The sequence below is a fragment of the Metopolophium dirhodum genome, chromosome 2, assembly GCF_019925205.1.
Source record: "Metopolophium dirhodum isolate CAU chromosome 2, ASM1992520v1, whole genome shotgun sequence".
Taxonomy (NCBI): Eukaryota; Metazoa; Arthropoda; class Insecta; order Hemiptera; family Aphididae; genus Metopolophium; species Metopolophium dirhodum.
The window spans coordinates 4,832,132-5,082,502 of record NC_083561.1 but is presented as its reverse complement, the minus strand read 5'-3'; the positions used below and the strand labels follow the sequence as shown (position 1 = coordinate 5,082,502).

At 30.5% G+C, this 250,371-nt stretch overlaps 7 protein-coding genes across 12 annotated transcripts; 5 read left to right on the top strand and 2 right to left on the bottom strand.

The window, feature by feature from the left end:
- The first annotated feature begins 13,639 nt into the window (after nucleotides 1-13,639).
- Nucleotides 13,640-95,538, top strand: LOC132939518 (mucin-2). 3 transcript variants are annotated; one of them, XM_061006727.1, is made up of 17 exons: nucleotides 13,640-14,284; nucleotides 78,514-78,570; nucleotides 79,952-86,896; nucleotides 86,965-87,182; nucleotides 87,253-87,625; nucleotides 87,691-91,581; nucleotides 91,669-91,910; nucleotides 91,990-92,119; nucleotides 92,183-92,329; nucleotides 92,395-92,517; nucleotides 92,590-92,843; nucleotides 92,919-93,158; nucleotides 93,234-93,339; nucleotides 93,404-93,530; nucleotides 93,641-93,755; nucleotides 94,662-94,742; nucleotides 94,802-95,538. In XM_061006727.1, the coding sequence occupies exons 1-17, from the start codon at nucleotides 14,191-14,193 to the stop codon at nucleotides 94,832-94,834; spliced, it is 13,176 nt and encodes a 4,391-aa protein (XP_060862710.1). In that variant the 5' UTR covers nucleotides 13,640-14,190; the 3' UTR covers nucleotides 94,835-95,538. The 3 variants fall into 3 exon arrangements, with proteins under 3 accessions (XP_060862710.1, XP_060862709.1, XP_060862708.1); XM_061006726.1 differs by having other exon boundaries at nucleotides 13,642-14,284; nucleotides 86,968-87,182; nucleotides 92,904-93,158; XM_061006725.1 differs by having other exon boundaries at nucleotides 13,642-14,284; nucleotides 92,904-93,158.
- Nucleotides 95,539-107,212: 11,674 nt separating this feature from the next.
- Nucleotides 107,213-112,993, top strand: LOC132937877 (UPF0764 protein C16orf89 homolog). Its single transcript, XM_061004461.1, has 6 exons — nucleotides 107,213-107,435; nucleotides 109,719-109,847; nucleotides 110,307-110,572; nucleotides 110,679-110,820; nucleotides 111,572-111,683; nucleotides 112,822-112,993. The coding sequence occupies exons 1-6, from the start codon at nucleotides 107,228-107,230 to the stop codon at nucleotides 112,916-112,918; spliced, it is 954 nt and encodes a 317-aa protein (XP_060860444.1). The 5' UTR covers nucleotides 107,213-107,227; the 3' UTR covers nucleotides 112,919-112,993.
- Nucleotides 112,994-116,766: 3,773 nt separating this feature from the next.
- Nucleotides 116,767-139,595, top strand: LOC132938709 (kelch-like protein 20). 3 transcript variants are annotated; one of them, XM_061005707.1, is made up of 16 exons: nucleotides 116,770-117,225; nucleotides 120,293-120,379; nucleotides 121,721-121,917; nucleotides 122,137-122,312; nucleotides 124,782-124,875; nucleotides 125,016-125,172; nucleotides 128,286-128,389; nucleotides 128,900-128,973; nucleotides 132,631-132,724; nucleotides 133,346-133,502; nucleotides 134,611-134,726; nucleotides 135,237-135,397; nucleotides 135,682-135,799; nucleotides 137,029-137,148; nucleotides 138,588-138,825; nucleotides 139,138-139,593. In XM_061005707.1, exons 3-16 carry the CDS (start codon nucleotides 121,786-121,788, stop codon nucleotides 139,347-139,349), a joined length of 1,953 nt encoding a protein of 650 aa, XP_060861690.1. In that variant the 5' UTR covers nucleotides 116,770-117,225; nucleotides 120,293-120,379; nucleotides 121,721-121,785; the 3' UTR covers nucleotides 139,350-139,593. The 3 variants fall into 3 exon arrangements, with proteins under 3 accessions (XP_060861689.1, XP_060861690.1, XP_060861688.1); XM_061005705.1 differs by having other exon boundaries at nucleotides 121,689-121,917; XM_061005706.1 differs by lacking the exon at nucleotides 137,029-137,148 and having other exon boundaries at nucleotides 116,767-117,225; nucleotides 121,689-121,917; nucleotides 139,138-139,595.
- A 6,755-nt stretch (nucleotides 139,596-146,350) lies between these two features.
- On the bottom strand, nucleotides 146,351-219,698 carry LOC132939979 (inactive rhomboid protein 1). Of its 2 annotated transcripts, XM_061007432.1 has the most exons (19): nucleotides 218,827-219,698; nucleotides 192,532-192,667; nucleotides 176,049-176,657; nucleotides 168,850-169,731; nucleotides 154,315-154,419; nucleotides 153,903-154,244; nucleotides 152,719-152,890; nucleotides 152,506-152,628; nucleotides 152,312-152,425; nucleotides 151,970-152,253; nucleotides 151,708-151,891; nucleotides 151,551-151,625; nucleotides 151,314-151,475; nucleotides 149,490-149,573; nucleotides 149,024-149,112; nucleotides 148,666-148,942; nucleotides 148,482-148,582; nucleotides 147,887-148,040; nucleotides 146,351-147,760 (listed from the first exon to the last, which is right to left on the bottom strand). In XM_061007432.1, the coding sequence occupies exons 3-19, from the start codon at nucleotides 176,624-176,626 to the stop codon at nucleotides 147,326-147,328; spliced, it is 4,161 nt and encodes a 1,386-aa protein (XP_060863415.1). In that variant the 5' UTR covers nucleotides 176,627-176,657; nucleotides 192,532-192,667; nucleotides 218,827-219,698; the 3' UTR covers nucleotides 146,351-147,325. The 2 variants fall into 2 exon arrangements, with proteins under 2 accessions (XP_060863415.1, XP_060863416.1); XM_061007433.1 differs by lacking the exon at nucleotides 149,490-149,573.
- Nucleotides 219,699-231,989: 12,291 nt separating this feature from the next.
- On the top strand, nucleotides 231,990-233,634 carry LOC132938254 (DNA-3-methyladenine glycosylase-like). The gene is made up of 3 exons (XM_061004980.1): nucleotides 231,990-232,155; nucleotides 232,221-232,582; nucleotides 232,655-233,634. Exons 1-3 carry the CDS (start codon nucleotides 232,139-232,141, stop codon nucleotides 233,050-233,052), a joined length of 777 nt encoding a protein of 258 aa, XP_060860963.1. The 5' UTR covers nucleotides 231,990-232,138; the 3' UTR covers nucleotides 233,053-233,634.
- Nucleotides 233,635-233,639: 5 nt separating this feature from the next.
- On the bottom strand, nucleotides 233,640-240,599 carry LOC132938253 (protein CLEC16A homolog). The gene is made up of 18 exons (XM_061004979.1): nucleotides 240,062-240,599; nucleotides 239,859-239,987; nucleotides 238,184-238,317; nucleotides 237,956-238,104; nucleotides 237,629-237,885; nucleotides 237,362-237,560; nucleotides 237,126-237,275; nucleotides 236,888-237,050; nucleotides 236,382-236,633; nucleotides 236,171-236,325; nucleotides 235,931-236,092; nucleotides 235,563-235,701; nucleotides 234,895-235,055; nucleotides 234,705-234,829; nucleotides 234,495-234,610; nucleotides 234,344-234,433; nucleotides 234,174-234,280; nucleotides 233,640-234,089 (listed from the first exon to the last, which is right to left on the bottom strand). Exons 1-18 carry the CDS (start codon nucleotides 240,118-240,120, stop codon nucleotides 234,021-234,023), a joined length of 2,616 nt encoding a protein of 871 aa, XP_060860962.1. The 5' UTR covers nucleotides 240,121-240,599; the 3' UTR covers nucleotides 233,640-234,020.
- Nucleotides 240,600-240,818: 219 nt separating this feature from the next.
- On the top strand, nucleotides 240,819-244,831 carry LOC132938255 (ras-related protein Rac1). The gene is made up of 7 exons (XM_061004981.1): nucleotides 240,819-241,085; nucleotides 241,704-241,775; nucleotides 242,500-242,617; nucleotides 242,723-242,785; nucleotides 242,848-242,982; nucleotides 243,044-243,222; nucleotides 243,445-244,831. The coding sequence occupies exons 1-6, from the start codon at nucleotides 241,051-241,053 to the stop codon at nucleotides 243,197-243,199; spliced, it is 579 nt and encodes a 192-aa protein (XP_060860964.1). The 5' UTR covers nucleotides 240,819-241,050; the 3' UTR covers nucleotides 243,200-243,222; nucleotides 243,445-244,831.
- The last annotated feature ends 5,540 nt before the right edge of the window (nucleotides 244,832-250,371 follow it).

Below are 250,371 nucleotides of genomic sequence, written 5' to 3'. Positions count from 1 at the left end.
AAGGTAAACTAAAAGGGTCGGTTGTAAGACCAATATTATATTAATATTCCGCGGTTGATTAAAACAGATCCGAGGAGTAGTGCGAACCAGTAGTTAAATTCTAAATTCAATAAACACAAACATAGTAAACATAGTAACGAACTTAACTAAGTGTATTTTGATAGAATTTAAATGTGTTTAAATTAACACACACCAAATCGTGTACCTGAACTGCTCTGCCTTCTGCGTATAATTATAATGAGGAATGTACCTACTTATACATTGTATATGCACCGCAGAGGAATGTGTATTCGAAATTTCGAACCTATAACTCAAAATTAAAATAAAAACAATTATTGTATGTTTACCAAAGCAACTAATGATGATTCATTATTTAAGACATAATTTTCGTTGTAGATGTTAACAGTAACATTTTACAAATTATGATTTACGTCATTATCAATTATCTAGATAATAATGCAAATGATAATAAATTTAGGATGCACTTTAATTGCACTAACGAATATCAATGATACTATAATATGATAGGTCATAGTGATATTACTATCGCAGAACCTATTACTACCTAAAAATAGCATGTAAAAATTCAACGTTAAATATCACAATACCCAACATTAAATTACCAACGTATTGACATTACTTTGAAATTTAATCATTTGATTCTACTATTCGAGTTTATACTCGAAGAAAAGTACAATCGGAAAAAAATTGTTTAATTTAATTCAGTGCCTACCTAAATAATCGATTCTCCTTTGTGGCCATATAATAATACATAACCGTATCTATATGCAAATTAATCTTGTTATACCATTGAGGAGAATAAGAGATATCCATTCTTATATGTTCAAAGTAAAAATTGCCTTTGAAGGATAACTATTATATACTTGCAAGATGCTGCAAACATGAATATAGTTATTAAATTTTAATACATTTTATCTTTAGCCTTGGAGAAAGCAGTCATAATGTTATACTATGGTTAGAAATGTCTTTCCTTACCATTACTAATGTGTTAATGAGACCGTTGCGCATTATTCAGCGGATCTACTATATTTTGTCATAACCGATATTACAGATGTGACATCTAACGGATTGCATAATTGTAAACAAATTAAAGACATTATCATATTTTATACTATTGATATACAAATAGTTCAAATACTCGAGGAGTACAATAACAAGTCAACAATTAAAAGTTGTTAGTGGTATCATAGTATGGCGTCAGAATAATTTAAATTATAATAGAAGATTTTCAAGTTCAGTGACTAAAAATATATAGTTGACAAAACCGTTCCACGTGAAATCAACGTAGGTATGGTCTCTACTTTTTTTGTTTCGCACAACTATTTAGACGTTAGCATAATAATAATTGTGTGACGTGTATAGAGTAGCCGTTTGAGAAATATAATTAACTATACACTGTTGTTGTGCAGTTGACTATCTGTATGTCTGTCAAACAAACATTACATTGTTATTACAGCAACACATAAATAGGTGATTTCAAGAAAAGAAATACAAAAAATAAAGCCAATCGAAATTCGACTATACGCGTCGTGTGTGGATTAAAATATTAAATAGTTCGTAATATTATATATCGATTATTGAATCAGTATCTTCAATTAATATTTGTCAACGAACAAAGCGTTAATAGTTAATTATTTAATTAGCTTGGAATTGTATATAAATGTAATTATACTATTATACTAAACCAAACTAATTTATTCGACAAAAAGTAATAGTAAATTACGCCAATGTAGTTGAATTATAATCACTATCCACAATTATTATCAGGTGCAACCGCGTAAATAGGAGAACACAATTGCATGGTCACAATATTATGTATTTACATTGCTAAGATAATTGTTAATGGCCTTACTAGAAACTATCTAATACTGATGTAGGTACTAAAATAAATGTATTTAGTAGGTTGTATAGTTATCATTCGCAACCACAATTTCAACATGTGCAATCAAAATGTTGGATAATAGGTGCCTGGTGCCAGGACGATTCGCATAACGCATAGAGAGAAAAATGTATAATATTATAACTAACATTGTTATAACGATGGAATGTTTGTGATTCCGAATGTATTGTGGAAGTTATTAGTTTAACGATGTGTTTTTTCTTCGAGGGAAGTAAGATAAACGTTAAAAACATATAGCGAGATACCTACGCACGTAATGTGATGAATATTAAACGGTTGTTTAATTCATAATTTTCCACAAACGTCTATGACTTATAACCATGTATCTCTTTATTATTATTATTATTATTATTATCATTATATATAGGTAGTGATTTTCAATCATATGCCGTGTTGGGTGAACGTATATAGTATGGAATTTTAAAGCTGCAAATACATAATCATGATGGTGTGTATAAATTAAAATTAAATCATTTTTTTTTTTAAATTAAATTTAATGAAACCATTACCTAACTTAACTTACGTAGTAATAATACGTATTCGTAATATTGTACTAATATAGATAATCGTTGGAAATATGTAGGTGTTCATTTTAGAACTAGAAGTGCTTATAAGCACCTTAAACACAACCACTCTCATATGTTCATATATATATGTATTATTATATACATGATCTACATGATCGTCATTAAAATACGCGTATAGGTTTATGTACGTTTAAAGTTTTAAAAATTACTCAGATTTAGACCTCAATAATAAAGATGATCAAGACGAATTCCAGCATGGTTTTATATAAACATTCAAGTAACAATTGATTAAAACATTATTACACGCATTAGAAATTATATAAATAAAATGCATTCGAGAGGCATACATAATAATATGTGTTAAATAGAAGGAAAAAAATATAACATTGTGTAGGCACAAAACTTAATGCGAATTTTAAAGTACCGATTTGCATTTCTCTTTAAAAAACTTCATTATGAGTATAAAAAAAAAAAAAACAATTTTAAATGAGACTCAAGTTCCCGTCTTTTCAATTAGCAGTTATACACTTCAATTGCATTTTTAACTATAACGATACCTGCAGCTGCAACAAAATCTTTGTTTTCCACATCTTGTGTACGATATTAAACAGTCGTACTTATTATCATATCATAATCGTATAATAATATTATTACCGTGATATTATATTTTTATCTTTTTCTAAAAAATCTTAGGTGTTCCTTTTTGTGCGCAACTGGCCTTTAAACTGGCAGTGCCAACGAACCGACGTGCGACGTCGTCTACCATCAGAGGTCACCCCCATAATATCGTCCACGGTTCGGAATTATTTGTCTCTGCCGGCGTACATACCAACAGCGCACTTATAAATATATATATATATATATATATATTGATCTAAATATTACCCGTATAAATGCATGCTTATATGGGTGTCGAAACGATACGTAAGTGTGCAGCTGAAGTAATGCGTTTACCACAGCACCGTTTTGGACTGCTCGACCACAGTAATATGATAACGCGATATAGACACTACAATATGTGTACATATATTATATTCAAATATTCTAAATCGATGTTACATATTGTTGCCTGAATTTTATTATTATTGCCTCCGAATTATAATGAAATGTCTACGTAAATACACGGTCATGATATCATTGCAAACGTGAATATTATCATTTCGCGGCAGTTCCATTACGCGGTTGCGACCGCAGATTCTGTCCAATTAACATTTAACAATAATACACACACGCACACGCACACACACACACACACACACACACACACACACACGCATATGCATTACTATTATTATATATAGTTGGCTTTCCGCGTAGCCGGCGCACCGTCTGAATACTACGAGTGAAATTTCCCGACGATGTTTAACGAAGTAGGTTGGTCGACGTTATTAAAAATTATTTTAATAGCGGTCGTTTTCCGTCTGCGGGTTTCGATAACAGGAAAAAAAAAACCACTATCTTGTTAATATTATATACTATATACTCGTACTATAGTCGTATACATATATTATCTATGTGTTTGGGCGAGACATTATAATATCGCTACACTGTGTGATACTAATAAATAATAATAATAATTATTATTATTATAATAAAAATAATACCAAATCAAGCGGCATGCAATATATGGACTGCGGTAACGGTGGACACGTCATCAGTGTCGGTGCACTATTATCGTAACACATATAACACAATATTCTATTCTATTCTATACTCGAGTGCACCGGGCGATTCATCGATGATTCGCACCCCCAAATTTTCTTTTAACCATGAATGTATTCTATTTTTTTTCAATCCAAATATAGATGCATGTGTACAACGAGTACTTTTCGATTTATTCAACTTTATGTACTAGGGAACAAGGATGATGGTCCGCGCGATGTTGCGTTCAAACTTCAAAACGTTAGGTCATGCCTAGATCATAGTAAATGATATTATTATTTAACGGTTTATACTAATTTTAAATTTCACGAGATTAATACGTACTAGACTATATATTGCATATTTTGTTTAATATGTATTGTATGTATAGCCAGCAAGCTCAAAGAATATTACCTATCTTCAGTTTTACTACATAGAGTTAAGAGGACTTCGTACACGCATGTGTTGCCTCCGTCTTACTAACACAAAAATACTATATCAACATATGTACGTCTAGCAGTTCCAACTTTGTGTTGACAGCTTAAATATCAAAGTGAATTGACATATTATCAAACTTAAATGTATGAACATTACCTGCATATTATCTCGTTGGTTTTTTACTATATTTTAATTTTGAAGTGAGTTATGAGTGTGTAAAATATTAACGCTTGAAAATGCTCATCATTCACTTAAAATTTTAAAATCGTAAGAAACCAACGATAAACACAAATAATGTTCTTAGATTTAAGTTTGATGATAGGTCAATTCACTCTAATATTTAAGATTTTGAGCTAACATTACAAAATTGAAAATGCTTTTACTTAATTTCGGCAGTAAGACGGAGTCAACCTATGGCGGGTACATCGTCCTATGAAATAACTCAATAAATACTACGGTTTAAATTTTCAATCGAATGCATAAATAAATGTGAGAACTCGATGTAAATATATCTAATAAATAATAATATCATATACTAACAATCTACGCATGTTACACATTATTATATTTTGTTATTTATTCGTCCCTTGGAATATCGAGATAGTGGCGTATAAGACTGTTACGATAAGGTTTTATTTGTTCGTGACGAAACTTAAACAGTAAGATGTAATACCTACTTGTGATTTTGCGACACTAAAAATCAGTTTACTATAAAGCCGCGGTCACACGATGACAGTAAAACGCGATAGTTCTTTCACGTTTTGTCTATATCATATTATAGTGTGACCGCGAATCAATCGTTGAATTCTACATTTGTACATTGAATTATTAAGCTATTGTACATCCATTAAGATTATTTCAAAAACAGAGAACGGCATGCAGACAAATATAATTTGTTCACGTGTCAATTTCACGTAATAATAAAACTATTATGCATATAAATTGATGTTAACGTCCAGACGATAATTTAATATTGCATCTACTGTGTCTTAAGCCTATCATATTTCCGAATAACGTTTTAATAAAAAGGTTTTATACTTTTATTATTCGGTTTTACGCACGATAACTAATGTATGATGTATACGTAGCTGATATTATTGTATTAATAATAATATCATGTTTCGAGCATTCAGAAATTTGATGAACTAACGTCGGTGAAATCCAATTTGAATACACATTTATTATTATTAAACACTGTTGCTAGCTATGTTCTATAATACTGTCGTCAACCAACCTTATGCTAACATAAATCAATCGGACAAACTAAATGGCGTATACCTACCTCACGTGTTAGTGTTTATTAAAAGGTTAATATTGGTATTAGGTACGTATTAATAAACGATCGGCTTAAAAATTACGAATTATCTTTAGTGCGTTAGACCGATTTCACATGGACGAATTCCATTGAATTCCACAGCTGGATATCTGAACGAATTGATTTATAATAAATTTCAGTTAGGAAAATAAAAAAAATCAATTTTAAACTGATTAATTGTAGTGTTTATTATATACTACACCAAAGATGGCGGGCCCGAAAAAAGAATACAACATCTTGTAAACAAAGTTCTAAAAAAAATTTCACGTACCGGTAATTTGTTTGTCTCTATAAACATTTTTTCTCGTATGATCAAGAGAGTGGAAGTGCGATATTTGTTTAAAAAAAAAAATGTACCTATACAAACATAAAGCATTTTAGAATTTTTGTAGGCACATTGTTATCTCTGTTTTAACTGTCCACTGAACTTAATGACATTTTTAATGTGATTTTTGTTACTTTATAATATTATTGAATAATCATTGACTATCAGATGTATATTTTATCGTCTCTTTTTGATCTGATTATTATTTATAAATAAAAACGAACTTTTTTCTCCATTAATTATCAATCATTTCCAATAACGCAATAGTGCAATATGAAATGCAATATTATTGAGTGCGGTTAGTACTCGGATAACGTGCGATAGGTGCAACGTGTGTTACAGCAGTTTGGTCACCTCTGTTGTATAATAATAATCATAAATCCGCACAAACCGTCTGAAATCTGAATTGAATATTTGTGACGATATTATAAAATAATATAGCGATTAAAATCGTCGTAAAAGTTCAATATAATATCAATACAATAATAATTATAGGATGTTTCCCGACGAGCCACATCGAACAACCGCACCAAAAACAGTTTGTAATATATTGTAGTGGTAATAATGATAATATTATAATATCACATAAATATCGCATTGTTGCAGTAGTGCTGCAGAGTTGTTATCGCTATAAGCGGCGCCCTATTACACGTGACGACGATAATAATATTGTGATATTAATCCGTCGCGAATTGTTGTTGTTGGTCTTTTTTTTTTTTTACATAAACGAGCTTGAAATGGCAGAAAACAATAATTTCGGGCCAATAATTTCTACGACCCAATTTCGTTGCGAACTCAAACAATGACTCGTGGGAACGTATGTATATAGACGGATATCTATATAGCCACTGCGGGCTGCATGAGGTTAGGCTAGCCAACTAAATTTTTAATTGACACTCTGTAAAGACCAACGCGTACATAATGTGTGTATATTCATTATACATATTATATTATAGTGAAGTATATATATATATATATATATATATGTTTGCAAACATACATAATGTAGAAAATTACAACCGCGGCCAGACAGAACACATGTGTATATAGTACAATAATAATAATATATCTTACGGGTTTCGTTATTATTTATTTGTAACGAGTCCGTAACGTATACGGTCGTCATCGGGTACACCGCCACTTGCCCACAGTCAATGTATATTATGTAAGTATAATTATATTATGCTAAATACTGTATACTATATATATATGTACCTAAGCACATCGAGCCGGCTATTATAATAGGAAAATCTACTTTAAAGTTGTGAATAATTATTATTATCCTTGTTCACTGTGCTTTTGTACGGTACCGCTGAAGTAAGTCTTATGTCTCGACGTTCACGTGACGACTATATTTTTAAACCGCACAAATTAGTCCACTTTTTAGACCCGTGATTTAATAAATGTATATCATACAATATTGTCGTTGACTTTTAACAATATCAACCTAAATAATTAAATAATATATACAAAAGCGAAGCCACCGTCTACATAAAACCATATATTATGATGATAAATGGCTATAACGTCATGAGAAAAACTTCTCGTCCGCGGAAAGTTTCATGAGTAGGTACTTCATGCCAAAACGGCCGCGGCCAAATTTCCGGATCCGAGTTAAAATCGTCAGAGGAAATTTTTCCACCTCCGCCTTCAACCGCGATGTAAGATACGCGACGTACGCGATGATAATAATATTATATTACTTAAGTATTATTTTACGTACAATATACGTAAATACTAAATACGTACCGTTTACAATTATAATAAAACTTTAATTATGAAATTCAACCCGATTCAAGTCCATTAAGAACGACATCCCCAAATAAAACTAAGCGTGTCTTAAAGACGTTAGGGAACACGAACGGAGCCAGACAAGAGACAAAGTGTAACAAATTATAATTGTTTTTCACGTGAAGGGTGCAGTGCTAGCGGGATATATTACACCTTAACTGGCCAACTATCGTATCCAATCCGTCACCTAATTTTTGTATAATAATTATATTATTATGGTAGGTTAGTAGTTGTTCAACGCGGCATATACATGGTGTTATGTTATTGGATTCAAATATGTCTAAATATCCAACAAACAAAAATAATATATAGTAACCAAGGTAAATATCATTCTGGTAGGCGTTTAATCGTAAAATCGAAGCTAACCGCACTATAAAATAATGCTCATCGCCTGACGATCATTGATCAGTATTTTATAATATACTCAAAAGTTTGAACCATTTGACTAGTTTAAATGACATTACTATGTTTGTTGTGATCATACAAACGACTGAAATAGGTATTCATTATTCAGTTATTGTTAGTTCTAACCCAATTAATGAATGTTATGACTGCGAACTAATAAAATTGACTGTTCACAAAGCTAACTATTTATTTTTTTTCATTTCGATGTCTTGGGTGTACATTACTTTCATTTCGATTGAATTTAGTGAATATTAAGGCCACGCTCAATATCTCTAAAAACAAATTAGGTCAATGCATTCATAAACAGACGGTAGGTACATACAGGTATATATTTTTAATATTTAAAACCAAATATTATAATACGATGTAATTAAATGTAAATACTCTATACGTGAGAATTGATTTCCTTATTATTATTTTTATAATTTATTAATACTGATTTTTTCATATTTTTTTTTTAGTTTAAAATACAAAATATTTATACATATATTATTATATTCGATTTTTCATATAAGTTATTCTAACTTCTGTTTGCTCGAGGCAAATATCATGTATATAATAAATAATAATAATCTGCTTAGAATATATTGGTAATAATACCATATAATTGCCATATAATTTACTTAGTCATTGCGTAGTATACTGATTTAAATAGTATACTAATTTAACATAAACTTTAAGCATAACTAATTCATATTTGGCTGGCTCATTGTGAAATATGAACTGAATAATATTACATTTGATCATTATTTTGATTTTAAGTTTTGTTTTACATCATCTGTACTTTGTCCGTCTTGATTTTGATACGGTTAAATACTTAAATAAGCACAATTGTATATTGTTCTACACTTCTACTATTCGAGTGATATTCAGAATTTTCTCACTCGGTGTTTAATCGAAATGGAAAATTTAGTTTAAGACTGACTATTGGATTTGGTCCAAAAAGTAGTCATTGAAAACTAATATAAAAGAAAACCTTAACAGTTGAGTGTTTTCATTCTTTAATAATTTCTTACAGAAGGTTGTATACTTGAAATACAATAAATTATAAATCATATTAAATAATATCTTCATTGACACAAAGACTTTTTATCAATATCAATATTATACAACAGAATGATTTTATTTAGCATTGTTTAAAATAGTACTTTGTTTCACATGGTATTATGTAATGCAACACGCAGTTTTAATTAACTTACAAAACGATCTTAATTTTTGTTTAATATAATACTTATAATTTATATACATATAACTGGCGTAAGTCTTTCCTGCAGTGATGACACATTTTTATTTATTATTATGTTATATGATATTTAATTACAATTAAAATATTTGCATAACGTTTATTAAAATTCTTGTATCAAATGAAACCAAAATTAATAATGTTACACGCTTAATATGATGAAAAATAACAGTAATTTAACATTTTAAATATTTTAATGCCTACGGATTTAAGTATTAAAATATTAATTATATTAGAGTACTATATATAGGTATAGGGTAATAAATAAAATATGTTCTTTTTTCTTTTAAATTCAAAATATGCAAGAAATAAAAATAATAGGTTCTACCTTGTAAGAACCTATATTGTTTGAATTTTTACTATCAAAGTGCACAATAATAATATTATGTTTTAGCTGCAGTTAAGGCATCGTATGCTACACAGTTTTAGTTTTATTTCTCTGCTAGTATTTTAAGCCATATAATAATATTATAATATAGAATCCGTTATACGTATACCACGAAGCAAATTAAAACAATATTTTTTTATATTGTAAAATAGCGTTTCTTGTAAAATAAATGAGCTACCTCCATAGTAATAATAGTGTAATATTATTAAATGTATTATTAAATAACTATTACTACACTTATGACTTATCATATATATATCTCATAAATGTATTATACATACATATACATACATACATACATACATACATACATACATACATACATACATACATAAATACATATATAATGCATACATATTACTATTATTACATATACATTTTGTTTTATATTATTATTTTTCAGGAATACTGCATACAACCTGCAGTTGTACATTAAATTGTATATACAGCAGTAACAATGTGTATGAAATAATATATTATGTGTGTAAGACACGCGGTAATTTGCAAATTGTCTATGAAACAACGTTCATTATAAAAAATGTGATTATATGCACCAAATTACGTATATTACCTATTACGTACTTTATATATTATGTTTATAAAAAGTATAACCTAAGCTCAATTCAATAAAATATATTTTTGATCATTTTTACTTAGCTTCTTAATTATTTTTTTTTACAATAAACTATGAGTGGACAATGCAGTACAGGTCAGCATGAATTAACTGATAAAAAGAAGGGACCTAGCGATGACACTTTTTTTTTTGCGTTATATAAATTAGGGATTAATTTAGATTTAATAGATATCTACACCATTGGCGAGCTAATCGTTAAGGTGGATTTTTAGGGATGTTATTTAAGGTCAAAAAATAATAAAAGAAGCGATATATATAGAAGCGATATGTCAAACCTTCAAAAATATTATCCTTTAAACGTTTTTTAATGAGTGATTTTATTCTAAGATTACTCAAAAGTCATAAAAAACGATTACGTAAGAGCGTTTTATCCATGTTACGGGTGGGTCTGAGAGAGAAAACAAATATTGCGCTGACATCCTCTTAAATATGATTAAAGGTATAGAAAAATGCACCTTTTACTAGACGGAGTGTAGATGGTTGGAATGCTTGGATTTTTTTTAAGTTTGATGGTTATACTTATTAATCAAATAATACATTTTGATGGTAGCTAAAATAAACAAATCAATGAAACATTGAATTATTTAAGTAATTATATATAATTATATATACTAACTTATTTTTATTTATTAAACATTATATATTTAAGGGGATTCGTACCGTGATTTTTTGTTTTTGTCTAACACACGCGCGACATAGTATTTTAGACGTGTTTTTTGCCAAACATTATACAATTGATCTATTGAAGTGATAAGAATTCTGAAAACAGATTTGAATTTGTCGTCAAGTCTACTTGAAATCGACTTTCCCACATGTTTGATAATATTATCCATCAAATTCCTAAAAATGTCATATTAAAAAAGAGTATTTAAAAATTGTCGTATTTTAATTTTTGGAGAAGTTAAAATCAAAAAATAAAAAATGTGAGCCTCGCCTCCCACCACAACTAGTTACGCCAACGGACGTCTCGTAGGTAGATCTGGACAACGTAAAATAATATTTATACATTGCTCGTGTATTATAACCAAAATATTAATTGAAAACGAGATCGCATTCCGAACCGTCCCGTACGAAATAAACAATGCGACGTGGACTTGATTTTCAAACGAAATAACATTTACCTACACCTACGTTTTAGTATGCAGGTCTTGCGTGTTGATCGTATACTAAAATCTAAACCGACGCGATTTGCGATACATATACGTCGCCACGTGATTCGTCGAGACTTATGAGACATCGAAACTCGTGAAAAACTCCACGCTTGCCAGTATAATGACTATTTAAATAGAGGCTATAGTATTTATGTATTATTATAATACACGCAGCAATTATAAAAATATTTTGAGACGGGTAAAATGTATTTGTTATTCGTATAGGACGATGCACATGTTTTTTGTATCGTTATGTGTTACTTTTACCACCTACAGGCTATTATATAATGTCCCAATTTTAAAACTTTATTGTGGTTATAGTATGTAACGTATATAATATTATTAGCTCGTGTGAACGCGGTTTATTAAGATATTTTTGTGAAAATATGTACATAATCGAGACATTTATTTAGTTTTAATGGCCACTGAAAACAATATTTTCTACCTTTTTTGTACGGGTCAAAATATTGGGATATTAAAATTAAAAATTTAACTTTGGTCTATCACGCCTCAGACCCCCCCCCCCCCCCATGGATGGCCCTGGTTTTCGTGACACAATGTACGACGGTATATGTCGACTAACAACATTCTTAGCCGTATTTCTCCAAAAACTTGTTCGTTTTATTTGGTTTTATTAATGATCATTGCAATAATATGGTAATTGTATATTATATAAACCTAGGCAGTAGGTATGTACTGTACTGTGCATAGGTACAAATGATGTTTCACTTATTTCAAAACTAAAAGTCCATAACGACTTGAAAAACGAAACACTACTCCAAATTCATTATCTCAAAATTATCATCGCCCCCAAACCCTACAATTTCCTCACTCTCGTGCAAATCTATCCCTGAAAATCCAACGCACCGTTTGAAATGCCAATGGTGCAGAGTTAGACTTACTCAAATAAAAACACAAATCACTGTACATCAACACGTCATAATATAGTTCATGTAAGTAAAAATAAATTCTGTTATACCTGTTATCATATTTTCTTATTATGCATGTAGCCAAGGATATTGTTAATTTTCTACTAAAAAAAAAATTAAAATTAAAAATTAAATATTATTTTAGGTTAGTACCTATGTACTCAATATAGTTTATATACTGAGTTGGTCATATTATATTTTGGCGTTCGTTTAAAATGTTACTTTACCCCACTGACCCGTACACACACACATTTATATCCACACAATATAACGGGCGCATACACGTCATTATAGCGTATACCGGCACGTATTGACATGCGTGTAGTTAAGTCTTAGAACAATATAATGATATCATATATGCTCGTGCGCGGTATTATGGACCGACAACAAACCACCTTCGACGGCGGCGGTCATTGGGTCGTCGGGGGATCTTCCGCGACGGCGGTCATCACCGCCGCATTAGGGCAGTCTGCACTTGATTCGAACACGCTCACGCATGAGTGTACTTGTGTGTAAGTGAGTAATATCGTGTGCTTGTGTTGGTATAACTTTGTATGTGTGTGTGTGTGTGTGTGTGTGTGTGCCCGGTTACGGGTCATTTGGTCGACGTATCGTAGCAGAGGTCAACGAGCAAATACCGTCAGCGGCGGTGAGTTTTTAATTAATGACGGAAACGGTGACTTTATAAGACTACAACTTGCACTGCGCTGCTGCGACGACCGCGACTACTAGAAATATAGACGGAACATTATTATTACTATTATTGTTATTTCGTGCCCTTCTCCTGGGAGGGAAGTAGTGGCGGCGGTAGTATAGTGACTACTATATAGTATAATAGTAGCTAGGTACCTATATAGACATATAGACATATGGTAGTAGTAGTAGTAGTAGTAATAATAGTAGTAGTAGTAGTAGTAGTAGTAGTAGTAGTAGTAGTAGTAGTAGTAATAGTTCGAGTATAGCGCTGTGTTTAGAAGAAGAAAAAGAAGAAGAAGAAGAAGAAGAAGGAAACGTGGTGAAAGATCTGTTGTGCCAGCGCGCGGTAGTGGATTGAGGTTAACCTCATTCGTTCGTTGGCACAGACCGCGGCACCATGTCCGAATCGCGTGAGTGAACCACAGTGGTTTTACCGACAATTTTACGATTTAATACACATATAAACGCACGCGTATATTCTTTACGTGTATACACAAGTTTGAACGTTTCCGGTTGTTCCCGACAGTGTTTGTTTATGATTTTTATATTTTATATCGTTTCCGTCCGTTTTGTTTGTTCTATGTATTTTGTTTAATTGTCGCATTTTTTAAAACCCTTTGACTGTTTTTGAGTTTAATTAATTTTTTGTCGTGCGTAAGTTTAATATGTTGTGAACTTTTTACGAAATGTTCGGCGTGTCAAAGGATTACGAGCTCGCAGTTTACTCTATCGTCGTAGTGTCAGTTTAGAATTTGGATTTACCGCGGAATTTACGAAAGCGCTATAATGGCTACGAAGCGCAAGAAGCTCTTGCCCGCCAGAACTCTGGCTCTGTTGCTGGCCAGCTTATTTGTTTTTGACTGTTTAGCTCTAAGTGAAGGTGAGTGAACCTTATTGTAATTTAGTAATTATTCAACTATACTCGTCCGGTTGCATATAATACATCACAGTAGATTTTTATTTTTTTAACTATCTATATAGATATAAGTACATATAATTGGTGATAACTATAATTTCTACAGCAATATATATAAAAATTAAAGACATAATCGACATATTTAATTTCAAGATCTCATAGGTATTCATTATTTAGACCAAAAATGTTTGCGCTCGTTTTGAATATTTAAAAGTCTTAATACCACAAACTTACTGATGTCATGCACTATTTTATCAGCTTTGAGCTTTAGGACATTAACAGTATGTTGGATATATAGTATACTTGTACTACCTATACCTGTTAATTTACTGTTTGTATGTATATATATCAAGAATGTAAACGATAATATTCATTAATTTGGATATTTTATTCTGAATTATTATTATTATTAATATTTATTATTTATAATTGTTTTAAACGCTAAGAAATGTTTTTCAAAAAACAGTAATTTGCACATTTTTAGAGTATCATATAATCTATATGGTACACTAATTTTGCTTCTAAAAAAATATTTATATTAGGTATAGTTAACTCATAATACTTGTTAATTTTTTTTTTTTTGATACACAATGCCGGTCGTGGTGTCATTCACGCTTGCGTTAAAGTCACTAAAAGTCACATGGTCCGTGAAGTGATATATTTTGTAATAATTATTGGTATACATTTATTATAATTCTGCTGTCATCCCAATGATCTGATCAAAATCGTATAAAAGTACAAATCCATAATATATCTTTGACGCGCGATTTACTCGTTTTCCGTCTTCCCTTTCTTTCGAAATGGTATATTATTATCATTGTTCGGTGTATTCTATTGGAGCGCCGCCGGGGCGCTATGGTAAACGATACATATATATATACCCACACGCGGGACGAACAATAGCGAACAGTAGACGATGAAGGTCGGATACTATTTGAAACAAATTAAATACAATGGGAATATAAAAAAAAACACGTAAATTGAAAAACATACTTTCATTCGTGTACAAATAATAATATTAGATTTATCATTAGCATAATATTATACGATCATAATATATAATAGTGAACAACGGATGCTTTTTTTATATGCTGCTTACGAAACACCGGCCGTTTTCCGCTATTGTTTTTCCACCACAGCGCTGACTATAGCTATTCTCTAACAGACCATATTATATTATCATCGAGGAGATGACACTTGCTATATCTCTGCACCATTATTATATCCATTATCACATAATTATTGCGGGTGTGTTGTACGTAAAAAAACTAATTTTCAGGAGCGCCATCGGTGTTTGTCATGTACTGAAAAGTAAAAGTCCATTGTATTATTAATATTATTATTATTGTAATCCAAATAATAGTGATTGAAATTAATGAATCAAAACGAGAGTGTGAGCCGCGTATATACAAGCTAATCCAGGAAGAGTTATTTGCGATAGGGCGTTGAAGTCTCCGCGTATATATAACGTAATTGCAGCCTCCTCCACGCACGTTTTGTTTCGCATTTTTTTTTCATCACATAAATACTTTCTACGTATGAATATGGTTTTATTTCGTTTATACACGAATCAAGGCATGTGTGTATACTCTATATATATAATAGCATTCGTCTTTCAATGATAGGTTTTTCGTGCTTAAAAATCGTATTCCCCGTTGGCGGCGAAAGTGGTTGCGCATATTTTATTCCCGGCGGCTATTTCATGATTCTCATATTATTACTGATTCGCCGGCATACAGAAATAACTCGGAATCAACTCTAGAAGAACAAAATAATTTAATTTTTTTTATACGTCACCTAAGGAGACATAGGTATTATATGCAATACATTCGAATTATTTATTTTATTTCTATGTAGTAATATAACATATAATTTTATTAACGTAGTGAAATTTAAGTTTGTATTTAGTGACATTGCATTACATTCATAATATATATTTATAACTATATACTTATATAATGTATAATGTATAATGTACAATATATTGTTTGTAATCGACATAGTGTTTTATTGTCAAATTCCACGTAATCACGTCCCAAAAATACTTATCAAACGAATAAGAACAGATCAATGTACCCAATTGGTTTTTTTTATGATTGTATTCTCGATGTAAAAGATACTGAACCTGTTGGCGCGACCAGCCATAGCGGTTCCAGGTGAAATCCGCCGGAGACGTTAGACAGTTTTGTGAGAACTCATATACCTCGTTAGTATATTGTGTCTCTCCTTTCCCCTCCAAACACCCTGACCAAACACACGTGTCGTTCGAAATTTAAATGTACCTACACGTAACCACTATCATCAAACGAAAGAAAAGAAAAAAATCAACAAGTAACTTAAGAGGGAATATAATATTATACGAATCATGGTAAATCGAAATCTCGAAAGTCTTGCCAAAAAAATGTCTAATAATAATGAATGCACCGCATGCCGTAGCACAGAGAGGAAAAAAGGTCAAATAAGTTTAATATGTTAGGAATATTTATAGGTATATTTACAATCACGCAAATAATATTATTATTATAATATATGTGTACACAATACATATATACACAATATGCACGTTGTTTTTCACGATTCTATATCGAATGGCGCACATTACGATGAGTTACGACGATGACGATTCTCGGTCAATGCGATTCATGGCGAATAAAAAATAAAAATAAAAAACGAGACGCAGTAAAATAATAATAATGATAACAATAATAATAATAATAATAATACGAAGGAGAAGAAGAATGAACAGATTTGTCCGGGAAAGAAGATTTGGCGGTTTCGTCGTGAAGACAATGTGGCACAACGACGGGTGTGAGAGGGGGGAAAATAATCGCCGGATGACGGCGGCGTATGGTCGTGGGTTACCACTACGAGCGGCGGCGAGTCTGACACAATTCCTCGGGCCGACCGGAGCCGGAAGCCTCCAAGCAATACTATACACGACTACCAGCCATTACTAGATATATTATTATTATTATTATTACTATTATACGCACAGATACGAAAACCAGTCGGACCACACTCGATTTTCGCGCTATCGTCCCGGCGGCGACTTCAACATATATATAGGTATGTGTATACTACGCGTATCAGCATATAGACTACTGCACATATATAGGTATAATCGAGCTGGTATATACATATGTGTATATGTGTGTATAGTTCTACATAAAATAATGTTACACCTGACGTATATTATATTATATATATATATGCGTTTGTGCGCCGAAGAAATTCCAAAGACACGTGTTAACCATATTCGTCAGCTGCTGGTATCGCGGCGAGTACCTCCTATTTTCCGATATAGGTACAGGTCCAAGAAGCAAATCGAATTTTAGAAGTCTTCGGTCGCCGTGCTATTCAGATAACATACCGTACACGAACACTAACATATAAATATAATATTACGCTGCACGTCATAATATTATTATTATACTCAACAATATTATTGACGGTTGTTAAATATTCGGGGGCGTCGTTTCATTTTTTTTCCGGCGTTCGATATTATTAAAAATCCACTATTAAATTTCATCTGACTTGAAAAAACAAATCTCTCCTGTCTTACATTATTTTTTTTTTTCAAATATTTACTAATAAACCCATCAACACCCAAAGATTTTAAAAGGTAATTGCACATAATATAATTAATGTTTGGTTATGGATATTGACAACCGTTGTATTTTATAATTTAATACGTATATCATATAATTGTGGCGGGCCTAATGGGACTTTTTTTAAATGTATAAGGGGTTCAACCGCACACCCTGACCCCCTCCCCAAATGATGTCCACTGTTGTAATGTATGTGGGTATAATATTATAAATTATATAGGTAGGTATCCCTATTCGAAACGGATCCAATAAAATATGTATAATATAATAATAGGTAGGTACCGACCGTGGACAATGTACATGCATCACAATATATATATATATTATAGTTTGTATATAATATACGCTTGACCATGATGATAATATTGTTGCGGCGTATATACCTGTGTTATATAGTAGCCCGCAGGGAGGACTGTCCACGAGAACTTCTATAATGTGGCTTGTGTAAGTCGTATTATACGTATATATATATATTATTATGTTGATGTCTCGTACATGATGTATATAAATAAATAATATATAAGGCGGTATATTATGATAATGTTATACATGTTGATAACATATAAATTAAACGTTTTCGAAATATGCGCGGAATGGTGTCAGACCCATTTTCAAAAATGTTGTTGGCGCCGCCGCCAAGCAGTTGCAGTGCTCGGTGTTCGGATGTTATTCTGGGGCGAATAACGTGTACGATAAAATGTATAAAATATTGATAGGATTGTGACAATGACCATACGGATAGTGAATAAATTACGAGCATTTTTTTACTTATCAAATTTCCATAATATACTAATTCCGATTACCGGCAGTGACAAGTGTAAATACTGCCAATGCCTGTACACATGACGAAATTTTTCGCGAGGACAGACCAACAGTGCGGTTTCTTCAAAGTCTACGACCGGCGAACGTCGAACCGTGATTACCATTCCCGCGTGTATATTACGGTCGGTTCTTCGCATATTACGTGACGACAAAATTATTGGTTTGCGAATAGAAAACAAAAATTGCGTTACACAACGTCTTCGTCGTCGTCGTCGTCGTCGTGTCTTTAACACAATTAGACAAAAAATATGAAACACGACAGCAGTGCACATAATATAGTGCAGGATAATAACATTATATTATTGTTCTGTGCTTTAGGTTTGGACGTTATAACATTTTTCTTTCTTATTGTCGATCGCCGAACGCCTGACAATTAACGATATGTCGTAACCTCCATAGTATACCTACCTACCTCGTTATATTATGTAGGTACGCGAACGACCTACATTTTTGTGTACAATTTTTTTTTCCTTCTTTTAGAGCGTGCGTAGGTATCTCTGATTGAGATCGTTCCGGGATGAATAAAATCGTAATCGCAGTAAATCCGGAGTTAATCGTCGTCGTCACAAACCACTCCAACAATAACAGTCGTCGCCGCCGCCGCCGTCGTTTGACAAATGGCGCGTATATACCTACCGCATATAATATTATTTTAACTCGGAACGTCCGCCCGGATTTCGTGTGGTTTTCCGGCGCGTTTACCTCCCATCGAGACACATGTTATTATGTTATCATCCCAATACGCTGCGGGTCGCAGACATGTGCGATTTTCGTCACCGACAGCAATAACCATAATCACAATGTTCGCAACAAACGATAAGACATCGTCACTGGAAAACTATAATATTATATTATACTGTAGCCCGTAACGGCTCATAATATAATATGATACATAATATACATTGAATATTACTTATTATTGCGACGGGTGCGAGAGTGAAAGGAAAACGACATTATTTAGGTATACCATTGCGTACCGGTTAGACGCGTCATACAGCGTAATGTGTACAGATAGGTACTATATTATATTTTAATATTTATCGTTCGAAATTATATATCGTACACTTTTGAAAACCTCGTTTGTGCAGAAGTGAACGACTGAACGACGATACTCGCGATCGATTTTCTGTATACAAATGTACAATGTGTAGCTATAGGTACCGAACAACCTTGATGCGATGGCAATAATCAAATTCTCGTTTGCGTACCGCCGTGCGGCGCATAATATAATAATATAATGTTTTAATAAACGCATTATAATCATTATTGTCGTCGATTAAAATATTATCGTCAAAAAGCGGGCGTTTCCGTCTCACGACGGCGTTTAACTGCGAAACGATTGTTGATAAATATTTTTACCGAAAACGACGTCGCCCAGCACACACGGACGATGACACGTGGGGGAGGTACAGTAATCATGATAGTATTTCATTTCCATATCGATGGTTTTCTTATCACGGTTAAACTGAATAGGCACGCATGCAGTCAGTGTCATTCGTGTATATTGTATATATACGCATACATGTCATAACTAATATTTGATAAAGAAAACGACGTTCAGTACCAATGTCCTATACCTATTTAATGTAATATATTATTGTAATATACGGGTGACAACACGAGTACCTATATAGTGTATATTATTATTACAATAGTTGTCCAGTGACAAGAGCGACGGTAATTGCTATAACTATCGATTTTCTAAAAAAACGAAACGATTTTCAAACCGAAACTCGAAAAATTGTCACTCACTGCAATCTACTACTACTATATATCGCGAACGGCCAATCGAATTCTTATAACCCAGGATATCAGAGCAAAATAAGCCGGAAAATAGTATACTGTACGTACGTGCAGCTATATAGCATTGTCAGTGTTGGGTTTGCTCGGTTTTTCTAGAACGATATGTCATTATTATATCTACGTAGGGCGTAGATAGGTTATATAGTCTTATGGGTACCATACATCACGGTTGCCTGCATGGAGGTACTGGAGGTAACATTGACGTCGAAATAATATTCACGCGTTAACATATTATAGTTGAAAAATGATCGATTTTCGCGCGTACATAATTTGTCACAATATGTATGGGTAATAGAATATAGGTAACTGAAATCAGTAATTGGGCGAGATGAAAATAATATGTACTGTACACAATATAATATAATAATGACGTATATTGCATATTTTTCGGCGTGTTTATAATCGATGCTCGGCAAGAAGAGACTATATAGCGGAAACGATTTACACACTACGTTTAAACGACGTGTTTTATATTATTATGCGTGTCAATTATGCGGTTCGTGTCGGCCGCGGGAGACATAATATTATTCTTGTCCGGACCGAGACGAAAGTGTATACCTACACGCAGCGGCGTCGTTGAACGATAGGTATATCATTACAACAGTATAATGATAATATATTTTAACATACAATTCGACGAAATTTCAATGGTTTTCCGGAAAAAACGATGGCGCTGCAGCAGAATCGTGTGAACAAATTCGGTTTTCACATGTCCATAACACGATGATGCGCGCGTTTGTTACCGATCACTTTTCATTTCACTTTTCGGACGGCGCGAAAAAAAATTAAGAAAAAAAAAAGAAATTATTTACCTACACTACAACAACTATAGGAGGTACACCTACCCACCTACCTACAATAATAAGACGGCGCACACAATATTACGTTTATTTTACCGGCTACAGACCTCAGACGTATCGTGGACGTCGGACAGGTCCCCGTCAGTGCAGAGTCGTAAAGCATGACTTCTATAATACGTGTAGGACCTGCAGCGTATATTATGTACTGTACTATACGTCGGATTAAATTATAACGTCGGAAAACCTGCAAAGCCCCCGCGATCCACGAAAAACCCGCGGAGGCAGCGTGGGAGGTGGCGCACGAATCGAAAAGCGCGTGGAAACCGCGGACGACCGATTTGCATAAATTCATACTCATAATAACATGTAATACTATCAACGCGCGTGTGTCCCTCGTCCGAACTGGTTCACACGCTTCGAGCCACGTATATAGCCTGCTCGCGGCCGCCTCTATATTTTCGTCGCAAAACCTTCGTCGCGAGTCGCCTCTTATATATGCACAGCCTCGGATGTTGTGGGCGAAGTACATGTGGTCGTGACATTCGCGGATTGTGCACAGTCACACAGTCGTCACACGTCATATAACTTGGTACGCACGTTTTGACGGTTTTTCGAATCATTGAAGATATCCATCAGCCGGGCACCGCGGCGTCTCGTCATAATAACATAATATATTATAAATACATAACGCGATATTATTACTATATGCGTACCGTAAAATAATACGCTTATAAGAGCGTACCTGCCATCCGTGTGTTGTTAGCCGTTTCTTTTCTGCGCCTCTGCAGCAATACAATAAGATTATAATATTTCACAAGACGGTTACGACATGAAAATATGTTGCTTGGAAAAATGCATCTTTGGAAAACCCCGCAGACGAAAATTTCAATACTCTCGCATATTATGTATTAAATATTTATGTACATATAATATGTATCGACGGCCGTACGATAGACAAATCAAACGTCGTAGTCATCGTCGTTATTGCAAGCAAACATCATGATGTACAGTTAAGCCTCGAGCATATAGTTATATAGCAACAGTGTTATATTACTATTACACAATAATCGGTCCTAGAGTGTTATTATATTATTAATATATGAATACAATATTTTGTGTGGTTGGTTTCGAAAACAAATTCGAACGTCGCTTCAATATTTTTAACATAATAATATGAAAATATACATAGCGAAGAACTCGGGCGACCTCGCCGGTAATGGTTAAGTGCGTTCGGAGCTATATAGCCACCATGGATATACACTTGCGCATGGCTGAACCGATAAGCCATTGCGCAACACGCTTCGTATTTTAATAAATATTATATTATTATTATTATACCTACATCATATTATACCGGGGTCCGGGTGTTTCAAGGTTTGTCGAGTGTGTTAACAACAAACTGGATTGTCCTATTTTAATGACCATTATGTATATTATGCACCTACAAGACTGCAGTGGGTATTATATACGTTCGGCGGCTGGCGCGCACATACGACAAAGTTTGAAAGTGATTGCATAAAATTATTAAACGCAAACTATCCGACACTCGAGCAGAGCATATTATATACACGTTATATCATAATATTATGTCGTGTCCGTATGATATTGTTATGACGTTATGTGCACGATAATAATAATATATTGTAATATATATTATATAGTAGCCGCGGTGGGTGGGGTATACACCGCACTTCCCACACGGCTTGATAATCGTTGGACAGTTTATCTGTTCGTTCAATCGTTTTGTATAAACGCATCCTGAAATCGACAGCCAGTTGATGGTGATTTCACATAACGCGCGTTAATTATTCGGGCGTCGGCGACCCGACCACGACGACATCGCATGCAACCAGTTTTCAAGACCTGTCGATAATAGTTTCGCGCCGCGAAGAAAGTGTGGGCTGCAACCGGTGTCCATCTGTAACTACTACTCTCGCGCACATAGGTATAGATTATCACGCGTAAGCGAACGGAAAGACGTGCGATTTCTTCCATCCGCAGTGTCCACGGCGGCAGGGCCTACCGAATACAATATAACGTTATACACACGTCATGGTAAAATGTGATATCGTGTACTACGCGACCCGTATACCGCGATTGACCACGTCGAATACGAACACGGGTATATAGCTCGGGTATACGCGAACCTGTATGGCGTGCGAGGTCCTATGTCGTTATTGTCATCTACTACGGCTCCCGTCGGCATAATATCATTACAGACGGTCGGCCGCAGGTTCGATTGACGGTGGAAAGTTTCGCTCGGTGGCAAGCCCGCTTATATGGGCACCGGGCGGTCGCCTTTTGGTTTTCGCACAAACGTCCGAAACACAATCGGCACAGCAGTACGGTTGTACACATAACACATAGGATACATGGCCGCATTGAGAACCGGCAAATTTGTTCGCAACAAGTGCGACCGGCCCCGCCCTTTTATGTAACGACACAACCCCGGCCAGACCGCACCCGTAAATGGGTTTTCGTACATAACACATTACTATAAATATGATATGACGCACACTAATTATACCTATACGTCCTAGTAATGGTAATAATTACCGCAACTTGTGCAAATAATATTGTCGTGTGGACAAGACGTCCCCGATTGCTGTATACGCTGCACCTGCAGTTGTCGGATAGGCTTATATTATGTATATACTATTTTATACGGAGAATAATAATATTATATTAGAATTTTTCCAAAAAAAAAAAAATTGACGTAACTGCACGTTGACGAGATGTTATTTTAAAGAAAAAGCTGCTCGCAACAGAATATGTTTGGTCACGGACAAAACAAAAAATATGTGTTCACGACTTTAATATTAATTCATAACAACGCCATAGCGGCTGTTTAAATTTTACCGACATAACCGTATTATATAAATATATCATTATGATATTATTATTTTTTCAAACAATTCTAGTTTTAATTACTCGTATATGTCTGTTTAATAACATTTTTTTCAAACAAAATTATATAATGTGCCCTTTTTACAAGCATTTTGTTTACTATAATATATTTTTTATTTTTTTTTATATTTAAATTATTATTTATTAGGCAATTGTGCGAGCATTCCGTTTCGAAAATAACTATTAACTACTTTATAATATTTTTAAAGTAATATTAATTTTTTCCAACTATTATCATATAAGTTAACTTTCTATAAGGTAATTTAAATGTGACACGACTACATGAGTATTATCAATTCGGTTTATGAGAATGTCTAATGTCTATATACAGACAGAAATATAAGCATGTCATCAATAAACATAAACATATTAAGTGTGTCTTCAAAACTATTCAACAAAAAACTATTATTACTTTAATTACTTCATAATATTACATTATAACCTAATGACGGTATATACTAATTGTGGTATTTTCGAAACGATTAACTTCATTATTTCTCGTATACATATGTCACATTTTATTCCCTATGTCGTAATGAATTAATTTCAAAATAATTTCTGATAAATATTTTGTTTTTTTTTTTTTTAATAACTAAATTTTACATTAACTATAGATAACTAGTTAAGTGTTTAAAAATGTGTGCAAAATATACACATTCACAATAACTAATAGGTCATAAAACGTTGGTATCACAACTTTTCTGCGTAGGTACCTATAATAATATTATCAACCGTTTATTATTATCGGATAAAGTATTAAAATATCGTGATTATTTTCACCTTGAGCACAATACTATAAATAAAAATTTACTTATAACAAAAAAAAAAAAAATAAATAAATAATTGGTCATTGATTTGAAACCAAGAGAACCGTTAAAGAAGGTCAAAGCATAAAATGTTGTCTAGCTTTCGTCGGATCCCGTGTGTGGTTAGTTATACGTGGGTGTGTGTAGTAAAATATAATGAATATCGGTCTCCTCTTGATCGTTCCGAGTGACCATTAACTATTTATTTTTTTTTCTCAACATACCTATTACGGTTATAGGTACATCACCCAAACAAGCGTTGATCGGAGAAATCTCCACGTTTGTCCGTATGCTTACACGCCGTGAAACACAATCCTAATAATAATAATAATAATAATAACAACAAGAAAACGAAATCAACATAATATATAATGACGATCAAATTCCATTTGTTACTTTCATCGTATTCTTGACCGTCATCATTGTCAGCGTCCTTTCCCTCGAACACATATTGTAATTACATCATCCATCATCATAATTTACTGATACCCGGTTACCCATAAACATATACCTGTATTCTATCGTATGTATAATATATATTATGAGCATCTACTATACGCTCGTGTATATATATTATACGTATCGGGTTTTTGTTTTTTTTTTTTCTCTCATCCCGGATAACCGTTTAGAGCGTTGGATAGATTTACATCTTGATTATCATCGGCTTGCCTGTACACACTATAAGAAATACATATATATATATATATGATATCATATTGTAATACATCGAGAAAATAATAAGACATTCACGAGTATATAATATTGTACAACGATAATAATGATGCAAACCACACGAAACATAATATTATCATATCATGACATTATCAAATAAAATATAGGTAATACGTTCAACACAATGCATAATTACCTGTAGCTGCAGGTTGTAATATGAATTGATGAAAACATCGAACGATTCGAATTGACACCGCGTGACGAAATATCGATAATTATTATTTGTTTTATACCTACCTATGCATAAACCACATATTTTGTATATTATTGTATTATAATACACTCGATGCGTCGCGTTTTTCGCGCAAACTCAATCGGACTACGGTTCGACGACGCTGCGGAAATTTTTTTTTTATTTGCCTTTGGAGCCATATTCTAGAGTCTTATCCTATACTGCGCCACCGCATACGCGCGTATTGTAACCGCAGCGGAAACAATAGCGTCGCGACACAACAATACACACACACACACACACACTTATTATTATATTATGTGTATTTTTCGACGTCGATTTATTGGCCATCGTGCGAACAATACAACACGCCGAGTTATGTTACATATAATAATAATAATAATATACATTATTACGAGCCAAGCGCCTCTGCGGTCGTAAGGTCAAGTTCGAAACGTGTGACGATGGCTGTGCATAGCTATACTACGTGCACAACAGTGTCATATATATATATATATTATATACAATCTACACGTGTGTGTGTGTGTGTGTGTGTGTGTCGGGGGTCGGGCCGGGTCGGTAGCGCATTTAGAACTTTCTACCGTGATCGCGACGAGAGCAAGAGTGACTGCAGAGAAAGTCCCACCCGTGATAATGTTTCGTGTTGATGCTGCGCTTATATTATTATATATGAACGTTTATAATACATAAGACGCTTGTAATAATGCGTATAATGTTATAAGGGCTGCCGGCCACAACTGGTTATCATTTTCATTCCGGACGAAATGATTTCTAATTCTGTATAGTCCGGAACACGTTTGCCCACAAATTAAGGGATGTAGCCTGCGCGTAGGTTGTACCCATACGATGTGAGACACGACCGTCATAAAATTATTATTTCCTATATTGTGTACGTGATTTGCTGTGGTGGGATAATGTTGCTATAAACCTATACTAAGCACAGCGATTTGCACCGTGTCCAAGATTAACAAAAAAAATTAATAATGATCTTCACTGCATGATATAGGTCTCTACTACAGGAAGTATAGTAATAATTATATTGTATCCTGTAAAAATATCAGAGGAATAAACGTATTGAATAAATTCTTGATGAAATATAATGATACTAATGTTTTAATAACTATTATTGGGTGTCGTTGCGGCCAAACATAAATTTAAATAATATTTATTAATCACTAAAGTCAATAATAAGATCACACGCACATATTACGCGGACGCTATGTTGTGTTATATTTTTCGTCTCTTCTCCGATATTGTTTACTAACGCATTGAATCAAAGATTATACTTGCGAGGCATTTGCCATTTTGCATCACATATACAAATTCATAGTTATTATATTTTTTCTATAGAGAATGTTTACGAGGATTAAATAATGACACATAATTTCTTGACTCTTAGAAGCATAATTTTAAATACACTTACACGTAATACGAATATTGTTATCGTCATGTTATTATTATATATGTAATATACAATATGTATGTTATTTATAATGACACCCAACGGATATGGACAAATAATTAATAAATATGTGTAAAAAAGGACAACTCGCAGAGAAAATAAGTTTACTTTGTTTAATGTTTACATCGGAATACAAAATATATATTATAATATATTCCTTTTGATTGCATATGTAAACTGCTCATTGGTTATCACGGTTAATTGAATTTGTGAAAAATTATACTATACATTATCATAAGCGAGTGGGTGGTGCAGAATAACCCGCTGTGCACTTAACACAACTCGACATTATATTATATCTATTACCTTTGCATAAAGCGTCATTTAGATAGTAATTATTATATATCTATGTATGTCTCGGGTCACGTGTGTTGGCAATTAGTAATTATACACATCCAGTGCGCAGGGTGTATACTTTGCAGGCATTGACTTAAAATAAATAGCCGATAATAATTAAAAACGGTGGCCGGTCGATCGCTTATTATTTTATATTTCACATCGAATCAGACGGCGCGACATAATCGCGATAATCACAATACGCTTAATTAATGATATGGACCGTTGCAGACGAGTCGGTTTCGGACGAAATACACATGTCACACGCTCGGCGAAATAATGATATAAGATAATGTGTTAATATTGTGTATAGTACTATAGTGTAATGTTATGTCGTATAACCACGTCGGTCGTTACCGGGTTCAGCGGACCGCTGGAAATTGATTCGTCGTATATAAACAATACACGCGTATATTTTGGTTCTCGACCGCGGGGGCGCTTATATATACATGTGTGTATAATAGTGTATCACAATATAATATACGGTAGGTTTAATATGCGACATGATATTATAATATCGTACATAATATAATTAGTACGTTATAACAATATTATTTTAATGACAATATTATAACAGTAGGTATATAATACTGATATTATTGTGTACGGTGTCGGACCGGACTCGCCGACTTGTCCGGCACAGCGGTTGTGGTCGGGAAACGCGTCGGAATCGATTCCACGAATAAGAGCCATAGCGTAGATTTTCCACAGGTACGATGATCATACGAAATAGACGCGACTTCGTAAAAGCCGCTCGGACGATCGGGGTTGCTAGCGCGGGTCATGTCAGTGCCGTTTTGCCGACCGTATACCGTGGTACTACGTTATAACGACAACATTAGACTCTCGGCACGACCGGATGGAATTTTACCGATTATATTGATATTGTAATGGCGGAGAAAAAAAATTATCGGAAAATCGTCGGCACCGAAAACGGAGTTCGTGTCTCGCAAATCGGATGCGCGCCAACCGCGGCGCGTCGTGCTCTTAAAATATTATAGATATTAATAATAACCATCCCGTTCGTCCGTATTGTATATTATGGTCGTGTGTCCGCAACGAAACGGGTCGATCGACCTCGCACCGTATACATTTTGATGTATGCTGAGATTATGATGAGATTCGTCGTCAACCCCGGTGGTTCGTGAGGCAGTCGATACAAACTATAACTATACGGTTCGCCGCCGAAAACGTTCGTCGCCGCCACGACGGCGATCCCTCGCGCGTACGACACTATATTATCCCTACTACAATATGCAATAATGATAATATTATTATGCACAGGCTGACGGCCTCGAATCGTACAATAATAATAATAATAATAATATTAATGATGACGACGACGACGACGACGACGACGATCTTCACCTCGCACCCGCGTGCTGCGATTTCGTTCATCTAAAAGCGCGCTTTAGCCCGCGATTTCTCGACGAGACCACCCTCCCCCCCCCATGACCACGCGATACGCCGATCCGAACGGAATGAAATACTAATCACTGGTCGAGAGAGTGGCGCCTGCAGTGCACGTACGTTTTAATAACATTAATATAAATTTCAACGGGGCCGTTTTCGTATCATACATAGGTACGCCTTGAAATGAAATTCCCACACGTGTATCATAATAATATTATGCGTATATGCGTTCATACCACACGTACATTAACGCGCCGCGTCCCGTTTGCTTCTCCGCACAGTCGGCGTCCAGTTCTGCAGCAGTTATACGCGCACGGGCGAATATCAAACCGGTATCGCGTGTATATTATCGTATTGTACATTATATATAATATTATTATTACCATTACTGTGTCCGAAAGTGAAACCTGCTCCGCCGTCACCGATCGGCCAAAGCCCAAAGGGTTAAAAAGCTGCCGGCCAGATCCGGGTACGCGATATGTTTGCGACGGAGCTCCGCGCGGTATACGACCGTACCTATATACATATATATGATAGTAATGATATTATGCGATACGCGTCGGCGGACAATATTTTAATAATCATTAACACGACGAGACGCAGAGATAATATTGGAAAGTGAAATTCATATAATACAACGCAGCGAGCAATAAATTCGTTATAAAGATAAAAAATTTTGGTTCGCATGTCCTATACATATAGCCGTATAGGTACAATATAATATAAATTACAATAATCAGGGTAACGTGCGTGTGGATCGCCATATGGGTCTGCAGAGTCCCGTTTTATGTGTGATGTACGACACTCTTTTTCAGAAATGTAATTCATGGACACAATTGGATGGTCAATTTAATATAATATTCTATTAGATTATATTTTATCCTTAATATGCTCTATAGATAATATTCAGTTATATTATATTCCCAACAATACACACGATGCCATTATATGACATGTCACACTGTAATGTGTACAACATTTAGTCGGATGTAAAGCGTAGGCGTGTGGAGGGTGTGTGTGGGGGGAGGGGGAATGGGGGGAAAGGGGGGGTAGCTGCACTTGACATGGTCCGCGCGCGAAAAGTCACAAAATTTAAATTGTATTTTTCGTTTCCGTTGCCCGTGCGAACAGAAACCAATCCCATCATAACACCGTGTGTGTGTGTTTTTACGTCAATTAAACACGTCGTACGAAGTATACAGAGGAAACGTTTTACATTTTATTCATGTGGGTCAAGGTGTTGCCGGTAACGGTTGTTTTGTCCGTCTGTTTGTCTGTCTGTTTGTTTGTTTATTCACCATTTTGCCATTCGGCGAGCAACGCGCACACGTCGTCTTCCATATTATACCTATATATATACACACACAGTTGTACTCGCGTTAATATTATTGCGGCAGGCAGAATATAATTAGGCGAATGAAACCAGTTTATAGTGGACACGTCGTCAGTAGTAGTAGGTACACGTGTAGTCGAACGCGAAATTTTTTTATTCGATTTTACTATATCATGCCTACTCGTACGACCCATCGTAATAATAATATTATTATAACTATACTGACGACCGTACGACGACTGTATTTAGTATTTACGTTACATAATATATAAATTAGTGTATATTATATGATGCTGCTGCGACGTCGGTTTTTTGGACGCCATCGCAGGCAAACGATTTGAAGAGCGTGTAGACTATAGAGACAGTAGCTGGATTGCACAGAATAATGACCAAGAACGACCATAACTTTTAAAAAAAAAAATTTTTTGTTCCCATAATGTGTGCGTGCAGTGATAGTAAGACATAACCGGTCGCGTGTTAATGCGAAGTGATTATCTGAACAATTATTATTATTGTTTGACTGCAGTCATACTGAAAATATAAATAACACCTGCAGCCTAGTGTAGTATATTTGTTTTGACTTGTGACAATAAAACAAAAAATAAAATAAAGCAGTTAAAAAGTTTACTAAAAAGTGGTACCTATGAGTCATGAGATTTAAAAATTAGCTTTGAATTATTTCAAATTTCGCTTGTTTGTAATGCAAAACCAAAATTTGAGATTAATCATATGTTTTATACCTGGCTTGACGTTTTATCAAAATAATACTATGATAAATATGCTAAAATTATTCAGCCTGGTCTTATCTTTAAAAATGTAAATGTCTCCACGAAACCTTTCGAGGATTCATGTATAATGTAACGCTCCATAAATTAGTATACATATTATAATAATAACATAACGCGTGCAACTGTGCAAGCAGAATCAATTTAGTATTTATATAGCGACCACAATACGTATTGCATTTAAAAGGTTATGACTTATGACTAATGACGATATTTTAGTGTATAATGAAAATATATCGAACAAATGAAAACAAAACCATATAGGTAGGCGAATAGGACACAATATAATATGATTCTTAGAAGTCATTACAATTTTTGGATAAAAACTTTCGTCGGTAAGAATAAATATAGATTTTTTTTTTAAATCGTCAGTGTACAATAAAATGTTTATAGTTCATCGAATAGCGTAAGTGGCGCAATTAATAATAATAGTTACGTTCCGTTATTACCACAAGACCTGTTCAGAATACTTATATTAAACAGTATCTAGACTGTAATTTAAAATAAAAAAATACAATTTTTAAATAAATATAAAAATATATAGGAATATCATATATATATATATATTATACTGTCTGTACACTTTTGACCCGACACCGCGTTGTGATTTTTTTCTCTCGTTTTCTTTTTCACTGCAAACTGTTCGTTTCGAGTATACTCGTGTTTATATTATATAGTTTTACCTATAACGAATTGATGGTAAAAAAAAATATGCATAATATACATAAATAATACTTATATACTCTATTATAACAATATCATTATAATGAATAAAAACCGAGTATAGTCGGACCGCGAGCGCTCTTGGATTCGGCGGCGAGCGGGGAAAAACGATCCGAGCGGGCCAACAATATTGTATTATTATAAATTCGATGATAATAATAATAATAATAATAATATATTACATCGTAAAGACCGTGTGGGGCGGAGCAGGGCTATCGGTGAAACCGAATGAGCCCGCCTGGAGACTATCGAATCATTATAATAAATGTTCACCCAATATAATATTCGCGTGCATATATAACATGTAACCGCGACCGCCGACAAGACACGATGAGAACGCTTTCGCGAATTATAGTCGTACCAGGTAGATGGGTTAGGAGTGTACGAGAACGGGTCGATTATAATATTATTATATACCTACCTAGGTACCAAATTTTGCGACGACGACGACGACGACGACTTTTACGCGAGTCTTAAACACCTAAAGATGCGAAGACGGGTACAGCTGTGTATTGTCACGCACTCACGCCGGTACACGATAATAATGTATCGCTTTCACCACTGTATCTACGATCAGCGATAGAATTTCAATATAATTGATATTATAATATTAAATATTATATAGGTAGTATCCATCAGACTCCGCGCCATGATACGACTCCTCGATACCGAATGGTGGAGGTCAGTTTTGATTTCTCGTCTTCAAGTCCGCGCACGTAGATACATATTATAAAATCAAAATAAATACCTGTACCTAAAGCTATAAACTATAATAGTACTTCGCACGATAATAAAAGTTTAGAGAGGGCGAAAAAATTGAATTTCAGGAATATTCCAACTATGGGTTACGATAAACACGAGCGTGTATACTATTATGACTGTATATTTGAAAACGATATTTTTTATCTCGCTATAATTTTGATCCGTCAATGAGTTTGATTTGCCGAAAGTTGACAGCTGTTGCGTGTATAATATAATATAATATATATATACCTACAGTAGAGTCCAGTTGGTACACGCCGGAAACGTTTCCGGAATCGTAAACCGCCCGCAATTACATTGTTATTATTAAACCCGCTCAGGTGCTCAAAATGATTCAGGTGCACAAAACATGGACGTGTTCAACCAAAAATTCGATGTTCGCATAAATCAAACGGATTTATTAGGCGGGTTGAGTGGCGAAGTCAGCCGGGCTCGTGAATCATATTTCCGACCAGTTTCCTCATCGGAATTGAGTCGTTCGCAAAATGACATTCGTTCGAAAATCACTACTCCCCCACCCCCACCTGTGATATATGCGTTCGCTTGATATTAATTCGATACATTATAATCTACTTTATGCAGTTACAATAATGTATCATCTCCACGAGATTTGACCAACTGCGGAAATGTATTTAAAAAAATATATATAATCATATTAGGCTCGTTGCGCTAATATCGTCCTGTTGCAGTAATTGTAGGTAATAATAATTATATCTATGCGGTACCTGCTTAGACGTCATTAGCATATAATACCGTTATCGAAATGACGCGAAAATCGTAAGGACAACGGTGAGTTCTTTATTTTATTTTCATGCATTTTATTCAACCCGACGATAATGTAGGACCGTTTTTAACTACCGGACCGGTTTGTCTATGCACTACGTCGCCGCGTTTCCCCCGTACATAATATAGTAACAATATAATAAGTCGCATCGGTGGCGGCGACCATGACGTTAGGTATACTGCGCGACAACGGCGGCGCGGCGGTAAGAACCTCGCGGTTCTCGCCGGTCATAAACATCGGCTTTGTATATTATTCATATTAAACGGAAAGCGGATGATTCAATATTTATAATTTACTATTATCTGTTACTATGTTAATACATTATAAAGATATACACACCCTATTTTCCTAGTTCCTACTAACCTATACGTTGTCGGATGCCGCAGTGGCGTATTTACGGGGGGGGGTCCACGGGGTCTGTACCCTCTCCCCCCCATTGGCCCCATAAATACCTATCTAAACATCTAATATATTTATTAATAATATATTCTGTAGCCCACTTAAATGTATTTGGAAAATTAGCTGGACCCCCTCCGTGAAAATTCCTAAACATACGAAATGTACCATCGATGGCCAAACTTCTATAATATATTATTATGGTTTCCCCGGGGTAGGTGGTTTTCTCTCGATAAACGAATGTTTTGTGAACTGTTATTGGCGTAAATACCCAGAGCATATAATGTATAATATAATATAACCGATGAATAATAATTACCTGCAGCACACACAGCTTTATTATAATATGAAATTATTTTTAAACTGCCCATAAGATATATTCTATACCATTAATAAATTTAATAACGGTAATTAACAATTTTTTTGAATAAACTTTCATATTTTTCGTTTGTGTTGGGCCCGCCGTTAAAACAAACGACGATAGGTATAAGATTAACACGTTTTCATAACCATACGGAATCGATCTGATTAGTTTTTTAACGACAGAAAAATAGTGAACACCTTAAAAAATATACACATAAATAAAGAGTTTAACGTGAGTATAATAAATTAAACAGCGGAGATAGTCATGGATGCAGTTTAACGAAACGTTGAATTTTTTTTTTCTGATCGTATACACGAGATACACAGCATGTCCACAATTAATGTACCGACTATTTTACTTAGTTCCCACGAGTCGTGTAGGTATAGGTGGAGAATTACCATTTACCATAAATATTTCCAAAAATCTGTTACGAACCACACCAACTAGTAACTATATATTTAGTCTAAATTAAAGAAAGTTGTTCCATGTCAATTCACAGTAATGTATGCAGCTATAGGTACTACTTGTATTTTATCGTATCGAATGAGTTTACGATACTGTGTATTTGTAAGGGACAAATATTCATATACGTGTACACGGCCAAAAATTTGGAAAGGAAGTGAGCCTAAATCACAACCAATATATACATTTTGAATGTTTTCTAATAATATTTTGAGGAGGGAGATCTAAACCTCTATAATCACCCTACACCCGTATACGTCATGCCTGGCGCCTGTGCATTAAAGTATTATATATTATGATTTATAGTAATATTATAAATTAGGCACGAATAGCCTTAGGAAGATATTGAAGTCTCCGCAGATTCCGGTTACAGATAAACATAATATATAACGGGAGGTATGTGATATTTAATGGGATAGGATAATTTCGGTCGGGTCTTAGAGGATTTGGGAAACAAAGTCGATTTTACTACCCTTACCTGTTTGCACCGATGGTGACGGTCAATTGGAAATTGGTTATGAACCTACTTATAAATTATAAGTTATATTCTACTACTTATATAGAGGTACCTACGCGTTGACTATTGTGTCATTGGTCGCACGTTATAATTATACCCACAAACCATTTCGTGTTTTTAAATAATTCGAAATACGTCTATTTTACGTTTATACCAATATTATTGTCTGAAAGCAAAACATACAATATACGTATTAATATATTATATTATATAAAAAAGATCATAACATAAAACCGTTATACGTTTAGAGTCGGGTGAAATTCGTCGGCGATACGCGTATATATATATGAAAAGAGAACACGCCTGCACACCGGATGCCTGCAATTAATCGCGTATGACTGCTCAATGCTCATAAGTCATGTGGAATCATAGGGTGCGCCACGAGGCTTTCCTATATATGATAACAAATTAATTTATATTATATTATATTATATATAGGCAAGATGGACGACCACTGACCAAGTTTACCATACCAATAACATTGTTACGATCGTTATCGGCAACAGTACGAGGTACCTACACACAATATAATAATAATATGATATGTACCGCGGCTACAATATATGCGCATACGAAATTCAAATCTGCGGCCGATTGTATGGAAAGCGCGTTTTAATTTCCGTCGATTAATAATTATAATCATTATTATAATTTGATTGAAAAACAATAATTCGTGATACCGATCCACACAGTTATTATTATATACGAGCATATAGTAATATGGTATGCGAACGTGTATGGCCCCACGCCCATCCGAACCTGCGCTGTTGTTGAAGCCAATAGTAATAATGATGCATGTAGCGCTTATTTCGCGTGTGTATTGTACGTGTAAGAAGACCATCGCGCACAATCTCTTCGATAACTCCGGTGCTGGCCCAGCTCAATGAAATATAATGTGGTGTACCCACGACCTAACCTCGCGGGTTGTGTGCGACACACATGAAAACATAATATAGTTTTACCTTCCACACTATGACTACGTTGTGTGTCGGTCGGTCGACGAAAACGAATGACCAATAATTCTCCGTGCGACTTCCCACACGATCATTTTTTTTTTCGCTTTTTCGGCCCAAACGGTTTCCGTATTTTTTTTTCCGCGTATTTTCCTATCGTACCGGTGTATTTATGCAGCGATTCTCGCCGTGGCCGATACCTATATGCACAACACACGCCGCGCACAATATTATTATCGCGACGGCCGACGTGCACTACAATATATTATAATACGCCGTATACCAGCCGACGCGTCCGCACGTACAATAACTCGGCGGCTGTTAAGATATTGGGAAAGGCCGTTGTGCGACGGACAAAAACGCTGCAGACCCGTTGCGAAGACGAGTCGGTATTTTTCATTTCGGTTTCCGTCGGGGGGGAGCAGACGAGCGGGCGATATTGTTATACAGACAGCCCTTTTCGCGGGCATCGATCAACGTCCACCGCGTCGGGCACGTGATAAATTATTGGCGGCGGCGGCGGCGGCGGCTTCGTCGGCGATGCTGCCGGAAGGCTTTGATTTCTCTCCACCAACCGGTTATCGGAATTCGGGACCTACTTCGAGACATCCGGCATTTCCACAACGTTCACCGAAAACTCATAGGAATAGGCCCATTGATGTGCGTGCGTAATATCTAGAGTGAGTATATACGAGCGAGTGTGTGTATAGGTACGATTTGTTTGAACAAAAATTCCGTCGTGTCAGACACTCACACGCGGCAATTATATGGTATAATATGCATTATATTATATTATTATGTACAGCGTGTACACCGACGCAGAGTAATTGTTATTTTATCTCCATTAAAACTCCAAAAACTTAGGTCATACTAGTGAACTTATACTCTTTACATTATTTCCGTAATAGAGAAAACGTTATTATTTTTATATTGTGCTACCTATAACGTTTAATTGTATATTCTATTTAAGTTTTTCTGTGGTCGGCAGTACGCTTTGTTCCCCAAATTAAAAATAAAAATAATAATTTTGAATTTCCACGTCGTATTTCCCAAGATGTTAGCGGATCAGGTATCACCATGTATGAATATCGATGTGGATTATAGTTTATTACTATAGATATTACGAGCAAGTTTTTTATGCATATATCCCGAATTTGCGCGCGCATACAGTAATATATTATAGGTAGTAGATACACGGAATAAACCACGATTTCCAAAAACGATTGTGTGATTTTTTTTTATATATTTTATCCTTTTCCATCGAAGCCGACGTCAGAGAAGTTTTATTTCACATTTTTTCCCGCGGCCATCGAAACGCGTTTCCCTCGGATATAAAATGTTCATGTATTCAGATTTCACCGTGCGCGCATTATGTACGGTGGTCCGGATGTTGACATATTTGGTCTGAAGAACAAATAATAACGGCGTGCCCGATGAGTGGACACAGGTCTTTGAAATTCACGTCGGAAAATGCGTGGTAAACGGGAATTTTCCGTCCCATGTGTTTTTCAACAAGCAAATCGACTATACGGTATATTACGGTAGTGTACCGGTGCGTAACGAGAGACCAATTGCCATGTGACTGATTCGGTAGGATTGTACCTATATACATATATATATATATAAATGCATATATGAACGAGCATCGACAAAACGCTCAGTGAATTCAAATATCATCGTTTACCTGTGTGGGATGTACGCGTAAAGCCGACGGGGTCCGTACTGTAAACGTTTTCAGTTTTATTGAACATCGATAAATATGATAGAATACGTGTACACGATTATTGCCTATTATATTATATTAATATATTCAAATAGAGCGAGATAGAGAAAATAGCAGAGCTAGAGAGAGAGAGAGAGAGAATGTGAGTGAGGGAGATACGTTCGGTGCAGACAGGCAGAGGCACGAATGAAAATTCATACTAACGAGTAACGACCTACCTATACATGATATTATTATACTGTTTACTGGGAAAAATGTTTTAATAGATTGTAATAATTTAAGGCCACCCACGACTATCATAAAATCGATCAATGTCCCGTCATCGTAGTATACACATATTATTATGAGTTTAGCAATGAATACGAGCAGGTCGAAATCTCATAACATTTCTTGGCGACAAGCTAGACGAGGGGAAGTTGAGTATGGACGTCATACACTACTACTACTGCATTACTACAGCCACAATAATAATAATAATTATTATTATTATTATTTTATCGGTTTCTTCCGTTTCCGGGCGCGATGCGTGTGTATGCGCGTAACATAATATCACACATAATAATATATTATATTATAACAATCCACAAGTCGATCGATTGCTCTGGTTATTAACGGATTTCCTATTTTCCCGTGAACGCACACACGATATTATACACGCGGGCGCACGCGCGCTCTCGTATACATCACGGCTTTGTATACGTATATTTTTATCGTGTATAGGTACCGACACGCGACGGTCTTACCGTAATAGCGATAATATTATTTTAATGACTGTGGATAATTATTAGCCTGTTGTAGGTAGGTACCTCTGCCAATGTTATATGACTGCGCCCGCAGTGGCTTGCGACCGACCGGTGTCTCTGCGGTGCGGCGGCGGGTAATCGTTTTGCACGCGCGAGACTATCGCCGTGTAGAAAACTGCTGTTCCGCCGAAGTCATCGATCTGTCGCTGGAAAAACGCATTTTGGCGTGTAATAATACTCCTCGGGTACACACTGTCTGTCTGTCTGTCTGTCAATAATAATAATAATATGAAGAAAAAAACCAACAAGCAAAATATACAAAACAAAACCAAACAAAAAACGGCTGTTTGCGCGCGATTTTTAGTAACGTCACCGTTTAACGGTACTCGTCGCTGCACACTATGCCGTCGATCGGTGGTGAGCGATTGGATTCAGCAATTACACAAAGACGACGACGACGATGATGAATACGCCATCAGCTGCCCGTCGGAAAACAATCGTATACATCTGGTACTTTTACCTATAGGTATATATGTACACTCCGATCAACCGATATCTCGTTATTGTAATTATAACGACCGTCGAAAAAAAAAATAACACGCTGTCCGAAAAGACCGTTTCAAACGGAGTGTGTTTATATTGCTGCGCGGCCGTCGATCGGTCTGGACCGCGCGCGCCGTTAAACGGAGACGTTGTGGCGTCCTATACTATAATAATATGTTATTGCTATTATTATTATTATTATTATGGACTCGTGTGACCGACAATGATTTGTCGATGGTGAGGAAATAATTATAGGAAATCATCGATTTCGCGCGCTTAAAAACACACGTGCCCACTCACGCATGGTTTTGGCTCGAAAATCACCTCCCGCGGAGACGCGACACAGCGGGTCACCGCATCATCGGTGGGGCGGCGGCGATTCTGTCGTTATAGTACGCTGTTTCGTTCAGATGAACAAATTTTATTCGAATCTCTCGAAGTAGAATTTTTTCGCGTACCACCGATAAACCTGTGCCGCCGTGCCTGCAGCACATACATACAGGACACTCCTCTACGTCGCAATTTTATGCGAAAACATTATAAACAACTGTAAAATAACCCGGATTGTCCAAACAATAATTATCGCTCTTACGAGTGACACGGCAAGCTTAACGAAATCTGACCACCGTGTGTAATAAAACAAATTTGTGCGGCGATGAAAATATTCGCGATAATTTCGTCGTAAAAAATATATAAATTCGTAATAAATAAATAAATAACGAGCGTAATATTAAACGAGTTTTTTATGATCGACAGTCCGACGACGAGGACAATAAAATTAATATATTTATACATATATTATATGATCCACCGGATAAATTAATAATATGCAGCTGGTGGTTTTCGACGGATTTATGATTCGCGCGTTTAGTCGAATTGCATGCATAAGCAATGTATATATATATATATTCCGTATTTATAAATCATGTTTTTTATCGAGGAAATTTATCGTTTGTACACGGTTAAAATTTGAACGAAAACTCGGCGGCGTTCACTAAAATACGGCAACAACACGAACAATAACAAACGATTGAATAATTACAGCAGTGCTATTGTTTTCGGCCGCACCACGTCTACGAAACCGACGATATTATAATTGTAACATAAATATTAAATGTTCCATATCGACCGCACGTCGTAATAAAAATGTTTATTTAATTCCGTCACTTGTACTTGGCCCTTTTAACTAAACCGAATAGACTCGACGTGAACTTTGCGTTCGGTTTTGTGTGGATGAGTGCAAGGGCGCCGCAATAATAAGTGTGCAGGATGGCTCGTCATACCGGACAAAAGCTTAAGAACGAACCGATCTCAAAGTGTACACATATAATAATAATAACGATAATATGCTTATAAAATATAATATACAGGTTAGGCACATTATTGTTATAACTCGTCGTGTGGCGATGACGAGAAGGGATAAGAGGATGCGGAAGTGCGTGGACTGCGCCGTGATGAATATTATCGTGTGCATTTATTCTGCATTCTACCACTTGACCATAAAAATGTAGATCGCGACACGGAGAAAAACATCGCATTATGCAGGCCGACAAATCGAGACGCAGGCATCGCTATTACGGCCGTCGATGATGGAATGCCACGCGCGTCTCGTTATCTCGTCGCGGTCGAGCATCGGCAGTTTTACTATATAATAATATTATTATCCCGTAAATATACATAATAATAGTAGTAGTATAATATTATTATTGTAGGTACGACGAAACAAACCCGTTAGCTCACTTGGCAGCCACTTGCCGTGAACACGAACTATTATCACTATTATTATGTCGTCCTGCGAATAATCCCGTCCGCGCGCGTTTTCCGTTACGCTGTTAAAGCGCCGCGCCTACGAGGAAAACTCGATGGAAAACAAAATCTATAGTAGGTAACGACTGCAAGATGACACGACACAATTCATAATATACCTTCGGTAAATCACGAGCATTGTGAATTGTAATATTATATTTATATTCGCGTGTGCAGGACGGTGTGCCGGTGTACGACCGGACATTATTGTTACTGTCGGGGATTCGGGCAGGGTTCGTTCGAAAATATTATGTTTTCTGCACGTTTACTTACAGCTGGTAATATTATCATCTAGACGGCGAGAGACGCGCAGACTGTCGACGGTTTTGGTGCGTTCGAATTAAATATGACATAGGCATATACATAAATAATATTATCGGATGTATTGCGATGTGTTCTTAAACCTGGACGGAATGCCTGTTATATAGGTACAGCTATAATGTACACGAATGGAGTAATAGATACAACAATCCCGTGGCTTGGCCCCAAAAACTAAAAAAGCCGATTTCACTTACAAGCCTATTAACATAATAATATTTAGGTATAAGTATAAAATACAATGTATACGATTTTCTCATTATAATATGCTAAACAGGTATAATTACCCGCTAAAGGACCGCGGTATAGTTGCAGTGTAGATGATGATACAGGGCAATGGTATTACTGTGGTTAATATAATTAATCTTTTTTTCGAAAATAGCCAAATCGATTTCAGCCGTATAATGCACTTTCGAGTATCATCTGCAGTTTGGGTATACCTACTACAGGTGAGTAGGTATATTAATTACATGTTGCACAATAACATAATAATATTGTATACTTGCGTCAAAAGACCACAATAATTATTATATATAATTATTATATTGTCGTTTGAACATGAATTGAGTGCTCGGATGGTATACCTACCTACGTAATATTGCATCGGCCCGGGCGCTTCCATCATTCGCATTTCGAAAATTATTATCCATTTCCGTTTCGGTGGAAACCGAACCACGGTGCGTTATTATACGGTCGCACGCCTCCGTTCACAACCTATTTGATTATAATTTAAGATAATACCTAATAACAATATTACATAGCAAAACCCCTAACACACTGATGAGCGTTTTTGTATTCGATAAAAACGTAATGCGATCCGAAGAGGTCATTCAGTCATTGGGTGCCTCCAATCGTCGTTTTCGACCAGTTATAACGTACAAATTATTGTAATAATTATCGATATAAAAATGTGTTTTCACACTTTGTGTAAACTCAAACAGTCGGACATCGTAATTATGAGTAACACAAAAAAAAAAAAAAATTAAAAAAAAAAAAAAAGTTTACCTAAAAATGGCTCACACATTGTTATAATAATAATTGTTGACTGTATAATAACATTTTTTATAACATAAAATAATATAATATAACATTGCATGGGTGCCTAAACACTACCTATGTATTGATTTTCAAATTATTATTTAATATAATATAGAAGAAATTTATCTGTATGCACGTTACGCAGGCATGACGTATGTGCGTTATTCAATACTTTGGCAAAAACTAAAATATCTCTCATCGTTATTTCCTTATAATGTGATGCACAATACGGGACTTGTATTTGGAATACTAATATTTTATCATCATATTTTGAGGAACTGTTCTCGAACATTTCTCGCCTCGTATTCAAACTATATGCCTAACATTACATTATATTGTTCGATTGAATAGGATCGGGAAATTAGCTTACTGTACTGCAGCGTGCCAAACTGATAACAGTGGAATATATTATAATACAATGCACCGTACGCATCCTATATCTACTCTTCGGTAGAGTTATAGTTTCATAATTTCTCGTTTAATCATTAATGAATATTCGACAGTATACAAATGAGAGCGGTGCGTATATAGGTATTGAAATAAAATTTAAATCGATTTCGCACATAAATTAAATGAGACGTGAGATACGTAGGTACACAGATTTAATAAAAAAAAATATACTTAACTGCAAATACACATGGAGTTGGGTGCCAATCAAGTGGTTTTTTTTACGACAGACTCGATGACGAATACCGGAAATCTTGTCAACATAATATTATATAGGTCATGCATATTCTAAATGTTACTGGGCAATTTAGAATTTATAGTACTTATCTAGTTAATTCCACAACACATTTCAATAATTGCAAACAGATTTTTAATGGTTAATCCGTCAGTCGTGCTTCACCGATATTATTATAACCATCAAACATGCAGTTATAAGACATGTAATATGATTTCATATCATTCGCTTTAGAAAGTTATGAACTCATAATAAGTTATAAAATTTGTCAGTAAAAACCACACCAAACGGTAAAATAACTAATGATTAAAATAATTTTTTTCATAAAAAAAAGGATAATCTCTTAGAAATACCAATAGCAGATCTCTGCTATAGTAGGTACTTATAGTATGTACAATAACAAAACATTTAAAATATAATAAGCATCTAAATAAATACATTTTTATTTTCAAATATACTTATCCCAATATTATTATACCTGTTAGGATATGAGAAAAAAAATTATATTACGTCTTTTTTGTTGACAAATAACTTAATGTGGGAAGGTGCAGTGCATTACATTAGATTATCACATGCATGTTAAAAATATTAGCCCGTCCTCCCCCCCCCCCCCTGAAACTGTAATGAACTTCCGACTGTATATATTTTGAGATGGTGTTTATATTATAGATCGATCTGCAGGTACACAAAACATGTCTGTGATACTATGTCACGTACATATTATTTAGATATAATTATTATTACATAAGTAAGGGGGGTTTTTTGTGTGCTCAACAAACGCATCGATGCCACGGGCTGCACGCTGCCTGCGCGATGATCAAAGGTCAAACTACGGAACCGGTGGCAAACGATGTCGTCGAACGTGCCAGCCGATCCGTGAAATTCTCTCGGTCGGCGCGCACAGCATCAGCTGCAGTCCGCAATCTTATACCTCGCAGTTGTCGATCACCTGCTACTCCCTGCCGCCCGACAAACTCCACGACTGTAAACCGTTTTCCACGACCGCCGCCGCACCGATCCGTGCTGCGCGGGCACTTATAATAATATATTTTATTTTCGAAGTTTATTTAAAAAAAAAAAAAAAAAATGTTCCTACATCGTCGACGCTCGTCACTATTGACCTAACAAAAATAGATATCATAAAAAACGACGAGAATACTATATAATAATATATTGTGATGACGCCACTGCGCGTATTACATCGATATATTATAATATCATACTTTCATAGGTGATATCTGCACGGAATCATGGGGGTGAAGAGTATTATTTTTTCTCCTCCTGGAAACTGACAAAACCATTTACACCGTTAAAACATATATTTAGATTAAACATATAGGTATACTTACTTATACTATGCATACGAAAAAACAATTCTTTTTAATATTGAGGAAATAGTAATAGTTTAAAGTAAAGAAATAATATAAAATGTAAATAAATAATACTTTGGTGCACACTTAAATTATGATACTGCCCTAAAACGACAATTTAGAAACTTACATAGGTACAACATCATATTAGAGTTTTCCTCATCCACTCGGATCCTTCTCGTCCTCCGGGAAGAAAACGAGTGTAAGATAAACACTCGTGCACGAAATTATATATTATCTTACAATTTATCGTATGGCTGTACAGAATATGTTTTGAATGTTCAACCGCGGACCACAATGTATAAAATATCTCGTCGCGTTCGTCGGTCACCGCGCCAATTACGCCGGTGCGAAGAGTTGCACAGTCGAACCATGACCGATGTCGACTTATGTGCCTCCGCGACACCATACCGTGGTTATGGTCATCGCATACACGTATACAAAATATAATATATTAACATTACGACGTTTTCGTACGAGACAGACAGGAGCGTAGTTGCCGCGGGGTCCTGCTCGTTCCTATATCTTCCACCGCGCATATTGTAACGAGCCACGCGCGATGACGACATAATAATATTATACAATACGCGAGTATAATGTTTTTTTTGTGTACGTAAACTCGACTCGACGATTTGTTTGTTTGGATTTTTTTTTTAACTGTAAAATGTAAATCGAACGCACGACGCAGGCCGCGTTTGCAACACCCGAAATAATATAACGTCAATTTCGCTATTATTCGGACGCCTGCAGAATAACCGGTGCGATATTATTATTTATTAGCTACCACACGAAACGGAACTATCGGCGGCAGCCAAACTGTACATATTTGTATATTATACGCACAATATTATAGCCGCCACCGTTACTGTTTTTACGCGCGATACGTTATACTAGAATACAGGTAGGTTTACGTATAGGAATGCTGCAGGTATCGATCGGACAACGTGGGAATTCGAGAAAAACCGACCATTAGTAAAACAATATTGATCGGCGTCATATAAGTTATAAAAATAATACGCGTGTTAGGTACACAGTAAACAGAACAACGCGATTGCATTTAAAACGTCTTTTATCGAACCTTGTAAATCAACGAGGGAAATATGCGAATAACAGCTCCCTATATAGGTAGTTATTGGTAAATGCATTCGACAGCAGAGGAGACGACGACGTCTGAATATATTTCACTACCTATTTCAGTAGGTACCTAGTATATAACATGTTCCGACATTTGAATTTTAAATCAGAAATATTATGTAGGTATGCTGAATATTACTTTTTTTTTTGCATTTCGCGAAAGTTATTTCCAAAACCGGTTTCGATGTTTATGGCTTAATAATATAAATTATATATTACTATATAATTATGTATTATGATATAAAATGCATAATGCAAACGATAAATACGCATTTCGATTGGTCTATAAAATCTACTTAAGTAAATTTCCGAGTAATACGTGTGGGTATTCAATTATATTATTAATAAGCCACCCTTTTTTTTTTTGCTTAATCATTTGTAATTTTAACTTCAAGGTCGGTGTGATAATGACATTTTGATAGACAGCTTACAGACGTATAAAAAAAATACCTTTTAAAGATCTTCGACGAGTAGACCTTCAATAGTTCATTATACATTCTCCCTTAAAAAAAAAAAAATTCTCGGAAGCTGAGGTACTGCAAATTAATTCCTTTCACACCATATCGAAATCAAATTGTGCCACTGGCAATTTTCGTATAGTATGCTTCCTCATACGCCCAACAGTAATTAATTGTCTAGATTCGTAAATTGGTTTTAGTCTGGTGTCTACTGATTAATATGAGTGTTGGTATAACTTGTTTTTTTTTATCTGTTGATGACATAACCAATATGAACGAAAATAACCACAATTAATCATATAAAACACTTTCAAGTTTTCTCGTTGTAAAAAAAATGTCTTCAAGGGATTTTTGAACTTTATTTAAAAATAATTTTTGTCCATATGAAACTTAGGCGTGCGCCCATGCCGCTGTTATTATAAAATTTATAATTTCAAACCAAATTGTATTTTCTATTTTTATTTATAAAAATGAAAAACCTATAATCTTTTGATATTATTATTAAATGCCATTTCCTCAATAAGTTAATTAAGTACTTAGGTACTAGTTACTCGTATACCTATAAATACCTATATATATTTTAAAAACTTATAAACGGATCTTTAAACAAACTTAATAGATACATGACGGCATGACGCATAATATGATATTATTAAATTTAAACTTTCTAAATATTTTCCATAAAGCTTTATTATTTTGAAGAGAGAAGGCGTAAATTAAGTTAAGAAACTAGACATTTATGGTTATGAGTTGAAAGCAGCGAACTGTTTACTGTTTATCGTCTTTATGACACAACGTAATTGCTGTTCGAATATAAAATAATTATTAACAAAAATTTTTGAATATTTATCATAAATTCTTGTTGATACTAGGTATAGTTTATTATTTAATATTTCGATTTCGAAATAAACCTTAACTATCGTTATAATATTGTGATTTGACAAGGCTGCCAAACAGGCCCACCTAGCCAACAACCCCCTTACGTCACTGGCTTTTACATACCAGGATGTTAAGAGGATCATTGCCAAAGAGGCACACAACCAATGGGAAAACAAATGGGCAGCTGAGACAACCAAGTTACATGAGATCAAAAGAACCACATACCCTTGGCCGTTCCCTGCAAACATCTCCAGGAAACAGGAGACAGCCATCACTCGCCTCAGGATAGGACACACACACATCACCCATCAACACCTCATGAAGGGAGAAGAACCTCCCATCTGCACCCAATGCGGCTCCCTACTTACTGTCAAACACATCCTCACAGAATGCCGAAGATATGAAAATGAAAGGAGGGAACTGAACCTTCCGGACCAGCTAGCCGAATCACTCAGCCCCGAACAGAGCAACCTAACAACGACATTGGTTTTTTTACACAACACAGGACTTCTCAACAAAATTTAAGTTATATTATGTTATACTGTCTTTTCTTTCTTGTATTTTTTTTTTTTTTTTTTCTTTTTTTTTCTTCTCCTTCATATTTAATGTATCTATATACAAAAATTTCTAACCCTGTATAGTATTGTATAGCATTAATGTCGTCCAATGGCCATAGTCGCCGCGGATATAATATAATAAAAAAAAAAAAAAAAAAATATTGTGATTTGTGACAGTATACAGTATAGTAGGTATAGTTCCTGCCGCTTGACGTGCAATGTGCAAACGTACAATGGCAGTCTGGGCTGAAATTATTATTAAAACGAACTCAACTGTTTGGTTTTCACTTTTCCGAGAAAAATTTAAATAGATAAATATGGGCAGTGACATTTGAGTACCTATTTGACTTCTCGTATAATTAATTTGTTTTTCTTTTATTCTCCTATTATAGTCTTGTGTTGTATATATATATTATAAATTAAATACAAAATGTACGTCGCGGAAGTCGTTACTTATGGTGGGTAACAAAAATTTCCCATTGACTCGCCGCCGTCCGCAAATGCGTTTGCCGATCTATGTCAACGGCATTCCTATATTGGTTTTTGATATAACCATGCGACAATGGTATAGGTATGTGTGTTGTATAAGTACTTACCTAGCTCGCGTTCGCATCCGCTTCGATCAATTTGCGGGCGCGACCGACAACAACGGTTCAGAGTGTGTATATATTATAATAATAATATAATATGTTATTATATTATATATACATAGGTACTCGTCGTCGCACACATGTACACTGCAGTGTGGGTCAGAATACGAATTCTTTACTTTTGTTCCTCTATGCAGCAATTTAAATTCGTCCGAAACAGTTTAACTCAATTGCCGAGTGGTAATTCGACATATTATTATTATATTATATTATTATTATTATTACAATATTTCGATCGTACGGTTCTCGCGGCGTAATATAACGCGCGCAGAGTGAACGAGAATAAAAAAAAAAACTTATGTACATGAATAAAAACCAACTGCGCGACCGTGTCCAATCCAATTGATTGGCCATATCAACACGATATATCGGTACACTTCTCTCTCTCTCTCTCTATCCTTCACTCTCTCAGTCCATCGCCTACACACGCTCGGCAACCATCACCTCATCTTCCGTTGCGTGCATCTGATTATTATATATTAGTCCACATATATATGTATTACCTATATACTTATGTTATACATCTTACGTTTTATACGCGCGTTCGGGTACATTTCGCCGGCATAAAATACTGTTATATATACTCGTATTATTATAAAATATATTATATAGTGATGCACTACACGATGCATATATAACATCTACGGCATAAAGCTCACCGCAATAGCAGCTGCAGCTGCACTGTGCCGTTTCAGCCCGCACTCGGCATTGTATATTTTTTACGTCTGACAATCACCGATGCCGGTTGATTGCCCGTGCTCTAGTGTCGATATAATAATTAAATAATATCACATCGTCGTCGGAAACGCGAGGACAACTAGCACTTGCGAAAACTGCACGAGATTATAATATATTCGCACGGGAGATCGCTATGTTGTATTATAATAAATTGCATTTTGTACCAGACATGCGTGATGCACGTTGCACATGCAATGCGAATGTACTCTGTAACGTTTTAACCCGATGGTCTCTTTGATGTCTGTTGGATTATAATTATATACGCTATACGATATTTACGTACTACATGCGCCTCGGCGGATCTCGCGTTCTCGTTGAATCGAAAAATCAAACACATACATAACAGATTTGGCAATCGTCATGATATCGAAACTGGTATAGGTAATATTTTTATTTATTGTCTGCAACACGCCCACATATATATTTATATATTATTAACTAAGTATAAATGTGTACTGAAGCAGTCAATCGAGAAATAAGATTGGGACATATTTTACGCTAAAAAGTATTTTACTCAAACTCTAATAATAACTAATAACTACTATTATAATACTTACTTATTATGTGTAAGTATATAGCAGCAATATAATCGTTTCATTATTACACGCACTCTTATTATATAGGTAGGCAGTTACGTATTTCAGTTGTACGTCATTATCATAGACTTTTATCAATTCCTCTAAAAATCGCATAGGTGCCATACAAGTAGGCTTAATATCACATCAAATGATATAGTTTTCGTGAAAACCCCTATTGTCTTCAAACATAATATTGTTGGTATATTTTAAATGCCTAAATAATCATAAAACTATATTATATAATATATTGTATCAACACGAGATAAACGTTTAAATACATTTAGTGCAATTAGTATAGGCATTAGGCACCTAAGATTCATTAAATATGATATATTTTAGTACGATAGTACCAACTAATTATTTTTATTATTATTATGGTCTTATTTTGAAGATAAATTACATTTTCCAAATAGATTAACACTTATCAGATATTTCGTGTAAAGTTAACTATTATTTCATGCTACTAGCAATTTTTGCTTGTACATCGATACTTACATTCCAGTTATTCCTATTATACTGCGATAAAAAATATTCGCCTTAAAATTATCAAAAAGATTTTTCAATAGTAGGTAATCGTAAAAACACACGTTTCCTAATAGGTATTATTTGCAATAACTTAACAGACCAAATAGTTTTACAAAAAAATAATAATAATAGTAATAAGTAATACCTAACACAGTTCTAGAACGACTAAAATCAATTTTAATGGATAGGTACCATAAAAAAGATTGATGGCTCGTCACATTTTGTTAAAAAAACAACGAATAATTCAATTAAACGGTGGATTAAAACACAATAGATGTGATGACAAATTATTACAAGCGTGTAATCATATAGATACTTTTGGCACTTTTATCGCGATACGACCGCATAACCATAAAAGTTATTTCATTATTGATGTTGAAAATTGGTAACAGGTACCAACACGGCAACACCCTATATGTATAAAAACAATCATAATAATAATCTAACAATAACAATAATATTGTGGTTCGTCGGTTTTCAACGCGTCATAATTCATATGTAACAATCTGACCGTACGTAAAAATAAAACCATAAAACCAAAAACAAATAAACACAGGTCGTCGGCGTTGGCGGACACCGAATGAATAAATAATGTTATACGTTATGCTAACGATTTAAGTATTTACGGTCGGAAAACACACATCAGAAAATGTACTTTTACTGTACCTACAACATAATAAGATTAGGTGCCCGCGCGCGTGTGAATCGGCAAAGCGACATTTAATGCGTTTTTAACCGCACTTGGAGCCGCAGTGGTCAGTTTCCTGTCGAGTAGGGTCCTCTCCGTTATAATATGACATACGACCATAATACGTCCGCCCGCCCGTCCGCCAAAAACCCGTTGCCCGCGGTCCTCTGCGGCTCTCGAGTATATTATAATATTAAGTACTTCGCTGCAGACGAGTATACATCGGAGGGCCAAAACGTAAACAGTGTCCGCCGCCGCCGACGACCCACTGACTCATTTCCTTGAGGCGTTTATTATGTATACAATGCACACACTCGCACACTAACACACACCCACGCACACACACACACACACACACACACATCACACATCGACTCTCTAGCCATACGTGCGCACTCACACACACACACTCACTCAACAGCACCATTGACAACCGTTAAACAAGGATTCCGTCGTGACTGGATTCGCATACAATGGACACGCTGCACACATAGGCGATTTCTATTATGCCGTGTAATTTTTTTGAAATTTTTTTTTATCATTATTACTATTATTATTATAGATTTTTTTCTATACGCCGCCGCGCGCTGACTGCTCCCGCAATATAATAATATAATATACTATACATGTATGATGTACACACGCACGCACACACACACACACACACACACACACATACACATATATGTATACATATGGTATATTATAATCCGCCAGAATCGTATCGGAGAAACGCATCGCCACGGATTATATTATTTACAACCGGCGAATAGTCTAGTCACACAGCTCAGTTCGCCTTTGTATAATATATTATTATAATATACGTACCTATATTATTATACTATGTACGCGGGACGCCGTCGCGGAAATTGACAGACGATATAATATATTTTCGAAACGGGTTTTCGCGGAAACGTATAATATAATACAATATTACAATATTGTATTATACCCATGCGGACATGCAGGTCTCGCACGCGGATGTGATCGTTCGACAAATTTTCATCCCGAAAATCGGATGTATAGTGTACGACGAGAGTTGACCGACTCCGGTCGTGAGTTCCTCCTGTTATTAAAATATACACTACACGGTACACACACGATATGAATATTAAAACATAATAGTATGTAATATAATAATTATATTATGTTGTGCGTAGAGACCACAAGCTCATCTCGTTCTATAAGGACCGCAGTCTGTCGCGGTGTGACGCGTATAATATTATAATAGTACTATACGTCCATGTCTACACTATCATACTCAATAAATACAACTTAAGCCCGTTTGCGCATATATATATTAAAATATGTGTATACAATTTATATATTTATATTATATTATAGGCGCCTAACCTACGAGAACCAGCAACACGCGGCGTACAAGAAAGTGAATGGGTCCAACAAACGAATAATAATAATAATAATTTGATCAGCCTCCGATCGATAAAATCAGCGAAACTTTCGTTTTAATAATTATTCAAATCGAATACATATACTATTTTCATAATATATACGTATACGCTATACACGTATGTTAAGTACTATGCACGTGGTGGATTTCGATTGTATCCCTCGCTGTTAGTGTGACCATCGCAAATGTTAATAAATACCTACGTGTTTTGAAGCTATATTATGTACATAGACATAATAATGTATACGAGTATAAAATGTATGCACTTAAACATACTCAAATACAAATGTATAACGTTACAAATCGTTCGATATAATATTTTCGAGTAAAAGTGTTAAGTCTGAATACCTACATATATATGTCGCAGTGTATACAATATGTGTGTATAGAGGTACCTCGTACGTACGTATTATACATATACATATATAAGCATCCACCTATTATTATAAAATAATATTATGGTATTCTACTTGCGTGCATTTTGCCGGAGAAAGCGCCTAAAAAAATCTGATAAAAACCGCGACAAACTATATTATTATACACATCATACGCGTCTTGTGTCCATCATCTGGTGCAAAAATATCTCTCTCACTCACACGTACATTTTGCCGTTTTGGCTAAATTCACAGTGCCCAGTGAGAGGTGCGTCTTGCGCCACGTGACGTCTAAATGCCAAAAGCGGCGAGTGTGTACCTCAAACGATTGCACACTGCGTCTGATATTTAGCGAACCACTGTTTATGCATTGACGTCCGTCACGGGAAAATATTTCCGGTCGTATATTATTATTGCAGTTTATTATACATTATCATGATACTAACTCGGCCTTAGATGAGGCAAATAATAATAAATACCTCGCGCTGTCGTATGACGTGTGCGTATATACAATATTATAATATTGTGTACGGTTAATACCCGTGTTTTATTACCGTTTTTTTTTTCCGTTTAGTCGACGGTGACGATTATATCGAATTTTCCGTAAGAGCTTACCTATAATATATAATATAGGTTTGAAGGGGGGGGGGGGGGGGGGTCAACGGCTGCATCGGCTACTAAGTGTATATGCGACAAAAATAACAATAATAAAAAACCTGTAGTTGCCTCCACGGCCGATGACGGTCGTCGGTGGCCGAAGCGCAATAATAACGATTGACCTACGGCCGGAAGCGCGAGACCATTATTAAGCGCGTGCCGTATGCCCCGGTGAGGTACGGTGACGATGACGATGACGATGATAATATGTCGAACGTAAATGACGAGAAACGGGATTGTCGTCGGCTGCACACGTCTATGTATTGGACATACGTCATATATACTCATACCTATATACTATATCGATATGGCCACGTATCTACAGTGATATTATCATAGCTGGAGTTGATTATTGTCACTGCATGTCTGTCCGGGTCGAAAAACGAAAATCATATTTAAAAAAAAAAAAAAAAAATTATAACGATAGGTACAATATATTATACACATAAATATGGGTGCATACATTTTTTATATTTTTACTCTTTTACTTTTTTGAAAGACGGTGTTAATTTTTAATTGTTTGTTCCGAAGCAGAGTATTTTTCCGAGTACTCCGATCAATACAAATAGAATTTCGCAGTATATAATTAATTATACTAATATATAAAGTTTAGATAAACAGCTACTATCCACTCATCGTCCAAACTTCCCTAATTACTTAAAAGTTGTGTCTAATTAACTAGATAAGTGTACTCCTTTGAAATAAGATTATGTTTAAGAATTGAAATACTTACTCCAAAAAATACTCTAGTTGGGTTAATTTTTAAAAATGTTGAAACTTTTCGCAATATCGAGTATGTAGATGCTTAGACGGATCATATTTTGTATAATAATAATAATATAATATATATGCGTAAACGAATACGTGCGCCCTTTGATACTCCAGTTCCGGTGTCCGTATGGCTTCGTATCGCCGTCGTCGTCATCGTAATACGTATTATTATAATATACAAATCGGACGTGTGTAAAACCTACCCAGTACCTGCAGAAAATAATATTATAATATATAATATAACAAACCCATTTTACGAATGCATAATAACAACCGTGTATTGCTGCAGTCTTGCAGTGTTCGAAGACAGAGATACTCTTAGACTTTGATCCGTGCAGATCGTAAAATAGGTATTGCACGAGTACACAATTTTTAGATAAACCCGTGCCAATACTATATTATGGTAATTCGATCATATCGCATATGTAGAAACACGCAATATATACTTCGGTATGAAATAGCTAACTCGAGTCCGGCACGTAAATTATTATGCACATGTTTCTGCGCACTTTATGTATACACCAAGTTGTAACGATGTCCGCTGTCATCCGTGGGGCTCAAGACTACGATTTTCTGTGAATTATTTCATTCGTCGGATTCGATTCGTAATGTCACCCGTGCGCCACTAGGTACAACCATCTTATACTATAATATTATATGATAGTAGATTGTAGATTACGTTGTTATCGGAAATCGTCCATGTACTTTTTCATATTAGTTATTAAACTTGAATCGCCTCTCGTTCTCAAATTCAAATATAAGTATAATATTATGGAGTTATGGTGCAGCCGGTTGCATGATATTCCGATATTCGCGACCGCGACTCACGATAATAATATAAAATTTTCCCAAAAACGGGTATACCTATAATAGTTGTATAGTTCATATTATGCAGATATTAATATATTATGTCGGGCTAGGTTGTATTTTCGTATACACGAACTACGAAGGTACGGACGGAAAACAGTGGAAACTTATTACGCCAAAGTGACCGACAAAAAGTCGTTGCCACATATGGGGAGGTTCTATAGTTGCGTAAATGTTTTATAATAATAATAATACGGATATGGTTCATATACGATGTACATGGCCGTATATATTATAATAATAATATTGCGCAAACTCCAGACCACCTGATATAGGTATATCTGTTACAGAATAATAATAACTATAATGACTATTGTAGGTATATATAATATAATACAGTCGTTATAATCATCGATCGTCCTAATAATACGTTTGACTCATTTCAATCCAACGTTTTCGTTGGTCTATATTAATACGAACCCGCGGTAAATAAATTATTTTAGAAATCTGCAATATAGTATCGGGAGAATAACACAATAATTATTATTTTCCAAACTCTTTATCGTTAAAACCCAATCAGCCTATATAATACATAATATTTTATGTACGCGTGCACTATTGAAATCACTTGACCATCGATGTTTTGACATGTGTGAAAACATATCAAACTTACAGTTCGTCGCCACTAAATGCACGACGCAATAAACAACTGAATACAACGATTGCCCCTCGATATAACGATTGTAATAATATCCGTGTTGTAGTATTATGACCATGACGTATAGAGATACTACTCGTGCAAGACAACTTACAAATTATTGTTATTTTATATATTATGCAGGGTGATAATTGATTACGGATTTTGAAGCGACAGTAGGTCCATAGTCCATCTAGAGATATGAACATTTCCGAATGGTTGCCAGTGACCTGTATTTTTAAGGTTCAGGGAGGGTCGGTAATAGCCAACAATAAGGGCGGCATTGAAGCTCTTTACCCAGAGCGTCGAAACTCCAAATACTACTCTTATTCTGTTATGTAATTGGTACCAACACACATACATATTGGTCGATTTAAGTGGTCTTGGGAAAATATATTTTATATTCTATAATACCATAACATAATACCGACGCGTACCACATCTCAAACAAAATATTTACGTAAACATGTTTTACGCGTGTTTATAATATATAATACATTGAACCTACATAATATATATATATATATGTGTGTGTACCTAGGTTGTACTTGCAGGTTCACTCGACTGTCGAAAAGAGGACCATTAAGCACACGTTAAAATTATATATTTTCGTGTCTATATTATACAATATACGTGTACAATCTGCGAGATTATATACCTATATATTTATTATACTGCGTGTATGTTGTACGAGTGAGTGAGTGAGACATATTACAAAAAGAGAGACAGATATTGGAAAAAAATCGGTGAACCATGCACAATAACGGTATAGAAATCGCGGTATTATATTTATATATATATATATTTTTTATACCATAATATATCATTATTATGTACAGTGTTCGCGATTTCAGTTTTACGCGTTTTACCGCTAAATCGTTTACGAATATTTTACGAGCAGCGTCGTAATCACATCAAATGATATTTAAGCAGTGAACAACATCCACTGCAGAAGTAGTATAATTAGTTATTTTTTTTTTATCAAATGTCATATAGTGCAATATGTTTACCTTGATTTCTGTATTTTTAATCGAAAATCTACTTTCCAAAAATACATGAAAATCAATATGCTTATGATAAAAATGATCAGCGTATCGCTTAAATACATTAATGATAAAGTATTTTATATGTTTTGGTTCCTATAGACTATACTAGGTAGTTAAGTATTATGATCGGACGTAAACGAATCATGTACGAATTTGTTCGATAAACTACACGATATTGTATTGATTATGTGTACGGTATACCTATGAAATATGAATATACCATTCACTAATTTCTTTCTTTTCCTAGTGCACTTTTGTCTCACTTACATTACTAACACATTTTATGGACGAAAATTGAACATTTGAACTTGTTTTAACTGACGTGATATTGTTTTAGTTGTGCGCATTATTCTAATTGATCATTTTTTTTTTCAGACATTCACACATAATTACAAAAGTAATTGCAGTGTACATTATTTAGTTTTTTTTTTTTTTCAAAAACGATCTGTCATCGCTTGTTATCAACACATGATATACGTATACGGTCGCTTTTTTCACACCATTGTCTCGTCAAGTAGATAATTGCATTCACACGAAAAACGTGACATTTGTGTTATACCTACCTACCATTATGTATTTATGTGTATGGTATAGACGTCTATATTTCGTTGATAGGTATAGCACCTATACGGTATGGTATATAACGTGTATATACGGCCGTCATGGCGTCAATATCTGCATACGGGTTAACGAGATTTCGCTTTGCTTAGCTGCTGAGACTATAATAGTGAGACTGTTTGATCTCGCGAAACAATAAGATGGAAATCGCCTGAGTTTCTACTGTTCAATAATTTATTTGAAAAATGTGTAGGTAGTATTACATGTATATAAGAAATAAAAAAGGTTGTTTTTGACGTAAATATCATGCCATTTTAGATATATAAACCTACGAGTTTAATCATATAGTTTAATATTAATTTTATAGTTTAATCATATACCTCTATGTATTATTATAATAATGTTGTCAACGTGAATTGAAAACGGTTATCGTATAGATTGAAATTACATCTTAAAATAAACTTTTTTAAAAATTGAAAATAAAAACAAAATAATGTATTTAATTAATTTTTAATTTTGTTTGTTTCAGGTAAGATATTATCCCATTGATTTGGCATTGTTATTCGCCTCGACCATTGTGGTATGATTTTTTTCCGTAGTATTATTTACAATATTATAGCTTATTAATATAAATATAGCATAAGCTTCGACCGTTGTAGTTTTATTTTGTAGGAGTCAGGTTCATGAAAAATACACAGACTTGAGATGTGACTTTCAGAATAATCATTCATGTAATGTTCAAAAACAATTATTATGGATTTGAAAAAAGACGTATCTCTTGTGCTCAGATATTTTAATTAAAACACGTTTATGGTAGGTCCATAGAAAGTTCGAAATCTAATAAACGCGTAACAAAATATAGACGTCATAAAATTCCAAACGAGTTAATCTCAAAAAGCGTTTTACTTTCAATTGTGTATAGTAAAACCATTCTTCGAAGTCGGAGCATTAATTTACACAAAAACCTTAATAATTAAGTTATTAAACCCTTTACACGGATTGTTTGTATATATAGGTATATTATATTATATTGTACCTACTCGAGGTACTTCTTAGTACCTATAAATTATTAGAACGATCAAATTGGGAAAACATCTCCTGAGATTTTAAAGGATTGCGCCCGCAGCGTTTTTCAATAAATTTGTTAACAAAAACATAAAACATTTAACTGATTTTGGGTGTACCTATATTTAAAGAAAACAGTAATATTTTGATTTGTTTTATGTTTACCTATAATATTATATTACTTAATATTTACACCGGATGATGACAATTAATGTTAGGACATTTTATCAATCTCAACCGATCATCACGCGTGTCCATCGTTCGTCTCATCCGTCGTCCGTGCAGTCTTCCTATTATTACTCTTCAGCATTCTCCCCTTTAAGGATCGCTTGTCGTCATCCAAATAACATCGTTAAAAAATGCGTTCGATCCGCGAGGGGTGACGCGAGAGGTCGGCTGCCGTAGTGCAACTGACAGGTGTCTGAGATTATAATACGGCCGGTATTATAATATGTTATTATTTATATTATATTATACTTGCAAGCGATCGACGCGGTCAGATCAAATAATATATGGGGAAACAGCGTCAGGAAAAAAAATGTATTAAAAATAAAAATATCCATATGTACGTATTATATGCACCATAATAACCAGTTGACAACTTAAAACCAATAATGAGGTAACCGGTTGGTTGCTGGCTGTTTGCGTGTCACACACTGTTGTACTAGTACCTACAACCTACCTCCGTTTAGTCGTCTCCTGCCCTTAACCTCTCTTACCGTTAACAGCATCTTCCTTTAACTGCAGTGGTGCGGTCAAAACTGGAAAAAAATAATACCTACATAGATGTACCTATATTCTGTAAAGGTTACCTCCGAAGTGGTCTCGTAACCGTGATAACGGGACAACTAGTTCTTCGAAACGAAATATCATAAATAAACAATTTCCGACAAATTCCAAACAAGACATCGTCGATTATTAACTACCTGTAGAAAGTTCTTAAACAAAGTCTGGATAATAGCTTATCGAAATCGAATATTGTTTGTGTTCGTTACACGTGTGTGTTTATTATACTTGTGCTACACAATATCATGTTCCCTCAAATCGTATATAATATTATACGTTGCTCAGATGACTTTCTACACGCACAATAATATTACTTAATTATATTATAATGCATACCAAAAATAGATAGGTACCAATTACAATACACATTTCATGCTGTATTAACTATTAAGGATATTAATTTACGGTTGATAATTTATTTCTAAAATTAAACCATCATTTATGTATTATACTGATATAGTGATGTATTAACATTAATGAATACGAAAAAACCTCTTATTATTTATTACTGGATTAGATACTTCTTTAGATTGGTTTAATTAATCATTCTATATCTAATAGTACTAAAAAAAACAATTCCTGTGTTTCGATTATAATATGTTAAACGATAGCGAAACGTATTTTTAGATTTTCTTAAAATGAATCCATTTTAAAACATCTTTTATTATAATTTATAACCTATAATATATTATAGTCGTATAACTCGATACCTATAGGAGGTGTACTACTATACTCATGTAAGTTGTAGTCAGTCCATCACAATTTTCGTTGCCATAGTTTTATTTCACGCAATCACATTTATTAAAAAAAATATATAATCCAACGGTTTAATCTTAGTTATATAATTTGATAAATTATTTAATTGGCATTAATAAATCAAACTTATTTTTAATTAATTCCTACCATAATTTCATATCCATTGCAGCAGTTGGAATTGTTTGAAAAATGTTAATAGTTATAACATGTACTTACTGATTACCATTTTAGTCATAATTTCAACTCAAACATAATAATTTGATAACTCAGAGTGACATAATATTAAACTTTTATGATCAAATAATTTTAGTTTCATCACATAGCACGTATCACATAGGTACGTACAGAAATCTACCGTAATTTACATATTATTATAGGTTTATGATTGTTAAGTACTATTTTCCTAAATCCCAATACTTGTCGATTATTTAAACTTTTGTTATTTTTTTTGCTTGCAGTTACATTTAATTGACAAAACGTTTTCCTGGTAATCAATATTGGCAATATTATATACTAACACTGCATTCGTAAAATTATATCAAATATAAAATAACAGAAACATATTCAAAATTTTAAACCGATATTTAATTAAAATTTTCTAACATTATTAAAGTAACCCGAGATCAGTTACAAAATTGATTTTCCTTTTCTAGTACCTATTTCTCGGGAGCAATTTTATTAGCAAAATATGGTCTTTTCAACTATGTTACGTGGCCATGATAGCAACAGGGTTTTGGTCAGATAATATAAGTTTAGAAGTACCAAGTTAGTTTGTAAGTTTCAGAAAATTGTGTTTCTGTATTGGAAACAGAACTTTTCAGATTAATGATTGTTGGCTTGAAAGGGTTTATACTTTACAAACTAAAATGTTTATAAATACGTTTTTTTTCCAAATTAGTTATAATTTCAGTAAATATTTAATGAACACGAGTAGGTAGGCACTCACCAAATTTTGATCAATGATGTTCAATGTTCATAATATATAAGTTGATCAAAGTAATTAAAATTACGAAATACACGAGTGATAAATCAAAATGTCCAAAGTGACGAGGAACAATAACTACTAACAATTTAACTTGCTGTAGATAATAATATAATTATGCCATTATTTCATTAACCGGTTAACCTATTATCTCTGTACCTATATATCGTTTATTTTGAAACTTTTAATTAGTAATTACGAATACGGATACCTACGTGAATAAACAAATTTGACATCCTATCATAATAATTATCCGTTATCGTTGTACGTTATATAGTACTTAAGTACGTATAATATAGGCACTTCTTATTCAATTTAGTACTTAAAAGAAAATCTGTTTTATTTGGTTATTGGTTATATTCCATTCATGGAGAGTATGTCGTACACGAAGTAAGATATTATGGTGGGTGGTATTTAAAGGTGAATGTGGTCTTCAATTCGAAAGTAATCAATCATATTTATTTGATCGAAAATTTCTCATGTTCGAATGAATTGCATTATATAAATTAATAATTCTAGGTAATTATTTCAGAGAATATAATATTTTTAGGAATGTTGATGGTATAAATTGATTGTGGGAGGGTTCTATATATTATTTCGAACCTATATGGTGTAAACTTAAAATCTTAACTGTAAACATTTCATGTGCGTTTTGACTGAAACAAAACTCATAAATACAATAGCCGAATACTCTAATGAGTAATGTCTCACTATAGTAATCAATACGACATGAGATATTTCAGTTTATTAAATCACTTAAGACCTTATCATATCTATAAACCTCTTTAAGGGGACAGATTCTATGATAATGACATTGACATACCGCATAATATGTACCCATAATACGTACCTACTTAAGTACCTATACCTACAATACATTGTCCTTTTGACTTGCAATACAATGTACAAAACGTGGGCATAGATTATTACTTTACACGTCAGTAATATAATACTTTTATATGTTTACGTTCTCATGCATAACTACCATTTCCGACGCGTTTGCAGTTAAACGACTCAATTGTCAAAATGGAATTTAAAATTTAAATATTGTATGATCACTGCACCGTAAAACTAATATGATATTGTCGTTATTTAAAACGTTTTTGTAAGTAATATAATATTATGTATGCCCACTATACCAAGTACTATCACCGACCTTAGCTGATACTGTAAACCAAATTAAGTATTTTATGACTAGGAAAGTGGTTTATTTGTGTAAGGCACTAACCTATGGGTGGGCAATGGGTATACTATAAGAAAGGTCAATGCATTCTGTATGTTATTGCCGTGTAATAATTTTAAGTCGTGTAAGTACACAAGACATTTTAATAATTCTGCATTATTCTTGTTATGTTATCGCATAGCTTTGGTTCTAAAACTAATTGCTTTAGTAACAATAAATATGTGCTTTGTAGTAAACACACGTAAAAATTACGGACCACTACAGTTAACAATGCATCGTATTATTTATGTGTTATTAAATCCAGAATGAATGCGATTATTGTGCATATAATGTGCACTTTATTTTCATACAAAACAACTGTGGAAAGTAGTTGGTTAATGTAATTAGAAAAAAAAAATTAATTTTTAAATACTGACCTCTAAGCGTGTGGGGATCAGATACATGTGAACTATTTCAGTATGACGTAGGTACCTATGTTATATTCACGACTGAACTGAATAATCAGTAAACACCATAATATTATATTTTGTGCATCCTACAATAACGTACATATTGTATATACATTGGGACTTCATACAACGTCAATATCCGTGTGCTATCCGAATACTTATATATGAACGCATTGGTTATTTAAATAGTATATCATATGTATTATATTATGTATTATTTCGAAATTCCGTATGTGTTTGTTTTCGACGTAATAGTCTGATAAGCTTCAAAGTGAATGTCCTTAAAGTACCTCAGTGGTTTATAGAAAGTTCCGTTGGCATTCGCAAATTGCAAAGCACTCATATCTACATAATATGATACGTTATTGAGTAACATACTGTTGAATTAAAGTTCACTGACAACGTATCTATATAGTAGGTACCTATATCCATGATAATATGTGAGCTTATATTATATATATCATGCATATAATGTGCACAATACTATGATTTGTATATATTCAATATGAAATACGAACAAACCCTTTCTGACCTATTTATTATACCTACTCAAATATTGGTTTATAAAATACAAAAATTGTCGTGACTACATCGCGTGTATCACAAGTTCTGTGAATAAATGTACTCAGGCCATTGATTAATGATAATCGGATATACATAACAAAATATAAAAACGCCATGTGTACACATTACTTTGGAAATAACCACATATTATATATTATTATGGCAATACAGCAGTACTGGAATGTTTTTCTAGGAATAAGTGCATAGAGACGCGTCCTCCCGTCATTTTCCAAATAGATTCTGTGTGGAACAACCGACCAGTGATTGATTTTATAGTGATGCTTATTATTTTTTACGGGTTTTCGGAAAGCACGTTTTCGAACAGTAAAAAAGTTCAATAAGTTTTGTGTGTATAGCAACTGTTTATGGACTATAAATTCAACGAGTAATATATAACTTATACGAGTTACGGCTTTTAAACTTTAAAGACATTATTCTTTTAATTTCTCAGCCATTACTGCAGTAAAGCAATTGAGTGAGGAAACGTTCTTTTTAAATTACGTCTTAACCGATTCCTCGTGAACCCAACTTTGTCTTAGAACGATTATTCGGGAATGTACAGATTCACTTTCTATAGTGTCTTTAATTCAATACAGCTCATCAGTGGAAATCACAATAATGTTGTCAAGTGTACACTAGAAAATCGTATACCTATACCTACTTATAATATTCATAATATTATTATTGACGAATGACATCAGATGAAAATATGTGATGGTAGTAATATATGCCTAAATCGACATAGACCACCCATAAAAGTTTCCTCTAAAAGCGTCTATGCGCATATTATTATAATAGACGAACGCATTTGTAATAAATTTGTAATTATTATCGTTTTCAATTCATATAAATTATTATTATTATTATTATTATTATTATTATTTATTATACTATATCTACGACGGTGGCACACAATGCGCAACCGGTTGGATTCCGACACGCGGTCATGTGCTCGTCCCCTCCCCCCCCCCCGCCACCGCAAAAACCTACCGGAAAATAAATCGCGGTCACAGACGAGAGAGACGAGTAATACGTTTAATTAATAATACGGGTTCGCGCGCGTGCCCGTTCCGTATCCGACGGGTATGATATATATGTATAATATAAAACACTGTGTGCTAAATCGTTGATGTCCCGTCTGTCTATGTCCATCCGCATGATGATAATAATAATAGTCCAATGTGTCTGTCGAGCGAAAAATAATAAAATATTATATTATTATAAGGAAAAAATTGCGCACATTTCCCGACGGACGAATGGCGTATAATACGTGGTGTTATTGTTTGATAATAAGAAAAACTTCTTTGTTTTTTCGGTTCAATGCACATTAATATAAAAGTAAATTTTAATTTTTAATTCGTTATTCGTAATTGTCATAAACTGAACCGTCAAAATAAAATTCGATGGGAAAAAATGTTCAATATTCTAATGATTATTAATTGTTTATGACTTTATGACTGTCGGACTGATTTTTATGGTTATCCTCACAAGCAAAACTCTCACGCCTCGTGAAATAGATATCTATAGTCATAAATTTCGATATTTTTTTATTATTTAAAAGATTATGACTCTTAGGCCGGATTGGACTCCGATTTTGAAAACCCTATATTCAAAAGTTGTTATTAACGCCAATATAAATCACACATTTTTTAAAAGTCATATTGCTTATAATTTGTGACCATATTTTAGGTATATATACTATATAGGGTATTTATAACAGTTGGGTATATACCTATAGTATATTATTTTAAAGTATAATATGATGACTGTTTATTAGAACTAGGACTTTTTTGGTATCTCAATAACTGGTGGGAAGTCAGACAATTACCTATTACGAGGTAAACTATTGTTTGTTGTCCATTTCGTTCGGCTAATTTGTAAATTTTGAAACGATTCGAAACACCGCAGACTATAATATTATAATTTATAATATTATTACGAGTTACGACGTCGCTTAAGTAATAACTACGGTTACGATTGGCATAAAAAAAAAACACTACCAAACTCGTTTATATAGGTATATTAATCAATTATATATAATATCAATGTGTTTCTGTGTGGCGTGTGCTAAAAATCGATAAGTATAATACACATATTTATTAATAATTATTAATTTATTGTGCGAATAGAAGCATTCGTTTTTGACCACTCGCCAACTATTATATAGCAATAATAATGTATTGTAGGTACCTAATCACAATATTATTATTATAAGATTTATAAATTCGTTAAGACAAAAATAATAAAACAATTCAAGTATGCGTTTGGTATGGGAATATTTATTATAATAATAATTGTACATTAATTTAAACTTTTGAACAGTGCTATTAAAAACTACCTATACCTATCTACAAGTATAATCTTGACCTCATGACCGTGAAAGTGCCCAAACCGTTTTCACTGGCCATTTATCGCAGACAATCGTTTAGAATGTAATATTACTAATTACCTATAACCTTACCACTGAAAACACGTCATACTACAGGAATTTGAAGTAAAAAAAAAACCGAGGCGTTGAAAGTGTATAATAAATATTTTATTTTTAATGTATGGATTCCGCGCTTTGTTAATTAAAACAAATTGGAATCAAGTAAAATCCAGGTCGGCCGCCCAAAACCGTACCACATCATATTATATACCTGCAGTTACTGTATTGCAGTGACGATCTCGGCTTTATTATTATAACCTCGAAGTAATTTAAAAACTCAAAATATTCCCAAGAAGTAATCACTATTATTATTATTAATATAATTATAGGTATTATCGGGGCTATTTTGATGTGTCCATTTTGATTGTTTGCCGCGATACGGTACCGGGTATCAAATGCGTAGCCAATAGTACTCTCATCATTAGATCCTGTCAACTGCACTCCACGACTATTAATATAACTATAGGTGTGGCGTTCGGTATGGGGTGATATCTATAACCTTTTCGAAGTGTGAAGAATCGGGAATCGAACTGCATAGACATATTATAGTCCACATATTATATAAGTTGTTCGATTCAGAGTATTGGATAAAACGTACAGTATTACTATAGTAATTAATTTAATATAATATAGAGGTGGCTTACAATATTATATTGTACATGACGTACAAAGTATATATTATAATATTAAAATGCTTTAAAACCTATGTGTAAACTATAACCAATAATAGGGATAAGTCGTTTTGGGTGTCAGTTCAATCCACCTTTGTCTACTTTCGAAAAACTCCAGAGACTGCCAATTATAAAATCAAAATAATACGGCTTGGATAGTTGGATATAATATAATATTAAATTGTCCAAATAATATACCGGTTTGTATACTTACAGCTCTTGCATCTTACACTGTTGTGCAATACCTATAATAGCCATGATTATGTCAATAATTTATTATTAACTATACTATTCATACGCGACCGCTGCAAAATCTGTGTACAGCATCGTGACCGTTAATGGCGTGACGTATTAAAATAATAATAATATTACGCAACGGCCGATGAGCGCTTTCCTCGCCGGCCGTGTCGTGCAACACCCAGCGGAAAATGTTCCTCGCTCGTTCTCCTCTGTCGTCAGTTCTTTAATAACAATTATAATAATTATTTATTCATAATAAACACACCCACACGTGCAGGAGTGACGTGACGTGCAGGCCGGAGAGGCATTTGAGGGGCGGTAGCTCCACTAATTGGTCGCGGTCGTGACTCCCCCGTTCTCCGTCTGCACAAAATGTATTTTTATTTTCAATATTGACGCGGTGGTCGGGTGCGGTAGTGTAGGAGCGTGATTGTTGGTGAGCGGATGAAAAAAATGATCGCCTCTGAAAATGTGTTACGTGATCCACGGTTTCACTGTAGGATAGACACGGTGAATGATATGATTGATGGTGACCGATTCGACATCGCAGGCGATGTTATACCCTCTTTGTAACACACCAAGTTCAATTAATATAGGTGATAAATATTATTTAGTTCTTACGATTGGTTTTTGATTATACTCTATATTATATTATTATGTATCAGAAATATTAATAATATATCTGCAGATAAACAATATTGAATGTAATTGAATCTTTGTAATATTGTGTTCGAACATATTCCTGATCTATAACAGATGTTAAACTCTTGAGTGATATAGGTACTCTAAATTGTCAGTTCCTCTGTCAGTTATCCCGACTTATATTCTCGTAGTATCAGCATGATAATATAGACACTTTATTAAAGTCGTAATATTCAGTGAATATTATTCACACGTTTACCGCGAAAACGACGCATCTACGAGCTTGTACGTTTCACTCAATTTTTTTCATATTGTAACGTGTAAAATACCACATTGAACGAATCTGCTGCAGATTATACCGGACGCGGTGACTTAATTTCGGTTAATTCTGTTATTACGATTTCGTGCCGTCAAACGACAAATCGAATAATGTAAATTGACAAACGCTTGCGTATAATATGTGTTGTTTTTTCGTTAATACGGTGGTAAACGCATATGTAAATTATTAATCGTTAATTTAATTCGAATTTATAATTAACTTAGACGGCGGCGTGTAACACGAAATTATCGAATAGGTACGAGATGTATAATATAATATTGTAAATTAGTAACTAGCCATGAATAATTGGATAATTACATTTATGAATGGTTTAATTCTTCCCACCCATATGTTAGCAAAAGGTAGGTATATGTAATATTATAATAATATATCGACAGTCATAATATTATAATATAATATTAATATGTAAATATCCGTTACATGACAGACACAGTTTTGGTTTTTTGGGTGCACTATAAGTGGCCGCGGGAGTCCGATAAATTCTTTGTATAATCAGACGATTTGGCACGATCTCTTCAAACACTGCGAATTATGTAATATAAACTGCAGGGCAATAATCGTTTGATACAGTCAGCGAGTATTGATGAAACCATTACCGCGTGGGCTCATAGAAGTAGATATAACCACAATTTCGATTATATTACAAGCAAACACTTCGTAAACCGTTTAGTCGGTAATAAACTAAGCATAACATTAAATTGCTATATATTTCAGTTAAGACAATGACAAACTTCCAAAAATTGAATAATTGAAAACTTTATACATATATCAATTTGGCTCATTCATACTAGCTATTATTACTCGTAAAGTATAGTTTATACAAACAAATGCAATATTTTACTTTTTGGCATAAAAATGTACTATAAAATGTAATCTTTATATTATGCACAGGCTTAAAATTATTTAGATATCGAACAAATTAAAACTAAAAATGTTAAAAATTTCAATTCAATGTTTGAAAAGATGATACAAATGAAACGTATAGGTACAGTTTATACGTCAGTTATACACAAGTCCTGGTGCACCTGGTAAAATATCTTAACGTGGATGTTTTTGATTACAACAGGTATTTTGTCGGGATTCTATTAAATACATAAAAGATTCAAAACGTTTAATTATTAATTGTTTAGGAAATATGTTTGATATATCATGAGCTACAGTGTTAAATATTATAATAATGAAATAAACAATTCGGTTTAGTTTCACAAATATTTAACCCTGAACATAATATCTTAATTACAACTAATTAACCTAAATACTATAATAGATGTAAACACTTTTTGTTACACACGTTTTTAATAGTTCTCATGAGTCCCATAGAGGTCAGAGAATTTTTACCTGATTTCAGACAATAATCATAGAATAAAAACCTAATTTACGTCCTATAAAATATTTCCCATTACTTTCGAATTTTTAAATGACGGTTAGGTGGTACAATATTTATTTATTTTTATTCACAGTAGATTATAATATTATAATATCGCTTATTGAAAAAAAAAATGTAATTTAAATAACGTGTTTAAACAAATTGTATATAGAATACCTATACAATTCCGCCGGGGTATTTAAAAGCAACTAATTTGTATTTATTTATTTTTGATAATATCCATTTGAGAAATGGTATTTAAGTAGAAAGTGTTTGGTCGGATTTCGGCAAAATCACAACACACACCAGCTATCCGCCTGTATATTATTTTCATTGCGAACCGCGAGATGAATAAAATATAAATATATAATACATGTAGGTACCTAATAATAATATGCGTGCGTCTCCGGGCGACATGCGAACTAACGATGTTTCGCGCGTCTTACCGACTGAGCAGACTTCAGTAATACGCGTACGTATATATAGTTATTGTAATCCGTGGGTTTGATCGACCGTGTAATCTAATCGTGACACGTGACCGGACGGCCGACGGGTTAATTCGTGGTCAATAGCCGACGGTACCTACCTACATTATGTGTGTGCGCGCATTATAAATGGTGGCCGAGATGAGACACGTGTCTTATTAAATTTTAATTCGAATGAAAGGCGAAAAGAAAGGTGCTACACGACGTTGGCGTTGGCGTCACCAAATCCCGGACTGTTGACCATCATTTAATCGTAAATAGTTACCGAGCACGCAGTGGAAGAAGAAAGCGATTCGTTAACAACACTGTTGCCGTACAAGTACGACATGATAAAATCATATTATTAGATATTATGTTGATAACCTTTAGTCACCGATCGAAGAAATCGGAACCACATAAAATGATAAAATGCACAGATCGACACACCGCCACTGCAGAACCACATGGCCGATTGATTTATACTATTTGGTTATAAATATTAATAATCTGACTATATCCGTTTAAAATTACCTTTGACATAATATTATGCGACATGTCAATATATCATATATGGTTAAAACAGAATTTTGGTACTTTATTGGACTATATTTATATTTTTATTAATATTAATAGTATTTTTATGTAATACCTGTTTAATAGCTACCTACGGACAAATGTCACCAAAAATGTACCTTTTTATTTCTCCCAAACGACATAATATAATTCCCCCATAATGATTTATAGAAATCATTTAAATTATTTCATAAGATTTTTAATGACTATTATTCTGATTTTAGTATAAAAAAAAATTAACAATATACATCACATTTTTACATAAAGCCAACGAAGTTCACCCTTTATTAATTTTAAAAGAAAAATGTTATACAAAAAATTTTGAATTTCAATTATTGGAACTTTGGATTAACATTATACGGTAATTTACCTATTGTATTAAATTGTCAGGTTTCATTATAGTATTAAAAATTAAAATAGCTATAGTTAATGAATCATTAAATAAGCGCGTAATACGTAACTGCGGGGACAATATAATAATTAATATTGTATTGTAATGCTCACAGCTGGATACTTTCAATTCCTACAGAGACATCTGACGTTAACTTCGAGAACCCGAGTACCCACAGAGCGAATAGAGCGAACTTCACACGCATATACGCACAGAACAACTCCAATCCATACTTCAAGTACCATCACGTAAACTATAAAAATCGCTCGGATAAGAAAAAATCGACATTTTCTCTAGAAAGTCCTAGTGCAGACGTCTTCTGAATACAGAACATATTTTTATACATTATGATATTATTTCGCTGTGCAGTAATACACGCACCGCGCTGCACGGATCGTGCACCACCTGGGTATATAATATTATAGTCGTCCCCTATTCGACGCGCCTAAACATACATAGGCATACGATACTTTAATATAATAATATAGACCTATTGTATTATACCTATTGCAGTATTGCTGTATAATATAGATTTGACGAAGAAGCTTTTAGGTGTATGTGTAGGAAGAAAAAGCGTTAAACGAAACGACAAACGCACTGTTATAACACCCATATAGGTATATAAGTAATGCAACGACTCCACGGGGCGTTTGCGGTTGAAAACAAATATATCTAAAACATTATTCAAACACGTAATGGATTTCGTAGCTCACGCGGCTGCGAGCAAAGAGAATGTACATAGGTGCCAGCAACTATATATTATAATATATTATGTAAATACCTACAAACGTGCGTGTGTGTACATATACCAGTGTTGGGAAAGTTCCTTTTAAAAAGGAACTCGTTCCCGTTCCTCGTTCCTACTGTAAGAAAGGAACTCGTTCCCGTTCCTCTTTCCTGTCCCGAAAAAAGAACGCGTTCCCGTTCCTTTTTAAAAAGGAACGCGTTCCCGTTCCTTCATGTTCCTTTTTTTGCAATTTGAGTGGTGGTCAATGGTGTATTTTGCGAACAATTTTTAAGTCAGAAATAATCGAACTGAGACAGTTAACCGATTATTTCTGACTTAAAAATTTTTCGCAAAAAACACCATTGACCACCACTGAAATCGGTTAACTCACTCCTTTCTAGGAGCACCGATTTTTAACAAAAATGATTTGTCTTAGATTTTTTTTGTTATAATTCAAAAGTTGTATAGCGTAGACTTGAAACTTTATATATATACATTCATATTGCATAATTGCATAATATTATACATGTATATTACTATAGTAGTATAGTATACAGTGTATAGTGTGTACTATACACGATACACCACACATAGAGACATGCTATAGGTTATAGGCTTATAGCCCATAGGAGTATAGGACATAGTATGATACAACAATCTGTTTTTTTTTTTAATTCAATTTATTTGAAAAAATATTTTTATACTGACATTTTGTTTTGTTTGAGAAGAACTAATTTGGCGCGCGGAACCGGAAACGACCTGGAACACGACACGCAGTCGACCGACGGCGTCGCGGCTCAGTTTTGGCGCGGAAACACACTATATGCGCTTCATAAAATATACTGTGGCACTCAACGTGTTAAAATTTTTTCATTATTTGAGGAACGGAAATTTTCGTTCAAGTTCCTTCAAAATAGGAACTCGTTCCCGTTCCTCGTTCCTATATTTTAAATGGAACGCGTTCCGAGCTTCGTTCCTATAAAAGGAACGCGTTCCTTCCCAACACTGACATATACATAGGTACATATTATTATTATTACATGATTTTGAAGGAATTCCGGGAAATTTTGGCTCATCGTTTCAAATTATTAAAAATGGTACTTACACTATTTACCAAGAATTTCACAACAAGTGGGAAGAAATTATGTATATTTATGTGACACGGATTACAGCAGTGGACTGGTCTTGGCGGAAAAAGCAATTAGGCACCTATGTGTTATTTTGCTATAATACTAACCTATATAGGTATTATGTTTTCGTAATGAATAGATTATTTGTCGTGATTCATTAGGAGGCATACGTGAAATGGTCTATCGAAAGATGTAGGTAGGTACTGTCGTATAATAGAGAACCACAGAGTGATTGTCTACGAGTTCAACATTTAGTACAGCGAGAGAGGGCGACAAATTGAAAATCCTTCAACTCAAAAAGTAAAAAAAAACAGTTTTAAGATATAATATAATATATTACATAAATGTATACACTATACATAAACTTAAAATCGTTAAGACATATGATTTGACGCCAGGCTACATTATCGACATAATTTATGACACGTACGTGTATTGGTTTAGATAGTTAATATTGTTCGCATAGTTTACAATTGTTCTGTACAGATAATTCTCGATGATTTTTTTGAAATTGTATAATACAATCACTGTTATATATTATGCGTAGGTATTCTACCTACGTTGTTATTACTTATTGACATAACAAACATGCGTAATTTGAATGCCTATAGTAAAAGTTGCAATTACAAATGCAGTTTTCAAATATTGACAACCACGTAGTAGCTCCACGTAATGTGCAGTAAGTATATTATATACTATTATAATTTATATTTTATAATACTATAATATATTGTACTCGCGAGCTTTTATACATTTATTTCATCAAAATATTTTGTCGACTGTAAAGTAATGTCTGTAGACGTTACGATAGTAGGTTATTATTATATGACTCGTTTCAACTTCAAATCACTCTTAAATAATGGTTTCGTTGTTTAAACAATACATATTATATATATAATATGCATTATTATATTATATTCCATTCAACTATACTATAATACGCAAAACCGCTAAAAGTTTTCATTTATTGCGTTTGAGTTATTTCAACTAGTTCATCAGACGTCTCGACGAGATTAAGCCACCGCAAATGTAACGTAGTCGCATACAACAATACATCATCTAACAAAATAAATCCTTACATATTTTAACAGTCAATTTTTTATACACATTATATATATATATATACGTCTTACAGCGTATTTATATAAATGTTGAAAATATTACTAAAAACGCAGAATTAAAATGTAATTAAAATTATTTTGAACGCGATTAATAAATATATTAATGTATAATAAAAGAATATATTAAAAAAAAACAACTTATCGATAAAACACAGTTTGTATATATTGTATAATGCTTATATTTTGAAAACGATATTGCAATAAGCACACGGGAAAGTCTGTATACAAATTTCTCACACGTTTTAGCGTGAACATGAATACAACTCTGTACTACGAACATAATATTCCGATAGGTACATACTACAAAAAGCGGAACATTTTTATAAGAGAAAACACCGGTGGATTGCACATACACGCGTGTAAGCGTAGTTACTACCATTTATGGTCGAACCGTCATTCATATATTATAGATGTCATCCTTTGATAAATTCATCTTCACCGTTGCACAAAGCACCGTAAATTTAACGCAGCCACTTTTTTCGCAACAAAAATATTATTGTTGTTACTCGGAGGCAATGACTTGGTGAGTTTTCCGTCCATTTATTTTACTGTTGATGACGTTGAAACATGCCGTGGTCTATTTGAATTATTCAATTGTGACTGATGGGACCATATTACGTGTATAATATAGTTAGGTACTCAGTGTAAACATAATTTGTAGAGTGATTTTAATATTTTGATTAGTGCAGTTTGGTCGTAATCGGATTTTCGTTATTCAATCTAATCTTTGTTTTAGATCGAGTAAGAAACTTATTTGGGTCATAAGTAATATCAAACAGTCGGTATAAAAGATAGACCATTATAAAATATATTATCTTATCATTATTTTTACACAGTAGGAAATTTATACCTGGTTTATTAGGTATACTATAGTTATAGTAGGTATATACTATATAGGACGTTTCATATTTAGCAAATCACTTGTATAAGTAGATGAATATAATTTTGCGGTTTGCGAATAAACATAGGTCACGATTATTCCTACTCGTGAAAAAATAAATAAGATTTCTGCATTCTGATTTACGCGTGCTAAACATTTTTGAAACATTTGACCCAAAATATACTTATTTAGTTATTTATACTACATGGATACACAATCCATAAGACATAACGTATCATGCACATTTAATAAAACAACAAGAACCTGTTTGTGAGACATGTCACATATTTTATAGTGTACACCTCTATAGCGTGACCATAGCGTACGATAAGACAAAATAGCAAAAAATAAACACAAAAACCTTGGTATTTCGTGTGTCCGATTTTCATTGCATATAAATAGGTAGGTCGGCGTAATGTGTATAATATGCAGCTGGTGAGATTAGGTTAGGTTAGGACAAGCGATACGATAATCGTGTTGACCACGTTGAACGATATGTGTTTTTGAAAGCATTATGTTATAGCAAAGAAGTTCCAATACTTTAGTCAGGACTTGAGTGGGCTATAGAGCCATTGCAAGAACTATTATTGTCTTTAAGTTTATAAACAACGATAAATAATTATATTAAAAAAACGACTCCTGGTGTTTTGACAGTTTATCCTCCACCCCTACAAAAAAAATTTTGAGATTTATCTAAAAATGGCACCCAAAACAATAAATACACTATATATTCACTACGACATTACTAAAAAGTTCTAAAAACGAAGAAGCAAAATCATTTGATATTTTATATTGACCAATTTGCCACGGCACTTCAAGAATCTGAAAAATCAGCAGACGACACGTATTCGACGTCACCATTTGTTGGATTAAATTTGTCACGCCGAACACATCTCGGATACACTAGCTAACGTTCCGTCATACATGTCGGTGTCGACTTCCATTGCAAGGCCGTCTCGTCACTAGCATTTCCGGAAGCTTGATTTGTACAATGAGTGACGATATTTTTTCTGGATCCGTTCGACCAGGGATCGGAAGACTCGATTTCAGTAAGTCGCACAGTCAGACACTTAACCGAGCCTATCCCAACCTAACCCACCGGGCCACAACAATCAACCGGTGGCCGACTCTACTGCGTCGTACACAGCTATTTATTATTGCGGCCATATTATGATAATACATGGTAACACCGAACGTATGTTATTCTGAATATCATTATTATTGTTGTTTCGCTGCATATTATACACGCGAACGCATGATGGACGTATAATAATAATAATAATAATTTAATCACGTGGCGGTCGAAGAGCCGGGTAACATGAACCGGTCGCCGATAACGATTTCGCGTCCGCCGACCAACGTATATTATTATATTATTATTATTATTACTATTATTATTATGTATAGGTACCTACATAATATATTATAATGTGCCTATACGTGTATTGCACACTCGCCGCTGCTAAAAAAGGGTACACACTACTGCAACGACGGTCGGCTGGCCGGCAGTCGCACACTAACCCACATAAACCGATGACGGCGATGATGATCAATGTGCGGCGGCTGCAGCGAAACATATATCATTTATACCGAACAACAAAAATAAATAACCACGGACCCGAGACAAATATTACCGGAGGCCACACGCAGAGTGTATACAATTTGATTTGCGAGCGGCGTCTTTCGGAGTGGTCGAGCCACTGGTCGACTCTTGGTGTTATGTTATAGTTGTTATTTTTTTCTTTTGGAAGCGAAAAAAAACACCGTCGCGACGGTGTTAGGACGTGACACCACAAGCACGCGCGACTTCGGGAAGTATACACTGGCAGTTGTACGTTATTATTTGTTAGTTGTAGACTGAAATAAAAACAAACCGTGAAACGTGAAGAAGAAACGGCGAATTTGATGATGTTCGGATATTGAAAATCTCGAGAAAATATTTATCATATTATACACCACGTACGATTTGTGAAAATTGTATTGTATTGCTGTTTTTGTTATATAAGATATAATGTTATAATATATATATAAAGTCGACGGCGATCTGGATCCGTGATTTTCTTAAGACATCACAGTCTAGGCGGAGACGTGATGTTCCGAAGGTTTTGACGTTGGTTTTTGATCGAGTTTAGCAAACCTATCGTATACGAACATGATTGCTTTTTATTTTTTGATGTCAAAACTAAAGTCAAAAATCAAATGAAAATGTACTAAAGCCTAATATTGTGCGGTTCGCCGCAATCCAATTTAAAACTTGCATTCGGCGCAGGATACCTGCACCTACTCGGTCGTCGTACATGACTCTTGGGTTTATTAGTCGTTCTATGCGTCGTACATTATATTATAATAATATAACTAATCGTTGTCGACGATTTTAAGTTTTTACTTTGGTTTATACATCGATTCACCTGCAGCCGACGGCGATATATGTATAGATCGGCGACGAATCGTAACCCGTATTATAGGTATATACTGTCATTCCACACTATAATATGATACACGTAACGTAATATATTATAATAATATTGTCTGCTGTTGGTCGATGGAAGAACTTGTGGTGCGTAAATCGTTTGCAATCTTATGAATGACCCGACCGGTTAGCTGCACCGCCGAGACGCTGCTCTTGGGAGGGGCGATCGAGGAATGCGCGCGATTTATGATCCACTACGGCCCGACCCAGAAGCGACCTAAATTAACAAAGTATTGCTTTAATTTTTAAGCTCACGGCACAATACATGTGCGTGTGTGTGTTTTCTTTCACAAACGGTCTTTAAACGGAAGAATATCATTTCGATAACGTCATAATTAACGGCAAATATGTAATGCCACAGCGGCTGTTGTATCTGCTGCAGGTTGTAAGCGCGCCAAACCCCCTAGGAAAACCAATTATTGCCCCGTTCACAGCTCTCTCACCTCAATTATTGTTATTTTGTGTACGCACTTACAAATGTTCCTAGTTAAATATATAGGCAGATATAATGTTATTTTATGGTAATTCGATTCAACATGACTCGATTCTGTTGTTACGACATCGCCGTTCGACCCAGTTCCCGGAAATCGTTGCCACCACCGGTGCGTGACGACCGAAACATACCGTTCTATAAAGGATAATTTGTGCACTCAAATCTTATTAAGATTGGTGACCATTTTTGGCTACTCTTATCGAATACTAGTTCCTATAATAAATATACAGTTCTTACTTCAAAGTAAACGCCTGCTATTAAAATTGGTATAATATTAAATATTAAAATATTTCTCTACAGTAACGATCATCGTTTTTCCCCTTTCACTAACATAAATCGGAACTAATTAAGTACAGATGAACTATGTAAATTATTAAACTTAATTAATCGGTTTAGTTGTATCCATAACAAATAAATATTAAGAATATGTTTACAGTCCAGCATCCTTATAATATAATATTATTAATATAACTTATAAGTATATAATATATATAATGTATAGTATATAGTATATATATATTTCCTTGCTGTCTTGTCCAGCGTACATTATGGTAATTCTGCAATATCGTGCCCTGGTCGCGTGTGTATTATTAGCACATCCTACCTATCTATCAAAACCGTTTCTACATTACTTTCAACAAAGTATTTTTCATCGCCCCTTTATATTTCTGCACCAGCAATGTCACTACTGATTGCCATTTTTCATACTCCTCCCCCCAACATTCATGCGCGTAACGATATTTCTTGATTTTTAACTTATATCCTTTTATCATAAATGTAAGATATTAGTATAATAGTATATAATCTATTATGTAGTTCTATAACGAAAATTATTAAAATTAAAAAAACAAAATTGGTATAAATAATAATGGTTGTAACCCAAAATAGGTTAGAAACATAAGCAAGATATTATAAAAAGTAAATAAATAAACAATCTATTAATAAATGGAAGTGGCTTTTACAGTTCTAAACAATCAGCGCACTTACCAGTCCGAACAAATCGGGCCAGCATGATTTTGTGTATTAAACCACAATTTAAGTATCGACGGAAACCTATTTTTATTTCCTATAACATCATTATGATGTTTCAATACGCAATACTCTTACTGGCGATTTTCCATTGTGTCATTCATTTCCATTGGACGTAATGGATTTATCTAAACTTTACTTGTGGAGCGTACAATATTAGTCAAATTAAATGTATGGTATACAATACACATAATACCTGAATAATTCATATCGTGATTAGTTATATATTTTTATCAATAATATCAATTGCATTTGATTTTTAATCTTTACTAAGTATAAATATTGTTGTGACATCGTCGATTAACCAGCAGAATATCATCCCATACTCACAAATTCAACACACTTCATCGTTCTTGTTTTGATCTTAAGAAAACGAAGTATAGAATTCGATTAGAAAGTGCATAAGAATTCAATTTAAAAACTCACCTAATATTTATATTAATATATGCCTTCATACATAATATATGCAATTTAAATCTATTCTTTAACAGCCTAAGGCAATAGATTTTAAATACAAATTATACCACTAAGTATAATTGTACACCTGTAGGCTGTAAGTATTTTAGGAACAATAAAAACAAAACAATATATTAAGTAACAACTGTCAACTTTTAGAAATTACGTTACTTTTGACAATACAGATAGGTAACCACAATGGGGAATAACAGTGGGAAACATAAATAATATGTTTAAGTAACTGTGAATTAATATTCTATGTATTTGCGTTTTAGGTGATATATTGCTCAATGAAAAAGATAAAAATCTTGAAAGGATCAAAAGAGATGGTGGTAAGTTTTTATCAGATTACAATATTTTTGTACATATTAATGTAAATTAATTTTAAAATAATTATGAACATAATAATAACATTGGTAGAGGTTCGTTAAGCCATTTTATGGAACGAGTGAAAATTAATTAAACGTTTATAATAATGACCGAATAAAATAAAACTTTTGTGTAGGTACGCACATAATAATATATTTTTCAAAATCGTTTTGTTTTAAAATGTTATGGTATATTTTTAAAATTTTTCGCGGTGAAAATGTTGCTTCAAACTTTTATTGATCAGAAATCGAGCATATTTTATGATAATAGGTATTGTAATAATATAAATTTAATTAAAATAAAATTTCTACCAGAAGGGGTGCTTTGATTTCAACATATAGTATCTTATCTTTTAGCAAATTGGATCAAGATGGTACTTTAGAGGTCATTTTTCGATTTTCTCAATAATTATTTAATGTCACGGGAAAAACCACCGACAAATTACAAAAAACCGCTAAAAATTGGATTTTAATTTCTAACGCTTTGTTTATCATCATAGAAACGAATAAAAATATTATAATATTATAATATTAATTTAACTTACAGGCTATAATAAATAATAACAATATAAAATATCCAGACTGACAAACCGTCTCCGCTCAGAATCGTTTTTCTTATACAATGATATTATATCATTGAATTCAAGTTTAATACAATCCATTATACATTGACCCACTTGTAACCTACTGTACAGCAGAGTGACATCCACTTACCTGCTTCTTTAATTAACATATTGAAAAAAATTAGTTCTGTAATCAACTTGTTACTGGTACATGATAATATTCATTTTTTTTGAATACCTATCAACGATTTCAATCATGATCCATAATGAATAGTACAATTTGTTAGAATATAAACAAAATGACTTTTGATTGAAATCTCAATAAAAAATTAAAGTTAAAATACACAAAAATTAGATAAGTAATAATTGGTTTGATTTTAATTAAAATTGATATTTAAATGTCTTATTCTAAATGCTATAAAACATATTGAATTTATACAAATATGTAATAAATTAATACAAATATAAAAAATAAATATATTAGTATTTTTTAAAAATATGGAAACTTAAAATAAAAAATTCAACAAATTTAAATATATTGATAGGTAGTGTTAAATTAAGAGTTTAAAATTCCTTATTTTTTCAACTTAATTTTCAAATAATTTAAAAGATAATAATTAAAGTTAAAATAAGTTGAAATATAATTATGTATTTATATGATTCACTCGTTCTAATAATTGCTGCTTTACTTTTGTATATATAAATATCATATTATGTTCTGATGTATGTGTAATTTCTTGTCTGTTCTGTCGCTCTAACTTTGCTACCCCCCTATGGTTTAGATGTGACTGTCCTGTTGGTGGACGACAACGGCAAGAAAAAGACATCCCCGACACTTGGATTATTGTCTTCCATGGCACGAACATTTGTCCAGGATGGTGTTACTACTGAATATGCAACCCACGTTATTGGAACCACCATTGGTGACCGTTATGCACATATTGTTAGTACTGGTTCTCGAGTATTTTATGACAATATTAAACCAACGAACCGTCATGACACCCCAGATATTAACTTGCAAACAATATTAGATAACCTAGGGCATCCACAGGTATTTGAAAATACTAAAGAAGAAGAAGAAGAAACAAATTTAATTAAAGGAAGAAAACTTGAATTGTCAACTACTCCAGAACCGATTGATAAATCAAATGTATCAGTTAGACAGGAAATATCAGTCAGAAAACATTTTACTCCAGATTCCATTAAACCAGCAAAGGTGAATGCAAAAAATGGATTGCCAACATTTACGGTAAAAAATAATGATGAAGATTATTTGCCGCCAGTGGAACTTACAACTAAGCGTGATGACTCATTTCGAAATAAATTAAGATCATCAAAGAATTTGTTTAGAAATGGGCTCAAACCAGTAGAAATAAGGAAATACGAAACCGTCACGTATTTTGGATTTGCAGATTTTATGACGACAGTTGGCAATACAGTTATAATATTTATGCCCAAGACTCCAGCAATACCTGAAGCCACTGGTATAACAAGTATTAAAGGTGAAGCAACGCTTCGACCAGAAGATATAATAAGTCCAACAAAATCTGTAACATTACTTTCCACTAAAACATTAGAACCTACCACGGAGAAAGCCGAGTATAGTAGTATAATAGAGTCTAGTATTGCAACAACGGAAGAGACAATGGCTTTACCAACAGAACCACTGTCTCGTCGTATTTCAGAAACTACAAGAGTGTTTAACAATGAACAAGAAGCATTAGGATTATTGAAAACAATTGGAGGTGTGGATGTTATCGATAGTAAGACCACCAGACTTACTACGTTCTTTTATGGTACGTATATTAATGGTAAATATACACAGCTGGAACAAACCGTATCAACGTTACTATCAAAACCATCACAAACAACTAAGCCATCCAAAATTGAAATACCGATGACAAAAATTCCTACAACAACTGAGTCTCAGGTAACAACAGAAAAAAATATGAATGAAATGACAACTGAATCTGAAGAAGAAATTTCCACGACACCTGAAGAAGAAACTGTATCGCCAACTTCATCTACCGAAGATATATTGTATAAAACATACACATACTTAACAACTTTCTTTATACCTGTAGATGATAGTTTAACTACTACATCTGTAAGGTCAAGGGTTGTATTGTCACCAGAACCTACTCATATGACTGAAAACACAATGACTACAACCACTACTACAACTGAAAATATTCCTACAACTACAACTACAACTGAAAGTATTCCTTCGACTACAACTGAAACTATTCTGACGACTACTCCTGAGGAAGACGATATTAAATACACTACAACGGAGGAGATGCCGATTACAACTGAAAAAGAGTCTGAAGATAAAGAGATTTCTGAGTTAACGACTATTCCAATGAAAGAGGAATTAACAACAGAAAAACCGATTATTAAAGAATCTAATGATGAAATGGTGACTGAAATGAGTCCTATAACTATAAAACCACAAGAAGTTGAAGAAGAAGAAGAAGAAGAAGTAGAATTGTTGTTTAAAACATTGTACACAACATACACGTACTTAACAACCTTTTTCCAAGAATCAACTACAAGTGTTCTAAGTAGAGAAGAAGTTGTAACAAACATTATTACATCCACTTTAGAAAAAGATTTTCTGGCCACAGATCCTGCAGTAGCTGGACTTTTTGACCGAGAAGAAGGTAGCTTACTGAATACAATGATACACGAGACTGCAAGAAGTCCAAGAGTATTAGCTACACGTGTCGGTTCGGGAAGACCATCATCTGCTTTTCTGCATAAGCCAGTTGATGACTTATTTGCTTCTACTTTAGACTCTGTAGACTTCAAAAGAGAGTTAGCCACACCTCCATTAGATGATAGTATTGTCAAAACATTTTCAAAAACATATACCTACTTTACAACGCTTTCATCAGATGGATCGACAAACCTTAAAAGTCACACTGAAGTATACACTAATGTTATTAGGCCATCAAATATTCCATTATCGCAAGTCATTCAACCCACAGTAGTGAAAAATAAAATCAACCCTACATTATTAAAAGTACCAAACACAACGCCAGAACCAATGGATGATCCAGAAGCTGTAATTGAGGAAACAGAAAAGGAAGAAATGGATACCAAAATAGATAAAAATAATGAAACACTAATTACACCGTCTTATAAATATGATATGACAATTACTAGAAACCGCACTAATTACAATATTATAGACGACGAAAAAGCTTTGAATGACGTTATCGGTGAATCGGTGATTACAGACACAAAGTCCATCTCATCAAATAATATTAAACGAAAAGTTTCGACTGACGAAGATGAAGATATGGAAAGTTCTGAAACAAATGAGAATATTGAATCATCCCCAACACATCAATTACAAACTAGTTTCACAACATATACGTATTTTACAACAATTTATAAAGGAAGTTCTTCTAGTGAAGTTGTCAGTCGATTTGAAACTATAACAAATGTTGCTTCTCCAATCGTTGAACCAACAGAAGTAGATACTTTAAACAACGAAGAAACTACATTACCAGTTACTTTTTTCACTACTTACACCTACTGGACTACCCTTTATAAAGACGGCAGTACATTAGTAACTAGCCGAGAAGATACTTCAACCAATGTTGTATCATCTTCTGTTTCCGATAGCGTTTTAATAACACCCACAATAAAACCATCATCTACGACTAAATTAATAGCTACTGAACAACTGAATCCAACAAAACCTACAACATTCTTCACGACATTCACTTATTTTACAACGTCTTATCTTGATAATGAGACAGTAGTAAATAGTAGATTGGAGACTGTAACTAATATATTAAATACAACGGAATCCGAAGAGAATATGAACAACGATGATGCTGAAGGTGAAAATAGTGTTATTAAAACCACACCAGGGAAACCATCAAATAAGAGTATACCAATTACAGTTTTAAAACCCACAGGATCATTGTCATCACTTACAACTCTTAAAGTCAACAACGGAGAAACCACATTATTCTCAACAGACGTTTATGGTACTTACATTGATGGGTTATATGTCCAAATACTTGAAAGTAAATCAAATATTATTAAAAACACGTCACCGAGCGATGTAAAACCTAATGGTAAAAGTACTGGAGTTGTATCATTAAATGAGGGTAAAATCGTTGATGCTGATGGAGTAAGTACTACATTCTATACAACAAAAGCACTTGGTACTTATATTGATCAACTTTATGCTCAAGTTATTGAAAGTACATCGTCAATCAAGGTTAACGATAAAAAAAGAATTGGTGAACCTTCTACAATAATTCTTGGTACTAAAACATATCGTACGGGTTTAATAAGTTCAATTGAAGGTACTAGTGTTAAGGATATAAGTACAACTTATTATGAAACGAAAGTGATAGGAAAAGTTATAGATGGAAAATATACACAAGAATTTGAAAGTGATTCGAAAGTTAAAATAGGAGTTCAACCAACTGTGGTTCAAGAAATGAAAGCATCTTCTACCCAACTTAATGAAATCTTTCAAAGCGAAATTCCAATATCACCATCACCTGCAACAATTGAAAGTTCACAGGGCGAAAGTGGATCTACAACAGAAAAAAGTGAAGAAACAGATGACGAAAATTCACCTAAGAAGAAAACATTCCCCGTAATAAGACCATTTGCATCAAGACCTAGACCAACTTTTCAACCAAAAAAGAAATCTACCGATAGTTTGAGCGCTGCTACTATAAATAGAAGTATAACACCAACTATAGTTGCAACTCCAGCGTTGAAAACAAATGAAAAGGGTTTAGGACCGTCAAGTAGAAACCGTTTTTCTGGTGTCAGAAAATCTAGTACATCACAAGTATCTGAAATAACACCATCATCATCGAATAGTCGAAAATATTCTAGGTCTAAGAGTGTTAATACACCAATAGTGTCAGCCTCAGTTAGTTTTAAAAGTAGAACACCTTCATCGTCATTGAAAATATCTCCAACAGCTTCCGTGTCTAGTTTTGGTGGTGCTAGAAGAAGCAGTTTGAGTCAAAGACAAACAAGTTCAAGACTACCGGAATCAATAACAAAAAACTCTTCAACATCATCACGGTTTAGAATACGACCAACAGCATCATCTAATTTTAATCGATTTTCAAGTACATTAACAACAAGTACGGAGGAAGTACCAGATAACAACGAGGTAAGCACATCATTAGTACCTGATGAAACGTTGTTAATTTCTAATAACGAGGAAGATGAAAGTATTACTGTGCCATCAACAACATCAACAGAGTCGTCAAGAAGAGGAAACAATCCATTATTAAAACTTCGACGACCGCCATTACAAAAAACTTCCATAACAACACAACCACCAAGACGAAATCTGGCAAGAACAACAGTAAGGACAACGACAAGTACAACTACTACTACACCTAGACCTCAAAGACCAAAAACTCCAAGTCCATTAATTACACGTAATCGGCCTAAGCCAGTCAATGGATTATTCCCATCTAGAGGTTTTGGTAAAAAGGAACAAGAGCTAGAAGTAACAAGTGAATCAAATCTTGACGAAGAGAAATTACAACAAGAAGTAAAACCGGCCGAAGATTTTGATGATAATATAGATAGTGCGGTTACACAAGTTGAAACACAATCAAATGCAGTATCAGAAACTGAGCGACCATCAAGGGGAAGTCGAACTTTTAATAATAATCAAGTTCAAATCAGACCTTTTAATAGTAGAAGAAGTAGAACAAAAAGACAAGTAGAGTTTGGGAACAAAAATGATAATAGCAGAAGTTATAGAAGTAGACAACCAGTTAAAAATACGGCTGTGGATTATTATTATGAAGATGAATATGTGGAACAAGACACTCCCGCACCAATAAGGACACCTCCTCCAACAAGAAGACAGCCCAGTCGATCTAGACAACAACAACAACAACAACCACAGCAACAACAACAACAAAGATTAACACCAACCACATCTTCTTCTAATGTTGGGAGATCACAGTTTACTTTACGAGAAAAGACTCCAACAACAGTGGCTCCAGCGACTACATCAAGGTCATCGAATTTCAGAAGAACGCGGCCACCTGTACCACAAGAAACAACTACGTCAAAAAGATTATCTAGATTGAGATATCCAACTACAACACCAGAGCCAGTCCGAAACAACCGTCGTTATACACCTTCAGTTCGTAGACAAAATACACGAACAAGATTCAGAGAAGATGTGAACACATTTTCTAATACACAAACTATTTTTGATGGGTCAATCACAGTAACACATAAGATACCAACCGAATTAACAATACCTATAATTATTGGGAAAAACACGGAATACAAACAAGTGTTGACGGCAAAGCCCAGTATTGAGATACTTGGACCTCATCAATATAGTACTGTAGCAGGTAAAAATGGTTATCCAACAATACAACTTGTTAGAGAAGTTACTGAAACATTACCAAATGGAGCGACCGAAATAACCAAATTTGTTATTTACGAACAACCAACAAGTAGTATAACGTTTACTCCCACTTATATAAGAGGAAGAAAAACATCTTATTCTCATATAATTCCGAGTACCATATATGAAGTGAAACCTGAAGTAAACACAATTCAGCCACAACAATTAGCTAATGCACCATTAGCCAATTTATTGTTGTCACAACTACTATTAGGTAACTTAGGAATTCAGCCCACAGTAAATCCATTATTAGCTTTAAATTCAGCTATGGCTACACCTCAGTTACCAACAACTGAGTTTAAGACGAAAAGTACAACTTATGTGACTACAGTTACCCACTCCACGTCAACAGTATTGCCAATAACTTTTAGAGGAAAAGTCATATCTACAACAGTGATTGACAGCTCTACAAATATTATTACGGCAACTGAATATATTACTGAAACAATAGTTACTACTCCTACGGTCCAACAATCCAATAATCAACTAAATACATTATTATTACCTGCTTTACTTCAAGCTCAATTACTAGGACAAGTCACTCCAGCAAATACTTTAATTGGTAGTATTGATTCTACACAAGAGGAACTTCTTCAAGAGTTAATTGAACCAACCCCAAAGTATGAAGATTCCTCATCAAAAGATGAAACTAAACCATCAAAAAAAAAAATAGTTACCAAAAAACCACCAGACCCTGCAATACAACCTGCGGAAGCAAGTGTTGTGACATTATATGTATCGGGTAAAAGACCAGGAGAATTTAGCACTGTTTTATCAACTGTAAATTATGATGAAACAGCAACCGTCCGAAAACGTGAAGTAGAACCTTCATCAGTAATGGATTTAATGGCTACTGAATATGATGATATTCTTTTATCATCTACTGACGATGATCAAGTTCAAAGATATAACGAAGAAGAAACTCAAAGCTTAGAGAGTATATTAGGCGATGTGAGTAAAAATGTAAAAATTGAAAACCGTGCTACAAAAGTCAACGTAGTAATTGTTGAGCCATCTTCTCAGCAAAATCAAGAAACTACCGGTCATTTTTTATTGAAAGGCTCCGCTGATACTCCAGTTCAGCGGGAAGTCGTAAAATCCAAAATCTGGAGTTCACAAAATCGAACAAAAAGAAACACGCCTAATTTTCTACCCACCAAGGACGTATTTCTGTTTGATTTTCCAAAAAAACTGAAAAAAAACTTAACCCAAAGCATTTTGTATAATGTTGGTGATAGGGAAAATTCTTCTTTTACTTTATCAAAAATTCCACAAGACTATAATATTGATGCCAAAGGTAAGATGTTATTCTATAATAATCCTTAACATGAATTTTGATTTAATACTTAATTTTTCTTATTACAGTAGATGAGCAAAGGGCATTCGACGAAAGGCGTTTTAATTTTGCTACAAAAAAGATGAGTAATGGTGTCGAAGTAATCGTTGCTGGAGATAAAAGTACATATCCCGGCCAAGCTAATGTATTAAGGGTATTACCTACATCACAAGCTAAACCCATAACACTAGCTCCAAGCACGTTAACTGATCACATGCTTATGATGCTACCCCACCCCATCAAACAAGTTTGTTTCCTAACGATATTGCTTTTAACATAATGCGATGTTTTATTTCATTAAGTAAATTTCATTCTAGAGCATGAATAACCAATTTGTTACCAAAACATATCTTACTACATATACATATTTGACTACATTTCTGGACGGAGAAGCTACTGTAGTATCCAGTCGAGAAAAGGTGGTATCTAACGTTGTAACCGATGAAGTGAATAAAATAACTCCTACTTCAACTCTTAGTCAAGTTACATTAACAGCCAGTCCGAGTTTAGAAACAGGCATCTATCACACAACATATACATATTTAAATACTATCGTTGACGGTGATATCCCACTAGTGATGACAAGTCGAAAAACTGTGGCTAACACAGTTACAGCTCCTCATGAATTTCTCACTCCATTACAACCATCTGAACCTGCCTATCATAACACTAACACCTACCTAAATACAGGTAAGAATAGTTAACATTTATTTCCATGGACATGAGGATAATAATAATATTTTGTTTATTTTTAGTTTCATTCACTAAAACTTTGAGCGATGGGCCTGATTATACAGTCGTAAGTACAGAAGATATATTAACACAAGTGATAATAACTCAAACAGACAATACGCCAACAATGGATACATCCAAATTAAAAGAAGAAAGTACAACAACGGATGTAACTAAAACGTATTATGTTACTTATACATATTTTAACACAATTCAAGATGGAGATCACACTATCGTAAAATCAGATATTTCCGTATCATCTGATATAGTTACAGAAAAGTATTTAATACCAACTAAAATTGATGAAATACAGCCTACGCCTACTATTGATAAATTACCATTTCATTTGTATGCAACTAAAACCTATCTTACAACTTTTACTTATTTTACAACATTATTGAAAGATAATGACGGTAAGAATCCATCAATTACACAAGTTAAATCCAGAACTAAAATTGTTCAGAATATAGTAACTGAATCATTAAACACTTCAATATTTAATGCAAATTATTTATCTTCAATAAGTTCTTCGGTACAAAATGAAAAAATACCTATAACTGCCACTGCCACTTTAGACAATGGTCAACGAATAGAATTCACTGCTATGAATGATTTATTGCCAACTGAGCAAAGTGAAATAAACCCAACTCATACTATTCAAACTCAAGAAACGCAAAAACCAATTATTAATGAAAACACTTATAAACCAATTGAAAAACTAAAAGAAACAATTAAACCATCAAGTGTTAGTAAAGTTTCGCAAAAGACTGAAATTCAAAAACCACCAAAAAAAAACACTCCACCAAAGTCAGAACAAAAAATTCCCATAAATCCAATACCTGTTAAGCCAGATAATACAAATGTTGGAGGACTTATTGATTTTGGAACTATAGGAAGTAGCTTAACAGCTCTTAAGCCGGTCATCAGCGCTGTTGCTGGTATTATTCAAAATAATTTAAAAAATGATCAAAAAACTAAGAATGTTCACGTGCTACAAAAATCAACGCCGAAACCTGTGAAACAAGAAACAACAAGCCGGGCTCCAATATATATTCCAGTTGGTGGATTAGCAGATTCCGATGGATCAGAAAGCCAACAATATCCAGACACTGATCAAAGACACCCACATGTAGGACCAGCAAGACCACCTGTAGAGGCGTCTTTATTATCAGGAGGAATTCCTATTAGTCCTGGTGAAGTAATTACGACAAATAGCGATGTAATTATTGGTAAACCTTCAGTTTTAGGTCCAAGACCTCCAATGGACAATTTCAAGAAAGAAGAAATACCTTTTGGTATGAGACCACCACCTCCTCCTCTGCAGTTTAAAGATAAAATTTCAGTTCCTAATAATATTGCGAGAGAGCATATAAAACATTCTTTACCCCACACTGATAGAAAAAATACTCAACCTATTCGATATCATGAAAACAGAGTACAAGCTCAATATCAGCTAACTAATGCACCAATTAAATCAGAAGTCAATATTATACCACTAAGGAAGCCAGATCCTTGGCCAACAAAGTTCGTAACTGATGTTCAACCATTAGTCTTGACAAACCCAGATATTCAACCTCAAGTTAATTATGGAAATCAACATTTAATTACATCAAATCAACCATCATTTTTAGAGCAATCTGCTGTTGATCCATTATTAGTAAATATACAACCATCTCAGGTTGCTCAGGTTGTGATTCCACATGGTAGCCAAACAGCATTAATATACAGTGATCAACCAGCAGTGGGGCATGGTCCGAAAGGAGAAATTTTTAATGACCCACAGCCATACCCTGAAAATCATGTAAATCCAGGTTTCGTGGGATTAGAAATTTATGGTACATTAAATCCAACGAATAACGTTGCATCAAAAATACCAGCAAATGCAATGCACTTTGATATCCCCGTTTCTCCAGCTGGTATTACTGTTGGTGATTCAGAATCACACCATGTAGTTTTATATGATAACGAAACAGGAGAAGTTAAAACAAAACCCGTTCATGTTTTAAAACCACAAAACCCAAGCAATCAATATCTAACACCCCCTACAATTTCACAAGTTAACTCATTTGTAAGGCGACCCGATGCTGAATTGTCAGTTGAAGATGATTTATTACAATTCGAAGATGGCGAAGTAACTCAAGAATCTAAAAAAACGCCTTTGAGGCCCGGCGAATTACCATTTGGAGTACATAGCAGTGAGTCAGATGAAGATAGAACTCCAATAATTACTGGAAAACCTATAGTTGGTAATTTTAAAGGTGAAGAACAAACATTATTGATTGGACAACCTATAAATAACAAAGAACCAACAGAATTGAAACCGGGAAATTTTGTTGTGCCTAATGAAAAACGTCCAGATTTACAGTATAACATTCAACATTCTCACGAACAAATTACAAATAATACGATGAAACAAAATAAACTTATAATTAATCTTCCTCCGAGAGATGATATTCAACAAGCGATGAATATGGATGAAAAATTACCACCTTTACCAACAATTAAACACGATAATAATGATTTGGACAGCCAAGGAAGTACACCACAACCATCTATAGTGAAACCGAATCGTGATAATGAAGTTTTAGGCTTATCCCCTCCTCCAGTTATTACACAGTCATTAAAATATGATAATGTTACACAAAGGCCTCAAGCATCTAGGAGACCTTATCGTCCTAAACCAAAACCTTCAACCGCTCCTCCATACCAATTTGAAAGACCTTTGAACAGAAGACCATCAATTCCACATAATAGTCAAGAAGAAATGGTTCTAAAACCATTGTCAACTACTGCAAAAATTGAACCTGTTAAAAAATGGGAGGTTTCGTTAAATCCGAGACCTGAATACAGACCAACATATAAAGAAGAAAAACCTGAAATAATAAAAGCAGAAAGTAAAGTTTTCAGCCAAGGTTCCAGTATAAAATCACATTTACAAGAAAAAACTAAAGAAAATACGGTTATTTTCAGTGATCCTGTAACACATGTAATACCTACCATTGTCACTCAAGATACAACTAAATGGTATGAGTATAGCCCTATTTCAAGTACAGAGAGTAAAATAGAAACAGTTCAATCCACAACAGAAACTCCTGCACTGACTTCAATTACTATTGGAACTATAAAATCACATACAACACCGAGTAAACCAACAAGTAAGACGACTGACTATCATAGTGTTATAAGTGTTATTGTTAAGAACGAAGAAAAGCCAGAAGATAAATCCAATGAAAATATAATTGAAAATCCTACAACACCCAAGCAAAAATCACAAATGAGACCACAAGTTACAATCTTACAACTTCCAGAAAGACCATCGTTCATGGATGAATTCCACAAGCAATTACATCAAGGCTCCTCACTTCCAACGAGATTTGTCACTCATACGCAAACATTGTCAGTAACTATAACAGAAACAACAGTTTTACAAAGTGATGGTTTCGAACCTTCTACTCATACACTGGTTCTCACTAAAACCCAAACATCAACATTAGTAGACACAGTAACCGAATTTCATACATTGGTGAAACCCACGCAAGTCCTGTCTACAATTACAACTACTATTCCAGCACCAATACGTTCTGACCCTGTTCTTCAAGCGCCAGTAGTGGAAGGCACAAAAACCAAAACAATAAATATACCCCCAGATGAAAATGAGACGTTATTAGTAGTTATGACAGATAAAAAAGGCGGAAATAATGGAATACCACCAGAAATACAAGTTCCTGATGAAACAAATGAAATAGGACCAAGTGATGTATTACTAAGTGGAATTTTAACTCATTCATCAGACACTGAATGTCGACCTGAATGCAAAGCGTCTAAAAATGAAATCTGTCAAAGAGTAGAAAATATAATGCGATGTGTATGTAGACCTGGTTTTGCAAGAATGTTTATGGACAGACCTTGTAAACGTAAGTAATTTGTTTTAAGATAAAATTATGTGCTATGATTATAATATTTTCCATATTTATAAAATTTACCTATGATATGTGTTCTAGCTACTTATACATATACAATGAAGTTAGTATTGGACAAATTCCGTAAAGATCCCATTAAATATTCTACACAATTAGATGATCCTAGTTCAAATCAATATCAAAAACTGACAGAAGCTACTAAAGAAGGATTAAATCGTATGTCAATGCAGTCAGATCTAAGAGATATTTATCATGGTGTAATAGTTGGAGGTTTTGAACCGGATGGAAAAAGTGATAAAGCAGTCGTTTCATATATAATACAAGTAATATTTTATTTATAATAATATAACTTTGATATTTATTAATTATTTTTTAAATTGTTAAAATATTTTAATGTTTAAGCTATCTGAAAACGCAGAAGACATTAAATTGTGGGAAGCAACAAAAAAATCACTCAGGGCTACAAACTATAGTTTAGGAGGAACTGACATATTTGTTGCACGAGACCAGTTACAACAATTATCAGCAGAGGGTAAAACATAATTAATTTCTTTTATTAATTTCATAACAAAACCTTATACCATTTTATGTTTAGACTTTAATGAATGTAGTGATTCAAAATTCCACGACTGTTCAGATAATGCAAAATGTTTTAATTTACATGGAACGTATACTTGTAGCTGCAAAGATGGATTTTCTGACCTTTCACATAATACCCAATTTCCAGGCAGAGTTTGTTCTTGTAAGTTATTTTTATACTTTTTAATAAACGCATTGAACGTAAACTATTTTTTAATTTATTTATAGCTGAACTTATTGGATGCGATTTATGTAATTATCATGGAACATGTTATTTAAGCAATCAAGATGAAACGATTTGCGAATGTTTCCAATGGTATGCTGGTAAACACTGTCAGTTTAATCTAAAAGGTAAATTGTTTAATTATCCAACAAATTTTGTTTATTAGTTCATAATATTGTACAATATCATGATATTTTCAGTTTTATTATTGGGACTAATTGCCATTGGAGTGATGTTATTATCGCTTCTAATTGCATGTCTGTTAATGGCCTGTTGTAAAAAGCAATCCAGAGAGTCTGTTATGGGTTTATACCAACCGCAGCGTCCAGTAATAGGTTTTAGACGTTATAGGAATATGATAGCCACGACAAGAGGTGACAAAAGAGCAATGATCAGTGTCGATACAGGTAGCGAAACAAGCGTTGACCATACACCTCCTCCATATGTCAAACAAGTAAGTGTTGCATAAATTAGTACAAAACCCATTATTTTATCATCATAACTATATAAATAGGTTGTAAACATGCAGAGACAAACTCACGCACACGTCCATTCCCAGATGAAAACTCCATCTCCATCTAGTCACGGGGGCAGCACCATGCGAAGTGGATTAGAACAACGAGATAGAAGTCTTACTGTAATGATTCCAAGAGCCAAATACCGGCCAGCTCCTCAACAAGCACCACCATCCATATTGACTATGTCAACCTTTGGACCGGAACAAAAAGCCATGTCGTATAATATGGACTCCCGTCAAACTCCAACAAAAGTAACCATATACAAATTTGCAATTATTTAATGTTTGGAATACGACTATAATGTATGCATATTCTACGTTATACAGGGATCAAGAAGTAGTAGCAGAAAACCTAGTGATTCAACGCAGAGATCTGTAGAAATTCAACCACCTCAGCGTAAAAAACATGCTGCTCCAAAAAAACCATCCACAGGTAATAATAGTATTAGCTAAATTTGAAAAATAAACATTTTATTGACAAATATTATTCATTACAGGTGCACTAGTGTCTGCTGGATTCGAGGTTTCAGCTACAGTTGTAAAAACTAAAGAGCTGGACGAAGCATATGTATGTCGTGATGATAACAAACCAGATTTTAATACTGGCAGAACAACAGCCGCCAGGTACTTGAACTTTTAAAAATATTTACACAATGAATGTTTATGATTATTTTGTTAATAATAAATAACAATATTGTTAATTAACAGTTAATCACAAATTCAATATTTTTTAGAACTGTATCTGTTGCAAGATCGTTTGATGAGACAACAATACAGCCACCAACTAGATGCTATCACCCAGAGAGTCATTATGAATCTAAATCACAGTATTCACATAAAACGAATGACGTAAGAAATATAACCATGCTATTTGTACATAATGCATTTTATATTTATAGTGGAATCACATAATATTATATGCCTTGAATCTCAACATTCAGCAAACCTACCTTATACCAGATTAAATTTGTAGTAAAATAATTTACAATTGTCAAAAAAATTTGAAATTACAAACAAAATTGCATAACATTTAAACTAATATGTAAAAAGTACCTAGGTATTTAAAATCTAGTGAAAGGATCGATGGAAGTAAAAACAAATAGCGGTTAGGTATATACCACCAAATTATTGAAATTAAACTTCTTTACATGCAGAGGGTACGAAAAAAAAACTATCACCCGTCACGACACTATATAATATGGTTTATATGGTAATAAATAATAATAAAAAAATTAGATTGAAAATTTTATTTTTTATTTTCCAATATAAACTTAATATTCTACCGTGATGCTGACTGTGACAGACTATAATTTTTTTTCATGCCCTCTGTTAAAAAGTTTAACTTCATCCACGCATAGATACCTACTTGCAATAGGTACACACTTATTTTCTTCAATAATATAATATAGGTACCAATATTATTTATTAATATGTTACAGGGGGGATGTCCCCTTCACAAAATATCGATTTCACTAAGTGGATACCTAACCTAACCTACGACATAATATTATGTAATTAATTTAAAATATTAGCATACGTTTATTAATAGGTAGGTACGGTGGTGATACTAAGGGTAGAAGACTAGATGTAGAAATATGTAGGTACCTATACTAAAAAAAAAAATAAATATTACACTTGGTAAAAGTGTAAGACCACGATTTTAATTTTTTCAGTATCGGTCAGGCCAGTCGGCTAAATATAAAATTATGTTATAATACAGTACCAATTTACTAATTTAAAATTTTTATTTTCTAGGAGGGTCATACCATGGTTGAACGAGACTTAGGTTCCACATATCTAATGCCTCAGTCGAAACTTTACAAGCCAGACAATAGAGTAATTAAAGAGAAAATAATAACGTTTTTTATGATTTTAAAATCATTATATTATTGCAGGGTAGTGACACATCGAATTTTGACTCCCTATGACGGAATTGGTCTATAATTACCCGCTCATGCCATATATAATATTATTAACAGTGATGTGAGTATTCCATGAAAAAAAGGATACGTTTCAATTTCGAAGGGTTGATTATCTCAAGAATTTATTAAACGCTAATTTTATACACACAGAAATATCATATATTATTATACATATATAAATAATATTTAAAATAAATGTTTCGGATAATCATCTTATGTTATACCTATATGTTGTACAGCTTCCAAAACTCTGTACTTTTAATTTATTACTGTATAATGATATTATATTATAATGTCCTAAAAAAATATTAATATTAGTCTATAATATATGTTACTCTATATTATTATATAAATGATACACAATGCCATATAAATAGGTAATTTTGTTATTAGCTTAATTGTATATTATTATTAATTTTTGTATGCTTAAAAATATTGATACTGAAATCCATTTGTTATGAGATATTCTCTTTTCTTGTGATTACCTCATTAAGGATCAATCATAATGAAACGACAATACCTCTTTTTATATTTTTATTTAATATGTTTTGATGTCTTTAGCAAAGTAATGACTAATGATGTTTCGTTGAATTGATGACATAGTTTTTAAATTGTAGTTAAAATTAGTTCTTAAGGATACCAAGCCTTATTTGTGCCAAAAAAATAATGTCATCTTTCGAAATTACATTAACAGAGAATTTGTGTACGTACATGTGTGTTTCTTTTTATTTACCCATTGTCAATACCTATCAATTGTTCAGCAATTAAAAGTTTATTATTTTAGTATAGTTTATATAGGTTTGTTAATATTTAATGTTTCAACATATTATATAATTTAACGATATGTTATCTACAATAATACTTCATGTTTATTTAGGTATATTTTAAAATGCATAATCACCGAATCATCACAATTTTATTTTACAAAGATTAACTTGGTCTTATGAATTTACGTCGGTACACAAAATTTATAATAATATGCAAGTAGAAAAAATGTCACAGTGCCAACATTCGTCGTTGAAAGGTTTAAATAAATATTGTCTATCACTACAATTTACCCGTGAATTTACTCTATTTAGTGGGACTTTGAAAATCGGGTTATCTGCTCATCTCCACGCGGTACATACAATATAGCAAATTTACATTCAGCAGAACTAATTTCGTGTTGTTAGCTTTAATATGTTATACCTACTTTTGAATACAAATACAATGGTCGAGATCATTATTCGATTATATTAATATTTAATTGTAATTTACAATAACAGTCTATAATATTACAGTATAATAAAACTCTTGTTATGTGATTAATGCTTCTGGTATTTGAACAAAATATTAATTTAAATGGATACTAAAAAAAGAGTATTCGACTATTGAAAATATTGTTATTTAAAAAGTTTTACTGTTAAGATTCAAATATAAGTTATAAAATTTGGTACACACTTGGTAATTCAGGGGATCCTGAGGAGAATGCTGATAATGACATAAGCAATTGATGACTACGGGACAGACGCGGATCAGTAGAATACGAAACAATTGTAATAACATAAATAAATAATAATATACACAAATACATCAAATAACTACAACACAGACGTGCATAGGCGCATATAGGAGCGAACAAAATAACAATAATTGTGATATTTGTATTTTAATTTTGAATCAGTGAGTATAGTAATGATATTATAAAATAGAAATAGAATAATATTCGTATTACATATTAATATTTTGTAATAATTAGTTACAGCATCAGTATTCAAACAAAATATTATCTTCGCATAAAAATACTCGTTTTAACTAGAGTTATAAATAATATAGGCAATTGACCTTACAAAATTCGAAGAAACCTATATAAGTTTTAAATTTCAATCGGTTTCAAGAACGGTTTTTTAAGATTTTAGGTTTCAGTTACGGTTTATTATTAACCGGTGTTTGGGTTTCGGTTACGGTTACGGTGTTGAAACATGAAAAAACCACGGTTTTAACTATATAGTTAATAAACATTTCACTATTCTACGTATCTAATATCTATATATATATAATTTGTAAAAATTGTATACCTATATATTAAAAAGAAATGCTGTAACAAATGCAGTCAATGCAATAAGTTAAGGGCCTCGCTACTGCCGTCAATTTTAGCTGAAAGACCTAAAGTATTGACAAAATTAAAGTTCGTTAACGTTGTCCGATTTTGATTCTGTAAAAAAATTTGTACTCACCAGAAATTTGTCTATAGATCCTACGAAGCGCTTTGTAAAAACTAAATTTTATATTATAGTGAACTGTAATTGAAAACTTGAAAATATGAACTTTTTCGAATCATAATTAAAATTAAAATTAATATTAAAAACGGAAAATGTTTCGTACGATCTACAGACATTTTTCTGCTGAATTTAAATATTTTTTAAGAATCAAAATCAAATAACGTTAACTAACTTTAATTTTGTCAAAATAAATGTATGTTTTTGTAAAATTCGTGTAGTGAAATTTAAATGGTTATCGAGGTATTGACATGTGCATGCGCGTACGAGAGAGGATACCCGCATTTAATTTCACTCACACTAATATTATCATTTACAACTAACACATAGATCCCGGGCAGCTATGACAAGATTAGAAATAGCATAAATGTTGCCCCTTAAATAATGACCATAGCGAGGCCTTTTTCAGGAAAATGTTATAATAAAAAAAATAAACAATAAACATTTCATTACATTTAAATTTGAATGATATTATAATTAAACAAAATAAATAATTAATAAAATGTACTTGTTTTGAAACATTAGAGGTAGGCATAGTACTTGAACTACTCGGTGTGAAACTCACATTAGTGATAGGCAACGACAGAGGTGGCTTGATCATGCACTTTGTGGTTCACTGAAGACTGAACCACCAGAGAGTTTGGGGCGGGTGTCATTTTAATAGTAAGGTACTTAGTCTTGATAATCAGCGTCCGGTATAGCCGTATAGGTAATATAAAAATGGTAATTTGATGACCAACTCATTATTAGCAACAAATATAGATAAATCATTGAATCATATACATCAAGTCATTAACAAACAACTTATTAAGTTATAAACAGCGTTAGGACAAAAATATAGTCACATAAAGTATGAGACAATGTGACATTATTTTGTTATTCAAAAACCGCAATTAATTTTATACTAGAATTGTGTTATAATAATATCATTATTAGGTACTGAACTTCTTTCTAATGTGAAATTGGCTGAAATGTATTCAGTGGCAGATTTACGGGGGTCCAGGGTGTCTGGACCCTCTCCTCAGACACATATATATACTTGTAAAATGCATACACAGGGTCTGACCCAGTAGGTAGGTATATATTTATATATTTCAATTATAAGTATGTTGATTATCAAGAATCTACTAAAATAATAATAATAATAATAATATAGTATAATATAAAATATTGTACCATCGTATTTTTATAGTTTTGATAAAATCGTGACAAGTTGACGAAATAGCCGATATATCGGGCGTGGAACAAATGTCTCTCTGTGTTAGATTTGTTGATTTAAATAAACTTGTATTTTGAGAAGAGTTTTTACAATTTGTACCAGCACAATATGATACATCAGGAAAAGGTTTAGCAAATTTAATATTATAAAGTCTTAAGCAATTCAGTGTAAAGCTTAAATTCCTTCGTGAACAAGGTTATGACAGTGCTGCGTCTACGTCGGGAATCTATAATGGTGTTCAATCTCACATGCTCAGTTTCCTACTTTGCCCGTAACATATTATATAAAAGATCACTCAAAAGTTTAAATCTAGTCACAGAATAAATATACAAATCGTAATACCAGAAACTATCCTCGTTAAAATATTAGGTATAATAATATTATATCAATACACCCTACCTACCTAATAATAATGGTCTTTAGAAAAATTAACGCGCTCAAAATTCTTCTAATGCTGCGGGCCGACGAGAAAGATAAACATACTAGCTGGCTAGTAGATAATACACGTCGTCGCCTGGGAGATTTTCTCGGAGATCGGTCTCTGCGGTGGAATATTATTTTGTATTAAGCTCATTACTAATAATTCTCAATTCAATCCTAACGTACACGTAAATATTGTCTTAATTCAAAAAATAAAAGATGGCAACTAACTATATTATAACATCGACCGCGACGCGGTAAACGCCATAATGCTCGAAATCTTTGAAGACAACAAATTGTAGTCAACAAAATGGAAAGCACTTGAAGCTGACGAAAGCGACGAATACCTCGTGCGTCTAGTTACTCTTCTTCCGTCTGCCATTGATACGGGCGCAACTACTGTACAAGTGGCGACGATCAGACCCCGGAGTCGGAACCTGAAGGACAAAATCCGTTTCTTGGAGGTGCATATAGAAAAGAGTTCAACGAAAACGTCGAGGAGTCTGTCTCCTTGCACAGTGATGGATTGCCGGGCGGCGATGCGCTGTCATCTGCAGCAGAGTCGGAGCTTACTCCGATCCCAGAGACATCCCAGAGATATTATCATAGATTCACTTTCCTATCAGAAAAGATACTGTTGAAGAAAATCTAAGCATTTTTACTGTCCTAAAAGGTGATGACAGACACAAAAAAAAAACACACATCATTGTAAAATCAATACATTCATCGCTTTGTTCAGAATCTAAAATATATTTAAATTTCAGGCTAGACTAAACGGCTTGGCAATGATGTCAAATCGTAGGGATGAGTAATGCTTAACAGAGGATGCAGACGATGCAGTCTTGGCAGAACTGGGCAAAAATAAAAGAAGACTATTTTTATTTTGTAAATTTTTAATTTTAGGTCCATATACAACAAGTGTAGCATATAATATATAAACACAATATAAATTATAATATAATACATTTGAAATAATATTATTTTTGAAGACCCCCACAGAAAAGTATTGAAAATCAGCCACTGAATGTATTCACTTATTGACTTATACTGAATTCAACAACTGATGTGTCAAAGCTCGATCAATTTGCTTTTGTGTATTGTACAAATGATATGCTCATAAAAGCGCGAATAATTTGGTTGATAAAACTGTAATTTCAATTGGAAATGAGATGTACCAATAACTTATCTTGTAAAGTATGTGACAGATATAACTTAAATTGGAGGCATGATCTAATTCGACAAGCTATTATGATAGCGCATCTAATACTAATATGCGATGATTAGTAAAAGGATTACGCTCATTAATAAAAAAAATGAGCAGAAAAATGCAATACAATATGTATCATATGGTGTAACACACAATTTTTGAATTTAGAAGTAGTTGTTGATTGCTGTGAGGCAACATATGTAGAGTTTCAAAAACAATTATATAAAATTATAAAAATCAACATATTCAGCTAAAAAGGTTTTCTGCTACAATAGATGGATTTACAATGACGTCACGGTACTGTTCTTTATAAGTTATACAAACCATTTATAAATCAATCGTATGAATATAAAAAAAAAAATCGGCCACGAAGAAAATGACAAAAAAAAACAAACATATATCAAATATTTTCGCTTTAAGAAACTTAATTCATTTAAATTTTGTTCTTACAATGCATATGATGCTCAATATATTCTCATTGGGTATTATTCACAAAATCCTACCATTGATTTCATTCGAGCAATACGTATTTAATCAATGGCAACAAATTCAAGATTTACGAGCAATAGAAACTGAATGTGCATTATTATTTTATTCGCCCATTGCTGAAAACGTTCTTTCCCTAGATTAGGACTGCGCGATTATTTTTTTCCCCACAATAATCGAATATTAGTTAAATGTTCGAATATAATCGATTAATCGAATAATCTGAGAGTATTACGATTTTTAACCGAAATGACGAATAATCGAATAGTAATTGACGATTTATCGAATACTTGAATAATCGATTAATCGAATACTCGAATAATCGAATAATCGAACACTCGAATAATCATACTTATACCTTATACTACACAATATATTATAGTGTTCTAATAATAATATACTAATTTTAGTAATCAAATAAATAGTCTGGTTTAAACGATTTATTCATAAAAACATAAAATAAACTAATACAACAAATATGAACTGCCGTTTACCTTAAGGGTCAGTCTTAATCTTGAAGTTATATTAAAATAAAATAATATTTAAAACACTGGTTTAGCTATATAGTCCTTATTCATAGTTAAAAAAATAAGCTGGCTGGCATGTTCGTTTGTTAACGATGATCTATGATCAGTTAATATACATCCCCCTTTACTAAAAATACGTTCAGACGCTACGCTTGTAGCTTGAATGGTCACAACTTTTTTTGCTGAAACGAATATAATAGGGTAAGTTGTCTTGTTTATGTTCCACCAATCTAGTGGATCTTGTTCAACACCAATTTTTGGATTGTTAATGTATAAGTCCAATTCATTTTAGATTCTGAGCGAAGCGATGAATGTATTGATTTTACAATGATGTGTGTGTTTTTTTTTTATTTTTTTTTAATTTTTTAATTTTTGTGTCTGTCATCACCTTTTAGGACAGTAAAAGTGCTTGGATTTTCTTCAATAGTAACTTTTCTGATAGGAAAGTGAATCTAGTTGGCTCTCACAAGCGACGTGAAAAACAAAAGAAAAATTAAGGAAAAACGGGAATTTTTACGCAAAATCTGTTTTCGAGAAAATCGATTTTGGTTTTTGGTGTAACTCTAAAACAAATGACCGTAGGGACATGAAATTTTGACTGAATGTTTATATTAGCATTTTCTATACACCATTTAAAATTAATAATAATAGTGTTGTGATTTATTACGTTTTAAAAATTAGAAGGGAAAAGAGTATGAGTAAGTCTTAAATAGTCCAAGTTCCTTGTATGTGAACATGAAAATATTGTATAATTTAATTTACTAGTGTTTTACCTCTGGTTTCAGAACTTATATTTACTATCCAACTAATTCTGTTATATTTGTATTATACAATGGAGATCTTAAGACATGAAAGTCTATTAGTAAATCTCATTTTGTTCATTCTCATCCAAGTATTGTACAGTTTTATGATCACATCTATGTAGTAAGTAACTGTAAGACAAAGTTATACATTTGAATTCAAATATTAATACAGTGTTAGCAAATCATGCACCCAACAAGTGTTAATACATCTATCGTAGATATGTGCTTAGTTATACATGTTAATTGATCATCAATAAGTATTAATTGTTTGTGTATTATATATTATAATAAATCTTAGTATATTTATTTAATATAATTGCATTTCAATAGCTTAGTTTTTTTTTTTATTTTAAGTGAACTACTAGATAAAAATTAAGTTATTTATACCTATGTTTGTTATTGTATAAAGATTTAACTTACCTATTTCTTAATTCTTATTGATTAAGTTAAATGTAGATAATTTAACAGTTAATACTTAATATACATATTATAAATATTTTTTTAGATGTCATCTACTGGTGTTGAATATTATGATATTTTAAAAGAAACATGGCATGAAGTTAAGTTCAAAATAAGTATACTTGAGGATGTAAAACTTACAGTAGTTTCATACTTGATTTATTGTGTAAGTTTTGTTTTTAAATAGAACTTTTATAATGTTGAAATTAAAATAATATTAATGCAATACTTATAAATTATGATAAATTTTAATAAGTTTATCTTTATTTAACTTTTTTTAACATCAATAGTAAATACTTGCCTGTTAATTATGGAATTATGTTTTTATTTTAAGATTTCCAATTCGAAAGCTTTTTTTTCTAATCCAAAAACTGACTCTGCTCAAATAATCTGTTCTGTGAACACTGATACAACAATATATTCAACATGTTCATTTAATGACAAATTGTATGTAATTGGTGGCAAAATGAATAATTCTCATTATATTATTGTTGAAAAGTACAATTCACATACTAATACTTGGATTACAGTTTCTAGCATCGATAGTAACATAAGAAACCCTGGTAATATGGATATTTTTAACTACAATTATTTTTACAGTAAAATGGGGATTGAATACAGTCAAACAAAGTTCATACAGTGAAACTTCCATTTAACAAAATTTTATGTTTCTATGAAAATGTGCATAAGCATGCTCAGAATTTCTGGCAGGGTAGTTGTGTATAAGTACATAACACAAACTCATATTACATTTATATTCATATTCACACCTTAGTTATAATAACTAATTTGGATAGGATAACCTCATTTAACTAAATTTACCATAGTATAAAAGTATTTTATGATTGACTATCAATTATCATAATAATAATATTGAATATTGAGGGGGAAAGATCGCAGAGCAGTCAAGTGCCTACCATGACTACCCCATGCGCACACTTATGAAAATGTGTGTGTTAATATTATATTATTATAGATTTTTAGCTTAATAAACAACTTTGTTTTAGGTGTTGTTGAAATTAATGGACTAATATACCTAATGGGTGGTGACAATAGTAATTCAATTTCATATTGCAATCCAAGAAGCGGAGAGTGGAAACAAATGCTTGGAGTATCATTGAATTCTTCAAAACATACTAACACTCAAGCATTTATTATTGATGCAAAAGAAAGTATAGATCCAAAGAATATTTTAGAATATTATTCTAGTAACACTATTGCCTTACGTGCAAATAAATTTAAGAAAAAAAATAAATACCAGCCAAACTATAAAAAAAAAGTAATAAACTGTAAATGAAAAATCATTTTATAATAAAATATTATTTTATTTTATTTTTAAGTAATGTATTTTTTATTTAAATAGTTGTATTATGTTGTAAATGTATGTAAATTTGAAGATGATTATATTTTATTAGTACTTGCTTGTAACAATGATATCATATCTCTCTCATCAATGCCACGTCACCAAATTATAATTTATAGTCTAGTTTTCACTTGCTCCCCAGTAAATCCATTTCTTGACCAACTGGCATAGACCTAACTAATAACCTACTTGTTCGTAATTTGATTTTTAATAGATCAAAATACTTTAATTTATGTTCTGCTTTGAAAATTGGAATATGAAATTTAAAATGTATGTTTTCATTTTCCAAAAATGTTGTTTTATTACAACTTAAAATGAAAAGGAAATATTTTCAAAAACAATAGTGTTTTCTCAAATAAAAATTATCTATTATAACTAGAGTTAGGATGTTGATGACCTAAAAAACACACAAAAATGCCCTAAAAAAATGCAAAAAAGCCATAAAAAAAGTGCGAAAATGCCCTAAAAACTTCAAAAAATGACCGTAAAAATTATCTAAAATACTAATTAAGTAAGTGAAAAAACTTATTTATAAATAATAATTTTTATTAGAGATATGGGTATAAATAAATTTCAATATTAAAAATAAATTAAAAAGTAAAATATAAATAAAAAAAAATAATATTAAAAATATTTTTATTATTAGTGTTGGGATGTTGATGTTATAATAATATTCATATTGCATTGTTGCATTGTACAATTAATATGTGTCTGATGTTATCAAACAAAAGATGACGACGTCGATCAGTTAATAAATTTTTGTATGATGAAAAACTTCTTTCAACATCAACGGACGTTATGGGTGCATACTTGAAGTAGGTCATGTCATCAGTAGTTAAATCTTCTGGAATATCTTCTCCTCTTGCGCTTTTGCCATCTAGCATTTCAGAGATGTTAGTTACAATTTTAAATCCATTATTCTTTAAAATGACATTCTCCATTTTGGTTGCTATTGTTTGTCCGATTTTATTTGGAGCTTTTTGGATTAAAGACTCAATTTTTTTTATGCATTTAATTGACTCTGATAATAACATCCCAGACGTCTCTAACTGAGTTATTTCCGAAGGTATAAATCCAAAGTTAGATTTTAAATAAATTAAATTTGTTTCCAAACTTGGGTTTAACACTTGTTCTATTGCGTCTTTAATTGCGACTGAATCAATTTTGTCTAATTCCAGAATCACTTTTTTTATATCAGATAAATGCTCACAATAATAATTTGCTGCATTTATCCATGAATATTAGCTAATAATAATGTTTGACATAGTTCCAAATTAAATGACGATTTTTTTGATGTAATACTTGTATCAGTCAGCAATAATTGAGTTTTTGGTTTTTCGCTTTCTTTTTGTCGCTCAACTCCCCGAGTATGTTTTTCTCGACTTATGTGTTGTTCTACAGTACAGTAGTAGTACAGTACACTACAGTATAGTTTTGCTTTCGGCATGTTTAAAATCGTATAAAATTGAAAAATATCGGTTAAATGGTGACGGTGAATGCCGAAACACTACTGACAATAGTTCCTATAAGCACGTCAATCAATAGGTCTAATGTCTATGTCAATTTAATCTTGTTTATCGGATTTATTCCATACAATTTATAAATATAACACTCGATAAGCGTGTATGATCCACGTATGTCTGAAAGAGCACTCGTTTCATCAATATATAACACTCAAAGAGTAAATCTTATCGGAACGCGATAAAATGATATAAATTTTTACTAATAGTCCAAATCCAAAGTTAGATTTTAATAAATTAAATTTGTTTCCAAACTTGGATGTAACATTTGCCCTAAAATCTATAATTTGTGAAAAAATGCCCCAAATTGTATAAAAAGTACAAAAAATGCCCTAAAAGATGAAAAAATGACTTGAAAATGTTGAAAATTGACGTTAAAAAACAAAAAAAAATGCATTTATAGCTAAAAATGCAAAAAATGCAAAAAAATGCAAAATAAAATTAGAATATTCTGCATCAAGGGAGCATGAAACAAATTTTTAGCTAGGATAGCATTGTACAGAATAAAAGGAAAAAAATGCAAAAGTCATCAACATCCTAACTCTAATTATAACCTAACCTATTGTGTATACTACTGAGGCTTATAAAATCAAAAAATACTTGGCCAATTTTATAATTATAGTGAATCGACCTATTATGAAACTTGATGGTAAGAACATTATCTGTGTTCGTATGCTAGTTTTTTACGATAGTTCAGATTTTAGCAAGTTATGCATACTTAATATAGCGTAAATTAAAAATGATCATAACTCACTAAAAAACTGAATAATCGTAAAAAACTACGATCACTATAATTTTTAAACTAACGAAGCTATAAACATGATCTGCTGAGCGTAAATTTGTTATGTTTGTAAGACGGAGACAACAGATGCGGGTATCCTCTTAATAAGAACCTTTATATATTTTTATTTTTAGTAATAAAAAAAAATACCGAATCAAATTTTAAAAATAACAGTACCTAGTATGTAAAAAAATATTTTACAATAAAATATTATTTATTTATTTTATTTTTTATCTTATTTAAATAAAATTAACTTATTTTTTAAAAATAGTATTCATTTGTAGTGGTAAAATATTATTTATATTTAAATTATATAAATTCATTATAGGTATTACATTTCTACCTGCTTGTAATTTATAACAATTAACAACCCGTTGTCCCAGAACCCACAATTGTTTTTACTTGACTTTCATAAACAACTAAAAAGTTACTTTAAAACGTTACTTAATACTCATCTAATTTTTGAATGATACTCTAAAAAATAGTAAAAATATTACTGATGCGTTATGTTTATTATAACATTGTTTGAATGTTTGATGTAATGTATAGGTACCGTCGCACCGAATTCTTGTGTTAGGTATAAGTGGCTATAAAATTGATAACCGTATCTATATTATAATAAATATATTATGGTATCGACGTATCAATGAATACTAAGATAACACCGCAGCACTCAGCATAGAGAGCAAATTACACTAAACATAAAATTAAAAATATCCATATTACATTATATACCTATTCATTTTATCTATATTAGTTGTTAGTAAATCTCATTAAACATATTTTTAAGTCATAAAAAATTCACAATATAGGTAAATTGTAACCTAATTGTATAGATTCAAAATTAATTGTTATACAATATACATAAATACAAACAAGAAATACCTATATGAAATAAAGTATTTAATTTATCAAAAATGCCTATCTGTTGAATAATGATCTACATTCACATAATATTGTGGTTTGTATTTCAAAACTGGATGTCGAGAAATATATCTAACATAATCATATAATAAAATAAAAGCTACATAAAAAAAATACAGTTAATAGTATATTTTGTGTGGCTATTTAATCTAAATTAAAAAACGGAATTGCGTATTCAAAATCACAAAGTTTATCCTATCCCTTAGGCGACGAGTTGGGATTGGAAAATAAAAAAATTAAACCCACGGTGACAAGTATAATAGTAATATATATACACAACGTCACAGCTACAACACACCGTCCAATGTGGTCGGACGTCTATATAACAATTCGTCACAATCAAACCTTTTTTCCCCGAGAATAAAACAACCACGCAAATCTCCACATTTACAACATTTCTCATTCCATCAGTTTCACCGTTGCAAGACGACAATGTCACTGCAGCGGTACGCTTTTTGCGTAGTATTACTCAGCAGAGCGTCGCAGTTTTTTGCTGTTGATGAAGAATTGAATACCGTCCGAGATCTGGAAAACAAAATACTGGATTTAGTAGAATCGACGATACGGTATTATTTAAGACCAGACGTTGATAATGATAATGTGGACTTAAATTTAATGCTTGGGGTATCCATAATGCAAGGTAAGGGATATTTATTTTGTTTTCGTTTAATGTATAATAATGTAATGATGGCTGTTGTAGTGTAAATGACTGTGAATGAAAGTGCTTTCATTGAGTGGTGACCCTTGGGGGACGAAGTCCCTTATTTTTGTAGGAAATATTTATGCTTACCCATTGGCCATTGTCATCAAGTCCAAATCAATAAAATATTTCAATATTCGGGTACGCACATATTTTTTACACTTTTCCATCCCCTTCTATTTTTTTTTCCAATTCAAACATTGAGTATAACATAATATTAATAATATTATTGACATATTGTGCATAATCTAGGTAAGTATCTATATAATAAATATTAATTTACCATTATTTACCTATGTAGTATATATTATCTACAAATAATTAAAGCATGGTAGGAGATACCAAATACGAGATAATTTAGTACCTACCTATATGTCCTATAGATTATAGGTTCCTTTGTATTTAATTGTTATTTAACACGTATAGGTTAGGTACCTTTATTATTATTTTATTACTCTTAAGTCTTAGGTTGTATAGGTAGGTGTACATATTTCGTTGAGTGTTATATATTAAAAATTAACCAATATAGAATATTACTCAGATTTTTAATTAGCCTTAGATCAGTCAATAAATATTATGTTATACATGTTATATGTCATAATATGTTCATGTTTAAAGTATTATATAAGGAATTGTAATTTAAAGATCAATTATTTACACATTATGTTGTACAAACAATTATATGTATATTTTTCTTATTCATATTAGGTATTATTATCATTATCTAGCTATTGTTTTTTTTTAAAATCTATTTTGTAAATAAAGCTTTAAAAGTTCTAACTAAAAAGGTTTTTAGCCTAACTTAATAACTAGAAATAAATTTGAATATACCTACATTATGTCCTAACACATAATAGGCATATATAATTTCATGTTTGGGAGAGATTTACCACTTATATTTTAGATATTTTGCAGTATGGAAAAATGTAAAGTTTGTTCCAGTGTTCTCTTCGTTGTGGCCTGTGGGCTTGGTGTAATGAAGTGGGTTGCTTAGGATTTTACGGGCTTAGGTGTATTTGGGGTAGTTGATCACTTGGACGTAGCCAGTTTCCGACAAAAGTATACCTTTTCCTTTTCCACCGATTCACTTTTCCGCGATATTTTATAACTTTTAAAATCATAATTGTAGTTCATGTATAAACATATGTAGGTACTGTATACCTGTGTATTGAAAATATTAGATATAGGTAATTGTTATTTCCAGCATTATTTTATCATTAAACAGCTGGCTGAAAAATAATTAACATATTTTCGAAAAAATATTAAACTTTTTTACGAATTTTGTTGATATTTGAACTTATATCGGTGACCTTGTAAAAACAAAGACTACTCCCTACCAATATTTATTTAATATGGTAAGAACATATGTTGCAACTACTGAGGAACGTTGTCAAAACATATAAAACAAAAAAGTTATCGTACATAAATAGAAAAAAAATTGTCCATTTAATTTAATAGTTTATATTTTATCTACCTATTTATCTATATAATTAACAATTTGTCCACCCTTCTAATAGCTACAATAATTCAATATTATTTAAATACTATTACAGTATTATACTATTACCTATATCCTATAGGTTATAAGTTTTTTTCAAATGATGGTAACTGGAAAAAAAATTCAATAAATTATGTTTTAGCGGAAAAGGGAAAGGTATACCTACTTTTGGGCTTTGGCGGAAACGGTTAACTCCTAATTCCTATAATATTATGCTCTAGTGAATCTAATTTGAGTATTTCGTTGCAATCTTCACATATACTTGTGCTGGTTGAGCCTGGTTCTTTGCTGATAACTGATAAGGTAAGAGATGTGGCTATATTAAATACTAAAATATTACACTAATTATGAGTTATATGTATAAAGATATGTCCACTAGGACTAGAGTATAATCATGACACTGTAAACAAAACTATATACATTCCAAAAAGATATTTTGAAGGTTTATGATAAAATATGTTTTTTTTAATAACTCGATAGTGACAGTAAAAGAATTATTGTGAATGTATAGCGGATAGCGAACATACATTTTTAATTTTTTAGGGCCACCATCTAATCTGCAGTGTCATGACCAGGGCTTGTCCAGTCTGCTCTTGATTATTCAATTATTGTAATTACATATTTGTATTGTTAACATGTATAACAACTATATTCTATAGATTTGGAAATCATGTTTATTTCAAATATTTAATCTGTGTATATTTTTTGTACCTATTAATCTACAGGTCAATTTATGTCGTGCACTGAAAATTCTAGAATAAATTATAATACTCGTTTCTACAAGATGTATAAATTGAATACAATGATTAGAAATCTTTACGTGAAATTTTATAAAAACAATTTAATGGATTCAAGTAAGCCAAATATATTTTTATAGAATAATATTTTAAGTACAATAATATCATGTAGGTACATTATTTATTGTTTTTTTTTAAATTTATTTTTATTTAATTTAATTTCATATATATATGAATGTACGTTGATACGTGTGATAATGTATTAAATTATTCACTTTTCGGCCAAAATATACTTTTCATCTATAGGAATTGGCCAAATCCGTTTACCGTCTCTCAGTAATATTACATATGCCTATCTATTTTCCACTAAAAGTTAAAACAAAACTTTTAATGTTCAGTTTTTTGTAATCTATTATGTTAATGGTTTAGTACTGCACACCATATTATATAAATTTACTTTTTCCAAATCATTGGTGGATAGTTTTTAAGTCTTAACTATATAACAGTGTTAGTGTAAATGTGTCTAATGTATTGCAATAATAGCATTAATAGGTAATAAAATAAATTGATTTTCAGTGAGTACGATTCTCGATCATAAGCTCTGGATTTCTCCCCAAACATTAAAACACAAATCAAATATTACATTGCCCGCTAAAATTTGGTTCGATGAGGATATTTTAGCCAACAGTGATGCATATTTTTGCAATATTTCGGATAAATGCATTGGCCAAGTGATTTCTTCATGCCGTGTAACGTATGAATGCTTTCAACTAGAATTTCAAAAACAATTTCTCGGTTACGCGCTTACACACCAAGTGTTGTACATTCATCTTTTAAAGAGAGTGAGTGTAACATATATTTTATTCGATCATGTTTAAATTATCTAAGACTGACGTTATCATATTAACATATTATAGTGTTAATATTATATTGTATTGTTTCCGTCAGATGAAATGTAACAATCTGAAACATCGAAATGTATTAAAAGAAAAAATTCAGCATAAATGCAGTACAATTTTTGAAGAAGCTCGAAATATGGCCAAAGATTTTGAAATACTGGACAGATACAAAGATTTATTTATTGAACAAAGTAAGATACTTGACTGACAACTGTTAACATTAAAATTTAAAGCCGAATTTACAGCTACATCGTGTGTTGTATCTTGTCGATCAAATCACATTGTGATTGGACATTACTTTTTTAATATCATGTAATAACGAAGTTTCAACCAAGTATACCAATAATTAATAGAATTTTTAGAGCCGTTTTTTTATATTCACCTATTTGGAGTTTTTTACACAGAGTTTGGCAGAGTGTTTTTGTTGACATCTTTTTTCTTTGTTTTTTAAAATCTTTTATAAAATAAGTTTATAATATATTTATAAATGGTTGCCGTTGGTTACAGATTATAATACATAGTAATAATAGAAATTGGTAGTTTTTTTTTTTATTGGTTGCCATTTATCAAACAGTGCATTGTATTGCGGGCTGCGGGGAATATTATCTAATAAAATGATAAAAATAATATGCTGAGTACAATAATTTCTAGTTAAATTGGCTATAACTTTGTTAATATTGTTCAAAATGATTTTAAAAATACAACATGCACTTATACGTAAAATATCCAATTAGATGATAGAATTTCAAAATTAATTTTTAATACTTATAAAGTAAGAATGGTTTAATTAGTTTTAGTTACGGGTTTCATAAATTTATTGATATTTTATAATTTTAAATTTACCAACATTATGATTTTACAAACATTGTAAAAAGTAGGTAGATATTATAATTTAAGGTATCTACCTACTATGATTTATGTTTTTAAATTGTTCTTATGTAGTTGCAGTTTGTGGAATGCAAAACATGGTGGATTTCTTTCAGCCGGAATGGTTTTCAATTATTGTGTCTTCAATAAAACACAATAAGTGTATTCAACACGAAAATAACAAATTGTAAATATATTAGATTTTAAATGTTTAGCCGTTTAGGCTCCAAAACTTATAACCGAATGATAAACGCGTATTAGCTTTGGATTTTTTTTTATTCGTTGCAAAGTGAAAAATGTAGGTATAACTTAATAGTTACCATAATTACCATAATTGGTAATGTTTTTTTTTTTTTATTCTTTCTGTATAAAATGTAGTACAATACTAACTGAAAATACCTGTCCAAAATAAGAAATAGTAAATACCTACTGTTAGTCAACATATCTTTAAAGAATTTAAAGTTAGAATATAATTTAAATTTTAGATTTTATGTAAGAATGTATACTGTATAGGAACTAGGAAGCTATAATCTATTGGTTTTACAACGATGTGTGTGTTTTTTTAACGTCTTTTATCACCTTTAGTACTTTTTTGAGAGGCAGGAAAAATCAAATTTTTCGAGTAGGTAATTTTCAAAATAATTTTGAAAAACAGGAATTTTTAAGCAAAATGAGTTTTAGATAAAACGAATTAGTTTTTTGTGGTAATTCATAAATTAAACAAATGTAAAGACTTAAATTTATATTAGCGTTTTCTATTAACGTTTGAAATTGTCAATTTTTTTCTATTTTTGCATGATAATATTTTTGTTTGTAAGTTAAACGCTATAAAATGAAAATTAATAGATGAAACTTATAGACAAATAATTCACTATAATTTCAATACAAGGTTTAGATTGAACCACGTTTGTATTTAGAATCTACTACGGAAATACGTGTTTAATTAATAAATAATATTATACAAATTAATAATAATTAAGTGGTTGGGTTCAACACATGTGGATACGACGTGTTCTTAAATCAGAAATCCTGAAATATTTTATGTATACTTTATTGATAGGTAGGTACAGTGGCGTGCTGAACAGCTATTTTTTGAGGCAATTGCCTCAGAGAAAATACGGGTGGGTGGGTGGGTCGTGGGTGAGTTACTAGGTGTGCAACTGGGCACTAGTTTGATCATATATTTTAAATATCATATAAATGTATACAGTTTGTTAAAGTATCAATTGAGTACGGTCAAATTGTATAGTTTTCCTCTGGTCTGAAAAATGTTCTGCACGCCACTGGGTAGGTACTTACATAATATTTGTTCATTAATGTTTCAGGTCTTGTGATTCACATTTGACAGGAGTATCATTGGCAGCGTTGGGAGTGTACTGGAAGTTTCTATGTTACAAAGTCAACAAATATGGAGCATATTGATTTTCAAAATACTATAATTATATAATATTGGATATTATGCATTTACCATTTCATTTTGGTCATTAGGAGGATACAATATGGAAGATTTACAATACAAAAATATTTACACAATTTCGTTATTACACAATAATTATTATATATATAATATATGTATCTATACCAATATATAAAATTATAGCGTTTGTTTGTATGTTTGGGATAAACTCCGAAACTACTGGGTTATATTTATATAAATTAATGTCTGTGTGTAGATTAGATCTCTTTGAAGAAAATAGACAAATTTAAAAAGGGTAAATTAATTTTTTTATATTGATCAGATTTTAGTACGGTTATAGGTTAGGTTAGGATTTTTTATTAATTGATTATATTAATCCACCGTAAGTGGAATTAAGTAAAAACGACAAACTTGGTATAACTTTGATACTTTAGAGTTAAATCTATACAGTTACGTATAAACAGCACGGGGTCCTCAATCTACCGCAGATTGATTGCCTACCTGATAATATACTGCTGCGAATCAGAATTTTTATTCCAGGCAACAGAAAAGTTAAGATAAATTTTGAACACCATACACCGAATATTAAATAACGAATTAAACAAAGTTTGAGTCATATAATATAGAGTTGGTACATTTAACGGGCAACGAAGTGCACGGGATCAGCTAGTATAATATATAATATAATACAAATATTACAACGCACATTTTTTCCAATTAATCAGTTTGCGATATAATATAATTATAATAATATACCCACGCATTATATAATATTTTTTATTGAAAATAATCTTATAGTCAAAATAAATCGTTAAATTACTTTACAAATGTCAATTTCTTTTTACGTTGATATATACATACTACAAAAAAAATGTATTTAAATAATTATAATATTTTAAAATGTAGTCGTACTATTTAAAATATAACATATTTCATAGTCAATAATAGTCAAATTTCATAGATGTTTTATAATAATAATAATAAAATATTCATACTTGCAAGTTACTGCCTGTCATCGTCATGGAGTTAAAATTGATGATAGTAATAAATTAAATTGATATACCTTGGTATCTGTTTCCAAGTTGGCTTAAATGTAATAGTTGAGATTCCGTATTCTTATACGATTTGAATATTCGTGGAAGGCTTTTATATTTTTGATCCAAATATCGTATACATAATGATAACTATTTAGAACAAGGTATACATCATCACTCATCAGTATTCAGTTGTCTCATCAACCAATACTGAGAAACATTTGGATTTGTTTATTTTTTCAACTATTAGTTTTTGTATAATTTTTCCGCAAATGTCAATAAAATTATTCTGAATCAGAGCCCAGAGGACATGAATAAGATAAGACTTATCCAGTTTTTTTATTTTCCAAATGATCAATTAATTATTTATCACCACATGAAACACACATTCGCAATAAAGCACGCAAATTGCCATCATTGTGTTGGACATTTTCTAATATAAGTTATCCGCAATCATTAGTGCCACGAAAAGATATTTCTTGTCGGCCAACTCGGCCACATAAGATTATATTATGGTTTCAATATTATCGGTATTATTGTAATATTGTATTAATCTTTTATGATTTAAACTTATTTGTGCTACGTATTGAGTCTAATTTTTGTGCAATATTTTGATGGTTTTTTGAATTTATAGCTATAACATTGTCACCTCGTAAGACATTGGTTTTATAGAAATCTCTTTTAGAATGTTCTATGACGATCTGTGACGATCACAATAGTAGCTTATCTTACCAATTAATCGTAATCTTTATTATGACGTTAAAGTATATTTATAAAAAGTTGAATAAAAAAATGTCTTATTTTGTTGTAGTTGTTAATGCCCTCTCTCCCATATTGATTTTTGGTAGCGCTCCGGCTGCTGCCCCTGATTATTAATATAATATTACTATAACTATAAAATATTTTAATTTTGATTATCATGATAATATAATGCCATTAATATATTATACATAAATGATATAGTATTACAAAAATACAAAATAAATATTTGAACAACTGAAAATTGAAAAGATAAACTAATTTTTCAAGACAAATAATATAAATAGTATGATGACTAATCATTCGTGACACGTGTCACACTACTATTATTTTATTCTTATCTTATGCTGTATGTGTTAAATATGCCTTTATGATGACACTTGTAAATATTATAATAGGTTGTAGAGAATTCTGATAGTTTATCTCTATCATAATATAGTTTAAACAATTCCTTTATATTTTCAGTTTACGTCAGCGTCACTAGGAACATTGGTAATACAAATGGGTACGTATCAGTGGCGTATTTACGGAGGGTATAAATCCCCCCCCCCATAAGATGGATGCATAGACTTTGCAACATTTTTCGGAGTCCTAACTTAAGCCGCGTCCACACTAGTTGTGCGTCACGTAAGATTTGGTGTGCGGCACGCACGCTATCCGTTGGCGCAAATTTTTAAACAATGTAATTTTGCTCAAGTGTGGACCCACCTTAAGGCCTTTAGCTTTCAAAGCGCGGCCACTGAATAAAATCATATGCCCCCCCCCCCTTATGACAAAAACCTAAATACGCCACTTGTATGTATATACAGTATACACTCGTGTTACATATTGTGCATGAGCTTAAATCTACAATATTCTACATTTCTACACTATTTAAATTGTTTTAATCTATAATATATCTGTGATTATAGCACATGGCAAAAATACAAAATAGATAGGTAGTTGATTACTAATAGCCATTAGCCATAACTAAGATAGTCTATTTATATTTTATATCTAGTCCGTGGGCGGTGGCCAGTAGGTTTAGCACTTTGACGACAAAGCGTCTCAGGCATGATTATATAACAATATTGTTATATCTTGGTCTCGGGCATATTATACAGTGAAAACTCTTTATAACGAATCTGAAGGGACCAAGAGATTTCTTTCGTTATAGAGAGTTTTCGTAATAGAAAGGGTTTAAAAAAAAACAAAATTTTAATTATTTATGTATAAAGGTATGTACCTATGTAATATTATATATCAAACACATCATTATGTTTACATTATTTTATATATATTTACGTATTATATTAAATTATTATTATTATTATACATACTTATTAAATATAATTTAATTTTTATACTATACATATTTATACTTTATTTAAAATAGTCTGTCATCTTAGTTTGGACTTTTTTATTTTGCCAATACTGTTTTTGTATTTTTCTATGAATTTCTCCCATGTTTTGGGATAACTTTGGATCATCTTCATGAAACAATAAGTACTTTTCTAATAATTTAGCCGCATCAAGTGCTTGTTGAATACTTGGTATTACGACTTCGTCAGGTTGTGCTAAATATCGATAATAACGATATTAAAAGTAGATAATGAAAGAATGTAATTCCGGAAATGTCGGCATTATTGCCGATTATTTTTATAGTTTATATATGTAATAGATACGATAACACGTAAATTGTATTAGGAAACATAAAATATTGTTTCGTTATTGTGAGTGACTAATACGTTATAGAGAATGAATTGTCTAATGGGTTATATAGCAAACCAACCATTATTATGTAATGTTTACGTTATATAGAGTTTTTCGTTGTAAAGAGTTTCGTTATAAAGAGTTTTCACTGTACTTAATATCTATGGTCTCTGTGTTGATGCACTCTCGGGCTCCCGCGCAGTCGTGCCACTCATCAGCCCGCACTCCCTCTCGTGTCCGGGATAAGAACGTACCTCGTCGCGCAGGCGGAGGCCGGCTCCCCACCCTCAACCTTGTCATAGTCATAAACATAATATTATAGTTGTAGTGATAAGCCCGACCTGCGCAGTGAGCCTGTTCTGGTCCGCCGCCCGGGTACGTTCTTATTCCCTAGTCCCGACGTACTACGTAGTATACACTATACTGGCATACAGCAGACCGTAGACGGGTATACTAAGCAGCACTTGCAGCAGTCTGGTGAGTGCCGAGTTGCGACTACCGTAGTGCCGTCCAGTATAGTTCCAAGTTCCTACAATCACTAGCACTTTTTGTTTTATAATATCAATATTCGTGCTACGTATTAGTGCATACTTAATTACAGATTACGGAAACCAATCACTTAAAACGTTATTCTAAAAAGTTTTAAGTTACTTTATTCATATATTTGCTCTGTCCTTAACACTGCTATACTGTAGGAGCCATACTAGGAAAACAAGTGCCTAATATTATATGTGAAGACGTGAAGTACCAGTTGCTATTAATTTGTTTTCTGCACAAGCAAACCAGTGTACTACATAGTATATGGTGGTAATCTACTAGTTTTACATGTAAGTACCTACGTAATGTTTAAATTTACCTATATCACCGCTCACCTCACATCTACTTAACCTAACCTATTTATTATAGTTATCCAAATAATAGTCCCCTTTAACACCTTTTAATTCTATGTAATATATGTTATATAGGTAGGTACAGGGGCGGATTTACCCATAGGCCACCAAGGCACGTGCCTAGGGCGCAATTTTTTAGTTAATTTTTACTTTTTAGTTTTTCATAATTTCATAAATATATTTACCTGAATTTATATTAATTTTTTTTTGTATACAACTTGCATGAAACTGGAGAATGGCTCACGTAGTCACGTCGCAGTATTTTAATTTATAAGCTATAATAACCTTGCCGTTTGCCACCGCTAGAGGTTCGACATCGACACTCGACGAGGCAGTTAATGCATGGGAGGTGGTATACGGGTGTGCGGCGTAAACACATACAATACTGTGAATGGCGAATGCGCAAAACGCCAGCCAAGGCAGTCAAATCATAGATAATAATATAAGATTATAATATTATCTATGAGTCAAAATATTATGTACTGTCTCGGGCCGCCGGGTACATGGTATGTAGCCGCTTTACTATAGCTAGATGGGGGGGAGGGGTACAACTCGCACAGTGCTTGGCAAGTAAATTATTTGATATTATGACCCGCCTCACCCCGCACCCGGCACCGCAATGAGCGGGCGCGGCCACCAAACTAGTCTATTCTTAGAATACTGAAATTAATTCTGGAAATCAGATGTCTTGATAAAGTAATTAATAATAATAAACATTGCGACGACGCCCGTCTTCTGGATAGTGCATACTGCTCAGAAATCTGCTAATCCATTACGATTATAGAGACTAGAGTGCTCACCAGTCACCACTTTAATCAGTATTCAGTACCTTCCTGGCCCATGATATAAAAACAAGGTATGGTCGTAACTTTTTGATGGTCAGAATGTCAGATACTTCGGTAAGCACGTGACGTAGAGTAGTGTATAGAGTAGTAATAATTTAATGACAATATTATGATAAATACGGGTAAGCAAGTGACGTATTGCGTGGACTTGAACCAAATGTGGAATTTTGCGATCATACCATGTTGTTTATATCATGTTCCGGGCTACCTATAAGAAAACATCAATTACAATATTTAAGAATAAACATGGGAGCACGCCAATGTACGGGACGCTAGTGTTGTAGTGCCTAGGGGCGGAAAAATGGTAAGTCCGCCCCTGGGTAGGTACTTGTATTTTAGTACTTATTACTTATATTTAAATTTTAAATAAGTATTTCTACCTATTCAAAAATAACAAAATCGTACAAATCAGTATCACCTAACTATATTCCAGGGATATATATTTTTTAAATTTAAATTTAGTAGGTACCTACATAGAAAATTAATAAAAATAACATACAAAATATAAAATTGTGTACATAATTCATATAAATTATAATTGATAAATTAAATAATACCTATATTAATATTCAATTACAATTTAATTTGTGTGCCTTAATTTCCGCAAAATTATTTATTTATTTTTCATAATTTCAATTTACGTGATCTTTTGTTTAACATTTTCAATGCCAAGCTAAAAATCTAATGCCACTTATCATTCTTCACACATTGTACTTTGTTAATAATCCGTAATCAACTTAATTTTTAAAATAAACATTGAAATAGTTACAAGGAGTGTCAAAAATAGCATACCTACATGCTGCTTTTACTTCAGATATACATTATTAAAGCATTATTATACTAAAAACTCTACATACTTATGTTTAATAATATAGAACAGCGAGCGGCGTTTTAGGATACGCAGCAGCATCGAGATTTTTTTCTTTATATACTATTTTTATTACAAAATTATCGCATTTCTTCAATAAGTACATTATTTGTAATAATTGAAACAAATATTTCTTTAATATAAGACTTTTGGTACCTACTGGTTTAGTTGACGTCCGCTTGAAAGGCTTTATATTTATCGTATTTTCGATTTGCTAATCATCTTTTATACAATTTACACTGCAGTAGTGCAGTATATAAAAATAATAATAATAATAAAACATTAAATACAAAAGTATGAACGATTATATTTATGAATAATATTATAAAATAATAGTTAAAATTAAAAATAGACAAACTTATGTAGATGGCCAAAATTAGGATATATCTTTCAGTATTTCCTCAAACGGATCGCGTTTCGCGTCCGTTTAATTTACTTCGCCTCGTATACTCTGCCAAATATGAATCGAGGAAGTTTCTCTTAGTCTCTCTTCGTTTCTTGTTTGCCCATTTAGCACTTACACACATCCTCTCAACGCCCTGGGTATGAACTCCACTTATAGAATCGACAAAATTATATTTGTGGTTTACTTTCGAGTGAATATAATCTCCGATTTTTTGGATATTATTATAGGATTGCCAGGAATCTTATAAAATGGTCGATCCAACGCTCGTATACGATCACAAATTATTGGTAATAACTATAATAACGTATTTTCCGACCGATCGGGTACACATACAACGAAGCATTAATTTATTGTTCTCACGACATAATATGCCAATGCCACCAAAAACCCATTGCTTAACCCATTATTTTTAAATACTGCAGTATAAATTGTATAAAAGATGATTAGCACATCGAAAATACGATGAATAAAAGGGCGTCAACTAAACATGAGTGGCAAGATAATACGTGGGCTGACGGGTGTCAACTAAACCAGTACCAGACTTTTTTATTATATTGTCATTTATAATATAAGTTATAGTCTTACCTACCCCAATAATGACACATTGGTATAGACAATAATGACAAAATAATACTATAGGTTGTTCATGCTAATGAGGCTCATTGAACATTAATGGTTTTGTACATTTTTAGAAAAATTGCTCTCCTATAAAAAGGTTGCCAACCCCTGATATAAAGTCTACCTGAGAATTCTCAGTCTTACACGAATTTAATGAATCATCATAAAATTTAATGTCTTCAACAGATTTATTTTGTTTTTAGTAAAATTGGTAAATATTATTTATAATATTATGTTTTTAATCTCGTTTTTACCTGTTTATTTTAGTATGTCTGATCAAGAGCCTAGGCAGACCAATTTCTGCGCCGAAAAACGTTTTTCATTATCATATGATGTATTAAATACCATGCGGAGGTAATAATTATAATTACACAAGCTTTAATAATAATACCTTTAAATTATAATACACATACTTGATTAGCTCCACATCAATAACTATTTTTAAACTAATTTTATATTGATTTTACAATCATGGTTTTTTTTGTGTACAAGGTGTCATTCAAAATGTATCATCGATGTAGTTAGGAAATCTGTGTCCACTAAACAAAAATATACCTTCTTAAGTTTCAAAGAAACTTTTAGAGAAATGTTGTATAATAAAGACAATAATACAACTAATGAATAATGATGATTTGACTGTTTAATAAAATTGGAAAAAGTTGTTAGGAACTTTCTATTAAAATGTCTAATGTTAGCTATGAAAAAAAACCTCTTAAGAATTTCAAACTGAAAAATAGTTTGAAAATTTGTACTTAAATGCATATAAAAAATAATCATGCCTATGTACATTTAATATTTTTGAATTTCTATTGATAAAACTTATAAGGAACCTTGCATTAAATTGCCAAGCTTTTTTATCAAGTGACAAACTTTTTATCGAGAATAATTTAATACAATTTGTAAAATTCAAAATATTTCCCAAGGCGCTATAACTAGCTCAAAAAGAGTCAAAATATTTCGAAATTGTCACCATATTATGTGGAAAATGCTAATATAAATATTTGGTAAAAATGTTAAGGGTCTACAGTTTTGAGTTATACCAAAAAATAAATTCCATTTTTTCAAAAATTAGTTTTTTGTAAAAATTACCACTTTTTGTTGTTTTTTTTTGACGATTTCTAAAACAACTTGGAATTTTCAATTTCGACCTGAGATGCTGATCTTGAAATTTAGAGCATTTTTAATACCCAAAATAATGATGATAGATAGAAAAAAAAACACTCATCTTTGTAAATACGATACATTCTTTCGCTTCTCTAAGAATCTAAAACTAATGATAATATAATGTCATAGATAATAATATTAAACTTGAAAATACATATATTAATTTCAATTTTATAACTAATGAAATTAAACATGTAGGTACAGCTAAGTATGTTATATGCTTATACACAGTAGTGTATTGGGAGGGGGTATACCGAGTTTTGCCGTTTATTCACTTTTCTTTTTTTAGTGTATAGTCTATTTTTAGGTACCTTTCTCATTAATTTTACTATGATACAAAGTGACTTAACAGCTTTTGAGTATGCAAAGATATGTTCAGCATCAATATTTTAATTCATGATTGGTATATCAATACTCATTAGTTATAAATGATATTATTATGTACCTATCTATTTATTAAATTATATTTTATTCATTAACATATTATAATTACTTTCAGAAATAATGAATTTTGTGATGTGCTGTTTGTAGTTGGAGGAAAAAAAATAGCAGCTCACAAAGTTATACTGGCTTCTCATAGTAATTATTTTAATAAAATGTTTACTGGAAACTTCAAAGATACTCAATTGTTGGAGGTAAAAAATGTAGAGATCACTCCTAATTCACTTGAACTATTATTGGATTTTCTATATACATCACAATTAACAATAAATGATTCTAATGTGCAGGTAATTTGTGTATTAGTTATATTATGTTGGTTGTACAATTAATTAATTTAAAATATTTCCTATGCAATGTATAAATATACCTATAGGTAATTATTAACTACCTACCTAATGTGTTTTAGTGTTTTACAAAACAATTTTTAATTGTTTTAAATATCATGATTTCTATTTAGTTCATACACATAACAATGTACATATTTACGTTTATAATTTTAATATTAGGATTTATTAACGGCATCAGATTTTTTATTGCTCAATGATGTGAAAAAGGAATGTTTAAATTATATAGAACAAACAATTGATATTGATAACTTTATGACAGTAAAAAGCATTTATGATATAAATAAAATAAGAGATCTGCATGAATTATTTTTGTCATACATACTAAAAAATTATAAGTGAGTTTGTTTTAAATTTTATTTTATTAATGATTTTAATTTATTATGATTAATGATTATATTTTGTTACATTCATATTTCATTAGTCATTACCCTATTTTTATTGTTGTTAACAATAGTAAAATATATTTTTGTATCAATTTTATTTTACTTTTATAATAATATCAATTTGTGCAATGCATAACATACTATACCATTTAAAGATATTGTTACGTGCGGCCCTTTCAGGGAGCTAAAAGATGATGGCTCAAAATGAAGTTGTAGTCAATTGAACAGTAAAATTAAATAATTGTTTATTATAATAGTATAATTATACAATATTGTCGTCTCGTAGTTTATGGCTAAGTGTGTCGAGAAGGTAGTTCTGGTCTCGACGGCTATGGTACATCCATAGGCGTGTGCACAGACATTTGTAGCAGGGTAGGCTAAGTCAATAAAGATTAAGAAACCTGAACTCTGATGGAAGAAAAAATTAAAATATTACATACTTTAATTTACCTACTCATAATCATCCACTATTTAAGGCACAAATCATTCATATGATAAAAAAACAGATACATCTTTTTTTTTATTGAACAAAACATAATATTCACAATCTGTATTTACAAGTTATACAATAAGTAAATGTGATGGAAATTGATTTACAGGAGGGGGAAGTTGCCCATTGGCGACACCCCGTGGGAAGCGATTTAAGGAGAGAGTAGGTCCCTACACCAGTTCCTTTTCAGGCGCCTGGGTGGATTACCTGGAATTTGATTGGATGATAGTTGGGTGATTATAGGATTAGAGTGAGTACTGAATGTTTTGTGTGTTTTTTTGTAGGTGATTTTGGCAAGGTTGTTTAAGGTTGGAATGCAGATGTCTTTATGGAGTGATTCATTGGTAATATACCAAGGGGCACCAGATAGTAGACGTAGACAAATGGACTGAAATGCCTGAATTGTTCTAGTATTTGAGGGTTTGGCTGACCCCCAAAGTTGTATGCCATAGTACACCACATGGGTCTTAGAAGAGCCATGTATATTGTTCTTTTGGTTTTTAATGAGAGCTTTACGCTTGTTTTTTAAGTGTGGACCCCATGTAAGGCGTTTGTCAAGAATTAAACCCAAATAATTAGTTTGTGTGGAAGATGGAATTTGTGCATTGCCGATAAAGGTTACGGGACATTCTAGGGATCGAAGTGTGAAAGTAATTTGAGAGGATTTTGATGGGTTTACTTGGATTTTCCAGTCGTGAAACCAAGTGTTTAGCACAGTTAGGTGGTTTTGGATTTTCATGGGATCATTGTCAGTAGCAAGGATAGCAGTGTCATACGCGAACGTACCAAGTAGTGTGTTTTCGTTTAGAGTTAGGTCACTGGTGAAGACATTGAATAGGAAGGGAGCTATGTCACTGCCTTGGGGAACACCAGCAGTTGCTATTTGAGAGTTGGATAAGGCGCCGTTAATTTTTGTGACAAATGTTCGTTGGTTTAGATAAGATTTAATTAGTAGGTAGTACGGAGCAGGCAAGAAGGATTTTAATTTAAAGAGTAAGCCAGGGTGCCAAACTCGGTCAAAAGCCTGTGCGATATCTAGGAAAATACATATCTTTTAAAAATTAAATAAGAAATATTTTAATTGTCAACACAGTTTTAAATTTTAAATAAATACAATTTCGCAATCTGTAATGGTAATATGTTATCAATTTTATTTTTAAAGACATTTAATTTATTATTATTTATTATCATTGGGTATCAATGTTATTTATCCTACCTATTTAATGTTTTATGATTTAAAAAATCAAAAATTGTGATGTTTAGATCATGTATTACTATGTATACAAATTTCGGTAGGTCTCGCAGGGTGGGCCACAGTCCCCCCTGTGCGCATGCTTATGGGTACATCTGAATGTACCCTGTTTCTAGCCCTCCTATATACGATGTCGGCTCCTTTGATATGATCGGTGCGTGGACCTTGCAGGTGTCTTTTGGGCGTGGTTGTTTTCGTAGAAATGACACTGTCACTTCGTATGCTAATTTTGTTATGTTTGTTAATTTTAACTAATTTGCCAAAATATTGCCTTATATGGATGGGATTATATGCAGTCGAGTGCGTTATAGTGCAAGGTCTATGGACGTATCCATTAAAAGGTTATCTATAGTGATTCAGTTAATATATTATAATATTAATACTTGAAATCTATTTGCCCTTTACAGTATTATACCTATATTGCAATACTGGTTTTCACTTTTCAGTATAATTGAATGATTAATAGGTACATTGTTGACATTAGTTTCATAACCTATTTTATTCTAATATAATTTTGTTTTCTTACCATCTACTAATGAAGTAGTAGAACCTTATTATTAATCCATTTATTTTAAATTATAATATATTAAGTAAAATCTATTAAATTTATGTCACTGAATTTTCTTTGTTTGTACCTACCTAATTTTTACTCGTTTTTTAATTACATTATATTATTTAGTAACATTATTAAATCAAATACATTTTTATCATTTTCGTTTGAATTGATGATGGAACTTATTCAGAGTGATGACTTATGTGCAGAAGAAGAAGAGGTATGCAAATTTACTTTAAATTGTAAAAACAGAATAATTTAATGTTTAAATTTTTTTTTATTTTCCTGGACAAATAAGTATTTTATGTTTTTGTATAAAAAGAGATTAATATTATTTTATTTTTAAATACTATTTCTCAGGTTTATGAATCTACTATGATGTGGTTGAAACACGATCTAAAAAAACGTTTAAAATACATGCCACAGTTAATTAAGTCCATTCGGTTATGTCTAATGTCAGTTGATTATTTGGATAGTACTGTTCAAGAAGAGGATCTCATTCAATCTGATAATACATGTAAATTAATTCTATACTGTTTACACTTTTTATTTTTACTTAAAATATTGAGTTCCTCTGTAAAAGAATTAACAACCAAAAAATGTTTAAACCACATCGTTTAAATATTTCAAAAACCGTAGACGCAAGTAAATTTATAATAATAAAAATAAAAAAAAGTAGGTAAGTGGATGTCGCTCTGCTGTAGGTTACAAGTGGGTCACTATTATGGATGGTGTTAAATTTGAATTCAATGATATAATACCATTGTATAAGAAAAACAATTCTGAGCGAAAACGATCAGTCAGCCTATGATATTACCAAGTATATTTGATGATATTATTGTGAATAAAAAAATTTATATACTTTTCAATCCTTAGCTATATAAAAATGAACATTTTATAAATTTTTTACTACAAAATAATTATTAAAATTAAAATTTGATAAGTTTTGTCAAAATTTGAACTTTAAATGCTTATAAAATAAAAATTGTGCCTATGTATTTATAATATTTTTCAAGTGCAGTCTTGGGTAAAATACTTTTGAAAAGTATTTGTAATAAATACTCGAATACTTATGAAAAATAGTATTCCGAATATGTATTCGAATACTTGATTAATATAATATTCCGAATAAAGTATTTGGAATACTATTAAAGTATTCCGAATACTTTAAAATATTTTTGATAAACATATGAAACGATACCAATTATAATTTTAATATTGTATGATATTAATAGATATTATTGATTCCAAATTTCCAACTAATAAAATATAAATTTTGTATTTTAATTTTAAATCAAATGCAAAGAAATAACATGCAAATAAAACAATTTAATTTTCATACTATAAAAGTATTCAGAATACATCACAAGATACTTTTGGAAATAGTATTCTAAAAGTATTCGGAATACTACCCAAGACTGTTCAAGTGCTACTGTAACAATATATCAGGAGCCTTATATTAAATTTTCAAGCTTTTTTACCCAACAAATAAAATTTTATTGATATTTATAGAAAAAAAACTAAAAAAATTGAAAACTGACAATGTCCGTAAACAGCTCAAAAAGAGTCAAAATATTTTCAAAATTTTATGGTGATTAGAAAATGCTAATATAAACATTCAGTGAAATTTCCAAGTATCTACAGTCATTCGTTTTTTAATTACAATAAAACAAGAAAATTGTTACATGAGAAATCAAGTGAATATCAAATGTGAAAATATAAAATTCAGATGCTCATAAAAATTTAATTTGAATTTCTTGTAGACCTTTTTTTTGTCACACGTTTTTTTTAAATAATAAACTCTTTACAATTTTTTTCAAATCATAGTCAAAAATAATAACAATAATACACATTGCACATAGTCAATAGACAATAATCTACGAATTTTCAAAAATAATTATGAATAATACACGTTTTTTTCAAAAATAATAATCAATTTTTACTGACTTCAAAAAAGCGTTTGACTCAGTTGACCATGGACTTCTCATTGTCACACTTAACTCCCTCGGTATCAGCCATCTCATCTCCTGGCTCACATCCTACTTAACATCTCGTAGACAATTTGTTAAAATTTGTTACAAGTTTCTTGTAGACAATTTTTTTTTTTGATAAAGGTAGACAAACTTATGAGTAATCTTAAATTACATTTTCAAATCTTAGATTTAAAAAGAAAAATTTTTATGTATGGTATTTTGTCAAAATTTGAACTTTAAATGCTTATAAATAAAAACTGTGATTAAGGATTTTTAATTTTTTTCATCTGCCTTTGAAACAATAACCTAGGAGCCTTCTATTAAATTTTCAAGCTTTTATTTTTGTGTCTGTCATCACCTTTTAGGACAGTAAAAAACAGTAACTTTTCTGATAGGAAAGCGAATCTAGTTGGTACTTTGGGGGGTCAAAAGTAAACATTTTCCAGTAGTTTTCAAAAGCGACGTGAAAAACAAAAAAAAAAATTAAGGAAAAACAGGAATTTTTACGCAAAATCTGTTTTCGAGAAAATCGATTTTGGTTTTTGGTGTAACTCTAAAACAAATGACTGTAGATACTTGAAAATTTTACTGAATGTTTATATTAGCATTTTCTATACACCATAGAATTTTGAAAATATTTTGACTCTTTTTGAGCTGTTTACGGACATTGTCAGTTTTCAATTTTTTTAGTTTTTTTTTCTATAAATATCAATAAAATTGTATTTGTTGGGTAAAAAAGCGTAAAAATTTAATATAAGGCTACTGATAAATCGTTCTAATAGCAGTTGAAAAATATTAAAAATACATAGGCACAATTTTTTTTTATAAGCATTTAAAGTTCAAATTTTGACAACATTTATCAAATTTATAATTTATTAATTATTTTGTGATTAAAAATGTATAAAATGTTTAACTTTTATGGCTAAGGGCCGTTCTTACAATGTCCGGTAAAGTGTCGGTTACCTCTAACCAACTGATAACAGATTTTATTACCGGCAGAATTCGGCCGGTTAAGTGTCGATTAACTTTAACCGGACACTGTAAGAACGGGCCTAAGGATTGAAAATTTAAAACAAGGCTCCACGTAAATAGGTTATATATAAATTACTTTATTCACAATAATATCATCAAATATACTTGGTAATATCATAGGCTGACTGACCGTTTTCGCTCAGAATCGTTTTTCTTATACAATGATATTATATCATTGAATTCAAATTTAACACCATCCATTACAGTGACCCATTTGTAACCTACTGTATAGCAGAGCGACATCCACTTATCCACCTTTTTTTAGTTTTTTTTTCTATAAATATCAATAAATTTGTATCTGTTGAGTAAAAAGCTTGAATATTTAATAGAAGGCTCCTAGGTTATTGTTTCAAAGGCAGATGAAAAAAATTTAAATCCTTAGTCACAGTTTTTATTTATAAGCATTTAAAGTTCAAATTTTGACAAAATACGGAAAAATCACAAAATCAAAAAATCTATCTTGGTAAAAGAGTTAACATTTCATCAACCATTCTCTACGTAGAATACATAAAACATTCTCTCTCAAAACATATTCTACGACCCAACGTTCAGCGCCTGGCTCATACATAACTACCTCTACTAATAGGTTTTTTTTAATTTAATTAAAATTTTGTTTTATTTATAGGTATGCGTTGCTTATTTCATGCCTATAAAGTTCACCGTCAAATAAAGACAGTAGATAATGAATCAGTATTGGCTTATAGTATTACACATCGCAAATTCACCAAGGTAAAATACAAATTAAATGTACTGTTAAATATTTATTAATGTCTTAAAAGTTATTAATTAATTAAAAATCATTTTTTTTTAAAAGTACAATCGAGTCGAGATAACTCAAAGTTAAAGGGGGATAAAAATTCTTTTCAAGATATCTAACTTATTTATAGGGAAATAAAACACAATTCAAGTTATTAAGTTTTTTTAGCTATCAAGGTTCGAGTGATTGCGACTCAACTATATTAATGTGCTAAATATCTACTATATCTATTAATTTTAACAAGGCAGTGTATTTGTGGTTGTTTTGTAATTATGGCATAAAACCATTTAAATTTTTTTTTTTTTTGATAGTTGATATACATAAGTATGTTGTTTAGTTTTATTCCGTATTTATATTCAATTAAATAAAATAACTAAAATAAAGTAACAAAATTGAAAATAATAACGTTTTATATTGTTTTAATCTATTCCAATCATTAGGTAAGTATATAAGTATATAATTAATTGAAATTTTATTTATAGAAATCACAGTCATTTAATATTTTGGGAAACGAACATGATAAAGATAACATTAATTCATCACTTGAAAATTTTTTGTAAGTTATTAATATTAACTAAAATCTATTCTATACAAAACAACACATTCAATTTATGTCATTTTATGCCATTTGTGCCCCGCTGTATGTATTATGTGCATGTGGAATAAAATTGAATTGTTTATTACACTATATTGTTTAATGTTTGTATATCATAGTGTTGTTAATTAAATTTCCTAATTAGAAGTAGAATCCTAAAATATGAACATTTGTTTAATATTCTTACATAAAATAGGTTTTGGTCAAGTATTTTTTCTTAAGTCTTATGCATAACTATGAAGAAGGAGAAACAGTCTGTAAACAAACCTAACCTTTGAATTTGATGATCTGTCAAATCACTTTAATATTAAAACAATAAACATTAATTTGGATCAGCTGTATTATGTTTGTAAGACGGTGACCAGTGGCGTCGAAGTCCGTGTTTATGTATGGCAGCTGCAATACATATAAACATTTAGCTGGAGGATGGGTTCATAAGAGAATAAAATTATGAAAATTAATAGGAATAGGATCACAAATTATTAAGTAATATTGCCCATTGAGAGTAATAACAATATTAATATTGTATACATAATATTATAATATAATATAAAAGGTTGCATTTTGTTTATATTTTTGTATTTTATACTATCGTTGCAGCCGTTGCAGGTAATTAATTATTATTTTAATATTATTACATATGTATTGGTTGAAAAAAATGTGGGTAAGTGGATGTCGCTCTGCTGTACAGTAGGTTACAAGTGGGTCACTGTAATGGATGGTGTTAAATTTGAATTCAATGATATAATATCATTGTATAAGAAAAACGATTCTGAGCAAAAACGGTCAGTCAGCCTATGATATTACCAAGTATATTTGATGATATTATTGTGAATAAAGTAATTTATATATAACCTATTTACGTGGAGCCTAAGAGCCTTGTTTTCAATCCTTAGCTATAAACGTTGAACATTTTATAAATTTTTAACTACAAAATAATTATTAACTTATAAAATTGATAAATTTTGTCAAAATTTGAACTTTAAATGCTTATAAAAAAAAATTGTGCCGATGTATTTTTAATATTTTTCAACTGCTATTAGAACATATATTAGAATATACCAGGAGCCTTATATTAAATTTTCACGCTTTTTTACCCAACAAATACAATTTTATTGATATTTATAGGAAAAAAACTAAAAAAATTGAAAACTGACAATGTCCGTAAACAGCTCAAAAAGAGTCAAATTATTTTCAAAATTTTATCGTGTATAGAAAATGCTAATTCAAACATTCAGTGAAATTTTCAAGTATCTACAGTCCTACGTTTAATAATTACAACAAAATAAGACAATCGTTACATGAGATATCGAGTGAATATCTAATGTTGTAAAAATATGAATTTCAAACGCTCAAATCTTAGATTTAAAAAGAAAAATTTTTATGAATTCTCAACTCAAAATAATTTGCTAATTTTCGTGATTTTTCCGTATTTTATCAAGATTTGAACTTTAAATAAAAAAAACTTATAAATAAAAACTGTGACTAAGGATTTTTAATTTTTTTCATCTGCCTTTGAAACAATCACCTTAGCGCCTTCTATTAAATTTTCAAGCTTTTTTACCCAACAGATAACATTTTATTGATATTTATATAAAAAAAAATAAAAAAAATGGAAACTGAAAATGTCCGTAAACAGCTCAAAATAAGTCAAAATATTTGGAAAATGTTATGGTGTATAGAAAATGCTATAATAAACATTCAGTCAAAATTTCATGTACCCACGGTCATTTGTTTTAGAGTTGCACCAAAAACCAAAATCGATTTTCTCGAAAACAGATTTTGCGTAAAAATTCCCGTTTTCCCTTATTAGATTCTGAGCGAAGCGATGAATGTATTGATTTTACAATGTGTGTTTTTTTTTATTTTTGTGTCTGTCATCACTTTTTAGGACAGTAAAAGTGCTTGGATTTTCTTCAACAAAAACTTTTCTGATAGGAAAATGACTCTAGTTAGTACTTTGGGGGGTCAAAAGTAAAAATTTCCCTGTAATTTTCAAAGGCGACGTGAAAAACAAAAGAAAAATTAAGGAAAAACGGGAATTTTTACGCAAAATCTGTTAAAATCGATTTTGGTTTTTGGTGTAACTCTATAACAAATGACCGTAGGGACATGAAATTTTGACTGAATGTTTATAACTGCATTTCCTATACACCATAAAATTTTGAAAATATTTTGATTCTTTTTGAGCTGTTTACGGACATTATCAGTTTTTAATTTTTTTAGTTTTTTTTTCTATAAATATCAATAGAATTTTATCTGTTGAGTAAAAAAGCTTGAAAATTTAATAGAAGGCTCCTGATATATCGTTCTAATAGCAGTTGAAAAATATTAAAAATACATAGGCACAATTTTTTTTTATAAGCATTTAAAGTTCAAATTTTGACAAAATTTATCAATTTTATAATTTAATAATTATTTTGTAGTTTATAATTTATAAAATATTCAACGTTTATAGCTAAGGATTGAAAACAAGGCTCTTAGGCTCCACGTAAATAGGTTATATATAAATTACTTTATTCAAAATAATTTCATCAAATGTACTTGGTAATATCATAGGCTGACTGACCGTTTTCGTTCAGAATCATTTTTCTTATACAATGATATTATATCATTAAATTCAAATTTAACACCATCCATTACAGTGACCCACTTATAACCTACTGTACAGCAGAGCGACATCCACTTACCCACCTTTTTTTCTTTTGTTTTTCTCGTCGCGTTTGAAAACTACTGAGAAATTTTTACTTTTGACCCCCCAAAGTACCAACTAGATTTTTTTTCCTATCAGAAAAATTACTGTTGAATAAAATCTAAGCACTTTTACTGTCCTAAAAGGTGATGACAGACACAAATAAAAAAAAAAAAAAAACACATCATTGTAAAATCAATACATTCATCGCTTCGCTCAGAATCTAAAAGAAGGAAAATCTGATCAAAAATAAAACAAAAATGGATGGAAAATTGTTTGTGTTACTGTGAGGGGGTATCAAATTTTCTTAGTGGGTTTTGTGGGGTGGGCTGGGGTGGGTGGTTGTCGGAGATCCTTGCCATACATTTAATTTTGTACTTCGGCGCCACTGATGGTGACAACACATGTTAGGTAAATTTCATTTGTAGCACCTATTATACATTAATTTTAAATTAAATTGCTACACTTTTGTAAATAGTATAATTAAAGAGTTAAAACATTGTGGACATGTTTATTATTACTTTAATTATTACATAAAATATGACTTAAATTTAATAACACACCTAAGCCTTACCCTCAAAAAATATATCTTGGTATAAAATACTACCTAATTATATTATTATTTTCAACAAAATAATATGATTTAAAAGTTTAAATTTACATAAACAAATTTGAAAGTTTGAGAAAACTTGCAATGTCAATTTTATGAAATAAAAATAAAAAAGGTAACAATTTCAGAAACATATCGTAACATTTCAATACATTTGCCAAATAACTAGATCAATCAATGATACATTTTACAATAAAACTATATTATGTAATATGTTTTAATATTTTATCAAGACAAACAGTGGGTACCTGCGTAAATAAATAACTATAATATAGTATTATATTGTATTTTCTTAATAACAAAAACCTTTTTTTAGGCTTATAAAAGATTCACCAGAATTTATGTCATTGAAATTTGAACAATTAATGGAACTAATTAAAAGCGATGATTTATGTGCTGAAGAATTACAAGTAGGTATTTAAAGAAAAGGTGGACAAATGTAAAATGGGTACCTGTGTACTGTTGTGCTGTACATTAAAAGTCGTATGGGTCCCTGTGATGAATGTGTTAAATTTGAATTCTATTATATATCATTGTATACGGAAAATGATTCTTTTAAATGAAACTTCTGAGTCAATACCATCATACCATAGAATAATGTGAATAGGTAATAGCAAGGCGATCTAGAGGAGGCTGAATTCCCCCTCCCCCCAAATTCTACTGTGTTTATTTTGTTGTCTGGGTTCGGACCTAGAATTGTTCCAATAAGGTGGCTTATATTGAGTTCCTCTCTTTGTTTTTCGTACTGTCTGCATTCTTCAAAGATATGTTTGATTGTAAGCGTGATGCCACATGCTTGGAATATTAGTGGGTCGTCTTTTGCCATCAATTATCCGTGTGTCATTCTTCATCTTTTTTTTATTATATATATATTTTTTTTTATACATACAAATCAAACCTCTAATAATATCCAATATTTTTAAAATAATGTGACTCAATGTAATGACTCAAACATTTTTACTAATCACAATAAATATATAATGAATATTAAGTGTGAATAGTGTACTATTTTTATCTTGGTAATTTTTCAGGTTTATGAAGCTACTATTTCTTGGATAAAATATGATGTGAAAAATCGTTCTGAATTGCTTCCTAAGTTATTCCTATCAATACGTCTACCATTAATACAAGTAAAAGACTTAATCAATATTGTTGAACATGAAGAGCTAGTGTCTTCAAATTCAATATGTAAGTATTTTTGTTTGTAGTGTATTATACAAGTCATAAATCATTTGATGTTACAAATTACAATATTAATTTTTAAAAGACACCTGCATGCATTATGAACTTCAAAACAGAACTGATTTTTTTTTAAATTTATTTTCTATAAAAGTTATGGTTACAAAAACTTAAAAACTTCAAAATTTTGTTATTAAGTAAAATACCAAAAATAACATTTTTGATTTTTTTGTAAATGTCAGTTTTTTCATCTTTAATAATTTGGTGGAATCATAAATTACCTATACTTACCTACGTACTGTAGGTATATTTTATTGTTAACAAAGACATTTAATAAATAAAAACCCCTATGGGTGGAAATTTGCAAACTTGCGGACTGAAAAAGTGTATAACTTTGAAATAAAGTCTGACCGACAAATTCTATTTGAATTACTGATTGTTTTTAACTCATTGAAATACAAAAGTTTCCAAAAATATTTTTAAGGGGGCGGCAAAATATGTTCCCCCGGGGCGCAACATTTTCAAATACGGCCCTGGCAGAGCAACATCCACTTACCTGTTTTTTTTTATGACCGCCTTATAATTGGTATACTGAATACTGTTAGTATTTAATATTTTATAAATTGTATGTACATTAATATGCTGGTAACTATAGTAAATATTTTTATATTTTTATAAATATACCAATAAAGGTTTAAAATATATAACACCAAACTAAAAATCAAAAATTAATACTATATATAAAATTGTATTCTAATTTATATTTGTATTAATATTTGTATTCTCACCTCCACCCACTCCCACTGCTTGTATATAAAAGCCATTATGTATGAGAAATATACAAAATATATTGGTGGAATAACTCCACTTTTTTTAACCATTTCGATCACTGGATTTATCAAATTTAATAATTATAATGATAGTAATGATAATAATAGTTATTTTCTGCCAACATTATATGTGCACCAACATTGTTTAATTTTACTAAATTTATGTTTGTTCTTTATCATAAAAATGTACTGAATTGTAATATTTTATATTTGACTATTTAAATGATGATTGACTTAATGAATGTTATAATATATTCTATTTTAATACATTTAGTATTATATTGTAGGTATGGGCATTTTATTCGAAACATACAGAATACTTGCACTTCATAAAAATGAATTTATGAAAACATCAGAATGTGAATTTAATATTTTCAACTATAGAAATCATAATCTAAAACAAGTAATATTTTTTCATTTTTGTAATGTAATTATTAACTAAATTTGTAAAGAGCATAGTATATAACATTCTGTATTGCTTCGTCTTGTAATTGGAAAAAATGAGCCATTTTAAAATATGGCACTTGTTATTGTTGCTATACTAATCCTAGTAGTTAATATATTATATGGCATATAATCCACAAAAATATTAATTTTTTTAAATAGTTTGTTCAGTGAAAAACTCTAAATATACCTGGATTTCTCTAAAATGTTCATAGAGTAATTTTTGAGTCTATAAACTATCACAACCATGAACCACACACACGTAGCTTTATATATATGTACCGTCAAATGTATACATATACAAAAGATAGATTAATAGAAAGAATACACAACATTTTAACATTTAATGAACAAAATAAATGAATAATAATACAATGAACATGTTTAATACAATTTAAATATTTATTGGCTTAAATTATATAATATAATAATGATGAACTGCTAATAAACATTTTGAAATTTCTTCTAGGTCATGGTATTATATATGAAATCAGGTTATTCAAAAATTGAGTGGTTTGACAGTATTAACAATGCTTTTTATGAATGTTCATTAACTTGGCCCTCTGACTACACTACATCAAATTTAATATTAAAAGATGGTAGAATCTTTAGTATAAGTTACAGTGATGAGTAAGTAAATTTGTTACTAAATCTAAGTGACTGGAAATAGGAATATATTTTAATGAAATACCCACTACAATAGTTAACATATTTAATGATTAGAAATAGCCTTAAATTTATCTCCTTAAATATAAAATATCAATTGACAATGATTATTGAAAATCATATTACATTGTCGTAAAATAAGTTTAAATAATAGAGTATGATTAGGTTTTAAATAGCCCAATTACATTATATTATATGACTATGAAATATTATATAAATTAATCTATGTAATAAATATCTGATTTTAGTAATGTTAACTCCGTGAAATTATATGATGGCAATTATAATACATGGAAGTCTATAAGTACTCCTAATTTTGTTCATTGTTATTCAAGTATCATACAATTTTATGACCGAGTTTATGTAGTAAGTATATTATACAACAATTTTTAACATTTAAATCTTTTAAATTCAAATAATATAAAAATACTAGAACTAAAAAAATTAAAAATATTATTTATTAATTTAAACTAAACTTTGTTATTGTAAGCTGTGTGATGCATGCACTCACAGTATAAAATTTAGTTCAAGTAGTAATTGTCATACAATTTGTACAAATTTGTAAACAGTTTCAAAATTTTACTCCTCCCTCTCACTACTCGTAAAATCCTAAATCACTTTGCAGGTGCCAGCATCATGTGACGTACGTGAAGTTGACACCCTAATTTTGATATAATATTTGGCCACTCAACTTAAAAACCACATTTGGGTTGGACTAATTCATAGAAGTCAGAGTTTCTAAAACCTTTTATGTTTTTAATTATCATTTAAAATATAGCTAGGTAATTTATAATATAGAAATTTGATTCATAATACTAGGATTTAAAGGAATTAAAGCATTCAAAAAGTTATATGAGGTACATACATTTTGAAATTAAGGTTACAATAATTGTATAACAATCGTAGTTTTTGAACTAAATTTCAAACATGTGGGTGCCAGCGTCACTCAGCTGTTATTGTGTGTAATATTAGTTTCTGAGCGGAGTGATTATATTGATTGTTAGTTGGTCTGTTTTACGCAAATTTTACGCAAATCAATGTGGACAGTTGATTTGGGGGGGGGGCTAAATTTATAAAATCAATACAGACCCGCATAATTTTTTTATTAGGTGGATTTAAGAATGAATATATTTAAAAACTTAGGGGGTTTAAATAAAACTAGGAGAGGCTAAGCCCCCTCCCCCAAATTGTGCCTATGAGTAAGTGACTAGTAACTAATAGGTACTCATTACAACTTATTTGGAATAGTCAAGTATTAAAAAAAAATGTATGCTTTATCAAATACATTTAAAACGTAATACAAGATGCCACATAAGTTTTTATTTTAGCGATTTAAAAATATTAAAAATACATATTATGCACAATTTATTATAAGAGTTTAAAGTTAAATATTTTACCAATATTATTATTAGTTACAATATACATAAGTAGACTGTTTCTGTTCAGAATCGATTTTCAAATTCAATGATTGCCTTTAAATTTTAACATATTCCATTAACTTAGATTTATTTAAGTAATTTAAAAAATATTAAACCTATGTATTATAATACTGTCTCAACAATAAGATCTTAATAATATCTTAAAATTTTTCTTAGATGTCTACCAATGGTGTTGAGTATTATGATATTCAAAGTGAAAAATGGCAAGAAGTTAAGTTTAAAATAAGTGGAACTACTAATTTAAAACTTGCAATAGTTTCCGATTTAATTTATGGTGTAAGTTAAATAGTTTTTATACAGTACCTATTTTTGTGATGTTGGAATTAAAATACAGCGATTTTCACTTATTATCACTGTTTATAGTATTGTAATCAAAAATTAAATCTAAGTAGAATATTAAAATTTAAAATATAAAATCATAATAATATTATGTTTATAATATTAAATTTACTTTTTAGCTTAAGTCTAATTTATCACAATCCTCAGTCGTCAAGAAATTAAAAAAAAAAGTGTTGTCACCTTAGATCATATGATCGAAGGTTGTCACTTACTAAATGTAATGGTTTGTAAAATTGTAACAGTGCGACTTTGATAACAATGATAAATGCTGAATTGATGAACTTCAAAAAAAAAGTCCAAGTGACAGTTTTTATTTGCAATATTGTTCTTATAAAATATGTAACTGCCATCAATCTTTTTAATTTCTCGGGGGCTGTGGTAAACCAAACCTCAATATATGTATACATGACCAGCCCATTTTATCTTGAGCGTGGCCACGAAATTGGTGTCGTTAAAATGCGCCATAAGTTCTATATTTGATCTTATTTCGTATTCCCCTTCATCGTTTCTCACTGGTCCAAATATTCTTCGTAATATTTTCCTCTCGAAAATCATTAGTTTATTCTCATCCGACTTGGTGGATGCCCATGAGCTGCAGACATATAGAACAATCGGTCTGACGAGGGTCTCATATAATTTTATTTTTGTTCTTTTTAAAAGTTTTTTGGATTTAAATAGTTGAGCAAATGCAAAATATCATTTATTTTCAGCTATGATTCTATGACTATCATAGAATATCTAGAATTTCTCTTCATGACTATCTGCCTGCGAGTTTATATCTATCCCTAAATATTTAAAATTATAGACTTTTTGAAAAGCCATGTCTCTTATAGTTATTGTATTTTGTGGATGATCTCTTCTGTATGGCGTATGCAATCATAAATTTGGTTTTATTTTCATTGATGACAATTCCGATCTTATTTTCCGTAACCATTAGTTTTTCGGTTGTACTTTTGAGGTCGTCTTCTGATTCCGCTATTACAGCTATGTCGTCAGCGTATGTGGTCAGTATTATCTGTTTTTCTTGTCCTATATTTAATCCACATGGTTCACCCTCCAATACTTCTCTAACAACCGATTGCAATGCCAAGTTGAATAGAACCGGGGAAAGGCATCGCCTTGTTTCACTCCCGTAGTCACTACAAACTCCTCCGATATTATTGCGTTGAATTTGATTTTGCACCTTGAGTTTTGCATACATGCTTATATGCTTTGGTTATAATACCCGGGTAAATTATAAAAATAAATATTGTAGACGAAGCAACCAGCAGGTAGATAAAATGTGGACCAATTGCCGACCACCCGTTCCATCACTTCATATTGTTGCATTATAAAAAATATTTTTTAATTATTGAATAATATTTTTTTACTTTAAGGTTTGCACTGAGAAAGCTTTTTATTATGATCCAAAAACTGACTTTGGTCAATTAATTGGTTCTTTGGGAACTGGTATAAAAAATATATATTCAATTTGTTCATTTAATAACCAATTGTATGTAATTGGTGGCTGTAATCTGTATAATGATGGACATGGTATTATTTTACAAAAGCACAATCCACAAACTAATACATGGATTAGTGTTTACTGTTCATACAGAACCTCAAAAGCACCAGGTAATGCAACTTAAACTACCGGTATTAAATAAATAATGAACTAATTGTAACTTAACCTTTATGTGTCTAATTATACACATTTAAAGAGAAATTACCTAGTGGTGGATTCAGTACTTAATTTTGAGATGGGGGAAAGTACAAAAACAGTTTATAACATCAATAATACAGGCATCCACTACTGCAGACAATGCCCCCTTTGCCCTCCCCCCTGGATCCACCACTGAAATGTTCATGATGTATGTTACTAATAGATAGTAGGTTTTTAGTTTATCAATAACATTAGGTAGTTTTAATATAACTTTTATTTTCTAGGTGTTATTGTATTAAAAGGAGAGCTATATCTAATGGGTGGCGAAAATTGTAATTATACTCAAATTTACAAACCTGAATCGAATACATTTTTAACTAAAGATGCCATCTACCTCAATTCTTCAATACATTCTAATACACAAGCATTTGTAATTGATACAAAAAGTATAAATCCAAAGAATATTTTGAAATATTATTCCAGTAATGAAATTTAAAGTTTTACTTTTAAGTAGGACCTACTTAATATATTTATATTTTTAGTGATTAACATTTGTAATTGATATTAAAAGTACAAATCTAAAGAATATTTTGAAACATTATTCCAGTAAAGAAATGAATGGTTTTTTTTTTCATATAGAAAGGGAACATTTACATATTTTTATCTTTAATTGTAAAACAAAATAGTTGTATGTTAATAAAAATATTTTACTATCAAATATAAATATATCTTATTTAAAAAAAGATTCTAATTCTTAGAGCTAAAATATTAATTTTATTGAAAAAGGAAAATTATATAATTATATAAGTTCTACCGGTTTATAATAAATAACACCTATTGTTCCAAATTAAGGAATATGATCCAATTGTGTATTTAATTATAATACACAAGATTTTCATATAAATAACAACAAAAAAATCGGGTAAGTGGATGTCGCTCTGCTGTATAGTAGGTTAAAAGAGGGTCACAGTAATGGATGGTGTTAAATTGGAATTCAATGATATAATATCATTGTAATATTATATACGAAAAACGATTCTGAGCAGAGAAGGTTGTCAGCCAAGGATATTTTATATTATATTTATACTATTATTATTATTTACGGTAGCCGGGAAGTTTAATTAATATTATTTTTATTTAATGACATACTTTAAGCACATCCATACAGGAGCTATATGGAAGCTGGAATGGGATACCCTACCAGATTTCTATATGCTTTTGGTTATAGATCACTATTTAAAAGTATTCCCATTCAACCATGGTTTCAATCCTTAAAGATTAACCCCGCTGCCATGAACAAACACACCAGATTACGCACTGGTCACAGCCTATGTATGCTCCACACCACTCATTTAAAATGGGACTCAACAGTAGTTCGTATTGTCCACTACCCAACTCCGGTGGGGATTACTGCGATTTCCAGCATCTATTCCTGAATTGTCCGTCTCTTTCTATCCAAAGAAGAATCTGTTAAAGTCTGTTAAAGTAATGAAAAGATAATTTTCATTTATTTTTTGTACGAATTCGCATATTTTAGGTTTAAGGACATTTGTATTATGCACATTTCATATAGATTTAATGAAAAACAAATTATTTTTTAGAAACTTCTAGTTTAACAAAAAAATATTGAACATATGACACCAACGGCTAATTTTGTAATACTCCCCTGTATGCTATCGGATGCGGCGCCCTAAATTATGATTAACTGGTTAAGTATGGAAAGTCACAAGCATAATATACATAAGTACATAGCACATGAACACACACACACGCACATATTAGATTATTACGTATATTCATATTCGCGCCTGAGTTATAAAAACTAATTTGGATTGGGTAACCTCATTTAACTACATTTACCATAATAAAAAAGTATTTTATGATTGACCATCATTTATCAAGATATAATAATATTGTATATCGAGGGGGAAAGATCGCAGAGTAGTCAAGTGCCTATACACCATGACTATACACCGTGCGCACGCTTATGCTCATTAGTCCTTTATGAGGTGGACATTTGACTGGTGATTGAACAGTTTGAACAGCCTCGTGTGCTGTCTCCGTCCTACAAATGTACAACGTAGCAAAAACTAGTCTTGAATATTATTTTTTTATTATTATTTATAGCGCGTGCATAGGCGCAAATTGGCTAAATTTTTTTGGGGGACTCAAGCCCCCCTCCCCATAGGCCACATTGCTTAGTACCACAGAATATGAAAACTAGTACTATTTACTAGATTTTGAACTGGGGAGACTTGACCGACATTTGGGGGGACTTGGTCCGTCCCCCCTATTTGCGCCAGTGGCGAAGTGAACAATGTATTGCTTTTAAAGTGATGTTTTTTATTAACATTCTTTCTTTCTTTATAAAATGTAGCACGATATTAACTCGAATCAGTAATCACCTATCCAAATTAAGAAATATCAAATAAGTATCTACTGTTAGTCAACATATCTTTTAGGAATTTAAAGTTAGAATATAATTTAAATTTTAGTTTTTGTTTAAGAATGTAAGAACCTGTTGATATTACAATGATGAGTGTGTTTTTACTTTTTTGGGGGATGAAAAATCAAATTTTTCAAGTACTTATCTACTTTTAAAAATAATTTTGAAAAACAGGATTTTTTAAGCAAAATTATTTATTTGTGATAGGTAATTCATAAATTGAACAACTGCAGTAAAGACTTCATTTTTTCACAAAAGCGTTTTATAGTCACAATATAATTTAAAAAATAGTTTTGCTCTTTGTGTCCCATTTATTGACTTTGAGACTATCGACTTTTTTTCGATTTATCATTTATGTATGATAATATTTTTGTTTGTGTGTTAAAAGCTTTAAAAATGAAAATTAATAGATGAAACCATTGATTATAAATACTTAATTATAATATCATACTATATTTATAATTAATGATGAAACTTATTGACAAATAATCGTATTATCGTAACACAAGATTCAGATTTTAACGACGTATGTATTAAGAATCTATACTACGAGAATGCATTTTTAATTAATACCTAATATTACAAATTAATAATAATTAGGTAAGTGGGTGGGTTCAACACACGAGGACACGACGTGTTCTTAAACCATAAATCCTGGAATATTTGATGTTTACTTTATTGATAGCCGATATAGGTACATATTTGTCCGTTAATGTCTTCGCCCGTCTTAGGTCTTGTGATTCACACTTGACAGGAGTGCCGTTGGGAGTGTACTGGAAGTTTTTATGTTACAATAAAGACAACACAGACGGAGCATATTGATTTTCAAAATACTATAATTATATAATATTGGATAATATACATTTACCATTTCATTTTGGTCATTAGGATACAATATGGAAGATTTACAATACAAAAATATTTACACAATTTCGTTATTACACCATAATTATTATATATATATATATATATATGTATATAATATATAATATAATAAAAATATTACAACGCACATTTTGTCCAATTTATCAGTTGGCGATATAATATAATTATTATTATCAAACGTATATTATATTATATAGTCGGCGCCATTACGGAGCTCCGCGTTTTTTATTTTTTTAATGACAATATTATTATGTAAAGACACATAAACTGAATATTATTGTAAATAATATCAATACATGATCAAAAAATATCTTAATTCCTATGTATTATAATAATATACGCATTGTATAATTTTTATTGAAAATAATCTTATAGTCGAATGTAATATTAATTTATAAGTACATGTTACATTATAATTATTAAAAACAAAACAAATCGTTAAATCACTTTACAAATGTCTATTTTTTTTTTTTTTTACGTGGGTATACATAATATTATTATTATAGGTATATATTATTTAATATGACGAGTGAAACGGTACAATAATAGCAGTGTACCTGTTTTTAACAATGCATAATTTATTTTGGATATACCTACGATATTTACTGTTCGGACGAACGCGAATTAGCCATAATATATATATTATATTATATACGATTGTGAATTTTTAACATTTGTTCGAGTGTATTGCCGACCAGCAGCTACAGAGAGATATTACGATAATATCGTAATAATATTATATAGATTAAAATAAAAAATCAAAAAAACTGACAAAACTTTAATGAGAAATACGTTTGTAATAATATAAATTATGCTACGGAAAAACAAAAAAAATTATGCCGTTTTGCGTTCATACATTAATAATATTTTATATCATTATACATCATACCACCCAACTTGCATGCGCGAATTTTGAAAAAATAACCTACGAGCCTTTAAGTGGTAATAATTTAATATCTAATTGTCATTCCGCGCTCGTAACTTAACAGGTATTTATGATATTTTCCGCGTGCCTACACAATGATAATATTATGCGATCGTTGTACATTTTAGGTACGACCGACAAAAACAAAAACGATAAAATCATATTTTCAATCAATCTTGGCGTGTTAATGATTTATAGGCGCACCTATATGGGATACGGTTAGGCGGGCAGAGGTGCCTATATGCAATAATTGAAAATTCCGAGTCTTGTACGAAAATTAGGGAGGTGCCCAATTCGAAAAATATAACAACACAGATTTTGCGCAGACTATGTATATCACTAATAATATAATAATTGGTGAAAGTTATTCGATGTGTGCGGGTGCCGTTTTTATTCGTGTCCGATGACCGACATCACCGTATGTATGGCGCGTATCAGTGTGTGCACAAGTAAGAACCTATCCAAATATCGGCCAATTTGTTGGGAAAAAAACGTTTAATAATATCGTTGACCATACTATAGATGTCGATTTCTTCAGACATTAAAATTGTATGTTTCATCGAACATCCAAATAGGTACATAAATGTTTGAAATTAGTATATTCATAATTATTTTTGTTTTTACTGTGACGTACCTATAGGTGGTAATTCTTAAAAAAAAAAAACCCGACTGATTTGTGTGAAACGCATGTACATAGGATAGGTACAACGTGCCTCGGTCCTATAAGCAGATACACGACGAATGAAACGAATTTATTTATCGCCTACATGGATAAAAATGTATGGTTTCCGTTTTAAACGTTTAAATGCGAACGTTTGGAATTATATTATTATAATAGAGAGCGTTTGAAAAATATACTTCAAGACTGTTTATATTATACTATTATTATTATTATTATACGGTAGGTATAATGTCCGTAAAAAATGCACGAAATGATATAAAATGCATTATCGGAGGATTCGCCTACGCGTCGCAGCGACGTCGAATAACAATGACGATAATTAATATTATTATAGATACAATGGTTTTAAAATAATATAATTATAATATTATATAGTTTTTCCCCTTGATAAGAATTCAGTTCGACGTTTGTTTCAAATTATAATATTATCAATAATATAATAATATACATAGCCTAAACTGCAGTACAGTAAGTATTGTAGGTACGTACGATTTTTATCGTTAAACAGTCTTAATATTATAATGACATTAAATATTGTTACGTGCATATTATTAAAAGCATAATGTTATTAGGTATAAATTACAAATCGGACGCGCGCGTACTCAGATGATGAGACATGCACCGTTATTGTAAATTATATAATACGGTTGATTTGTGGACAACGATGTGGGGGAACCCCTCTGGGGACTCGATCATCGCATTATATAGTATCGTCGTCCTAACCCAGCGGTTTACGACTTACGAGTTCCCCCTACTGCAGGCTACTACCGACGTATTAAAATATTGAAATATGATTATTATTGAAACGTACGCTTATGTTTTGATAAAAGATCCACGAGGTGGCGGTGACGAAACGGACAGAATACCGGGCGGGCAAAAAAAAAAAAATAAAAGGAATAAATAAACAAACCGCCCCGAAAGCAACAACCGTGAGATTTTTTATTGAGGATTTTACCCTGAAAATTCAGAAAAATAAAACGATCTACCTATCGGTTTTCTCTCGTTATTATAATAACAATAATAATTACGATGAGTTTGGTCGGTTTATATTATTCTTAGACACGAGGACAATGACTGTACAATTATTTCTCATCAGGTATTCTTATATTCGAACAGACAAAACGCCCTTATAAAGTTAGTAGGGGTACTTCGTCCTATCTCCTACCATGACAATAATATTACTTTACAGATAGGTGCCTCTACTGTGCAATGTGAATTATCTGTACTGGGTATAACAAACGCATCAAATATTATAATACCTTTGAGTTACAAAATATAGAATAGGTACCTATTAGTCATATTATGCACACGGACACGGCCGTACCTGTTTCACATTGTGCTTGAATGTTGAAGCATTACACAAATAAGACTTGAAATATATTCCCTACAATTATTTTAAGCTATCTTAGCTGTTGATGGGTTTTCTCTACATGACAATGAAAAATTATAAAAAAGAATTTTTACTTTAAAGTGTTAGAAAAATTAGATGAAGTCATATCGTACACATTGTAGATATATTTTATGGTTATAATAATTATAATTTTTTTTTTTTTTAGAAATCGGAATCATTTTATTTACATAAGTTGAAATCAAAATCTCTTGGACTGCAAGTACCTAGTTAGACACACAAACATTTATTCCCGAATGGATAAAGAAATACTAATGTGATCTGTAATGCTTCAATATTATCATAATATTTAATTATTGTATTACACATTATGTACTTGCGCGCAAATATTAAATGTAGCGTACAAAAACAAATTTAGATAGTTAAAATGATTTTATTTTTCCAGATTTTTCCTGTATTGAACATTTGTAATCACGAGTTCATAAATCTAAATATTTTATAAATAATAAAGTTGCCTTTTTCAGAAATTGGATTAAATATAATATAAGAAAATAATTTACTCTGCAAATCAAGATATTATTAATTAAGAATTTTTATGCATCCATAACAAATTTTCTTTTATATTATGTATTACTTTTTTGGTACATAATTGTATGGCTCCACCATCAAGCAACCACACATCGGCAGTCTTTAATCAACGAATTCGAAATTTATGATCGATATACTACAAATAGGTAAATTTAGTACGTAATCAGGTTATCTATTTATAGAAAAATGGAAAATACTCCTTTAGTTGAAAATTAAAATTTTAATCGTATTTAAATTTGTATTATAATATTTATAGGTACCTAGTCTATCATAAAATGTTTTTGTATTATTGCTATTGTTTGTATAAATGCATATCTACCTATTCTACAATGCTTGAACTGGAAAAAAATTAAATGGGGGATTCAAACGTGTAAAAAAACTGTGTATACTTGAATATTTAAACATTTTATTGACCAGGAAATAAATAAAAGGGCTATGCGTACATATTTTTAAAAAGAAGAGGGGCTCCATTATTTCAAGCACTGTTTATCTATCTTAAAAACATTATTTTAAAATATTGTTAAAAATGAATTATAATATAAATTCACTGACAAATTGTAAAAAAAAAAAAATAATAGGATCATTTGGAAATCAATTAACTACCTATTTTTTGTGTTTAAGTGTAATGATAAATTATTAATTATTAAATGTCATGTGCTATAATAAATTGTAAACAATATATTATTATTATTTACTTTTGATAGTTTTATCATATTATATAAAAAAATTTGAATTACTAAAGCCTTGGTGGTGTATGAATTATAATATAAATTCACTGACAAATTGTAAAAAAAAAAAAATAATAGGATCATTTGGAAATCAATTAACTACCTATTTTTTGTGTTTAAGTGTAATGATAAATTATTAAATGTCATGTGCTATAATAAATTGTAAACAATATATTATTATTATTTACTTTTGATAGTTTTATCATATTATATAAAAAAATTTGAATTACTAAAGCCTTGGTGGTGTGGTGGTACCATGGCAGGGCAACAATAAACATGTACCACTTTTTTAATGATATTACCACAAATGGGGAATAATCATTCTATAATAAGTCAAAAATGTTTATTATTTATTAAATGACATGTAATCTAAAAAGGAACATTTTAGAATATTGGCTAAAAAGTGAGTACATTACAATTTTCAATCAATAAGTCATTAAATTCACCAAATTGATTTTAAATTAATTTTCTTATATTTAAAATTGAAAACCATAACATTATAATTTATCACTGACTTTTAAGCTATCCCTCACACTTGAACGATAAAATACTAATAAAATAATTCAGTCAATACTAATATGTAACATATTACATTATTAATGTAAATAATATAATAACTTATTAGAAACAATACAATTTGATTTTTTTTAACGATTTCTTTGCACAATAACATGAAACTGAGTAAGTAAATTTCTTAATAACTATAATAATTTTATTATGTTTATTATTCTTCCTTTTTACCACTGAAAAGGGAGCATAAATATCAACGAGTACCTCAAGCATTTTACAGGAGGTGGCTAAAGTCACAAAACAATTCGCAAATGTCGTCACTAACGTATGCGCGGTCTTGCACCGTCGCCACCACATTTGTCATACCGTATAATCATCTTTTTTAAAATTAATATTCTGATTGGCGCAAAAGTCTTTAGTTATGGGTATACAATTGAAATAGCTACACATTTCGCAATCATACATTGGTATCAGGTAGAACAGTAACAACAACAACAAGAACAGGAACAACGCAGATAACAGGCACACCCAGATCAGGAAGATTTTCTTCTGACGGTCGTATGGTCCAAATGAAACAAATGGCAACAATGCATAAGACAATAAGAATCCAAAAATGAAACCAAATAGATGTGCAAAGTTGTCCACCCAAGGCAGTAGCCCGAGCAGAAACAGCAGGAATGTGATAGCTAATAGTTTTGAAAGAGCCTGCTCGGGCCTCTTTAACATAGGCCAACAATTCAATACTTCAACTATAAGGCACGCCAAAAGGCCAAATTGGGAACCGGCTGGACCCACCTGAAATAAATTAAACAAATTTAATATTACTTGGACTCTTAACATCTATTAATATTAATAAAAATTAATTTTTAATAATCTAAATGATAATGAATTAATAATGAATGATAATATGAATTTACTTACATCAGCTCTATAAGGCACAAATATTGCACTGCCAAGATTACCTGCCACTCCAGAACCCAAATAGATTAAAGCTATTCTTAAAGAGCCAGTCAATTTTTCTAGATCTCTCATCAAAAAATACTGTATTACAATTGTTGTTGCTAAATGAAGAATACTGGAAAAATCAAAAGTTGAATAATTTAATAAGACATTAATTAAATTAATATTTTGTTTTATAATAATGTTATAAAGTTTTAAAAAAATTATATTATTAATAACTTTGACAAATATACTTTCAGGTAAAATATCTTGTTCTTTAAATTTTTAAATTTTTAACCATACAAATATTATGTTAGTTAATTTTAAGACAATAAATTTAGAACTCACACACTTGATATATTTTAAGTTATAACTATTAATTATCCTTTTAATGTTCATATGTTAATTCTACTAAGTAGATAATAAAATATAAGGCAAAAGGAACATACATAAGTACTTTTTTTCTTAGCAGAAACTGTATAGGTACTTTGTATATTTTGAAATAAATAAAACATTCATTTTAAATGATAAATGTTTTTAAAATTATAATTAATTTATATAAATGTTGAATAATTACCCAGCATGTATGAAAAGTGATATCCACAATCTATAAAATTGATCAGGAATTTCAGGAGAAAAGAACGGTATGAGACCACACACATCATTTAGGCATGAAACCTTCAAAACAAAAATGTAATTAATTTAAATATATATAACTATGACATGTTTAATGTCATACACCAGTCACTAATATTACATACTTGAGAGCATAACGAAGCATCATCATGAAAATAACCATGTACAAAATCACAATATTCTCTTGTAGTTATTCGACAAGTGCCATGTATTCCAATACAGCAAGGGTGTCCTATCACTTCGCAAATCATGTGTTCAGCAGATGTCAGTTTCTGAATCAATGGACTACCCCAACTGCTATGTCGTGCACTACCTCGACCGCTCATCTTACGGCAAATTGGCCATTTTGTTATATCGTCAGGCCATTCAAATGGTGCTATAGATGCAGGAGCTTCACAATACCTAACAACAATAAGTGATATTATAGTTTATAGTTTATACATATAACATATTATATAATCGATAAGTGAGTAAATTGCATACTTGGGATCTAGACCACAAACAGAACCAGATATTCTTCCTCCTGGTCCTGATTCAACTTCTGACCATTTTTTCCACTTAGAAATTGAAGTCTAAAATGTAATACAATTATTATGGTTATAATAGCTATTTCAGAAAGTTATTTAAATATACCTAATTCAAAAATACAATCAAACTATTATTAAAATAAACAGATATAAGGATAACTATGTGCATCTAAAAATATTGTCTATTACAACAAAACAATAAATAACACTTTATTACATACAAAATACTTAAATATTACTAGGAGTAAAATATAAATGTTTTTAAATTATAATTAAACATAAACAATAAAGAATAAAATCTTAAGTGCATAAAAATTAAAAAAATAAACAATAATGAAAAGCTTAATTTTCTTAATAATAATCATCAAAAAAAGTCAAGCAATAGCATTTGGCCAGTTTACGTTTGTTTTCAACATTCTTACCGAAGGTGGTTTATCTCCTTCTCCTCCTCCTCCACCACTACCGCCACCCCAATCCGTGAGACGTTTGTGAGATGGTATTAAAAACAGTACAAACAGACAAACACTCGATAAGAATAAAACTATCAAATTTTATAATTAATTGTTTGTATAGTGATCAAATTTACAAACACTTCTAATCAATTACCTATATTAATTAGTGGATAATAAATAAACTTAAAATTTAAGACTGTATAACTTTACTTAAAACAAAGTAAAAGAGCTCAATGTTTGAAACTTTGCAGCAGTTTTGCCCTTTATAAATAAAATACATACGTACAGAAACTTAGTTTTTATTTGAAGTTTAAATGTAAACAGTATATAATTAATAGATTTATATTGTTTATATTTAGATGGATACCGTCATTAGTTATTGTAAAAAAACAAGTTCCTAGGTAGTAGGTTGGTTAAAAATGTTAAAACAATGATTATAGCCCTCACTTTAACCTCCAATTATGTATAGTATTTTAAGATTATCACTCAATATCATCTACCAATGAACTGTGGTCCACCGTAACAGTAATAAAAGAATAGTATGTGGTCTACAATTCAAATTATATTAAATTCAGTGATTTTACATGAAATATTAAATAAATTTTTACTAAAATAAAAACATTTATATTATTGTTATTAATAACTGTGTCTTTGTAATTAAATTCTGTTTAGGGTGTTAAAACACTCCCCCCCTCCCTTTTTAAAAAATCCTGGCTACTGGCACATGAGTCTGAGTAACTAGACTAGACTGCGTATTGGGAGATAGCCCCCGTTTTCAAATAGATCTTACTAACTATGGTTATACTTAAATGATATTTAGTAAGACTTAATACTCATTATGAACAATTTTGCAACAAATTGTAAACATTTTAAATTCAATTTAAATATTGTCAATTAATATTTTTCCAAGTATAATATAATACTATTCTGGTAGTCTGGTCTGTATTCAACAAGAATGTAAAATACAAACAAAATAAGAGAATACGTACAACAAAATAATAAAGGGTTCTAAAAATAAAATGTTTTTATAAAAGTAAACAGTTTTCATCAAGAAAGTCTGTAATTTCAATTTTTATAATTTATTATGTTGTTGTTTTCTAGTGTTATAATAAAATGTAAACTTTTAAAAGGAAAAAGTTTTTTCAGTCCAGCATAAAAATGTTTACAATTTAAAATTGTTGTTTTTTTTTTTTACAATAATTCAGTAGTTTATGACGTTATGTTATAATAGTAGTTACAAAATAATAGATGTTATAGATTAAAACTATTTTTACTTCATAAAAACAGTAGAGGCAAAAAATTGCTAGCACAAAATTGGTATTTACTATTTATAAATAAAATATATTTAAAATTGTAATGTACCTATTTATGCAATTTACGCAGGATTACATTTAGTTTAAATTATTAAATAATATGTATTATTATAGTAATATGTTGAAAATAACCATAAGAAATAATACATAATATAACATATTATTGAGTATACATTTTACAAAGATTTGTTTATGCAATAAACATGCAACCATAATAAAAATGTTGCCTGTTGATCATTCAGACTTCACCTCTAGAATGAGCATAGAAATTTTGTGTGGACATAATCTCTATATAATTTATATTTAATAATATTATATTACTGTTAATAATAAATAATAACTAACTATATATTATAAAACAATTAATTTTAATAAATATTTTGGAAATGATCTTAATTATTATTGATATGAGTAATTGTAATACATTAGATAATATAGATAAATTATTTTAATTTATAGAAATGCAATATTTATATCTTACTGTGCACTGTTCTTTTGACGCTTGAATACACCCAGAATCATCATTTCTTATACAACAAGCGGTTTCTCTTTCTTTTTCTCGCCATTTTTCAATTTCTTTCATTATGTTTTTATCTTTTCGCATGCAAGGGGCAAATTTAGCTCCCAAATGTATTAAATCCGCCTGAATATTTTGAAAAAAATAAATGGGTTAAAATTGAAGAAAATGTCAACAAAATAAAATTAATATATTACTTACCGCTCGTGGTCCTATCCAAAAATTAGAAGGTTCTATGTATTCAATGATTTGTACGGATAAACTTGTAACCATGACCTAATATTATATTAAATAATAAAATATATTATAAATCATTATGATAATTATTAAATAAAACATCCTTAAATAATTTACTTACAGCACCAGATTGGTGACTGAGATCAATACCAAAAGGTCCAAGACCATATGAAAATATTGATAAGAATAGCACCAAAATTTGAACTACTGTCACCCAATAAGTAAAAAATGGCCTGTGATCTTCTAAATCATCAAGTTGTTGTTTCACATCCCTTCTGTTTACTACTGTTTTATTTAAAGAACGTCTAAAATGTTTTCATTAATTAATGTATAAACAAAAAATGTAAGCAGGGGTACAAATAATAATTATATTTAATTATTACCTGCATACTCTTCCAATAAAACCCATTCCATACTGCCTTCTATCAGAGTTATCAAATGCTCTATCCAATACTCTGCCCCAAATTCTACCCATACCAATGTTTGGCATATGATCATCTTCAACTCTTCTTGATGGATTTCTTTGCCAGCTAGAATACCTTCTGAAACTTTGATGTGGTTTTTTATAATGTTGTCTAATTGAACTTTCATAATTTCCACCAGAATCCACGACTTCTTGTTCTATTCCTTGGTCGCCGTTATCCGAGGAGAGTCGATCAAAAAACACCTAAAATTTAAACAAATTCATAAATACATAATAAAATTAATATATATATAACAATTACATCATCAGCCATATGCGATAAAATTGTTGGAGCATCAGATGTGACAGACGAGGGATAACTTCGAGACCATTCATTCGGAGTTGTTATTACTCTTTTTTTACGACTAAGTGTCTTCTATAAACATGATTAGAAATACATATAATATGATACATCACAAAATACATTTTCTAAATTAAATTTTAAATTGTAGGTACCGAAACAACAAAAGATAATCCGCTTAATGTTAATTTAGCAACGGATGGTTTCCTTCCTAAAGGTTGAACACGGTTGGCACTATCTCGTTCATCAATATCTCGACTAGATTGTAATACATCCGGCTAAAAAAAAATTATTATAATTATTACTTTTTAGTGTGTATTACAAAGACAATGTGATAGTAAATATTTTAAACTAAATTAAATTAATACCTGTGCAATCTGAGTTATGGGAATTTCATTTACAGAATTAATGTATTCATTTTTCAACTCTCCATATTTTCTAGTAGCTAAACGTTTTCTTCTATCTAACCATTTAAGTTTTTCAGTTTCCTCAAATTCTTCATCAAGTCCAAAAAACATAGCTGTTTCTCTCTTAATGAAACTACACAAAATAAAATAAAAACTTATTAGATAGACAATTTTTTTATTATTATTGAATTAATTAAAAATGTACTTAGAATAAGATATTATCAAACAATTTCCTAACGATCACCTTTAAGCTCATGTCACCTTGAAGTATTAAACATCTGCACAACTGGGGATGGGTAGTCTTATAATATTAATTAGATCCTCCAAAAATATATACTAAATTCCAGTTATAAATTCTAAAGACTAATACAATAATTATGTATAGAAACCTATGAAAATAATTTTCTTAGCTAATCATTGAATTTAATGTAATTCATTATTATATTACCTAATCAAATTGGACTAGTTCATACTTAGAAGTGATGCAAATAGTGGTGCGGGAGGCTTAGCACAAGTCTGAGGACCAAATGCTACAATAGAACTAAATTAATAACTAATAAGTAAGACATTAATTGGTAATTTTTATGGTAATAATATATACTTTTATAAGAATGAGATATTTAAAATCTGATAATCAAATTGTATTATATGTTAAGTAGTGAAGTATATACAATGATCAATTAATAAATTCTACATTTAACTTTTAAGTACATAATATTATATATTTAGTAATTTTGTTTATTTATTACCTATTAAAATTGTTGAACACCTACCTAATTAGTATTATTTATTATTCAATAATATAACCATCAAATTGTTATATTATGAACTATGAAAACGCATTTAAAAAAATAACATTTAGATTTGTGACTTATGCACAAATGTAAAATCAAAAATCTTATACTTAATTTTATTTACATAGTTTTACATTTATGCCACATAATTGTATTCATTATATTGATATACATTGTAAATAAAAATCAGTTTTTTGTACCTACATAGGTAAGCATAATATATCATATTATTGCAGTCTTGAGAATTCAATTTGGGTAGGTACAAAATATAATATACCTAGTACCTACTCTAGACTCAACCTAAACTGTATTCAATATGTATGTATAGTTCATACCACAACAAAAACTTACTTTTTTACAGCTTCTGTCTTGGACGTGGATCTATGAAATGTTCGAGGTTTATTTAATATATTTGAAGATAAAATTGGTAAAGACGTTTGATGGTGTATGTGCTTTGGTTGATAAACAGTTTCTGATGGAGGACTATTTGGCTGGTCTGAACCACTACTGTTGGCAGGTACTGTACATGTACTAGCAGTTTCCTCAGAATTATCAGTTGTCACTTCAGTGGATGAAGATGATGGTTGTGAATTACTGGGTGCAGGTGCCGACATGGACCTAAAAGGAGGGTCATATTTTCGTTCAGCCCCAGATTCCATATTTGGTGGAGCCGAATGGACACCGCTGCTTGAACTAGGAAAAAAAATTATTCTATAGCATTGTTACCTATTTAGCTAATAATAAAATGTATTATAAAACACACCTGCTAGATGATTGAATAGATCCAGGGCTTGAAGTTATGGAGAGTGGTGGAGATCTTGAGTTTGTTTGAGCTTGAATAGTCAACCCTTTGGCAAACCCAGGTTTCCTAAAAGAAAATTAAATAAAAACCAAAATCGTGTAGAAATTATAAAAGTTTATTTTAATTTCCGACCTGTACTTGCTATCAATATAATATTTTGAAAATATACCTAATGGCTAATATAATTTGATAGTTTTTGATTGGTTACAAAATGTGTAAAAAACACGTTCGTCTTAGACACGAACATTAGACTCATTAGAGAATAGAGAATTCTTTATTTTAATATTTATAGCTCATGGTCTTAGTTTAGACCATATCGTTGTTTATTATCACATTTTATTTACGTTCCATCGTGTTATCAGTGATAATATTTCAATAATTTTGTTCGGCGATACTCAGCTGTGGTGATACAAAATAGTAATTTATTTTAACCAATCGCCAAATATGAAAAGCAGGATCTTCTTGAGATCAATTTATTATTAATATTATTATTTATAAGTATAATCATGATCAATTATATAATATTTCCGTGTCAATTATCTTAATAGTTACTAGTTAGTACCTATCTTATAAAATATTACTAACGAAGAAGTTACTGCATTGTTTGCATTGTTCACGTTTTCTGATATTTTAAGATCAATGATCATAACAGGTAGGTATCATCACAGATTTTCAGTTTATCTGTGGTATCATATTAGTAGGTATATACTATATTGTTTATTACTTTATACTTATTCATCTTCGTTGTAGGTAGAATGTAGATAATATTATACAAAAAAAATGTGAAATGATCTCTAAAATAGCAAAATATTCTTCTAGTTAAATTTGTTAGTAAAATTGTTACCTTAATAACTAATATAGTTGTTTATACTAATAATCACCTGATAGATGAACATTTTGTTTTTGAGTAATCAAATTTAGCTACATTACCCGCAAGATCAGTGGTTTTCAATCTTTTTTTAAACACGTCACACTGCGTGCTCTTCACAATATTTTCGCGTCATATGTCTCAGCCACAAACATCGTTTTCTTCGACATCATTTTTTTGGGTCATCATTTAATTTTTACACCGAATCAGATAAACGAAATTGTACTTTATTATAAATATAAATTGATATTTTACTATATTATATTTTTATTAAGTATAATTATTATTATTAAAAAAACTTTCAAAAGCTCGCGGCACACCTAGAGAATGCTTGAGGCACATCACCAGTGTGCCGCGGCACATCAGTTGAAAACCACTGAGCTAGATATGTGGAGACAGTATTATATTATAAGAATATCGCATCATAATGCTAGTACTTTAATATGATATTTAATATTGTTGAATGTATCATTAAATATGTGTCATTAAATATTGAAATTATATTATTATTATACTTATTACCATTCGCTATACGAGATACGACTGAATAGTGAATACTGATACGACTGCGATACAAGGTCGAGTCGAGAACGTGCGCTGTGCTGCGGTAGGTACTTATTGATAAGACGGTATCCGGTTGTCGCGAACAATTTATAAATAAAAAAAAGTTGGTCATTCGATTACGTTATTACTATCAATAAATTGTGGTAAAATTTAAAAAAATTCTTCATTTAGTTTCTGATAACGGATAAATTTTACAACTCGATGAATTGACCTAGATCCCATAAGACAGATGTACAGGCATACAGCTGATGGTCGTACACCTTACACGGATGCCATTACCTAATACCTATATTATTATAGACTATGGTCTACGAACAGACTCGCCTTCCATTTGGCAGCGTTGTAATACGCGATGATTTCCGTGACCATCATGGTCATATTTTAAAATGAAAGTAAAATGTTGTAACACATTATTGAGAATGGAGATGAAGCACCCATATACAGCACTACCTATACCTAACTTATTTTGCATACGGCTATTGGACTCAAGGCAGTAACCAAACATTGTTTCCGGGAGGGGGGTCCAAATTATGTAGGTATACCAATATTGTAATAATTTTAGTAAATACCTACTGAATTAAAGTTTTGATATTTAATCAAAAATAATATTTGCTGTTGAATTTACTTTCTTTGGTTTATTCATTTTTGAAATACCTAATGAATGTTAAATGAATGTTAATTTACGTTAAATTGATCCTCCGTATTATAATTTTGCAGGTATCCTGCACAGACCGACGGACAATGGCCGAAGTAGTGAAAGGAGAGTTGCCTCCAGACATTTTTGACAACAAATTGATAAAATAATGTACTCATACCTACTAAAAACATTATGAATTAATAATTATAATGTCGCGGTAGGTAGATATTAATGGTTGTATTATGCTGTGATTGATAGAAACGTTGAAATAAGCACAACATATGATATTTTTTTTCTAGCAAAATCAATTTTATTAATTATTTGTCCAAACAAATCCAGATAATCATAATAAGTAATAATTGTATCTTTAGACACATGACATTTTCGACAATATGTTTTTGTTTATAGTATTTTTATACATTATACGATTAGAAATGTTCTATGAGTTTTGGTTATTTTTCAATATACTAATTTAATATAATTTTGACCATTGAATATCTAGTTTAAAAATATTGACTAAACAATTTCTGTTTTTTTTTTTATTATTTAATATGGTTAAGTCTCTTTTAGTTTTTGATAACCTAATATAGCTTAGTACAAACTATATTTTATACCTACCTATTAGGGATGGTATAAATCTTTTTTGAATCAATGTTTATAATCATTTTACGTCTGTAAACATTTTTTATCAGGGTGATCGGGTGATGAGGTTTTAAAAAAAATCCACTAACATTTTTTTTTCAGGAGTTTATAGTTTATAAGCTTCGCATATTTGAATGAAACACAAGCAGCAAATTTAGCATCATCTATTAAAGTATTATTCCTCTGACTTGATATAGAAAATGTGAAAAATAAACAAACTTTCACAACTGTATGTAGGTAGGTAGTATGTTGACACGACTACAACAGTACTACACGACAAACGAGTATTGACTTTTGAGTAAATTATAAATAATTTTTTTTCCCTAAATGCATATATGCAAGATTGAACTATAAAATAAAAATATTTTCTAGTGTCGTTAAATTTGGCCAACGTGCCATCTTTGGCCATAGGTTCGCGGGTGGGACACTTTTCGGCCATTCTGGAATGTCCGTTTTCGGCCAGTACACTATTTTGGTCACCAATTAAAAATATTTATTTTTTCTATTTAAGTATCATATAATACAGTTAAATTTAATACAGATACATTATAATATTATCAATTTAAAAAAAAAAAAAAAAAACTATAGGAAAATGTATAACTGTAGCACATCATGCACACATAACCTCTATATTAAGAGTGATTACTAATTATAGTTGGGAATCCAACATCTACGTACACGTTGAATCTATATGTTGACGGTCGATAAAAGTAATAACTACCAACTATCTAGGCGTTGATTTTGAGATATCAATACATAAAGCTATCATAGAAATATGGCCAGACTCAAAAATTATCGGCTGTAGATTTCATCTAACCCAATCTTGGTTTCGTCAAGTCCAAAGCTTAGGGTTGGTTAGTGAATATAAAATCGATTTTTCAGATATTGGAAACTGGATAAAATATACTTTTGGACTATTATTTTTGAACCCTGGAGATATTGAAGATTGTTTTGTTGAAGATTTAATGTCAATATGTCCTGATGATGATAAATTAAAATCATACTGTGACTATTTAACAGACACTTATATTAGCGAGGAAAGCATATTTCCTCCTACTATTTGGGCATCAGGCACTTCTGATTTAAATAGAACAACAAATGCATGAGAGTCTTACCACTCATATTTTAACCAATGTTTTTACAAAGACTCCCCCCAATTATGTATTGATTGAATATAATAAATGAAGTTCAAACAGAATCATATGTAAAAATACGAAGTGCTGATATTCCAAAATTCCCAAAATATAGAAAAGTTTGGAATCGTCAGGATAAAAACAATATAAACATAACGACATATGATAGAGGAGAGATTACGCGAACGGAATTCATAAAACGCATGTGCCATAATTATAAAAAAAATTAAATATCCCTATACATTTATTTTTTTTATATTAATTGATAATATAATGTAAATTGTAAATTATGTATTGTAAATTGTAAATTATGAAAATTGTAACTATATTTTTGACGTTCTTAACTTAATAATATTATGAAAATGTTGACTTAATATTTTTATATTTAATATTTTTCATGTATTTTACTTGACTTAATAGATACGAGATTTAAAAATAAATTGTAAATTTTAATTATGAAAATTGTGACTATATTTTTAATAATTTAATATACTTAATAATATTATATGATCATTATATAAATTGGTATAGTTTAATAGAAAAAAAAAATATTTTTAATTTGTGACCAAAATAGTGTACTGGCCGAAAAGTGAACTGGCCGAAAAGGGAAAGGTTCATTTTGGCCGAAAACGGTTCCGCCCAGGTTCGCAACCCCTATATATAGTTGGTTTACGAACCTGTTCAGCGGGGCCCATTATCTTTTCGAAGAAATAAACAATAATAATAATGTAATATTATTGCGTACCAATATACAGTGGCGTGTATCATAAAACAATTTTGTGTTGCTCAAATAATTTTAGGTGACCTACCCAGTGACGTATTTATGGGGGGGGATATGGGGGATAGATCCCCTCCCTTGACCTTTTTTTTTAGTTTAGGTATAAAGTTTAAGCTGCAGTACTGTTGCTATTTATATTTTATAATTTTGTTATCCTGTGGGCTGCGAGTGATATTACCCAACAATAACAACAAAATTAAAATAGGACTATCGCACTGTCAGTACAAGAGGGCCGTATATCGAAATTTTTAAATTTTAAGGTTTTGGTATCTCTGAATTCGTATTTTTTTTCTCTATTTTTATAGAGTGGCGCGATCTATGCTACTATATTATTAAATTTACTATTAATGAAATAAACTTATTGCACTGAACCAGTTTTATAGGTAGTTGATAATAATAAAGCCGTAAAACGAAATGTGGCCTCCTAAATATAACTATTTAGAACAATACCGCCGTATAATGAAATACGGCCTTTTGAATAAAATTTGTTATACTTATATCTGGCTGAAGATAACTCACTAATTTGTATAAGCTATTGAATCTTAAAAACGCTCTCCTGAACAATTTACCTTTTTAGATATACGGCCCTCTTGTACTGACAGTACGCTATATTCGAGAGAAGTCGGGTAAAACCCGCTAGTACCTAACCTATTATACTGTTATATACGTAGAACACGAAACTAATTGCGACAGCGGACAGAAAACGATAAGGAATTCGTAAATTTTAAAATAAATATTAAAAAAGGTGGATAAGTGGATGTTGCTCTGCTGTACAGTAGGTTACAAGTGGGTCACTGTAATGGATGGTGTTAAATTTGAATTCAATGATATAATATCATTGTATAAGAAAAACGATTCTGAGGGAAAACGAGTCAGCCTATGATTTTACCAAGTATATTTGATGATATTATTGTGAATAAAGTAATTTATATATAACCTATTTACGTGGAGCCTTGTTTTAAATTTTCAACCCTTAGCCATAAAAGTTAAAAATGTATACATGTATACATTTTTAACCACCAAATAATTAATAAATTATAAATTTGTTAAATGTTGTCAAAATTTGAACTTTAAATGCTTATAAAAAAAAATTGTGCCTATGTATTTTTAATATTTTTCAACTGCTATTAGAACGATATATCAGGAGCCTTATATTAAATTTTCACGCTTTTTTACCCAACAAATAAAAATTTATTGATAATTATAGAAAAAAAAACTAAAAAAATTGAAAACTGACAATGTCCGTAAACAGCTCAAAAAGAGTCAAAATATTTTCAACATTTTATGGTGTATAGAAAATGCTAATATAAATATTCATGCTTTCTTGTCACAGAGAGGTCGAAATTACAACAGATGAAGTAATTGATGAGTTGTGCTTAAAAAACAGAAAACTAGAGTTTATTTTATAAATTAATAAAACAGAGTAAAATTAAAATCAATATTATTGTTTTTATTGTTAGCCTTACATGGAGTAACTAACAAAAGGTTGCATCAACACTAAAAAATTTTGATATCCCCCTCCTCAAGAAAATCCTATATACGCCCCTGGACCTACCCCTCATAATATTGTTGTACTGACCTATAAAATGTCCTATCTTTATGTCACTGCCCATATAGAATATGTATTGCCCATTCAAAAATCGTTGGCAGAAAGTTTTTTTTTAAAGAAAAAAGCTGTGTAACCATGCAGTGTATTGTTTACTAACAATTTAAAAAATATGTGTATAGGTTATAGGTACCTACCTACTCGCCGACTACCATTGTTGTTATTTCAATGTTTTTAAAAATACAGTAAGTATACATTATATAAGAATGGAAATGTTACACCTATTGTATTATATAGTGCGACTGTGACTGTACTATATAGATATAGCATTTAAAAAGTGTCCAAAAGGAAGGAGATGTGAGTGGTGGGTCGCTTTTACGCGCGCGACGGCGCTAGCTGGTTGGGCGTTGTATATTAAATCCATACGGATTTCGGCTGAGAGAAAAATTATACCGTCCCTCTAGAACAGACTAATAATCATATTATCACTGCAGAGTCCACTGCACGACCGAGGCAGATATGAAATAGTCGGTCGAGTTTTGTTTTATATCACACGTCAGTTTTTAAAATTCGAAGGTAAATATATTTATTATACAACGATGAGTTTTTTTTTTATTAAAAGAGTTTCTCGCTAATCGCTCATATGAATACAAACAACCCGTGCTCTGCAATTCGAATTGATTTTTGAACATTATATATTGTATCATTAGTCATTATGTACAAATTCAAAAATAAAAAGGTGACCCACCTAATCGTCGTGTATGTATCTAACTTTAAAAAATAATAAATAAAAATGTTCTATTGTAAGTTGTAACTATAATGAAAGATATAATTATTGAGTACAATGACAAACAATGCAATTATTCACAAATCGGTTGTAATTGGTACCTAATTGATATAAAATATATATAAATATATTTTCTAGCTGACAGTTTACTACACTTTACTGTAAAAACTAATTAGGATATAAAGTATAAAAGTGTATGAATAGGTACATAGGTATGTAAATAGGTATATCAACAAATATTAATGTTAGATGATATTTTAATGATTTTTAAAAAATTTCTTTCAAGCGGAACTTCTAAGAAGATACACAAGAAACAAAAACTTAATATAATAATAATATAGATAAGTATTTTTATATTATATAATATTTAGTGGGATTTGGGAAGTAGGACATAATGGGAAATTACAATAAGACCCCTAACAATAATAATTATACCATTTGCTGGCATTTATAATACCAAACTCTACACGCAAATACGCAAAACAATAGCAGCGAATAATAGAAACCCAATAACAATAATATTAATATAGGTAGTTAATGAGTATTTGCATCGAGTTAAGTGGCATTTATGAGTTGAAAACAAAAAATAATGATTAATCAACAATACAGTCAATGTATTATAATAATATTATATATGTGTGTTTGTGGCCGTGTTGGTATTTGTAATGTGAATCAATGCGAAATTAGTAATAGCTAATAATAAGTACCTACTCGGAGATATAGCGTATAATAGTACGTGGTTTTCATACCGATATATTTTCGAAATACCTAATATAAACCGGTAGTCGGTGTATATATAAACACATTATCAATACGCTTCAGGATTTCTAAAATCGTCAATACAATTACATATAATATATATATGTATTATATGTGTAGTATACGTGTTTTGAAAACTAGTGAAATATAATATATAACATATGTTACATAAGTTACATAATATATATGTATAGGCGAAATGCGTACCTATGCATAAACTATAAAACTAATAGTAAATTGTATTATATTGTTGTTGTTAGAAATATTATTTTCTTATTTCGACGACAATTGACAATTTACAATTTATCTGTCGGGCCATTGCGCGCATATATATTATTATATTATTATAAACTTATACAAAAACGAATTACATACACTGTAGATTTAATTTTAACGACCACGCTGCAAAAACTACTGCGGTTATATGGACGTGTCGTCGGTGCTAATTCAAATGTATGTGTGTCTGACTATTGAAAAATTTTTTTTTTTTTCATGACAAATGAGCCATGTAGGTATATCATGTTATATAGGTTCGTGATATTATGTAACCATATTATGTCCATATGCATTACGATGGAAATACTACGAAAAAAGCCTGTGTTGACCTACATATATATTGGCTTACATAACATTTTAAAAATTAACCTATACCTAGGCTATAATATAATATACACATATATATATTTTATTTTATTTCATTATTGTTAAAAGTTATGGGTACCTATCCAATTTCTCAAATTAACATACCAACGAGGCTACGACCTACCTGAACAGGGTGAAATGGTCAAATTATACGTGAATGAATTATAATTTTTATGAAATAAAAGAAACGAATCAATTTATTACAGAAATAATTTACTAAAGCTGTACATTAATTATTGTTATTATGATGGATAACTTTGATAAAAAGTTATTTTTAATAAGTTTATTTTAGTTAGATATAATTATGTGAATATATGCATGATAAAAAATAGCCTTTGGGGAAATCGTTAATTGATCTATGTATCAGGTATTTATAACATTTCTGACATAAAGGTTTTAATAAAAATAATAATTTAAAAGCTACTCCACAGTATTATTTAAATAACAGTACTTAATGGTACGAGCGACGATAGTAGGCAACTACGATTCTGTATAAAGATATACATAATATTATGTGTAGGTACCTACCCTTTGTTTTAGGATTTTAACACAAATATGCATGGATTTCTCTTTTAACTTTAGATAAAATGTATACAAATTGTACTTATTATACTGCGTCGTTTTACCTTCACAATGCATACATTTATCAGTTGAGTTTACCAATAAGTTACTAAAAACCCTCTTCTCAACATCTAAGTTTTTTTTATAGATAGGTGCAGCATACTTTTTATGTTTATACCAGAATTATGAAAAGTTGGTGACGTTATTTGAAGCATTGAAATTTAAAAACTTAAATCGGTTACAATTAAATTATATGATTTTTTTAAAACAAAATTTATTACGATATTCCTTAAAATTATCTTAGAATATTCCATAGGTATACCTATTATACATATATTAGGTGTACATTTATTACTTTGAGAATTATAGTAAAATAATTATTATAGGACTTCAATATATTATAGGTAGGTTACTTACTTATTACTTGTATAGGGTACTATACTTGGCTTTACTTTATGTTTTAAATAGTTGCAAATGTTAATATTAAATAAAATTGAAATAAGTCTGTTTAATAAAAGGTAAAAATGTATTAAATATTAAAGTAGCATAAGGGAGTTCTTCAGTTTTTATATACATTTTATAATTACAGTAAATAATAATAATAATAATAATACGATTTTTGCTTAACATAATAATCATCAAACGAATAATTTATTATAGCCCATAAACAATGTTAAAATTTACCTGAATATGTTTGACAAATCTCTTTTCAAAAATTTTGATTTGTTTTATTTATAAAACTATACCCTTTTTATTTATTTTGATTTATGATTTATGAGCATTGCCGCATGGGATACTCAATACGCTATTGGCATTAAACCATTAATACAAAATTTAAACAAACCCTATAGTTAAATAATTGAAAACAAAAAAAAGTCCAACATAACTGAATAATTTACAGGCCAGGTGTAGGTAGTATACAATATTAAACCATTTTATACTAACAAATGGTACACACAGTTCGTATCAGAAATAATAATAAAACTGTACACGCTTGTGTCCAGTAATATAATGTTTTTAAAAATTGTTTACAAAACGAAAATGTCTACATGGTTTATATACAGCTAGGAGCTTTCTATTACATTCATACTTAACGGTCATATTATTAAGTCTTGATAAACACATTATGTATTATTATTAAGAAGAAAAACAAATAGCTGATATCTAATATTTTGTATAGTTTGTAACGTTTCATTTTTTTTTTAACATTGACAAATATAATTACTGCTGTGAAAGTCTAAATTCGTTTGTTCAGTTTATGTTGTATATAGCTGAAGGAGTGGATGATGTGGATATACAATTACGACTGCATATATGTCGGTATCAAATTTCAACCATCAAGATCTAATACCAAGCTGTATATAAAACCGTGCTTTAGTCTAACACAACTAACTCGTTTGCTAATAGAGTATAAAAGGTAATATTTCGAAGACGTCAGTGTCTTTTGTACGACTTACGAGGGATAACGTCGTCATCATCGTCAGGAGTAGATGTATCACGCGTCCTGCTCTTTATATTATATTATGCGAGACAATAGAAAATGATCATTAGCTACCTATCCATAATATATTATGTATTATATGTAGTACAAGTACCAACAACGTACACATAGGTGATGTTTACAAAAATTCACGTTCGTTGATACAACGCGTAAAGGTTTTAATTAAATATTTTGTTCCATGGTCGTAATCATAGACGCGATATTATAATACTATGCCACGACCATAAATAAAATCATAGGTTTGCAGCGTTTGCGTGACGTATATTGTTACACGTATTATAGTCGCGTGGGGAAAAAGTTGCCATGGTAAAATTAAAATTAAAAATTTTTTTAATTTTTTAAAGCGATAAAACTCTGTTACCTAGCTATTATTATTATTGAATGTATAAGATATTATATTATTATACATATTTACATTCCACTTCAATAGGGAAATAATGTATAATAGTGAATTGAAAAGTGCCGCACTTATGAAAAAAAGAATGTATGATTCTAGACATTCAGTCAATTATGGGGTTGATTTATCAATTAAATGATGAAAAATACTTTTCAGATTACACAGTATTTCATATCATATTAATATATTTATGCCAATAACCTATTATAAGTATGTCATTGTTAATAACACCACGGTAAAATCAATAATGACGATTTCCTTATAAAAAAAAAAAACTAAAAAATATCGGAAGATTGTTTATACTCTCTCCTCCACCATGTGTTATTAAAGGTTTGGAGGAAACTATACTAACACTCTATTGAGTGTTGAAATTGTTCTAGTATATGTAAAAACACATCAAGTAGGAATTCAGGGGCGGATTGGCCTATCAGGAAATCGGGAATCTTCCCGATGAGCCGGTTCTTGTGAGGGCCGGCCGGGCTGCTATAATTATTATATTATAGTTACAAAAAAAAATTATATTTTTATAAATTAAGCATATAGAGTCAAATTATTTTCAAAATTGTATGGTGTCAAAATATTCAGTAAAATTTTCATGTATCTACAGTTATTCGTTTTTGAATAACAACAAAATAGCAAAATCGTTACATCATAAGAAATCGAGTAAATATCAAATGTTGTAAAAATATGAATTTCAAACGCTCATAAAAATTTAATTTGACTTTCTTGTAGACATTTCTTTTTTGATAAAGGTAAACAAACTTATGGATAATCTTGTATTACATTTTTAAATCTTAGATTTAAAAAGAAAAATTTTTATGAATTCTCAACTCAAAATAATTTGCTAATTTTCGGTATTTTGTCAAGATTTGAACTTTAAATGCTTATAAATAAAAATTGTGACTAAGGATTTTTAATTTTTTTCATCTGCCTTTGAAACAATAACCTAGGAGCCTTCTATTAAATTTTTATGCTTTTTTAACTAACAAATAAAATTAACGAATCGATTTTCTCGAAAACAGATTTTGCGTAAAAATTCCCGTTTTTCCCTAATTTTTCTTTGGTTTTTCATGTCACTACTGGGAAATTTTTACTTTTGACCCCCCAAAGTACCAACTAGATTCACTTTATCAGAAAAGTTACTGTTGAAGAAAATCTAAGCATTTTTACTGTCCTAAAAGATGATGACAGACACAAAAAAAAAATAAAAAAAAACACACATCACTGTAAAATTAATACATTCATCGCTCCGTTCAGAATCTAACATGTAATAAGATTAAACTTCAAGTTTAAGTTAGGACCGTCTGAACAACCACCTTATCTGACTAACCCAAAATTGTTATAGCTTTAATTATAGGTACCTATTATATATTTTACTAATTTAGGAGTGAAACTAAACAAATTTTGAAATTTGAGTAAAATTATGACCATTTTTAGGGGGGGGGGGGGGTTACATTTGCGAGCAGGGCCGGTTTGATCCATATTTCCCGGGCCGAAAAAATTCGCCAATCCGCCCCTGAGTAGGATTGATGATAATTAATAAATAATACTGTTGTAAAGTCAAAAGTCCAAAACAAAAATTAAAACATTTTATATTATAAATACTGAAAATATGTACATTTTAGAGTGAAAATAAAAGCAAAGTTGGTACTTTTCTAAAGGATTACACCATTTAAGTAGGTCACACGAGGATTACATAGATCACAAAGTTTTAGGCAAGTGAATGAAGGATGTTGTACGAAGAACGGAACTATAATAGAATCACATACGATATTCCACTTCCATACAATGTTTTCCTCAGTTATTTAACATTAATCACATAAGGTACATAGTAAAAATATTAACGGACAGTTGTATCTCATATGAATTACTAAAAATATGTAAAATGCTGTTTATCTTCGCTACAGTTTATATTCCGTCTCCATATTATAACTATAGTTATACCCGCCACAGCACAATTATATATGAGGACTGAATTTCAACCTCTTCTATACCCAATACTGATATATTATATTAATATATGTATAATACCTATACGCAAGGGCGCCCGTAGGAGGGGGAAAGGGAGCCATTGGGAATTCCCCATGGGAATTTTGAACAGCGTGTACTATTTAATATAAATATCGCTATAAGTTATAACATTAAACTTATATAAGACTATAAGTAATTTTTATCTTTCCCCTGGTGGGAAAGTCTATTAGGAGTTTATTTATTTATTATTAATTTGTTTTAGTACGTTATAGATTGTTAGAAGGCAATGACAAACAGAATAACGACAGACCGATTCTGAGGAGGGTTGGTGATGGTTCACTACATTTTGTGAATTAATTTTATAAAATGTTAACAAAATGTTTTTAAAGATTTTAATTTGTTAGTCATCATTTTTTTTAAAACAACGGCTTCATGCCCCGCTCCCCTTACTCTATACAATTACTAATGGCCAACTTGAGTCTCTACAACAAAACATACCGATTACAGGCTACAGGAAGCCACAAAGGTGTACATTAATTACCTAGTTAGTTATTTTTCTAATTAACTTAAATAACCTTTAACGTTACAAAATCCATTTTAATAACTTATATTTTTCTAGTTAATACAAAAAATAATAGATAAGTAAAATTATGTTTATAAATTACTAGCTGATCCCGTGCACTTCGTTGCCCATTAAAAATGCCAACTCCATATGAATAATATGTTTTATTTTATAACATAATGGTTAAAATATACTAAGTCATATTGTTACAACAATATTCACTTTATTTTGGATCATATTAATCATCCAATAATTATTATTATAATAGTTTTAAAACCCATGGCAACCATTTATAAACAAAGATTTCCATAGGAAATCTCAAAATCCCTGTTTGAGCACCTCCCGGGGTTGGTCCTTTCTCTTTTTAAATTGGCCTATCTTCTGCCCAGAGGTCTAATCTATCTCTGTACCAAATTTCATCAACATCGGTCCAGTTGTTTAGGAATTCATAAAGAACACACACACAGACAGACATACAGACAGACAAACATTCATTTATATATATATAGCCACTAGGTACCTGGTACCTACATAATAACAAATAATAATAAGTGTAAACATATTTTTTATAGCCATATTATGTAGTTGCAAAAAATTCATTACCTAATTATTTTATTTGATTCATCATACTTTAAATACATTGCATAATTATAAATACAAAATATAAACAAATTTATTGATTTAATAATTTGAATAACGTAAACGTGTACTGTCGCGGTGTGTCGGTGCACCTATTTGGCTATTTATCTACCTACCCATTCACCTAACTACTACAGCTAGTGTGCAATAAATAAAAAGGAATAGTATATTTTTAATAAAAAAACTAGTTATTATTTGAAAAAAAATTTAAAGTTGTATAATAACTAGTATATATATATTTATTATATAGAATATGTGTGAACCAAATAGTAGGTACCTAACTGAAAAAAAATATAATTATAGTTATAACTTCTTTTTATCCATGTAAAATTGATATTTGTCTCCATATTAACTTTCAACTTTTAGAGTTAAATACTTAAATATATTGTTTGTTATCAACTACCTATGAACTATTAACTTCTGCTTTGTAGCTAAACATTGACTTACGAACTCAAGTTAATTTTATTAATTAATTTACCTATATATATATCATAATATTATATGCTTACCAAGAAGCGTTGTTTGGTTGAGCCGGAGGACAGTGTGCGTTGTTGTTGTTGTTGTTGCCACCGGCACTTCCGCTGCCGGAAGCTTGGGTGGTAGTGGATGGTGTGGAAGTTGCCGCCGCCGCCGCCGCTGCTGCTACTGCCGCGGCGACGGCCGACGGGGTGGACGTGGCCGTCGTCGTAGCCGTTGACGTCGCGGCCGCCGCGCTCTTGACGCCGGACAGTGTGGCGTGGCCGGTATAAGTAGCCGTCGAACAGCATGCCAGCGCCGAGCTCTCCCTGATGCACGACGACGATATGCGGCGCGTGGCCGCGTGAGAGCCACCGTAACTAGTGGCCGCCGGTTCGTCGTAACTGTTTTGTCCGGCACATACCACGTTGGCGCTACTACACCGGGGCAGCGTGGCCGAGTGCGCGTCATACTGGACCAGGCACGCGCTGTTGTTGTTGTTGATGTTGTTGCCACCGTTGTTGTTGTTCGGCGGACCTTTTGGCGGCGACCCTGTGGAAGACAAGTGGGTGGCTTGCTGCCTGACCAGTCCGGAAGGCGATAGGTCCCTGGGCGACCGCGACCGACCGACGGTGCCGTACTGGTAACCACACCCGCCGCCGCCGCCGCTGCTTCCCACGCCACCGCTGCCACCGCCACTGTACAGCGGCCCCGTACAGCAGCGGTTCGACGGCCTCAGGGTGGCTGTCGCGTACGCCCTGGACAGCGCGGCCGCCGAAGAAGGCATCGCGTCCACGATCGCCGACGCCCTCGAGTACAACGCGGCTGCCTCTTTCCGGGAGCTGTATGCCGCGTCGTCACACCGGTCGTAGTGGCCGTCGTAACCATCGTCAGGAGAAACAATCGGAACAAACCTCTCAGCCGGTATGTGGTATCTACGACAAGACCATTTATTTCACAGTGGTGCTGGCAAATTCTAGCATTTGCGTATTTTTTTGTTTGGTCAATTTTAGAACATCTCATCATAAATAAAAATTGTTTCATATATTCCTGCTGAAATTTCATATAAGACATTTTTTGTTGCTGATTTTCGATTATTTATACCGGTTTTTGCTATTTTAGAATTTTGTAAGTGATATTTTCAAGTATAGTCTTATTTCTCTGATTATATATTATAAAGGAATCAAACCCATTTTATTGAATTTTTGTCTTACTCGCTAATTAAGAATGTTCAAAATTACAATTGGAATTATTGGAAATATAAACTTTATAGATTCGGAAAGACTAGGTATAGTACTATACCTATGCGTTACGCTATTTAGCTATAGTGAATATTGTTTTCGTGTGACCGATCGGATTAAGGCGTCGGTTGCGACGCACACCGGCGCTGGTTCGAACCCGGCCGCGGGCGGCATTTTTCTTCGGGCAAGTCACGGTGTCCGGAGAGAAGTGCCGCCATCCCCCACCCCGGCATGGCAGATACCTACGGGTGCCCACTAAAACATCTGCCAAACACACACGTGTTCACACAAAACCACAGTTCCATCCCCCACAGTTCCAAAGGCTAATAACCTCTGTAATTGAAGCCACAACCCCCCCCCCCCTTAAAAATAAAAATAAAAAAATATACTAGTATCTATAACCGCGCGTGATTATAATATAGAATATAGGTATGTAAGAGGGTCGTAGGTCTAATAATTATTATCGTGTGTTTCGTATTATCGCCGCCGGAATCGATATTTCGAACACGATCTATAACACACCGCACAGGCATTTTATTCACTATAGTTTTGCACGGGATCACGTGTTTTTTCGTCATTATAATAATAATATAATATACCGTTTTGACAATCAATTGTGTGTGTGTGGTATGGGCCGCCGCATGGTATTTCCCCGCCAGTTTATTAAGTATATAAACACACGGAAAAAGGAAAAAAACGTGTCGTCCCTCCCGTGTACGGTTCATATTTATTTATATTTATTTATTAGCAAAACCCCTCAATGGCGGACACTTCTAAATACTCCGGAATTTATATATGCCGTGGAAATATAAGTAATAACCGTAGAATAACGGATACCTTCAATAATAGACAAGGATACATGGACAATTGTATAACAATGGACATTTTATTTATTTTATCTACGTAAAAATAAGATAAGATACAATCATCGTACTAAATTACTTGTATGCGCCCATGTATTTATGATGGAATATATCATTGAATTTCGCTCCAGTACGTGATTAATACACAATCTAAAATAAATATTTTATTGTTTTACAAATACACAATGTAAAATTGTAAAACAATAAAAGAAAACGTTTACATTTATTTCAAAACTAATTGACACCCAAAGAAATGTACCTATATCTCAACGATTTAATGTCGGAAAATCGCAGGTACCATATGAGAATTTTCAATTATACACGAGTATTTATGTAACTAAATTATATGTATTTATTGATATTTGATAATATTGTATGCACTACAATTTTAGTTCCATCAAATATAAAATAAAACACATATTTATAAATACGTTTCTACTTTTATTGTTACCCTCCTAATAGCGACAGCTCTTATGAGTGTACACATTTTAATTCCCCTACGGTGTCTATTATAGATAGGTATCACTGCAGTGTATATTAATATCAAGTGCTTACCGCACAGTGTCTCGTGAATTAAAATCACTGGCGACCAAAACCCCGTATCACTTCTCCCGAAAAACGCGAATATATTAAAAAGTATATACCAACGTATAGCCACATCCACATAGTGAAATAAATGGTATTATATATTATAATGTTTAAAAAGTTTTAGAGAAAAATCGGTTAAACTAGAAAATAAATGTTGGTTCGGTAAGATATACCGCCCTCGTACATATAATTTGCGTGCAGGACGTACCTACGTATATACACGCGTGTTTATTTTCATAAAAGCTTTGAGGAATTTGGCCAACTAGGGGTAAAAAAATACCGGAGAAAAATTATTTTTCGTGTTTTTTTTTTGCTGGTTAAAAAAATATAATATTATGTATGTGTATATCGTTTATAAGCTTTTGTTGAATTTTAAAATAAACCTTTTGTATAGAGTACCGCAACACACACACACACACACACACACACACACACACACACACACACACACACACACACACACACACACACACACACACACACACACACACACACACACACACACACATACAGCGAGCGTGAAGGCAAGTTTGGGGTAGGTATACCGTATACGATACTTATATAATCAATACTCTGCCATACTGTCTTAAATTATGCTGCCGGTTGAATATAATATATACACATAAACTGTGAAGGTAGTAGTTATAGGTACCTTATACTACGCAGTGGTTTAGCTGGAAACTATATTACATATGTGTATAATATAAACGTTCAGTGGTGTGTTTACGGGGGTCTTGGGTTTGACCCCCCTCTGCAGGACAGAAACATTTATTATACGCATATTTAAATTAAAGTTTTTGAATTTACATTTTATTATAATTATAATACATTTCAGTTTTGAAGTATTAAAATAATAAACCCGCACGCCTTACTCGTTTAAGCTATAGCTTTAGGAGTATAAACAAAATAAAAATTTATTTACTCGTATGATTACAATTTAATTTTATTAAATAGCTCTTGTCAACTGAACACACATTGTAAAACATTTTCCATCAATTTTAAATGAATTTAATACGTATACATATTATGTTTTTCGGTTTTTCATAAATGTATAGTGGGATCACCCGGCGGAGGGGATTATGTAATTTATAAAAGGAAATACTTAATAATATAATAATATATAATATGATGTTTGCTTCAAAAAGCTCCATTGTATACCTACATTTAGAGTTTTGACATCCTATATTATGGTATAATATTCTATTCAATGATTTATTATTCAGTGGTGAATTTATTCTGAGAAGTGAGGGTAATAGTCTTTGAAGAAAAGCATATAGAGAGATGGTCGGAACTGTAGTTGGCACTATTTTATATTATTTAGACAATATTATATTGCGTTCGTGAGTATTTCCCTAAACCATTTAAAGTTTTAAGACTTAAAACATATAATATTCTATTGACGTGTAATGCACGATTCGCTTGTAATAATATATTCGTATAATTGTATATTATAAATTTCAAATATATTAGATACGTTTTAGTGTATTACGTATATTGAATTTTAAAACAAGGTTTCCAAAAACCATGGTTCTTAAAAAACAGGTAAATATAGTAAATGTATAGTAAATCGTTACTAAATTCTGCACCGTTCTGCTATTTAAATAACTAAATTTTAAAAAATCTGTGAATTTTCAACATCCTCGTAATTATAATAAAAATCTATCAATATAATACGTTATATAATATTATTATGTTTCATTGCACTCGGATAAAGTGCATGGGAAATAGTATCAAAAAAAGTAGATAAAAAACCTTTGAACCATTTGTAGTCCCTCATCGGTCACAACAATATTGTGTCATCGTTTTAAACCGTTCCTATGATCATCGCAAACACATAAACAATAAAGTGAGTGAGACCAATATTTTTTATAGCATGACATTATAAATTTAGCTTTGATTGGGGTTGCTGTTTTTTATATAGCTACGAACCGATAGGTTCTTTTCTCGCATCGTTTTATTGTTTTCATTTTTATGGTGCCAACCATAAAATAGACATTTTAGATAACCCCGTAAGAGAAACTGAGTAAAACGTACCCTCTTATCTAATTCGTTCCTATAAGAGGGCACATTATAGTATCATTCTTTCTTTGTCTTACACACGTGCACGTATATTACATGTCTCTATCTATTATAGTTCCAAACTTCTCTTCGTAATTCACTCATTGTGATTGCATTGCATTTAATTGTTTGAGTTGAGGTATTTTTAAAATCTAATTAAAAATTATAAAGATTATCTGTGTTTTATCAGAAGTTTTTTAATAACTAATAAAATAAATTATTATAAATACCTAAACAATTTACAAAAATTAATTCTAAACCTTTCTATAAAACCATAATATCAAAAGAAACTTTCAACCAAACACAGATAATGTATTATTTTTATTCTTCCTTATAATCGGTTATAACACCTTAATTTAAGCAATGTAATCACATCAAGAAAAATACAGAGAGAAGTTTTTACTGCATACGTGTGTAAGACAGAGAAAAGTTTTTACTGATGCGTCCTCTTAATGTAATGATTTTTTGCCAAGTTCGCTGTAAAAAAAAAACTACAAACTCAGTATATAAGAGGCAGACTATCTACTTCTAAGGTCCAAGGGATCACTATAGAGTATTATAGTATTATAGAGGGCTGTCAACCGTTTGCGCTCATTTTGGATATTTGACCTAAAATTTGATAAATCGTTTGCGCACACATTTTTCAAGAGGTTATGAGAAGTTTACTCTTGTTTTAAAAAAAATGGTGTAGCACATTTGGTCGTTTAGACCAGTTGGAAAATATGATACGTCATTTAATAATATATTAATTATACAGGAAAATTTTATTGTTAGTTATAAATACCTACTTATTTAATTATTCGTGAATTTTATTATTTTTTCTTATTTTAATATGTATGTTATTATCCTTTTTATAACTACTATTGTTCACCGTGTTTAAATATGGAAGTTAAAATAACGTACAGTACAACTATAAATATTTATAATAATATGTCTTAAGCCAATTTTACCGAATTCTTACTTAAATTATCTGCACGTTTAATACAATATAATACGTTGTATGTAAATACAATGCATTTTTATAAGCAGCATCGTACATTCATATTCAATTATATATTTATATTATTCTTACCTAACGGGAGCCTGTGATTAATATGTAGGTATAGTCATAGGCGCAACTAGGGACATTTTTCTAGAAGAGGGGCTAGAATCGTATCAGCAGCACAGACCCTGATGGTAATTATTATTTTGGATTAAAATATGATTAAATAACTGGGGCCAATTGTAATGTCACTTAATTGCGCTCCCCTAATAATGGGTCCCACCTAGATGACTTATATGTCAAATATGCATCATAAACTCCGGTACCATAAACTCTTCGAAAACGAAAGGTGTGCAGTTTTGTCGGTCCGGAAAGGTGTTATGAAGGTTTGTTGAATAAGACTAGCGTATAAATATCAATAGTATCATACTTTATCGTCGGTTCATCTATTAGCCGACGATGGTTTGTTTCATTTTTGATATAATATGTGCGCATAGGTACCTACTTATTTTAAGGTACAATTTTTAAAATGGTCGCAGATGGTTTCTTAAATTGTAGGTAAAATTTCCAAAGTGTGCACACCTAGGTATCACCAGTGTGCGTAACATGTTAAATTAAAAAAAAAAAATATGTACAGTAAGATCTTCTTGTAACGGAATCGCTGGGTACTAATCGATTTTTCAGTTATAAAGGAGTTTCCGTTATAGGGATAGTAAAATATACGGGTTATTGGTTTTACGGGAACAGGACTGTTATTGTTATTTTCCGTTGTAAGGAGATTTCTGTTATAAGGGGTCCGTTATAAGGAGGTTTACTGTATAATAATAATTATATAATGTATAAATTATTTAATTATGGCAGTATGCGTTATACGTTTGGTTTTATATTTATTTTATCGGAGTATGGGAATAATATACGATTTGGTGGTTTAAAGGGCCCCCGAGAACTGAGTGGTAAATTCTATGTATTAACGTGTCGGGCCCAATGGTGCAAAAAAATAATTTTTAAAATACCATCTAGATAAAATAATACAGATATAAAAATATCACACTTACCACAACTTTTTATCTAGATATAAGATAAAAAAAAACCACCAATTTATTTAGGTAAAGTGGATAGGTACGTTATTTGTCTTACAAAACCGTTATCAGTATGGTATGGAAGAAGTTTAGGGCAGAACATGAAGTTCCAAACACGTATTTTGTTAAAAGTAAAATGGCGGGTGAAGAAATTACTGTTCTGAGGATCAACACTTAATCAGATAGCTTACTTTTACCTATCTATAGATAATATATAATATATATTGTTTAAAAAGGTAATTTAAACAGTCTTCATCCATACTTGAGATAAGGATATCTATTCCTTTTTTTTTTTAAATGTATCGGTCCACACGTATAAGTACTATATTGTCCAGCGAGATGACTTAATAATATGTTTCATTGTGGGGTGTCGTTAGATGTGACGTAAAGCACACACTCGAGAAAAACGAGCGGATTCACCGATAGTTGGGGCTTGCTTACCTGGAATAAGCGGATTCGTTTCGTTTGGCGGCGGTGGCATAACTATCGTGGTGACGCGCGGCATAGTCGAACCGTTCGGCCACCGGTGACGGCGGTGACATGAAGCTTTCAGACGTGCTCTGCGATACCGGAAGATAATGGTTGCGGCCGCCGCCGCCACTGCCACTTCCTGTTCCGGCGGCGGTGCCATGACACGATGACGACGACGATGACGAGTACCGATCGTCCGGCGGATGCTGCTGGTGATGGTGTTGTTGTTGGGAGTGGTGTTGTTGGTACGACCGGCCGGTCGACGATGCGCCCGATGAGTACCGTTCGGGGGACGGCGGTGGGACGTACCGGTCGAGCGCCAGGTCATGCAAACGGTAATGGCCCTCGATGGTGCCGTGGTACCGTTCGGCGGGAGACGGTGGTTCCAGCAACGATGCCGACGACCGGCGCAGCGTGCCGCCACTGCTGCTGCCGCCAACGCTGTGGTGATTGTTGTGGTGATGGTGGTGGTGATGGTGGTGGTGGTTTCGGTCTCTGCGGATTTTACAGTAGTCGACTCCATCTTGACCCGGCGGTAAGGGTCTCATATTGCCGCCATTGGCGTCATTGTCAAGACATCTGAAACGATCAAATATATATTTTAAGTATGTTTTTAGGTGAAACCTGTTAAGCTATATTTTTGTAGTTAAGTTAGAACAATAAATATTGGCCAGGTATTGTTTTAAAATATGGTGTGTATTTTTTCCTAAATGTATTTTTATTTTTTTCCCGTCAGAAGATGCTTTTCATCATATCATAGTAGAAAAAATGATTTGATCTTCAACTACTAGTAACTTCTGGTTTCTAGTAGAAAATTAGATCCAACCTTCTAGGGGAGGAGGGGGGGGGGGAAACTGAAATATTATTCGTATATTTTTTAACCATCAGGAAAATCCAAAATTACAACACCAATTTTTGACAAAAGTGATTTTGTTATTTTATTGTCATTTAAAAACAAATAACCGAATTTTTTTTTTAATATTTTGGCTCTTTTTGAACTATTTATAGACAGTTGACATTTTTCTTTATGTTTTGATAAACATTTATAATTTCTTCTAAAAAGCTTGAAAATGTACTACAACGTTTCTCATAAGTTGGTGTAAATTAAATTTAAAAAAAAACCTAACTATACTTTATTGTATTATAGCTATTATCACCTACTTATTAGTTATTTCTCATTATGAATTATGACTGTAGAAAACATTGACAAAATCGTATCAAATGTGGTACCTATCATGGGTCTATGACTCATCAGTAAACTTGTGTGTAAATGTGTAATCATTCATTAATTTCATTTATTATCCTGGACCTAAGTCCGTGGTTATAAGCTATTAATGATTTACGGTGTTTGCCCCCCAAAGACCTATACCATTTGTGTCTTTGATTTTATGTCACAATTCACTAAAATGTATTATTACTTATAAAGTTAAAACATCACATATCATCAAATATTCCTATCTTAATGAACATTTCTGGGGCACTGACTACTGACAACAATCGAAGAATTTTGAAGAAATTTTGAAAGATCAACTCCGTCACACCAGCACACCACACTCTTATCCTAGCTTTTGGAATTAAAGATTGGAATTCCGAACTTCCTTGTAGGTTATAAAAAAAGTTATCGTGTTTACATTTTGTTACAACATGTAACATAATCATGTGAAATTTTAGTACAAAAATTCAGCATTTGGCGTGAGAGTGACTCAACGCTCTACCACTAAGTATATCATCACTTTTCGACGAACCTCGCTCAGATTTGTTTTCGATATCACGATAATTTAAAGTCTTTTTAAATTAAATATAATACAACTTACACTGAAATACACATGTCTAACATACGGGAGTCGTCGGATTCATGTACATATTAGAAACGAACTTTTTGAGTCTTAATGGTATTAAAAAAAATATTTAATATAAATATATATTTATATAATATAATCATACTTGAGACTTTACTTAGGTAGGTACCTACTTACTAAAAAACAAGGACTCTTGTGGGTTCACATATTTTTCATCGTTAGTATATACATACTATTGTATGTCAAGATAATTGTCAACTATTAATAATAGTTTTATGTTAAGAAAGAAGTACATATTATTATTTTTATAACGTTGTCAATAGTTAACAATAATATATATGGTTTATCAATACATATTTTCTTAGGCAGTTGTTTGAAAATAGTGTATTTTATTTGAACACTAATGTAAATGAAGTAATATTATAATATTGTGGTTGAACATTTTAATACTATAAACATATACAGCAATAAAGTCAATCAAAACGTAATTTGTTATCAATATTTTAAATTTCTATGGAAAATTGTTATTACAGTATAGTGTAAAACGAAATAAATCATTACAGCATTATAAAAGCGGTAGCATGGAATTTAAAAAAATGTTTAAATGCATAAAGCAGTACAGTTGTTACAATATTTTCCAAAAACATAATATTAGAAAATCGTTTTTTGATCAATTATATTGAGCATCTTTCATATTTTGTATCCGTGCATTTTATTGGTTCGGTGCGCAAGAGAATATTTATAAATGCATGTTTGATTGTTTTAGAGCGCATATAAAATTCCTTATTCTATGTTTTATAATAATATTGCAAATTTCGATTTAGTTTCAAACATCAGTTTATGTAGATCGGTTGTAGATATATACGCGTCATATCTGCTCAATGCTTTAATGTGTTTATTTTATTAAAGATATTATAATATAGAGGATGAAATCCTAGGCGAATTATTCTTTTTTTTTTATGTAGCATTAAAAAAACAACAATTTACGGCGAGAGGTTTTAAGTTCACCCGCCGAGTTTAATCAATACCACGCGCTTTTACTTCCGTTTAATATAAAGCTTTCGCCGTATATTCATTTATTCCAGCTTTTATTTTTAATCTCAATTTGAATGAAAAAAAAAACAAATAGGTACTGACGTGGTAGTATTTTAAGGATTTTCCTACTCTTTGGTCGCTTCGGTTCTCGACCAATGATGTATTGTTATTTAGATTTTAAAATAAACGATAAATCATTTTAAAATGCTGGTACGTATTGATACGTAGTATAGAAGTATTTATTTTTTTTATACAGAAATGTAAAATCCAAAACAACAAATTACATTAAAATAAATGTATGAATGACAAATATCTATTGTTTTATATTCCTGATTTAATAAAAATCTAATACACTCGCATATCATCGAAAATTCAACATACTCGGATAGGCGATAGGACAAAAATGTGAATTTAACATATTAAAGTGGCAAAGGGCACAATATGGCGAAGTCGTGTGTTCAATTCTCATAACTAACCTGTATTCAAAATGGTCAAGAATACATTTTTTTAACATTTTTAGAATAGTCATTTGTCATAAAAACATGGGCTGTTATTTCAATAACAGTAAAACTTCTAAAAAATTACTATACAAAAAAATAATTAACTGTAGAAATAAATTATTTTAGGAAATATAGTTATGTAGTATTTCCTACCTAATTATTGTATTTATTGTTTATTGGTATGTAAATATTCGCTCTACAAATAAAAAAGTGAGTGCTGTCATCGGTAGAAACGAAGTTTCTTTTCCAACAAATATCATAGATTACAAATACATTTTAGCGGAACCATTCAAATAAAAAGTAAATATCAATAAGTGAATGTGAAAAATAAATGAACATGAAAATTATTATTATTACTATTTGATTACTATTATATGTTTTAATCATATTCAATAATCGAGATTACAGGCCTGTGATAACTGAAATATGATAATATAATGTATGTTTGTGATCTAATTTTTTCCAAATATCTTGAAAATACTGCATCGATAGTGGTGTCACCTCTCGTTGTAGATTCCGCTGGACTGTTCATCATGTGTAAATCGAATGTGCCCATAGGGAAAGTTTTAAAAGTTTCCAATTTCTTATCATTAAAACTGATGGTCACCAAATTGTTATAATTATTATAAATGCATAATATGCAGATCTCATTACGCTGTTTCAGATCCTCGCGTTATACCCGTTTTCTATTACCCAGTCTCTACCAAACGCGACGCACAAAAAAAAAACGTTATCACGGCAAAGCACGACTGTATATAATAGGGATATATGCAACAGTCAGATTATTCTACGAAAACAATTTCATGAAATAAAAATGTTTACGCGTCATATGCAAGGAGATTATAATATTATGTATAATATAAGATGTAACCAAAAGCTTATGTTTTCTAAGGACCGTGGTATAGATTTCAGTGTCTGGTTGTGCATGGAATATAATATACGCGTGATATACGCGCCCAGCGCTTTTGAGGATTTCCTGTTTCCAATTTTTCGACCGAATTCCCACTTTACCGCGGCCCGCCCCGCTGGACGGATAAAGGTTGCTAACCAACGCTTCAACAGCGGTCTAAAACTTTCGGTGCAGGCGTGACAAAAAATATATATTACCTACGTACAGTTCAATACTTATATATATATATATTATATACTCATGACATACATATTTTATTAATTATAATATCAATAAACGCAAGATATTTATAATCAATCTATCGCGGACCGTCACTACAACTTACCACTCCCGCCTTTTTTTTTTTTTTGTTCGATCGATCTAATAACGCGATAATATTTCTGAAAACTGATCTGAATTCGTTAGAATGTCTATTTGAGATCGATCGGTCCACATTTTAAGATTTCTGATTAAAATTCTGAATAAATCCCGAATAGTCAACGTTTAAAAATTCCGAAATTTACAAATATTCAAGCCAAAATTTAGAAGTTGGGGGGGGGGAGTGAAATTGGAAAAAGTGGAATGACCGATCTCAAGTAGACATAATGACGAATTCAAATCTGTTTTAAAAAGTATTATCGCATTACTATATCGATCAGTATGATGAAATACGAATTGGATGTTTTGGCTAAAATAACTGTTTAATATATGTATATTATAAATTATAGTATTTCGTCAGGAACGTTTTTTTCCCGGCTAGCCCCGCATCGTGCCATAAAAAACTTCGTTTCAAAAATTAATTTTATTTTAATAAAAACTTGTGTAGTAGATTTTCACGTTTACGTAAACGTGAACAATATATTTACCTATATATTTTTATCACATTGCATTCTTTTGTTTTTTTTTTTTAGAAATTTCCGCAAGATTACATTACCCAAGTTTACCATGAAAATGCTAGCTCACATATTGTTATTGCTAAATCTTAGGCACCCTGTACACCTAAATCGTAAAACGTAGGCATGCCACGAATGCGAGAATCGGGTATTCTTCCAACGACGTAATATAAGTGACAACATAACAAGTAGATTTGTGAAAGAAGATGTGTTCATTGCACGCATTCTTCTGATACAAAGAGACGTGTTTTCCGATTTTAACCAATTGCTGCACCACGCCACTTCAATTTTAAAACCACTGAAAATGCGAAAGGCACGACAACGGTCGCTTTTTGTAGCGGCCATTGAATTGAGAAACACGCGTGTTATTTATCACAGGGTGGCCTTGCCAAAAAACTTGTACATTTTTACCTCAAAGATAACACTAACAAATAACTACAATACACATTGTATGTGTATTATATACGCTTTAAGTTAAGTGTTAGTATAACAGAACAGTTTGATCAAATTATACGATACAAATTATAATATTATACAAATTGAATGAATGCAAATTATTAATATTGTTTTTAAAACTAAATTGTTTGATTTCAAGGCTATCACAAATTAATATATTTTGTTAAATTTCACATAAACAGAAGCCGTATTGAATCATAAAAATTATTATACCTACGCCCAATTTTTTTATCGAATATGATAATAATTTACATGTTAAAATTATTAATGATTTATTGGAAGGAAAATATACGCATAATTTACGTCATTATATACGTTATAGATATAGTAAATAATAAATATTGATACATATTAATTAATAGGATTGAAGGTTATGTATTATTTTATGGTTGTGAAAGAGATGATATTATCAACAAATAAATTTGATTTTTTCATTTTTTGATTTGAGTGGTTTATTATATAAATTATACGATATTTTAGTATAATACTATTGCTACATTCAAGATTAGAATGACAAATAGTGCTTTTCGAATTTTTCGAAACCTAACGATTAAAAAGGTAACAGTGAATAAATTAAAATTGTATCATATTATTATGTATACGCATAGCTATTACTAAAATTAACGGTTGATGGAAATACAAAGTATTGCATATTATTATTTTATATATATTATTAACTACCAATACAAAAATAACCACAGTCATACATTTTGTTTAAAATACATTACATTTTACTTTTTCCGTGACTTTGCAAAGTTTTTTTTACAATTTTATTTTATTTTATTTTAATTTAATTTTAGCATACAATACGGGCGTGAGCCCTATTTACATTTAATATTAATACAAATAATTACAATAGTGGGATATAACAGTGCAGTTTAATGATACATAAATAGGTATTTGATTAGGTTTGTGAGATGGTAATGGAGGGGTCTGAATTAGCAATAGACATACAGCGCCGAAGTGGTTCGTTTAAACCATAATTAGTGGAGGAGGTAGGTAAATTGTATATAACTAAACAATTGTATGAAAAATTACCAGTTTATTTTAGAAACAAGTGAAACAACAACCTCGAAGTAATAAGCATCAATGCATCATCTTTGTTTAATTTTCAATTGATCGACAAGACAAGATATAAATAACATACTATAAAGTCAATATTATTATCTTATAGACTGCATTGTGACTTATAAATTAGGTATGGACAATATGTTTTAAAAAATAGGCGTAAGAATAAAACTTTTATATTATATTATCTACTTACTATTTTTTATTATTAGAATACTGTCTGTCGACCGTGTTGTCTGTATTATTTTAAGTAGCATTTTGTAGTAGGAATAGATTATGATTACCTATACATTTAAAGGTTTCTAAATGTTGATATTTGACATAATATTATATCCATTATATTCGTCTAAAAAGTAAGAACGTTTGCAATTATTATAGATTCCGGTATTTTGTGTATGTATATTGCTTTGATCCTGGTTGAGAGATTGCAACGTTCAGTGTAAGTTGGGTTTATTCGTTATTCTGGCCGTTTATTTTTGTTTTCGTCATTGTTTTAATAATAATTTATTGTTCATGTCCTCTTAAGTTGCACTTTACCACCTGCGCTGTCGTGTGTTCCCAATACCCACCAACGCCTCTTCCCTTTCACCCATTTTTGCTCAATCACACGCAATTATTAATTATTTAATATTGTTATAATCATATATTATGGCACCGGCAGTCCACTAAGTTTTCAACGGAAGACGATCGACTCACGCCACGCCGTCTGTTCCGTTCGATTGTTTACGAGCTCTTTCTCTTTGCTCCTCACTGTCCACGAATATACTCCGACAGTCCGGCATATTAAATTTCTGTTTTGTAATGGAATAGTATTACCGGCAAAGATCTTTTACGGTGATGTCAGTAAGGCATGACAACGGTTCGACGAATGTTTTGTGCCTTGATTGATCTATGTAGGTATATATTGTACGTTATATAATAACAATAAATTACTATACTACTACTTACTATATTTTGAATATCTAGGTGGATATTTGAAAGTATGGAGTGAGCGAAAGAACAAAACAAAAGTCGCTGGGCGGGTCTTTTTATCCCGTTGTCCTCATTATATATTATTATATTAATAAATATATATTTTTTTGTCTCTGTCTTATGATTTTTTTCTCTGTCCAAGTTCATACCCGTTTGGCTTTTTTGGCATAAAATTAATTATTTTCTTATTTAATAAATGTTATTTTTCTTTGTGAGTAATTTTATTTGTATTATTACTATTATAAATTATTATATAATTATTTCCTGTAATATGTTCCAAACGTTGACACTTATAAAAATTCCACAACGCAGCAGCCCTTTAAGGCTCAGCTAGTTGGCAAACTTGCAGTCAAAAACGAACACGGAACGCAGACATTTTGGCAGATAATCGAAAGATCACAAGATTCTGAGAGGTTCTGGATATTCCGAAAAATGTTCTTCACTTCTTTTCGTATGCCCGATAATTAGTTAGGATGAGCTTAACTTTGATAGAGGAATATCGCAGCTGATACATGGGAGATTCCACTCTTTACTTTAGGTATTGATGAGAGAATAAGAAGGCATACTGTGATAAGGTTGTCCGCATAGAGCTCTCGTATTGCTATACTAACAATTATTGTTTTTAATGTGGATATGAATAGTTTATTTTAAAAGTAATTATCATATTATTATAATATATATCAAATATATTAAATTATTAACACATCAATATTATATATAGCTTTCGCAAGGTTCATTGCTTTGATCAAGGGAGAAAAGTGGTTAGCAAACCTCTACTTTATCCAGTTTGAATTTTTGATCGTACAATAACATAATAAATTATAGTATTAATATTGATTTTAAATGACAACATAGTAACTTAGTACCTTAGTAGATGTAGAATATTATTTCTAATAAAATAAGGTTAACACAAAATAGACTTGTATTAAATTTTAACATTTGCTACTAAACACTGCCAATATACAGTGAATAAAGCAAAAAAAAAAATTTACCCCGGACATAATTTTAAAAAAAATGGTTTAGTCTTTAATTACATTTTAACTGTATGTACATTGTACACTATTCATATAATATAAAGTAGATTAATTTAACGGTGGGAAAGGAATATTTTAATAAAATAGTGGTATAAATAGTCCATAATTTGCACGCTTTACAAGTTTAAATTTATTATTGCATTTTTTTACATACCATAATATATTTTTACTATTTAAAAAAAATATGAGTTTCATAAAGCTTTAAGTAAACCATTACAATTTGAGTCATTAATATAATTATTCATTAAGTCCCGATTATTTCTAATATTTCACATTTATAATTTAAAATATATACCTAGATTGTCATGTATAAATAATAATAATTTTTTTTCATTGGTATCAAATTGTTTTTTTCTATGATGATTTTCAAATATATAAAACCCAACTATTTATCTTATAATTCATTTTCACAAATAATTTTTAAAAATACATTTTTGTAATTTGTCAATTTTAATATTTATAATGATTTTGAGATTTCATATATATACCCTACCTACCATGGATAAATATTATGTATTGGTAGCCTTTGTTTATAGCTCCATTTGATATGTACATTATTACAGAAAAAATAATTATACAATTTATTTGAGTTCTACAATATTTTTGGGCCCTCTCTTAACAAATAATAATATGTACATAATTAATCAGTGTTATATAATTACTATAGTACCTACCAAGTTATATATTTCCTTAGATCTAATATCTATTTCTAAGATAATTGCAATGTTTATTTATTATTTGCAGGACTTTATTGTCAATAATATCTATTGCAGTTATAATCATAATAATTTAAAATTTTTACGTTTTACTTTTTTTTTTTATCACATACTTATTTTAGAATTAAATTTTATTCCAGTAACATCAGTTAAAGAACAGCTCCTCTATGCTCTGAGACTTAAACATTTTAGGGCCTCCATTATAAAATGTCGGAGGGGCAATCCGCGTGCGCACGCCTATGATTATAAGTTATAACATTATGTACATTGTACAATGTACACGATTACACGAGTACGTAGTATATACACTGATAAAAACTACACTAACACTAAACACTTTAAAATATTTAATAAGTCCTAAAATAAGTTGCTTATTAATATATATGTATTTATATTAGGTATACGTCATATAATATCATACATATAGTCATACAATGGTTGACAGTATAAATAATTTTATAAACGAAGGAAATATGTTATCGTGGTTATACTTATAATTTAAATTGTATTCAAGAACACAGGATATTTTCACAATTCTTATTAGAATTATCCTGATATATAAGAGGTTAGGTTATGTTTAGTTGAAAACATTCATATTAATTAAAATCCCACAACTCTATTGCTATTCACTATTGACATGTAAAAGCCAAAAAGGACATTCATTGTTTTATAAAAATCCAAATGAATTTTCACATATATTTTCAATCCACTGAGCACAATGTCATAATGTCCTCGGGAATATTTAGAATTTCAGTATAATATTATTATTGAACGAGACATTTCCGATAATAAATTGATAACGAGATGCAAGTACTATAGCTAGATCCCAGAGGATGTAAATTTAGGATTTTGTTTAATATTTTAATAATGATTTTAAAATGTATAAGTTTTAAGCACACTTTTAATTGTATCAATATTTTTCGTATTTAAATTACTGACATTTGTATAAATGTATAGTGCTTTTGTACGTTTAATTTAAAACGAATAAATACAATTCGTTACATTTATTGACATTTATTATGTTAGGTACGGTATTATATAAAATGCATTTAACTATTGTCTGTTTATTAAAAATTAAAACAGTAAATAGTTTGAAATATCTGCCAGGCTAAATTAAATTATAAATGTATATTTTCATTCTTAAATTAATTTTAAATTTAAATTAATCATAATCTTATGTTGAAAGCTTAAAATATATTATAATATGGTATTATAAAATATCATATTTTGTTTAATTGTGTTATTATTGTTCATTGTTATGACTTCTCTGAGGAAATGCTACTTTTATTTAATAACTAATTAGTGTAACTTAAAAAAAAATAAATAAAACGGTTATCGAAATGCATTCAAATTTAGTTAGTAAATGAATAAGACATTGTACCTACTTATTGACTATTGTTTATTTTTTCAGTGAGATTTCTCGTAGAGTTGAAAAGATATATAATATATATACCTATATTATAATTTATAATATGAATTATTTAAAAATATATATTTTTTTTATTTTTAATCACGAATTTATACAATTTATACATAACAAAAAAATATAATAAGCATAATAATGGATGTTTTTTTAAAATAACATTGATGTAGCAGCTCGAGTGACTTAAGGGAAGAACTAACCAATGAAGGCACTTTGGCGTGAATTTACAAATTATTTAGGTTTTTGTGTGTTTAATTTATAAGATCTCGGGGACATTTTCGCTTGAATCTCCTGGGGGATGTGTAGATCTGTGTGAAGGATATGTGGTTTGAGAATAAGGAGGAGCATATTGGTTATGAGTCTGATGATTTTTGATCTGAACATTTATATTTCTTGTATATTCGATATTTTGGCAACGCCTCAGACCTGTATACCGTATAACCATATGGGCTTAAGAAGAAGATTATATATGAGAATTTTGGTTTTGAGGGATAGTTTTGAGTGCTTACCGAGGATGGGCTCAACGGTAGAGCCGCTTGTTTAATTTTAATTTTGTTGTATGATTGTGTTTAGGCCATGTTAGACGTTTGTCGAAAATTAGGCCTAGGTATTTGGGTGTGTTTGGTATAGGTTTGTGGTTTATGTGTACTGGAAGATGTTGACTGTGACGATGAATTAAAAAATATAATTCAAAATTTTCCTATAGCTCTAATGTAGTTTAATCCGCCTTTTCTATACTTCCGTGTTAGTTATCACCAATAATGGTTGGTCAATACGCCCAGTATAGAGATTGTCCACTGATTCAATTCAATTTTAATAGTTTCCTATAGACAACACCGTATATTATTTAACACATAATATTATATAAGTAAAAATATTACTAAGTAGTATTAGTTATAAATAATCTATATCCTGTACCGCAATGAGCGTGAAGTGAAAAATTTAAATCCGACGACCACAAAGGGTTATTTTAGCATAGGTACCATTATAAGGTATTCCATTTTTTTAAAACTCAATCTAAATATTTAAGCATAATGGTTTATGTGACGTGGAAATCAAGGCTTTTTGCAAAAGGTGCCTATTTAGAATATCTGAAATATGATATTATGTTATTTATAACATATAAAGAATTAAATTTAAATTATTACTTTTTTTAAGATCAATCTTTTTGAAATTAAAATCAATAAAACTTACGATTCAAATTTTAATTAAAAATGTATCTGATTTAAAAAATGTATTTTCTGATTATTTTAACCATATTTATTAAAAATAAAAATAATTTTTTTTATCTTTATAAATAAAAATGTAGTTTGAATATATGTCAACTATTTATCAAACTATTATAATAAGTAAATTTAAATTTAATTAAATCCTAAATATATTTAACTATAATAAATCATAAAGTGTTTTATCTTTTCAAACTATATTACATTTACGTAATATATGACACGAATATTTTAACACATTTAATCTAAAAATTATAGAATGCTAAAAAAATTAATAAGATTGGCTTCATAAGATTGGCGGTATTAATTTTAATTTACATGCATATACCGAAAGTCATATATGGGCTATGTGCACTACGAGAATTTAATAATTTAAAGATGTCGTGATGGGCTAATGTAAATTCCATTATCCCACTATTTTAAATTAGTAATATTAGTGAGCACCACCTGTAATCTGTGTAAATTATGTTTGTATAATTCTAAAATAGAATAATTTACATTAGGTAGAGCATGTTATTAATTATTTATTTTAATCTTAATGTAGTTAAACCTGATGAATGATGATGATAACTGTTTTGAATAACGTAGTCTAAAAGTTTTAATTTTTTTTATAAATCATTACATTTACTTATAACACTTAATTTTAAAATAAATTATTCTTCTTATTATTTTTGATGTGCCTATACTTCTTTTAAAAGTTCAACGTTTTTTTTTAATTTAAAATTCTAAAGTAGGATATATTGAAAATAATAACTATTCAAAATAATTTTTTGAAAATAATGTTGATAATTTACCAACATTGAATATTGAATCGATAGTTTATTATTTGTTTGAATACATTTTAAGTTTAAATATTTTGTGAATGCAACTGAAATACCTAACCTTCTTATGGTTATAATAAAACTAAAATAGTATTAGATAGGTAAAGTGTTATTTATATCCAACTGATATAAAAACATTTATTCAAAAATATAAAGTTTTTATGTAAGTACCTATCAAAATAAACTTAGAAAAGTCAGCATTTATTTTGTTCAAAGTTTAATTATATTTAATGCGTTGAAGAAAAAATGACTATATGATTATAGCATATTACAATGAAAACCAGTTTAATAAATTCCGGAAATTATATGAAATTGAAAATTGAAATATTATGTTCTCAGAACATAAAATTTAGAAACTAAATGACTGAATGATTTTATAATTCTGAATATATAAAATATATTAAGACAACACCAACAAAATCATCATACTTCTAAAACTTATTGATATATACAATCTAAGGAAACTATTGTATTATTTATATGTAACTACTAACCAATGTTTTTTTTTTGTTGCAAGCTAATAACCTAGTAGTTGATGCTGCACAATGAATAATAAATAAATAATAAATAATAATAAAATAGGTATAATCTTTCAAACTAACTTATATTTCGATGATAAATTAAATAGGTAACACCAGTTATTTAACATTATCGATTTCAGTATTGTATAAAATGCGTAATATTATATAGGTATTTGGGTAATATGGATTGAAGAAGAATATATATTGTAGAAAATGTTTTTGAAAATTTGATCGGTACAGTTAATATGGTACCTAGGTTAAGCATATAATATAATATAATGTAATAGTCTGCAGTTAGAATTAAAAATGTATTTTTATTCTTAAAAACATAGTATAGTAAAGTAAAAAGATGTACAGGTACATTAACACCCAAAACATAAACATTTAAGAATACAAATGTAATGTTTTATGTTCTCGCATTACTTTCTGTTATTCATCAAAAACGTATACACATAATGGTAGGTAATACTAATATAAACCCCAACCTACCTATATATAGGGGAATTAAATTCTGAATAGAGATTTACTAAATTACTTTTTTTAGTTTAGTATTAAAAACGGAAATTTTTTGAATTAAATTATAATTCTTCGTTTTTTCTTAACTTTTAATAAAATTGTACGTTAAAATAAAAAAAAAAAATTAAAGGAATTATTGCAATTAATAAAACCTATATACAATAGTATTATTTAATTCCATGAAAACAAAATAATAATCAGATATGGAAGTTATTCTACTCTTTCGAAACAAATATTCACTTTTGTTTTTTTCAGTTATAATAATTGGTTCATATTTTTCTGGTTCTTATTTTATGGATGAGATATATTTTGATTTTTAACAATACAATATATTACGACAATTATATTATATATTTTCAACAGAATATCACGCAATACAATCGGTATTATCCTATACAATCAATAATATCCCAAGTATTAAACATATTTAAATGACACTGTATAAACATCTTGAAATTTGGTGAAAATGTCTTAATATATAGTTCGTATTCTTAAAAAAATATTTAAGTAACGACCAATAAATAACGGTTTTACAGATAAGATGCCACGAGACATTAATTAATAATTGACATAGTATAAAATGAATACTCGCCTTAATATAATCATATCTGAAAATCGAAATCGCCCTTTGAGCTATACAGCTATATAGCTATACAGTACATTTTTTTTGCAGTTTAATGTATGTATAGAAACGCAACTGTTTATACAATCTATGCTATAAAACCTTACCCCTGTGACCCATTCAGATTAAGTAGCTTGTTCGGGTAAATTGCTCATTCGCAACAATAACCTGACCTACATATTTTCTTTTAAAATGGATAAATTATCTAGTACATTAAAACAGTATTCTGTAAATAAAAATGTTTGTTTAAGAATACACAATTCATATTTGCTATTTAAAAAATACTGACTACAAAATTATCAGTTTGTTGATATACATACACATAATATTATATCCATTGCAAAATGTTCGTATCTAATAAAATGTATTTCCATATGGAGAGAGAGAGAGCATATTTTCTTGGTAAATAGCTTTAAAATACAAAGTTCGTATTTAACTATTCAAGTATTGTTCGTATTAAGTTGTTTTTAAAACAATTTAAAATTATCAAAACTACACAGACATAATTTTTTAATAAGCATTTTGAAGTTCAAATATTGACGAAATTTGTCAATATCAATCATCAAAATTTGTAAATTATTTTGTAGTTGAAAATTCATAACATACATGTTAATACCATTAAATACACATTAAACATATATTATGATAAAATCGATTGGTTACATTGTATACATAGTTGATTTCATTGTCTTTAAACTCTGAATACCTACTTCCACAAAAAAAAATCGGACTTAGGAGTACGTATCATAATACATTTTATAGTTGAAGTTATTAGTATCTAATAATAATTTAAAATTACAAACAATGTGTAAAGATAAAAATTGTTTGCATATCGCATATTGAAATAAAAATATAAGGGTATTTCTTAAGTAAAAAAAGCATTTGTATTTTCACAAGAACTAATTGAAAATACTAGAAATGCTATCAAACATAGATAGTGATCTTTATACTTGTCTAATGCTTACAAATACTAATTTAAATTATATGGCATTCGCATAATATATTAGGTATACATATAAACGTGATAAAATGTATACTTTATAAGTGATTATTTTAACAGTAAACATGCTCATTACTCGAAAAGTATTAACGTTTTTTGAAAATATTGTTTTTACATGATTACAAACCAACATTTATGAAAACAATTTATATTTTCACTATTTTTATAGTATAGTTTTTTACTTTTTACTTTGATAAAAGGTAAAATATATTTTTAATTTTATATTCAATAGCAAAATATTTTTCTGGGAAAATAAAAGTAATATTTTTCAATGAGTAATCAATTATTTTAAAAAGGTATTTAAAGTTAATAGATAATCACGAGCAGCAGAGGATCAAAATTTTGCGGTTCACCTTTGTGGTATTTTACTACTCTACTCTGCTAATCAGTGTTTTAAATATTAATAACTAGAATAGGTCTCTAATTAACTGCTTGTTCGAAATTTGATTTTTATGCGTCGAAATTCCCAGAAAAAAATGTATATTCCAGTTTATATAATATATATATATATAAGTTATTTAATTTTAATATAAAACTTATATTTGCAGTAATTCTATATTTAATAAAGACATTAATGATATTGACAATTTATGGGCAAAATATATTTTTTTAATTAATCTACAAAACATATAAAATTATTATTGCAGTTATATTATAATGTTATTATATTTAAAATGTACATATTATAATTATATATTATGAATGTATTTTTATCAAAGCTTCCAAACTTTTTTTTTTAAACATTTTCGATACATATGCCGGCTTGCACGAGGAAAAATGTATTAATTAAAAAAAAAAAAATTGTTCAATAAAATGTAATGGACAAATCATGGGTCACTAAATAATGTTTAAGGGACAATTATATAGGCTATACATATAATATAGGCTCACTATTGATTCGTTCAATGTTCAGTGATTGTTCATGCAACCCCCGGCTTCGATTAATAAAAATGTTTACTGACCTTGTATTTTTCAGCTGATATTCTCCATGTGAAAAAGAAATGATGTTATCACTGGATGCGTTAGGGTACACAGTGCCAGCTCTACTGAATTAAATTCGTCATGTTTATAAACATGGGAATTCGTTCCTCAAGTTACCTGTAAATAGTAAAAATTACAAAATAATTTTTAATCATAAATAGAATACTTAATATAAGAAATAAATGCAAGTAAGTTAGTTCAATAATGATAATAATATTATTAGGTATATTTTTATAATTTTTAATAGTTAACTATTTAATTATTTGTTTTGCTTTTAAAACATTATACCTAGCCAAAAGTATCTCCAATGATTATAATGTATAAATTTGTATTTGTAAATAATATAACCCTAACAGGAAATCTACGTTTTATATACGTTAGGTTATTTGTGAAAAATGTATGGACATTTTTTAAAAATATTTTTGGAATGCAAAGTAATTATTTTGAACACGTTTTAAAAATGTATTTAATATTAAATTAAATATTAATGTTTTCTAATTAGTTTTAAAAATTATTACAGTCCGGTGGCTGTACAATAGGTTTTATGAAACGTTTTCACCAACTAAATTTAAAATATTTGAAACATTTTTAAAACGTACTTTTGGTGTGAGCGATGTAGATATCAGTGTATCTCAATAAAATATAAATACATTTACAATTGAATTTCTGTCCGATTCAAACACCACTTTAAATTTTTATTTTATAGAACATGATATGAATGATGTAACATTTCAAGTGAATAACTGCCTTTGACCAAGTAATTTATATGTTTATTTATATATAAAAAAAGAGCAAGATAAGGTACAAAACCACGTATTTGATAAATGTTTCGTTTCGATAAACTATATACAGAATTATTAATATTAATTTTAAAGCAAATGATAAATTATAACTATTCTTGTATTCATACCTATTATGTGTATTAAACAAAACTCTTTGATATATTTTTTAGTTGTGTTTTTATAATAGTGACTTACTAACATTAGAAGCCTACCACCACCAATAACATGTGACTAAAATTAAGATTAAGTATCATCCATAAAGTTAATATAATTTCTCATTAGTGAATATAGCGAACACATAATATATTCACAAGAACGGTTGTACTAGTACAAATATAAAAATAACGTAGTCACCTCTGGAAAGAAATTCAACATGACATGAAAAACTTAGCTGTACTTAGTTGTCACAAAACATATACCTACTTACATTATGGTTACATAATATATATAATATATATTATTTTATACTCATTCAATTATGTATAAATAATAATTTAGAGGGGCCTGCAGTTACATCCTTTAATATTTCAGCTGTCAGACGTATTTTCCATTGTATGACAATTTTAAGCGATTTTCATTAATGTTAGTGTATATGGCATATGTATACAATATCGGAAAAATTAAAAATTTGTCCCAAACATATATGACGTATAAATAATAAAAGTACCTACCCGAAATATGGTCAGCACTCAGCATCGACCCTTCAAACGGTGGCTCCACTTGAGTTAATTATAAAGCAATAACTTTGAAACTTTCTGTATAAAGTATCCCAAAGTTGTAAGTACTATTGTTGTACTAATAGTAATTATAATTCTTTCAACAATTTATGAAATATTATCCAACAAAAATAGAACTTTTTTTTTGTTAGAAGATTTTAGAGAGGAAACATTTTTAAAAATAATAGCATTCGATTGAATTCGTATGTTATGTTCCTAAAAGTGATATTCAATCATTTCTGGTGGTTAAAACACGGAGTTTATGTTTCCTAACAATAAATTACTATCAAACTACATTTCTATTACAACAAATTACAGAATAAATATATGTAGAAAATATAGAAAAGATAAATACGTACATGGATTTTAGCTTACTAATTGAACATATTTTAGAACTTTTCATCATCTATTATTATTTAGGTATAATATAACATAATTTATAATTAAGACTGCATTTTTCTTGACGTATAACTCGAACATTGGGGTCATCCAGAAACGAGCAACCGAAGAAATGCTTAGAACATAATAGGTATAATAGATTCATTAATATTGGTCGAAAACTAAATTGTGTTCATTTCACCACACTACACCCAATTAATATTATGTGACGTATTGTGTATGATAAAAATGTATTAAGACTGAGAAAGTAGCTTATTAATTAATAAATAATAACAATATTTAAATTGTACTTACATGTACAATGTGATGTGTAATATGTGTGATGATAATATAAATATGTAATGGTATCTCAGTATCCATGCAATCTAATATTTCCTTTAATTTTAGCTAATACATTTTAGATAGTTATTAGTTATTAGGTATCCATATCAGCGGTGCCTATTTATAACATTATCGTATATGGATTAAAATCTAGTATAGTTGTTATGTGAATAAACTACATTTTAGAAACAAATTTTACCAATTTCAAAACTAGTAGGCACAGGTATTGTAATGTTTCTCAAAATTCAGTTTCTTATATTAACAGTGAACCTAATTTACAGAAGTACGACTTTTTTTAAATTCAGACAATAATGATGCTTATAGGTACTATTTAATATTTATTAACCTAATAGTAATAGTCTTAAAAAAAACTTTTGTCCTATTAAATTATAAAACGGTTTATATAATGCAATATTACAAAACTTAAACAAATATTTTAGTTTCGGAGTAGCAAAATTGTAATTGAAACAATTTATTTTATATTCTAAAAAAAACATTACTAGAAGAATATTTTTTCAAATTATTTTTCATAACACAGTTCATGGGAAATTACACTCAATAAAATTACTAATTGCACAAGTAAAATTCTCTTAATAAATTAAGTTTTGCCGGTTTTCTAATAATGACTGCAAAAAAATTATGTTTATTTTATTGTTTTAAATAGTTTTTCAAAATATAATCATACCGAAATCAATTGAAAGTGATGATTTTTCAATAAATCAATGAAAATAAAAATAAATATGAACATATGAATGATTTATAAAATCATAATATTATGGTTTGAAATTTGAATCTCAGGAGTACAGTCAAATAGTTAACTTATCATATAATTACCGAATTGTATCACTTCATAAAGTGTATTTAATTGTTCTTGTCATCACGTCCCCACGATACAATTAAATAAAACCTACACACACATGTAATTATATTGTATATTTAAGACGCCGTCTCACAAATTTTTACTGAACAAAACATAAATTATTTATTTATAATTTATTATAATTGATAAATATTATAGGTATTTACGTTTATTTTATTATTTAACCGTTCAATTAAAACTTTTTTGTCTTATAAAAATAAAAATGTATGGGTAACTTCATTATATTATGTAGGTTAGTAGGTAAGTACCATTAAATTGTTCGATTTTAAACAAGAAAATTAAAAAAAAATTTTACATCTAATATTATTTTATATATTATATTAGCTATTTATTCAGATTAAAAGTACCATTATACAAAGTTTGTGATTGTAATAAGTGAATACAATTCTGATTACAATGGAATACGTTTAAATTAATTATTAACTTCCACCAAAATTGTTCAGAAATTAATTAATTTAATATATTTGTTTATAAATCAGTTTATCATTTAGTGAGTTGTATAAAATGTCACATCTTGTCATAACTAATATTAGTATTATTAATGTAGGTACAGTATACACATTACACACACGTTTTTTTGTACATTGATATGCTTAGAATTGAAATACGTGTTTATTGTTTAATATAATAAGGGTACCGTTTTATCATAAGATAAAAATATTTATAACATTATTAAAGTTATATTCAAATAAATAAAGGATCAATTATTTTATATTACTGCATATAAACTACAAAATAATTTAGAACATAATATTAAAATCATAATTTTTAATGAATTAAAAACACTTTTTTTAATTGACAAATATCTACCTATTTAGTTTAAAAATATATGTTGAAATTGTGCATATATTGTTTTAGATATAACAGTGGTACCTATGTAGTTAATTTGTTGATAAGTAACTGCATACAATTGGATCAGCGAAAATACTAGCAAAACTCTGAATGGTCTTGATTTATTCACATATATTTAGAAAAGTACATTGAAAGCATTATTTATTGATTTATAATAGTAGGTACCAAAAACGTATACCATGGTGTAAAGTTTGAAAAAAATCTTTGGGGTATAACTAAATGAATATTCATAATGTAAATATTAGTACATAATAATTTAAATAAATAGGTATGTAATACTTTAAAATATATGAGTTAAATATATTTTAAAGTTATATATATTGAGGTTTGTTTTAATTGCTATTAGATCAACTAAATAACGAAGATGATGTACCTACCTAAAAAAAGACCTATGAAATCAATAATATAATTGGGTTGATTATATAATTATTACTAAACTGAAAATTCTCTTTGCTTCTGATGGAATTTTGTTTTAGCAAGGTTACTGTACCTAGAGTACTACGTTACGCCGAGTTATAACTTATAAGTGTTTGACTTTTGATGTCTGTATAAATCCGAATACAATGTAAAAGTCTTATTTCATTAGGTAAATTAATAGTTATCGCTAGGTAACTACCGTCAGGTAACTAAAATCAGTTATTTTTAAAAACGATATGACTGATATTTTCATGATTATTATTTCCATGGATACTCCCACTCTAACCATTACATACTGTGTGTACCGGAAGTTGTAATATTGCTTGTCATATTATTAACCGTAGTCGATGTATACCTACGATACCATTTAATTTAAATTTTATTTGGCAAAATGTATTCTATAATAAACGGTCAGTTGTAATGTATCCCGTTCATGATTGTAATAAACGTAATTTGCTGAATTACCATTTTAGATTATGCAATAGATTACTCTACATATATAGATTTCTATTATGCAATTAAAAATATGATTTATAACTTAAAATACTTAAGCTTAAAACTTTAATGAACTTTATAATATAGGAATTATTAGAGATTTTATTTTTATGATATTAACTAAACTTAAAACATATGAGAATTTCATTATATATTTATTATGAACGTATTCTAATAAGATGCAACAAAATGTGATGTTCTTTAAAACGAGTTTTGCATTTTTAATTTCAATTAAATTTAATGTTAAAATACCAAAATTAGAATTTATATTCAGTAAATAGGTTAATTAAATTTAAACTTTAAATTTATGTCAATATAACACTATACATAAGCACATGACTATCGTAATTAAAATTCATCACACATTTTCTAATCATAGTTTTACGAAAAATACAAGCTCAATATTTTTTCAATTATCTCACTTGAAATATTAAAAGGCACAAAATTTGAATACAAAATATTATAGTTTAATTACTGAAATTTTCAAAATTAAACTTTTAAACTATTGCGAAGTATTTAAAAAACAGCTTAAAAATAGGCTGGTGTACGTCATAAGATATTATTTTTAAATTTATTTGCAATTACTTGTAAAAATGTAATTCGAAGAATTTTCATTTTAATTAAAAGTTACTTACACCCTATAGGCCATAATTCTAAGTATAAATTATGTGTATAATATATATATATTTCAAAAATCGTTACTAACAATGTTTTGCAGAACTTTTTATTATTAAAATGTATAGCACTCAAATAACCAAGTTTCATTAATTTTGATTTTTGAATGTTAATAATTTATCATTGCTTCAAATGTGTTTTTTAATAGTAGATACAACTATACGGTTTAACAGAGAAATGAGACGAATGCAAAACACCCAATCTTTATACATATTATATGCTATTGTATCATTTAATTTTGCTGTCACTAAAGCCTAAAAGTCCAATTCAATGAATAAATGAATGTAAAATTTAATAAAAAAAGTTGGATATAACTTGTCGTCAAGTAAGAATAAAAATTTAATTATTTTAATTTATTTGATTTTAAATAAAATAGCACACTTTTTTAAAAAAAACCTAACTTTCTCGGACTAGAATAATCATTCTATTACACAAAACAGTAAAATAATATTAAATATTGTTAGTAAATTCAACTAGAGAGAAAAAAAAAAAAAAAACATTTAACTATATATTTTATGACTACCATTAATAATGCATTTTACAATATCGATAAAAAAAAATATTCACTGTAGCGTTACGCAGCACGAATGACGTACCTATTAATTTTTAGAGAATTAAACGAGTTTATTAATGACGAGCAGATATTGAGTGGTTTAATGTGGCAATTCTATAAATAATGAACGTCGCCATATCGATACTTATTGAAAAGTACCAAACGAAATAAAAAGGAAAAATAGAAATCATAAATTCTTTTTCTTTTCCACTCGTATTATAATATAGTCGTCGTCGCAAAACGCGACCTATATACAATAAATAATAAAGTCATTCGAATTTCTCATTCGTTTCGTTTACGATAAAATATTATAACATCGCCTATACATAAATTATATCATAATAATATACGACTTGATAATATTACCCAGCTACTAAGCGTTCAAATAATGTCAGGCGTCTATATGGCCGTCTATGAATAATAATGTTTTATGAAATAATTATACATGTATCCGGAATATTGTGTTGTCGCCAAAGCGAGAATTCAGCGTTTCAAAGTTTCAAACCAATCGCAGAGACAAAATTATATATTATAAACAATATATCGAAGGGCGATATTAGTTTGTGTCGCATATTGTATTATATGTGGGTCCGTCCCCCACTCGTCCTACCCTATGTCGCTCGATCACTCCCACGCGATTCATCCTAAATAACGCTATTTATGCTTAGGCGTGAGCTGCAGAGGTGTTCCTGGTGTGCGTCACCTCCTGATATTATTTAATCGTTAATAAAAGTCAAGCCACTGAGTCAGATTGTAGCCCATATTTTATTTGTTGTTGCTAAAATTAATTTTTTCCCCAAGTATGTGATAAAAAATGTATATCGAAATTCGTGTTATTTTACATAATGCATCGTACGGAAAGTACCATATTTTGAATTTGGGTGTAAAATCCATCGATCACAGTATAGGAGAGAAATCCCATGGCCCGAAACCGTTTGAAATCATATTAGTTCTACTATTCACCGATCAACATAAATAGATTCAAATGTTTGTTTGGAATGATCACGTTCAATCATTTAAGTAATAGAGGGGTCTGTAGTAATACGATTTTATTTTTGATATTGGCTTAATTTGTTTTATTATGTAATAATATTAATATTGATCATTTGAAAAAAAAAATGGATGTCGAAAAAAGAGAAAAAAAGCTAATACCCATGTACATTTGAACAAGCAATAATTTATATTAACGTTACGCGTTTTGTCTTGTTAAAAAAGAGCAGCCAAATAATAAAGAAGTGGTCCAAAAAAAAAAAAAAAAAATACCACAGACCAAAATATTCTAGTCGCGCACGCCTACATACATACATACATATATATATACACATCATGTATATAGATACTCGTCGTCGTCTCTTTCGTTGGTCGCGGGTAAAGGCGTTTAGTGGCTGTTTATCGTAAAGTTTTTTTTTGTCGGGGGCGGGGGTGAGAGGTGGGGGGGGGGGTCGAACAAACACGCGCGCACAATGCGGCAACAGCGACTATAATGTACAGTGGCAAAACTTCGCGGCCGAGGTGGTAAACCGACGAGAGACCGGCGGCGGCGGCGGCGGCGAGCGTGTACAGCTTCGGTCCTCTTGCGCGCTGCCTGTCTGATCAGCCGTAGAAGCGTAGGCGTTTTCCGGACACGCCGGTCGATTTTTTTGCTCTCGTTCGCCCCGCCACCGCAGCGCGACTCTTCCACAGCCCTCCAACCCCCCTCTGGCTCATCGCACCCCTAATACTTTTGCTGCCACCACGTTTTGGACGATCTATTCCTCTCGCCCCCGACCCGCCACGTTATAATATATACGAAAATACTATAAGGACTATACTTGGCGTGTACAGAGTGTCATTGCGGCAGTGACGTGTTCGCCTCCGTTTAATCCATTTTTTTTCTCGGTATTTTCGTCGTGTTTTTTCTGTGTTTTTTTTTTTTTTTTTTAATATTTTTTCCCCGTCACGAAGAGGTCATGTCCCCCGGTCCACGTCACCGTGCATGATTATATTATTATATAATATTGTATAAGGTGCATTTTTACGACGATCGCATTTTCTCGGTCAATTTTTTCCCGTACCGTTTTTCAAAGTGTAATGACGTTCTGTTGACCAGAGATGGACGTTTTTATTTTATTATCATAATCATTATTTAATAACTTGCGCAAGTCTCGGGGGATAAAACCTCACGATCCACTCTGAATACTTATATTGCAATTTTGCGAAAAAAAAAAACAAAATTAAGTTACCGACCTAACGCTGAATAAATAAATTCCACTATTGTTATTGCTTTTTTTTAATGTTTTATACAGTTTTCAAACAAAAATTTTAAATTTATATTTTATAAAATGCAGATAAATAATATTTTACGGAAAATGTACCAACATGTGTATGTATAAGTATATGTACCAACATTTGTACCAATGTATATGTTTCAACCATTTAAACGAACAGTTTATTAATATTTTATAAGCATTTAATGTTTAACTCTGAAAAATAGTGCTGTAAAAATGTACAGAGTATCTCCACCTCTCTAAGACTCTTGTATTTAAACTTTTATAGTTTTTTTCATTGATACATTTTAAAGCGGTTTTAAGACAGTTTCGAGAAATAGATACATTTATGTATCAAAGTTCAAAAATCTTTGAAAAATTATTCTGTTTTCTTCGTAATACAAAACAGGAAGTATTGTTTAAAACAAAATATAATATAAACCTAAAGAATTCATCATCGTGATCAGACATTTGATTTTTTTTTATAGCGCACGATCAATTATTTATTATGACACAATAATGACATTATAATCAAACAAATTGTTAATATTTCGTAATTTATACCGTGGACAAGATCACGGTCCTAAACAAATAGCACCATAGCGGTATATCATGCTGCGACTATACGTGCAGGTTTTCGTCGAAGACGAGTACCGGCTCTGGTGCCACTGCTGTCGGTTCGTCGTGGAACTTCGTGAATAAATTGCACTCGCACATTATATTGTGTATGTGCAGCGTGAATTTCCCACGGTACTGAAAACGTTTTTGTGCCCGATCGACAACGAAACAATGGCACGATAACTACACTAAGTACACACACACACACACACACACACACACACACACACACACACACACACACACATTGATAGTGCCGCAGCCACAGCCACCCCTGTCGAAGTTATCGACTTTTCCAACGAGAATATTATACGCGTAATTAGCGCTCGTTTATATAATATATATAATATATATGTATGTATGTGTGCGTGTCGCGTGTATGTATTGTGTGTGTGTGTGTATAAAGACATATCCTATTTCATATATAATATATTACAAGAACGGTCCCACTCGATAACGTGCACACATATCTATCCACTCGAAACGTTTTGTAATCCGCATTATTACTGTTGTACGTTCAGCTGCATAAAATCTATACTTGATGTGAAAATGTGGGTAAGTAATATTTTTTTTCGATGTCATTATGATAATTTATAATATAATATATTATATTACGCTGAATAGACGACGACACGATCGGGAAACGCGCAGTTGATATTAATATAAGAGATTCTTCATGCCGTGGCCATTATTATGTATAAGTAGGTATATAATATTATTATTATACAATATCATATACGAATCGATCACCATGTGTATAATATTGTACAGAGTGATTCGCCAAGCACCTCATGCTTCCTTTAATAATGCATTTGTTAAAATTGTGACTTTGGGAATCAGTCTTGTGTACCATATTTTCAACTATGTACAGATTTTTTTATACAATTTAATGATTAAACGATCGTCTGTCCAAACGACAACCATTACAGTATTTCACTGAAAATTGTTAAGCAGAAGAATTTTTTTTAAGAAATTTCCAAAGGAAAATATGGGGATGAGCGCATGCTTGGTGAATCATTCAGTAGGTACCTAAATAATAATGAAAACGCCATTGCGGCATTACAACTACACAAACATGCGGTCGACACAAATTAAATTTAATATGTGAATTTATTGTATTATTGTGCTTGTGCCGAATACACAGATCAATATTAGAGGGGCTCAAAAACTGCTGTTAGGTGATTGTGCAACATACATATACCTACTTTAAAATATATTATTATTCTATTTTTATTATATATTATTATTGTTGAGTCCAACTTTATCGTCTAAATTGAATTGAACGGTGTTCTATTTTTGGATTTAAAACGGTAGGTAAATGTTTCCGCATATTTGGTTCAAAAGATTTTTAAATATTATTGACATAAAACCCGCGTGTGAAGATAGGAGGGTACGACATGAAAAAAAATCAGTCACCGTTGTTTTTTTTTAAACTCAAATAACGTTAATTTGTCAATACAACCCACGCGGTTGAATCTCAGCGATAAAACCCTACGGGAATTGATTTGCCGTCTGTTATATATGAAGAAGGATGAGCATTATATCGTGGAACTGACGGGCTTTCGTTTCAATACGAAAACGAACCTACCTATAGAGGTACTGCAGGTTGTATGTGTGTGACGCTTACGATTGATTTTCGACATTCTACTGTGTACAATGGCAGTATGGCACCGTAGGATATTATTTATCCAGTTACGGTTGAGCATAATACAACAAAGGTGTACGTCAGATGTTTGTTTTTACCTTTTAAATTAAAACCGTCAAAGTTTACCGAATAAACATTTTTTGTTTTTAATAACAGGACAGAAGCGAATACACACTCATAACCACCACACATACACGCCACGACGCCACAATAAGGGCATTGCAAGCCGCATGGTAGTTGTAGATTATTTTCGCTCAACCACTGACCACTGCCTCGTTGGCAGAGAAAAAATGTGTGTAAACAATTCTGTAATAACGATAGTATGTTTCCAATTCAATCTACAAATCGATGGGTCCAGAAATCAGATCATGGTACCGAGTACCCACGTGTCATATTATATAATTAGTAGACAGGAGTGTACATGCATTTATTATAATCAGTATTGAACAAAAAAAAACTCTATGTTTAACGGACGTTTAAGCTTACAACCAGGGCTTGAAACCGAAAACATTTTGTCCGATTTCGATTTCTGTTTCGGATATCGGTATTTATTATTTCCGATTTTGATTTCAGTTTCGGATATTGGTATTTATTTAAAAGATTTTGATTTCGGTTTCGGATATCGGTATTTATTTTTTCTGAATTCAGTTTTGACTACCAGCGTATTGATTTTTTTTAATTTAATTTTTATATAGATTTCGGTTTTTAATGGTGTTAACCAGTATTAAAAATTGGTATCCAATACCTGTATTTTTTTAGCACTAAAATGATGTAGGTAAGTACTATTAATGAATCATTAAAAAAAAAAAAACTATTTGGAGAAATTATTAATCATACTCCATTAGAAGTATCACAATTTCAATTAAAAAACTGGGGGTGCATAAGTCCCTTATTTTTGTAGATGGCCCACAAATGGCATAAATTATTATAGTAATTTTTATAAAAAACAATATAGGTTATAGTTATACACTTATACTACAACACTATGCCACGTACCTATGCATTATAATAATATATTATTAGCAAACAGTATTATTATTTGTGTCTCTCATTGATATATTATATTCCATAAGTCAATATTTAAGTTGCATTGCATATTATAGAGAAGGGATTAGATATTCTTCATCTAATAAAAATGTTGAGAATATAACTACATTATACGCGTACCTATATAATATAAAATATATGTCAATATGTTATATGCATAACTTTTCGCTCATAGATATTATATTATATGTATATACATTATAATCAGCTTCCGTTTTTCAAATACACGTAATCCATCCACCTGATTTTGTACCAGGAAATTCTATTCCTAATGCTTCTGATACATTTTGAGGTTTCAATCATCTCTTCCAGATACCTATTGTATTAAAATGTCAGAATATTATGGAAAAGTTTCTCATTTTGATCCTTAATTAATTCAATAAAGAAAAACTAATCTAATTCCTTACGACAAGGTTACTTTTGTGTGTACCCAATAAATTATTGTACTGTGAAAACAAAACATAAGAAATTATTGGAATTTATAAAGTAATGTTTGTGTAGGCCTATGTTATTATAATTTATTCAAACAATAGTTAAATAATATTAATTAGGTACATATTATTAAAAACAGTATAAATATTTTAAGCCTACATTTTAAATTATAAAGAAACAACAATAAAAATTAATTTTTTGTTATATGTATTATTGCTCTTTTTTAATTAAAAAAACCATGAAACATAAGTAGGGTAGCAATTTATAATTCAAAATTTAAAATTGATGATCTAGCAAAATACGAAAAATGATTCAGAGCTCTGTTTCCTAATAATTATTGTCAAGATTTTATTTAGGAATTTTTATCACAATTATTTTGCTGTTTATGGACATGTTTTCAAAAACTACTTTGTATTTCAATTAATTATGATACATTTTAAATTACATATGTATTTCTTATTGCCAATCATTGAAAAATATGGAGTAGCTTAATGCAGTATATATAGTATTTGGGGTTCAAAGAAGAAATTGTCTCTTCGAAAACTAGTGGGATAAAAATAATATTCCTATCCATCTAAAAGCTTGTTTAAAATCATATTAAAAGGGCAACTATTTTACTGATTCTATTATGACTTGATACACGAACAATATAATATATATTGTTTATCTATATATATTTACAAGACAGTGTACTGAGCAGTGTGCACCAGTAAATTATCAAAAATGTCAAAAGCTTAAGGCCGTAGCTTAAATGTTCAATAGGTTAATCCAGTCCGAGCTATAGTTAATGTATTTAAAATTTAAATAAAGGTCACTGTGGTAGTAATACGTATAATATTATATTTAATACATGTACACGATGATAACATTCGCAAAAGCTCCGTCATCACTTGTCTAATATTAATATGCTTGTCATTGAATCAATTGTTAGTCAACCTCATAAAAGTTAGTATTTGAAATATTTTAATTTTTCTTATAAATAATTTACAAACACCATTAAACCTGTAATGTCTTAACGTTTGTACAGATTCTAAGTTTCTTAGTAAATAAAAAATTTATTGATAAAGATAAACAGAAAAAATATGTAGGTATATAGGTATTTTTATTTCGTATATTAAAAAATAAAATAATTTTGTTTTTGGCCAATTTACATAACTTTCATACTAAAAATATATCACTACCTATTTTTGATTAATACTCTTATAAGTTATAAGTTATAATTGTTTTATAAGACGTAAAAAAAATAAATTATATAACGATTGAAGTTATAAAGGTAATTTTTATCATTTATTAATATTAAAATGAATAAACAAAGTACCTAACTTACATTAGTTAAGGAAGTTCAAAAGAGACTAAATTTATAATCGGATTGCGGTGAGCCTAATGATGTATATTGTATGTATCAAACTAATAATAAAACATATCAAAACCATTAAGTGGAAGAAACTTAGCCGAGAATACGGAATGCAAAGTACCTGAGAGTATGCTGGATATGCATTAAGAAACATTATAATATGTAAATGTAATTCTGATTTTCTTATATTATATAAAATATAATTTTTCAGTACAAAAATCAATTGACAACTTACTGTAGGTACTATATTATTATAAAGTGTTTAACATTTAAAAAACTGAATACTTGTTCAGTATAGCTTTACCTGCTATAGTTAAAATATGTATATTTGTATGAAATAATTTATTTTTCTTACACAGTTAAATATTTACCGAATAATAGTTTGTGAGTATGAAACCGCACAAATAATTATAAAAAATCCATAAAAAATCGCAGTATATTATATGGTAATTATTTTATATACCTACATAATAAACACGTACCTATATAACGCAAATTATATGTTAAAATACAATTATATAAAAGTTTGTACTTATATTTTTTTAATTTGCGATAGTGTAATGTAAAAATCTTATTTTTTTGACTCCTCATTAATGTATTCCACCTAATTAATAACATAAAAGTTGGTACGTAATATTCGATTTCAATTCGAATAAGTATGTTTTATATATTGCTTCATTTATTCTAGAATTATTAATTGATTAATTTGTCACTGTTATAAATATAATTTTAACTACGAGATCTAACACAAAACGAATCAAAGATATATTATGAATATTAATTATAATACATTCAAGTCTGGTAGATAAATATTATAATCCATTAATAATGTAGATCTAATAATTTTTAGATAATTTTGTAATTATTATCTGTCAAGGCTTCAACAATATTATTTATAGTTACAAGCCTACTTGAAAATGAAACACAAGATATAATTAAACCTTCAGTCAATTTACAGTATTTACAATATTTGGCTTTAGTTCATGGGAAAATGTATAAATTGCTAACCTAACTTAACCTAATCGATGGACAATGTGTATCGGCACTGATTATAATATGTCCAGTGGACATTGTCCACACTACACAACCATAAATATATATCAGTTATTACTCGTTCGTAAAAGTGCCTGTAGTAAGAATAAAAATAGTTGGAAAATACCGAGAACCAATTACATACACGTGAAACTTGTATACATAGTAAATTGTACATATAAATATATCGCTTCACCGCGAGTAACCGCAGCCCTAGCACAGTGTTTTCTTCTTTGAGTGAATGATGCAATGAGGCTGCAGGGTTTATGAAGATTTTCCGTGTTTCGGTATAATTTGGCCTTTTGACCTTAATGCATCGTAATAGGCTTTAATTGCACGTAGTGTAGCATTGGTTGGAGCTGGTTTTTCGGTGACAAAGTTGGACTGATGGAGTGGGTTAAGTGCATGTTTCCTATCCTCGAAATTTTGTGGATATTACTACTGCTTATTTCTTCTTTTATGTTTATAATAAGAGTATATTTCCATTTTTTCAAGGTGAGTTTTATATTTATTAATTTGTTTATAAGTGGTACTTTATTCCAGTATTCCTATCATGACTTAATTGTTTTATAATAATTGATAATAATAAGTGTCTATGAAGTAACAAATTTGCATCATTATTGTGGAATATTGTTGAGGTAACTCCGTTGGTTACTAAGCCTGATTTTTCGTTTTCGAGTATCCCCGTATGAGGGAACACACATGAATATTAATCGTTTATTAGTTTCTGATATGGTTTTGTTGCACAATTTAATTTTTTTTTGTTAGGGATTTGTAATTAATTTCATTGCGCTCAAAAAGTGGGTTATGCAGTACAATAATTTAGATTCTGAGAGGAGCGATGAATGTATTGATTTTACAATAATGTGTGTTGTTTTTTTAATTTAACTTTTATTTTTGTGCAGTAAAAGTGCTTGGATTTTCTTCAACAGTATCTTTTCTGATAGGAAAGTGAATCTAGTTGGTACTTTTTGGGGGGCAAAAGTAAAAATGTTTCAGTATTTTTCAAAAGCGCTGTGGAAAACAAAAGAAAAATTAAGGAAAAACGGGAATTTTTACGCAAAATCAATCAAAGACTAAATATAAACTAATAAATACATGAACATTTCACTGAATGTATATATTTTCATTTTCTATACACCATAAAATGTTGAAAATATTTTGACTCTTTTTGGGCAGTTTACAGAGATTGTCAGTTTTCAATATTTTGGTTTTTTTTTCTATAATTGTCAATAAAATTTTATATGTTGGATAATAATGCGTGAAAATTTCATACAAGGCTCCTGAGATATTGTTATAATAGCAGTTGAAAAATATCAAAAATATATAGGCACAATTTTTTTTTATAAGCATTTAAAGTTCGAATTTTGACAACATTTATCAAATTTAAAATTTAATGATAGTTTTATAGTTAAAAATTTATAAAATGCCCAACTTAGGTTACATAGAAATTACTTTATTCACAATAATATCATCATTCATCAAATATACTTAGTAGTAATATCATATAGGCTGACTGACCGTCATCGCTCAGAATCGTTTTTCTAATACAATGATATTATATCATTGAATTCAAATTTAACACTATCCGTATTAGTGTTACTTTTTAAATGTAGGAGTGCAGTGAGGTTATGAAATACATTACATTTTACCTTTTTCCGTGACTTTGTGGAAATTTTTTTACAATTATATGAAAAATTACCAGTTTATTTTGGAAACAACAACTGCAAAGTAATAAGCATCTATGCATCATCTTTGTTTAATTTTCAATTTATCGACAAGACAAGATATAAATACAGTAGTCACTTGATAATTCAAAAAACTCCATAAATCGAAAAATTCCATAAATCGAACAAAACCCTGAGTCCCCTGAGAAAATCTCTATAATTAGAAGAAAATTCATGTATTCCGGTCCCCTCGATAATTCGAAATGTCTGTCGGTAGGACACACCAGTGGCGTATTTACGGGGTGGGCATGGGGTCCGGACTCCCCTCCCCCCCCCCATTGACTCGTGTCTCGTACATGTTAAATTTTGTGTTTTTACATGATTAAGAAAAACAAATTTTATCATACAATACGAAGGATTTAGTAAAAAATGTTCAAAGCTTCAGTTATCAACATTTTCAATTAATATCGTGATTTTATTTGTTATCAGTTTGGTACCGAAAACGGTTGAAAAATACCGAGTTCATTTTTTAACACAAATATTTTGTAGTTTTGTACATTGCCAGTATCTATAGCCACTCCAGATAGAGTTATCTTATAAAAGTTATAAGTTATAATATAACTATATTAAATTCTGAGCGGAGCGATGAAGCTAGTGGTTTTACAATGGTGTTTACTATTTTTTTTTTATCCTGTATACCAAATTTCTACCAGAAGGAGTTCTTCGATTTCAATATGTAGTATCTTATCTTTTAGAAAATTGGATCGAGGTGGTACTTTAAGAAGGTCATTTTTTGATTTTCTCAATAGTTATTTAATGCCACGGGAAAAACCAGCAACAAATTACAAAAAACCATTAAAAATAGGATTTTAATTTTTAACGCTTTGTTTATTACCATAGAAACCAATAAAAAAATAAATATATTTCAATATTAATAAAACTTACAGGCTATAATAAATAATTTAAAATTCGAATTATGACATCATTAATCAAATTTAAAATTTAATAATTATTTTGTAGTTAAAAATGTATAAAATGTTCAACTCTTTTAGCTAAGGATTGAAAATTTAAAACAAGGTTCTACGTAAATGGGTAAATATATAAATTACTTTATTCACAATAATATCATCAAATATACTTAGTTACATGAACTACTACGCAGTAGTTCGTGCTTAGTAATATCATAGGCTGACTGACCGTTTTCGCTCAGAATCGTTTTTCTTATACAATGATATTATATCATTGAATTCAAATTTAACACCATCCAATACAGTGACCCACTTATAACCTACTGTATAGCAGATCGACACCCACTTGCCCACCTTTTTATAATTTGTCTTTAGGTACATCGATCGTACTGATGGAACAAAATAGTTTTTAATTTCTACTATATTTCACGTGTGGATGTGGAAGATAGATACAACGAATGTACCAAATCACCTTTTTAGGACGTTCCACTTGCATATAGTTGTAGTATGGGTTGTTTTACAGTTTCAAAAGGCTTATAACTTGCTTCAAAATTAAAATATCAATAAAAATCATCTAGTGATACCCTTGATAAATAATTTTAACTTTAAATTTTAAAATAGGTTTATTTACTCAATTTTTTAAAATGACCGAGTAAAAATAGTAAACGTAAAATGTATTATGTTATACGTTGATTGTCAGAGACAACACATGCAGGGTGTTGAAAATACCCTCTTATAAAAATCGTAAACATAAAACAATTTTAATATTTATGAATTGTTTAATAAATAACGACTTTATTTTTTAAAGATTGAAACGTCTGATATAACCAAAAATGTTTCCAATTCTGAAAAATAGTTGAAAATTTTGTGATTTATTACTATAAAGTATAAAAACCATACAGTTTTATTTTATGATTTTACTTTACTAAATAGTTTGTTATATCATATCACAAACAATATTGTTTGCATCGAATGTAATATATATTCTATGTATTATTATCTATTATGTACCTGTTTACAATTTTAAGTTTTAAAAATATATTTGTTTTTTCATGAAGTCTATAACTTGTTTCAACATTTATCCATGAATAACGGATAAGCATAATACGTAAACACATTGTCTGAATAAATATATATATTTTGTAATAACGTTCAGCAATAAATTAATATATTGGTAAAGAAAACATTTCTTTGTATGTAACTATACGTACTTCTCTAAATATATTAAAAATAATATACTATACATATTACATAGTATACCTAATCCATAATATTATAATAATAATATGTTACCGTTACAGTATTATACTATTAAATTTATGGCTGTTCGTAAAGTAACTAAAGTTAGGTATCTATTTCATAAAATATCTAAAAAATATTATATTATTTACGCGTCACTCAGTATTCTACACTTTTTATTAACACCTCGACACCACGTTACTTATAGTGTTTACAATGTTAACATTATCACTAGTTATTTAATAAAACTAATCGCTTTTTGAAAGATGCTGATAAAATTACGATTAAAATATTTATGTTGTGTACAACTTTTAACACGAAATTCAAGTTAGTCATCACAGCGTTTTTAGATTTTAAGACCTTTAAATTTAAATCTTGGTTAGATTGTCAACACAGGTAAACAGTATATTATCATCTAATGGTACTTTCACTTTATAGTGTTGTTATAGGGTTGTTACATCAATAGATTTTTCTCGTTACTCATTAGTCTTGTTCGAATTCCACGGGATTACGTCATTTGCTTATTTTTATATTGTATAGGTGATTAGTGTTTACATATTATGTACCTACTGTGAAACATGAATTCAAACAAAAACATAATAAACAAAATTTCCAAGAAAAAGAAAATTTAAAATCAGGAATGCAAAAATAAAAGTGCGCTTCTGACAGATGTTAAATACGCGAAATTAGTGATGGTAGTATAATATTATATGAAAATTTAAAAAAGAACCACCTCGTCACAATACTCTCTGTCAAAACATTATTTATAGTAGGTAGTCAGTAGAATATTATATACTTTATCCAGAATCTTGTCAATATTTCAAATGGATAATAAATTGTAATTGCATATAATCTCTAGCCTCTAGCTATAGGTTCCTTATAAGTATTTCTTACTAAAATTAAAAAGACTTAAAAAAATATAAAAACGATTTTTGTTTACAGAAATTTAATGTTACATTTAGACGAAATTGGGTACCTGAGTTTGGTACCAAAACAAAGAATAACGATTTTAGTTACTTTGTTGTATCTAATATAAAAATATGTTTCGAGGGTACTTGAAACTTTTACATATATTTTACTACATGCAATGACATTTTATATGTATTAAGATTAATTTTAAGGTATTGCACTATTACATATTTATGCCACGAACCTATTCACAACGTTCTACGGTTAGTCTTTATGGCTTAAAGTTAAAAAATAATAATATATGATGCAAAATGCATATAATAAATATAAACTATTATCATAAATCATAATATATGTATAATCAATGCTAAGTTTTTGGTAAACCCGTAAACCTACGATATTATACTAACAGTAAAATAAATTATTATGGGTATTATCAATATAAATACATTTTAAAATATAAACACTAATTTAGATTATTCAAATAGGTTAAGTCTGTTAAGTCTCTGTTCAGTATCGTTTTTCGAATGCAATGATTTAACACATCCGGTACAGTGACCTACTCAATTATGAGGTACACTCGACACTGTACTTTTTTGGACTTATGATTAAACAATTGTAGGCCCCTAGGAAGTTAAATTTTCGGGCCCCCTAGAAAATTATCACCTACAATATACGTCTTTAATTTTACTACTCAATAATTAAAATAAGTAGTTTTAATAATAACCAACAAATTCTAATAAATAATAACCGACTCTTTTTAATTTACAGAAAAAATAAACTAATATTTTTATTTTTTCTAACTATTAAAAAAATGATTTTTAATAAAATAAAATAATAAATAAATTAAATAAATTGTAATGCTTTTTAATTTAAAAAAATACTTCCAACGCACGACGGTAATGTTAGTCACCTCCTGATAAATGATAATATACAATATATATTATCAAGTAATTATAATTTTACAAGAATCTAAAATATATTTTCTACTGCATACAATACAGTATAATATTTATATTAACTTTTGTTCCATTGATCCGTAAATGAAATGCATAATTAAAAGAAAAATAAAGGTTTTCAGTTTTCATAGTACCCCTATAACGAGTGGGGCCCCTAAGCGATTGCCTACTTCACGTAATGGGTAATTCTGCACTGGTAATATGCGTACACAATTAAAAGTAAAAATTAAAAGGCAAGCGCATTACAGATATATACTATATTATATTGTATAAGTACTAAATAGTGCACAATAATTATAATAAATTTAACACGTTTGAGAATTTAAGGTAAAATATATGGGTAACAACTTAATTATTAGTTACAGTTCATACAAATATAATAAACAATGAAAACATAGAAATTAAAAGTACCATGATTACTAAAATGTATAGTTGAGTAATTTAGAATTCCATTATAAATTGGTTATTCTTTGGAATTTTTCTTTGATCTTTTTAATTTTTTCTTCATTTTAATTTAATTGCGTAGGTACTCTACTTATATTATTTAACTGACTTTTCTTGTATTGCTTGAATTTAATATAATTACCTACCAACATTATATTATAATATTATTCTCTCGGCTTTTTATAATTTCAAACATTTTTATCTATTTATGTTATATACGTTCATTAGTTGAAATAAAAAGTATAATAGCATGTTAACCGTCGGCAGTTATATTTTACATTAATGTCATATAATAGTGGTATATTATATTTTATTTGTTTGAAAAATGTACAAGAAATATAATAACTTTCCAAGCCTTTTATACTAAATAATTTATGTTGATAAATGACGTAAATCAAACCAAGTATTTTAATTCCGTATTATACTTATCATAATATTAATTTCGGGAAATAAAATTAGTGTTTATAAAGGTATTTCATTTAAATTTCTGATACTTAAACAAAATTGTAATGTTATTTACATATGGTTTATGTTTATTTATATAAACATTTATTTATTGTAATAATAAATATTTAAGAATTAAGAATTCTGCATCAATGAATTTAAATGCCGGTTATTTATATAATATATTTGTAATGCTTTTAACAATAACAATAAAAATGTTAATAATTCCTATGTATTTTAATTAATTATACAAGATCATTAAAATGTAACGAGAAAAATGTGTAATTCTTCTTGTATAGTTAAATTACCATATTGGCATTAATACATTAATTAGACACAATTTATAAAATTTAATTTACTGAAGAAAATACGAAAAATTGTATTTTACGAGAATATACTACGTTTTTGGTTTCTAAAAGTGTAATGAATTTAAAATAAAATTTAACATTGATATCTACTTACATAATATTATTAAATAACCTTCAGCTATATTTAATCGAATTTTATATTATATGTTCAGATTGAGATTAATAAATTGAAATGTAATTAATATTTATTACCATTTGATACTTCTTTATAAGCAGGTACTATCTAACGTAAATAAATTAAATATGATAGTAAAATTCTCGATTAGTTTAATATAATTATAAGAATATTATAAATACCATGTATTATTGAAAACTTTGGACCATCTATAATACGTCTTATTGTAGTCTAAGCAAAAAATATGGTCGAATGATATTATTGTATAAAATGTATTGTTATAACCTATAGGCTATAACTTATAACTATATTATAATATGTGACAACAAAAATTGTAAAATAGTTGCGGACCCGCCTTAAATTGAAACATATTATCTTAATTGAATGCCACACCAATTACTTATGATTAGGTGAGTCGGGTATCCAAGATTTCCAACATCCTGTCTTGAGTTGCTCATGCAACCCGTGATACAGTGATTCATCAATAATATTAAAAATAATATCCAATCTATTCAAATATATTCAAAATATACAACTATGTTTGTAATTATAATCCAATCGGTAAAAATTGCCTAGGATTATCAAAATACAATTTTTTTTAAAAGTCGTAAAAGCTTAAATCAAAAGCAATAATAAATTACATTCTGAACGCAGTACGGCTATAACAACAATTTTATGGTTTGATTATTTTTTTTATTAATATTTGTATATTATTATGTTACAATGAAGATATTTGTTAAGGTTATACATTAATAGTTAAGAAAAAAATTATTTTGGGATTGTGTATACTATAATATGTTAAATATTTATTAGGTATGAATAAAACAAAAATTTTATAATATACTAATATTATATGTTATTACAACTTTATCTATATACTATATAATTTTGTAGCTATAATAATTAGCTTATTAAATTTCATTGAAAAAAAAAAATATATAATAGTATATATTATATTACCTATAATAGACGTTACAAGACTCAAGTAGGTATCTATATTATAATACGATACTGTTATGAAGATATATAGGCGTAATAATAATAGCTTCATAAATCATTCGGGCTATGCAATCCGAAAATATGAAGTAAAATATTTTGGTTATTATGAAAAAAATAGAAAATATAATTTAACCGTAGAATAAGAAGATTACATAATAAAATCATTCATCACTAGATTTGAACTATGTTTTCTAAAATTCATAGATGAATGTATTATTATATCTATTGATATTATTTTATCGTTGATTATTACACAGTTATTGTGTTATTATGTTGTTATAAATAGTTTTGTTTAATTGAATCATACTTAATTAAAATGTAAAAGTTGTTGTCATATTTTATAAATAGTTATGAAGTTAAATCATGGTTCTTTTAGATGTATAAACTAACTTAAAATAAAAATTAATTGCAATGAGTTAAGATTCAATATGGACTCATTACTGTAGTTGTTAAATTAAATAAAAATAATAAAGAAAATAAAGAAAATAAAGAAATAAATGTATCAATCCAAAATATCTTATAAAAATTATAATTATTTATTATTATTATGTGGATAGTTGTTTATGCAATAATATTTCAATATGAGTTCACTAAGCATATATTATATCATTAAAACATAGTTTATGAAAAATATTAACAGCGCTTAGTTTTTATTTAACATAACTTGATTTATTAAAGGCGAATATTATGGAATTAATTAAAATTAGAATCAATAAGTTTCTCACTAAATATCACAAATAATATCATCATAATATATAATCACTTACATATAGCTATATAAAATTCTCAATGTTAATGCAGAGCATTAATTGTGTTATTAATTCTATTTAAACTTTTAAGTTTACTTTTTTATAATAAATTATGATGTTAACTTTGTCTTTTTCTATTACATCTACTTAGTGCACGTTTTTGACTTATCCTTTTTTCGTCTCAAAATCGGTTATAACATTGAGTGCATTTATATGGAATTTCATTAAATTGTAACTGTTCATGAGGACTTCTGGTACAAAAAAAATCATCACCCGGCGTCTTAGATAGGCAAATCAGGTACACCATTGCCATTAATTTCAGACATGTGATAATTTTTTAGTTGTATTTACACCTATATACATGCGAGTATATGACGATGACTTAAGTCCTAGAAACTATTCATCCAACACTGACTGATCTAGCCAATAAATAACATCCGTAAGGAGGATTGCACTTTTGCCACTAATCTGTCTTCACAATGTTTGAGTTCAAAATATTGAGCACTAGGTGGTTTCCCTGGGTATGCCTCACACTCGAAGTAAGGTATAGAAGCCCTTAGCTCCTAAGCCCCTTAAATATAGAACCAAAATAAGAAGACAAATTAAGTTAAACAATATTTATAATCAAGTGTAGCTTTTACATTATTGAAATGAGTAAGAATTAAATGTAAGTGATAATATTATATCGTTAAATATAAGTAATTATATTTTATGCTAAATTTTGTAAACTTTTATTCCTTTAGAAACTTAAATACCTTCTTACGTAATTAGGTAACTCTAATAATTAAACTTATATTTTCGTTCAATAAGGAACCTAAATGTAGTTATTACTGTATTAATGTAGTTATTTTATCTGAAAATTATATTTTAGTAAAACATAGGTACATTTTATAAGTTCTAGCATATACAGTTATAATATAGTGTGGTACTGCGGTCTATGGATTAGGTAATTAGTAATTACCTATAATAAAGATAATTATGAAATATATTTTCCATCAAGTATTATATTCTGTAAGGCAAAATGTAGATAATTTAAAAGTCCAGAAATATCATTATCCAGCATAATATTAAATATTAAAATTTTAAAAAGTTTTTAGTTTATAATATTATATTAATACTGTTTTAAAAATTATTATTACATACACACGCCGCCAATATTTAAAATTAAATTTTTGATCAAGTATTAAACAAAATGAATGTTTTCGAGGATAATTAATATTTCACTGTTTTAAATACATACTTTTTTGTTTCTTCTTATCATACATTTTTGCAATATCTATACATTGTGACGCACTGACTTAATGGAATACGTTTTAATAATATAGTTAATGCAAACAATAAATTATACGTTAAACGATCAGTGAATGAAATGTTTTAGACTTGAGTCAAGTTTGGTTATTTATTATCAATTTGATGGAAAGTTGGGAAGTTTTGCGGTTGAAAGTAGGCATTTTCGTGGAAAGCCGTAGTACAGAACGATGAGGCGCAAGCGTGACCTTAAACTGAAAACAAAGCAATATGAAACCCGCAGCTAAATAATATTATAATATTTCAGTAGTATTTAAAATAAAATTCAAAAAACCGTACAAGACGCAAGATTTGACTATGATATCAATTATACTCATTACAAGAGTGGTTTTATAAAATAATGATTATATAATATTATAATGCAACCATTATATTATATTATTGTGGTTAGGTCGTACTCGGTTACTCCGTAGTCCGTATAATAGTCAATACACCGTTGGCATTTTATTAAACAAACGTCATACTATTATAATACGCTTCAGTTTGTGTACAGTACCTACCTTCGTTTTTGTTGTACAATATACATAATAATATTATTATAATAATTATTATTGCGTTTTCGCGTGAAACCCGATCGAGTTAAAATCTTGCGTAAATCACTGTTTTCGTACAACGTAGTAACGTATCGTATTATTTTTCTACAAGACGCGTCGTCACGCATCAGAAAATATTCTTGATATGTATTTAATATTTTGTCAAATACAACACTCAATGTTATAATGATTCATAATTCATTTTTATAATTGTATATGTTTAAATAATGTGCTACGAATACATGGTTCAATACAATTGCGTCGTCGCACTCGCACATAATATTATCATATCACAGTGCTTTTTTGTGGGTGCGAGGGGGATGAAATATTATTCTGTTTACTATTTCAGATTTTAGGAGAAGCCTATTGTACTCAACGCATCCGGAAGAGTGGCTTTAGCGCCGCTGATCACCCTAAAGCTAAACCCTCAAAACGATGTGTGGTCGTTCGTGGTTGTTGTCTTGACCAGACCAGTACAACTACGTGTACTATACTACTATACAATGCGTCATAAAATGCGTGTTAGGAGAGATCCAAATAAGTCCATCGCAAGTTTTAGTACGCGTGTGATTTTCATGTAGGTCGCGGAACGATTCTCAGGCCGTAATTAATGACAAATCACAATAATAACATATGTATATTCTGACGAAAATATGAAATATTATCAGATAAATATAGTCAAATGTTGACTATTGTAATAATATTATTTTGTTATACAGTGATGATGGTAAGCATGAGAAAAAAACACCCACACGCATACTCTTATAATAGTTATAGGTTGGTAAAAGGGTAGGGCTTACAATTTTTTTCTCATAATACCGATGTCATGATCATGTAATGACAATGTAACTTGTTAATTATGATCGCGTATTTTGAAGGACCGTAAAGATTTCTAAGAGGACATGCCCTTAACCATCGCATTACGATTTTCCCAAACATACTCATGTTATACGAATCACAGATATACACCTATACACAGATACACACAGTTCACCTACACTCTATGAACAATAATATTATACACCAAAGATTTTGTGTAGGGGATATATACTGGGTATAGGTATAGTATGTGGGTTAGAAAATTGTACAATATTATATCATTATACTCACTCGGTACGGCGGCGGCAGCGACGATGGAACGACGTTTGCAGACGACGTACCTGTTTGGGACGTGTCCGTCGACGACGACGTCGGCGGGCGGACAGCTGTTTTGTCGGATCGCGTTACGACGGCGGCGGCGGCGACGGCAGGCCCGGAAACCGCTTGTGGCCATCGCCCGGTCGCGACGACGATGCCAGAACGAACGCGACGAACCAACCGATAATGGATATTTCGACGACGACAACGACAACACTGACAAAAGCGGCTAAGACGACAACGTGTACGATAAGGCCCGCGGACTCGTGTTATGATCACTATAATATAATATTATACTACACGACGGTTTGCCAGCGATTAACGCACCACCGCCGGCACACTATACAACGCGTTCGCGGGCGTCGTCGTCGTCGCCGCCGTCGTCGTATTGGGCGCGAGGCGATAATAATAATAATAATAATAATATATTTCACGGAAAATTTCGATTTTTACGCGTTATTGCCGTCGCCGCAGTGGTAGAAATCGCGTACACTGACTCGCGCATACTACGACGATATCATAATAATAATAATAATAATATTACATGTATTAATTATTATTGTTTTTCTTAATGTTGTAACTTATAACGGGCTGGTGCGCCGCACGTATGTACTAATAATATTATGACGAAATCCGTGTAACGTTACCAACGGAGGCGTACCTTTGTGATAAATATGAAACATTATTATTATTATTGGATAAATAATATTATTTTATATTAGTACGATGATGAAGATGACGGAGTTGCAGCGACGGCGCGGTAGTTATTCTCCTGCAGTCGTTTTACGGCCTCGGTCCGCACCACCGCCCGCACCGGATATTCGCTCGTCGTCGACGTACAGCTTTCGGTCGCGTTCGTCATTATACGCGAAACACACAACGGTCGCGCGGCGGCGGCGGCACAACGGAGCGCGGGCGCCGGCGCCACGGTCCCGCCGCCGCCCCACTGGACTCGCCCGGTCTCCGCCACCGCCCGGGCGGCGGACGACGCCGAAAAATCAATAGCAGATACTTACACTCACACACAGACACACAGACACACACACACACACACACACACACACACACACACACACACACACACACACACACACACACACACACACACACAAATACACACAAAAACACACAGGCCCACACACAGCACGCCTCGGTCGCTATATACACACGTCCTATGCACTTTCCGAGAGTCGCGCTCGCATCCCGTCGCCGACACGTCTATACACACCACCGACCCCTCGTGTGTCTACGCCGCCGCGAGTACGTTACCGTGTATACCGCGTATACCGTATATATATATATGTATATGCCATAGAGGACGGCAGGAATTTATGAAATTTTTTGTTTTTTTGTTTCTCTCCCGTCCCCCCGTGGCCCTTACCCCGTGCCCCGTGCCCGCGTATGATTCGCGAACAAATACAATTTATGTACGCAAAACTATTTATTATTATATTACGTACCGATGTGTATAGATATATCATATAGACCCGTCTCTGCTCGACGATTTCTCTTTTTTGTTTGCTTTTTTCGGGGGTGGTTGATTGCGCGTATACTTTTTTATCGTACGCACGCATTGTTATTATATATATATATATAATAATAATAATAAAGACAAACCTCGAAGTACATTATACATCATGGGTTCGAATGGTATAGTTTTTACTTTTTCCTCCACGGTCGAACACAGTACGAAAGTTTTTGTATATTATTATATTAATATACACCCAACGACGCGAATCTGCGAGGCTACACATAATATCTATATATATTATGGGCGTGTGTGCAGTGTATTTTATATTATTTTAAAACAAAATCGCTTTTGTGTACTAACCAATAACCATACAACTTCTACGCGCGCCTTGTTTTAATTTGACATCATCATTATTATAATAATACAATTATAATACACTACACGCAATTATATTATATTATTATTATTATTGCACTTCGCTGATATTATATCCACCTGTTTACAGCTTACATACATTATTTGTATAACATTTCAAAGAGTTATACTGCAGCGTTAAAAACAAAACAGTTATCAAATATTGTCTATCAGTCGTTCAAAATAAAATATTCGCCCGGATGATTTAATCACGAAACGAAACAAATATTCAATTAAAATAATACACTTTTATATGATCTGCCTTTTTGGATTTTGTGTTATCATGATAGACTATATGAATACATATTATAATACACGCTCGTACGGTTAGAATAATAAAAACAAATATTATTATAAATGTAACAATCACTTCAAATAAAATTTAAACTGCAGTTTTGTTTTAAATATTTTTAAATTAATTTAATTTTGTTAATATAGAAAATTGAAAATATACGGTAGCTGTAAAAAGTATATAGGTACTTGAATTGGACCAACCAACCATGTGTGATCTACCAATATAATTTTATAAATTACACTCCATCAAAAATTAAACCAATTTCGATCAACAATTTTCTAGAAAAGTTATTCCCACACTAATGTACTAAAATAGTAAAATATTTTCAATGATTAAGGTAAATAATAAAAGTATCGTTTAAGTAAAATATCTTGTGATATTCATCAATCGTAATATTATGGTCAACAAAATATGTCAGAAGAGGTATATAAGTTTTAGTCTCAATTTTTTCTTTTATACAGTGAGACAGTCATTTTTTGTAGGTTAGGTCTTGAAAAATGTACTAGATACATAAACCGCGTACAATACTGCAAAAAATTAAACTGTGGAAGTGTACTCAACATTAAATTGACATGGTTATTACTTATTTTCATAAAATATAGCAAATGGTTGATGCTGAACTTTGTCAAGCATCTCAGTTTAGAAAAACATATAATGAAAAATTGAAAAATATAGTGGTGAAGATTTTATATCAACCATTTAACAAGTTTCAACATTTGATGATTTTTCGAAAGATAAAAATGAAACTTTTTGTGTAATATGTGTAGTATACCTAGTAGGTACTTGAACGTTAAAGGTGAGTAAAAAAAAATTTGTTATTATAAAAAAATGTAGATGGTTAGTCTGGTTAGACATCATAAACGTATGCAATAATAATTAATAAGTATATACCTATCATTCTTTAAAAAAAAATCCATGTTATCATAAACGATAACGTATTTTCATCCAAAACCCATTTCTGTGTTACATCCTTTGTTGTGGACACTGTAGTCAATGAATCTTAAGTACTCTGCAGACATTGCATTATTATCTACATATCTATATCAGCATTGAAATTCCTACAATGATAATCAACACATGCATATAAGAATAAGTGCTTGTAGTAAGTAACAACAATATAATGGTATTATTTTGTGGAGCAAATAAAAATACGATATTTCTTTAGCATCAATTATACCTATTTAATTATTTTTATATTCTCACCAAAGTTAAGCTATAATCTAAAGGTATGCTATACTATATAAAAAAAGTATATACATATATTATTATCATATAACGAGTGCTACTCTGTTTTTTTAGATTAATTGTATATAATATTCAAGTATTAATTCATTGATTAATCACACCCTTCTAATATAATTCAATCAACGTTAGGTATTACATTTTTAAGCATTGATTTTTGTTCAGTGGTATAAACATTTTAATTTAAATAAAAATAACTAACAAAGCTCATGACGTCATTACGTCAGTAATAAATAACAGGTAGGAAATTTAACACCCGTTTAGACCGTTTTACCACGAAACAAAAATAATTATTTAATTCACTATTATGCGTGCGTGCATGCAAACTTATTGTGATTTGTTTAAACTTTTAACTTTTCAGTTCAATATTTTAAAATTAATTTCTAATGAAATTCAAAAAATATTTGAATTACAACGAAATAATAATATACAGGGTTATTCAAAATGATTCAACCGATTTCAAATGCTTATAATTATAATATATTTTTATTTTTTAGGTTTGAAGTAATATAATATTATGATAATTGTATGGTACATAAAATAAAATAATATTATTTCCAATAAATTTAATATTACCTATAAGTAATCGTCTATAATGTTGGTCACACACTCACACGAACAATCGGGACTTAAATTATTCATTCCATGCATATTCGTTGTCAATTGACACCGCTTCTCTGTGGTTGATCGTTGATCATAATGGTGGTACGTTCGCAGTACCAATCTTTGACATATCACCAAATGAAGTGACTTAATCAATTTTGAATAACCTTGTACAATATTTAAAAATTAATGCAATAAGATCCTATTTAGTCTAGAAAATTTAATGTTTTATTAATATATTCATAAAATTCTTAATCGTGAAAAATATACGTTTTTTCATAAATAGTATTTATTTCATTTTATTAAAAATGGATGTCAGTTTTCTCATTTTATAATTCATATTGTTAAGACTTATAACTTAAAACCATGTGCGTTTTTACGAAAAGTGGTTTTAATTAAATTAACAGCCCAATAAATTATACAACGATTCCATTAAAAAAATTACTGTTTTCTTATAACTTCAAAGTTCAAACCGAGTAGGTACCTACATACAACCTACCAGTGAGCGCATATTTTCAGGTCTGTAAAACACATTCATATTATTATTATTATTATTACGGACATCGAACACAATACTCGACGAACGTGTTTTTTCTTTTATAAAAGTAGGTATTGACTCTCCCGCCGTATTATACGCGTATGGCCGTATGGGCTGTGTGCGAATCGTAAATGATTGAAGTGTTTCCATTAATATTAATAATTATTGTGATTGCGTATTAGCAGTGAATGCTTCAATAGCGTTGGATGTTTATAGTTTTTATAATACAGTGCATCAGTGTGCGTTGTAATATAAAATTCGTGTTATCAGTTGCTGGTGTTTATTTCGTGCGCTTTTTTTTTTTTTTATTTGACACTGCACACGGTTTTAGACCCTAATATATTATAGCCATATAGACAGTTATGTACAGGAAACGGGCGTGCAATAAACGAACCGAAGCTATATAGCGGTGTCACGAAATTCAAATTTTTTAATACCCTCGTCGACAAACGGCGCGTATTAGGATACGCGTTTTTATTGTATGGATTAAAGACCAAATGGAAGCAAACGCAATTAATATATAATTCCGTGTTTGTTCTAAACGTCTAGGATAATTTGCGCCATAGATAATACAATATCTTTATTATGATTATTATTACATAGGTGTTGTACTGGATTTAGTATCATTTTTACATGTTGCATTGTTACCTCTATAAAGTCGTTAATATATTAATATCTATATTAGTATCATTGCATATTGTAAATATTGTCATATACTTATATAGTCATTACTCGTATGCACATAAAGTCCTAAATACCTAATCGGTATAATACACTTGCATTGTAGTTGTGGTTAGGTACTTAATTGTGATATTAGATTGAAAATTAATAAGTTAGGCAATGGCAATTGAATAACTGATTCCCTGTATTGTGAATTATTGTATTAATTGCCTATCCGTATACATAAAAACAGGTCCGTTATCACCAAAGTACCCCAGTACCACCAAATTAAATATCTATAAGTCAAGAGATATCTTATCGATTGTTAAATTCATATGTAATGATTTCTAATTCTAATTTCAACATAAGTACACTTCTCAAAACATGGGAAAATCGATTTTCCGATGACGGTACTGGTGTAACCATACCGGCTTGTTTTGGTCCTACAGACTCCAAAATGGAACTACGATTGTTATTTCATTTGTTATTCTAATTTCAACATGATTAATCTATTGTCATTGGTAGTGGAATTGTCATTGAACTTGTCAAACAAAAACCTTAAAAATATCTCCCTTCCATTTCTATTTCCTAGACCAGTTAACCTAACGTAGTCCGAGAATCAAGAATCCCTGCAGACTGCAGTTCCACTCGCATGGCCAGTCAATCACAAGTTGTATCATCCGACAAAATATTTATATTTATCAATCAATTTAAACGCATAATTTATCTATTAAATATTTAAATACATTATTAACGTCCTTTTTAAATAATTGCTTTCATTCAATCATTTATCATATATTATATAATATCTCCTAATTAGGTATAATATAACTATTAATTCAGTATATTATATTATATACTATATATGCTGTACTATATTAGATACTAATGTACTATATAATATTATATCACTGTTTTTTATTACCTAATATATTATATTCTTAATTATCTATATTCTTTATCATTTGAATCTTTATACTCTATGAGTTATAATTTGACATATTATTATAATCGTTGAGCTATCCTTAGTTCATATACTAGTAGTGGTGATTACCTATAGTAATTTTATCCCGTAGATACTCGCTAAACGAATAAAACTGAATAATCAACATTTTACAGTTTAGATTTAAATTATTAAAGCATAATTTATGTATTTAGTAGGTAGCTAGTATAGTATCTACCTACCAATTATACAATTCTACCTATAATTTATTAATTTTTTATAATATTTTTAATACACTGAGTTTGTAATTAAAAAAAATTAATTATTAGTTTATTCGAATAGACCTTTGATAAAAATAAAATATTGGAACTTAAAATGCTTGGCTATTAGAATTTAATTAAAAACAACTTTTCATTTTTAAAGTACCGCCTAGATACCTAATTTTCCAATATTATAATTTAATTGGTATGTTTATAATACCTAATACAATATAAAATATAGATATAAAATGGTTTAATAAATGCATGGTTCAACGTTTTATTTTATTTTTTATTTTTTTATACGTATAGGTTATAAAATAATTAGTTTGCACAAAAATTGTAATTCAATACAAAAATCTATCCTTTGCAAAGTTTAGAATAAAAAAAAGAGGATAAACATACAGATGAAATAGATTATTATACAGTTATAACTAAAAAGGTGGATAAGTGGATGTCGCTCTGCTGTACGGTAGGTTACAAGTGGGTCACTGTAATGGATGGTGTTAAATTTGAATTCAATGATATAATATCATTGTATAAGAAAAACGATTCTGAGCGAAAACGGTCAGTCAGCCTATGATTTTACCAAGTATATTTGATGATATTATTGTGAATAAAGTAATTTATATATAACCTATTTACGTGGAGCCTTGTTTTAAATTTTCAATCCTTAGCCATAAAAGTTAAAAATTTATAAATTTTTAACTACAAAATAATTAATAAATTATAAATTTGAAAAATGTTGTCAAAATTTGAACTTTAAATGCTTATAAAAAAAAATTGTGCCTATGTATTTTTAATATTTTTCAACTGCTATTAGAACGATATATCAGGAGCCTTATATTAAATTTTCACGCTTTTTTACCCATCAAATAAAAATTTATTGATATTTATAGAAAAAAAACTAAAAAAATTGAAAACTGACAATGTCCGTAAACAGCTCAAAAAGAGTCAAAATATTTTCAACATTTTATGGTGTATAGAAAATGCTAATATAAACATTCAGTGAAATTTTCAAGTATCTACAGTCATTCGTTTTTTAATTACAATAAAATAAGAAAATTGTTACATGAGAAATCGAGTAAATATCAGATGTTGTAAAAATATAAATTTCAGACGCTCATAAAAATTTAATTTAAGTTTCTTCTAGACATTTTTTTTTTGATAAAGGTAGACAAACTTATGAGTAATCTTATATTACATTTTCAAATCTTAGATTTAAAAAGAAAAATTTTTATGAATTCTCATCAAAATAATTTGCTATTTTTCGTGATTTTTCCGTATTTTGTCAAAATTTGAACTTTAAATGCTTATAATTAAAAACTGTGACTAAGGATTTTTAATTTTTTTCATCTGCCTTTGAAAAAATAACCTAGGAGCCTTCTATTACATTTTCAAGCTTTTTTACTCAACAGATAAAATTTTATTGATATTTATAGAAAAAAGAACTAAAAAAATTGAAAACTGACAATGGCCGTAAACAGCTCAAAAAGAGTCAAAATATTTTGTAAATTTTATGGTGTATAGAAAATGCTAATATAAACATTCAGTCAAAATTTCATGTCCCTACGGTCATTTGTTTTAGAGTTACACCAAAAACCAAAATCGATTTTCTCAAAAACAGATTTTGCGTAAAAATTCCCGTTTTTCCTTAATTTTTCTTTTGTTTTTCACGTCGCTTGTGAAAACTACTGGGAAATTTTTACTTTTGACCCCCCAAAGTACCAACTAGATTCACTTTCCTATCAGAAAAGTTACTATTGAAGAAAATCCAAGCACTTTTACTGTCCTAAAAGGTGATGACAGACACAAAAATAAAAAAATAAAAAAATAAAATAAAAAAATAAAAAAAAATAAAAAAAAAATAAAAAAAAAACACACATCATTGTAGAATCAATACATTCATCGCTTCGCTCAGAATCTAAAATGTATTTGGAACATAAATTTATGTTTAAAAAAATAAACAACTAATATTAGTTTTTCTTAAACAAAAAAATCAGATGATTAATATTAATACTATTAGTATTTATCTACTACTCTATTATTACATTTAAATTAACATTTCTGAAAAAACAGATCATTAACACGTAAACACATATTACTTTAAATGTATAATTGTCAATGATAAAGATTAAAAAAAAAAAGTCCAAACTATTCATCCATCATTGTTATACTCCACACATAGTTTTTTATTAATTTTTCTTACAAATCAACATACGTTTTTTTTTTGCTCGATGTTCACCAATTTATAGTTGACCTAATTTAACTGATTTACCTATATTACTTTTTATTCCATTTCGACAATTTAACGTGGACACTTTTACCTTGAACCTTTTTTGTAAGATGATCACCTAGTACCTATACCTAGCCATAACTCATAATTAATATTGTTTATGTTTGTAAAATGTGCAATCCTCACCAAAATTTCAAAATTGAAACCCAATAACGTGTGGAGATTAATAATTGTCTCCATTTCTATAGTAGTTGTATTTTCCTATATTATCTCGCGATACATCCAGTTCGGAGCGGTGATAAACTCACTTATCTACATAATATGTAGCCATCCCTCGGTGGCAGTTATACAATGCACTCTATGAATGACACAGGTTTCACCGGAAGAGTCAATATTTACGTACTTATGTTTTTTTTCTACTCTTTAAGGGGCGGGTGATCTAAATCAGTAGTATATAAAATAGTATGTTTTATAAGTTTACAATTTTATAAGTTTACAATTCCTAAAATACGCAAGCCGAAAAACGCAACCTGCAGGCGTTGTAGCCGTTTTTTTTTTTTAAACATTTTGTATTTATATTTTACAATAATTTGTTAGTAATAATATAAAATAAAAACTATCATTATAATCGTAATAGAGTTCCATTAAGTTAATAATTTAAAACTTCGGGGAGGGATTTTCTTTTAAAATAATATAATATAAAATGGCTATCGAACGATCGAGAACGTTATACCTTTTTGGCCGAACGATTGAGAACACTTAAAATTAACAAGGAACTTATCGCCGACCCAAAAAAAACCCAAAAAAGAATACGAACGAGAATGAATTTACGTGCAACGTTGCCATATCATTTATTTGGCTATTAAAAGGTTCATGCCCGCATGCATAAAATAAATATTCTTGAAAAAAGCCATCAGTTAATAATATTATAACCTTATACAAATATATGGTCACCTATATAATAATATGTAATACAAATATATGAATATGGCTATGAATTCTAGTACTTATTGACTCTAACTATCGTAGCTATTTTCAATATTGTTTGTGCTTGAGTTTCAATTATAATTTTAATAACAACAGATTTTTTTTTTTTTTATTGATCAAGTAAACGCTTCAACAACAATGGTTAGTATAGGTAGGGCGTGTGATTCCTTTTTTTTTTTATATAAACATTATTTTTATGAAGATATTTTGCTAAATGAGTTTGAACAAATCGGATATTTTTAAAAAATGTATTATTTTGTTGTTCGTATCTTCGTCGGGTCCCAGGATTTCGAATGATAAAATTGTTCAGGCAGTTTGTTTTCTTTTCCTGACGTATTAAACAATCAGTGAGAATGTGTTTTACTGTTGTGCGTGTTCCGCATGTGGTGCAAATTGGGGGGCTTTCTTTAGCCATTAAGACCCCGTGGGTAGGGCCACTTGAAGGTTGATCTTGTACTCTTATCTACAGATTATCGTGATGAAATTATAGTTCGATTAAATATGGCAACGTTGGAAAAAAATAAAATATCGAGCGTTCTCAATCGTGTTACCAAAAATGCCGATCTCAATCGTATTTTACCGTATATTATTATTTATTTATACAATATCTTTTATGATTTGTACCTATTTAATTCAAAACCTCATAATTTTTTCTCATATATATATTTTATTTTAAAATAAAATAAAATATTAACTGTATTATTATACTATTTTGGAAATGAGCTAGTAAGCGTTTTATACAAATACATCCATATATCCTCTGCTTCTTTTTTACGCTCTTTTATGTCTTTCGTTTTTAAATACAACTTGTGTATAAATAAAAAGTGGATTTTCGGTATCTATTGTATTTCGATACAAATATATATTTTTAATAAATTATGAAATTAACGATTGAATGACCAATGACGTAATTTGTTTGAACAATATTTGAATAATCTGCACAGTCGAATAATCTGAATATGTCATATTCGAATATTTTTAATGACTATTCAAAGAATAATATTCTATTTTATCATTTTAATAACCTATCAGCATCGTTGCTAAATCAAATAAGTGGTACTTTTAAAGTAAATTTCCAATTGTTTTTGAAGGTATTAAATTTGAAGAAAAACTAACTGTTAACACATACACATTATATAGCGAATTGTGATGTTAGCTTAGGTATCGGTTTAGTATTTAGATACCTATTTCTATAATTCAATACTCCAATTTTAACCACGCTTGAGCATCTATTATTATAATTATTTATTAAAATATTTTTTAATTGAAATTTATAAGCTTAAAAATATTTTAATTGTGAACTATGTAAAAATATTTATCGAAATCATAGTATCTAGACCCTTTGAAAAAAAGAATTTGTATATTGGTATCTTAGATATAAAATATTGTGTATCAAAGATAATTTATAAGATATAATTATTTCTAAATTAATTTAACTAAGATATACTGACTACTTATCATGTGATAATTCATATGTTATGAAAATACTACATATGTTTACCGATAGGTAAATATGTACCTATAACGTCTGACATAAAAATGATTTATAATTTTATTTTAAACTATGTATTGTTTATTTCTCCTAATTTGGTGACTACTAATAGTGATGCGTATTTATGGAGAGTGGCACAAGAACTTATTCACCGTAAGTATACTTACATACATACTTTTTAAACGGTAAGCTAGGGTTTCCATAATTTCATCAAGCAATTAATCCAGGACATAGCAAAAAATAAAAAATATAATTGAATCATATTAGATACCTCCTACATATTATTTAAGAAAAATGAGTAACGACACATTATTTTATACACCCATTTTACCATGGAAAAATAATAAAAATATTATTCGAAATTTGTATTTATTAAATTATTAAAACTCCAAGTTTCAGGAAACTCGTCATGAAACAGGCATTTTCTTTTAGGTGCCATAGCGACTAAAAGCACAATAATGAGTCATTAGTCAGTACTCTGTAACACCCTATACACTCATGTCGACTATCGGTAAAATATAAAATCAAAACATGTAAACAAGTAACACGCAGTAACAGTGCACACGTGCTTGTTTGTCCCCCTCGAATTTTTCCAATATTATTATTTTATAATTAGCCTATAGATTTGACATCAACGAACTTTACAGGGTTCATCCCATATAACATTTTTTTTGACTCTCAATTAAAATTATTATTCAAAAAATAGTTACTCAAATATTACTCAAAACTACTAGGTCGATTTTTGTTTAGATACATCAAAATTGTCAAAAAAAATATCTGCTAAATAATTATAAGTGAAAAAGGGGCATTCCTTTTTGAAAAACAAAAATTTGAATTTGTATTGTCACAGCATCATCCTTAAATGGTATAAAAATCTCAAGTATTCGAAAATCTTTAAGTGTATTTAAAAATTCCAAAAATCACAATTTGAATAGGTATACCGATGTATAATTTAAACATAAAAATAGTGTGAGCATGCTTAAAAAATCACCCTGTATGAAATTAACGCGAAGCCTGACACGCCTCCCTCCATTAAGCATTTCTAAATACGCCCCTGTTGGTGACTCTATATTTGTAATATATTAAATATTTATGAAGAAAGTTGTTTTGTTAAATGTAGGTATCTAGATATCTATTATCTTAAAACACCTGTATGGCTGTATCTGTGTTTGGAAAAAAAATATAATAAACACCATCGCTCCGCTCAGAATCGAATACAGTTATGTTATAACTTATAACCATTATAACTTTTATAAAAATATATCCGAAAATACATTAGGTACATGAAGTCATTGTTGATCATAGATAACTTTTCAACCTTTTTACACTCTCTCTGGGAGTGGCTGTAGATACTGGCAATGTACAAAACTACAAAATATTTGTATTAAAAAATGAACTCGGTATTGTTCAACCGTTTTTCGGTAGCAAACTGATAACAAAAAAAATCACGATTGAAAATTTTGATAACTGAAGCTTCGGAAATTTTTTACAAAATCCTCCGTATCGTATGATAAAATTTGTTTTTCTTAATCTTGTAAAAACACAACATTTAACATGTAGGAGACACGAGACGCAATAAGGGGGGGGGGTCAATGTCTGGACCCCATGGACCCCCCCCCACCCTCGTAAATACGCAACTGGACTCGATTTCATCTTACTATTTTTAATTTTAAGATACATCGAATTTACATTACATAGTACGCCTTATACTTTAAAGGTAGGTACTTTTAAATTTTGGCGGCGTCGCGGAAGAATGCAAAAGCAGTCCCCGCGGCGTCGTCGGTTCAAACGGGGGGAAAAAAAAAGGTACTTTTAAGTGTTGTATGTATTTTGTATTTCGTATAAAAATAGAATATATTTTTAAATACATTTTCAATATAATATATATATTTTCCATTTTCTATTCTTCTAAGACCATGGCGCAGAATAAATATTCCGCGGTTGTGATAATACTTTGGAGGGATCGTCTGTGATAAATATTTTCAAATATTCATTATTTCGTGTTCTTTTATTAATATATGATATCTGCACGCTAACTAATAACTTACTCTATAATTTATTGAATTTCTATTATTAACTATATGAACCAATAATTATTATTGTTTACCAAGAAAAAACAAATATTTACCAGTTTAACGACCATACCTATGACAAGTTGCATCAAGTAAACAAGCAATATTATAAATATTACCTACGTTCAAACAACATATAACTATTTGTTATGATTAGGACATTAGGTGGAAAAAAACATTTTCAAACCATGTCTATAGACGATCAGAGTGATTCTGAATACTTCAGTTCCGATCCAGTTCAATACAGGAAACGATTGGATGCGCAGTTTTACGAAACACCTTGTGAAGAATTGGCTATGAGTTTACTGGGAAAAGTACTTGTCAGACGATTAGATGATGGTACCGTTGTTAGGGGTAGGATTGTTGAAACCGAAAGCTATCTGGGCCATGAAGATGCTGCTTCCATATCGTACAAAGGAAAAGTTACACCTCGAAATGAACCCGTGTTCATGAAACCCGGAACAGCTTTTGTTTATATGACATATGGAATGTACCATTGTTTCAATATTTCAAGCAAAGGTATTATTAGTTATTACGTTAGGTATTCGAACCACATTTTTGATTCAAATTAAACCTGTTTTATCTTGATAGGAGACGGTGCTTCGGTTTTTTTAAGGTCGATAGAGCCTTTGGATAATTTGAACACTATGGCATATCTACGAAAACAATTTAAAAAATCTACAAAAACAGTGATTGCGAATAAAGATTTATGCAATGGCCCTGCAAAGTTATGTATTAGCTTTGCGATTGATATAAAATCTTGTAATAAGCAAGATCTGACTTCATGGGATGGAATGTGGGTAGAAGAAGATGAAAATAGTAAATTGATTGACACAATTGTTTGCTCGCCAAGAATAGGTATTAAATGTGAAAAAATGTGGCAAGATAAATTTTTAAGATATTATATTCGCGATAATCCCTGTGTTAGTAAGATAGAAAAAACTAAAATGAATGAATTGAAATATTCACAAATTGAAAATATAAAATAAAAATGACCTATACATATTAAGTAACATGTTCCAACTTTAAATGTATTCAATCACCTTAATGTTTTTATTTCCCTTGTAATGTCAGGAAGTGAGAAATATTAATAAATGTTAGTTTATTACCTTTTGGATATTATTAATCACTTAAGGCGTAACTAATAATTATTTTGTCTAGCATAAAAAATAAATCAAATTAGTTACATTATTTTACTCCAAAAATTATCATTGAGACTTGTGTAAAATATTAATATTTAGTGACAATATTAGTCCATAATGTTTTCAAAATTCTATTTCTGTATTTCATTAATTATACATACATAACTCAATCTGAAGTACAACAATACTACCTTTTTGTTTTTTCAATGATTAAAAATTATTCATTTAAATTAACACTAATTAATTAACATAAAAATGTACATTGTACGTATTATTTTCAATTTATTTTTTAGCGTATTATATTATATATTATTGTTGAGGTATACATTTTTTTTAAACTTAGACAATAAGTAGTCTTGTTTTATGAAACATCTATATTTTTTTGGCTTTGAAAAAATTTTCAAATAAATTATAAAAAAAAAAACACATTAACAAAACAATATTAATTATTTAATAATCAAAACAACGGTAGAGAGATTTTTTACAATATATTAAAATGTTGAGCATTTATTAAAAAAATATGTATAGTTGTACAGCTAAAGAAAGATAAATCAACAACTATGTATCTCTAGTATATCAAATTATGTTAAATAAATAACAAGAAAATGGTAACAAAAAACATCAACAATATTAAATATGAAATAATATTTTATCACAAAATAATCACCAGACTAAATTTATGAATAATTTATTGATATTCATAAGTCATAACACTCAGTTAAAAGTTAGTAGATGCACTTTTTCAAAATGAGAAACAGCGGTGTTGCTAAGTGTTTTGGCTCATTCAAATTGGTAAAACATCAGTTTGTTACATTTTAAACATTTTCTACCCTTCCTTTTCGTTTTGGTTCTGTTTTTTCTTGACACTGAGCTAAAGAAGACGGCTATCAGGAAAAAAATATATTGAGATAACAATAATTGTGAACATAACTTATTACACTGAAATTATATATGAACATACAACATACCTTTTGAGAGTTGGAACATTCTGGATTATTTATGGTTGTCATGCAAGGTGATTGGTCTCTGGAGTGTGTCACACTACTGCAATTTGATTCTGCACTACATTCATCACCTAAATAAATAAGCATTTTTACTTTAAAATGTACACAAATTTAAAAATGTCAATTTTCTTTACTATTTATAGATCTCATAGAAATAGGGCATGGCATAATCACATTGGATGTATGCACTGCAACATCAGCAAAGTGGCTTCTTAGATTATGGTCTAAATAAAAGTTGTACAAAGTCAGCAAAAAATACTTAAAATAAATAAAATATACACCAACTTTGTTTTAGGGTATTATTACATGGAGCATAATTTGTTTCGCAACTAGTCATCTCTAATAAACTTGCAATTTGATTAAGTTGTTTTCTTCTAGCTTTAATCCGACCATTCAGTAACCTAGATATAATTAAATTGACCATTTGAAAACAAAAATGTTATTTTAGTACTCAATTATACTAGGTAATAAAATTTAAATATAATATTATGTTACTTTTGTCTTGCTGCATTGCATCGAATATGATCATCAAAAATTAATTTCACTGTGTTGGTAGTTTTATACTTTGTATCATGCATAGTAATGTGCAAAGTTTTTGTTTCGTTGTCGATTTTAGTAACCTAAATATTAAGAGTATAATTATATTATTTTTTTAAAATTATTATAAAAATATTTTGGCTTTTACTTCAGCATCATGAAGATAACAAGACAATTTGCATACACCCCAACCAAGGAAACGACTATGTGGCTCAACTAGTACTAATTGGCTGCTAATGATTGATAGATACCGTCTTGTTTTTGCACCATTTTCAGCAATTATCATACAAGTAATTAAATCATTGCCATCTAAAATTTAAAATATGTAAACATAGATTTTTGAATAACAAATAAATTTTAAGTATCCACTGAGTCGGTAAGATGATGTTAACATTCCATACTAACTTTAAAATTACTGTTATTAAGCAATTATTTTCGACAGAATTGAAAAAATATTTTATTTATACCAAATTTTATTTTGATATTTATGTTTGAACTTAAATATTATTTTAAAATGTATACAAACACGATTAAGTAAATATATTTTGAATACAATATAAAGTTTATAAGTAGGGCGTTAAAATGCCAATAAAATCCAACTATCAACTTCATCACAAACAGGTATCCGAGCTTTGGCCATTCCAAAACAGGCAACCCTTTTAATGCAGTCATATTATAATTTGTGTTTTCATCAATTCAACCTATGAAATGGGTACCACCACTATTTTTTTTCCCCAAATCCAAACAGACCCACAAATCAGTTTGTATTATGTTAAATATCTATATAGTATATATTTATTATTTACAGTTCCTTACTCAAGTTGATTGGAGTATCAAATACAAAACACTTAGTTCTATCAACTAAAGGTAATTGTGTTTCTTCTTTTCCTTCAAATGTCATTAATAACTTGCGTATATTGAGAAATGCGCAGATAAAATGTCTCGTTCTTTCAACCTAATAAATAATAAAATATATTATTGTTATTTGTTGTTTAGAGTATAATATATTTAAGTAAGTTATACAAGAAATGTTGTAGTATTTTAAATAATTTAAATATAATGATAAAATATTATCAAACAATTAATTTACATGATAGATTTGAGTAAATTATAAATTAATTTAATTACTAGTATTATAATTATTTTAATTATTTTCAAAATAAAAGTTAAAATTAAGATAGTACATCTCCACACGGTAAACGTTTTGAAAGTGGTATTCCTGTCATAGGAGAATGTGCAGGCGGAAGTAATAATGTGGAATCACTTAAAAGTCGCTGAACATTTAGTATCTCCTTATGCATTTCATTATATTCATCTTCAAATAGTTCTAAAAACATTTCTTCTTTCTGTAAAACAAAAACTGCATTATTTTCTTTTACAATTTTAATTATAAATAAATATAATATTGATACTACTATGCTTACTTTAAAAAATTGTCTAAGAAGTGGTAAAATCTTTTCTTTAGCGTTAAGAATAACAGCAATATGTCTGTCTGATATAAATACCTGTTCCTCATGAATTGTTAATTTTTTCAGTAATGTTATGGCCATTTCTAACGTAACTGAACGTACATAACAAACTAAAAAATAAAAGATAGTAAATTTATAAATTTACTTATTGGTTTGGATCACATACCAGGTTCAGACGCAGCTGTAATTATGTCAACTAGCTTATCTATAAGTTCATTTCTTTCATCAAAATGAACAAGGGAAGCACTATTTTCACTTTTAATCGGGGTTAAAAATCCTTCATAATACTCCTTGGAAAGACTTGAATTTTCTGATATAGCATACAATAAACATACACCAAACAATGCAGAGCTGTCAGATTTTTCAATTATCAATTGGCTGTAAATAGATTCTAAACACCGACTATGTACAGAATCAGCTAAGAAAATTAATTATAAAACAAATCAAAATATTATATTTTTAATTAGTCTAAGAGTAAATAAATTCAAAAGTAAAGAGAGGGAAAGGAATATCAACGGAGAGACGGATAGACAGTATAGAGAATGATACAAAATAACTGTTGTGACTAGTGTGAAAAGGAGAGGTGGGGTTTAAAATCATATGGAGGTACAGGATCCCATATTAAAGAGGGCGAAGGGTGGAGAAAGGGAAGAAGAAAAGGATTAAAATTACCTTCATTTTTTGATAAAAGTATTTCTTTTTCTTCATCTGTAATGTTCATACATGTTAATGATTTGAGATCAAAAGCATCAGTTGATTCAATATCCGCTTTTTCTTCATTTTCTTTTTCTGGTAACACTGATACTTCATTTTGTAATTTAGTTTCTTCAGCAATCTAAGCAAAAAAATATATATTTATAGTATAAGAGAAAGAAATTAAATTTTCAATAATTAAAAATTTAAAAGCTACTTTGTTTTTTGCAGAAAAATTGCTTTCCAATAAATATTTAGCTAATGGTGTAACTAATTTAGTCTGATGAATAATTAAAAAAACTTGTGTTAGTAAAAATAAACATATATCACTATTCATCAATGGTTGTTGTTTCACAGCATCTACAAACTAAATAAGTAATTCAAATTAATGTGATATTTTAATAAAATATATAACATTTGATGTTCTTAGATATTTATATAACTTTTATTTACCTCTTCTGTTTCAACAATAATGTATTTGTCTGGTGGTGCTAATGAATGAATATAATAAGGTACAAACAGTTTATCCATTAAATGATCAACAAGCACTTCATTTAACATATCAACCTTCGAGCTTAAAATATCATTCAAATAATGTAAGTCGTCTAGATGAGAACTGACAAGATCTGCAAGTTTAACTCTATACTGATCTCTAAGGACAAAATAGTGTTTGTTATCAATAAAACTTTAGAAAGTATTGAATATTGAAAATTAACTTACTGTATATTTTTTTGAGTGTCGACATCAATTGGTTTAGCTCTTGCACTAGCATCTAATTCTAAAACGTGTTTACCCATAAACCAAACCAAGTTTCCAAAATATGGAGCACAAGTTTTATCTCTGATGAATCGTAACATGCTTTCATCTTCAACTCTGTAAACATTAAGTGTCAATGTACGAACATATGTACGTACCATAGAATCAGGATGGTTAAAAAACTTAATTGCTTCTGTATAAAGAGGAAAATCATTGGTTGTCTATGAGTAATAAATAAAAATAAAAATTAGGATTAACAAATTGTTAAAACTTATAAATAAGTTATATTACCTCATTATAGAAAAAGTGAATGGTGTTTAAATTCAGTTTAAAAGATAATGTTTTTAAAAAAGATATGTAATAAGCTAAAACATCCTCATCAGAGAAATCCAGCTTATTTATTATAATACTATTAACATGGTTATTGCTTAGTAAATAATCTAGAAATAAAAGAAAAATATTATTGATTTACTTTTATGGTTTATACAAGAAAAATATGAATTTAAAATTAACACTTACATAAAGCAGTCTTATTTTTAATATTTTCAAATATAATATTCAGTGTTTGAAGCAATTGAACACAGACATAATTTCCACATTTCTGATTCAAGATATGTAGAAAGTAATTGAACATATTATTTTCCAAGAAGTACCTATGATATGTATAACAATTGCCCATAAATATAAATAAAGATATTTTTTAAACTTACATTTTTAAATATTACATAGAAATCAGCTTTTTGATATTTGATTTAAAATAAATTTGACTAAACTCATTAAAATACAAATAGTACATTTTTTTAATTAAATACAGATGAATAATATTATCTGCTAGGTGTATAAAAAAACACATTAGAAAATATTAAATAAAGTTTTCGTTGTATTTTAATTTGTCTTATACCATACTCATTTAATATGGTAGGCAATTGAGAAATACAGTGTACCAGGAATAACAGATTTTGTTCATATTAACTAATGTTTCATTTTAATATATTAAATAACTGAACTGTCAAATACTTTATACTAATTATATTAATAAGTAAGTAATTTAACTTAATAAGGTTTCATAATTTTTAAATATGTTGTTAAGTCAATGTCATTCATGCAATAGCATTACCAAGTTGATATTTTTTTCTTAATTTGCATAGTTTATTTTAAAGGTCAAATAGTTTTATGGCAAGGCCAATTATTTAAAATGTTTGATTTTAACAGATAATTCTTGTATTAGAATTATATAATAAAATATGCCGCTTAACTTAATACAATTTAACACAACATTTATTTATCTTGTTGGTAAATGTATTACAATTCAGCTGTAGTGTTTCACATTTGACAAAACTAAAAATGTGATTAATATTTAATAATAATAACAAAAATATTATTAAAAAATGGGATTATATTCAGGGCTGGCTCAAGCAAAAACAGTACGTTAGGGGAAATCAAATTTTACTGCCCCTAAAATAATAATATTATCACTGTTTTGAAAATGTCACCTTCCTACTAAAATGCCGCTCTAGACATGTGCCTATGTCACCTAACTCTTGAGCCGGGCCTGATTATATTTAGTTTACAAACTGCATAATAAGTAATAACATTGAATAGATAATGTTATGATCAAAATATATCATAGAATTCTGTGAATTATGTATTAATGTTCTGCTTTATTAGGCAACCGTGCTTTTAGTGATTATAAATTCAAGAGAATAGATTATCTAAAATTGTATTTACAAAGACCAATAATAACAATAATAATAAATAATAATATGATATTTTGAACTATGTCACAATGGAATCTATTAATTTGGATAATATGATGACTAGAACATTTGGGTTAAAAAGTAATTTATAGGTCATCATTATTGTTTGGGTGTATACTGCCTACTATGTGTCATTATTCACTTTGTTTGTAAAACAATTATATGTTTAAATGATTTAACACAAAAGTAAATTTTCTCAAATGACAAAACTATTTCAACTACCTAATTATTAGTCATTAAAAGTGGACAAAATAAAAAATAACAATAGCTGGTATATTATTATTTTAGTGGTTTCCTTGTAGTTATATTGATTAATTACTCTGTAGTATAAACTTAATAACTACCTAACTATATGTATTATTCAGTTTATAATATAAAGGATCTAGGCACTAGTTATCTGTGTACAAGTATCAATAGTAAAATAAGCATTTAATTACTCAAATACTGCTGGACTATTTTGATCACCCCAGATCAAAATTTCGGCCATACTCCTGAATGATTCAACTAACAATGTGCGATTGGTATCCACAACATTTTGATTTTTGCTTAATACTGTATAGATATATCTGTAAACAAAATTACACATAAACGACAATATCTTATAACTGGTACTTGTGGTGTTGTAGACCATAGAAATTACTTGAGGTACTCTAACGAGTGGAGATTTTCAGGTTTTACCAATTTTTTTGAACGAAACATATTATTTGGTGTTTGAGTGTCTACAATTAATTACCAATAATTGTGTAATTATTCGGTGGTGTTCAACCTTGTTGCAGATCATTGAGCGATTCAATCATATCGATAAAAACGTATCGTGGTGTAAATAGATCGAAAAACGTGAATAGTTTATTTTGTACAACAATGATAATATTAATGTCACATTATTATTATATCACAACGTTCAAAACCATACTATTATTGTTACGTATGGACCATCGGAACGTGATCCGAGACACTGCGTTGTAACTTGTAAGAATGAATAATAATATTAATATCAAATTCAAAACAATAACATTCCTAATCGCGGTGGTGGAAACGGGTTATGGCGCGCGGGCGTGCGAAACGTACTCGCTGATTAGGGGTTTGATAACAGATGTGCAAGACAACTTTTACTTTCGACGCAGCCGCGGCTGGCCCGTGAATCGAACAGCTGATCAACGAAATATTATTTTAAATTTTTCATACCACAATATTTTGTTCAAAAACGAGAAAAATAAAACGAAGAAATAACGGGAGATGGGTTTGATTTGGGGTGGTCGAAGGTGTAGGAGGCTGGACACGAGGAATTTGAGCTGTGATAACCAAACGCGCCCTGACAAACGGACAGGCGACCGTTTCCGCCATGACGTTTCTTCCATGGGAAATGGTTTTTTTATGTTTTTTTTTTAATTATTTTATTTACCGTGGGTGGAATCACTGGAATGTCCTTGCACTTGCTAAGCCCCGAAATCACGACGTCCGACGACGACGGCGGCCACCAGTTTTGATATTTTCCGATGTTTGGTTCCCACATCAATAAAGACCATTTGGCGGCCAATAAAAACGATCTGTACATGTTAAACGATCACCAAACAACGTGCACCGCGATTTCCCGGTAGGTAGTGTTCGGTTTCGGGTCGGCCGCGCAAAATGCAAGCCATCAAGTGTGTCGTAGTCGGTGATGGGTAAGTCTTACAACGTAATAGCTACATAACGATACTTTTATTGTGTATATAATATATATTTGTGTGTGTGAAAAAAAAATACTACCATCTTCTGCCAACTGGTACAGTCCCTGTCAGTAGTCAGTACGCCCAACGACTGTCTCACACACATCAGTCCCCGTTATCTCTATAGTTTTTGGTCCGTTTGTTCAGGGTTCTGTGTTCAACGATTGATGTGCTGTAGTTATTGAGAACCATCATCATATATACTGCTGTATCTAGTCGCAGATTTTGATGCAAATCTATTGACAGTTGAGTCCATTCGTAAACGTGTAATCAGTTGTAGATCTTATCGTCAGTCGAAGATGACTCTCATTTGGCTTTTACCTTATTTCCTACCTATTTATCCACTCTATCTCAAAATATACAATGTTTTGTCAGTTATTTTAAAGTTCTTTATTTCCATTCGTCAAGATTCAATGTTTTGTATTAAACAACGCCTTGCACACCTGTTTGATTTTTACACAACTATACCTATGTTAATATTTTAATTTTTTTTAAAAGTAAATATATATATTCACTTAGATACGTTTCTAACTAGTTTTAGTGCTGTACATTATTTTTTTGTTCTCTTTACAGAGCGGTTGGTAAAACATGTTTACTCATTAGTTATACCAGCAATGCATTTCCTGGAGAATACATACCCACTGTGTAAGTAAATTGAAACTTTTAATTAATCCTACAGGTGTTTTGTTATATATTTTATGTGTGATCAATAAGATAAATTAGTATACTTGATTAATTTTTCCGTATTACCATTATTGTGTTTTTGAATTGGTTATTTTTGATAAAATTATAGTTATAGTGGTTGTAACCAGTAGATTATAAACTTTAAGTACTTGAAATATATGACCTGAATATATAGTATTAAAATTCACCATTTTATGCTTATGTTTGTTCCATGGAGTACACATTTACATGGTTATAATAATAATATAGGTATATTATAACCTGTCTTTATGATAATTTGTTAAAAATTAAAATTAACTATCTACTTACTTGATAATGACAGTTTAACTAATTAGAATACATGCTCAAACAACTTTTCTTACTGATCTTATGTTTTAATTATTTAAAAGTTTAATAGGTATATAGACATATGGTATTAATATTTAAATTGATCAATTATAAATGATCAAGTCATAAAATTTGTATTTTCTGTTAATTCTTTTATTTTAAAATAAATCTGTTTATGAAATGTATAAATACATTGAATTTCTAAAGTTTTCAACAAATACTTATTGACAATTTTTCAAGATATTTATTACACCTTAACTAAATTTAATTCTTTTATTCTGTTTTATCTTCAAACTTAAATACATTTTTGTAAATTTTATTTCAAACATGTATTATAATTAATGTTATTTTATTTTAGATTTGACAACTATTCGGCCAATGTTATGGTTGACGGGAAACCTATAAACTTAGGATTGTGGGATACTGCTGGTCAAGAAGATTATGATAGGCTTAGGCCTCTTTCATATCCACAAACAGTATGTTTATTTTTCAGTTATTTTAATGATATTTTTTTAATTTAACAATTGATGAATGTTTTGACATCTTGCATATTTATAATCAGGAATTTTTTTTTTCAACAGGATGTGTTTCTTATATGTTTTTCACTAGTAAATCCTGCATCATTTGAAAATGTGCGGGCGAAAGTAAGATAATAATCAAAATTACTCTTTTATATATATTTAATTAAATTAATACATATTTTTAGTGGTATCCTGAAGTTCGACACCATTGTCCAAGTACTCCAATTATTTTAGTTGGTACTAAACTTGATTTACGAGAAGATAAAGAAACAATTGATAAACTGAAAGAAAAAAAGTTAACTGCTATTACATATCCACAGGTATATTCATATTAATAACATTGTACTTTACCTCATTATTTTATTAAATATTTATTTTTAGGGTTTATCAATGGCCAAAGAAATTGGAGCAGTAAAATACTTGGAATGTAGTGCTTTGACTCAAAAGGGTCTTAAAATTGTATTTGATGAAGCCATTAGAGCAGTTTTATGTCCTGTACTGCCAGTTAAGCCTAAACGTAAATGCACAATAATTTAACAATCATGACTATGTTGTCACTGGTGAGTTATTTTATTATCTTAAAATATTAATTTTCTAATTTGCGCATTTAACTGTTAGGTTATAATGTTTTAATTTATCTCTTTAAAATATAATATATATAAATTAATTTTTATATTATAACAAAAAAATACTGGTTATAAAATCTTAAAAAAAATTATTACTTAATAATATTTCTGGTATTTAAAATTGAGGCTTATTTTATATATTTATGAAATATATAGGGACTTTAAATCCAAATGGAGGATTGTCCAAGACTGATAACTGTCAGTTCACCGATCGATACACATTTTGTTGGTGTATAACAACTAACAAAAAACAAAAGTTCTTCCTGCAAAATAATAGAGCGCACATAATAATTAAATTATGTAATATAAAGTATGATAAGAAATTTATATATTAACTAGGGACCTATAATGCTGTTGAACAAACTTATGGCCTAATTTTATAGTCTAATCATGTAATCTATATAGCTTAATCATTTTTATAAAAAAATAATATATATATTTAAATAATCCATAAGTTAATTAATTCTCTAATTGTAAATTAATACAAATCAATTTTCATTGTGAATTTTTTTTTTTTTAATTATTTTACAATTATTTTCTATTAAGTTGCTTGGTGCTACTTACTTTCTGTATCTTTTAATATCACTATAATTTTTTTTTACTCTCTAATGACATTGCCACAAATTATGTACTGTGTATGGTAATAATTTATTATTAACATGAAAAATAAAATCTACAAAATACCATAATTCGTTTTGAATGCCTTATAGTTACATGATAAATTGGGTAATGTTGGCAATTTATTCTCAATTGTAAAAATATAAGCTAAGTGATGTAATATTGTTACAGTTCAATAGTAGCATGGTTATTTTAAGTTAGGCTGTAATCAAAAAATTATTTATTTATGTCTTAAGCTTTATGGATTTACAAGATAAGCACCGTGTGCTTATTATTATTCTCAATTATTTATCATGTATAACTGACATAAATGCATTTTCCAGTGGTATAGAGTATAAAATATTGTGTATATAGAAATTATATGAAATATGTACAAAAGCAACAAAACCTATAGTATCATTTTTGTAATATTTGTTATGTCTAAAAAAATCAGAATTTTAATGTTATTTTTTACTGAGTTTCTTTATAAAATGTTGTTGGACCTACTAGACGCATGATATTTATTTATATAGTCATGTGTTTTTTTTTTTGTACGATATTCATTTTTTCTTTTTATTTTAACCTTGTAATTTCTAAATAAATGATATATCTTGTGTAAAAAAAGATAGTTACTTTTATTTTTCAACCCCATGTTTATGACTTAAAAGAATGTAGTCATTACTTTCATAAATAAATGATGTTTTATTGCATTTTAAATTTATATTTTTTATTACTTATTGAACATTTGTATTTCTTCTTTATTAAAGTCTATTATATTTAAGAATACATTACTATCCTTTATACCTTAAATAGCTTATTATGATCATAGATCTGATGCGAATTATTTCAAATTGTAACTGTTAATTAGCAAAATGTATAAAATAAATTAATTTGGGACCAGTTAAAAATGTTTGTTTATTAATTGAAATCGTGGAAAATTAATTTGTTCATTAATCATTTATTATGATTTATATTACATTTTGCATAATATGCTAATAAATGATAATAATGTATATTATATATAATATATACAAAATAGATTACTGCATATTCATTTTAAGCTATTACAATTTTACAAGACTCTAAAAACCTTATATCTTTATAAGGATTCCATTTTTTTTATATATACATATTATATATATTATTACTAATTATTATTTTATATTATTTTTAAATTAGTTATTTATTTTGTTACTTTAATTCAAATTATTTGTTCTGTGTACCACTACGATTAAAATTTTTAATTTCCATGTTATTAACTTATCAAATAAATATGAAAAGTACTGAAATCAAGATCAGTTTTGAAATGTTAATATATTATGTTTAAAATACTGAATTTACCTGTACCCAAATTATTAATATCAAAACAAAAATAAATTTTGGTTTACCCTTAGCGACAAATTGTGTGAATATTAGGCTTATATATTTTACAATTCAGCTTAAATATTTTAATACAATCGTTTATTGCTTATACACTGTATATAATTATTAATATTTTATGTGATTAAGTAGGTATCTTCACTGACAGAAGTTTATATTCTTTACTTTGAATTAATTTATAGGAATAGTAATAGGTACCAGAAAGTCTAAAAACAATCAGTTATTATATTACTATAATACTATGTAAATTTAAATAATTATTAGTCTACAAAAAAGGATATTCTTTTGAAAGATTTATTACTCTTTATTTTTGTTGTCTATTCTTGAATAATACCTAGATAATAACGTAAATCAGTTTAGATGATGATCATACTGTTAATTTTTTAACAATACCTAATTGTAATAAATGGTTGAATACATGACATTTACAGTGTCCAGTTCACAGTTCAATTACAGTTTACTTATGATTTCATTGGCTGCTGAACTGTGATATTCACTAGCAGATGATTTGCTGGAAATTAATATAATAATATAACACAGATATTGCCAACAATTCAGCACTAATAATTTATTAATAATAAAGCATTAAAGCTTCAACTAAATTTGTACAATCGTACAAGTTTAATGTACATAGAGTTGTAGAATTAAATGTAAAGGCAGCCGACAAGGTGGCTGACAATTGACATAGGTAGTGAGAAATACACCACAGATGTCACTTACAGAGACTGAATATTGGTCATTGTGTATTCAAATCAATTTGTAGCATATCTCAGCCCAAGACGAGTTGTAGTTTCTATTGTTATTTTAAATTAGGAACAATGATAAATCGTTCATTACAATATGACTTCCTAAAAAAAATTACGATTTTTCTAAAGGGTGTTTGGGTAATGCCTAAAAACATAAGATGTTGTGAACCAATAAGAGGACGTCGTACCCGCGTGCGTTGTCCTCGTCTTACACAGTGTTGGGTAGGAACGTAACGCAAATTATTTTTTCAGTAACGCAGCAATAATTTCATTACATTTTACTTAAAGTAACGCAATTTTAACAAAATTACTTTTGAAAAATAGTTTCTATGAAGTAACGCATAAATACGTTATTTTCCGCGTTATTAAAATAATAGTTTTGAATGTATTACAAAAATAAGCCGACAGGATATCCCAGAAAAATTTAAAATTAATTATATTTATTTTTGTATCCGATAATAGTTAACAATATTACTAAACATTCCAGGAATAAATGTCATCACCTTATTAGCAGAAAGAAAAGAGTTCGGTTTAAAAATAAAATTTAATAAAAATTAATTATGACTTATGACTATAGGTGAGATGATTGTACAATGTACATTAGTACATAATACTATAATAGGTCTATGATTGTAAAATATATACATAATAATTGAATCATATAAACATGGTTAAAAAAAAAATTATAAAAAAGTAACGTTATTTGTAGCGCAGTACTTTATTAATGAAAAAGTAATGTAACGTAATAATTTTAGGCAACGCAAATATAATTTAAACAAAAATATTTGAAGTAACGAGAAACGTAATTTCATTACTTTTTAAAAGTAATTTACCCAACACTGGTCTTACACACGTAGGACTTATTAAATGTTCGTTCACCAGTTTCAACAATGTGCTGTTAGTTTTTATATTAAAGTAAATTGACCTATTATACAATTTAAAGGTAAGATTATTATCTAGGGGCCTACGTATCCTTTTATTTATATTATTATTTTTAAGTAAATTATGATTATTCCTCTTAAGTGTAGACAGAAACATAGTTGGGACAATCAAATATTGAAATATGCAATACCAGTACAAAATCTTGAATAAAAATATTAAATCTTAAATAATAAATTGAATTAGAAGTGTTTTAAAAATAATTAAAACTAATAGGTATGTACAATACTATTTTGTTAAATATCACAGTAATCCAATCTCGGCCGATTCATTATTATCTTCAGCGTGAGCTGCACATATTGCATAGCCTACATTCGTTTTCATTCTTTTCATTATGCAATCTCGTTCAAAAAAATCAAACCGACAATCTGTTACAATTAGTGTTGTGGTAGCGTGCTACGTACTTATCCTTCAAACTTGTGTCCACTGACGTTGGCGTTCGGCTGAGGCAAATAATATTCGTTTCCTATTTCCTGTTTTCGATATCTATTTACAGTGAACTAACTAATTTGAAACTCGTCTTTTATTGTATTAAGTAAAATAATGTTGTTTTGATTATTAAGAACAACCGCGTTACATAAAACATTAATGTGTAATAATGTTTTAACTACCTACCTAGCTATTCAAATGTTAATTCCAAAATCATAAAAAGTTAGGACTAACTATAAAAATAATTTCTATGTTTATTGTTTAGTAGGTTACTTATGTTTAAAACAACATTTCTCATTTCGCGAGGCTTCTGACTTGTTGGGTTACCGCCACGTCGCGTCGGTCCACCATCTACCTGTAGGTGGACCATTACTGAAAAAAAATATAAAGCGACTTTTTCTGATTAATTAAATGAGACAATTGCTACACAATTACTGTAAAAGCATTTATTATTTGCCATATATTCCACAAATCAAATAGGTATACCACACAGCACAGGTACACCTGTAGATGTCACCTAGCGGCTAGTCATGACGTATATGTATAATAATATATTATAATTTATATTGGTACATTATAAATTATCGATAACAAAATATCAAATATCACAAGTCTTGTGAAAATAAAAAGATATTATATTATAAAATATATTTACATCGTGTTGTATGTCACCCGTCTAACTAACGCTTAGGCATAACATTTAGGTACCTACATAGGTCCGATTCGCCTTACCTGCATATGTTGTCTCCGTATTGTATTATTGTGATTTGTAACGTCTACGGATTGACAGGTTTTTTGGTCGGTCGATAAAAAATAGAAACTGCCAAATGGTGATTTTCTTAGAGATTTATAAACATCCTCCAACCTATCTCATAAACCTTATAATCAAGTCGGACTAATATCTCTGCTTTAGCATTTTTTCAGCAAGGTGTCATTGCCCATTGGTATGTCATCTTATTTAAATTATAAAATCGTGTGCAACTCTCGTGTAGGAAATGTCGGATACATAATTGTTGCCGCCTTGAACTTGTAACTTTACACTATTGTGTAGGCCCCAACCCCCACCGACCCGAACTCTGCAGTCGTCTAAAAATCTAAATCTGTCTGACGACGATATTCACTATTCGCACTCACACCACCAGAAGGCGAAACGACTTAGCACCCTCAATATCATTTGAACGAAAGATTTCCCATTATTCGTAAATATTTTTTGAACATACATAATATTATTATAATTGATTATACGAGCAGTGCACCTATATAAAATTAATAAGCACAACCCGTTCGTGTTATGGGATGATGTGAGGGGGAGGTAAATCGTTGTGCGCAGCAAATTTTAATATCGGTATACCCGAGGGTATACCTATATTACCTACTCAATTAAAAATTTCAAACATTATCATTACCTACCTACCTGCATAATATAAATATAATAACTTTGTAATTCCGCAACTTTACTTTAATTTTGTTTGTAATAATTATTAAGACTGCATATTATTATGCATCAGTGCTCTGTAGGTATATGTACTTAGTAACGTAACGAAATTATACTTTTATTATTAATATTTACACGCAATGAGAAAAAAAAATACTATTTTGTAATTATAATTATCTACACCAATACGATTAATATGTTTTTTTTTAATCAAAATGCTTGTTTTAAGTATCTAACCTACAACAGTCGAAAGTCTCAACCTAGAATACTATACGTAGATAACTGAAATGTGCGAATAAAAATAATTCGCATCAGTGTAAAATAGTTTATTATGCCATTTTTATAGCAGTATTTTTAATATAATATTTTAAAAGTCCAATGTGAATAATTTTAAGCACTGTTTATAAAAATGCCCAATTTTCATTTTCTACAGTGACACAGTGTCCGGAAATTCGTCATATAATCGGTGCAGGTATAGGTGGAAGGTAACTACTAATGTATTATTCATATAATCGAATATGTACCATATATATATTGATCGCAATACATAATAATATATTAAGTTTTGTTTACCGCAAAAAGCAATGATGTAAAAATACTGTTTTTCTGGTTAAACAACGTGCTTAGTACCTAAATCTATGACTGACGACTACGAATATACTTGTTAATTTTTTAGTTTATGTTCTTTGAATGAGAAGGTACCTATTATAGCTACTTCAAAATGTCTTATACTGAGTACTAGTAAATTCCCATTGGAATATATATTTTGTTCTTAAAATACGTTGGTACCTAATCAAAATACGAGGCCACGAGGGTACTGAATACTGACACTGAACTACAGGTACCTAATGCTACAAATGCTTTTATTTTAATATCATTATTTTCTATCATTTTGCGGTATTTCATGTTTTGTGAGTAGATGACAGACAACTATTATTTTCTCAAAATTAGTGGCGTGGCGTCACCTAACCAATAGTCTATTAACCTATTATTTAAAAAAAATATGTTTACTAAATTCATATTATTGTTATTAGGCTTATATATTAGTCTTAATTAACATAACCTCAGGTTTTATTTGTCGGTGGGTAAAATATTTATTACAGTATTACGTTCAAACTTCAAATAAATACCTACGTACAAATATTTCCGTTGTTTTACACACTAATTTATTACATAATATTCGTTATCATTACGCATTAGTTATTACTGATTACTATTGGGGAGCGGCTTTGTTTGAAGTTTATAGGTAAAGTCCCAAACCACCTAGAAGTGATATCAAATTATCTGCTTTGACCTGAACATAACTTTTTTTTCAGTGCCACTGGTTGACAGTAGATGTTTGAAATAAAAAATACAACTACTTATCTAAAATTCCAGTGAAATGTAATTATGCAAAGTACCTAGATATAGGTTAAGTTAGCCTATATTCTGTAAAGTTTTAAGACTTAAAGTATAAACAGCAGTGCTTATAGGCACGCCATAGTACCACCTATCTGTTATAATTAGTACTGCATTTGCTTCATAATATATATTATTATATTATATTGGCAATTAGTA

Bases quoted from the DNA above. Each gene is read 5' to 3' on its own strand.
- LOC132939518 (XM_061006725.1), top strand. From the start codon at position 14,191: ATGGCTACGAAGCGCAAGAAGCTCTTGCCCGCCAGAACTCTGGCTCTG. The intron at 93,531-93,640 runs GTACTTGAACTT...AATATTTTTTAG, and splicing joins GGCAGAACAACAGCCGCCAG to AACTGTATCTGTTGCAAGAT. The intron at 94,743-94,801 runs GTAATTAAAGAG...ATATTATTGCAG, and splicing joins TTTACAAGCCAGACAATAGA to GGTAGTGACACATCGAATTT.
- LOC132937877 (XM_061004461.1), top strand. From the start codon at position 107,228: ATGTCACTGCAGCGGTACGCTTTTTGCGTAGTATTACTCAGCAGAGCG. The intron at 107,436-109,718 runs GTAAGGGATATT...ATTAATCTACAG, and splicing joins TGGGGTATCCATAATGCAAG to GTCAATTTATGTCGTGCACT. The intron at 110,573-110,678 runs GTGAGTGTAACA...TGTTTCCGTCAG, and splicing joins ACATTCATCTTTTAAAGAGA to ATGAAATGTAACAATCTGAA.
- LOC132938709 (XM_061005705.1), top strand. From the start codon at position 120,294: ATGTCTGATCAAGAGCCTAGGCAGACCAATTTCTGCGCCGAAAAACGT. The intron at 124,876-125,015 runs GTATGCAAATTT...ACTATTTCTCAG, and splicing joins TATGTGCAGAAGAAGAAGAG to GTTTATGAATCTACTATGAT. The intron at 135,398-135,681 runs GTAAGTAAATTT...ATCTGATTTTAG, and splicing joins AGTATAAGTTACAGTGATGA to TAATGTTAACTCCGTGAAAT.
- LOC132939979 (XM_061007432.1), bottom strand. From the start codon at position 176,626: ATGAGACCCTTACCGCCGGGTCAAGATGGAGTCGACTACTGTAAAATC. The intron at 152,629-152,718 runs GTATTAATTTAA...ATTTTTTTTTAG, and splicing joins CCATAACTCAGATTGCACAG to CCGGATGTATTACAATCTAG. The intron at 148,041-148,481 runs GTAATTATTCAA...TGATTTTTCCAG, and splicing joins TCACTTTTCATACATGCTGG to TATTCTTCATTTAGCAACAA.
- LOC132938254 (XM_061004980.1), top strand. The intron at 232,583-232,654 runs GTATTATTAGTT...TTATCTTGATAG, and splicing joins TTTCAATATTTCAAGCAAAG to GAGACGGTGCTTCGGTTTTT.
- LOC132938253 (XM_061004979.1), bottom strand. From the start codon at position 240,120: ATGTTTCGTTCAAAAAAATTGGTAAAACCTGAAAATCTCCACTCGTTA. The intron at 237,886-237,955 runs GTAATATAACTT...TATTACTCATAG, and splicing joins TTCACTTTTTCTATAATGAG to ACAACCAATGATTTTCCTCT. The intron at 237,051-237,125 runs GTAGCTTTTAAA...TTTTTTGCTTAG, and splicing joins ATTTTTCTGCAAAAAACAAA to ATTGCTGAAGAAACTAAATT.
- LOC132938255 (XM_061004981.1), top strand. From the start codon at position 241,051: ATGCAAGCCATCAAGTGTGTCGTAGTCGGTGATGG. The intron at 242,618-242,722 runs GTATGTTTATTT...TTTTTTCAACAG, and splicing joins CTCTTTCATATCCACAAACA to GATGTGTTTCTTATATGTTT. The intron at 242,786-242,847 runs GTAAGATAATAA...ACATATTTTTAG, and splicing joins TTGAAAATGTGCGGGCGAAA to TGGTATCCTGAAGTTCGACA.